The 220,941-nt window shown below is 39.3% G+C and overlaps 14 protein-coding genes, 4 long non-coding RNA genes, 1 other non-coding gene and 1 pseudogene across 32 annotated transcripts; 11 read left to right on the top strand and 9 right to left on the bottom strand.

The window, feature by feature from the left end:
* Positions 1-15,385: 15,385 nt before the first annotated feature.
* On the bottom strand, positions 15,386-15,712 carry LOC103970919 (inactive protein FON2 SPARE1-like). Its single transcript, XM_009384834.2, has one exon. It carries the CDS (start codon positions 15,710-15,712, stop codon positions 15,386-15,388), a length of 327 nt encoding a protein of 108 aa, XP_009383109.2.
* A 1,417-nt stretch (positions 15,713-17,129) lies between these two features.
* Positions 17,130-19,764, bottom strand: LOC135597024 (uncharacterized). The gene is made up of 2 exons (XR_010481091.1): positions 19,576-19,764; positions 17,130-17,391 (listed from the first exon to the last, which is right to left on the bottom strand). It is a non-coding gene; the product is annotated as an uncharacterized LOC135597024 (long non-coding RNA).
* Positions 19,765-20,185: 421 nt separating this feature from the next.
* Positions 20,186-25,769, top strand: LOC135597022 (transcription initiation factor TFIID subunit 8-like). 4 transcript variants are annotated; one of them, XM_065089409.1, is made up of 4 exons: positions 20,186-21,702; positions 24,813-24,905; positions 25,121-25,158; positions 25,263-25,769. In XM_065089409.1, exon 1 carries the CDS (start codon positions 20,501-20,503, stop codon positions 21,584-21,586), a length of 1,086 nt encoding a protein of 361 aa, XP_064945481.1. In that variant the 5' UTR covers positions 20,186-20,500; the 3' UTR covers positions 21,587-21,702; positions 24,813-24,905; positions 25,121-25,158; positions 25,263-25,769. The 4 variants fall into 4 exon arrangements, with proteins under 4 accessions (XP_064945481.1, XP_064945479.1, XP_064945480.1 ...); XM_065089407.1 differs by having other exon boundaries at positions 24,813-24,999; XM_065089408.1 differs by having other exon boundaries at positions 25,121-25,769.
* A 1,798-nt stretch (positions 25,770-27,567) lies between these two features.
* Positions 27,568-29,819, bottom strand: LOC135585619 (uncharacterized). Its single transcript, XM_065089405.1, has 5 exons — positions 29,710-29,819; positions 28,599-28,982; positions 28,434-28,483; positions 27,989-28,073; positions 27,568-27,864 (listed from the first exon to the last, which is right to left on the bottom strand). The coding sequence occupies exons 1-5, from the start codon at positions 29,729-29,731 to the stop codon at positions 27,818-27,820; spliced, it is 588 nt and encodes a 195-aa protein (XP_064945477.1). The 5' UTR covers positions 29,732-29,819; the 3' UTR covers positions 27,568-27,817.
* A 660-nt stretch (positions 29,820-30,479) lies between these two features.
* On the top strand, positions 30,480-31,531 carry LOC135597021 (uncharacterized). Of its 2 annotated transcripts, none has more exons than XR_010481090.1 (2): positions 30,480-30,801; positions 31,241-31,531. It is a non-coding gene; the product is annotated as an uncharacterized LOC135597021 (long non-coding RNA). The 2 variants fall into 2 exon arrangements; XR_010481089.1 differs by having other exon boundaries at positions 31,228-31,531.
* Positions 31,019-49,246, bottom strand: LOC135597020 (uncharacterized). Of its 2 annotated transcripts, none has more exons than XM_065089403.1 (15): positions 49,058-49,246; positions 48,400-48,504; positions 48,253-48,321; positions 45,576-45,665; positions 45,403-45,486; positions 43,803-43,967; positions 42,550-42,737; positions 41,518-41,590; positions 38,663-38,716; positions 38,129-38,386; positions 35,616-35,822; positions 35,410-35,513; positions 32,236-32,380; positions 31,857-31,991; positions 31,019-31,416 (listed from the first exon to the last, which is right to left on the bottom strand). In XM_065089403.1, exons 1-15 carry the CDS (start codon positions 49,166-49,168, stop codon positions 31,243-31,245), a joined length of 1,962 nt encoding a protein of 653 aa, XP_064945475.1. In that variant the 5' UTR covers positions 49,169-49,246; the 3' UTR covers positions 31,019-31,242. The 2 variants fall into 2 exon arrangements, with proteins under 2 accessions (XP_064945475.1, XP_064945476.1); XM_065089404.1 differs by having other exon boundaries at positions 48,253-48,317; positions 49,058-49,197.
* A 1,897-nt stretch (positions 49,247-51,143) lies between these two features.
* On the top strand, positions 51,144-64,538 carry LOC135597019 (uncharacterized). Its single transcript, XM_065089402.1, has 11 exons — positions 51,144-51,537; positions 53,526-53,594; positions 54,728-54,820; positions 55,029-55,150; positions 56,956-57,151; positions 57,784-57,959; positions 60,618-60,747; positions 62,267-62,427; positions 62,721-62,812; positions 63,050-63,143; positions 64,087-64,538. Exons 1-11 carry the CDS (start codon positions 51,244-51,246, stop codon positions 64,130-64,132), a joined length of 1,473 nt encoding a protein of 490 aa, XP_064945474.1. The 5' UTR covers positions 51,144-51,243; the 3' UTR covers positions 64,133-64,538.
* A 975-nt stretch (positions 64,539-65,513) lies between these two features.
* LOC135596406 (uncharacterized) lies at positions 65,514-125,000 on the top strand (annotated as a pseudogene).
* Positions 125,001-125,511: 511 nt separating this feature from the next.
* Positions 125,512-138,644, top strand: LOC103970574 (ATP phosphoribosyltransferase, chloroplastic). Its single transcript, XM_009384395.3, has 12 exons — positions 125,512-125,763; positions 128,581-128,815; positions 128,910-128,969; positions 129,882-129,995; positions 132,391-132,456; positions 132,554-132,661; positions 132,746-132,829; positions 135,800-135,901; positions 136,007-136,120; positions 136,202-136,282; positions 137,924-138,043; positions 138,235-138,644. The coding sequence occupies exons 2-12, from the start codon at positions 128,588-128,590 to the stop codon at positions 138,328-138,330; spliced, it is 1,173 nt and encodes a 390-aa protein (XP_009382670.2). The 5' UTR covers positions 125,512-125,763; positions 128,581-128,587; the 3' UTR covers positions 138,331-138,644.
* Positions 138,645-138,741: 97 nt separating this feature from the next.
* Positions 138,742-141,866, bottom strand: LOC135597018 (beta-glucosidase 32-like). 2 transcript variants are annotated; one of them, XM_065089400.1, is made up of 11 exons: positions 141,603-141,866; positions 141,190-141,253; positions 141,032-141,090; positions 140,863-140,938; positions 140,710-140,781; positions 140,552-140,639; positions 140,214-140,469; positions 139,814-140,150; positions 139,513-139,734; positions 139,329-139,437; positions 138,742-139,124 (listed from the first exon to the last, which is right to left on the bottom strand). In XM_065089400.1, the coding sequence occupies exons 1-11, from the start codon at positions 141,738-141,740 to the stop codon at positions 138,920-138,922; spliced, it is 1,626 nt and encodes a 541-aa protein (XP_064945472.1). In that variant the 5' UTR covers positions 141,741-141,866; the 3' UTR covers positions 138,742-138,919. The 2 variants fall into 2 exon arrangements, with proteins under 2 accessions (XP_064945472.1, XP_064945473.1); XM_065089401.1 differs by having other exon boundaries at positions 139,513-139,722; positions 141,603-141,865.
* A 1,817-nt stretch (positions 141,867-143,683) lies between these two features.
* On the top strand, positions 143,684-150,072 carry LOC135597017 (protein ROOT PRIMORDIUM DEFECTIVE 1-like). 3 transcript variants are annotated; one of them, XM_065089398.1, is made up of 3 exons: positions 143,684-145,496; positions 146,468-146,627; positions 149,210-150,072. In XM_065089398.1, exon 1 carries the CDS (start codon positions 143,801-143,803, stop codon positions 145,106-145,108), a length of 1,308 nt encoding a protein of 435 aa, XP_064945470.1. In that variant the 5' UTR covers positions 143,684-143,800; the 3' UTR covers positions 145,109-145,496; positions 146,468-146,627; positions 149,210-150,072. The 3 variants fall into 3 exon arrangements, with proteins under 3 accessions (XP_064945470.1, XP_064945471.1, XP_064945469.1); XM_065089399.1 differs by having other exon boundaries at positions 143,684-145,570; XM_065089397.1 differs by having other exon boundaries at positions 143,684-146,627.
* A 9,735-nt stretch (positions 150,073-159,807) lies between these two features.
* LOC103970570 (uncharacterized) lies at positions 159,808-160,494 on the top strand. Its single transcript, XM_009384389.3, has one exon. The coding sequence runs from the start codon at positions 159,808-159,810 to the stop codon at positions 160,492-160,494; it is 687 nt and encodes a 228-aa protein (XP_009382664.2).
* A 1,696-nt stretch (positions 160,495-162,190) lies between these two features.
* Positions 162,191-172,380, bottom strand: LOC135597016 (uncharacterized). Of its 4 annotated transcripts, none has more exons than XM_065089392.1 (6): positions 172,069-172,380; positions 169,378-169,678; positions 167,958-168,116; positions 164,794-165,089; positions 162,889-163,126; positions 162,191-162,514 (listed from the first exon to the last, which is right to left on the bottom strand). In XM_065089392.1, the coding sequence occupies exons 1-5, from the start codon at positions 172,261-172,263 to the stop codon at positions 162,911-162,913; spliced, it is 1,167 nt and encodes a 388-aa protein (XP_064945464.1). In that variant the 5' UTR covers positions 172,264-172,380; the 3' UTR covers positions 162,191-162,514; positions 162,889-162,910. The 4 variants fall into 4 exon arrangements, with proteins under 4 accessions (XP_064945464.1, XP_064945465.1, XP_064945466.1 ...); XM_065089393.1 differs by having other exon boundaries at positions 162,191-162,465; XM_065089394.1 differs by having other exon boundaries at positions 162,901-163,126.
* Positions 172,381-173,621: 1,241 nt separating this feature from the next.
* Positions 173,622-177,985, bottom strand: LOC103970568 (uncharacterized). Its single transcript, XR_010481088.1, has 2 exons — positions 177,567-177,985; positions 173,622-174,047 (listed from the first exon to the last, which is right to left on the bottom strand). It is a non-coding gene; the product is annotated as an uncharacterized LOC103970568 (transcript).
* Positions 177,986-178,812: 827 nt separating this feature from the next.
* On the top strand, positions 178,813-179,933 carry LOC135596572 (auxin-induced protein 22D-like). The gene is made up of 3 exons (XM_065088622.1): positions 178,813-179,092; positions 179,173-179,496; positions 179,600-179,933. Exons 1-3 carry the CDS (start codon positions 178,932-178,934, stop codon positions 179,673-179,675), a joined length of 561 nt encoding a protein of 186 aa, XP_064944694.1. The 5' UTR covers positions 178,813-178,931; the 3' UTR covers positions 179,676-179,933.
* A 2,068-nt stretch (positions 179,934-182,001) lies between these two features.
* On the top strand, positions 182,002-183,388 carry LOC103970566 (B-box zinc finger protein 20). Its single transcript, XM_009384381.3, has 3 exons — positions 182,002-182,421; positions 182,503-182,787; positions 182,872-183,388. Exons 1-3 carry the CDS (start codon positions 182,236-182,238, stop codon positions 183,121-183,123), a joined length of 723 nt encoding a protein of 240 aa, XP_009382656.2. The 5' UTR covers positions 182,002-182,235; the 3' UTR covers positions 183,124-183,388.
* A 1,254-nt stretch (positions 183,389-184,642) lies between these two features.
* On the bottom strand, positions 184,643-191,538 carry LOC135597014 (uncharacterized). The gene is made up of 4 exons (XR_010481087.1): positions 191,261-191,538; positions 187,227-187,289; positions 187,002-187,146; positions 184,643-185,252 (listed from the first exon to the last, which is right to left on the bottom strand). It is a non-coding gene; the product is annotated as an uncharacterized LOC135597014 (long non-coding RNA).
* Positions 191,539-191,651: 113 nt separating this feature from the next.
* LOC103970563 (28 kDa ribonucleoprotein, chloroplastic) lies at positions 191,652-198,096 on the top strand. Of its 3 annotated transcripts, none has more exons than XM_009384379.3 (5): positions 191,652-192,149; positions 194,531-194,632; positions 194,709-195,014; positions 195,295-195,455; positions 197,480-197,728. In XM_009384379.3, exons 1-4 carry the CDS (start codon positions 191,721-191,723, stop codon positions 195,349-195,351), a joined length of 894 nt encoding a protein of 297 aa, XP_009382654.2. In that variant the 5' UTR covers positions 191,652-191,720; the 3' UTR covers positions 195,352-195,455; positions 197,480-197,728. The 3 variants fall into 3 exon arrangements, with proteins under 3 accessions (XP_009382654.2, XP_064945463.1, XP_064945462.1); XM_065089390.1 differs by lacking the exon at positions 197,480-197,728 and adding an exon at positions 197,952-198,096 and having other exon boundaries at positions 191,660-192,149; XM_065089391.1 differs by lacking the exon at positions 197,480-197,728 and having other exon boundaries at positions 191,659-192,149; positions 194,709-195,054.
* Positions 198,097-198,762: 666 nt separating this feature from the next.
* LOC135596571 (uncharacterized) lies at positions 198,763-200,129 on the top strand. Its single transcript, XR_010480964.1, has 2 exons — positions 198,763-199,244; positions 199,862-200,129. It is a non-coding gene; the product is annotated as an uncharacterized LOC135596571 (long non-coding RNA).
* Positions 200,130-200,968: 839 nt separating this feature from the next.
* LOC103970562 (ATP-dependent Clp protease proteolytic subunit-related protein 4, chloroplastic) lies at positions 200,969-213,743 on the bottom strand. The gene is given in 10 exon segments (XM_065089389.1): positions 200,969-201,529; positions 201,611-201,724; positions 205,416-205,465; positions 205,468-205,489; positions 205,669-205,798; positions 206,161-206,295; positions 206,398-206,453; positions 209,538-209,611; positions 209,684-209,745; positions 213,350-213,743. Coding segments are annotated over 6 exon segments (429 nt in total). The 5' UTR covers positions 206,202-206,295; positions 206,398-206,453; positions 209,538-209,611; positions 209,684-209,745; positions 213,350-213,743; the 3' UTR covers positions 200,969-201,457.
* Positions 213,744-220,941: the final 7,198 nt, after the last annotated feature.

The following is a 220,941-nucleotide window of genomic DNA, read 5'->3' as shown; positions in this document are numbered from 1 at the left end:
AATAGCATAATCAAACCAAATTGATTTATCACAATAATCAATTATTTATATGAATGAGTATTCTCATAATTCTTTTCTATGTTATGAGTCCAAAAGTAAGATTCACTTAGTAAAAATTTTAAGATAATAGAGAAGAGAATATTATTATTATTATTATTATTATTATTATTATTATTATTATTATTATAAAAGAAAAGAGTTTCAACCTCCAATATATCACTCTCCAATAAAAATCAACACATTTTCAAATTACCACTTAATATTTTTGAAAATAATTTTGAGAAAAAAAAAAAAACTTAGCAATAGATAATTTGCAAGAAAAGTGAAGGAAAATAAATGCTCTTTAAAATGGTTAACGAAGACAACAATCACCAAACCACTCTTAAGCCATTTATTTTTGGTTCTATGGTTGCATTATTATGTTAATCCCGTAGATTATGGTTTTGTTCATCCTTAATTAGAAAGAAAGATAGCCCCATTAATTCTCCTCTCACTGGATGAACTCACACAGGAAGTCTCGTCTCTGCCATCTCTCTCCGGCGAACGGAAGCACTCCGCTACAACCCACTCAAAACACGATCTCCTCCTCGCTATCTGGTGCTCTGCTCGTCTATTATTCTCGAAAGGTACGATCTTGATGCCCATTTTTACCGCTTTTTTTGTTGCGACCTCATGTACCATTTCTTGTACGATTGGAAAGGTCCGTGATTTGCTTGCTTTCCTTGGTTTCGCGAGTTTGTTGCCTTCCTTTGCTTCTTGATCCTATCGATTTTGATGCAAACTTGTAAGAAAAATCTGTAATTTATCAGCATTTCTTATCATTATGTTGCATATGTCACGACACCGTAGGTTTATGTTAGTCTTTTCTTTCTTGTTCTTGGATATCGGTTCCATACTTGTGTGAAATTGTTGGGAATCTTTTACAGACTGCTCATGAATGCTTCTCTCTCCTTTATATATATGAGGTGAAAACAATTGCTCAAGTCAATACTATGTTGGTGGGAGTAATGGTAATTGGATGTAGGAAACATCCTGCTTTTCAAGAAGTAGGATTCTTTTGATGACTATATGTATGCTCTATTCTTCTGAGAAGAGAGAGGGAAAATCTACGAAAAGAAATGTTTATCTTGTAATCTTGACATTACTATTTTCTCTCATTTGCAATTTCTGAAGACATGACCTAATTAATTTATAATCACATAAGCAACACTATGGCTTGTAATTCCAAATTTTTGGTTCCTCGATTTTTTAATATTTTAGTTAATCTTCTTCCTAGGACAACATTTCTCGTGAACATATTAGCCTGACCAAGCTTTAAATGGGATAATTAGTTGTTGCCGCAATGTATGTTTTTTAGTCAAATTCGGAAGATGATTTTGTTCTCATTATGTCTATGATCACTGCTATGATCAACATATGTTTCCAAGCTGAATGGAGTATGTCCATGATCGATGCTAATGTTTGTTCTTGTTATTTCTATCAGCACTAACTTTGGACACAAAGTAATGTAAATATTAGAGGAACATAGAGTTACATATATGTATTTATATAGGTTTACATGCTATAAATATGTAAAATCTGATCTGTCAGGCTTTGATGTTTTGGAAAATTAAAGGGTTTAGCTTTGGAAAGCATAACAATTTCTTCTTTGGTTATGTATGATGTTGCAGAATAATTTGACTGGAGCATTAGATAATTTATACAATAAACTTAGCTACCTGCTTCTCACTGTAATCTTAATCATTTTGATGTAGTTTTGTCTTACATTTGGAGTGCTAAATTATGTCTTTTACAGTATTAGTGTTCTTTTGGTTGCTGCTAATGCCTATGTGTATTTCATATTATCATCTTCTCAGAATAGCTTATTTATTGCAGTGAAGTCTTGATTTGTGATCTAGTGGCAATTTGATCATTAGCAAGTCATTTTGTAGGTTTTCAATAAAACATTATTATATCTGGTTTTATCTTTTTTTTTGCCTTCTTCATGAACTGCAGCTGTTAGCATGTGTCTTTATTTATGGAGACTGCATATTTTTCATCATTGTTTCTTGGTGTCCTTTTTTCATATATCTGTAGTTGCTTCATGATTTACTCTTCTGAGTTTTACTTCAATCTCTAATTAACTAGTGATACAATCATATTTGTGCTTCAGAAGAAATGGATCTGTCATTGAATCAGCATCAATCATACCCTTAAATTACCTGAACTTTATTATTTATTTGACTAAACTTTTGTTCCTTTAGCTGCTTGATCATATGGTAAAACTTCAGTAGACAAGTCATCTGGAACTAGCTGGCTATTTATCAACTATATTATTTGACCATGATAAGAAATAACTGGAATAAGAACCAATCAAGAGCCACACAGGTTGCAAATTGCAGCCTCTGCTCTGTTTAGCTGAGGCCTTTGCTTGTTTTATATCATCTGATATGTTAATTTGTTCAAGTCCTAAATAATATGCAATCATTTGTTTCTTCCACAACCATTTTGAAGTAGAAAAGTTTGTACAGTAGCATCCATTGTGAGCCCATTAATGCATCTCTTAATTGACCTTTACCCTGTTCAATAACAAAAACAACAAGAAGCCATAAAATAGTTCATTGTGTGTTCAATGACATTTTTATTGAAATCATAGTTCATTCATTCAAATGAATTTCCAGAATTTTTTGTGTTACTCCTAATCATAAAAAAACTATGATCGATTTTGATCAAATTTGGTTGTGTAAATTGATGCTGTAATTCATATTGCTACTAATTCTTCGATAGGTGTGCCTTCAAGTTTTTTTGCCCAGGTATGCAGCTTATTTTGCACTAACATTTGTGCTTCTCTTGTTACAGAATTAAAGATACACGTAAGATTATATTTCTTACTTAAATGAGTAAAGAGAGAGTTATCATCCCAGTAACCCCTAAGGTATATAATAGAATAACAACTACAAATTCAACAGCAAAGCCAAATACCATGGCTTCACTTTCTTCTTCAAAGAGTGATGATTTCTGTCAATATGGAATTAAGCATGTTTTTGATGTCAAGAAAAAGCATCTCATTTTCCCAAGGTTCTTAGGCTTGCCTGTTGAAGAATACAGTAAATCAAATTTTATGACTCAGCAGCAAAGAAGGCAGAAACTGGGGCGAAAGCAAGATCCAACATATACAAAAGATGCACTCATTGATAAGATTGGATTAATCAAGCAGATGAATCTGCCACCAGAGAAGATAATTAGTATTTCTGATTTAACTGCCAACCTAGCTGAAGGATCAGCTAGTGAATCATCAATCTTAAAGCATAATGCTGGATTGCAGGACCAAATAAATGATGCATGCCCTGAGCATTCTGTTGCTGATCAAAATGAAAAGTTGTCTGATGAATCTATGGTCATTGCATCTAAGGAGCAAGTATCAACTTACCAATCCAGTGGTTTATTTCGAGAACCAGAAACCACAAGACTAGATAGAAATAGATTACTGAATGATGTTGCAACTGAAGAGCATGTGCCCATCACTCAGGTTGGAGGATCATTTGACAAACCTGTCAGGAAAAAAATTGTGATTTCATCAGCAATTCAGGAATGTGTTACTTCTGTTGTGCATAAGTATGCAGATCCATCAAAATTATGCAGTGTGTTTGCTGAGTGTCAAACAGCTGATGGAACAGAAAAATCATATAGTAATCTGGTAGATGTCAAGGTGAAGACACTTTCTGGATCATCTGATCAACAGGCAAGGTTGAAGCTGAAGAATTATAAGACCAAATCATATGCTACTTGCAGACCTGTTATTCATGCAGATGAAGCATCCAAGGAAGTTTCAAGCATGAAGCTAAAGACACGATCAATTCAGAAAAATATCTACAAACCAACTGGTCTAACAAGATTCTCAAAAGAACACACACAGATGAAGAGCTTGAGTATAGGTGAGAAAGTAAAGAGAGAGGTGAACAAGCGAAAGAATGGAAACAAAGACAGTGGAGTCTCCAACTGTCACATCCTGATTTTTTTTTTTTCCACACAAGCCAAATAAATAAATATCACTTTATTCATCATCTATAACCATTTATTACAATTCATTTATTCATCAAATTACAAATAGAAAAGTAAACATAGTGATGTTAACTTCAAGAGTCATCCTAGTGGCTCTACCTAGCGGTAGAGGAAGGTCCGCTCTCCACTGGAATCTGATTTAGTACTAGAGGGAGGCTGCTCTGAAAATCAAAAACAAAGAAAATTCAGCAATGCTGAGTAGGAACCCCAAAAGTCAAATCAAGATAAATACATGACCAAAATTCAATCAATCATCCCATTGGCGTATATCAAGTACCCGAAGGAGCACTCCCCCAACAGCGGATGGAGAGGCTTTATCCTACGGGATGAGTTTGTGTTCTCCCAACAGCGGATGGAGGCAAACTCATATCACACTCCCAACAGCGGATGGAGTGGTGTCCCACACCCGCCAAAGTGGGGACACGTTCCTCCCAACAGCGGATGGAGGAACCGTCCAGCCGCCACGTCTGACGACCCGCTAATCCCCGAAGGGAATCGCCCTACCTGCTCTTGGCAGGAATATAATCTCACACTGGTCATATCCATTTCGGGATGAAATAACATATTTAAAACATCTTTTTCAAAAATCATCAATATCAAATAATATAAATTAACCCTCAATTGACTTGAACTCTAGTTTAATCGATTCAATTGAACTCGATTTACTAGAGCCTAACTAAACTGATCTCTAATCCTTATTTAACTGGTCTGGAACCACCCTAGACTAGTATAATTTAGACTAGATTAAGTTCAATTTAGGTTAAACTAACTTGAATAAGTCAATCAATTCGGAATCACCCTGAATTGATCTAGACTAATCAAGTATAGTTTAATTCAATCAATATTTGGGCTCAAGTTCAACAATAATATTGGGCTAGATTGAGCCAGTCCATCTATTGGTCATGTGCATTATACATGATTGAGCATGCATTACATAAAACTGGCCCAGCCTTGGCCCATGGACTAGTCATAGCATATACCCATTAACAACATATATAAAAACATAATAATGCATTAAAAGATAGATGAGGAGAAAAATTTTAATACAAAGAAATAACATTCTCAATTTGACTAGAAATCATAAGACATTAAAAGAGGGACTAGGAGATAAGTTTTAACACAAGGAAATAGCTTTCTAAATTCAAATAAAAATCATGTTTTCAACACATAAAATTTCAACATATTCTAGTCATATTTTAAATCATTCAGAATAATATATTTTAAATTTTAGATCAAAGAATATCAAAAAGGGATTTTAGATAACATATTCTAGTCAAGATTTTAATCCAGATAAGATTAAAGATAAACTGTAATACAGAAAATATATCATATAAAACATATACCTTTTTAACATATTTAATTCTACAATAAAAACCTTAATCATGGGTCAAATAATATTATGAAAACTTTAACTGATTATTTTAATACAAAAAATTTGACATTTAAAGAATTGATGCACATTTTTCAAACTATAAAACTTTCAACATTTAAAGAATCAAAATAAAAGCTAAAACTTTTAAGAAAGGTAGGGAAAACCTACCTCTTGTCAACAGGGTGTAACTCCTCGTTCTCTTGTCAACAGGGTATAACTCCTTGTTCCTCCCGCTGCCAGGCTCGACTAGGTGAGGAACGAAGGAGAGAGAGATCCCTCCCCTTTAAATAGGAGGTGAGCCTCTATTAAGGGAAATAAATTTTAATTTTCGTATTTATTTAATATAAATTATTTCCATTTAATATACTAACAAATATGATATCATCATATTTGGAATACTTAATAGTTATTTCCTTAATTCATATCAACAAACAAGGAAGTAGATTAAGATTTCCTAAATTATGATGGCAAGTAAGGAAAACAAAATTTAAATCTCAATCTCAAATATTTGATTTGATTACATTTCTCCCCTCCTATAGGAAATTTGGTCCCCAAATTTAGCTTACCTTAGTAGAATAGATGAGGATACTGCTCTCGCATATCTTCTTCTCTTTCCCATGTTGCCTCTCGGTCTGAATGGTGTTGCCAACAAATCTTTACCAAAGGTATAATTTTGTTCCTTAGAACATGTTCTTTCCTTTCCAAGATCTGGGTTGGTTGTTCTCTAAAAGTGGCATCATCTTGTAGTTGTAGAGGTTCGTAAGAAATGACATGTGATGGATCCCTGATATATCTTCGAAGCATTGACACGTGGAATATATCATGGATACTAGCCAAAGCCGGGGGCAATGCCAATCTGTATGCTATAGGCCTAACCTTTTGTAAGATCTCAAATGGGCCAATAAATCTTGGGGCTAACTTTCCCCTTTGACCATACCTCATAACTCCCTTGGTTGGCGACACCTTTAAGAAGATGTGCTCACCAATTTCGAACTCTAGATCTCTTCGTCTTCGATCTGCATAACTTTTCTGACGACTTTGAGCTATTAATAATCTTTGGTATATAATTCGAATATTATCAGCATCTTTTTGAATTAATTGAGGCCCCAAAAGCTTCCGTTCTCCCACCTCATCCCAATATACAAGTGATCTGTACTTTCTTCCATAAAGAGCTTCAAATGGAGCCATCTGTATGCTAGAGTGGTAACTATTATTATAAGAAAACTCAATTAGATGCAAGTACATATCCCAACTCCCACCAAAGTCCAAAGCACATGCTCTTAAGAGGTCTTCAAGAGTTTGTATTGTCCTTTCAGATTGGCCATCAGTTTGGGGGTGAAAAGCTGTACTAAACTTTAACTGCGTGCCCAAAGATTTTTGTAGACTTCCCCAAAATTTAGAGGTGAATCTTGGATCTCTATCTGAGATAATGCTAATTGGCACCCCATGATATCGAATGATTTCCTTAATATATAAGCTTGCTAGTTTATCCAATGAATACTTCTTGTTAATAGGAAGGAAGTGAGCAGATTTAGTAAGTCTGTCTACTATTACCCAAATTCCGTCATATCCTTTCACAGTCTTGGGTAATCTTGTCACAAAATCCATAGTGACTTGCTCCCACTTTCATTCAGGAATCGAAATCCTTTGCAACTTTCCCGCAGGTACTCGATGTTCTATCTTCACCTGTTGACATATCAGACATTTAGAAACAAACTCTGTTATATCTCTCTTCATACCACGCCACCAATAGTTTTGGCGTAAATCTCGATACATCTTAGTAGTCCCGGGATGGATATTAAATTTTGATCTATGTGCCTCATCCAATAATTGCATCTTTACTGGATGGCTTTCGGGAACACAAAGTCGATTATGGAATGTAATAGAACCATCTTCGGCTTGGAGGAATTCAGGTCTAGATCCTTGAGCTATGTCCTTAACTATCATTTGAAGATATGTATCTTCCTTCTGACTTTCTTTAACCTTTTCCACCAAATATGATTGTGCCATCAGACACGCAAGAAAACCTTTATTTGTCTCCGATAAAAGTTTAAGTTTTAAGTCTGCCAACTCCGTCATCATAGAATTCCTTTGAATATTCATATAGGCTACAAGACTATATGTATTTCTGCTTAAGGCATCAGCAACTACATTAGCTTTCCCAGGATGGTAGTTGATATTAAAATCATAATCCTTTAGAAAGTCCAACCACCTTCTTTGTCTCATATTTAAATCTTTCTGTGTGAAAATATATTTGAGACTCTTATGATCCGTGAAGATTTCAAAAGTCTGTCCATAGAGATAATGCCTCCAAATTTTCAGTGCAGAAATGATAGTTGCTAACTCTAAGTCATGAGTAGGATAGTTCTTCTCATGAGGCTTTAATTACCTCGATGCATAAGCAACTACCCTCTCGTTTTGTATTAGAACGTAACCAAGCCCTTGTAGTGAGGCGTCGCTATACACTACAAAACCTTCTCCCCCCGAAGGAATCACCAATATAGGAGCACTGGTTAATTCCTTCTTCAATTCTTGAAAACTTTGTTGACATTTATCATCCCACATGAACTTTATATTATTTTGTGTCAATCTGGTCAATGGTGCTACTATTTTTGAAAAGTCTTCTACGAATCTTTTATAGTATCCAGCCAAACCCAAGAAGCTTCTAATCTCTGAAACATTAGAAGGCTGCTTCCATTTTATCACAGCTTCAATCTTGTGAGGATCAACAGATATGCCAACGCTCGAAATTACATGACCGAGAAACATAATTTCATTGAGCCAAAAGTTACATTTACTTAACTTGGCATATAGTTTCTCTCGCCTTAGGACTTCCAGAACTGTCTTAAGATGGTGTTCATGCTCTGCTATGCTTTTGGAGTAGATCAAGATATCATCAATAAACACAATTACAAATTTATCGAGATAAGGGTGGAACACTCTATTCATGAGATCCATGAAGGCAGCTGGTGCATTTGTGAGTCCAAAAGGCATTACTAAGAATTCATAATGACCATATCTTGTTCTAAAGGCAGTTTTCTGTATGTCTCCTTCCCTTATCTTTAGTTGATGATACCCGGATCTCAAATCAATCTTTGAGTATACCTGAGTACCTTGAAGTTGATCAAACAGGTCATCTATTCGAGGAAGAGGATATTTATTCTTTATGGTCACTTGGTTGAGCTGTCTATAATCAATGCATAGTCGCATAGATCCATCTTTCTTCTTCACAAATAGGACAGGGGCACCCCAAGGTGATACACTAGGTCGAATAAAACCCTTGTCCAAAAGCTCTTGGATCTGTTTCTTTAACTCCTCCAACTCAATTGGTGCCATTCTATATGGAGGTTTAGAAATAGGTGCAGTACCAGGTAGAAGATCAATTGTAAATTCAATCTGTCTATTTGGTGGCAGTGCAAGTAGATCTTCAGGAAAAACATCTGGAAAATCCTGTACAATGGGGATGTCCTTTAATACTGGCTTCTTAGCTTCTTCTCCAGAAATAAAGGCCAAGTATCCCTGACATCCCTTTAGTAATAGTTGGGTAGCACTCAAGGCTGAAATAATAGAAGGGAACTTTTCTTGAATCCCGATGAACTTGAAATGTGGTTGATCTAGAGGTGAGAAAGTAATAGTCTTCCGAAAACAATCGACACTTGCATGGTATGCGGAAAGCCAGTCCATACCCAAGATAGCGTCGAAATCTTGAAATTCTAGTAGAATAAGATCTACTAGCAAATCGTGACTTTCAATAGTAATAACACAGTTTCTATATATCTGATCAACTATCAAAGAGTTTCCAACCGGTGTTACTACCATTAATGCATTATTCATTGTCTCACGATTCTTATGCAGTTTCATAGCAAAACAAGGTGATATAAAAGAATGCGTAGAACCAGAATCAATAAGCACAGATGCTGGCATACCACAGAGTGTGATGATACCTTTAATAATAGATCCCGAGGCTTCAGCATCTTGATGAGTCAGTGCATAGACTCTTGCCTGTCCTTCCTCTCTGGGTCGTAGCTGTTGTTGTCCAGTTGTTTGGGGTGGAGCTCGGCGTTGATATTGCTTCCGTGGGCAATCCTTCGACATGTGCCCCGGTTGTTGACAATAAAAACATACGCGTTGTCCCATGGGGCATGAGGTGGAAACATGATCTGTCTTCCCACAGAAATAACATCTTATAACAACTTGATTGCTAGGAGCTCCTGCTTGTTGATGCCCGAACTGTTTGCCTTTTCCTTTCTTTGAGGGTCCAGAATGTGATCCCCCATACGTAAATGGTGCAGCACTAAAAGGTCGCTTTCGATCCTTTGCTTGTTGTAATTCATTATCCAATTTCTCTACTACCAAAGCTCGATTTAACACTTCAGCATATGTTGGTAAAATCAGTACTGCAACAGACTTTCTAATTGATGATCGAAGTCCCCTCTCAAAATGACGAGCTCTTTGACTTTCATTAAAAGCAATATGTGGAGAGAATTGAGCCAACTCAGTGAAATGATGATCATATTCCATTACAGTTCTATTTCCTTGGTGGATGCTAAGGAACTCTTGTTGTTTCTCAAAGCGAACTGAATCAGGAAAGAACTGCTCATAAAATGCATCTTTAAAATGTTCCCAAGTTACCACATTACCTCCAGCCTCTAACATCCTCCTTTTTTAGGTCCACCAAGTGTCTGCCTTCCCTTCCAAAATGAAAGAAGCGAAAGGCACTTTCTGATTTTCCCTACATTCGATAGCTTCGAATGTCTTTTCCACTTGACGAATCCAACGTTCAGCAAAGATTGGGTCTGGCTTGCCCTCAAAAATTGGTGGTCCCAATCTCTTAAAGTGATCTAAAGTATTATTCCTACCCCGTGGAATTTCATCTCGTTCCTCCTGACGCTCAAAGTATCCTCTAATAGCATTGAGGACTCCGTGTACGTCATCTTGAGCATTGACGGGTGCTGGGGCATGAGGGGCATTCTGCGAAGTCGGAGAAGCTGGCCCATAATTAGTGACAGGTGTACGGGAGGACTGGGTTTGCTCTACGATGCGTGGAGCTTCCAAGTTATTATTTGTTTGAACACCTCTTCGAGTGCGTACACCAGTAGCATTGCGACTATGAGCACCCCGAGTGACAGGACCACTAATATCTGGAATTGGCTCCATTACTCCTATAATAGGTTAAAGATAATCATTGGTTAAAGTCAATCAAGGGACCTAATACACCTACAGGCCCTAGACCATGCTCTGATACCATAAAAACTGTCACATCCTGATTTTTTTTTTTTCCACACAAGCCAAATAAATAAATATCACTTTATTCATCATCTATAACCATTTATTACAATTCATTTATTCATCAAATTACAAATAGAAAAGTAAACATAGTGATGTTAACTTCAAGAGTCATCCTAGTGGCTCTACCTAGCGGTAGAGGAAGGTCCGCTCTCCACTGGAATCTGATTTAGTACTAGAGGGAGGCTGCTCTGAAAATCAAAAACAAAGAAAATTCAGCAATGCTGAGTAGGAACCCCAAAAGTCAAATCAAGATAAATACATGACCAAAATTCAATCAATCATCCCATTGGCGTATATCAAGTACCCGAAGGAGCACTCCCCCAACAGCGGATGGAGAGGCTTTATCCTACGGGATGAGTTTGTGTTCTCCCAACAGCGGATGGAGGCAAACTCATATCACACTCCCAACAGCGGATGGAGTGGTGTCCCACACCCGCCAAAGTGGGGACACGTTCCTCCCAACAGCGGATGGAGGAACCGTCCAGCCGCCACGTCTGACGACCCGCTAATCCCCGAAGGGAATCGCCCTACCTGCTCTTGGCAGGAATATAATCTCACACTGGTCATATCCATTTCGGGATGAAATAACATATTTAAAACATCTTTTTCAAAAATCATCAATATCAAATAATATAAATTAACCCTCAATTGACTTGAACTCTAGTTTAATCGATTCAATTGAACTCGATTTACTAGAGCCTAACTAAACTGATCTCTAATCCTTATTTAACTGGTCTGGAACCACCCTAGACTAGTATAATTTAGACTAGATTAAGTTCAATTTAGGTTAAACTAACTTGAATAAGTCAATCAATTCGGAATCACCCTGAATTGATCTAGACTAATCAAGTATAGTTTAATTCAATCAATATTTGGGCTCAAGTTCAACAATAATATTGGGCTAGATTGAGCCAGTCCATCTATTGGTCATGTGCATTATACATGATTGAGCATGCATTACATAAAACTGGCCCAGCCTTGGCCCATGGACTAGTCATAGCATATACCCATTAACAACATATATAAAAACATAATAATGCATTAAAAGATAGATGAGGAGAAAAATTTTAATACAAAGAAATAACATTCTCAATTTGACTAGAAATCATAAGACATTAAAAGAGGGACTAGGAGATAAGTTTTAACACAAGGAAATAGCTTTCTAAATTCAAATAAAAATCATGTTTTCAACACATAAAATTTCAACATATTCTAGTCATATTTTAAATCATTCAGAATAATATATTTTAAATTTTAGATCAAAGAATATCAAAAAGGGATTTTAGATAACATATTCTAGTCAAGATTTTAATCCAGATAAGATTAAAGATAAACTGTAATACAGAAAATATATCATATAAAACATATACCTTTTTAACATATTTAATTCTACAATAAAAACCTTAATCATGAGTCAAATAATATTATGAAAACTTTAACTGATTATTTTAATACAAAAAATTTGACATTTAAAGAATTGATGCACATTTTTCAAACTATAAAACTTTCAACATTTAAAGAATCAAAATAAAAGCTAAAACTTTTAAGAAAGGTAGGGAAAACCTACCTCTTGTCAACAGGGTGTAACTCCTCGTTCTCTTGTCAACAGGGTGTAACTCCTTGTTCCTCCCGCTGCTAGGCTCGACTAGGTGAGGAACGAAGGAGAGAGAGATCCCTCCCCTTTAAATAGGAGGTGAGCCTCTATTAAGGGAAATAAATTTTAATTTTCGTATTTATTTAATATAAATTATTTTCATTTAATATACTAACAAATATGATATCATCATATTTGGAATACTTAATAGTTATTTCCTTAATTCATATCAACAAACAAGGAAGTAGATTAAGATTTCCTAAATTATGATGGCAAGTAAGGAAAACAAAATTTAAATCTCAATCTCAAATATTTGATTTGATTACACCAACAGACATAAAGTAAACAAACAGGAACGAGATGAGACATCTAGGGAACCAATTTTTGTCAAAAAGAGTTTTGCACTAAGGAAAACAACAAACTCAGTCAAGTTTCCAGCTGAACAAAAGGGCCAATCATATGCCTAAGAGCACCATTGAATCTCTCAGACCCAGAGTAATCAAGAAGGAAACTTCATCCCCTTCTAAGACAACTGGCTCATCTGCTGAACCTGCAATGTCTTCAAAACTAGACAAGTTGGTGATGAAATCTTCATCCCCATCTATGTCTTCAATAGATCTATCTGGTCGAAGGAACCAGGAGAAGCTAATTAAGGAATTGGGCAAGTCAAATATTGGTAAAAAGAAAGTGTTTTCACCAGTGTCAACCTCTCTATCCACTGAGCTTAAGTTTACTAGGGTATCAAGCATGAAGCTGAGGAAACATCGGGAAGTAATATCCCCCATCACAGTGAAGAATCAAGCCAAATCTGGAATATCTTGTACCAGTGAGAAAAATTGGAATGCCACTAAGCATAATCTGGGGAATGTATTTACCAAAACCTTCAATCAAAAGCTCGGGAATCGCAAATTATATCCAGACAGGAAAGGAGAAAATGTGGAATTTCTGTTTAAACTTAGTAGAGTGACTGAACCTAATTTGTACAGACAGGTAACTCAGAGAACCTACAGAGGTGTTCCAAAAAGTGTAATAAAGAGTAGACCAGGAAGTAGTAGTGTTAACTCATAAGATAATGTTGTGGCTCCTCACAAGTTAGATTTCATCAGAGACAAGATAGCAAATCTTCATCCTGAAAGCAATAGTCCAAAGAGACTCAAATTTAGGCTGGCTAACATGGCGGGTGACGATCAGAATGGTAATGTTTCAGAGTCCAATACTTCTCTGGAGAAGACTAGAAACGTTGTTTTCAGGCATCAAGATGTTCATGATAAGGAACATGCACAATGTTTGTTTAATCAGCTGATTGAGGAAACTGCAAGAGAGCTTCTTGCTGCTAGGAAAAGCAGAGTTAAGGCCTTAGTTGGTGCATTTGAAACTGTGATCTCTTTTAAAGAAAGCAAAGTAGCTCCACTAGTTGCAGTTCCCCGATTGCTTTCTGATGCTTCATTAATATTATGATGCAATTACCATATAATCATTCTTCATACATTGGTTAAGTGCCATTACTGGGAGGATCTTGGTACATGTATGTGCAGTGCAAAGAAGTAGCAACTTGAGAAAGCTGGATTTGCTTTGCAAGGCATACAAGCTTTCCATGATTGTTGTTGTTGTTGTCCCTATCCTATAATGCACTGATGATTCAAACAATCCCTGAGATTGTGATATAAATAAAGTGCACAACATTCAGACCAGTTCTGCCTTTCAGCAAGTACTTCTGCTGTAATGAAAAAAACTTTGATTCCTCTTTGTATATGAAGATTTTATGTTGTTACTCTAAATAATATGATCTGTTTCTGTCTATATTCCCTCTGGTTCATTTGGTGCATGCATCTAGACTTTTCCTTGTCTCTGTGGCTTAAGTTGTAATGCTGAAAACTTTGCATGGGTCTGCTCTGCTATTACAATATTCTACTGTGATGTAAATTTTGACAGCTTCAATCCATCCTTGAGCACAAGTTTCTACAGAAAGCTGCAACTGAACATGGACTTCTTTTACTGGATTCATTGCATAATTTTATCAGATACTTCACTCCAATTTGTACTGTATCCTTTGACATTTCTTGATGATATAAACTACTTCTACAATTTGTTCGATCCAAGAACCCCTTTTTTTTCTTAAAGTTACAGATTACACTCAAGAACTTGAATTTTCTTTTCCATTGACTATAGTAATTACTATTTGGTGTCATCCTTTAATCCTAAAATTGACACATGACTTGCTAAATTTTGATCTTATTTATAAATGCATCTCTCTTGCTTTGTTTCAGCCCTTCAACTTCTCTCCAATCTTAATCGAGTATGCATCTATTAGTTTTCTTAAACCTCACAATTAATGTTGGCAATCAACCCCTCTGTTCCTTGTCATGCACTTTTCTTTCTCTTTCTCCTGCAGTGGGCTCATTTTGAGACATTAATCTGCATCTGTTTCTTCATTACATTTAATAGCTTAAGAATATGATCTTATGAGTAGGTTATGCAATCAGCCTTGCAGATTTACAAAAGTAGTAAGTTACATTTTAATTCGATGCAAACATTGCACACTCTGAGTTACATCTGATAGCTTCTTCAGAGTTCTTCTCAGAACTGACATCTAGCTTTGTAGCTTTCCAAACACAATGTTTCATCTGATAGCTACATGAAGTGCAATCCCCCAAAGAGCATGTTTTAACCTCCCTTTAATGCTTACTTTATTGCTGTGTGGCATTGCCAAGATAGACAGTGAAATCACAGTGCGGGGAATAAGAGAAGGATTTGTGAGGCTCATGCATTCCCCATGACTCAGGACAACACATGAATGCATTGAGCTCTCCACCACCATCCAATTTAATGAAATCATGAGCCTCTTTTGAGTCGAACATATTGTAGAGAGAGAAGATAACTCAGATGAACTCCATGCACAGTCATCTCAAGAACTCAAACAACACTGGGAGATTTAACGCAGCAACAACTAAAGCAGTAAACATCCTCCATTGTGATTCCTTTCCACATCTCTTACACTATGGATGGAAACCAAGAAAGCGCCACAGGTTAAAGGGAAAGAAAGGACAAGAGAGGATGAAAACGCCAACCACCGGGACTGATACAAGAACTCAGTTGTGAAGAGGATTGGGCCCGGTCGGCACGAGCCGCTTCTCGACGCCGTATCGGGGATCGACCTCCTCCTCTTCCTCCTCCTCCCCGGGAGGCGGCTGCGGAGGGGGCTGAAGCTGGCCTGGCCGAGGACGGAGGCACCACGAAGGCAACCCACGCAATAAGGAGGAAGAACTCGCAGCTCGGTGGTGGCAGTGGCGGCGGCAAACGTAGGCCGAGAAGGTATCATCATCCTGAGAGAGACGACTCGTGGACGCCGGTGAGAGGAAGACGAGGACCAAGATAAGGGCCCAAAGCGCTGCAGAAGGAAAGGAAGAACTCGTCATGGCTCTCTCGGCCGCAGGAGATCATCAAGAAAGAGCGTCGCTATGATCCAAGAGAAGGAGAAGAAAGGAAGAGGAGAGAGAGAGAGAGAGAGAGGAGGTGATGGGCTTTAAACAGCATGGCGAGAGACCTATGAACAGATGGGGCTCCTCGGCAGTAAATGCATGCAAGGAGGACAGGGAGTGGAACTCAAGCTTGTAGTAACTTTTATCCGGTCGGATGGTCTGATAACACGTGTGGGAAGACAATGCATGCAAGAAGAAGAGAGAGAACACCATGGCACGAGGAAATGTTCATCATATGGACAAATGATAATATTCAATGTATTACGTAGATAAATGGATCTTAGAGTTTGGTAGATGACCGAAATTGATATAAGAGTAGTCGAGCATTGAGTAGGGTAGCAGAGTTCATCTGGACTCAAGTTACGTACTTGTAGTCGTAAGGATGAGGATTCACCTTCTTCTTCACCTTCACCTTCACCTTCACCTTCACTTGCCTTGCAAGCAAAGGATAATATCCAGTAGATTTGAGATCTAATGATGTCCCTTCCAACACAAACCAAAAATTACGCAGGGAGGTGTGGGCATGCAGCCAGATTGATGATTTGATACTGTAGGGTGACATGAAATGCTCTGAATGATTCATTTTCAGTTTTTTTTCTTTATTTTAACTTGAAAATTGACTCCCACATTGAGATTGAGTCAAGACCTATGTTTTTCTCTACCTCTCATTTTGCAAAACCCACTTGCAATATTGGTTGGTTCCTATAATCTACGTATAGTTACGGATAAACAAATACAAAGATAAATTTTACAAGCTCTAAATAATCACACAACAAAAAAAAATCTAAGGTTAAATCTATCACATATATACACTATTTAAAATAAGATTTATATATATTGACTCTCAAATAGAAGTTTCATGTACTGAATCTTATTTTTATTCCTTATTCATCAGGATGAATAGAACAAATTATGAGAAAAGGGGCAAAAAATATAAGAGCTAGCTTTCAGCATGCATAATTCATTTCAAACACCACAGTATTGTGATTCTGTAATTCAAACATCATGTTACCAGAGATGACATGCCTTAAAAGTTACATCTTGTCATCATTTCCAGAAGCAAGCAAAACAACCATACATTTTTTTCTCAAATTTGAGACACAATTCAACCCACCATTATTGCGATATTACATTGTAAAACTCAAAACTACAATTTGAAAAGCTTTAAACTCATTTTCTCACTTCATTTACAACAACCGGCAAGTAAAGTAGCCCTAAATTGAGTCTTTTGGGATGATAATAACTTACATGTTAATGGCACAGCAAAAGAACCCAGACCGGGGCAAGATAATATTAGTAAGAACCAAAAAAGGCCGGCAAGAATGATTTAATAGGCAAGCAAACCATGCTACTGTACCAAATGCCATATGAACGTGATACCTGAAAAGCATATGCAGCTTATGACATAAACTGCAAGCAAAACATCTGAAATAACATTTAAGTATATAAAAGAAGAATTACAATCCGCTAACAAGATGGGAAGCAAAACATCCTAAATAACATTTAAGTATATAAAAGAAATACAATCCACTACTTCAGCTTTAGATAGCCATAAGATCTCCAAAGTTGCGCATTAGAACTATAGATGCAGCAAACAGCCCGGCAGCACGTAGCAGCTTCTGTAACAAAGTTAAGTGGGTAAATGAAAAATCTAGTATGAAGCTGGAAGGCTGTTAACACAAGAATATTATAAATGATTGACTACCATAAGCGAACAGGTAAAAAATGAACAATACAAAATTCACTTTCCACTCCAATTATACAAAACTGTTAAATAATAAAAAAGTAAAGGTACCGATATTAGTAAAAGACAACAAAAAAAAAGGTATGTGCCATTTAAGTTGTGTTGCAATAGTATTTGCTAGTTTCTCAGTTATGCAGATGTTACATTCACATCATATCCATATTAGACCATGCATTTATGACTCCGGAAAGAACCTACCACACATAAAACATCATCTTGATTACTAGAAAGCATTAAAAAGTAGCAACTAAGATAATTTGATATTGTTTATATTTAGTAATACAAAAATATTGATGACGCTAGAAGGTTAGAATGCCCACTACGAGAAAGGTGCTGGCCATTTGCTGAGCAGACAGGTGGACAATTTTTCCCTCAAATGTCATCTTGAAAATTATGAGGTCAACAATTTGTTTAATCTAGCCAAGCAAGCTACCACCAAAATTAGCAGTGTTACATAAGTCACAGCCAATTCCATTGCATCAAAGGACATGAGACACTGGCAGAAAAAAAGATCATGGAAACTCCTTTTAGAGCGAAGAAAAAAGTGCCTCAGCAGATATCCATTTCTCAAGTTTTTGTAGTGGCTTAATCAATTAATGAAGTACAAAAGCAAGACTGCAAAAACCGAAGAAATAAAGAACGAGGAGTAGCTTTGCAGAAAAGCAAGACTGGGAATAGAGGATATTTAAAAAAAAAGACCAAGAGAAAGAAAGAAGCAAATTAAAAGTGGTGGGAAGAAGCAAAGGAAGAGTTTTGAGGGAGTGGAGGACTAAGATGATGGAAAAAAGAAAGAAAAGAAGAGGCTGCATGATTTAATTTTGTTTTCTTTCTTCTATCATCCCCTTTGTTTTGGTAGCTTGTTTTTTACTTCAATTGCTGTAAAAATTCTAGGCATGAATTATCTGGGTGATTGAAGGATAATATAATACATGAAAAAATGCATAGGTAATGTAAACAGCTATTTATCTGAATATTCAGCTACTGCACATCACATGTAAGCCGCACAAGCCCTGAATAATTTTTTGAGGGATTTTTAGGGTCAAGACATAAGAAATACAAGAGATCAATTTCTAAATATCTAATACCTAAGGGATAATATGTTAAAATAAACTACAGGATTTACAACAAGTTACATCTCTGGCGTAGCAAGGCACAAGAAATTAAGGGGAGAACTCATATAAAACAAGAAGACAACCAGTTTACTTCTTTCCTGCAAAACTCCTGAAAGATGCACAAGGTTTATGGATTCAGCATAACACCTACAATGTTATAGGGCACTATCATCAACTTCTAGTCAAACCTGCCACCCATATGTCGAACCGGTAAGCTCCAAAAACACAATGCAGTCATGAATTCGCAAAGAAAGTACATAATTGTCAAATAATTTGCTAAAGCAGCCATACGAGTATATTTAGATCTTTTGGCATTTAATATTTACCAATAATATCCAATACAAGAAAGCAAATAATGGAGCAAACTGCAGCAGTTAATATGTCCTCTTCAACAAAAAAAAAAAAAAATCAATTGATTCAAATCATAAAGCAAATTGCAGAACTTAATACCCTAATTCTTCAGATAAGAGCATTAACTTGATCACTCTTTAAAGAACTCCAAACTAATTTCTCGCCAATAATATGCTCGCTTTTATAATTGAACACTACCACTAGCACCTTAAGTTCATAAAGTTATAACTGCTCTCCAAATTTTAGTAGGTAATACTTTATCAATCGAGAGATGATATAACTAGCAGATTTACCGGCATAAAACCTCCAAGATTTGGGCTTTAAACGACCAAACACTGTATTCTTGCTATCTAGTATTTCTTGCAACGGAGCATGTACAGAAAAAAGATTTGCTTTAACGGTTCAAATAATCAGCTCAACAACCACTTCGTGGTAAGAGAATAAATCCGATGATCATCAAACAATAAAGGAGGGCAGAAGAGAATAACTTAAGCAAACAATCACAAGGATCAAATGAAGCATTAACCTTTGAAGATTTCTGAATCCCATTATACCACGGGAACTCAGAAGAAACATAACAAAGGGAGATTTACCGAATTCAGAGCCCACTTCTCCTCGTCACTGATCTGAGAACTCAAGAATCCCTTAAGCTTCTCCATGGACGTCGACGATTTCGCCATCGATATTGCTCGCTCTAGGTTTAGGGTTTTTGGTTCGCTTTTCCTGGCTGTCGAGGTTTTTTGCCTCAGCAGCACTGCGCCAAAAATCGTGAGCGCGATCAACTCGTGATTGATACGTCTTAAAATCCAACGGCGGAAAGGGAAATCTTACATACGGGGAAGCCATGTGACGCGAAGCAGTACTGATGCGTTACACTGAACACCAAGCACTAGTTATGACGATTCGCATAAAGACACGTAACATACGGTGACGTTGATGTGAGGCAGAGGGTTGGCCATGGGACGCCTGTGTCGATGTGTTACGTGCTGAAAACGTGTCCGTGAGACACCCAATCGAGACCACGCGGAGGCGGGCCCCACTCCACGGCCCTGAGATCCACTGCTCCGCCGGAACAGCATTACCCGCACCCCTACACATTCGACCTAGAAACCTTCGCCAATGTATGCTCGCCACGTGTGTTCATCGCATGGATAAAACTACCCCATCGACCCATCTGAAATCCTTCGATCCTTCCCTCTTGCTTCTCGAAATTTAGGGTTTATCGAGGGGTTTCTTTTGCTGAGTCTTCCCTTCCTCATATTCTGTTGTATTTTTTATCCGTTGCCGTCGATTCCTTCCTTTCGCAAACCTAGATTTTGTTCTTCTTGCGTTTAATTAGTTCTTTTTCCCGATCTCAAAACCTGTCGAGATTCATTGAGGAGCCGCTTTGTAACTCCGGACGCCTTCGCCAGCTTATAGAATTCTGCTGTGCGTTGTACTGCGGCGCGGCGGATGAACTAGGAGTGGCGGAGATTGGGCGAACCCTTGTTTTGGCGCTGGTAATATGATCGATCGAATATGAGCGATGGAAGAAAGAATAGTGGAAGGGGTCAACAGATCAGCTCGAAGAAGAGTCGGCTGTCAGGAGGTGACGATTTTGGCCATGCCATCGCCAAGATCGCAGTTGCCCAGCTTTGTGAGTCGACCGGGTTTCACTACTCCCGTCGCTCTGCGATTGACGCTCTTGCAGAGGTTGCCGTCCGGTACATTTGCGATCTAGGCAAAAGTGCCAATTTTTATGCCAATTTGGCTGGAAGAGCGGATTGCAATGTGTTTGATGTCATCCAGGGAATACAGGATTTGGACTCGTGGAGAGGGTTTTCTGGTGCATCTGGTGTTCACCGTTGCCTAGTGAATACTGGTGTAGTTCGAGAGATCACCCAGTTTGTAAGCACAGAAGAGGAAATCCCATTTGTTCAGCCCATTCCTAGATTCCCTGTATCTCGAATGCCCAAGCCTGCACCTAGCTTTGTTCAGGCTGGGGAGGAACCGCCGGGAGAGCACATACCTAACTGGCTTCCAAGGCTTCCTGATCCTCACACCTATGTCCACACACCAGTTTGGAACAACAGGGACACTGATGTCAAAGCAGACATGGTTGAACTAGCAAAGCGGCGGAAGAAGGCTGAGAGGTCTTTGTTAAGCTTACAACAGCGGCTTGCCTGCAACAGGACAGCTGGGTTTCGTCCAACCAAAGATGGCCATGTTGGGAATGGCAATCAGGTTAATAACAATCCTTTTCTGGCCTCACCTTTACCATATGGTGAGAAAGAAGTATCTGAAATTGCCAGTCCACTGAAAGCGTATGCTGGCAAGAGGTTGTCTGTTCTTGAGACTTTTGTCCCTGTCATCAAGGCGGCAAAGGTTGGTTCTCTCGACTTCAATACTAATGAGAGAAAGCTTCTTCATGGAATCAGGCCTACAGTGAATTTTAAGGTTGGGACTGTCAAGAAATCTGTAGCAGCATCACTCCCTTCTGACACTTTGATTGCTGATAAGGATTCATGGTCTCTCAAGTACGATGAGAAGGATGACAAGAAGAAGAGAGCAGAGATTATATTTAGAGCAGTTATAGACAAACCACATGAACTTGCTCAGCTATAAAGAACATCTAGACACGCTTGCAGAGTGGATATGTAACTGTATTGTATGGCATGTCAAATTTGGTCGATTGTGCACTTTTCTGTTCCCAACGAGTTGGGCTGTGTGAGAAATTCTAGGTATGTGACACACTCCATTTGGAAGTCCTTTTCACTCTTTTCTCTCGTTTTCTCTTTATAAATAGCAAAGATCACATTTTTTACTAGGGTCGGCGACAAGACTGGTCGGTTGGTGTTTGGTACAAACTCCAAAGTAGCTCCAGTCTATATCTGCTATCCCTAACTCATCACCCATTTATAAATGGGTTGAAGGAAGTTAAACATGTTGGCAACCTTTTTTTCTGTAATTGTCTGTAGATAACTTGCTGACCTCTTGAATGGGAAAAAAATTAATTTGTTTTTTTGGTGGGGACTGTGGAATACTCTGATAAATGATTAAAAAATTAATAAAGAAAATAAATTTAAAAAATATGGAGTGACACAAATAACCACTCACTCCCTTATATTCGATGTCCCAAATGAATGGGACATATTATTTTTATCCATCTCATCCTCATCATCAGTATCAATAGGTGTTCAGACCAAACTTCGTGAAATTCATGAATTCCTTTCCTAATAAAAAAAGTTTGATGGTTACCTTTTTTCTTCTTTTAGAAGTTTCAGAAGGAGAAAGTTTCTACTTCTGAAAATAGGGAAACTTTTGTTAAATACTTTCTAAGAACTTCAATCGAAAGAAACTTTGCCAAACAGTTTTTCTAACAAGAATTTATAAGGTCTTAATTTTATAAGTAGAATGACACAAATCATGAGTAATGCCAAATATCTCTTAATGAAAGCCAATAATAAGGACTTCAAGTATCTGCTCCCAGCACATATTTATAATGAAAATATGCTGAAAAATTAATATGATTGGTTTTTCATCCATCATGTTCCATTTGGAAAAACCATACCGACCTCTCTTGATCTAGTGGGTGTTAGGATGACCCCAACCAATGCATACAAAGGGATTGTAGCTTTATAGTGTCCTTTGGAGTATTATTGTTGCCTTTCAACAATGCTTTATGCTGTTACTTGCTTCAACAAATTTCCATCTGATGATTAAGAAATGGATCTTTTGTCCATGGACTAGCTTAAAGAGATAAGGTTCTTTAGTCATGTACCATAGTTGAGTCTGGATTTCTCTATCAATTATGTCTCTCATTATATTCAATAATAAATCGTTGAAGCAGGTAGTTATTATACCTCACTTGAAGGTCATAAAAGGCAAATTCTTTTCCTAATTGGATTATTGTGGTTATTCACATGATGAATCAGTCAAATTTGCTCACATGGTTGCTGTTGGCAAGAATGACCTAATGTCAGGAGCTAGTGTGCAGTAATCCAAATATTAGAACCAGAGTTTACATCAGTTTGGTGCAATTGGTTGGATTGGAGGGATCGGTTGGATTGGATTGGTAGGCTTAAACAGCAAAGTAGGTCAACAAAAAAAGTTATAATAAAAAACCATAAAAATTGTGAAATATTATAAGATTTTCCTGCTTATTCCAGAAGATATTTAACTTTGGAAAGCATAATGGATTGAAAATTATTACCCAGTGCACGAGCTTTTGCTATTGTGAAATTAGCAATGGTAACAATAAAATCATAACAGATAATATTTTTATTAAGTAGAACATTGATATGTTTTTTAGAAATAATATTAATTATATTATACAAAGATATTATTGTAGTACAAACTATTTACTTTTCAAAAATTATAGTATATATGCAATGCAAGAAGATCTAGAAGTTGTCTACTTGTATCTTTTAATATAGAAATAGGTGTATGGTCTTAAGTCGTCCCTGATAAATTTTGTGGGTGAATTGTTAGACAATGCAAAGACACCTAAAGGACTCCACCTAAAGAGAGCTTTCACATGATTTTATGATGACATTCCTATTCATTAAGAAGTGTTACTCTCTATCTTTCCTTTTTCTCTTACCCTTTTCTCTCCATATCATGTGGTGGTAGACAATGAACATTGCAATACTGGTGGGGGATGTCTAATTGTAAATGCTGCATTGAGTGGTGAATACAATTGCAGATGCATGTTTTTCCTTGTTTCACGATCATAGTGATGTCTTTTTCTTCCCTTTCTTTGACTTTCCTGCACATGCCCTCCTATTATTGTGCTTGTGGTGACCAACTGACCATTGGCCTCCTCCCTTTCCTCTTCATTTTTTCTAAAATCATTTCAAGGTTATCAAATCTACCAAAATTGAAAAGAATGGGCCAATTCTGGCCAAGTTCAGTTTATTCAGGTGATTTTTCACCATTCTGGGATAAGGCTAAGAAATCAGTAAAAAATCAGGTTGTCCCTGGATGCTATTGATACGGATTGGGTATATCATATTAGATATGATCGATGTATGAGCTGTGCTAAGACGTCTGAATTCTGTTTTTATTTTTTTGAAAAATTTCTTCAGATACCAAGTTTGAGTTAGTTATATTCATGTGAAACAGCACGTGCATCCATGATGAGCATGCCATGCCTTTTCCTGATTATGCTTGAGTATGGGATTGTTGCTGTCAATACTTCATTGCCAGTAAAGAGCCAGTTTCATAGGACAGCATAGGTTATTGCTTGTGGCAATGAGTATTTTGTGTTATATTATGTTCCAGTATGCCTTCTATCCTGGCACTTCTATGCATGTAATAGATTGACACTGTTCATGCACTTTGGTGAATTGCTTGTCTTCCTGGCAGACAGTCCTGGACTTGCAGCACCAATGAACCCCTCCATGGCATTGGTAGGGCCTCTATTGTCACCTGTGAAAAAAAAATCATCATAAGTCTTTTGTGGAACTTGTCAAACCATGGAAATTCATAATGGGGTGGAATACCGGCGGTGCAACATGACATTGTGTATCTGATGTCTACCATACTGATATCTTTGCTTACTGTGTGCGATTGAAAATTTTGATCAGCCGAATGATGCAAATCCTGTGGTTATTTTACTTTCAAGTTTTGGCATTTCATCTTAGGTGATTGAATTGCTAGTACCAATGCCAATTTGTGATCGATGTCCCAATGAACATGTGAAGCTGTTTAAGTTGATCAATTTACCTGAATTTACATGTATAATGCAGTAAAATGGTCATGACCTTACTGTTGAGTGTCGTATAATCGCCTTTCACATTTCCTAGCAACTCAACACGATTTTACAAGTTTATTGTGTTTGTAATTGTAGGAACTTGGCAAGAAGAAAGATCTGCATCAGCTGAGATCCACTTACGGGAGATCAAAGCTTCTTTTTTTTCTGATTTCTGGAGTAATTATAAAGGTATGATGCTTGGAAAGTGTTAAATATCTGGATCCTTGAAGAGTGAATTTGTATCATGCTTGGAATGCATGGATTAGTCAACCGGATTGGGGAGGTAGTTTTATACATTCTTCCATGACAAATTGATGTGTTTCTTTGTGTCAATGTGTTGAATTTGTGTCATACTCTTTCCACTGGCTACTCTTATTGACTTTGATTTGTTGTCTTCTCTGTAGCAAGTTGCAGAATAGAAGGGCAGAAAAATATCATCAAGGTGAGTCATTGTTATACATTCATCCTCCATTATTGCATTCTGTGATCAGATGCTTAGAGTAAATGCTGCTTTTGCTGATAGTTGTGATTTGAAATTGTCACCAGAACTTGGTCACTGTTTCCGTAGTGAGAATACAAACCTCAATCACTCAAACTGAGAGTTTGAGAATGAAATAGATTTGTTTGCCCAGAAGTTGTCAATCCGAATTCAGATTTCAAATCTTGATACAGTTCGAGAATCATCTATCAACATGAAAATTGAGAGGGTACAAGTGACTATAGAGGTCTTTGCTATTTTTCTTAAGTAAAGACTGTTACCGAGATTAGTCTGATATCCATCTAATACTCAAGTTAGTTTAGTTAACGGTGACACGGGCCAAAATCCTAAAATAGTGGAGGGGTATTTGGAGTAGAGGGGAGAGACAAATCTATTGGTGCTTTGGTGGTCTATCTGTTCTCTGTCCCAAGTGTGAGATTGGGGTATTTGGAGTAGATGGGAGAGAAAAATCTATTACCCCCTATCAACATTCATATGTATATGGGATGTTGCAAAGTTAGTCTTTATCCCTACTCCAATTTGATTAGCACAACGGACGACAGCAAGTTGGATTCTTTTTTCGATTATTCAGATCCATATGTATATGGGATGTATATGAGAGTTGCTTTGTTACAAGTCTCTTGCTCTTCTTTTCCTTGTCCAATATGCCTTGCCTCCTCCCTATTCAACTGTCTTCTCAGATGCTGGCTTTTACGTGCTTCCAAAGCAGTGGTTGCAGAGATCACAGATATCAGATGGAGCATCAAATGGGTAGATGGGTTGAAACCAGAGGTCGGTTTCCTTTCTTTCTTCTTGTTCCTTTTGATGCTATGGAGAAGGAAAAGAAGAGAAGTTTAGAGAGGCAAAGGATAGGATGGTCTTGTAATAATAAAACAATAATCATAATAATTATTAAATATTAATCAGCATAATAAAAAATTTATTAACAAATATAATCATGATAAATCATAAATCATGTTTTTATGTAAAAAATAAATATTATTTTATAATTGTAAATATATGTATGTGAATAATAAAATAAATGTTTAAAAATAATAATTAAATTTGTATCTAGTATATATAAAATATTATCAATATGTCATATGAAAAAATTATAAAGAAAAATTATAATTTATATTTTTAATTTTGTACGAAACTCTTATATTAGTTAATCCTTTTTTATTGGATAAGTCTAGAATTGGATTAATTATTCAAATCAGGCTCATAAATTTGGGTTAACCATTTAAAAATGGATCAAAATTTGATTTTTTTTTCGAATTTGATCAAGACTTAATTGATCAAATCTAAATTCACTCAAGCAATCAAAATATAATCATGATCAAAGTCATATCAAAATATTTAATTAAAATAACTTAAATTAATCAATTTTATAATTGAGAATATAAGTTTAAAAAATTTAATTTTTAAAGGGTAAAACTATAATTTTATTTGGGATATATGTTGGAAATATGTAGTTTCTCAAGAACAGAGATATTAACATAATATATATTAGAATTAATAATATATAAGGGTGAAACTATAATTTCAATAAATAAAATCCTAAACCCGCTCTTGCAACTATAGTTGTGTTCCACCACACCCATTACATGGGTTAACGTTGCAATTGTTGTTCGCAATGACGTGGCTCTTCATATGTGACTAACCAATGATTGTTGCTTTCTTCGCATACATAGCCGAAGCTTGTGATTGGGTTGGCAACCATCAAAGGTCGTCGTCCTTAATAATATTGTGGTCCATCGAACTATTGTAATATGTTATTACTATATAGAAAACTTTAGTATCAAAAATTAAAATAAAATAATATACATTAAATATACGATGTATATCCTTCGATGTCATCCAAAATTTTTTTATCTGATGTACAACGACATCATTATCGGATCTGAAAGCTACAACAATGTCGATTTGTAAGGAGAACTAGACTCATATTTTCCTCTCTTCCTATCTTTTCCGTTATAAGTGATGAACTAGGAACAAGAGGGAGATAAGAAAAAAAATATAGTATCAAATTAGGAAAGTATCTCTTATTAATGTTCTCTCTTAAGGAATCCTACTATGATTAAAAAAATTTATTAATCAATAATCATAATTAGAATCCAATCATATCTATAATATATATTATCTAATTAAATAGGATCATATACTGCTCACCCTGAATCTGTTCACGATTGAATCCTGACATTAGGTAATTAATTATCTTTTGGTATGTTTTAACCAACTTTGGACATTGAAGGAGTACTGTTCGTAGTTTCCTCCATTGAAATGTCAAAACATAGAACTCAAAACGCATCAAGATTCCGATGAATTTGAGTTAGATTGTTCGAGATTAATATGCATTAGATGGGCTGCTAATTCAATCTAAAAGTTTAAGATAAACTATTAGAATGTAGACAAACTTAATATACATCATCTGACTGTTTTAATGTTTATACAAATATTAGCGAAAGCCTCGGACACCACCAGCTTTGTTGGCTTATTAGTCTAATTGGTGTATAAAGAAGGACAATAGCAACATGAGTTATTCTATATATGACATTAGAGAGAGAGAGAGAGAGAGAGAGAGAGAGAGAGAGAGAGAGAGAGATGTTTGCTCCATCACTCTCTATCCTGTGAAGAATCTTTTCCAAGACTGCCATGGGAGAAATCCACCTGAGAATGAGCGCATTAAAACACATATTTAGTCAAATCATTTAATGTAGTTGGAATCTACAATTAATCGCTCTATTAAGTTCAAGAATGTGAGAGCAACTACAAGGAGATGAGTTGGACATACCACAGCCAGGACATCGGACATAGCTCTTGTCCGTAAGAAGAACAAGACCAGAGCCTGCACAAACTTCACATTTTCTTTGTGCTATCTGCAATAAAGATTGATCAAATTAGACCTTAAATAAGGGCTAATTATAAGAAAAATTAGACTCTTAGATTTGTTTGCATATACGAGGTTGAAGAACACCAATAAAACTCAAATTCTTAAAAGTTGTGGATCGAATAATTCATCTCTTTGCATTTCACATGCATCAATATTTCCAACATTCTCTTATTTTTGTATGTCTTGGATCAAATTTTATTCAATGCAACTCAAAAGCCTATTAAACTTATTTATATATATATATATAATCACCCAAATCATTTAATTCTTAGTAATTTGAGACTATTTTTTTGTAGTTTATCTTTCTTAATCCGAAAGTATGCATGAGTGTAGAAATGGAACTCACGATTCTCTTGCTGAACTCGATCCCCGCAACCACGAAGGGTGTAATTCCAGCTGAAAGAATCCACGCGCTAAGCAGTTAATTAATGGAAGATGAAGTGGCCATGGCAGGTGAAGGTGCGCGAGTAATAGATAGATAGATTGTGAGAGAGAGAGAGAGAGAGAGAACCTAATGCGCCGACGGCGATCTGCCAGGTGATCTCAACAGGGGCCAGATCGGTTACTCCGACAGCGTTCACCCTCGTCGGAGGCTGTCCACGGCCGCCGAGTTGATGAAGCCGAGTGCTGGTTGTTCCTGTGGCAGTAGCCGCAAGACGATCAGACGAGATGGCTCTCCTTCTCTGAGGAATTGGAGGAGGAAGGCGACAGCGAAGAGGAAGTGGAGTAGCTGCCATCAGGCGGATAGACTGATACGAACGTGAACAGCGGAGGGCTTCTCTGTCGTCTCTCTTGGAGGGCTTCACTCGGATCCACACAATGCATGAAGCGATCAACACCAGAGAATGCACCAAGCTGCTGCTGCTTCTGCTGATCCTTAGCCACACAATTCTGACTGCAAACTCTTCACATTAACCATGAAATAATTGCGTCAAAAAAGTTAAAATATGGTGCCGATTATTAACGTCAATTTTCAAAGTCCCATTATCGCTTTGCATAATAATGTTGAATAATTAAGTTTAATAATTATTTATATTTATTTCTCATCTGTTCTAAATTTTGTTTACTAATGTTATTTTATCGCGACCTATTATCTTGTAAGTATATGATTTTGTATTGTCATAAACGATATTATTATAACACATTTTTAATTATAACTTATGTTCCTTCTTTTTCTAGAAGAAAAGATGATATGTTTTCATCAAGAACAAAAGTAAGCGTAAAAGGGAAATCTAATGCATAAGGTTGCCGTGGATGGTCAATGTACTTAGTCTTCTTATCTTTATAATCAGAGAGAATATTTCCGAGACACAAAACTAAGGAATGTTGTCATATAGGCATCAAACTCAAGGAAAGAAACGAAAAAGTTTCATAACATGAAGAATGAGACAGTTTGGACTTTGTCACCAAATAGGAATAGCCAAAGCACTGTAAGTTCTGCATGCTTGCTTGTGGGGAAGACTAAGACTAAAACTACATTGATCACAAGGCATGTTGTCACAAATTAGCAATTTAGAGACTGTTCTTGAAGCTACCAAGATGAAACATCCACACTACATGCTGAAGCAACACCATGAAAAGAGACGCACAAATCCATAACTCGAAGGAAAGAATCAAGGTACCTTTTGGGAGGAATATTAGCATCACATCTGTATAAATTGCTACTCCACTGCCACAAGAACATACGGAGGAGACAGCCAGAGGAGAAGAGGAAGAGCAAGAGCAAGATGATCACTGCTGTGCCAACGTTGCTCTTACTAGTTCTGATCCTTGTGGTACTGACACCAAGATCAGGTAATGCACACAAGCACAGTCCGGATGGTGTCTGTGTTCTAAGTCTTCATTTTCTTCTTTATGTCGAGTGAGATCAGAGTCGTCTACCTCCAACATTTCACCAGAATTGGGGGTGGTGGCAGATGGCGGTGGTCAAGGGAATCAGTGGTGCATAGCAGATGAGCAAACGGCGGCTGATGTTCTACAAGTGGCTCTCGATTGGGCATGTGGCGCTGGGGGTGCAAATTGCAGCATGATCCAACCAAACAAGCCCTGCTATCTTCCCAACACTGTCAAGGACCATGCATCCTACGCTTTCAACAGCTACTGGCAAAAACACAAACACCAAGGAGGCACCTGCTACTTCAATGCTGCTGCCATGGTCACAGACTTGAACCCAAGTACATACACGCCCTTCGATCTTCATCTTCCTCTAATGCAGTCGCTTCGCTTTGCGGATGGGCCAGTCGTGAACCAAAATACTTTGGTCCGATGCATGTTACCTATATGTCAGAATGCCTCGGAGACTTTAATGATAGCGATGAATGCCATGGCCTTGACTCGTTGATCCATGCTCGCAGGTCATGATGCTTGCCAGTTCGAATCGCTGCCTTGAGGCAGCTGAGGAGGGAACTCGATCGCCGTGGTGGAGTTTGTCCGAATAATATGCTGCAGGTCTTGACATCTGCCATCGGAAGTTGGAAAGGAAGTCCTACCATAGCCCATTCAGGTCAGATGTTTGCCGTTCCAAATGACAAAGCCGAGTAGAAATTGATTGCTGTCAAACTTCACTAGTCAGTTGAAATTATTGGTTTTGCAAGCCATTTCTCTAATCTAAACTCTCACTTTATCTTGACAAGGCATAGCCACATCAGCTTGACAAGACATCACGACCTCATATTTCCTGACTAAGATGTTTGCTACTGGAAGATTCTAGAAAGGTATATAGAGCTGAGTTTGTGCTTTTATTATATATGAACATAAATATGGTAAATTATATCCAAAAAAAATATTGAAAGAATGATTGCAAAAAACATCGTTTTCAGAATTAAATGCAGACCAAATTAATCCGGTGAACGTTTCCTCTCATGCGCACTAAACCTACTACAATGAACACATTTTATCGCACAGATAATATTGTAAGTTTGACAAAAAATATAGAACAGTTAAGGGTGCGTCAATGGTAAGCATTGTTGTGTTGTGATGTGTTCTTAAGATCAGGCAATGACCTGATATCATAGATATTTTTTTACATTTGTTTATGACAATCAAAGAAAGAAAACAATATAGGAATAAAGTGTTTTCTGTCCTATGCCTACATAAAAAATTAAGATATTTCTGAACATGCACAGAAAACAATCGTGCAGATTTTTTTTTCAGATTCAACTCACATACTCGGATGCACTTGAGTACTCCCCATGTTCTTCGAAGTATTCAATTAGGCGCTTCAAGAAGTTGTCATGACTAACGGTATCGGTGTCGCATACAAGACAACACTGTCTTCTGGCGCGTGTCACTGCAACGTTCATTCGCCTATGGTCGCTCAAAAATCCAACCTGAAAACATGGAAAGTGATATCATGTAACAGAATGCTCTTTTCTACTGGCAAGTACTATTGAACAACCTGGAAGATAACAGCTGTCCAGCTGAGTAAAGGGGTTAGCTTCTCTACCATCAGATTTAATTTTTGAAATCCCTATGAAATATTTATTTCTTGGATTTTAGCAACCCACTAATGCAGAATACCACAGCTCAGTGCCCAATGTCAGGCACAACTCTTGCAGATAGGGCACATCCATAAGCACTTGACCCACCAACTCTCACCCTCTAAATGTGCACCATATCCGACTCATGTCTCATGATAAATAGAGCTATTCCACATGAGATATTGGACAAGCTTGCTACCCATTCTAGGGAGCACTTGAGTTTAAAAGTAATTGAAAAGCTATGATGCATGCATGCCAACAAAAGTCATGGCAAGTCTTTCTTAAGATACCTCCTTTTTTGAATTAGATCGAACCATTGAAATGACAATGGCTTCTTTCTCCCGGCCTTGGAACCCATCGACTGTTGAAATTTCTACATCCTTCAATATGTTTTCTTTGCTCCTCATCATTTTAAGATAGGTCACCTGTAAGCGTATGTAATCCAATTATTATCCAAATAAACCAGCTAGCAGAATGAAAGCATCACATGTAACATGAAGCAAAATGGAACTAGACATGGCTTTGTCAAGATGGAGAGGATAGCGAGGAATCTGAAAACTAAATTGAAACCATTAAATTCGGATTGCAAATAGAAACTGACCATAACAAGATAGGAACACTAACCAGACATCACATAATGATGAGATTACATGAGGGAAAGAGTGAAACCTGTGCAGCATACGGAGTGATTATTCCAATATCAGATGCCTGAACACCACATTCAATAAGCTGCTTTGCATGAGCTATAGTAACTGCAGCCTCTCCCTCATTCATAGTGCTTTCTTCTTCGTCTTTCTTCTCATCCATGTCACACCTGTACCACAGTACAAGTATTCAATACAAAAGATCCCCTGATACAGACACACAGTAAAAAATATTAATCAACATATTGAGAACCATAGTATAGAACAATTGAAACTGAAAACCAATGACTTCAAAAAGTTTGGCTGGATTTGATAGATATATCAACAAACTAAAACCTGACTGAAAATTATGGTCACAACTCAACTGTTTTCAGAACATGGCGAGTTTAAGGTACCATCTGCTTAAACTACAACTTCAGTAGTCTCTAAGTGTTGCCATAGATCTTGTTCCCATGTATGGACAAAAGGATAAGAAGTTCCTTTTATTTTTTGGTGCTTGTCAGCTTTCATTTTTCTCCTTTGCTTGTTTGAAGCGATATCTCCACTATATTTTCCTAATAACAAACAAGTAGGAGTATTCCAAACCACCATTCAAAACATGATAATGCAAAGGAAGCCATGATTATCCATTACTATAATGATATGCCAGAAGTTGAAACAAAAAAACATATTACATATTTAGGCATGACCTTTTATATGTACATTCATCTGAAATGGCAAGTTTGACCTGTTTAAGTAACAGGAACATAATCACGTATAAACAGACACCGTGAGGATAACATTGTCATATTGCAATTTACACGGTGCTCTTGATGAATTCTATCAACAACCGTGGAAGATTTTTCCATAACACTGAAGGATATTAATTATTATAACTTCTTAAATAAAGCATTAGGGTAGGTGTATGATAAGTTGTTTAGCTAGGAGGCTCAGATTCGAGGATAAGTTGTGCCTTGGGATAGGTTTGGTTAGCTTGGGCTTGGACAAGCTCCAACAAAACCAAACGTAGATTGAGTTGCAAGGGTAAAATCAGTGAAGGTTCAATCTTCAAAATTTTGAGCCAACAGCAAGCACAATAGTCAAGCATTTCCGTTAAAATAGTTAAACAATTGTAGAGAGATTAAGAAGGGTAGAAGTTGTCAAAGCTAGTGAATGAGATAAATATGGAGAGGGAACAGCAAAACAGAGGTCATTCTCCAGAAAAACACAAAAAGAGACAAAACATGATGAACAAGGGTGGTGGTGTCACTTTTGTGGTTGTGAATTGCAGCTACCAGTGCAAACTCAACATAGCCTTGTCATTCAGATTCGATCAAGGCATCATTGTCTCCCTTTTCTTGTGACAATATTTTACAAAAGAATAATTTCCAATATTCTGCATACGGGATTGCCCATAATACCCACCACACAAGCCACATGCCAAAAGCATATGTGATTGTTCTCAAGTTCAGTAGTGCACTTGAGATTATTCAATTTATATCAGATGTGAATCAAGGGAAAGTGAAAGACCAAAGAATATGCTAGAACCAATAGAACAATGGAAGAACATGATTATTCTCAGGCAGATAAAAGTTAAGCAGCCTTACATGGCAAATGTAGGTAAAAAGTTCCATGTAGTAAACCAAAATATGTGAACTTACAGCAATGCTAATTGTTCTTACAGGCAAGGTAGGCAATACCGAATGATACCGCCCGATACGGGCGGTACGTACCAGTCCGACGGCATACCGGTACACGGACCGCCCGCAACCGGGCAGAACGGTTAAAAGCGCCCCTTATCGGACGATACGGGGTAATATCAGGCGGTAACGATCGAAATTTCGACCGTTACCGCCTGGCACAACTCGGTAACGGTCGAAATCGACCGTTACCGCACTGTAACAATGCTACAGTGCTCCAACGGTCAAATTGACCGTTACCTCACTATAACAGTGCTACAGTGCTCCATCATATTATGGAGAATCATACGGGCAACAACAGTGGTGATAATTTGTCATCCTTCTCTGAGCAACAGTATGATACAGAGCAGCAGATCAGTAACGAAAGTAGAAGCTCTGACATTCACTAATATATACCGCAAGAGCTACCTCAGACAAATATGATTCATGACGACCAGCCTACGATCAGCACCACATTGATGCATCAATGGCATACAATGTATCAATACACTATGTCATGGGATCAATTTCATTATTGGGTCCAACAAACATATCATATTGATATGCAGATGTATAGGATCGAGGACCCCGATCCACCACCCATGGAGGCCCGTCATTCATTTTGGTGGTAGAATCAACAATCTGGTATATCTACATATGTGATTATTTAATTCATTTGAATTTTAGAATTTATATTGTAACAAAATAGTCTAACAATTCAAATGATTTTTCTGTAGATATTTTAATATTTACATAAGGACAATCCATAACGGACTGAAATACGAACCTTGAACAAGACTTCCTCAAAGCCCGAAAAAGATATATGATACTATTCTTACCTAATTTATATTGATTTTGCTAAACTTATACTATTACTATATTTATTTCTAACTTAAAAACCCTATCCTAACTTTTTTTTTATTTTCAGGTATTTTCGGAGGGTTTTACACCCTAAATTAGGTGTACCGCTCGGTACACCGTACCGTACCGAGCCAGCCTCGAAACGCTGATACGGTACGGTATTGCAGACCTTGCTTACAGCAATGCTACTTACATGAACACAAATAGATTAATTCCATCAATATCTAGCATATCAATGACATCACATGGTCGCGAAAAAGTATGCAGTTTTGTCCTGCTAAACACGGATTAAAATCTCAGCCCAATACTGGAAACATACCAGACCAGTACAGTAATGGTGCACCAGTTGCTATACCAACCTATACCGCCTAGTATTATTGAATAGAATAATAAAAATAACAAGAATGAATTATATTATACCTGGTATTCAGGTATTGAGCTATAGGTTCCAACACCAATACTTGGTTGGACTAGTAAATATCGATCCATGCCAATCGGTAGCATAGAGATATGAAAACTAGCTACCAAACATGGTTAATCATCTCGAAGTGCAACAGATAAATTTTCAAGCAATTATGATGATTCATTCCAAGCAAACTGTACAGTGACTATATGTTAATCTGTTTTGTTGTTCACCCGATCAACATTTACAAAAAAGTAATGGCAGAAAGAACACTTGCCCTGCTGTATCTATAAGAAGAAGGGTCGGTGTTGTTGATGATGAACTCTTCACACCTTCAACATCATGGAGCATATGTGCAGCTACACTAGAGTGGGCTTTCACCTGACATTTGATGATTTTATTAAAAAAAGCCATAAGTACTGAATTTCTTATCCCATATTTGTCAAGATGGAAAGAGCCAAAAAAATGAATAGGTTGAGCTACCTTATTATCGTAGAATTCTTTAGATGACCAGTTCATAATAAGCTCATGCATTCGGTATTGGACCATGAGCATAGACATGACTTCCTCCCCGTACAAGCCTGCTAAACGTTCAAAGAGGGTTTTCCCTAATCCCTTCCTCTCTGCTTCTACACTTTGGATTGTAGGGGGAAGCTGAAGATGGTCTCCTGCAAGCACACACCTTGGTCCCTGCAACAGCACAGCAGAATTATTTATTTATGCACCCTGATAATCCAAGTAGTTACATTCTATCCTAGGATATCACGATCCACCTAGAGTACCTATAAAATAGCTCACCTTTTTCATGGTTTCTTGATAAATATAGAGCTACTGTGTAAAAGATATATTATCTATATTACTATATAGATGTCCAAATTTCCAAGAATCAAATGTATTTGTCACCGTCTAATTTCGTTGTTTGCATTAACTCTCTGACACTACTCACACAAGCATATTATCTTTGTTCTACCATTCGTGAAGGACAAAGAGTGGCATTTAACAAAGAAAGATTCATAGAATACATGACCAATCTCAAATTCAGTGGACACCTTTAAATAAATTTGTCTAAGTTTGTATTTCCAGTAACTAACACTTCACACACATTATAATTAGAGAATTATCTGAGCTACAATAAGGTCTATAACTTTTTTCAAAACTTCAGGTGAATAAGTTTAAGGCTTTCGTATAACATCTATAAAATAGTTACGTACTATATTAAAATATTTGTATAATATGGCTATTATTTATTATTAAACAATATTATTTTTATTGTCCTTCCGTAAAGTTTCTATAGCTTACATTTTGTTTCAAGTCCTCTTAGAAAGTTATATGGAGGAAAATATTTAAGCATATAATATTTTTATTTTTATTTTCTCATACTTACTTTCCCAAACTTTTTTTCATTGTTTTTTATATATTTAAATTTAAATTATTTTCAAATAATTCTGATTCTATTGATATATCCACCAATTTTTTATTCAAGATCATATCATTCTCGATCACAGCACTGACAATGATTTTGTGAAGTAACCATTGTGCTTGCATATCATGATTAACGTAAGTAATTAAATAGCATTCAAGAATTATTCATCAAAAAAGAGTTTCTATCTATTAATATAGTACTTCAGAAATATAGATAAGTTATCAAAAGTTTGCAATATACAACATGAAATTTTTTTAATTTCATTAACCATGATTTCATGCTTAATAAAAACAATTCTATCAATATATCAAAATATCTCTTCATTATAGTTACTAAAAAAATCAGTTTCCAAAGAAGACAAACTTCTTCGGCAAGAAGCATCCCCAAAGTATCCGTGAACTATCCCTAAGTATCCTAAAAGTAATTAGTCTTTATAATAACAATTTATAAGCACATACATACAAGAGTATCTAAAACATAATATGGATATGGCAAGCAATTCAAAATTTTAGTATTTCATAGACTCTGGGAGTAGTAAATCTTTCTTTTTCACTCACAATACACTGTTATTCTCAGGCTATAATTGAATAACTTACCTCATTGACTTGTACTTGTTGATTGAAAATTAAGCCAATATATAAAAGTCTTCAAAAGCTCACAGCTGTGACTGTGTATATTCAGACAGGTCAATTGATCTTCCTTCTGGTCCTATCATCAGACAACTGCTAAACAGCTGTCTAGATTTATGCTCATCTTTTACCTTGCATGAACTTAATTGCATCAAGAACAAAAGTATGTATGCAACCTTAACCCTGGAAGTAAAGAGATTGTTTCCATCTCATGAACTCTCATCACCCATGTTGCAAAGGCAACTTCATTGGTGTTTCCATATCACGAACTCTCATCACCATGTTACAAAGGCAACTTCATTGTGATGCCAAGGCTCACCTTCAACATGTTAAACAACAACCGATATATCACTTTTCAATATTCATGCATAGTGCAGAGAACCTGCCAGTGTATGTCCAATAGTGTAGTTATGCACATGGTTACATTCAAATGTATTTAATAATTTTAGAAAGGACCTTCCATGTCAGCAAATATTTTGTTTATGAGTACATAAGGAAACATTTTTTTATATATCATGCAACCTATTTATATCCACTTTGAAGCTCAAACTAAATTCTCATGATCCTATTCACAAGAGAATACCCATCAAAACCCCCAACTAGTAAGGCAATCTCTAACATAAAATATAGATATGAAATAAAAGGGGTGATCCAGTGCACAAGGTTTCAGCCAATATGAGTTTGGAGTGTCAATATACATAACCTTACCCCCTAAATAAAGAAGTTATTTCCAAGACTCGAATTTTGGTCATCTAGATTGCAAGAATAGCCTCACCATGACACCATGGTTCACCCTCATAGAGAGAAAAAAAAACAAAAAAAAAAGCAAAAAAAAAATGTAGGAATGTTAAATAAAAAGAACTTAAGACATGAACAATATTAAGCAAAATGTCCGGCACCATAAGAGCTACGTCTGTGGATGTAGTAATTAATGAGCAACACACCTTGAGCAATGCTATCCAACATGCTACTTCAAGTGCCTGAGCAGCTTCATCAATTATAACCAAGTCAAACGCACTGCCCTCAAGTTTGCGAGAAAATGCACCAGTCAAAGTTGTCAAAACTACATCTGCCCGTTTAATAACATCTGTGACTGCCAGCTGCTGTCTCTTCCTCTCTTCTCTGGCAAGGGTTCTAAGCTCTTTCCTGATGTCTCTTTTGGTATTTCTATCTTTAGCTTTTAGCAGCTTCCCACTCAACACCTGATAAAATGATTATAATCTTATAAAATAAAGAATAAGAAATGAACAAAAGGAGGAGTCTAAAATGGACAACTGCTGAATACAACAGAAATGTATGACCAAGTGGGGATGACCCTTGTTATTAATCTGAATTACATGCAGCTCCAAATATATACTTCAACAAGTACATAGCATGCATGGCTTCTAATTCCACAACCACAACCACAACCACAACCACAACCACAACCACAATCCTATCAAACTCTTCAAGCATACTGTTGTCAAATACATGATTACCTTCATTTCCTTGCGAATATCATTTGCCAAGGCACTATTATCACCACGCAGAACCTAGTCATGAATGGCAACAATATTTAGAATCACAATATATGGAACAAATAAAAACTGTATTCATATCTCAGAAATAAAAACTTGATATACTAATTTCCAGCTGAAGTCCTTTTTGCACGTATATTGCACTTTAACTTTTAGTTACACCAGTGCTAAAATTCATTATGATAATGGAACAGTAACTATCCACACCTCACATACAGTTGATAAGGCAATACAAGATGGGAATTCACAATTAATAGCAGCAAATATAACCATGAGTTGACAAGTAAATAGAATAAACAACTAGCATTACAGAAGAAAGAAAACAATGAATCATGAAAAAGCAAGGACTGGCCAGAGCCAACTTAAGAAGTATAAAAAGGATAAAACAAAACCTTACATAGTACAATCATTTGTAAGGATGGTTGTGTCAGAAAATCATAAGTCAGCATTAAAATATAAAACCTGAATTGAACTGTCGCTGGATCCCCACTGCAAGTAACTACTCAAACCATAATTTCAAATTCAGGAACCAGATCTATACCAATCACTTACAAGATCGGTATGAGTCCAGTTCATACCAGTACGTGCTGCAATACCGAGAAGGGAGTTAGAAGGTTACCCAGGACAACAGCAACAGGCAATGGGTAGCACAAGCAATGGGTGGGTAAGAAGGCTGATGGTAGCGAGTGTGTGTGTGTGTGTGTGTGTGAGAGAGAGAGAGAGAGAGAGAAAGAGAGAGAGAGAGAGAGTGGGAGAAGTGGAAAGGGGATCGCTGTTTAACCCTAATAAAAAGAAATGAATGGAGCTGGACCACTTGAAAAGGAACAATCCGAGTTCCGGTTCAGATCCAAACCAGAATATAGTGCCAGGTACATATCAATCAGGGTGCAATTAGGAACCTTGACTTGAACCATGATTGTCAATGCAACTAGCTATAATGGAACATGAAGTCTATATGCACTGTTCTAACACCATGCTGACACAATCATGGCAGTGGCAAATTAGAAGAAAAAGAAGCCAGTATCTGAGTGTGTGTGTGTGTGTGTGTGTGAGAAAAGAGAGAGAGAGAGAGAGAGAGAGAGAGAGAGAGCAAAAGAGAGTACATCAAGCCTCACAGTGCATGATGGATGCTACCACCATTTCCACCACCAGGAAATTGGTGGTGGTCCTAACTCTCCATTGGTAGCATGGTGTTGATTTGGTGTTCCATGTCTCCTCATATCACTGATGAGTGCTTAAAAAGAGGCCTTAAGCACAAACATACAAAAACTAATAGACATATTTTCCACCCATGAAGAACGCCTATATTACCCAGAGTGACAAGATCATTCCCTCATAAACAAAGAATGTTTTAGTCAAGTACACATTTCAGACAAAACACAAATCATGAAATAAATTTCCATCTATAAAAACCAAGGAATCCCGTTTCATGTACCAGACCCATATCGATCCCTGATCAGACTGGTAGGTACCAGTCCATACACATGTACCAGTGTTTCAAAGACGAGGAAGAAGGGAGAGAGGAAGGAACAGTGGAGGAAGAAGAAGGATGAAGGAGAAAGAGGTGGTGGTGGAGGAAGAGGAGGAAGAAAAAGAAGTGGTGGCAGTGGAGGAAGAGGAAGCGGTGGAGGAAGAAGAGGAGAGAACGGTGGCCAGCAAGTGGCAGGCGACGGGCAACAGGGGGGCTCGCATTCAGGCAAAGAGGGCTCACGAATGAGCCCTAAAAGTTTGAATGAGTCGGAGTGGACCAGTTTTAATGGGTCGGAGTGGACCACCCAAAATGAGGGTCGTTCGCGCACCGATTCATGCTCGGACTGCTACATTCCACCCATTTCATACCAGTCTGGGTGAAATGGCAGTTCTTGATCGTTGTAACATTTGTTATCCAAGACCTGAAAAGTTAGTGGTAGATACCTTAAATTGTCATGTTGCAGGAAATGGACAAAGATAAATGGAACCATATCCAAAGTTCAAAAGATCATGAATAGAAAGCAAATCCTAAAGCAAGGTGGATTCATAAAAAAAAACAAGATCTCTTAATCAAGGTTAAAAACTCGGTCCGGTGCTAATACCAGTTGGCAACTGGATCTGTACAGTCGGATGTTATTTTTACCTAAAAGTATAGACTACAAAAAGATTCAAGGACTGGAAAAGGAATTCCTATCTTAGGACAACAGATTTCGCTGCATGAGTGTTCAAGAGAGGCGGACAGAGAAAATGAAGAGGGCAAAGATAGCAGAGATAGAAAAGGGGAACGGAGACCACAAAAGAGGCAGAAAGAGAGATCTAAAGTGACGGATGTAATATCACACTAAACAAGAATAAAATAATTTACAACAAAAGCAATCTGAAAATATAAAGATCTACCTACCTATAAAATTTTCCTATATATTTTCAGCCGAGACCTATGACTTAAAGTTTTCCCAACTCAATTCTTAAACTAGAAGTAAATACATCTATACTAAGAAAATATAATGACCTAAAATAACAAGAACAATAAAAAAACATATACACTAGATATAAGTCAACCTAAATCCAAAACCAACCACATGTTACATGAGTTGTTCGCCTCACTTCCTCAGGTGTGCCAAAACATGTTCCAATTCATATGGCACGATGCTAGTAGCATTTGATGATATGTGAAATGATGAAAGAAGCAATTTCTTGTATTACAGGTCAAGAGAAAGAAAAGCTAGCAAGTTTCAACTATCTAAGAAAACAGTGGAACTCCAAAATAAGATCTCTGTATGACTGCAAAGAAATTTACACAAGCATGAAAAAGCAAGTTTTAAGAGAGGCAAGATATGCCTCGATACCTGTGCATCAAGTGCACTTTCCAAAACTTGAGGTAACAAGCGAGCAGGATGTCCCAATCTCACCAACTTTACCCTATCAATAGAAAAGTAAAATTAACTCAAAAAAAATATTATTAAGCAATTAAAAAGGGCAGCAAAACAATTAAAGGTTAATTTTATATTGTCAGTTCCATAAACAAATCAAATTACAATTTATCAGAAAATGATTATCCAATTCAAATATTCAAAATCAAGTTAGGCATTTGGTACAAAAGGGAATGAATGAGATTACTGCATGTAAATCAAGGGAGATAAAGTGGAAAGAGAATTACAATAAACAAAATGGAAAGGGAATTACAATTTACAAAGTGATTAAAGTTTATATAATATCATCAGTTCCATAAACATTCAACAACAACAAAGCCATAAGTCCCAACATTAAACATTAAAGAAAGAAAATTTCAATTTATAAAAAAGTGATATATCCTAGTCAAATATTCAAAAACAAGTTAGGCATTTGGTACAAAGGGAATGAATGGGATTAACGCATGTAAATCAGGGGAGATAGAGTGGAAAGGTAATTGACGGTGCTGCAGTCGATCAGCAAAAACCATTAATTCAGAAGCAAAATTTTACAGTATTTCAATATCTTATTTCAAAATTTGACAGATCTGTAAAACAGTAAAAGCATGCCCAGAAAATCTAGTATGCTCTAGATGAAAATTGAGATAGATCAGTGATCTTGTTAGTTATTAGTCAAGATAGTAAAGCAACATTGGGATTTGTGGAGTCAGAGGTAGCATCAATCTACAAAATAAAATTATGGTGCCACATTGACGTCCAAAGAAATGAAGCAAGCCACCTCTAGTCTAAAAATACAAAATGCCTGAAATAAGAAGTTCGTAAACAAATGAGAGGATACAAAAACTAAAAGAATGAAAACAAGTTTTTACGACTAGTGATATCCATGTGCATATCTTGACTACACGTTTGAATAAGATGGATTTGTAATTTGTGAAAGAGAACATAAGAAGATATACAATTTAAACTTACCTGAATGGAAAAAGGCGTTCAACTATGTTATCAACAGCAATATTGGAAGCAGCGCATGCAAGAATTTTAGATCCACGTTTGACTTCTTGTAATATAATCTCAATCACAGTTGTTGTTTTCCCTGTTCCTGGGGGCCCATGAAGCAAAAATACATCCTTGCAGGAAAGAGATTTCAAGACAGCATCTCTCTGCAAAATAAATTTAAAAAAAACTAGTAGCTTAGTAGAAAAAATGATAAATTAGATCTAAAAGAGCATGGAAAATGACTGATATAACATGGTATTTGGTACTGCTGATTAAAAGGAATCCTTCAAAGTGGTCAGGTCTTTAGCTGAAGCGATTAAAAATTTACTAAGGCCGCCATTGATAGGAAATAATTTTGTTTGACCAATGCAAATAACCAGATGAGATATAATTCAGCTAAGTTCATGACAGATGGGTGACTTAACAAATACAACATCATATACTGTCTTAAGTGTCATTAAGAGTCGGTATCATCTGGACCGAGAAAGAGAGAAGAGGACAGGAGCAAGCAGGACAAAGGAGAGAAAAAGAGATGAAGAACAAGAAAGGCAGTAGCTGCAAAACAAAGTAACTTGGACTTTGCAATGGCTGCAAATGCAAGCAGCAGTGGCAATGAGGTCCTAGGATTTGGAAGCAGTGTTGTAACTTTAGATGAGAAGCCGGTTGTGGTCTCAACTCCCAAGGAAGAGGAGATTCACAAGATGTTTGGCAACAAGCTCAGGAGGACAATAAGGAGGCAACAGAAGATTTTGGAAGATAATCTTATCAAGTGGGGCACCCCATTGGAACCATACCAGACAAAATTGACCATCCTAAGAAGGGTGAAAATGTTGTCCATCATGTTCAATGTGTTTTCTTAATATACATATGTCAAATATTCTCCTTTTTCACTCTTCCCTTTATATTCCAGATATCCCATTATACTCTGTCATAGAGTTACATCACATGATTACTCTCTCATCACTTCTGTCATGTCTTCTGTATCAATTATCCTATCAGTGAGTCAAGTCAATAAAATCATGTTGAAATTGTCATGGTTTCCAAAACATGAGATCAGTATGTGTTAAGGTTTCCTTAACTAAATTTGGGGCACATGAGCTGGCATTGCAATTGCTGCAAAGTGGGGGAAAGATCTTATAATACCTTGTACAGAACATTCTAAATAACAAAAATAAAGTACAAAAACATGAACCACATTTGCATGGAAGAATAACAGTGAAAAGAAACACCTGTGAATGATCAAGATTCTTGTTAAAGGGACTGAATTGAGTGGCTTTCTTTGAAACAACTGGCGGTTTCTCACCAAACAATACAGGAACCAGGTCTTCAGCTGGTCCCCTCTGTATGCCCTTGCCAAGTTGAATTAATGCATTCTTCATACTGCGATAGGTTACCTAAGTAAAGATTCAAAATATCAGTCTATAAATGAATGATAAAACTTGCAGTCCAGTACTCATGCGATTTTTTCAAATCATGTCCAATATTATCCACAACTCTTCATAAATGAAGCTCTCAGTACAAGTAAACGGTCTAAGTTTAAACTTGGTATTGAAAAAGATAAGGAACTCAAAAATATCTTACAACAAAACCATTTTCCTAGAAATACATCATTAACTTACTAATGAGAAGCAGTAGACACTTCATAGTTTGTAGAATTGATGGAAAAAAAAAAAAGAAACAAACAGGACAAGTGTCCCATCTCAAACAAAGTGAAGTATGTTTCAGAGAGAGTTATCGAGAAAGGGTATGTTTTAAAACAAAAACCATATGATAACTGGCTAACGGCAGGTATTCAAATTTCAACATAAAGCAGATTAGATTAAACTTTAAAGTAAAATATGCCAATTCCATTCACTTAATGCATCATGTTTCAGTTCATAGTTCTTTAAACAGAGAAATATATAATTGACCAATAAAGAAATCAAACTACCACTTATATAAAGGAACTAAAGAAAGACCATTATACAGTTAACGGACTATTGACCAAGAATGAAAAAAAGAAATCGTCTTATATTGAGTTCTTCTTTTTTCCTCTCTCTTTCTAAGAAAGTTGGACCATGTCCCAATGACCTCAACTTCAACAAGGTATCAGAAATAGTACATCATTTTTCACTGTTACTTTGCATTAACTCTTGCCTTTACTTGAATTTTTTTTGTGCCATACTATGATTATTTATCAAAGGACACCATCAAACCCATGCCTGGTGTCTTCTATTTCCTTGCAGATTGGAACTCCAAGCTTTAGGTCAGTTTGATGAGATGGTGCTTTCTCAGCGTAAGAACCTGCTGACCAGGTCAGATCCACCATCTCACATTAGTCAAACAACCAAAACAAGTCTCATCTTATCAGACAACTGAATGGAAATTGTAACATATGAAACATTTTTTATCGGACAACAATAATAATGATAAAGAATCATTGGAGAACAACAATAAAGAAAGTGGACAAAAAGAAGGCTAGGAACAAAAGAATTACCATTTATATATAATTTGTGTGGCCTGTTTTACAAAAGTTGACATCATAGAAAGGACCCATAGAAATAAAGTAAATAATAAAGAAAATTGAGCAAGTAATTGAATTCCTATAATAGACAAAATAAATTCACATTGCAGTTATCCATTTGTATTTATTCCTATCAAACAATGTGCTCATGAAAAAAGTTCTTAAAAAGCACATAGCTCATTAGGGTGTCTTAAAGTACATTAACCAAGAAAACTGATCTTAAACGGCATTTTGGAACTTCCTGAAACCTAATTAATTGTTGAAAGAAATGAGTAAAAAAGCATAACAGAAATCCTTGCCAACATGTTCTATAGCCAGTTGAGTACCTCATTTGCAACCTTCTCAAGACGCAAAGGGCCATTTAATCCATCTTCAGGAATATCATCGAAAGCAACAATGATGGAAGAATCCTGCTTATTTCAACAGGTCAAGACGAATAAATATAAAATGTCTTTTGCAATCCCAAATTTATCAAGCATTATGTGCTTGTGTTACATACCTTAAGGCGATAAACCACACCTTGACCAAGTAGAGGAGAACTCGAATCAGCCTTATTTGGTTTCACAATAACTACATCATGATTTGAGAACTGCATTAAAAAAATATCAGTTAAGAAACCACCGATAAGAACAATTTAGCATAACTATTATCCCACAAGAAGCCTACTTGCATAGTACAGTTTGATTTAGACTATAAAGAAAAATGAACTGGATGTGTCAACAAGCAACAGAACAAGTGGTACATTTAATGAGATGAAGGATTAAAATATTTATATATAAAGGAAACTCAGTAGACATTAAAAGTTGAAAATATGATACATCTACTATATCATGAATTCTTGCTCAAAAATTTAGAAAATTTGAAATATGTGTTGATGGTCACAAAGTAATGAGATTTGTCATGAGTCACAAAGGGAATATCTAATAATTAAAGAAATTATCACAAATTGGAAAAGGTGAAAATTAAGAATTAATTTGATAGTCTTCTGTAAAATATCTTTAGCTAGAAATAGGATGCATTGATGTGGTAATTGATGATGTTGAACAAATAACAGTGGGAGATACAAGGATGAGCTGTGAAAGTCAACGAGAAGATGCTATTCATTTTTCATGATATTATGCATTTATGCACGGATCAGATAATCATGGACAATTCCTCAGAATTCAGTCTTTGAGGGTTTGAAAGTTATGCAACATTGTTTGTCCAACTTAAATCTAGTCAATTTGAAACAAAGACTACCGGCAGTGACCTAATTTCAACTAATTGGTCAACCTTACCATCGAAATATGCTTCAACAGCCAGAATTAGTTGAATTCCTACCAATCTGGTAATTGAGTTCCAAAAACCAATGGACAATTGATACCATACATGACCCCACTATATAGACGTCGTGATAAGGGACAATAGCAGCATCCATTTTGAAAAAGATAGAGGCAAAAGCACAGAAGATCAATTGTTTCATTAATAATCATAGTTCAGTTCATGCATTAACAAAGAGACTCATCGAGTGGAAACTCCTACAACCTGGTGTTGACTCAGATTGTCCCCAACATCATCTCCTTTAAGTCTAACAGACAAAGAAAGACAAGACTCAAAAATACGTTTATATTTATCGATTAGACTAACTGTTGTTTTGTTAGCTCATCCAATGGGAATTCCATGGAAAAAGGTATTTTTGTCCTCAAAATTCTGAGATGCAGTGGTTGAGATCATTGTCATTGTGAACCATTGTACGTAATCTTACACCAAATTGACATTAAAAAAATACATATACCACATTATAAACACTACCACAAAGAAGATTAAAAAAACACCCTCTAACGTAGAGATGTTTGAACCCTTCCCCTTGACCATTGATTGAAGATGGGACACTTAAATGTTGAGAGATTCTTATGTGATAGATAAAAGGTAATATATAGTTCCTGTTGCCTTAAATTCTAAATGATAGTATTTCATAATTTATAATAAACATCAAATTATTAGTCTGATATATGTTACCACTTCAATCATGTATGCCAGTGCTAAGACAATCTGGCCACTAATAAGGACCTCTTACTTGTCCTTCATGATGTCATCAATAGATTGGAACCAAATGTCTCAAATGCAATCAGTGTGATTTATGAGGCATATGATTACCTTATTATTATGAGTCTTTTAATTCACTACACATGAACAACTGACTTTTTGGTGTATGCAACCTTTATGAGTGCTTTTCCAAAGCCTTGTAAAAGACATCGTCAAAAGGCCCTCTATTTCTTAATTGCTTTTCCACTGGAACTGCTGCCCTTGGTGACCATTTTCCTTAATAGTTGAACATTTCCATGATGCTTCCAACTATATCTTCCTTGCCATCTTTGCTAGCACCCACTACCTCCACCCTCATCACCTTTACTATTTAGTTTCAGCCACTTTCTACAAAAACATCAATCTTCTTTCCCTCTTGAAACTACACCATTTAATATTCATGTGGTTGTCCAAATTAAGGTTCTGAATATCGTACCGTACCAATGTACCAATCAACTATCGATACGGTATGCACTGAGCTGTACCGAGCATACCGACACATGGTACACTAAGGTATACCGATGTACCGCCCGTACAGGTCCTCTATTGGACCGGTACATACCGCCCATTTCGAGTGGGACAGTACGATATTGCAAACCATGGTCCAAATCCTATATGTTCCTCTCCGACATCGGCATAATCGCATCCTTCTCCTGCAACTTCACCCTCTTGTGCATCTCCAGTGTTCATTCCTACTTCTCACTTTTGTGCCTCCACTACTTAAAGATGTGATCTTCAACCATGAAGAGTGCTTGAACTGATGGTTGCTTCCAAAGACATGGTGTGTTGTAGCAATAGATCTTTCAGGATGATAAATTGGAGGAAGCAACCAAAGCCTGAAACAAAACAATTAATAAGCTTGTTTTGCATTTTTCAAAGCCAGCGGGGAATGAAAGGTGCATAACTGAAATCACATGCTACTACTGACCCTTTTTATCCTCAAAAGTTAAGTTTTCATATCTTGCATTAGACTAAAAACTGTAAATAACAAGAATTTTATAGAAATGCAACCTTAAACTGACAATATGAACATCCATTTTTTTTCTTTCACCTATATATCTATTGAGAAGTACAGTTCTATATATACATCATAGCATATAAATGATCATGACCTTGTGAGCAGGAAGCAGGTCCCCCTTGTTAGATTGGAATTCAAGAAGTACTTTGCCCATCAACCCTGTCTAGTAACGAATAATTTTAATAAGAAGTCATTGCAAAGGAAGAGCAAATTAATAAGAAAGCAGAGAGCATATACAGACCTGAGCATCCGTGCATTTAAGATTAAGAAGAACGGAGCCTTTCTTTTGAGCAACCTCCAGGCTCTTTGATGAAGCTGAACCAATAGATGCTGTTATTTCAGCTTCCTAAAGACCATAAGCAAAAACATTTCAAAATTAAGAGCTTGACAATCTCATGCGACGATAGAGGAATTTACTATAAATGGACTATCAAAAACACACAGTTTCAACTTAACGAAGTAAAGAATGCAATGGTATGATGTAACAAACCATAACTAGTAAAGAAACATAAGAAGAAGATATCAGATATGATATAATCATGTCCCGGAGGATCTTTACACGGGAAAACAACTACCTCCCCCGAGTGAATCCCATCTCACTATATTTTACATCAAGAAAGCAGCTTCAGACGAAGAAAAAGAAATGAGACCAAGAACGCGAATGGAATCACGACTTAAAGGGAAAAAACCAAACCCTAAACCCAGAAGCCATATAGAAACACTTCCATCGCCCAGAGCGTGCGGGTTGATCGGATTCAGAAACGCAAATGCGCTCACGTGGATGACATTTGACGAGAAGCACGAACAAATGAAGTGAACCGACCATCATATGAGAGGAAGAGAAAACAAGTGATACGATGGGGACAATGAACGATGGAGGAGGAAAATGAGAACAAAACCTTCTCCAGATCGATCAGAGGGGCCATGAGCGACACGAATTGGTCCACCGACATAGGAGACGAAGAGGATCGGGTGCTGTGGCGGGAAGAGTTTTCTCCGGCTCGCTCCATCGGCGGCTTCTTTGGTCGAAAACCTCAGCGGCGGCAACAGCGCCACGGCAGTAGCAGCGAGACGGTACTCCCCAATCCTGTCGTCGCAATTTAATCGTCTCGTCCCAGTCCTAACATCAGAGCCGTCCAAAGAAATAGGATTATCCAATCACTGTGCTGATCGCCCACTAGTTGTGAGCCTCAACCGTCCGATGAGCACGCCTTGTCTCCGCTATTTTTGTATTTTTGGCAAAATTTCATATTATATATATATACTAAGTTACATAATTGCCCATAATCTTAGAATATATATCCTTATTAAATGCCAAATATCATACTAATACATGATATATTGGTACATATCAAGAACATAATAATAGAAGAAGGAAAAAAAGAACCAATGGGAAAGATAATGGAATAGACATCAAATGAATAATGTCTTATTAATGACATCATAATTACCTTACAATTGTCTTTAGTCTAATATGCATCGAATGATGGCACAAAGCTATTAATATCACTCTCCACTTTAACCATTAAGACTTATTTTTTCATGTGAACAATATCCTTATAATAATTTATATTCGGATACAAAATATCATAAATGTGTACTTGTAACTATTTATCAAACTTAAATTACATCGTTAGTTTTTCTCTTAGTTTATACTTCATATATTCAGTGTCAGCTATATTTAATTCAAAACCTTTTTTTAAGTTATATCCATAACTCAGTTGTGAGATTAAAATAATTTTTCAAAGTAACAAGGAATTTTAGATATTTAAAAAATCAATGATGACCATTATAAATAGTAGTTAACTCAAATTTGGCCAACCATAATAAGAGTGCCAATTGTGAACTATTCAAATAGTTGAAAATTCTAAATTTTTAAAGGCATATATATAATGATAAGATTTAGAGGGGCAAATATCCTACTTCAAGAACTATACTAATCTTTTATTTTTTTTAATTAATAAAAAAATATGAAATAAATATTGGATGATTTAGCATCCATCATCTAGAGGTTCATAAATAACATATTTTCCTCTTTGAATGTTGTTATTGTATTCATGATTATTCCTTCAAAAAGTATGCTTTCAAAGATTTTAATCTCTTATATATGCCTCTATCTTTAATATTCATACAAAAAATTTAAATTAAGTTTATTTTGAAAAAAACAAAAAAAATATCATTGGTCTATCATTTGGTATAATAGTTGAAATAAAATTTTCGTACCAATAATAAAAAGAGTGGTTAGCTTTAGTTAGATCCGTAAAGTTTATGCATTTATGTTCAATATAATAAGGCGGTTAGATACATGTTATCCCTTTAATTAGTTATTTTTAATATATTTAGTTTTTATATTTTAAAAAATTATATTGAGATTTCTATACTTATAAAAATAAAAATATTTAATCATGTTTCTCTTTATATCATCAACTTTATTGATGAAAATATCATGAAGTTTACCATCGAGTACGTATGGTATTTTCGTTAGCAAAATTGATATTATAAAAAAATAAGATTAAATATTTTGCTTTCGTAAATATAGAGATTTCAATATAACTTTTAAATATATAAAAATCGAGATAATAAAGATAACTAATTATAGGAATAATATATAATTAGTTTATGATAGAAGCCATGTCTAAAATGATATTACAAGATTTCTTATACTCTGAGAGATTTTTTATGGAGTCGATGAACTAGATATGATCCGAGCCAACAAGAATATTTTTGAGATCTAAAAATATTATAGAGACCATCCTAGTGTATAACCAGTTCACAAGAAGTAAGTACTAATAATCATGAATACCAATATATTATTTTTTTGAAAAAATAATATATCTAAATACCTTTTTATTATCTTTAATAAATATTTAAATATCTAATTAATTTGAGGAGCAAATATATAAATCACTACTTTTGAGGATATATATGTAATTTTGAAGAGAATAAAATAAATAAACACGAGTTTTGGAAATGTGGAAACTAATCTCGCCTCTTCTCTCTTTTTGGTCCATACAACCAAAGTAGCCTTCGACCCCTTTCGCTCCTCCATGGCCTTCATATACTGGTAACAGACGCCAAAAATCCAATGGCGCTCTCCCTCTCCTCCATCTCCGTCGTCGTCCCCCCCTCCAAACCCTCCTCCTGCTCTTTCCGTAGCCGCGGCCTTGACCTCTCCCGGCGCGCCCACCTCCGCTCCGCCGCCTTCTCCGTCGACCCCTCTCTTGCCCTCCGCCAGCGCAGGAAGGCCCGTCGGCGGGGGCGCGGCGATGGCTTCACGAGCTTCGTCAGCGCGTCCGCAGACTACTATTCCACTCTCGGAGTGCCCAAGTCGGCCAGCGCCAAGGAGATCAAGGCCGCTTATAGGAGATTGGCTCGACAGGTACTTATTTGTTGTTATTGATTTTAGTTTATTTTTTTATTGTTTCTTTTTATTAATGGATTGGAATGTTAGGCTTTTTAATAGTTGCGTGAAACATTTGGAAAAGAACCGTTATTACTTTGTTACAATTCACTTAAGATCATTCCTTGCTGGTGTTGATGCGATTGAAGTTGTTTGAACTATGGGTTGTACCACTAGCAGGCATCATTTGTTCGTCCAAGTGAAGTCGCACTTTGCGAGCAACTTTGCATTTGGCTCAGTTGTCGAATGTGAGGATCTCGAATATTGCTGTTTGCAGTGTTAAAAGTATGCAGTCCAGAACGATGGTGAAATTTTGCTTCTTCCACTTAAAGACAAAGCCTCGGAGGATGGATCTGTATATCATCGCTTTAATGAAAATAATAATAATCTAGAAACATGAGTACAGGGACTTGGATTATGAAATCGTACTAATTGACAAGTTTCAGTATGCTGTCTGCTTTTCCGATCTAAATACTTGGACTCTAAAGGTTTAGATCATAGAATAACTTGCATTCTTAATATTTCTGTCTCACCGTACCGAGGCCACTGATGAATGCTGATAAAAGGTTATTCCAGTTTTAGTTTTGTTTGTTATCTGCACAGAATTGCCTTTTTTCCCTTATAATGGGAATCAATGCTATTATGAGCCATTTGACCATTACTACGATGAAATTTGCTCTTGCAAAGGCTTTGGTCTTTCAGACAATTTCGTGTAGTCTGATTTTATTTATCTAACTAAGACCTTATTGTGGTCATCTAGAGGTCACTTTAAGAAAACTTGTGATGAATATCCTTCGTGTAGATATATAGCAAGTGAATGTGAAAGCTTGAATCCAAACCGTGAATCACATGTATGAGAGACAATGCGTCATTGTGCTTATTCTGATAGTCACAATGACTGATGGTTTGTAGGGCTTCAATCTTAATATCGAACCAATATTTTATTTCATGTTTTTCTGTTTCACCAGGACTGGTACGTACAGGGAGCAGTACTTACCAGTCCAAGGGTGAAAGGAGATGCTGACCACCCCTAACCGGATGGTCTGCATGCGAGTCAGGCGGTAAGCCTACCTGCTGGTCTTTGGAGCTCAAAGAGAAGCATTGGGTCTCTTTTGAGTTGTAAGAGAGGGCTGACAAACCCTCTTCTAACAACTATATTTCCTTACCCTTACTGTTAACTCCTCTTTTCACTCTATAAACCAACTATTATCAACCCCCTTTTGCTTTCATCTATCTCTCTTTCCCTTCCCTCATATCAATCCTCTTCTCAAACCTTCTACCTTCCACTCAAATCTCTTTCATATTCAAGAGTTTACTGAAGGGGAAATTTAATTTCTCAAGGAGAATGTTCTAATCGAAGATCCATCAGCTAATGTCTTCAAAGTTAGGTAAATCCAAACCAAGGATTGCAATACCACACAGTACAGTATGGTACAGGCGGTATTTATCAGGTCAATAACTTACCGAAATGCGGACTAGGGTAAACTGCATGGTATGTCCAGTATAGGGCCTGTATCAACCATGATGGTACAGGCCCTGGACAATTTTTTTTTTGTTTTTTGTTTTATGTTTTTCAGACTTTTTCATTTAAACCTTGCTTAATAAATTTTGTTCACCCCATTTTATGGATTGTAGGATCCAGAAAAAAAAATCCATTTGCTAGTATGTTTCTTTTACTTTTAATTAGTTTCCAAGATCCATGCTATTTTGCAAATCCTTGCTTATCATGAATGTTAAAAGTTGTACTATAATTAAATACTGTTAGTTGCACTTGGCAGATATTACTATATTAGTATGCTTGATACAGTTTTCTACTTAAATTATTTTTTCTGTACCATGGACTGAGCATGATTTTACCTGTAAAGCGTCCAGATGAAGAGCCTTCTATTTTCCGAAAGTAATTGCACTTTTGAATCCTTTGTGTTGCAGCAGCAATAGTTTGCTGACTTTTGTTTTATGTGTTAAAGTATCACCCTGATGTCAATAAGCAACCTGGGGCAACAGAAAAATTCAAGGAGATAAGCACTGCATATGAGGTACTCAGTTGTTTCAGATGATTCAAGTTCTTTGATGTCTCCATTATATTTGTTCCTTTAATTCGAGTTCTTTGACTCTTCAGTTATATTTGTTCATGTTAACTTTGCTTCTTGTATTTGATCTTGAGGATAGTTATGTTATAGAAGTATCATTTTACTTCTTTCTGTGCCATTGACTTGGTTTTGATCATTAAGTTTGGAATTACTATGGATCAGCTAGTGTTCTTCCTTTTTCCTTTTGATCCTTTTGTGACATCAACTTAATTATCTCAACAAGAGAATTATTTGTTTTGTGCTATGGACATGAACCAAACTAGTCTCCAGCAAGCATAGTGGCATTCACTAATTTTAAATTGATGTCCGAATTCTGTTTGCAAATTTTACTAGCCATCATAAAACAGTGGTAATCCTTAAAGATCTACCTGAAACAAGATTTCTTGTGCAAGAGAAGGCTCCTGTTGGAATGTGTGCTTGTTTATTCGGATCCAAAGATTATTAACCATATATGCTGTCGTGGCTTGAGAGACTATGATAACTATCTTTAACATCCATAAGCAGGGTCTGCAGCATGTGACACCTAAATACACTCACTCAAAATGACTGGTATCATATTGCTTGAGCTTTTTAGCATTCCACTAGAACATGAAAATTGGTTTCTAACCAAGACTGCAAGTTGACTTATTCAGTCTTCAGTCATAGGATAGGAAGACTAGTTGTGTCAATCTGAAGCTTTAATCACTGTTTAGCTTCAGATTCAACAGAAGTTTTGAGCCTGGGTTCAGCATGAAACCTGAAAATTGTCTGGCTTTTGGTCTTAATTCTGTCTACTGAATACCACAATTTGTCAGTCTAAAATATGGATTTTAGTTTTAAATTTTGTAGCAATAGAGGTTAAGTGATAAATGTCTATGCAATTAGCTAAACTATATGCCTTTGTGCAACCTTGAATTTTGTGTTTTGATTTTTTTTTTCCAAATTTGATATGGACTATACAATTACTTGTTTTCTCAGTTCTGTTCTTTTTGCCATATCATATATTTTTGTTTTTTCATAATTAATGTTTAATAGTTCAGAACTTCAGATATTATATAGTGGTCTTTCCTAACTATATTGGCTTGTTCTTGCATTTAAAGGTTCTGTCAGATGATAAGAAGAGGGCTTTGTATGACCAATATGGTGAAGCTGGAGTTAAGAGTGGGGTAGGAGGTCCAGCTGGAGCATACACGGTAATCTATCTTGCCTTTTAATTTGTAAGATGTTGCCAACTATACTTTTGTCCTTTCCTTTACACGCTGAAAGTATTCAAGAGTCTTGTTATAGGATTCAATTAGATTTATGGCAAGGCAAAGTTATTAGGTTACATTTAAGGGTTTCCAGAGCTGCAAAATGATATTATTGAAGTATCTACATAATTCTGGTTTTCTTTTTCCGCAGACCAATCCTTTTGACCTCTTCGAGACTTTCTTTGGTGCAAGCATGGGTGGTTTCTCTGGGATGGATCAAACTACATTTAGAACACGTAGATATGGTGCCGCTGTGAAGGGTGAAGATATACGGTAAGTACATTTGAAGAGTTCGTTACAATTATTATTGGTCTAAGACGAGCTATAATTTTAGGTTAAGTGCAAACTGTGATTTTATAGTTCATGTGGACTTTACTTTTGCATACTCTGTAACCTTTCTATTTCCTTATTATAATGAGTTTGAATGAGGCTTTGGCCTATTTTTTGCTTCAAAATAGAGTTAGATGTAGTTATAGAACTCTGTTTATTCTTTAACCTGAGAGATTATGTCTAAACTATAATGATTTTTTATAACCTTTTTTTCTATATATTTCATTGTTAATAACATATTCAACCAGAGAATGTGTTTTACTCTAATTCAGCTTTGACCACTGTTCACTGAAGGACAATTTCATGTTGATTTGGTTATGCTCTCTCTGCATTAAAGTATTTATTCAATTACCCCACTTTTATAATAAATGGCTTGATTTTAAAGATATAAAATTCAGTGCGGTGCCTGCTTTCTTTACATTAATGCCTTTTCTAATAGTTTGTGACGAAAAAAACTATGTTATGACCTAACTAATAGTTGGTAATTTGTTTATTGCTGTCAAGTGGCAGTTGGTTGGCAATTGGAATTGCAATTAGAATTGAAATTGGAATCAGCAGTTTAAATTATGTGAAGTGGAATTGTAATGGCCAATTTTCTTCCTGTGTTTGGTACTTTCAACTTTGAAATGAATATCTCTTTCAGCTTTGGATCCAAGATCCAAATCAGAATTGCGGTATTTTTGCCTTTGAAATTCCTTTTTGGGAATAAATAAATATGGTAGTTTTTGTCATTGGCAGTCTTGTTCATTCCATTAGAATGAGAATTGAATTGAGATCACACTGGTCTATCTTCCCCAGAAGGGAATTTGATTTCCCTAAAAAAGGGGAGTCGATATTTAGTTGCTCCCAGACACTATCAAGAATTGGTACAGATGTCGACTTAGATTTGAGATGTAGAGTTTTTAAAGTGGCTTAGTCATTACACAAATTTATCTCTGTCCATTTAACATGAAAATTGATAAAGGAGGGGCAACCCTAGATTTCTTAGGGAAAAGTCAATGGCTGAATTTAAAGGTTCTTCTAGACATCATCGAAAATTTATTTAATCAGTGTTGCAATATATATAATTCAAGCAAAAATTAACTGTGATACAGGTGTAGTGATAAAGTTATTAATTTTGTATCATGTGTTGATGAGTTTGTAGAAATTGGGAATTTGTTTATTGATGTTATGAAATCTTCGTGAGAGAAAACTTAAATTTTGCGCAAGAAAAGAAAATTGTAGCTGATCACCAACAAAAATGAGGACACTTTGGTCAATTAACTGTTACTCTAATGGTACATAGAACATACTTTTCAGAGCCTACACATATAATGTTTTGCTCCTAGGAGATATTGAAAATTCTTTAGATGTAAAATAGAGCTGGGAGAACTTGCTGTCTGAGAAACTAATTTGCAATTAATAAGTTGCTGTTATGTGTGTGTACTGTGTATATTTATCTTTGCATCCAAATGGTGCACATAGCTCATTCATTCCTAGGAAAGGCAACCTGGCATCCAAGACTGCCAATGTAGGGTATGGGATGCCAATACTCTGATGGACAGCTGGCTATTTTACTGCTAGGTATTTGACCTGCTTTTCAACTGTTAAGCAGCCATGCATATAATTAACTATTTTTAGGACCTGAGGGATACATGCTTCAGTTATGCAATTATCTTTAGGTCTTTTTAAGAAATCTCTTCTTTATGTTTTTTATTTTGTCTCTGTTCAGGAAATCATAGAGTTATTTAACTGAAACAAATTCTCAGGTATGACATAACTTTGGAGTTTCCAGAGGCCATCTTTGGAGGAGAAAGGGAAATTGTCTTGTCACATTTGGAGACATGTGATGCTTGTACTGGTACTGGATCAAAAATTGGCTCCAAGATGCGAATATGTGCAACTTGTGGTGGAAGAGGTCAAGTAATGCGAACTGAGCAAACACCCTTTGGCCTATTCTCTCAGGTTTTTAAGTGCTTTTTTTTAAAATTTTTTGCTTTAATTAGTGTACTGACAAAGGATTAAAGTATCTTTCCTGAAAGCTGCAGTCCATAACTTTTGGAGAAAGCTGGAGCTTTTTGATAACATACATTAGAAAATTTTAAAAATGAAATAGAGAAAGCCTGGAGCTTTTGGTAACATACATTGGAGAAGTTTAGAAATGAAATAAAGAATGCCTGAAGCAACTTAATAGAGCTTCAAAATTTTGTATCCTGGAGAAATATGGATAAGAAATTTAAAATATTTGGAGTGATTTTGAATTTTTATAACATCTGATTTGTACTCTCTGCTGCTTTTGTCTCTTCTATAGTCCATTAAATTTTATATTTGTTTGAATTTTTATTTAATAACTTTGGTACAGCATAGTCTGGACTCCGGTCTAACATATAGGAATACTTTCTTTTGTCTATTCATTTGATAATACAACACATTTTAGGGATCATAAACTGACATCACCTAAAAGGAGTTCTATTCATATACACTACTGCATTTTTCTTGACTCCCAATTATTCCCTAAACCTCACTATCTTTAAGCAACCACTATATAGACTCTATACTGCTACCTTATTCTCAATTTCATATGCTACTTCCTGTAGGTTTCTATATGTCCAACTTGTGGTGGAGAAGGTGAAACTATTTCAGAGTATTGCCGGAAGTGTGCTGGAGAAGGGCGATTACGTGTTAGAAAGGATATTAAAGTAAAAATTCCTCCTGGTGTTAGCAAAGGTAGTACTCTTCGTGTCCGTGGTGAAGGTGATGCAGGACTCAAAGGGTATGGAAATGCATTGCTATTGCTAGTGTTTGTTTCTTTTTTCATTTTTTTTTGAAAGATTTCATGTTTTCTGCCCCAATTTAATTTAACTCTATTTCTTGGAATTTCAAGTTTGATTAAATGTTTTTGTGCTTATACCAAATGAATTAGTTATTAAATGTTAAATCTCTTAAATTACTTGTCATGTGTTTGGGGAATTATAACCAAGGATTTAAATCTTGGCCTGATCTTGATTTTTGTAACTTTCTGACTGGTATGGTACCAATGTACCAGGTGGCAAATCAACCTATACAGTATACAGCTTGGTATTATTGAATAAAACAATAATTACTTGGTGGAACATTAGTTACCAGGTCGTACCTTCTAGTATGATCGAGATTGGGAGCCTTGATTACAGGAACTACCAGATCAGGCTTTCAGAATTAGTTCAATTTAGCACGAAGTATCAACGGATCATTAGGTTCCTGTCCCAATCAAGTTTAAGGGAAAACCAAGGAAGCCTAACTTACACATGTTTTCCTGGGCTCCAATTTTGTGTGTAACCTCAGCTGTCTTGTTCTTTTTAAGCTCAATGAATTCCGGCAAACTTTTTAATAATGCAACTGTCAATTATTTGGCTGCTAGGTTTCCTTCTGATGGCTGTATATCTACAGACTTGACTATATGCTCAACTTAAATTGTCAATGAAATGAACTTGTGAATAATCAAGATCCTTCAGACTCATTTTGGTTTCATTTTTTGGCTATAGGGTATCAATATGATAAAAGCTGGTCGCCGCTCATCTTTGTTAAAAATGAAGTTTAACCAAGCACATTAAGCTTTTCAACTATTAGGTGGCGTCAATTAATCCTATTTTTCAGGCTTGAAACCAAGGTTCGCAATACCGTACCGTACTGGTATTTCGATCTGGGCTCGGTACCGGTACGGTACGGTATACCGAGCGGTACATCCAGGTGTATTGAGTACTGTAGCACTGCTACAGTGCTACAGTACACTCGGACCGGTAACAGTCGGTCCGCGTACCGACAACCTATCGGACCGGTACGTACCGCCCGTACCGGGCAGTACGGCTCGGTACGGCAGACCCTGCTTGAAACAATCTTACTAAAATTTGATCAAGCCTGGGGTCTGTGAATTTGATGGATTTCAGGATCAATAAATACCTAATATGGTGGTCTTTAGATCATTTTGTGGTATAGAACACTGTTTTGCTGAGTTGAGTTAAACAGGCAACCTTGTGCATTAGCCAACATTGCATTTTCTATTCCATTTTTGTGCAGGAAATTCTACTATATTGAGCTTGATGAAGCTTCACTTGGGAAGGATATGCCTTACTTGTATTGACAAATGATTTAGCTTGGACAAAGAGCATTTAACTAGTTGAAGATGCTATATTCAGTGCTATGACATCTTTAATCTCTTCGCCAAACTGACCATATATTTTTTGAACAAGTTATGAATTCCAAACTCCGCGTCTAAGTATTTTCCATGTTGATCTAGAACAATGCAAAATTCGTTTTATTGTTTGTAGGAAATGTTATGATTACTACAATACTTTTCAGGAAAGAAATACTTTTCTGCCTCAGCCAGAAAGGTGTAGTCCATGGTCTTGTAATGCTAGGGTTTTAGCTGAATGTTAGTTCTTGATGTTTGTTAGGTGCATCCACTAATGGTCATTCTATACAACTTCAGTGCCTTAGTACTTGTACAAAAGTTTGTATGTAGATTCAATATGAGATTTTTGATAAATTAAGATGTATGTATTTGATCCTTTTAACATTGCATACATTATCTTTATAGAGGGTCGTGAGGCTCCAACCAATGCGACATATTAGAAAGGTCAATTACACTCTTACCTTGCAACTAGAGAGACTATTTTGATGACATATAATGTCATTTTATTAGATGGCAGATGGAATTGAGTATATGTTTTTTGAAGAATTGCTGCTAGGGTGGCAATTTGTGCAGGTTGGTTTGGGAAATATATCGGGTTAGCCTAGAAGTTTTCAACCCGAACCCAAACCATTTATAATTGGGTTAGAATGACTTAACTAGGTTTGGTATTTAACAATAATCAGAATAATAAAAGCTGAAAAATTAAATATTTAAACTATAAAATGAATTATCATATGATGTTTCATTTTTCGTTTTATGAACCATCAAGGATTGAATACATTCAATACAATATCCTTCATAAATCTATTGCACAGACTGAAATTTCAAATAGTAGAGAAGTTAATCTAACTAAAACTATTGAAGAGGATTGAACTTAGATCATGTTACTTACCATAATCTTCTTTTCTTGTCCAATGTAAATGAAACATGTGACCTAGGAAGGTTACCTTTAAGTTCATGTAGGATGGTATTTATTGTACTTTCTTGACCTTGCTAACCTACCGGGTCCTGGAGGCAAACCCAAGCCTGATTCATTTAATGTCAGGTTGAGATTGGATTCAGATTAATTGATCTGAATAACAAATTTCCTCATTCAAACTTGGTACATTTCTAGCGGATTTGGCCGGTAGGTGCGTGTTAGTCAGGCATTGCCGCCCCTAATTTTCACTGCATTGAAGTTAAACACATGGCATTAAAACTCTTGAGTTGTTTTTGACTGAGTTTATGTATTGACTAACATTTTCTACTTTCATTCTCTATAAGGGGGCCGCCTGGTGATCTGTATGTCTGCCTTGACATAAAAGAGATACCTGAGATACAAAGAGATGGCATCAATTTATGCTCAACTGTTACAATAAATTACATTGAAGCTATCTTGGGGACTACTGTTAAGGTGATCCCTGAACTTTTTTTAAACATTTATTAATTGTTTTTCTCATGGATAAATCTGAGTTTAACATGTGTTAGCCTGACATAGATGCTTATTGTCAAATGAACCACCTTGGTGAGAAAGAGGTAATGAGAAAGGCCAAAGCATACAGATCAGTCCCTGTCATGTCACTAAAAAAAAAATACATAATACAATTGGAAAGTGTATTGTCCATTTCATGTGGTCATTTAACTAGACAAAACAAGACCTGAATGTCACAAAAACAACATAGTTCAATACTTAAGTGCTTGTTGGTTCTTACGATTAAAATCTAGACATGAATGGCACTTCTTCACAAGTTGAAGTATACCTGTTACTTGTGCCTGGGGTTCCGAAGTTGGCTAGTTTTGAAATATCGTCTCAAATGGTATCGGTGAAAGTTCATATTGAAGAATTTGTTCCAAGTGCATAATTTTCATAACAATTTTCATAAGGCCCATGACCACTTTTTGCGAGAATTTAGAGTGGGTTTCTTTATTTATTTCTAAATCAGGGATGAAAACTATATAGAAGACCTAGTTCCATTTGTAGAAGAGATAATGAAAGAAAGTATACTGGAAAGCATAGGAAAACAAGAATTAAGAAAATATTTATGGATATTGATCCTTTAGTGGAAGAAACTGGAAACAAGAATGGAGGTATAAAATATAAATAAAAACCATGAATAATCGTAATACAGTTTTGCTCAGTGTGCTATGCAGGCGTTATATTGTGGTATGAGTGTGATGTGGACGATATCCACTTGATCTTCTGGATCTTGAATCTTGATGATATGTGGTGACCTCTACAACATAACAAGAGGAAAAAAAACTCATAATACATCATCAGTGCTTGGTCATGGGTGTCGGTGTTGAGGAATCTGTTTTCACAATTTTGTCTCAACTCTTTGATGAGTCTTTAAAGCTTGTGCATGTTGAACCTGATCCTCATAGTTCTCTGTTAGAACATTGGACTTACATGGATCCAAGGAAGAAAAAAAAAGTTGGCTTCTGAAATATTGGGAATACAGTGTGCTCTTCCTCCAGCTTTTATCATAGTTTGTACTAGCCAAGGTCTAAAAGCTTGGTCTGAAATCAGTTTCAACACCTTGGACTGAATACAAGTACCTGTATACTTACCTATATTGTTTAGTATAATAATGGTGATGAACTGATGATGATGATGATGATGCTTAGTCAGTGCTATAACTACTGATGGTATGTACTAGTCCAATCGATATTTGAGACCTTGCTAGGAGTAGCTTACAATATGCCACCATTTTGGCTATCTTTGAGCTAAAATCTCATTGTTACACAAGAGTGACCATTTGTGTCATTACTGCCTCATGGTTCATTTTTTTTCAGTTACTTGATTATCATTCTTTTTCATATTTAGGAGTAGATTGTTTCTTTTTCTTTAGTAAGTGGTTTTCCTCCTTTCTTGACTTTCCTATTTTATGTTATAATTGTATGCCTTTTTTCTTACAAAAGCTTGCATTGGGCAGGTAAAGACAGTTGATGGGATTAATGAACTTCAAATACCTCCTGGCACTCAACCTGGTGATGTGGTTGTTCTAGCAAAGAAAGGTGTGCCTAAGTTAAACAAGCCATCTATACGTGGTGACCATTTATTTACCATCAAGGTTACTATACCAAATCGTATCAGGTAGTGCTTTTCTGCTATAATCTTAGTTTTTTTATCCATCTTTTTGAATGAAGGGGTATGAAACGTAGTCAAAATTTCAAATTATTTTGCTATATTGTAGGTATATCTTCAATAAACTTTTCCTCTCTTTCGACTTGACCCTTGGTTCTTTTTTCAGTATTTTTCCTAAATTATGTTTTTTTGCTGTTTTTGGATGTGCAATTATGCTTGTTCCATATTGGATAATTTTACTATTCCAACCCTCATCTGAACCTGACAGTTACTAATATGTACATTTCATGTATGCTCTGTAGTGGAAAGGAGCGGGAGTTGCTCGAGGAACTTGCATCTTTGAGTAGAGATTCTGTCAGCCGTGCGAGTCCTCGTACTAGTACAAAAGCACAGGGTAAGATGAGAGTGGTTTGTAACTATATATTTTGTTGTGTGATAAAAGTAATTGAGATAAGGTAAATAGGCATGAGCGTACAGAATTATTGCCAAGTGCAAGCTACACTTGATACTTTTATCTCCTCTGTTTTTGTGAGTAAGTTCACCTAATTGCATATGGCTACATCTACTATACGCGCAACATGACCCTAATGGTTATTCAAATAAAGGCTAAGCCTGATATACTTGTTTGCAGTTAATAGAGCAGAAAGTCAAAAGAGTCTGGAAGCAGAGGAATCAGAAAAACCTAGTCAGAATGACTTTTGGCAGTCACTAAAGGATTTCGCCGGGTATGTTTTAATCTAAATAGTATCTATCATGGTCTCTCTGGTGGTTAGCAATGCCCTTTGTCTATATAATCATATATCCACATCTGGCGTTTACCTGTGTAATGGTAGTTAATTCTTAGTGTCATATACCTTATTTACTCATAATATGGGAATAAGTATTAAGTTTGTCATCTCATAATGATGCCATTGTTAGTCTTTCACAATCTAGATTCCTAGTTAGGTCTAACTTGTGCCTTGTATTGTATTAGTTTACACCAGGTCAGGTAGTTCTTTCTTCTTCTTTTGTTGTGCAGGATTAGAAATTTACCAAAGAAGAAAATTCTCCACAAGTCTCCTTATATTACTTGGGTATTAGATCAACGTGAAGTTTGCAAATAAATAGCTATACAATGATCATAACGGATATTGTAATTGGTGATTACAAGATGAGAAGTTTGTGCTTTTTATAGGCCACTAACCTGGTTTCTTCTTCTCAGTCTCGTCCCTGTTAGTTTTTCCTCAATTGTTCTCATTCAAAACCTGTTATGAACTCTTCCATGGGCTTATAATCTTCAAGTATGATCGATATAAGCTTTGCTATTGGCTTATAATTTTCAGTTTTGATGGATATGATTTCATGAAACACAAAGTAGAAACATTGTTACCGAACTAATGATATATCCTCCTGTTAACACATTTGTTTGTAAAATAAGAAAAGATACTACAAAAGATACCACAGGGACCCCTAAATTTGCCTGACATGAGAATAAGTTTATGCTTAAAGCTATCATAAATTGTAAATGCTACAGAAGCTGGTGACAACATTGGTTTGTATTTGCTTTTGCATCTATTTCTACATCCAGCAATTTTAGTTGAAAAAAAAGAATATTTGGAGTTAATATTTCATGAACAAGTAATCTTTTTGAGGAATTCTCATAGTGCGTAAAATCTAAAATTCTTGCAGGTCAGTGGCTAACGGGGCACTAAAATGGCTAAAAGACAACCTTTAGGCCAAAAGACCATTCTTTAACCAAGATGATACCATCTGCGACCTCTTTTTAGCACCATCCAGTTTCTCTCCTGTCTCTCGCTGACACCATTCCTAGTTATCACTTCCATCCCTGCTTAGTATCTCAGACACTGGATGCTGATCTCGATCATGATATCAAGTAAATTATGGATAAACAGCTCTCTCGTATGGAATTCTTTTTCTGCTATTTTCTTTTTTTTTAATCTTGTTTCTGTATACTTAGGCAACTGTAATATTGAGAAAAGCAGTTCATTGCAAATACTTTTTTCTATCTGTGATGGATACCATGTTAGGACAATTTCAAAAGGTAATGAGCGATTCTTTTATTCCCTCAGTTTCTCATGTTGTTTGTTGAATATTTATCATAATAAAGTGGCATTTAAATATCCAGAGGTGTAATTTCGTTTTTCTCCTAGATCGTGATATACAATTAGGTTGCTTGCCAATTGTTGTTTCATAAGAAAGCTCCTGTTTTTGTACCTTTTATTATGCGTTATTATGCTTTTGCAGATATTAAACTGAGTTTAAATACAGACATATGACCAAAATTTTCACAGAAATTTGTTATCGGGCATTATTCTTGTTGTCAAACTATCATGTAACAGGGCAGTTGAGCCAAGAGTGAACATGGAAATGAAAACTATGGGCATTACCAAGGAATTTTGACTAAAACATTTTCTAAGTCCTGCTCAATATAGAAGAATTCAAGGCACAATTTGAGATATAGATTCTTTTTCTCCACATGAGTTTGCTAAAATGCTAAATTTGTATTAAGTGATAGATTTCCTTTCAGGGTTAAAAATCCACTTATTTTAGGATGATCCGACAAGCGAATTGAAATGGTTCTGATGATTGATTCAATTATCAATTGGATGATTTGAAATACTGGAAAACCATCATATTTGAATAACGTCAAATCTTTGAACCCAAGATAAATGAGTTTGATATATTCCTATTAAATTAATTTTTTTTAAGCATTCAATTTATAGGACTACTCTATTTTATAAAATTTTAAATATACAACTCTATTTAAAAATAACATAACTATAACTTCAATTTTAAATCTCGTAGATTACTTTGTACATTATTTATATATTTTTTTGTGCTATATATTTTATAATTTGTGAATTTTATTTATTTATTGCTGATATTTTACTTATTTCAATTAAATTTATAGTAAAATAATAACAATGAAGACTATTTATTTTATTATTTGAAATGTACGGATTGTAACGGCTAGAATTGTCACGTGCGAGCAAAGCACAATAATTCAAGCTTTCACATTTCGCTCTTCTTGTATCCTGTACATAAATAAGCTCCCTTCCCCTTCCGCCTTGCATCTCAAACTCTTCCGTTCTCGCCAGCGGCCATGGAAACCTAAAGCCGCTGTTCTCCAAACGCGCGCACGCACACACACACACACTCTCTCTCTGTTTCTTTCTTTCCCTTGACCCTAATCCTACCAGTAACCTCTTTCATCTCCAGAACCTGACGATGTCCATCGAGACGCTCGCTCATCTGCCGCCGTAGTGAGGGTCGTTTCCACTCGGCCTACCTTGCTCTCTTTGATAGCTGGTTTCTCCATCGTACTGCCCGATTCGGTGCTTGCGATTTGCTCTGAGTTGATCGATCTGAGAATGGAGGCGAAGGAGTCATCGGCCGCACCAGGGGCGGCAGCCTTGCCCGAGACCAAGGATGGTCCGGTGAATGACGAAGGACATCCGCTAGACGCTGAGAGTTTGGCCAAGGAGGCCGCCTTCCTGTTCCAGAGCTCCCGACTCCAGGACTGCTTACATGTGTTGAATCAACTCCTACAGAAGAAGCAGGACGATCCGAAGGTGCGTGGCAATTTTTTTTGGGTGATTTGATCATTTTTTTCATTTTGCTGGTAACAATTTTTTATGTTAAAAAAATTGATATTCACTTAATTTTTTTTTGAAATGTTTCACTTTCTTTATTTAGGATAGACGATTTACAATTTTCTGACCTTCATCTCATCAGAGCGATGTGCTGTTGTGCAGTTTTGACTCTTAACTTCTGCAACTATTTGCATAATCTGTTGATGGGTTAACATATTACCTTCTGCAACTATTTGCATAATCTGTTGATGGGTTAACATATTACCCTCAAGTTAGTTATGTTTAGCATCCCGAATTTTATATTTTAAAATATTATATTAGGACCTCAATACTTATAAAAGTAAAACATTTAGTCCTAATTCTCCTTGTGTTGTCAACTTTATTGATCGAAAAAATGGCAAATGCTATCACAAGCAGTAAGGGCACGAATAAAAGGGGAAAAAAAGTAATTTTATTATTCTCATCCGTTTCAAATATTAATTTCACAAAAGGAGAAGGATAACTTCTGTAGCATTGGTAAAAGGGCTTCACTATCCTGCCTTTCGGCTTTCCTCCCCTTCGGTGCACATCTTCTCGAACGGTTGATCAAATGATGTCGGTGGCACAGGAGGCCAATGGTGTTCCAGAGGAGATTCGAGCATCACCACCGACCTCTATGCAGCGTTATCCTCTCCTCCAGTTTCGTTATCCTCCTGGACAACCTACCCAAAGGCGGCATCGGTGTCGCGCGATGCTGGTGGTGATCCAGAGGAGATCCGGGCATCACCTTCGACCTCTGTGAAGGGCTATTCTCCCCTCCAACTTAGCTATCTTCCTGGATGGCCTACCCAATGGCGACGTTGATGGTGTGCGCAAGGCCAGTGGCGTTCCATAGGAGATCCGGGTGCCACCTTTGACCTCTGTGAAGCGCTATCCTCCCCTCCAGCTTCATTATCCTCCTGGACGGCCTACCCAACGGCGGTGTTGGTGGCATGTGATAAGATATATTTTGGGTTCAAGACACGTCACAACCGATGCCACGTCGTGCTACATCCGAGTTAGCAAGGGGAGCACCCCCACGTGCCAAGTCAGTGCCTCCGTACCAAGGCGTTATTTGGTATGTCCTGTCCCGGAAGCTCGGGACAGCGCCGTCTGGCATCGTTCCGCGTGTCCCTGGACGACGGCCACACAAAAGTGCCGTCTCATCCCTCGAGGATCGGCTGCCACGCCAAACCCGCGTATGACCGACCCTTGTACAGTAGTATAAAAGCCCCCGGCCGGCATCCGACCGGGGGAGAGGAGGGAGGAGAAGGAGGAAAAAGAAGAGAAAAACAACTACTGACTTGCTCGTCGGAGGGGCCAAAGTCAGGAATCACCGGACGAAGGTAATTTTTGCAGGAAAGCGGCCACCCTCAAGCCGCGAGTGTCTCAACCTGGGAATTGCCATCCAGTGTACGAAGGTGAGCTATCGACCAGCCTGAAGACGGAGAGACGCTACTCAACTCAAATGACACCCGGACCGAGGAATGCCGATCAACACCCTGTCACGAGGGCCAGGCCTACCTCGGAATCCAACTCAGCCGACAAAAGACTCCCGACATCGACCCGTGGACCAAGCCGTGCTGACTCATAAGCCACGACACATTTGTTCACCAACATTTTTGGCGCTAGAGGAAGGGCCCGGCCTACCTCGGAGCCTTCTTGTTCGTAAACGGAGACTCTCCCGAGGCGGTTTTGGGAGTCGTTCGCATTGCCCATAAGACACTAGGGAGCTGGTCCACCCAGGGCTCCGTGCTCGCCCGAGATCCTCTTATTGAGGCCCTCTAGAATCGCCCGATTCATTACTTTCTGGCCGTTAGTTTGGGGGTGTGCAACCGAGCTGAACCTCAACTGTATCCCATATGACTGGCAATAGGCCTTGAACTTAGCGTTGTTGAATTGAGCTCCGTTGTCGGTGATGATAGCCCTCGAGATCCCAAACCAGGTGATAATGTTCTTCCACGTGAAGCTTTGGATTTGTTTCTCGGTGATGGAGGCCAAGGGTTCGGCTTCAACCCACTTCGTGAAGTAGTTGACCTCGACTATAAGAAAGCGTCGTCCCGATGCTGGAGGAAAGGGTTCAAGGAGATCGAGTCCCCATTGGGCGAAGGGCCAGGCCGCATCCATCGGGGTAAGAGGGACTGCTAGCTGATGTTGCGATCGGGCATGCCTTTGACATTATTAGCACTGCTGCACGTATGATATGGCGTCTTAGCGCATAGTCGGCCAGTAGTACCCCTGTCTAAGAGTCTTGAAGGCCAAGGTTCGTCCCCTGATGTGCTCCCCACAGATCCCCTCGTGGAGCTTGGCGAGAACTGTTTCAGCTTCTGATGGCGCGAGGCAGCGCAAGAGGGGTTGAGAGAAGGCCCTATGGTACAATTTTCCGCCGACGACGCAGTACCAGGCTTGGGTTCGTCTCAACCGTCTCACAGTCGTCGGGTCATCGGGTTTCGTTCTGTCCTTCTTGAAGCAGAGGATTTCTTCTGTCTAGCTTGGCGGTACCTCCGTTTCGACGACCTCGTGAGTCGTCACTGTTGGTGCCGTTACGGACTCAATTGCTGGGGTCGATGTCGGGCTGCGGGTGGAGGCCGATTTGGCCAACGCATTGGCCCGCGTGTTCTACGCCCGAGGTATTCTAGCGATCGAGAGGCGGTTGAAGCGATGGGTGAGCCGCTTCGCCTCTGTCAAGTATAACGCTATCGTTGGGTCCCGGGCTTTGTAGCTCCCATTTACGTGTCCCGTCACCAGCTGGGAGTCGCTGAAGACTTCGAGGTTGCCCACATGCATCTCCAGAGCGAGGCGTAGGCCGTGAAGTAGCGCCTCATACTCGGCCTCGTTATTGGTGGCCCAGAATTGTAATCGGAGCGATCTCTCGTAGGTTTCTCCGGACGGGTCTTTGAGGATAAGCCCGACCCCAGCTGCTTCGGTAATGGACGAGTCATCCACGTGCAGGGTCCATATGCTCTCGTTGTTCTCCTGCCCAATAGCATAGTCTTCAGGAGTTAGCTTGGAAATGAAGTCAGCCAGTACTTGAGCTTTGATGGCGGTCCTGGGGGGTACTGAATGTCGAATTCGCCGAGCTTGACTGACCACTACAGCATCCGACCCGATGCGTCGAAGTTGGAAAGGATTTGTCGCAATGGCTGGTCGGTGATCACTTTGATTGTGTGAGCTTGGAAATAGGGCCACAACTTTCGGGCCGTCTTCATTAGCGCGAGGGTTAGCTTCTTGATCAGGGAGTATCGCGCCTTGGGCCTGACGAGGACATGGCTGACATAGTATACGGGTTATTACGTTGATGGCATTTCCCGAACTAACACTGAGCTGACTGCATACGTCGAGGCCACCAGGTAGAGACCAAGGGTTTCGCCTGGCTCGGGTGAGGCGAGTCGGGGCAAGCGGGCGAGGCATGCCTAACTTTTCGAAGACTTCTTCGCATTCCGGGGTCCACGTAAAGTTGTTGGCCTGTCGCAGATCCCGGAAGAAAGGGAGGTACTTGTTGCTCGAACGTGACATGAACCTGCTGAGCGCTGCTAACTTCCCGGCGAGTCGTTGCACCTCCTTGATCGAGCGGGGGGAATGCATCTCGGTTATGGCCCGAACCTTTTTCGGGTTGGCATCTATCCCCCTCTTGTCACGAACGGTCGTCGCGCACCCGCAACAACTCCGTTCAACGAACAGTTTGTCGCTCTCATCTACATGTACAGTTACTTGGCAGCCTGTTTTGCCTTGGTTTTGAGTCATTTTGCTTGTAAAAATGTAAGTTCGAACAAGCTGCAGTGTTACAAAGCGACCGCTCACCGAACCGAGCAAAACAACCCTAAAACAGCCCAAAACAGCTCCGTTTTCGTGTGCCGCGGGCTGATTTCTGGAATCTGCCTCCGCTCACCAAAACGTTAGCCATCTCAACCCCTTTGAACCCCCCGGGTGGCACAGGGCTGGATGGGGCTTCGGTATAGTACCGGGCGTTGAACACTTATTCGCAAGTTCGCACGTTTGCCTTGACGGGAACTTGTTGTCGCGCCTAGGACTCAGTGAGCAGCTGTTTGTGGGCTTGCAGCTGTTCGTTCAACCTTCTAAAGCCCTTGTTTTCCCCCTCTCTCTCTTTTCTCTTGTGCATGCAAGGTGCTCGCTGAATTGCTTGTAAAGCTTCCCCTCTTTTCGCGAGGCGTCAGGACTTGTCCGTCGCTCGTTCTTTCGAACTAATCAACTTTCTCTTTTACAGGTCCTTCGGGACCTGCGAGAGGTTACAAGTGGGCTGATCTTTGCGGAGCAATATCGCAAGAGCGAAGCGCGACTTAGGCAACGCAAGCTAAGTTCACATCTTGGCCGCAAGGATGCCTCACGCCTTAGGCAATTCCAGCTAAGGCCGTGACATTGTGGTATTAGAGCGGGCAAGCACTTCGAGCGAGCAGCGAAGGGACTTCGTAACTTCGCCATGGCTAAGCATCGTGGCGAATCCAGCAAGACGGGGCAAGCCGGACCCTTGCCCCAAGCAGTTGCAGGTGGGCTGCATGTGCACACTCGCTCTCATGCTGTTAGAGCCGCTCAAGAGGAGCGCGGCAGCGAACATGATGAGCGAGAAGTTGGCTACTCTCCGCGAGCGGAGGAGGCGCAATCTGGAGCGCCAACTGGGAAAAAGAGTCACAAGGAGAGACTCACAACGGCGAAAACCCGCCTAGATGTTCTTGAAGCGAGCATGGAGGAACTCTACCATGGCCAACAAAGACTTGTTGGGGTAGAGAGCTCGCAAGAGGAAGCGGAGTCTAGGATCGACAAGGTCGAGGCCCTAGTCGACCGATTGTCTGATGACACCAAAGACTCCGTGCAACATTTACAAGATGTTGTGGCGGAACTCACTTCAAAGGTGGTCATGCTCACAAGAGCACTAAATGCGAGAGGAAGCAACACCCACGTTGCACCACCACAAAACTTGAAGGCACCCGAGCCTCATGGTTATGGAGGGGCCAGAGATGCCAAAGAGCTCGAGAATTTTCTGTTAGACATGGAACAATACTTTCGAGCTACGAGGCCCGATTCTGAAGATACCAAAGTTTCTATAGCAACAATGTATCTGAACGGAGATGCGAAACTTTGGTGGCGAACCCATTGGGAGGAGATCCAACAAGGTCAGTGTTGGGTTGACATATGGGAAGACTTGAAGCGGGAGTTGAGAACTCAATTCCTACTTGAGAACACAGAGTTCGTCGCAAGAAGGAAGTTGAGACAACTCCGCCAGAGTTCCACCATTCGAGACTATGTGAAACAATTTTCTGCACTAATGCTGGACATACAGTACATGTCCGAGAAAGACAAGTTGTTCAGCTTCCTGTTAGAACCCTTGCAGATTCTAAACTTGAGCTTGATCTCTTTAGGGGATCGGCCTCCTTGGAACTCTATAGGGGTTCCACCCTCCAAGTTGCTGCTCAAAGGCTGCAGAAAAGATTCATCTATTGCTTGTGAAAAGAGGAGGAATACATAACTATTTATAGGGCTTATAAACCCTAACTCCTAATAGGACTCCTACTTCTATCTAACTCCTAATAGGACTCCTACTCAAGACTCCTATTCCTTTACAACTCCTTATTTTTCTCTAAGAAACAACCTCCTAACCCTAGCCGGCCTCTTTACCTCTTTAATAGGAGTCGGCTTAGGTAGGTTTTACATGAATGTCCCTCTCAATTAGGACTCTCCAAGCTAGAGTCCTAACAGACCCGCCCTCTTCAAATCAGCCTTGTCCTCGAGGCTGATGATTCATGAATTCTGGGAATTTGATCTTCAAGTCGTCATAGTTCTCCTAAGTGGCATCTTCTATTGGTAGGTTTGCCCACTGTATTAGCACTTCATTAGTGGGTCGTCGTCGTCGAGTCACGATCCGTCGATCAATAATGGCACTTGGCTAGGTCTGGAGTTCTCCTTGGGTAGTCTTATTTGGTGGGTGGCTTTGGGCTGTCTCCAAGCACCTATTTATAACTTTCGTCTGGCCATCGGTTTGTGGGTGATATGTCGTACTCCTTTTCAATTTAATACCCTGCATATGGAATAACTTTGTCCAAAATCTGCTTGTGAAGATGCAAGTAGAATTTGTCACAAGCATAATGCATCCCTTATAGTGTAATTCTATTGAGTCCCAATTATAATAAGCCACGGAGCTTGGTGCTTCCTCCAATTTTTTTATAATCTTACTAGTCTCTGAATCTTCCTGCCATTCCATCTTAATATCCTCAAGGAAGTCGTTGGTCGGAAGTGAAACGACCGAAACTTCAGCTTGCTCGGGTAGCTGCGAAAGCGCATCTGCAAGAACATTCTCTTTCCCCTTTTTGTAAGTTATTTCATAATCAAATCTAAGAAGTTTTGTTATCTATTTTTGCTGCTCAGGGGATGATATCTTTCGCTCCAAAAAGTACTTGAGGCTTTTATAGTCGGTTTTAATTTGAAATCGTCGACCAATCAAGTAGGGTCTCCACCTCATTGCTACGCACATAATGGTGAGCATCTCCTTATCATATGTTGACTTATTTTGATGGGAGGGAGATAATGCCTTGCTAGTGTATGCGAGTGGTCGACCATCTTGCATGAGAATGACTCCAATTCCGACTCCAGATGCGTCAGCCTCAATAATGAAGGGTCGGTTGAAATCTGGTAGTGTTAGCACCGGCGTCGTCGTCATGGCTGCCTTAAGTTTGTCGAAGGCAGCGGAGGCTCTGTCCAACCATTGGAAGACATCTTTTTCCAGTAAGAAAGTAAGTGGTGCACTGATCTTTCCATAGTTTTTCACGAACTTGCGGTAGTAGCCTGTTAAACCCAAAAAGCCATGTAGCAATTTTATGTTTCTCAGGGTCGGCCAGTTTTGCATTGCTCTAATTTTGAAGGGGTCCACTGCCACACCTTCCTCTGATATGATATTCCCAAGATATTCCACCTTCTGTTGAAGAAAGCAAAAATTCGTAGTGGTTGTTGTGTGTTCAAAAGGTGGTTTTCGGTAATGTCTTCTTTGCACACTCGTATTTGATGATACCCGGATCAAAGGTCCAGCTTTGTGAAGATTTGTGCTCCCTTTCATCCAGCAATTCATCTGCTATTGGAATAAGGTATTTGTCCTTGATGGTTATGTCATTGAGAGCTCGGTAATCAACGCATATTCGCCATGTTCCGTCCTTCTTGCGTACAAGTAGCACCGGTGAAGAGTAGAGGTTGCAACTTGGCCGAATAACTCCTGTTTCGAACATCTCTTTTACAATCCTTTCTATTTCATCCTTCTGGAGATGTAGATATTGATATGGCCAAGTATTTGCTGGAGGTTTGCCTGAAAGAATCGTTATATAATGATCATGTCGACGGGTAAGAGATAGGTTGTGCAGTTCGTCAAATATATCTGAAAATTCAGCAAGCAAAGGAAGTAGATTTGGATCTTCAAATTCTATTGGCTCTCCCTTAGTTTGCTGCTAAGTTGTACCAAAAAGTCGCTGCATGCTTTATGCAAAACCTTCTTCATTTGTTGTGTGCAAATCGTTGTTACATCGCCCCCACGTTTCCCATTCAGTATCACCTGTTTCTCCTTACTGTAAAATTTCATAATTAGTTGCATAAAATTCTAAGAAATATCACCTAATATCGTCAACCATTTAATTTTGAGCATGGCCTCATGATCATCAAGAGGGAGAAGGAAGAAATATGTAATTATCTCTTGGTAAGGCCTCATGATCAGTAATAGTTTCACTTGCGGGAGCCTACGATCATACTTCAAAATCCATCCATCGGCGACCTTAACGTCAAACCTGCTGTAATTCTCAATAGGTAAAGCCATCTGGACAGCAACCTTACTGTTTAGAAAGTTATTAGTACTGCCCGTGTCGATGAGAACAGTGATCGGTTGTTGTTTGAGAAGGCCTCCAACTTTCATCGTTTGCGGGTTTGAGTAGCCGGCTAGTGCATGTACCGTAACTTCAGTCGGTTGTGGTTCTTCTTCTGCATCTTCTTCTTCGTGTTCAAGGCTCTCTTCTGGATGTTCAATGACCTCTTCTTTTATTGGTTCAATAATAAGAAGTCTCCCTTTACTACAGCGATGCTCACGGCTCCACGGCTCGTCGCAATGCCAACATAACCCCTTCGCATATCGTTCCCGAAGCTCTTCTCTTGTTAACCTCTTTGGTGTAGGGACTCGGTCGACAGTAGGGGGGGTTGAGGGCTTCAATATTGCTGGTTGAGGAGTGACCCTAGTCCTCCGAGCTTTATAGTTCAATTGCTCCTCTTGATGTCGTGCGAAAGAGATGGCTGCCATAAGCGTGTACGGTAGTCGCGCTTTAACTTCTCCCCGGATCTCTGGCTTCAAGCCCTCATTGAAGGTCCCCAATAGCTGTTTTTGAGACCAATCACGAGTTTGATTAGATAACCTTTCAAACCTGGTTTGGTACTCCTGAATGGTAGAGGTTTGTCGGATCTTTGCTAATTGTCCGTCAATATTCTCGTAATCGATTGGTCTGAAGCGGATCAGCAATCCTTCTTTGAATTGTCGCCATGAAAGGACTTCATAAGTGTGTTCAAACCAATCAAACCACTGTTTGACATCCCCTTCAAGATGTATAGCTGCAATTTTCACCATAGATGCGTTTGCGGTTTTGTGGTACCAAAAATATCGCTCCGCATGCGAAATCCAACCAATCGGGTCTCCTTCTTCCCATCTAGGGAAGTCCACTCTCATGTATGGATAGTTGGGGTCGGTCATAGAGTTTCCCCTCTCTTGGAAGTCATATCTTCGAGCTTGGTGCGATTGGGCAAAGCTCTCTCCTTGATGTGATTTCTTCGGGCTTAGTGGTCGACCCAATCTGAGTTCGGTAAAGAGTTTCCAAATCTTATCCTTCATTCGCGCCTCGAAGGCTTCGAATTTAGCATTGATTACCTCTTCAGATGCCATAGTATATGTCGCCAAATCTGTGATGTTATGATCTCTCTTTTGTTGTCGGGTTAAAGACATGTATTGGTTGAGAGAGGTGATGGTCGAAAGGGTTGGTGGATTGGTGGATGTAGGCTATGGTTTAGGCTTGTTTTGTGGCTATATTAGGTGCAGTTTGAGGGTGTGGTTTGGTGGAGTTTTAGGATTGTGGGTGAAAGTTTTGGATCTGTGGTAGATGGTAGCAAAGGTTTGATAAAAATCAGTGGAAGTTGCAGCAAGTATGTGCTGTCTTGTAAGAGTAGAATTGTCGTCGAAGAAACAACGGTTTCTTGACGTAATTTACACCAAAAACTTGAGAGAATTGAGAAGGGAATTGATAGCAAAATTATAGTTTATATGACAACAAGGATGTCTAATTTAATCAAGAAAATTTTGGCAGTATAACAGTAAGGAAATTGGTGCAAGTTGCGATTGCAGAATTCTCGTCAAAAAATTTCAGCGAGTTACGATGAAAATTTACAGCAACACAAAATCATTTTTAGAGATGAATTTCTTAATAGATTAATTTTAGATAGAAGGCAAGATTATCTATGAAGTGTATAAGAAATTTCATTCAAAAAAGATTACAAATAGATGGGTTAAGGCAACAATATGTGGCTGAAATTTTCTGCAGCACAAATTTTTAAGTATAGCAGATTGGACGTAAAAGATCAGTGGTTTATATTGAGAATTTTTTGATGAAACCAAAGGGAAATCCACTATTATGAAGTGTCAAAGCTATCATAAAAATTTCGTAGAGATTTGGATAGAAACAACGTAGTATCAAGATCAAACACACAGTGCTTCGCGGCTGAAATTTTACAGTGCAGATTTTCAAGTATAGCAGATTAGACGAAAATATCAATGATTTATATTAAGAATTTTTGACAAAACCAAAGAAAATCTGCTGTTAGGAAATGTCAAAGATGTCATAAAAATTTCGTAGAGATTTGGATAGAAAAAACATAGTAGCAAGATCAAACAAACGTCGCTATACAGTTGGAATTCTGCAATGTATCTTTCATCGTAGAGATGAAAACTTTATGACGAAAAGTTTATGCAGCAATATGGGAATAATTTTTTTGAGATTTTCAAATAAGGATAACTAAATTGCAACAGCAGTAAGGTAGGAAACCAGAACCTGTTGCAATTCACGGGTATATCAAAGGGTGATCCGCGGTGGTGGAGATGACGACGGAATTTGGCGACGATCTTTTAAGCAATTGTGGGAATTACTTTGGGCAGTTGTGGAGGGTTGATGGATGGCTGTGGAAGGGCAGCGAGATGCCAAGAACGCTGCTATGATACCAGGTGTTAGAACCCTTGTAGATTCTAAACTTGGGGTTGATCTCTTTAGGGGATCGGCCTCCTTGGAACTCTATAGGGGTTCCACCCTCCAAGTTGCTGCTCAAAGGCTACAGAAAAGATTCATCTATTGCTTGTGAAAAGAGGAGGAATACATGACTATTTATAGGGCTTCTAAACCCTAACTCCTAATATGACTCCTACTCAAGACTCCTACTTCTAACCAACTCCTAATAGGTCTCCTACTCAAGACTCCTATTCCTTTACAACTCCTTATTCTTCTCTAAGAAACAACCTCCTAACCCTAGCCGACCTCTTCACCTCTTTAATAGGGGTCAGCTTTGGTAGGTTTTACATGAATGTCCCTCTCAATTAGGACTCTCCAAGCTAGAGTCCTAACACTTCCTCGATGGTTTGAAGCCATGGGCTCAACAGGAACTAAATCGAAGGAATGTCACCGATGTGGTCGGGTAATTGCTGCTGCAAAAAGGCTCACCGACTTTGTTTCCTCCGAAGACCTAGGGAGAAGGAAACAATCTTCAGGCAATCGCTCTCCAAAACATTCTCGAGGGAAGGAGCTCGAGGGCGAACAAAAGAAGAAGAGTTCCCACAAAGGGCCAAGCCCGAAAGGCAAGGCCCCGAAACCTAGCGGATGCTTCTTGTGCGGAGGGCCACACATGGTGAGGGAGTGCCCACAAAAACAGGCACTCAATGCGTTAACAGCTTCCATCCACCCTCCCAAATCGGACAAGGGCAAGGTTGTCGCCCTTAGTTCGAGTAGTTCTGAAGCCAGCAGCGACGATGAGGAGTCGCAAGGACCCCGGATGGGAGCCATGCGTTTGTTGAACACCATGCGGGGTCAAGTGGGGGAGAACCCGAAGACAAGGCAACAAAAAGCAGGAAGTGGCGAGCTAATGTATGTTGACATCAAGCTCAATAGCCAAACAACTCGTGCAATGGTGGACACGGGCGCTACCCACAACTTTATAGCCGATCGAGAAGCAAAGCGACTTGGGTTTATCTTGGAGAAGAGCCCAAGTCGAATAAAGGCGGTGAACTCGGAGGCCAGACGAATCTTCGGGTTGGCGAAGGGAGTCCCCATCAAAATCGGGACATGGAGCGGGAACACCAACATGATGGCAGTGCCATTGGATGACTTCCAAGTGATTCTTGGAATGGAGTTTATGCATACGGCGAAGTTGGTGCTAATGTCGTTCTTGAACTCCCTATGTATGATGGGAGGCGACGATCCCTGCGTGGTTCCTGTCTCTCGGAGAGGAACCAAGGAACCGCAACATATATCGGCGTTGTAACTAAAGAAAGGGGTGCGAAAAGGTGAATTAACCTTTGTGGCGGCGCTGAAGCTAGAGCCGCTTGACGAGAAGGCCATTCAAGAACCCACTGTGGTGGCGAACGTCCTGAAGGAGTTCAATGACGTTATGCCACCCGAGTTGCCGAAAACTCTCCCACCACGCAGGGGTGTGGATCACAACATCGAGCTGGAGCCAGGAGTGAAGCCTCCGGCGAGACCAATGTATCGCATGCCCCCGCCAGAGTTGGCAGAACTCAGGAAGCAGTTAGGTGAACTGCTAAGCGGTGGTCTCATCCGCAGCTCTAAAGCACCTTCTGGAGCTCCAGTTATCTTCCAGAAGAAACAAGATGGGAGCCTCTGATTATGCGTCGACTACCGAGCCCTCAACAAAGTGACAGTGAAGAACAAGTATCCCATCCCGTTCATTGCGGACTTGTTCGACCAATTGGGCAAAGCCAAGTATTTCTCAAAACTCGACCTTCGGTCGGGGTATTGGCAGGTGCACATTGCTGAAGGCAACGAAGCGAAGACTACCTGTGTGACCAGGTATGGAGCGTTTGAGTTCTTGGTGATGCCTTTCGGCTTAACCAACCCTCCGGCCACGTTCTGCACTCTCATGAACCAGCTATTCAAGGAGTATTTGGATAAGTTCGTGGTCGTTTACTTAGACGATATCGTCGTTTACAGTCAAACGCTCGAGGAGCACGTCAAATACCTTCGGACAATTTTCAAGGTTCTTAGGGAGAACACTCTGTTCGTAAAAAGGGAGAAATGCTACTTTGCTCAAACTGAGATCTTATTCTTGGGACATCGAATCGGTGATTGCTCCATTCGGATGGATAAGTCGAAGGTGTAAGCGGTTGCGGAATGGCGAACTCCAAAGAAGGTGCCACAGTTGAGATCCTTCCTTGGTTTCGTCAACTATTATCGACGCTTCATAGCGGGATATTCGAAGCGTGCAACCCCACTGACGGAGTTGCTGAAGAAGGAGCAGCCTTGGAAGTGGTCTGACAAATGTGAAATAGCATTCCAAGATCTGAAGGTTGCTGTTCTGGAAGAACCAATGCTCAAATTGCCAGACTATGGGGAGCCTTTTGAAGTCCATACAGATGCTTCGGACTTCACTATTAGGGGAGTACTCATGCAGGAGGGTCATCCGGTGGCCTACGAGAGCCGCAAACTCAACGAGACCGAGCGGCGGTATCCAGTGCATGAGAAGAAGATGACAGCGGTGATCCATTGTCTACGAGTTTGGCGATACTATCTCCTCGGATCACGATTTGTGCTGAGGACGGACAACATTGCTCTGAGCTATTTTCAAACTCAGAAGAAGCTCTCCCCAAAGCAGGCGCGTTGGCAGGACTTCCTGGCTGAATTTGATATGGCAATGGAGTATAAGCCTAGGAAGGCAAATGTCGTGGCCGATGCATTGAGTCGGAAAGTGGAGCGCGTGAATGCCGCACAATTGGAGGGCGGAGGCCAAGCAAGTCAGTTGCACTCCAACTTCCTTTCCAAGATCAGGGATGGACTGTATAGTGACCCCCAGGTAGTTATCCTGATGCAGCTCATCAAAGAAGGCAAGACACGACGATTTTGGGTCCAAGAGGGACTTGTTTACACAAAAGGGAATAGGGTTTATGTTCCCCGAGTAGACAATTTGAGGCGTGAACTCTTAAAAGAGTGTCACGATTCCCTTTGGGTTGGACACACAGGCATTCACAGAACGTTGGCTCTCATGGAGAGGACCTTCTACTGGCCGAAAATGGGGACTGATGTGGAGGAATATGTTCGAGCATGCCTTACTTGCCAACAAGACAAGGTGGAGCAGCGGAAGCCGGTGGGACTTTTGGAGCCATTGCCCATACCAGAAAGGCCGTGGGAGAGCATTTCCTTGGACTTCATATCAAGCTTGCCACTTGTAGGGAGACTCGGATCGATACTCGTGGTGGTCGATCGGTTTTCAAAGTATGCAACTTTCATTGCTGCTCCCCTATACTGTTCAGCAGAGGAGGCGGCCAAGCTGATGATGAAGGATGTGGTGAAGTATTGGGGAGTCCCGCACAATATCATTAGTGATCGAGATGCTCGGTTCCTAGGACGATTCTGGACCGAGCTATTCAAATTGTTGGGGTCAAAGTTATACTTCTCTACAAGCCTCCACCCCTAGACGGATGGCCAGACTGAAAGGATAAACTCGCTCCTGGAGCAATATCTTCGGCACTACGTGAGTGCCAACCAACGAGATTGGGTGAAGCTGTTGGACATTGCCCAATTCTCCTACAACTTGCAGCGGAGCTCTGCATCCAACAAGAGCCCCTTCGAGATCATTACCGGACAACAACCGTCGACTCCGCACACCATGGCCATTGGGTATACTGGGAGTAGTCCGTCAGCCTACCATTTCGCAAAGGAGTGACATCGAAATGCAGATATTGCACGGGCTTACTTGGAGTAGGCGGCAAAAAGGATTAAAAAGTGGGCAGACTTGGGAAGGCGACCGCAAGAGTTCAAAGTTGGCGATTTGGTGTCGGTAAAGCTCCAACCAACATCACTCCAATTCTTTAGGAACAAAGTCTACAAACGATTGATATGCAAGTATGAAGGGCCCTTCCCAATTATCAGCAGGGTAGGCAACGTCTCTTACAAGTTGCAGCTGTCGGCGTGGTTCAAAATTCACAACGTTCTTCATGCCAGCAACCTAAAAGCCTACCACTCGGATCTGTAAGATGATTCCCGAAGTGTTCCAACTCGGCTACCTCCCATCACAGCCTCCTACGAGAAGCGAGTTGAAACCATTCTGGCGGACCGCAAGATAAAGTTACCCAACGGAGCTGAGCAGACAGAGTACTTGGTGAAGTGGCGAAAGCTTCCCCAAACTGAAGCTAGTTGGGAGCCTGAAGACGCCCTGCGACATAAAGAGGAGATCATCAACAACTACCAACAAGCGTTGATGAGGGCGTCGACAGTTTAAGTGGGGGAGAATGTCACGAACGGTCGTCGCGCACCCGCAACAACTCCGTTCAACGAACCGTTCGTCGCTCTCATCTACATGTACAGTTACTTGGCAGCCTGTTTTGCCTTGGTTTAAGTCATTTTGCTTGTAAAAATATAAGTTCAAACAAGCTGCAGCGTTACAAAGCGACCGCTCATCGAACCGAGCAAAACAGCCCCAAAACAGCTCCGTTTTCGTGTGTCGCGCGCTGATTTCTGGAATCTGCCTCCGCTCACCAAAACGTCAGCCATCTCAGCCCCTTTGAACCTCCCGGGTGGCACAGGGCTGGATGAGGCTTTGGTATAGTACCGGGCGTTGAACACTCATTCGTAAGTTCGAACGTTTGCCTTGACGGGAACTTGTTGTTGAGCCCGGGACTCGGTGAGCAGCTGTTTGTGGGCTTGCAGCTGTTCGTTCCAACCTTCTAAAGCCCTTGTTTTTCCCCTCTCCCTCTTTTCTCTTGTGCACGCAAGGTGCTCGCTAAATTGCTTGTAAAGCTTCCCCTCTTTTCGCGAGATGTCGGGACTTGTCCGTCGCTCGTTCTTTCGAACTAATCAACTTTCTCTTTTATAGGTCCTTCGGGACCTACGAGAGGTTACAAGTGGGCTGATCTTTGCGGAGCAATATCGCAAGGGCGAAGCGCGACTTAGGCAACGCAAGCTAAGTTCACGTCTTGGCCGCAAGGGTGCCTCACGCCTTAGGCAATTCCAGCTAAGGCCGTGACACTCTGGTGAATGACAAAGCCGAGGAACCTCCTCGAGCTGACCCCGAAGACGCACTTCGCGAGATTCAGACGCATGTTGAACCGTCTGACCGTTTGGAATGTTTCCGCCAGGTCGGTCAAGTGCACGCTTACAACCTTGCTCTTTACGATCATGTCGTCAACTTATACTTCCATATTCCTCCCGAGCTGGTGCTTAAACAGCTTGTAGACCATCCTTTGATAAGTCGCCCCAGCATTCTTCAGCCCGAAGGGCATCACTTTGTAGTAATACACTCCTCTGTTGGTGATGAAGGCGGTGCTCTCTTGATCTTGAGTCGCCATCCGGATTTGGTTGTAGCCCGAGAATGCGTCCATGAACGTAAGGAGTTCATAGCCCGCGGTGGCGTCGACTAGTTGGTCTATCCTGGGAAGCTGATAGCAGTCCTTGGGGCATGCCCGGTTGAGATTGGTGTAATCAACGCACATCCTCCAACTTCCATTGGATTTCTTAACGAGAACTACATTCGACATCCACCGAGGGTATTTCACCTCGGTAATAAATCCCGCTTCTTTAAGGCGGTCGACCTCGTCGTTGATTGCCTTTTGTCGGTCGGGGGCGAACTTCCTTGGTCTTTGCCTTATCGGCCGAGACTCAGGGTCGATGTTGAGCTAGTGCTGGGTCACCTTCGGGTCAATCCCAGGCATCTCCTCGGGGGACCATGCGAACATATCGGTATTTTTCTTCAGGAAATCGATGAGGTGGAGCTGATTCGCTTCGGGGAGCGTCATCCCGGCTTTCACGGTCAGATCGGGTCGGTTCCTTTTCAGGGGTACCTCGGTGAGTTGCTCGGGGGGCTCCAGTTGCATCGGCGCTATGGGTCCCTCATAGGGGTCGGGGACTTGTCGGGGGCGTGACTTCCCCGGGAGAGTAACCGCCATAAGATAGCATCGCCTTGACTCTCCCGGATCACTTTGGGATTCCCCGATCCCCGCCAAAGTTGGAAATTTGATAGCATCGCCTTTAACTTGTTGAGCGTCGGTCGGCCGAGGATGACGTTGTAGGCCGAGGGCAGATTGACTACCATGAAGATAGTCATTATTGTCTTTGCTCTCGGCTCTTCCCCGATGGTGACAGGGAGGATGGTGGTCCCGAGCGGGGAGATGGAGTCCCCCGTGAATCCAGTGAGTGCCGATGCCATGATGTTACGGCCTTATCTAGAATTGCCTAAGGCGTGAGGCACCCTTGCGGCCAAAGACACGAACTTAGCTTGCGTTGCCTAAGTCGCGGGTCACCCTTGCGGCAAAGACGCGAACTTAGCTTGCGTTGCCTAAGTCGCACTTCGCCTTTGCGATATTGCTCCTCAAGGATCAACCCACTTGTAACCTCTCGCAGGTCCCGAAGGACCTGTAAAAAGAGAAAGTTGATTAGTTCGAAAGAACGAGCGGCGGACAAGTCCCGACGTCTCGTGAAAAGGGGAAGCTTTACAAGCAATTCAGCGAGCACCTTGCGTGCACAAGAGAAAAGAAGGAGAGGGGGAAAACAAGGGCTTTAGAAGGTTGAACGAATAGCTGTAAGCCCACAAACAGCCACTCACCTGGTCCCGGGCGCGACAACAAGTTCCCGTCAAGGCAACGTGCGAACTTGCAAAAGAGTGTTCAACGCCCGGTATATATCCGAAGCCCCATCCAGCCCTGTGCCACCCGGGGGGTTCAAAGGGGCTGAGATGGCTGACGTTTTGGTGAGCGGAGGTAGATTCCAGAAATCAGCCCGCGGCACGAGAAAACGGAGCTGTTTTGGGGCTGTTTTGCTCGGTTCGGTGAGCGGTCTCTTTGTAACGCTGCAGCTTGTTCGAACTTACATTTTCACAAGCAAAATGACCCAAAACCAAGAGAAAACATGCTGTCAAGCAGCTGTATATGTATGTGTGAGCGACAAATGGTTCATTGAATGAAGTTGTTGCAAGTGCGCGATGACCGTTCGTGACATTCTCCCCCACTTAAACTGTCGACGCCCTCGTTGACGCTTGTTGGTAGTTGTTGATGATTTCTTCTTCATGTCGTAGGGCTTCTTCAAGCTCCCAACTGGCTTTAGTTCGGGGAAGCTTTCGCCACTTCACCAAGTACTCTGTCTGCTCAGCTCCTTTGGGTAGCTTTATCTTACGGTCCGCTAGAATGGTTTCAACTTGCTTCTCATAGGAGGCTGTGATGGGAGGTAGCCGAGTTGGAACACTTCGGGAAGCATCTTGCGGATCCGAGTGGTAGGCTTTTAGGTTGCTGGCGTGAAGAACGTTGTGAATTTTGAACCACGCCGGCAGATGCAACTTGTAAGAGACGTTGCCTACCCTGCTGATAATTGGGAAGGACCCTTCATACTTACGCACCAATCCTTTGTGGACTTTGTTCCTAAAGAATTGGAGTGATGCCGGTTGGAGCTTTACCAACACCAAATCGCCAACTTTGAACTCTTGCGGTCGCCTTCCCAAGTCTGCCCACTTTTTCATCCTTTTTGCCGCCTTCTCCAAGTAAGCCCGCGCAATATCTGCATTTCGATGCCACTCCATTGCGAAATGATAGGATGATGGACTACTCCCAGTATACCCAATTGCCATGGTGTGCGGAGTCGACGGTTGTTGTCCTGTGATGATCTCGAAGGGGCTCTTGTTGGATGCAGAGCTCCGCTGCAAGTTGTAGGAGAATTGGGCAATGTCCAACAGCTTCACCCAATCTCGTTGGTTGGCACTCACGTAGTGCCGAAGATATTGCTCCAGGAGCGAGTTTATCCTTTCAGTTTGGCCATCCGTCTGGGGTTGGAGGCTTGTAGAGAAGTATAACTTCGACCCCAACAATTTAAATAGCTCGGTCCTGAATCGTTCCAGGAACCGAGCATCTCGATCACTAATGATATTGTGTGGGACTCCCCAATACTTCACCACATCCTTCATCATCAGCTTGGCCGTCTCCTCTGCTGAATAGTGTAGGGGAGCAGCAATGAAAGTTGCATACTTTGAAAACCGATCGACCACCACGAGTATCAATCCGAGTCTCCCTACAAGTGGCAAGCTTGATATGAAATCCAAGGAAATGCTCTCCCACGGCCTTTCTGGTACGGGCAACGGCTCCAAAAGTCCCACCGGCTTCCGCTGCTCCACCTTGTCTTGTTGGCAAGTAAGGCATGCTCGAACATATTCCTCGACATCAGTCCCCATCTTCGGCCAATAAAAGGCCCTCTCCACTAGAGCCAACGTTCTGTGAATGCTTGGGTGTCCAGCCCAAAGGGAATCGTGACACTCTTTTAAAACTTTACGCCTCAAATTGTCCACTCGAGGAACATAAACCCTATTCTCTTTTGTGTAAACGAGTCCCTCCTGGACCCAAAATCATCGTGCCTTGCCTTCTTTGATGAGCTGCATCAGGATAACTGTCTGGGGGTCACTATACAGTCCATCCCAGATTCGGGAAAGGAAGTTGGAGTGCAACTGACTTGCTTGGCCTCTGCCCTCCAGTTGTACGGCATTCACGCATTCCACTTTCCGACTCAGTGCATCGGCCACGACATTCGCCTTCCCGGGCTTGTACTCCATTGCCATATCAAATTCAGCCAGGAAGTCTTGCCATCGCGCCTGCTTTGGGGAGAGCTTCTTCTGAGTTTGGAAATAGCTCAGGGCGATGTTGTCCGTCCTCTGCACAAATCGCGACCCGAGGAGTTAGTGTCGCCAAACTCGTAGAGAGTGGATCACTGCTGTCATCTCCTTCTCATGCACTGGATACCGATGCTCGGTCTCGTTGAGTTTGCGGCTCTCGTAGGCCACCAGATTACCCTCCTGCATGAGTACTCCCCCAATAGCGAAGTCCGAAGCGTTTGTATGGACTTCAAAGGGAGTCACTATACAGTCCATCCCTGATTTGGGAAAGGAAGTTGGAGTGCAACTGACTTGCTTGGCCTCTGCCCTCCAGTTGTACGGCATTCACGCATTCCACTTTCCAACTCAGCGCATCGGCCACGACATTCGCCTTCCCGGGCTTGTACTCCATTGCCATATCAAATTCAGCCAGGAAGTCCTGCCATCGCGCCTACTTTGGGGAGAGCTTCTGAGTTTGGAAATAGCTCAGGGCGATGTTGTCCGTCCTCAGCATAAATCGCGACTCGAGGAGGTAGTGTCGCCAAACTCGTAGACAGTGGATCACTGCTGTCATCTCCTTCTCATGCACTGGATACCGCCGCTCGGTCTCGTTGAGTTTGCGGCTCTCGTAGGCCACCGGATAACCCTCCTGCATTAGTACTCCCCCAATAACGAAGTCTGAAGCATCTGTATGGACTTCAAAGGGCTGCTCCTTCTTCAACAACTCCGTCAGTGGGGTTGCACGCTTCGAATATCCCGCTATGAAGCGTCGATAATAGTTGACGAAACCAAGGAAGGATCTCAACTCTGGCCCCTTCTTTGGAGTTCGCCATTCTGCAACCGCTTACACCTTCGACTTATCCATCCGAATGGAGCCATCACCGATTCGATGTCCCAAGAATAAGATCTCAGTTTGAGCAAAGTAGCACCCTTTTCACAAACAGAGTGTTCTCCCTGAGAACCTTGAAAATTGTCCGAAGGTGTTTGACGTGCTCCTCGAGTGTTTAACTGTAGACGACGATATCATCCAAGTAGACGACCACGAACTTATCCAAATACTCCTTGAATAGCTGGTTCATGAGAGTGCAGAACATGGCCGGAGCGTTGGTTAAGCCGAAGGGCATCACCAAGAACTCAAACGCTCCATACCTGGTCACACAGGTAGTCTTCGCTTCGTCGCCTTCAGCAATGCGTACCTGCCAATACCCCGACCGAAGGTCGAGCTTCGAGAAATACTTAGCTTTGCCCAATTGGTCGAACAAGTCCGCGATGAGCGAGATGAGATACTTGTTCTTTACTGTCACTTTGTAAAGGGCTCGGTAGTCGACGCATAATCGGAGGCTCCCAACTTGTTTCTTCTGGAAGAGAACTGGAGCTCCAAAAGGTGCTTTAGAGCTGCGGATGAGACCACCACTTAGCAGTTCACCTAACTGCTTTCTGAGTTCTGCCAACTCTGGCGGGGCCATGCGGTAGGGTGGTCTCGCTGGAGGCTTCACTCCTGGCTTCAGCTCAATTTTATGATCCACGCCCCTGCGTGGCGGAAGAGTCTTCAGCAACAAAGGTGGCATAACGTCAGTGAACTTTTTCAGGACGTTCGCCACCACAGCAGGTTCATGATTGGCCTCCTTGTCGAGTGGCTCTAACTTCATAGCCGCCATGAATGTTAGTTCGCCTTTTCGTACCCCCTTCTTCAATTGCAATGCCGATATGTGTTGGGGCTCCTTGGTTCCTCTCCGAGAGATGGGAACCACACAGGGGTCGTCACCTCCCATCATATATAGGGAGTTAAAGAACGGCATTGGCACCAACTTCGCCGCGTGCATAAACTCCATTCCAAGAATCACTTGGAAGTCATCCAATGGCACAACCATCATGTTGGTGTTCCTGCTCCATGTCTCGATTTTGATGGGAACTCCCTTTGCCAACCCGAAGATTCGCCTGGCTTCCGAGTTCACTGCCTTCATTCGGCTTGGGCTCTTCTCCAAGATCAACCCAAGTCGCTGTGCTTCTCGATCGGCTATGAAGTTGTGGGTAGAGCCCGTGTCCACCATTGCACGGGTCGTTTGGCAATTTAGCTTGATGTCCACATACATCAGCTCACTACTTCTTGCTTTTTGTAACTTTATCTTTATGTTTTCCCCCACTTGACCCCGCATAGCGTTCAACAAACGCATTGCTCCCATTCGGGGTTCTTGCGACTCCTCGTCGTCGCTGCTGGATTCAGAACTGCTCGAACTAAGAGTAACAGCTTTGCCCTTGTCCGATCGGGGGGGGGGGGGGGGGGGGGGGGTGGATGGAAGCCGTCAAAGCATTGAGTGCCTATTTTTGTGGGCACTCCCTCACCATGTGCGGTCCTCCGCACAAGAAACATCCTCCAAGTTTTGAGGCCTTGCCTTTCGGGTTCGGCCGTTTGTGGGAACTCTTCTTCTTTTGTTCGCCCTCGAGCTTCTTCCCTCGAGAATGTTTTGGGGGGCGATTGCCAGAAGATTGTTTCCTTCTTCCTGGGTCTTTAGAAGAAACAAAGTCGGTGAGCCTTTCTGCAGCAGCAATTGCCCTGACCACTTCGGTAACATTCCTTCGATTTAGCTCCTGTTGAGCCCAAGGCTTCAAACCATCGAGGAAGCTGAACAACTTGTCCTTCTCGGACATGTCCTGTATGTCCAGCATTAGTGTAGAAAATTGTTTCACATAGTCTCGGATGGTGGTACTCTGGCGGAGTTGTCTTAACTTCCTTCTTGCGACGAACTCTGTGTTCTCCGGTAGGAACTGAGTTCTCAACTCCTGCTTCAAGTCCTCCAATGTGTCGACTCGACACCGACCTTTTTGGATCTCCTCCCAACGGATTCGCCACCAAAGTTTCGCATCTCTGTTCAGATACATTGTTGCTATAGAAACTTTGGTATCTTCAGAATCAGGCCTCGTAGCTCGAAAGTATTGTTCCATGTCAAAGAGAAAGTTCTCGAGCTCTTTGGCATCTCTGGCCCCTCCATATCCATGAGGCTCGGGTGCCCTCAAATTTTGTGGCGGTGCAACGCGGGTGTTGCCTCCCGCATTTAATGTTCTTGTGAGCATGGCCACCTTTGAAGTGAGTTCCGCCATAACATCCTGTAAGTGTTGCACGGAGTCTTTGGTGTCATCAGACAGTCGGTCGACTAGGGCCTCAACCTTGTCGATCCTAGACTCTGCTTCCTCTTGCGAGCTCTCTACCCCAACAAGCCTTTGTTGGCTATGGTAGAGTTCCTCCATGCTAGCTTCAAGAACATCCAGGTGGGTTTCCGCCGTTGTGAGTCTCTCCTTGTGACTCTTTTTCTCAGTTAGCGCTCCAGATTGCGCTTCCTCCGCTCGCGGAGAGTAGCCAACTTCTCGCTCATCATGTTCGCTGCCGCGCTCCTCTTGAGCGGCTCCAACAGCATGAGAGCGAGTGTGCATATGCAGCCCACCTGCGGCTGCTTAGGGCAAGGGTCCGGCTTGCCCCGTCTTGCTTGATTCGCCACAATGCTTTGCCATGGCGAAGTTACGAAGTTCGTTCGCTGCTCGCTCGAAGTGCTTGCTCGCTCTAATACCACAATGTCACGGCCTTAGCTGGAATTGCCTAAGGCGTGAGGCACCCTTGCGGCTAAAGACGCGAACTTAGCTTGCGTTGCCTAAGTCGCGGGTCACCCTTGCGGCAAAGACACGAACTTAGCTTTCGTTGCCTAAGTCGCGCTACGCCCTTGCGATATTGCTCCGCAAGGATCAACCCACTTGTATATTGTTGAATCTCGGATTTTGATGATGAAGTCAATTGTCATTTGTTATCTAATCTATATGTTGAGATAAGTGTGCAAGATTAACTACGATGAAAGTAAGATATGCAGTAGGAGTTGCGCCGGAGTCAAGACAATGATCACGTTGGGAGTTCGAGAGTTCGACGGAAGTTCGGACAGTCGTCGGAGGTTCTGCGGGAACAAATCCGAGAAGTCCATGAGCTTGCCAAAGAAGCTCGTCGGAACTCGCCAAGTGGATCGTCGCAATTCCAGGAGTTTTCCGGAAGTCTGCAGGAGCATCACCGAGGGTTCATCGGATGATCGACGGAAGTTCACCGGAAGCTCGCCAGAAGAAGCGATTGACGCACCGGAGCAAGTTGCAGTAAATGTCTTAGGAAATATCGTAGTTAGCACAATAATTAAGTTGGAAATGAGAGGTAATCCCATTAACTTAATCTTGGGGCAATTGGGCCCCTGAAAAACCCAAATTGGGCCGAATGGATCAACCCATTCGGACCCTGATTTCTGCCAGGCGGTTGAACCGCCCAAGCCAGAAGGTGGCACCGCCTGGGCTAAGTATCCGAGCGAGACTGGGCGGTGCAATCGCCCTAGCCAGGAGGTGGCACCGCCTGGGCTCAGTCTTCGAGCGAGACTGGGCGGTGCAACCTCCCCTGACAGGAGGTGGCACCGCCTAGGCTCGGTCTACGAGCTCTGGCTGAGCGGTGCAACCGCCTTAGTCAGGAGGTGGCATCGCCTGAGCTCGGTCTTCGAGCTCTGGCAGGAGGTGCAACCGCCCCTGACAGGAGGTGGCACCACCCAGAGGCTCAGTCTTCGAGCTCTGCCAGGCGGCGCAACCGCTCCAGTCAAGAGGTGCAACCGCCAGATCCCGGAATTCCGGGAATTGACAGTTTTGAGCTCCAAATTCAAATTGGGTTGGGGCCTATAAATACCCCACCCATTCAGCACTGAAAGGGCGCTCAATATACACCGAAATCCTGATCTTGTTATGTGATATTTAGAGTTCAAAATTGTTGTAAAGGCCAAAAGTTCTTCTCCCTCTTTTCTTCTAAGTTCTGAGTTTTAAAGAGAGGAGAGAAAATTCTGTAAGGGTTGTCTCCTAAGCCCGTCAAAAGGAGTGAAACTGTAAAAGGGTGGTTGGCCTTCGCCTATTGAAGGAAGGCCTCTAGTTGACGTCGGTGACCTCGTCGGTGGCGGAAGTCAAAAGTGGAGTAGGTCAAGATTGACCGAACCACTCTAAATCTCGGTTTGCATTTACCTTGAGCATATTATCTTTACTGCAAACCTCCTCTAAAGCTTACTGCTTTCTGCACATATACAATCGGGTTTCAAGCTTTGCACTTTCCGAATCGGCGTTTAGACGTAAAACAGTTTCATCGTACGATTATCATATTTCTGTTTACGTTTACGTTTTGATATCTATCATAACTGCAAACTGCCTTTATATCCTTGCTTAAACTGCATCTCGCTTAATCAAGTAATTTACGAATCAGCATTTAGACGTAAATCAGTTTTTTCATACGAATATCATATTTCAGTTTGCGCCTACTATCTGATTAGAATCATAACTGCAAACTGCATTTATATCTTTGCTGCATCTCGCTTAAACAAAAGTTAAAGTGATTTACGAATCGACTTTCTTACCAAAATCACTTTTAACGAACGAACGCAGTTTTTATTTTTCGTAGAAGGTTTTCCGCTGCACTAATTCACCCCCCCCCCCTCTTAGTGCTCTTGATCCTAACAATTGGTATCAGAGCGGGGTTAACTCTCAAACGGATTAAAACCCAAGAGAGATTGCATACGCCGGAAACCAAGAGGGCCATTCTATTACACGTCCACCCATGTTCAATGGGACGGACTACACCTATTGGAAGACCCGAATGAGGATCTTTCTTATTTCTATGGATTTTGAACTTTGGAATCTTGTCGAAAATGGATTTTCGAAGTCTTCTCTTCCAATGATCAATTGGAATGAATTGGAGAAGAAGGTTTTCACTCTTAATGCAAAGGCTATGAATGCCTTATTTTGTGCGCTTGATAAAAATGAGTTCAACCGTGTTTCGGTTTGTGAAACCGCATTTGATATTTGGCACACACTCGAAGTGACTCACGAAGGCACAAGTAGAGTGAAAGAGTCAAAAATCAATCTTTTGTTACATTCTTTCGAACTTTTCCGGATGAAACCGAGTGAGACTATTGGCGACATGTTTACCTGTTTCACGGATGTCGTCAACGGTCTAAAAGGACTCGGAAAAAGTTTTTCGGATTTTGAGCTCGTAAATAAGATTCTAAGATCCCTTGCTAAGAGTTGGGATCCTAAAGTCACTGTTATTCAAGAGGCGAAAGATCTAAACAACTTCCCTCTTGAAGAACTAATCGGGTCATTAATGACCTACGAGATGACTTGCAAAGCTCATGAAGAGCAAGAAGACATCCTTCCAAAGAACAGGAAGGATATGACACTTAGAACTTCAGAAGACCACTTGAGAGAAAACTCAAGTGATGAGGACTGTGACGATGACTTGGCACTTCTAACAAGAAAATTTAAAAAATTCATTAAAAGAAACAAGTTTAAGAATGACACAAAAAATAAACTTGAACCCAAGAAGGACCAAGTTATTTGCTATGAGTGCAAAAAGCCAGGACACTACAAGAGTGATTGTCCCCAAGTCAAAAAGAGAACATCAAAGAAGAAGGCGCTCAAAGCAATATGGGATGACTCGAGCGCGTCCGAAGAAGAGGAGTCCAACACCGAGCAAGTTGCTCATTACGCCTTAATGGCCATCGGAGAGGAGGTAACGAATTTAATAGATGCAGATTTATCATTTGATGAATTATTAAATGCCCTCCATGACTTATTTGATTAATGCAAGATTATTAGTAGAAAATACAAATTGCTAAGAAAGGAGCATGATAGTCTTACTTATAATTTTGATAAGTTAAAGACTGAATATCATGATAGTTTAGGTTCATGCATAAAATGTCATGATCTAGAAACTCTCCAAAAGGAAAACTTGCTACTTAAGGACACCTTGAAGAAATTCGAGGTTGGTAGCAAGTCATTGAACATGATCCTTGCAAACAAGGGTCACGTTCCCAAAAGAAGTGGAATCGGATTTGTGAGAAGTCCTCACCAAAATCCAACCACCTTCATAAAAGGCCTCATCTTACATGTTCGACATCAAAGCAAATGCAACTTTTGTTGCAAACTTGGACACAAAACGCATTATTGTCCATTCAAAAAAATTAGTCCGAACAGATTAATTTGGGTTCCTAAAGGAACCATGATAAATTCTATGCAACATGATAAAAAATGTAGATCTATTTTTGAGGCACCCAAAAGCAAATGGGTACCTAAAGATCATCCTTTCCTGTAAAGACACAAAACATCATAAGCTGGGAGCAAGAAATAATATCCTACTCTTTGGATTCTCGATATTCATGACCCGAGATCCAAAAAGAAGTCGCGATGTTCTCTAGCCTCAATAACAGAAGAGGATTAGAAAATTAAAATTACCAATGCGATATAGATACAATCCCATTGGAAACCCATGATTCTCACTTCACATATCCTCTGGAATTTTGAACCCATTGATTTCATCCGTTAGTTACTTTCAAATCCAACTATATCATGAACTTACTAAGTTTGTCATGAACTTGCAAGGCTTACCAACCTGAACAATCTGTCACAAACATGTACACGACATTTAGAGTATGCACGTCACAAGATCTCTCTTGATCATGCAAAATTTCTTATCTTACAATAGAAAATTCTTACGTAATTATGTAAGTAAAGTTGATTGCTCTGAATGAAAATTCTTCTCAAGTAAAAAACATTCAAATCAGATCACACTACAGTCAGAACAAGTGCTCACCGCCTGCAGGCGGTGGCACCGGCCCCAGCTGGAGGTAGCACCTCCGGCTGTCACATGTTGCAAGCGGTTGCACCGCCCCAGCCAGCGGTGCAACCGCCCGCAACTCTGCCTCTTTTTAACCCGAGCTAGGGCCGGCGGTGGAACCGACCCCAACTCACTCCCTTTCCCTCTTTACTCTTCCAAAGCTTCGCAACCTCCATTTCACCCCTCATAGCATCCCAAATACTCCTCATTTTGAAGCAAAAGATCAACAATCTCTCCTTCTATTGAAGATCTCACAAAGGTATTCTCTAAGAACCCCTTAAATTCTGTTTTGATTCATTTACTCTTGCTCATTACTATTCTCTTAAATAGCAGTAGTTATGGGGTCTAGAAGATCCTCAAGGGACAAAGGGAAGAGGAGATTAGTGGAAGATTTTGATCTTACCCTTTCGATTCAAAATAACCTGCTGAAAAGTTTTCCTCTTTCGAACTTAGGAGTGTCAATAAGGGAAAACATGTAGATTTAAATGAACTAAGAGACTTAGAGACAATCCAATGGTTTGCAAACTTAGATCTACTCCCTATTTTACAAATTAGTGAACCCATCTATCCAAGACTTGTTAGATTGTTTTACAACAATATACAAGTGGATGAAGAAGAAAGAATGTCTACCTATCTCTTAGGACAACACATCTCCATTACGGATAAATTCATTTGCGACATGATAGGCATTCCCATAAAAAATAGAGGACTTTACTTTAGAGGATCATGGGATGATGAAACTGTTGGGACAACATATGTTGAAGCCTTAGGAACAATTTTCGCCAATCCCAACTTAGCATTTGTTCCTAAAAGTTGTGAACATCTACTGCCACTAAACACTAAGGTACTTCATCATATCCTAACTAGCATCATTCTCCCTAAACAATACCATCATGATGAAGTAAGCCAATTAGAATTAGGAACTATGTATTGGATCATGAAAGGACATGATATCTGTCTTGGTTATCTTATCCAACAAAACATGTTAGAACTATCTAAGAAAGACATGATTCTTCTATATGGTGGTATAATCACTAGAATACTGAAAGCCTATGATATTCCAATACCACCGGAAGAAGTAATAAAAGTAGATAGGTTTAACATAATAAACAAAAATCTACTTCACCGATTAAGATGTGTTTATAGAAACGGTAACTGGGTTAGAATGCCTAGAAGAATCGATCCCCCTCAACCTGAACCAGAACCGGAAACACCAGTCTTTAGGGGTACTCAATCTCCTCCGATCTGTCCCTTTGAGGAAACACACTCATTTGAGCAAGCGCATACATCATCTGTCGAAGATATTGGGATTCGGATGGACCGATTTGAACAAAGACAAGAACGACTTGAACATCGACAAGATCAAATCCTATCTGAGCTGCAGCAAATTCATCGACAATTTGACTCTTTATTTAGGCATTTTAATTTTTCACCTCCAGAATGAGCTTATATGTGTATTGTAAACTCTTTATGTTACTCACTATAATCACAATGCCTTGTGCCTTGATCTTTGATATGGTTACCTGATGTATTTATTTGTGAGCAGAGTTACAAACATCACTCATTGTTTAATCTCATTACTTACTGTCGGATTTTACATCGAAACTAAATGTTTTTGAAAACCTTGTGTCTTGGTTTCCATGATTTGTGAAAATGATATACCAATGCAGGCAGTTGATGCGTCATGTTATTATATTGCCATAACATTAAACATCAACTAGCTGATATTTTTACAAAACCTCTAAGTGAAGAACAATTTGATTTCATAAGAAGAGAATTAGAAATGTTGATGTGTCCTTAAGCGAATCCGAAAAGTGAAATGAACTCTTTCATGCATTCGGACAAGATTATGCTACAAATTTTCAAATACAATCATGAAGACAAAACATTTTTGTATTCAACACATAATTTCCAACATGTTATTTAGGCATGTAATGGCAATCAAGTGATTTGATCATTCAATAAAGTCCGAAAAATAATTTTAACTAGTTTATCTATATCAACATTCCTAATTCTTTTCTTATGAAATCAAATTGTTCTTCATTTAGAGGTTTTGTAAAAATATCAGCTAGTTGATGTTTAGTGTTAATATCATGGCAATGACTTATCAACTGCATTGGTATATCACTTTTTCAAACTATATTTATCATGGAAATCAAGGCACAAGGTTTTCAAAATATTTAGTTTCAATGTAAAATCCGAGATAAACAACGATAGATGTTTACAACTCTGCATATGCTCAAAATATATCAGGTAACCATATCAAGGATCAAGGCAAGCTCATCATGGCGAGTAACATAAGGAGTTTACAATAACAACAGATGATTATGTTCATATAAGCTCATTCATGAGGTGAAAAATTAAAGTGCCTAAACAAAGAGTCAAATTGTCGATGAATTTGCTGCAGCTCAGATAGGATTTGATCTTGTCGATGTTCAAGCCGTTCTTGTCTTTGTTTGAATCGGTCCATCCGAATCCTAATATCTTCGACAGATGATGTATGAGTTTGCTCAAATGGATGTGTTTCCTCAAAGGGACAGATCGGAGGAGATTGGGTACCCCTAAAGACTGGTGTTTCCGGTTCTGGTTCAGGTTGAGGGGGATCGGTTCTTCGTGGCATTCTAACCCAGTTATCGTTTCTATAAAAACATCTTAATCGGTGAAGTAGATTTTTATTTATTATGCTAAATCTATCTACTTTTATTACTTCTTCTTCCGGTGGTATTAGAATATCGTAGGCTTTCATTATTCTAGTGATTATACCACCATATGGGAGCATCATGTCTTTCTTAGATAGTTCTAACATATTTTGTTGGATAAGATAACCAAGACAGATGTCATGTCCTTTCATGATCAAATACATAGTTCCTAATTCTAATTGGCTTACTTCATCATGATGGTATTATTTAGGGAGAATGATGCTAGTTAGGATATGATGAAGTACCTTAGTGTTTAGAGGCAGTAGATGTTCACAACTTTTAGGAACAAATGCTAAGTTGGGATTGGCAAAAATTGTTCCTAAGGCTTCAACATATGTTGTTCCAACAGTTTCATCATCCCATGATCCTCTAAAGTAAAGTCCTCTACTTTTCATGGGAATGCCTATCATGTCGCAAATGAATTTATCCGTAATTGAGATGTGTTGTCCTAAAAGATAGGTAGATATTCTTTCTTCTTCATCTATTTGTATGTTGTTGTAAAACAATCTAACAAGTCTTGGATAGATGGGTTCATTAATTTGCAAAATAGGAAGTAGATCTAAGTTTGCAAACCATTGGATTGTCTCTAAGTCTCTTAGTTCATTTAAATTTACATATTTTCCCTTATTGACACTCCTAAGTTCGAAAGAGGAAAATTTTTCAACATGGTATTTTAAATCGAAAAGGGTGAGATCAAAATCTTCTACTAATCTCCTCTTTCCTTTGTCCCTTGAGAATCTTCTAGATTCCATAACTACTACTGTTTAGAAGAATAGTGATGAGCAAGAGTAAATGAATAAAAAAACAGAGTTTAAGGGCTTCTTAGAGAATACCTTAGTGAGATCTTCAAGAGAGGGAAGGATTGTTGATGTTTTGCTCCGAAATAAGGGGTATTTGGGATGCTATGAGGGGAGAAATGGGGATGGAGGAGGCTTGGAAGAGTAGAGAGGGGAAGGGAGTGAGTTGGGGTCGGTTTCACCGCCGGCCCTAGCTTGGGTTAAAAAGGGCAGAGTTGCGGGCAGTTGCACCTCTGGCTGGAGCGGTGCAACTGCTTGCAACACGTGACAGCTGGAGGTGCTACCTCCAGCTGGGCCGGTGCCACCGCCTGCAGGCGGTGAGCACTTGTTCTGATCGCAATGTAATCTGATTTGAGAGTTTTTGTCTTGAGAAGAATTTTCATTTAGAGCAATCAACTTTACTTACGTAATTACGTAAGAGTTTTCATTTTAAGACAAGAACTTTTGCACGATCAAGATAGATCTTTTAACGTGCATACTCTCAATATCGTACACATGTTTGTGACAGTTTGTTCAAGTTGGTAAGCCTTGCAAGTTCATGACAGACTTAGTCAGTTCATGATACAGATTTGGATTCGAAAGTTATGAATGGATGAAGTTGATGGGTTCGAAAATCCAGAGGATATGTGAATTGAGAATCATACGTTTCTAATTCTGAAAAGTCAAATAGGATTGTATCTAAATCGCATTTGTGATTTTAAATTTATAATCTCCATCTGTTATTTAGGCTAGAGAGCATTGCGAGTTCCTTTTTGGATCTTGGGTCATGAATATCGAGAATCCAAGGAGCAGAATATTATTTCTTGCTCCAGCTTAATTTTTTTTTTATGTTTTTACAGGAAAGGATGATTTTTAGGTACCCATTTGCTTTTGGGTGCCTCACAAATAGATCTACATTGTCTATCATGTTGTATAGAATTTATCATGGTTCCTTTAGGAACCTAAATCAATTTGTTTGGACTAATTTTCTTGAATGGACAATAATGCGTCTTGTGTCCAAAGATGCAACAAAAGTTACATTTGTTTTGGTGTCGAACATGTAAGATGGGGCCTTTTATGAAGGTGGTTGGATTTTGGTGAGGACTTCTCACAAATCCAATTCCACTTCTTTTGGGAATGTGACCCTTGTTTGCAAGGATCATGTTCAATGACTTGCTACCAACCTCGAATTTCTTCAAGGTGTCCTTAAGTAGCAAGTTTTCCTTTTGGAGAGTTTCTAGATCATGGCATTTTATGCATGAACTTTAACTATCATGATATTCAGTTTTTAACTTATCAAAATTACAAGTAAGACTATCATGCTCCTTTTTTAGCAATTTGTATTTTCTACTAATAATCTTGCATTCATCAAATAAGTCATGGAAGACATTTAATAATTCATCAAATGATAAATCTGCATCTATTAAATTTGTTACATCATCTCCGATAGCCATTAAGGCGTAATGAGCAACTTGCTCGGTGTTGGACTCCTTTTCTTCGGACGCACTCGAGTCATCCCATGTTGCTTTGAGCGCCTTCTTCTTTGATGTTCTCTTTTTGACTTAGGGACAATCACTCTTGTAGTGTCCTGTCTTTTTGCATTCATAGCAAATAACTTGGTCCTTCTTGGGTTCAAGTTTATTTTTTGCGTCATTCTTAAACTTGTTTCTTTTAATGAATTTTTAAAATTTTCTTGTTAGAAGTGCCAAGTCATCATCACAGTCCTCATCACTTGAGTTTTCTCTCAAATGACCTTCTGAAGTTTTAAGTGTCATATCCTTCCTGTTCTTTGGAAGGATGTCTTCTTGCTCTTCATGAGCTTTATAAGTCATCTCGTAAGTCATTAATGACCCGATTAGTTCTTCAAGAGGGAAGTTGCATAGATCTTTCGCCTCTTGAATAGCAGTGACTTTAGGATCCCAACTCTTAGGAAGGGATCTTAGAATCTTATTTACGAGCTCAAAATCCGAGAAACTTTTTCCGAGTCATTTTAGATCGTTGACGACATCTGTGAAACGGGTAAACATGTCGCCAATGGTTTCACTCGGTTTCATCCGGAAAACTTCGAAAGAATGTAACAGAAGATTGATTTTTGACTCTTTCACTCTACTTGTGCCTTCGTGAGTCACTTCGAGTGTGTGCCAAATATCAAATGCGGTTTCACAAGTTGAAACACGGTTAAACTCGTTTTTATCAAGTGCACAAAATAAGGCATTCATAGCCTTTGCATTAAGAGCGAAAGCCTTCTTCTCCAATTCATTCCAATCGATCATTGGAAGAGAAGACTTCGAAAATCCGTTTTCGACAAGATTCCAAAGTTCAAAATCCATAGAAATAAGAAAGATCCTCATTCGGGTCTTCCAATAGGTGTAGTTCGTCCCACTGAACATGGGTGGACATGTAATAGAATGACCCTCTTGGTTTCCGGCGTATGCCATCTCTCTTGGGTTTTAATCCGTTAGAGAGTTAACCCCGCTCTGATACCAATTGTTAGGATCAAGAGCACTAAGAGGGGGCGGTGAATTAGTGCAGCGGAAAACTTTCTGCGATTAAAACGAAACTGCGTTCGAACGATAAAAATGATTTCTGTGTGAAAGCCGATTCTAAGATTACTTTAACTTAAGATCAAGCAAGATGATGTTAAAGCCGATTCTAAGATTACTTTAACTTGCAGTTATGATGAAAACCAGAATATAAGCGCAAACTGAAATACGACGTTCGTACGAAGAAACTGATTTACGTCTAAATACAGATTCGTAAATCACTTGATTAGGCGAGATACAGTTTAAGCAAGGGTATAAAGGCAGTTTGCAGTTATGGTAGAAATCAAAACGTAAACGCAATCTGAAATATGATGATCGTACGAAAAAGCAGATTTACGTCTAAACGCTTATTCGGAAAGTGCAAAGCTTGAAACCCGATCGTATATGCGCAGAAAGCAGTAAGCTTCAGAGGAGGTTTGCAGTAAAGATAATATGCTCAAAGTAAATGCAAACCGAGATTTAGAGTGGTTCAGTCAATCTTGACCTACTCCACTTTTGGCTTCCTCCACCGACGAGGTCACCGACGTCAACTAGAGGCCTTCCTTCAATAGGCGAAGGCCAACCACCCTTTTACAGTTTCACTCCTTTTGACGGGCTTAGGAGACAACCCTTACAGAATTTTCATTCCTCTCTTTACAACTCAGAACTTGGAAGAATAGAGGGAGAAGAACTTTTGGCCTTTACAACAATTTTGAGCTCTAAGAATCACAGAAAAGGATCAAGATTTCGGTGTTAATTTTCTACCTTTCAGTGCTGAATGGGTGGGGTATTTATAGGCCCCAACTCAGTTCAAATTTGGAGCTCAAAACTGTCAATTCCCGGAATTCCGGGATCAGGCGGTTGCACCTCCTGACTGGAGCGGTTGCACCGCCTAGCAGAGCTCGAAGACTGAGCCTCTGGGCGGTGCTACCTCCTATCAGGGGCGGTTGCACCTCCTGACAGAGCTCGAAGACCGAGCTCAGACGGTTGCACCTCCTGACTAAGGCGGTTGCACCGCCTGGCAGAGCTCGAAGACTGAGCTCAGGCGGTGCCACCTCCTGTCAGGGGAGGTTGCACCGCCCAGTCTCACTCGGAGACTAAGCCCCAGGCGGTGCCACCGCCTTGTCACGGACTTAGTTGGTTTTGCCTAAGTCGTGCGGCACCCTTGCGTGTCCGTCCGCAAAGGTCAGCCTTCCCGAAACCTCCCATTGTCCCTTAGGACCAACAAAAGAGAGAACGGGTTAGAGAGAACGCCTCAATCGGGATCGACAAACAAACATCTCCGAAGAACACTTCATAGACAATGCAAATTACAAACAGGCTTTACAAGCTCTGAACAGTGGCACAACAAAGGGTAAAATGGTCCATTACAGACCGAAAATCTCTCGTACGTGTCCACATGACACAACCTTTATTTACAAGCCTAAAGAGGCCACCAACCCAACTAAAATGGGACTATCAAGCCTTCGGCCGCCCCTCTACATGCTGTACAAGGCATGAATATGTCAAAAGACACGGACATACATAAGCATTACATCAAACATCCTGTTTCGAAGTTTGTCCGTGACAGCCTGGCTGGAGCGGTTGCACCTCCCAGTCTCGCTCGGAGACTAAGCCCATGCGGTGCAACCTCCTGCCTTGGGCGGTTCAACCGCCTGGCAGAAATCAGGGTCCGAATGGGTTGATCCATTCGGTCCAATTCGGGTTTTTCAAGGGCCCAATTGCCCCAAGATTAAGTTAATGGGATCACCTCCCATTTCCAACTTAATCAAAGTGCTAACTACGATTTTTCCTAAGACATTTACTGCAACTTGCTCTGGTGCGTCAATCGCTTCTTCTGGCGAGCTTCCGGCGAACTTCCGTCGATCATCCGTTGAACCCTCGGTGATGCTCTTGCAGACTTTCGGCAAACTCCTAGACTTGCGACGATTCACTTGGCGAGTTCCGACGAGCTTCTTTGGCAAGCTTATGGACTTCTCGGATTTGTTCCCGCAGAACCTCCGACGACTATCCGAACTTCCGTCGAACTCTCGAACTCCCAACGTGATCATTGTCTTGACTCCGGCGCAACTCCTGCTGCATGTCTCACTTTCATCGTAGTTAATCCTGCACACTTATCTCAACATATAGATTAGATAACAAATGACATTTGACTTCATCATCAAAATCTGAGATTCAACACTTTTGACCTGAGCGTTGGCGATCCGAATGGAGATCACCAAAGCATCGTCATAATGGGATCGCTCAACTTCTTTGGCTCCGAAAGTGATTTCAGGCTCGAGCTCGGGTCGGGGATGTTTCTCGACTGCGCTCCGGGCGTAGGCCTTCCTCGCCGTTGAGTTGCTGCCGCCGGCTGCTGGTCCTCTCGAGATGACGTCGATCTGTCTTTCGACGGGTCCCCTGGGGCGTGGAGTCGCTTCCCGGGGTTCCTTGAGATAATGCCCGAGGTGACCTCTCCGGATCAGTTCCTTGATTTGATTCTGGAGGTCGCGACAGTCTTCCGTGTCGTGACCGTAGTCCAGGTGGAACCTACAATATTTGGACCAATCTTTGTAAGTAGTTTTCATAGGGTTGGGCTGTCGCAAGAGACCCTTCTCCCTGATTTGGAGGAAGATCTCAGTACGACACGTGTTCAGAGGGAGAGGCGGGGGCCTCAGGAGCAGGAGCTCTTGTCGGTCGGGCCTCCGGCGGGGTTGTGCCGGGGCTGCTGAGGTCGTTCCCTGGGATTGTTCCGCCCTTGGCCTCTTGCCATCCATGTGCTTTCTCGCCACCAGAGCTTCGGCGATGATGTATTGGTTGGCACGCTGGAGCATCTCGGGGATGGTTACTGGTGACTTCTCGATCAGCGACTAGAAGAACCTTGAAATGTTTTTTGCAACGCGCAAAATGTCAGTCATCTCAGCACCTTAGAACCCCCCGAGTGGCACAGGGCTGGATAGGGCTTCGGTATATTGTCGGGCGTTGAACAATCTTCACAAGTTCGCACGTTTTCTTGACGGGAACTTGCCTTCGCGCCCGACACCTGGTGAGCAGCTGTTTGTGGACTTGCAGCCGTTCGTTCAACCTTATAATGTCCTTGTTCTCCTCCTTTCTCCATTTTCTCTCATGCATACAAGGTGCTCGCTAAATTGCTTGTAAAGCTTCCCTCTTCGCGAGACGTTAGGACTTGTCCGTCGCTCGTTCTTCGAACTAATCAACTTTCTCTTTTACAGGTCCTTCGGGACTTGAGTGAGGTTGCAAACTGGTTGACCTTTACGGACGCACATCGCAAGAGCGCGTTAAGAATTAGACAATCCCAGCTAAGTCCGAGAATTTGGCGCAAGTGTGCTTTGCGACTTAGGCAACTCAAGATAAGTTTGCGTCTTGGCCGCAAGGGTGCCTCACGACTTAGGCAATTCCAGCTATGTCCGTGACATTATGGTATCAGAGCGGGCAAGCAATTCGAGCAAACAGCGAAGGAACTTCGTAATTTCGCCATGGCAAAGCATCATGGCGAATCAAGCAAGCGGGGCAAGCCAGACCTTTTCCCCAAGCAGCCGCAGCTGGGCTGCAAGTGCAAACTCGCTCTCATGTTGTTGGAGCCGCTTTGGAGGATCGTGGTAGCGAACATGATGAGCGAGAAATTGGCTACTCTCCGTGAGTGGAGGAGGCGCAATCTAGAGCGCCAATCGGGAAGAAGAGCAATAAGGAGAGACTTGCAGCGGTGGAAACCCACTTGGATGTTCTTGAAGCGAGCTTGGAGGAACTCTACCAAGGCCACCGAAGGCTTCTTGGGGTAGAGAGCTTGTAAGAAGAAGCTGAATCCCTAATTGACAAGGTCGAGGCCCTAGTCGATCGACTATCGGACGACACCAAAGACTCCGTGCAACATTTGCAGGAAGTCGTGGCAAAACTCACTTCCAGGGTGACCATGCTCACAAGGGCACTGAATGTGGGAGAAAGCAACACCCGCGTTGCGCCGCGACAAAACATGAGGGCACCCGAGCCACATTGTTATGGAGGTGCTCGAGTTGCCAAAGAGCTCGAGAATTTCCTGTTCGACATGGAACAATACTTTCGAGCTATGAGGCCTGATTATGAAGAAATAAAAGTTTCGATAGCAACCATATAGTTGAATGGGGATGCAAAACTTTGGTGGCGAACCCATTGGGAGGAGATCCAATAAGGTCGGTGTTGGGTGGACACATGGGAGGACTTAAAGCGAGAGTTGAGAACTCAATTTCTACCCGAGAACACAGAGTTCGTCGTAAGGAGGAAGTTGAGACAACTCCGCCAAAGTACTTCCATCCAAGACTACGTGAAGCAATTTTCGGCGCTAATGCTGGACATACAGGACATGTCCGAGAAGGATAAGCTATTCAGCTTCCTCGATGGTTTGAAGCCATGGGCTCAACAAGAACTGCATCGAAGGAATGTCTCCGATGTGATCGGGGCAATTGCTATCGCAGAAAGGCTCACCGACTTTGTTTCCTCTGAGGACCCGGGAAAAAGAAAGCAATCTTCAGGAAACTGCCCTCCAAAATATTCTCGAGGGAAGGAGCTCGGAGGCAAACAGAGGAAGAAGAGTTCCCACAAAGGGTCAAGCTCAAAAGGCAAGGCCCCGAAACCTAGCGGATGCTTCTTGTGCGGAGTGTCGCATATGGTGAGGGAGTGTCCACAGAAACAGGCACTCAATGCTTTAACAACTTCCATCCATCCCCCCAAATCAGACAAGGGCAAAGTCGTCGCCCTTAGTTCAAGCAGTTTAGAATCTAGCAGCGACGATGAGGTGTCGCAGGGTTCCCGAATGGGAGCAATGCGTTTGTTAAATGCATTGCGGGGTCAAGTGGGGGAGAACATGAATGCAAAAGCCATTGAAAGCAAGGAGTAGCGAGCTCATGTAAGTGGACATTAAGCTTAATGGCCAAACAACCCATGCAATGGTGGATACGGGCGCTACCCATAACTTTATTGCCGATCAAGAAGCAAAGCGACTTGGGCTGATTTTGGAGAAGAACCCAAGTCGAATGAAGGCGGTGAACTCGGAGGCCAAGCGAATCTCCGGGTTGGAAAAGGGAGTTCCCATCAACATCGGAACGTGGAGCGGGAGTACTAACATGATGGCGGTGCCACTGGACGACTTCCAAGTGATTCTTGGAATGGAATTCATGCACGCAGCAAAGTCGGTGCCAATGTCATTCTTAAACTCCCTATGCATGATGGGAGATGACGACCCCTGTGTGGTTCTTGTCTCTCGGAGGGGAACCAGGGAACCCCAACATATATCGGCATTATAACTAAAGAAAGGGGTACGAAAATGCGAATTAATATTCGTGGCTGCTATGAAGCTAGAGCCACTTGACGAGAAGGCCATTCATGAACCTGCTGTGGTGGATAACTTGCTGAAGGAGTTCACAGATGTTATGCCACCCCAAGTTGCCGAAGACTCTACCACCATGCAGAGGTGTGGAACATCATATTGAGCTGGAGCCAGGAGTGAAGCTTCCAGGGAGACCACCATACCGCATGCCCCCTCCTGAGTTGACAGAACTCAGAAAGCAGTTAGATGAATTGCTAAGCGGTGGTCTCATCCGTAGTTCTAAAGTACCATTCGGAGCTCCAGTTCTCTTCCAAAAGAAACAAGATGGGAGCCTCCGACTATGCGTCTATTATTGAGCCCTTAACTGAGTGACGGTGAAGAACAAGTATCCAATCCCACTCATCGCGGACTTGTTCGACCAATTGGGCAAGGCCAAGTATTTCTCCAAACTCGACCTCTGGTCGGGATACTAGCAGGTGCGCATTGCTGAAGGCAACGAAGTGAAGACTACTTGTGTGACCAGGTATGAAGCATTTAATTTCTTGGTGATGCCTTTCGGCTTAACCAATGCTCCGGCCACGTTCTGCACTCTTATGAACCAATTATATAAAGAGTATTTAGATAAGTTTGTGGTCGTCTACTTGGATGATATCGTCGTCTACAACCAAACGCTCGAGGAGTATATCGAGCACTTTCAGATAATTTTCAAGGTTCTCGGGGAGAACACTTTATTCGTGAAGAGGGAGAAGTGCTACTTTGCTCAAACGAAGATCTTGTTTTTGAGACATCGAATAGGTGATAACTCTATTCGGATGGACCAATCAAAGGTGCAAGCAGTTGCAGAATGGCGAACTCCAAAGAAGGTGCCAGAGTTGAGATCCTTCCTTTGTCAACTACTATCGACGCTTCATAGCGGGGTATTCGAAGCGTGCAACTCCATTGACGGAGTTACTGAAGAAGGAGCAGCCTTGGAGGTGGTCTGACAAATGTGAAGCTGCATTCCTAGATCTGAAGGCTGCTGTGTTTGAAGAACCGGTGCTCAAATTGTCGGACTATGAGGAGCCCTTTGAAGTCCATACAGATGCTTCAAACTTCGCTATTGGGGGAGTACTCATGTAGGAGGGTCACCCGGTGGCCTAGGAGAGCCGCAAGCTCAACGAGACCGAGCGGCAGTATCCGGTGCATAAGAAGGAGATGACAGCGGTGGTCCACTATCTACGAGTTTGGCGGCACTACCTTCTTGGATCGCGATTTGTGCCGAGGACGGACAACTTCGCTTTGAACTATTTCCAAACTCACAAGAAACTCTCCCCAAAGCAAGCACGGTGGCAGGACTTCCTGGCTGAGTTTGATATGACAATGGAGTATAAGCCCGGACTTTCATTGTCATATCAAACTTTCATTGTCATATCAAACTCCCGATTTTCGAAGTTTGCAACTTTCATTGTCATATCAAACTCGGCCAGGAAGTCCTCCATCGTGCTTGCTTTGGGGAGAGTTTCTTCTAAGTTTGGAAATAGCTTAAAGCGATGTTGTCTGTCCTTAGCACAAATCGCGATACAAGAAGGTAGTGCCGCCAAACTCGAAGACAGTGGACCACCGTTGTCATCTCCTTCTCGTGCACTGGATACTACAGCTCGGTTTCGTTGAGCTTGCGGCTCTCGTAAGCCACCGAGTGACCCGCCTGCATAAGTACTCCCCCAATAGCGAAGTCTGAAGCATCTATATGGACTTCGAAGGGCTCCCTATAGTCCGGCAATTTGAGCACCGGTTCTTCCAACACAGCAGCTTTCAGATCTAGGAATGCAACTTCACATTTGTCAGACCATCTCCAAGGCTGCTCCTTCTTCAGTAACTCCGTCAGTGGAGTTGCACGCTTCGAATACCCCGCTATGAAGTGTCGATAGTAGTTGATGAAACCAAGGAAGGATCTCAACTCTGGCACCTTCTTTGGAGTTCGCCATTCCGCAACTGCTTGCACCTTTGATTTTGGTCTATCCGAATGGAGTTATGCCATGAGTTCCTGGAGATGTTGCACGGAGTCTTTGGTGTCGTCCGACAATCGATCGACTAGGGCCTCGACCTTGTCGATTCGGGATTCAGCTTCTTCTTGCGAGCTCTCTACCCCAAGAAGCCTTCACTGGCCTTGGTAGAGTTCCTCCAAGCTCGCTTCAAGAACATCCAAGCGGGTTTCCGCTGTTGTGAGTCTCTTCTTATGGCTCTTCTTCTCGGTTGGCGCTCCAGATTGTGCCTCCTCCGCTCGCGAAGAGTAGCCAATTTCTCGCTCATCATGTTCGTTGCCATGATCCTCCAAAGCGGCTCTAACAACATGAGAGCGAGTTTGCACTTGCAGCCCACCTGCAGTTGCTTGGGGCAAAGGTCCGACTTGCCCCGCCTTGCTTGATTTGTCACGATACTTTGCCATGGGAAAATTAAGAAGTTCCTTCGTTGCTTGCTCGAATTGCTTGCCCGCTCTGATACCATAATGTCACGGACTTAGCTGGAATTACCTAAGTCATGAGGCACCCATGCGGCCAAGAAGCGAACTTAGCTTGCGTTGCCTAAGTCGCGAAGCACCCTTGCGCCAACGTCTCGGACTTAGCTGGGATTACCTAAGTCTTGACGCGCCCTTACGATATGCGTCTGTAAAGGTTATCCAATTTGCAACCTCACTCAGGTCCCGAAGGACCTGTAAAAGAGAAAGCTGATTAGTTCGAAGAACGAGCGACGGACAAGTCCCGACGTCTCGCGAAGAGGGAAGCTTTACAAGCAATTCAGCGAGCACCTTGCGTGCATGAGAGAAAACAGAGAAAGGAGGAAAACAAGGACTTTAGAAGGTTGAACGAACAACTGTAAATCCACAAACAGCTGCTCACCGGGTGACGGGCGCAAAGGCAAGTTCCCGTCAAGAAAACATGCGAACTTGTGAAGATTGTTCAATGCCCGACAATATACCAAAGCCCCATCCAACCCTATGCCACCCGGGGGGTTCCAAGGTGCTGAGATGGCTGACATTTCGCGCGCTGCACCAGGCTGCAAAAAACAGCCCGCGACACACGAAAACGGAGCCATTTTGGGGCTTTTTGGCCTGACGCGGTGAGCGGTCGCACTGTGTACTGCAACCTGTTCGAACATGTAATTTTATAAGTAAAAACACACAAAACCAAGGCAAAATAGGCTGCCATGTCTCTGTTCAAGCATGCAAAAGCGACGAACGGTTCGTTGAACGAAGTTATTTCGAGTGCGTGACGACCGTTCGTGACAGAATGGTGCTTTGAAACTATGGATAAGACCACAGCTTAGCAGTTCATCTAACTACTTTCTGAGCTCTGCCAACTCTGAAGGAGGCATGCGGTATGGTGGTATCGCTGGAGGCTTCACTCCTGTCTCCAGCTCGATATGATGATCAACGCCTCTGCGTGGTGGTAGAGTTTTCGGCAACTCGGGTGGCATAACGTTTGTGAACTCCTTCAGAACGTTAGCCACCATAACAGGTTCATGAATGGCCTCCTCGTCGAGTGACTCTAGCTTCATAGCAGCGACGAATGTTAATTCGCATTTTCGTACCCCTTTCTTCAATTGAATGTCGATATCTGTTGGGGTTCCCTAGTTTCCCTCCGAGAGACAAGAACCACACAGGGGTCGTCACCTCCCATCATACATAGGGAGTTTAGGAACGACATTAGCACCGACTTCGCTGCGTGCATGAATTCCATTCCAAGAATCACTTGGAAGTCGTCCAGTGGCACCGCCATCATGTTAATACTCCCGCTCCACGTTCCGATCTTGATGGGAACTCCCTTTGCCAATCAGGAGATTCGCTTGGCCTCCAAGTTCACCGCCTTCATTCGACTTGGGTTCTTCTCCAAGATCAGCCTAAGTCGCTTTGCTTCTTGGTCGGCAATGAAGTTGCAGGCAGCGCCCTTGTTCACCATTGCACGGGTCGTTTGGCCATTGAGCTTAATGTCTATGTACATCAGCTCGCTGCTTCCTGCATTTTGTGACCTTGCCTTCATGTTCTCCCCTACTTGACCCCGCATAGCGCTCAACAAATACATTGCTCCCATCCGGGGTCCTTGCGACTCCTCATCGTCGCTATTGGATTCTGAACTACTCGAACTAAGAGCGACAGCCTTGCCCTTGTCCGATTTGGGGGGATGGATAGAAGTTGTTAAGGCATTGAGTGCTTGTTTTTATGGGCACTCTATCACCATGTGCGACCCTCCGCACAAGAAGCATCTGCTAGGTTTTGGGGCCTTGCCTTTTGAGCTTGGCCCTTTATGGGAACTCTTCTTCCTTTGTTCGCCCCTGAGTTTCTTCCCTCGAGAATATTTTGGAGGGCGATTTCCTGAAGATTGTTTCCTTTTTCCTGGGTCCTTAGAGAAAACAAAGTTGGTGAGCCTTTCTGCGACAACAATTGCCCCGATCACGTCGGTGACATTCCTTCAATGCAATTCTTGTTGAGCCCATGTGTCACGGACAAAGTTCTAAATAGGATGTTTGATGTAATACTTATATATGTCCGTGTCTTTTGGTTTGTTCATGCTTTATACAGCATGTAGAGGGACGGTCGAAGGCTTAAAAGCCCCATTTTAGTTGGGTTTGGTGGCTTTCTTAGGCTTGTAAATAAAGGTTATGTCATGTGGACACTTGTGAGAGATATTCGGTCTATAGTGGATCATTTTGACCCTTTGTTGTGCAACTGTTCAGAGCTTGTAAAGTCTGTTTGTAATTTGCATTGTCTATGAAGTGTTTTCGGAAATGTTTGCTTGTGGATTCCGAGTGAGGCGTTTTCTCTAACCCGTTTTCTCTTTTGTCCTAAGGGACCATGAGAGGCTTCGGGGAGGCTGACCTTTGCGGACGGACACGCAAGGGTGCCGCACGACTTAGGCAAAACCAGCTAAGTTCGTGACATATGGCTACAAACCGTTGAGGAAGCTAAATAACTTATCCTTCTCAAGCATGTCCTGTACGTCCAGCATTAGTGCAGAAAATTGCTTCACGTAGTCTCGAATGGAAGTGCTTTGGCGGAGTTGTCTTAGTTTCTTCCTTGTGACGAACTCTGTGTTCGCAGATAGAAACTGAGTTCTCAACTCTCGCTTTAAGTCCTCCCAAGTGTCCACCCGACACCGACCTTATTGGATCTCCTCCAAACGGGTTCGCCATCAAAGTTTTGCATCCCCATTCAAATACATGGTTGCTATCGAAACTTTGATTTCTTTAGATTCAGGCCCCGTAGCTCGAAAGTAATGTTCCATGTCGAACAAGAAATTCTCGAGCTCTTTAGCATCTGTGGCACCTCCATAACAATGCGGCTCGGGTGCCCTTAAGTTTTGTAGAGGCACAACGCGGCTGTTGCTTCCTCTCGCAGTCAATGTCCTTGTGAGCATGGTCACCCTGGAAGTGAGTTCCGCCACGACTTCGTGCAGATGTTGTACGGAGTCTTTGGTGTCGTCTAACAATCGGTGACTATGACCTCAACCTTGTCGATCCAGGATTCAGCTTCTTCTTGTGAGCGCTCTACCCTAAGAAGCCTTCGTTGGCCATGGTAGAGTTCCTCCAAGCTCGCTTCAAGAACATCCAAGCAGGTTTCCGCTGTTGTGAGTCTCTCCTTATGGCTCTTTTTCCCGATTGGCGCTCCAGATTGTGCCTCGTTTGCTCGCGGAGAGTAGCCAATTTCTCACTCATTATATTCGCTACCGCGCTCCTCCTGAGCGGCTCCAACAACATGAGAGCGAGTATGCACTTGCAGCCCACCCGCGGCTACTTGGGGCAAGGGTCCGGCTTGCCCCATCTTGTTTTATTTGCCACGATGCTTTGCCATGGCGAAACTGCGAAGTTCCTTTGCTGTTTGCTCGAATTCCTTGCCCGCTTTGATACCACAATGTCACGAACTTAGCTATAATTGCCAAAGCCGTGAGGCACCATTGCGGCAAAGACGCGAACTTAGCTTGAGTTGCCTAAGTTGCGAAGCACCCTTGCGCCAACTTCTCGAACTTAGCTGAGATTGCCTAAGTCGTGGCGTGCCCTTGCGATATACGTCTGCAAAGGGTCAGCCAAGTTGCAACCTCACTCAGGTCCCGAAGGACCTGTAAAAGAGAAAGTTGATTAGTTCGAAAACGAGCGACGGACAAGTCTTGACGTCTCGCGGAAAGGGAAGCTTTACAAACAATTCAACGAGCACCTTGCGTGCATAAGAGAAAAGAGGGCAAAGAGGAAAACAAGGACTTTAGAAGGTAGAACGAATAGTTGCAAGTCCACAAACAACTGCTCACCAGGTGCCGGGCGCGAAGGCAAGTTCCCGTCAAGTTAACGTGCGATTTATGAAGATTTTTCAACGCCCGACAATATACCGAAGCCCCATCCAACCCTGTGCCACTCGGGAGGTTTGAGGGTGTTGAGATGGCTGACGTTTTGGTGTGCAGTTGTGGCTTGCAGAAAACAAGCCATGGCATGCGAAAATAAAGCCATTTAAGGGCATTTCGGCCCGGCATGGCGAGCGGTCGCACTGCAGTGTTGCAACATGTTCGAACATGCATTTTACAAGCAAAAACACACAAATCCAAGGCAAAACAGACTATCATATCTCTGTACAAGCGTGCAAAATCGACGAATGGTTCGTTGAACGAAGTTGTTGCGAGTGCGCGACGACCATTCGCGATAGTGCGAACTTGTGTATATCGATCAATGCCCAACACTACCCCGAAGCCCCACCCACCTTGTGCCACTTGGGCGGTTCCAGGGGTTTGAGATGGCTGATGTTTCGCGCGCGGCTGTGATCTATAGAGAACAAGCCATGACACGCGAAAACGAAGCCATTTTGTGGCAGTTTTGCTCAGCGTGGTGACCGGTTGAATTGTAGTGCTACGAACTATTCTTGCTTACATTTTTCAAGCAAAAACACGCAAAACCAAGGGAAAAATGTTGTCAAGCATTTGTACAAGCATGCAAAAGCGACAAACGATTCGTTGAGCGAAGATGTTGCGGGTGCACGACAATTGTTCATGATAGTTGGGTAGGTCGTCCAAGAGGATAACGAAGTCAGAGGGGAGGATAGCACTTCACAGAGGTTGGAGGCATCGCCTGGATCTCCTCTGGAATGCCTCTGGCCTTGCCCGCCACCGATGCCGCCATTGGGTAGGCCGTTCGGGAGGATAGTGAAGCTGGAGGGGAGGATAACGCTTCATAAAGGTTAGAGGCGATGCTCGAATCTCTTCTGTAACGCCATCGGCCTTGCGCGCGCCACCGACGCCGTCGTTGGGTTGGCCGTTCGAGAGGATACCGAAGCTAGAGGGGAGGAAAGCCAGAGGGAAGGATTGTGCTTCACAGAGGTCAGAGGTGTCGCCCGGATCTTCTTTAGAACGCCACTAGCCATGCACGCCACCGACATCACCGAACGCCACTATCCTTCTTCTATAAAATTAATATTTTGAAAGGGATGAGGATAGTGAAATTACCTTTTTACCCCTTTTATTCGTGCTCTTTGTACACGTGACAGCATGTGCAATTTTTTTCATCGGTAAGGTTGACGTTGTGAGGGGAATTGGGATTAAATATTTTACTTTCGTAAGTATAGGAATCCTAATGTAATTTTTTAAGCTGTAGAGATTGTGTTGCTAAACATAGCAGCTAACTATAGGTGGTAATCTATATTAGCCCTCTGTTGATATTAGGTGAATGACTCAGTTTTCTAGCTTTTGTTTCTTCTTTAGAATCAATACATAAAAGTTCCCAATGATGAATGACATCACAAACATGAATCTGCATTAGTTTGATGATCTACTTTTTAGTCAAATTAGACAGCTAGCAATATGGTTATATATTCATTGAATTTAGATGCATAACATGAGCCATAAGTGAATTTCCATGTCACTTGGATTCTGCCATTAAAGAAATAACAAATTCATGTTCTTGTTATGATTTGGCATGTGTGTGTTTTTCAACACACAAAAAAGGAAAGCATGCCATCTTTCAAAATGGTTATTAAATAGTTGTGATGTGAATGCAATTTGCACTGAATATATAGGTTTTATTTGTGCTGTTAATGCAGTTGCTTGCTTGATTTGTTCTGCCTTTATGGTTCTTCTCAATAAATTGTACCATCATTCATAAGTTTTATGATATTCATATGTGCCTAAGAATCTCATCTTTTTAATAGAACAATTCAAGACTTACATGTATATGTTGAATTCTCTTCTTATCTTTTTTCTATTGAGAAGTAGCTAACTATTGAGTAAATTTAGAAGAAGAGTGTGTGAATGAGCTGTCTTATAATGAGATTTAAACTTTGAAAATTGTAGGATCATTTCTTTGTGATTTTTCATTACTAATGTGAGTGTCTGTTGAAATTCTTCTAGAGTTAAGTTCGAGCATATCAGTAATCACTATGCATTTTCTATTAATGCATCGGTAAAAGTTTTAAGTCTTCTAAGGAGTAAAGGGCCTTTTTTGAGAGGCTAAGTATCTGAATTGTTGGACAAACATTTTTTTGGTTGTCTGTGACCTTTTTATTTATCACTTTTTCCCTTTTATTTTCTTCTAAACTATCAACTTCTTTTGAATAAATGAACAGTCATAATAAACTTGTGTATATCTGAGTTGGTACTTATTAATTGTACTTCATGTCCTACAATGTCGTTGTGCCTGAAGGCTGGAAAACTACATCTGGGGATCTGATATACGAAGCTCCTTGACGAGCAAGGCTGTGAATCTTGGTTGTTGTGGCTCGAGAATTCTTGGTATTAGAGTCTGTATGTTTTGTCCAGGCTTAGTGACCCTCATCTGAACATCTTTCATCATGTTGAAAGAGTCTCTAGAGAATTTGTCTTACAGTCTTACTCACATTGCATGTGACGATGGAGAATTCTTCAACTATTGTTGTTGTTATGGTAGGTTGTCTTGAACTCTAGATGTTGATCAGGCATCAATTTGGTACCAAATTTATATGATTGTTGTGTGAAATTCAATTAGTGTTTAATAATGCTGGTTCAAAATTTTAAATATCCTTTTAATTTTTACACTAATAAGCTTGAGCCATCATTTTCCATGAAATTATAATATATAACTGCTTCTTTGAAGTTCATTTGATATTCTCTGCATGTTGCCGGCATAGAGATGACCATAAAATAACTTTTGTTCAGCCATTTGACATAAGTTGATTACTGTTTGTTTTTTATTGTGGTCTGTCATTTGTACAGTAGTCTTTCATAGTAATAACATTCTAGTCTAAGTTTTCCGTGATTTAAATAACCTGACTGACTGGATGTATAAATTAAGACTGTTTATGCTCTCAAACATGTTTTATTTTATTAAGCTATAAGCTACAATATATTATTATATTGTTGTACTATACAGTATTGTGTCATGTTTTTGTTCAGTGACTTGCTTATGAAAGTACAAGGGGTTATTGTGGATATTTCTTGTCAAGTGAGTATCTTAGTTGGCCTTCTTTTTCCCTTTTCAGGTTCTTCACAACATTGCTGTTGTTACATATTTTCGACATGATTGTTCTGATCCTAGGAATCTGTTTAGTGTACCTAATACAGTTAAAGTTATGCTAATCAATATTTGCTTATTCTTTTTGGGGCCTGAATAACTGTGTGTAGAAGAACTTTTTAAAGTCATAGTAGCATTAAGTTCAGTTTTTTTGCTGTTTCGCCTTGTGATCTTTGACTTATATCAATTAACAAATTTTTTTTCAGAGATTGTTAGAACAATATGGAAATCTTGCACTTTATATCTGTGGCAAGATTTTTTTTTTTTTGAGAAATAGCCAACTGGTATTGTTAACTATGCAACAGCTTTAACTTTGTGAACATGCCGATTCCAATTTTAGTGTCATCACACTTAGGTAAACGACCAAAGATTCAGTTTTGCCTCTTTCTTTTATTCATATAAGCCAAAGTAGTTTGCTTTACTTTTGGAGGACATTTTTTGTATCATGATACATTTTTAAACTTCCCAACTTGATGTTGTTTTGCTCAAAAACTTCTACCTTAATAGTTTTGTTGCAAATAATGCATGTGACAACATTAGGGACTTTCAGGTGCTTTAAATAGTTGTATATCTATCGAGGGTTCTGTTAAATGTTTCTTGATAATGATTCTTCTAGTGTGTATATAATTATCATTGTACCTAAAATATAATTTGAATCGTCATGTTAAATTAATTTATTAAAGGGAGGAGAGGAAAGGGGAGAGAAGAAGATGGCGGGAAACAAGGAGGACAATGACAAAAGTGGAAACCTACAAAGAGGTGAGGAGATAAGATGAAATAGAAGATGATGAAAATGATACAAAAAAGGTGAAAGAGGGGAAGTGCAAGTGCCATGATAGTCTATTTATTTGCATTTGCAATCTCAATGGGAGCCTTAGCCAGTCCTTTTATTTACATTATAAAAGGAATTATAGAGGAGAGGAGGTGAGAGATGAAGCAATAGAGGGCAAGGCCTGCTGGCCATGGCAGTGGAAGGAGCTGCCTATGCACAGAGGAGAGGAAGGAGGGAGGGTTTTGCACAAAGAAGAGAGGTTGGCAGGGAGGAAAAGAAAGACTGGAGGAAAAGGTAGCGAACAAAAGAGGATATATATTAGATGGAGGAGAATCAAATGGTGGTAGTGGATTGACAGTGATGGCAGTTTTGTGTGTGTGTGTTGGGGAGAGGGGGGTGGTGGGGTTCACGTGAGGTCAATCACACATTTTCTTGTTCTTGGTGGTGAGAATTTGTTTTAAATGTGGCTTTGCCAACATGTACTTTTTGATTAATTGATTGTTTCTGTTGTAGGAACAAAGTGAATAACTTGCTTGTTCTTCTCGAGGACAGATCGAATCCGGTAATAATAGTGAGAATAATGTGTCAAGATCTAAAGTGAATATTGCTTCACTTCATCAACTTTCTGCAATAAATAGTGGCAGAATTGTTAATGCAGAAGAGTTTGACACTTCAGTAACACCGTTGAACATTGTACATAGTTCTGCATCTACTTCTTGACCAAAACTTCCTTTTTCCAGGGTCATTGAATGCAAATCAAATACTGTTCATAACTTCATATAGTGACACTATGCTTGCTCCATTTTGGTGAACTACAGGCTGTTGTTCTCTACCATATCCATGAATATATGTTAGAACCCTTGCAGATTCTAAACTTGGGGTTGATCTCTTTAGGGGATCGGCCTCCTTGGAACTCTATAGGGGTTCCTCCCTCTAAGTTGCTGCTCAAAGGCTGTAGAAAAGATTCATCTATTGCTTATGAAAAGAGAAGAAATACATGGCTATTTATAGGGCTTCTAAACCCTAACTCATAATAGAACTCCTACTTAAGACTCTTACTTCTAACCAACTCCTAATAGGACTCCTAGTCAAGACTCCTATTCCCTTACAACTCCTAATTCTTCTCTAAGAAAATACCTCCTACATGAATGCCCCTCTTAATTAGGACTCTCCTAGCTAGAATCCTAACAGAATGTCCCTCTCAATTAGGACTCTCCTAGCTAGAGTCCTAACAGTTTTACATGAATGTCCCTCTCAATTAGGACTCTCCAAGCTAGAGTCCTAACAGACCCACCCTCTTCAAATCAGCCTTGTCCTCGAGGCTGATGATTCATGAATTCTGGGAATTTGATCTTCAAGTCGTCATAGTTCTCCCAAGTGGCATCTTCTATTGGTAGGTTCGCCCACTGTATTAGAACTTCATTAGTGGGTCGTCGTCGTCGAGTCACGATCCGTCGATTAATAATAGCACTTCGCTGGGTCTGGAGTTCTCTTTGGGTAGTCATATTTGGTGGGTGGCCTTGGGCTGTCTCCAAGCATCTATTTACAACTGTCTCGCCGTCGATTTGTGGGTGATATGCCATACTCCTTTTCAATTTAGTACCCTGCATATAGAATAACTTGGTCCAAAATCTACTCGTGAAGATGCAAGTAGAATTTATCATAAGCACAATACGTCCCTTATAGTGTAATTCTTTTGAGTCCCAATTGTAATGAGCCACGGAGCTTGGTGCTTCCTCCAATTTTTTTATAATCTTACTAGTCTCTGAATCTTCCTGTCATTCCATCTTAATATCCTTAAGAAAGTTGCTGGTCGGAAGTGAAATGGCCGAAACTTCAGCTTGCTCGGGTAGCTGCGAAAGCGCATCTGCAAGAACATTCTCTTTCCCCTTTTTGTAAGTTATTTCATAATCAAATCTAAGAAGTTTTGTTACCCATTTTTGCTGCTCAGGGGATGATATCTTTCGCTCCAAAAAGTACTCGAGGCTTTTATGGTCGGTTTTAATTTGAAATCGTCGACCAATCAAGTAGGGTCTCCACCTCGTTGCTGCGCGCACAATGACAAGCATCTCCTTATCATATGTTGACTTATTTTGATGGGAGAGAGATAATGCCTTGCTAGTGTATGTGAGTGGTTGACCATCTTGCATGAGAATGGCTCCAATTCCGACTCCAGATGCGTCGGCCTCAATAATGAAGGGTCGGTTGAAATCTGGTAGTGTTAGCACCGGTGTCGTCGTCATGGCTGTCTTAAGTTTGTCGAAGGCAGCGGAGGCTCTGTCCGACCATTGGAAGACATCTTTTTTCATTAAGGAAGTAACTGGTGCACTAATCTCTCCATAGTTTTTCACGAACTTGCAGTAGTAGCCTGTTAAACCCAGAAAGCCATGTAGCAATTTTATGTTCCTCGGGGTCAGCCAGTTTTGCATTGCTCCAATTTTGAAGGGGTCTACTGCCACACCTTCCTCTGATATGATATGCCCAAGATATTCCACATTCTTTTGAAGAAAGCAAAAATTTATAGTGGTTGTTGTGTGTTCAAAAGATGGTTTTCGGTATGTCTTCTTCGCATACTCGTATTTGATGATACCCGGATCGAAGGTCTAGCTTTGTGAAGATTTGTGCTCCCTTAGCAACTCATCTACTACTAGAATATGGTATTTATCCTTGATGGTTATGCCATTGAGAGCTCGATAATCAACACATAATAGTCATATTCCATCCTTCTTTCGTATGAGGAGCACCGGTGAAGAGTAGGGGCTGCAACATGGCCGAATAACTCCTGTTTTGAGCATCTCGTTTACAATCCTTTCTATTTCATCCTTCTGGAGATGTGAATACTGATATGGCTGAGCATTTGCTGGAGATTTGCCTGGAAGAATCGTTATACAATGATCATGCCGACGGGTAAGAGGTAGGTTGCGCGGTTCGTCAAATATATCTGAAAATTCAGCAAGCAAAGGAAGTAGATTTGGATCTTCAAATTTTGTTGGCTCTCCCTTAGTTTGCTGCTCAAGTTGTACTAAAAAGCCGCTGCATGCTTTATGCAAAACCTTCTCCATTTGTTGTGTGCAAATCGTCGTTACGTCGCCCTCACGTTTCCCATGCAGTATCACCTGTTTCTCCTTACTGTAAAATTTTATAAATAGTTACATAAAATTTCAAGAAATATCACCTAATGTCATCAACCATTTAATTCTGAGTATGGCCTCATGATCATCAAGAGTGAGGAGGAAGAAATCTGCAATTATCTCTTGGTCCTGCAGCAACAGTTTCACCTGCGAGCACCTATGATCACACTTCAAAATCCGTCCGTTGGCGACCTTAATGACAAACCTGCCGCAATTCTCAATAGGTAAGTTCATATGGACAACAACCTTACTATTTAGAAAGTTATTAGTGCTGCCCGTCTCGATGAGAATAGTGATCGGTTGTTGTTTGAGAAGGCCTCCAACTTTCATCGTTTGCGGGTTTGAGTAGCCAGCTAGTGTTTGTACCGTAACTTCGGTTGGTTGTGGCTCTTCTTCTGCATCTTTTTCTTCATGTTCAAGGCTCTCTTCTGAATGTTCAATGACCTCTTCTTCTATCGGTTTAATCATAAGAAGTCCTCCTTTACTACAGCGATGCTCACGGCTCCACGGCTCGTCACAATGCCAACATAACCCCTTCGCATATCGCTCCCGAAGCTCTTCTCCTGTTAACCTCTTTGGTGCAGGGACTTGGTCGACAGTAGGGGGGGCTGAGGGCTTCAATATTACTGGTTGAGGAGTGACCCTAGTCCTCCGAGCTTCATGGTTCAATTGCTCCTCTTGATGTCGTGCGAAAGAGATGGCTGCCATAAGCGTGTACGGTTGTCGCGCTTTAACTTCTCCTCGGATCTCCGGCTTCAAGCCCTCAATGAAGGTCCTCAATAGCTGTTTTTGAGACCAATCATGATTTTGATTAGATAACCTTTCAAACCTGGTTTGGTACTCCTGAATGGTGGAGGTTTGTCGGATCTTTGCTAGTTGTTCGTCAATATTCTCGTAATCGGTTGGTCTGAAGTGGATCAGCAGTCCTTCTTTGAATTGTTGCCATGAAAGGACTCCATAAGTATGTTCAAACCAGTCAAACCACTGTATAGCATCCCCTTCAAGATGTATAGCTGCAATTTTCACCATAGATACATCCGCGGTTTTGTGGTACCGAAAATATCGCTCCGCGCGCGAGATCCAACCAATCGGGTCTCCTTCTTCCCATCTAGGGAAGTCCACTCTCATGCATGGATAGTTGGGGTTGGTCATAGAGCCTACCCTCCCTTGGAAGTCATCTCTTCGGGCTTGGTGTGATTGGGCAAAGCTCTCTCCTTGATATGATTTCTTCGGGCTTAGTGGTCGGCCCAATCTGAGTTCGGCAAAGAGCGTCCGAATCTTATCCTCCATTCGCGCCTCCAAGGCTTCGAATTTAGCATTGATTGCCTCCTTAGATACCATAGTATATGGCCCCAAATCAATGATGTTAAGATCTCTCTTTTGCTGTTGGGTTAAAGGCATGTATAGGTTGAGAGAAGTGATGGTCGAAAGTGTTGGTGGATTGGTGGATGTAGGCTGCGGTTTAGGCTTATTTTGTGGCTGTTTTGGGTGCAGTTTGAGGGTGTGGTTTAGTAGAGTTTTAGGGCTGTGGATGAAAGTTTTGGATCTGTGATAGATGGTAGCAAAGGTTTGACAGAAATCCGTGGAAGTTGCAGCAAGTATGTGCTGTCTTGTAAGAGTAGAATTGTCGTCGAAGAAACAACGGTTTCTCGACGTAATTTCCACCAAAAACTTGAGAGAATTGAGGAGGGAATTGATAGTAAAATCACAGTTTATATGACAGCAAGGATATCTAATTTAATCAAGAAAATTTCGGCAGTATAATAGCAAGGAAATTGGTGCAAGTTGCAATTGCAGAATTATCGTCGAAAAATTTCAGCGGGATACGATGAAAATTTGCAGCAACATAAAATCGTTTTTAGAGATGAATTTCTTAATAGATCAATCTTAGATGGAAGCCAAGATGATCTATGAAGTGTATAAGAAATTTCATTCAAAAAAGATTGCAAATAGATGGGTTAAGGCAACGATATACAGCTGAAATTTTCTGCAGCATAGATTTTCAAGTGCAGCAGATTGGACATAAAAGATCAGTAGTTTATATTGAGAATTTTTCGATGAAACCAAAGGGAAATCTACTGTTAGGAAGTGTCAAAGATGTCATAAAAATTTCGTAGAAATTTGGATAGAAAAAGCACAGTAGCAAGATCAAACAGATGGTGCTATGCGGCTTGAATTCTGCAATTCAAGTGCAGCAGATTGGACATAAAAGATCAGTAGTTTATATTGAGAATTTTTCGATGAAACCAAAGGGAAATCCACTGTTAAGAAGTGTCAAAGATGTCATAAAAATTTCGTAGAAATTTGGATAGAAAAAGCACAGTAGCAAGATCAAACAGATGGTGCTATGCGGCTGGAATTCTGCAATGTATCTTTCGTCGTAGAGATGAAAACTTTGTGACGAAAAGTTTATGCAGCAATATAGGAACGATTTTTTTTTTTTTTTGGATTTTTGAATAAGGATAACTAAATTGCAGCAACAGTAAGGTAGGAAACCAGAACCTGTTGCAATTCACGGGGAGATCAAAGGATGATCCGTGGTGGTGGAGATGATGACGGAATTCGGTGACGATCTTTTAAGCAATTGTGGGAATTGCTTTGGATGGTTGTAGAGGGTTGATGGATGGCTGTGGAAGGGCAACGAGACGCCAAGAACGCTGCTCTGATACCAGGTGTTAGAACCCTTGCAGATTCTAAACTTGGGGTTGATCTCTTTAGGGGATCGGCCTCCTTGGAACTCTATAGGGGTTCCTCCCTCCAAGTTGCTGCTCAAAGGCTGCAGAAAAGATTCATCTATTGCTTATGAAAAGAGAAGGAATACATGGCTATTTATAGGGCTTCTAAACCCTAACTCATAATAGGACTCCTACTTAAGACTCTTACTTCTAACCAACTCCTAATAGGACTCCTAGTCAAGACTCCTATTCCCTTACAACTCATAATTCTTCTCTAAGAAAACACCTCCTACATGAATGCCCCTCTCAATTAGGACTCTCCTAGCTAGAATCCTAACAGAATGTCCCTCTCAATTAGGACTCTCCTAGCTAGAGTCCTAACAGTTTTACATGAATGTCCCTCTCAATTAGGACTCTCCAAGCTAGAGTCCTAACAATATGCACGTGCATTATTTCTCCTAGAAACATTATATCAGAACATTGAGCCCATCGATGAGGTTTCGTCACTTAGTCATCTTATGTGTCCATGTGATGTTCTTTTTTTTTTCAACCAGTGGTTTGTACCATGCAGAGAATTGTTCTTCATGTGTGCCTCCTGCTACTGGATGTTTGCATTAGCCTGCCGAGATGCTTCAAACGCTGCAGTAAGTTTTTATGGATATATAATTTATATTTATTTTCCCGGTTCAATGTTTGTTCTACGTGGATCATGTGATAAAACTGGTGTTATGCACTTTTGGACTAGAACACAAAACTCCTTTTGTGACTTGTTGGTATAATAATATCTGTATTATGTATTGTTACCTTCTCTTACTATAAGCTACTTAAAATATTGTTGCTGATAATTAAGCTGATTCTGAAAAACTGAAGGAAAAAGAATTCTTTTGCCTGTAGTAGAACTTGGTGCCTTGGTGTGGTGTTCATGGAGCCTATCCAGCATTTACAGGCTGGAGCTTTTGTTGTTTCATTACCTTTGATTCATCATTAGTTAGGTTTATTTTGTGAATCATGTTGTGTTTGAGGTTATCCTTCAGTATGCCGACTCATGTCTGATTGGAAACTGTGATTGCAAAAACTAATGGATGCGTGTCCTGAGGTTTGTGGCATTGCTTATCTTTTAGGAAATACCATAGGTTTGGGAGTCCAGTGCATGTGAGATATGAAGCCTTGTTGCAATCTTGGGTTTGGATTCATCTTTTCCTCTTTTCTCTTTCTTCTACTCTTTTTTGCTTTTACGTTCTTTCCCTGTTCTCACACATTTTCAGCACAACAGTCAGCCATCTCCTTCAGAAACCTAACTGAACATCTCATGCATCTAGGCAATGGTATATCACCAACTTTGAAAACCCAAATAGTTGTTTTCTGTTACTCTACATTCTGACGACAAGTTTCGGAATATCTACTTAAGTCTCTTGATGTCCAACTATTTTTTTAAATTTTATTACAACACCAGTTTCTTTTTTTTTTTTTTTGTTTCTACCCAATATGCATCCAATCAAGTTGATTTACCATTTACTTAAGAAAGTTAGGCGTATCTGAGGTTGCTTAAACTTTCTTTATACCTAGATCATGCATGTGTATCGAATGTGACAATAGTTTTGACTAGCCAAATACTCCAAATCTTATTGGTTAAAGAAATGCTGACTCACTAAGGCCCATAAGATGATTTACACAACAATGTATTTACAAAGAGTAAAGATGCCAAGAGCTTTCATGAATTGCCACTTCTTCAAGGTGGTCCTACAGTGATCATGGCTCTTGTCACGAATTACCCGAGGAAACAGGGAGCTCAAGTGGATCAACAACAACAACAAAGGCGTAATGTGTCAACACTTCGGGGTTGACTGAATACATCTTTTATCGTCATGGTGCTCCATAGAAAATCATATTTTTAGTGAGTATTTAACTTCCCATTTATAGTTCCTAGTAAAGTATTTTTGTCTCCCTCTATCTTTCCTCGTAACACTCATAGTAATTGTTTCTCCTCTTTAAGCACAATATCAACATGTTTCCTTAGCATATGTTCATACCAACTTAGACCATTCTCTCTCAACCACACTTAATTGTTCACAAATAAAAAAAATATTTTTTTTTCTAGTAACACTACACATCCACCTCAACATTCTCATTTAAGCGATATAGTTTTTTGTGTATGTCATTTTTTAATTGTCCAACTTTTGGAACTAACAAAATGCTTCTCTTAATATAAGAGATACTTGATGATAACATAAGGCTCCTGACGTTCCTCTCAATTTTAATCACCCATTTTTTTATTATGAATGTTATTTTCATCAATAATAATCAATCCAAGATACCTAAAACTTTTAAGCAGTATATCTAACATTTGTGCTGTTTTTTTGTGGGATTTGCATGTGATGGACCTAGAAGTGTTTTGGGTTCAGCTCATGAGAATGCTTGAGTTTTGAAATATTTGGTTCTTGATAACGATCTTGAAATCCTGATATTGAGTGAATCCCTAAATTCTTGTAGTACCACGAGGAACTTGTTTCTTTTTTCTGCTGACACCTGTTGAAATATTTGGTACCTGATAATGATCTTGAAATCCTGATCTTGAGTGACTCCCTAAATTCTTGTAGTACCACGAGGAACTCATTTTTTTTTTTCTGCTGAAACCTGTTGAAATATTTGGTACCGGATAATGATGTTGAGTGAATCCCTAAATTCTTGTAGTACCACGAGGAACTCGTTTCTTTATTCTGCTGAAACCTGTTGAAATATTTGGTACCTGATAACAATCTTGAAATCCTGCTGTTGAGTGAATCCCTATATTCTTGTAGTACCACAAGGAATTTCTTTCTTTTTTTCTACTGAAACCTGTGTCCTCAGATAATTGGGATTGTTTATTCTATATTCTGTCCTTGTGTGCTTGGACAATGTGATTGTTGTTGTACTGCATAGAACTGCATAGTTGGTTTGATAGCTTCGTATTAGTAATCCCACAGCACTGCTCTATGTTGGATCAGGAAACTTCTCAAAATCTATTTGGAATTTCGGCTCCCCTGTCATACTAGGTGTTGGGACTTCTATGGCCTTGTTTTTGTTGTTTAGTGTGTCATAATAGACTTCCACAACATGTGCTTCTTGGTATGCTGCTCCACGGCTTCCTTGACACTATATCCGTCTTAGGTTAAAATGCCGAGAGATATTGCATGGACAGGTACCTATGTGGTATTTTAGTTGGTGCTAACGATTTGATCTTGAAACTAATGGTAGTACTCATTTTCATGTTAAATGAATAAACAGATGTCGTTCCTGCTGACTTTTTAATGTGAAATGCATCACATGCTCTGGAAAGGTGACTGTTTCCTTGTTGTTCTAATTTGTGATGGTGGGATTCATATGTGCAGAATTTTATCTAGTGTTGTAGTCTTTATGTGTTCTACTTTGCTATGTTGAACATCTTATTCCTTTGTTTCAGGATGTCATTCAATACCTGGAAAATATTTTTGGTGTTGGTCATGCATTAGGGCAAGGAGAAAGTGGAAGCAACATTCAACCTCAGTCTAACCATGGATTAAAATTTTCTGGTATAAATAACATCCCTGCTTCAAATGCGTTCAGTACAGATTTTAGTGGCAGCGTAAATGCTCAAGAAAGTGCTTTGACAAGAACTTTATCAGATGAGACACTAGAATATGAGACTTTATGTTCAACATTGGATACTGGTACTTATAACTTGGAGAGACCTACTACTAATGCTAACTCAAAATTAGCAGCCGTTGATTTAAAGCTAAATTTGCATCTTTACAAGGTCCGACTACTGCTGCTTACAAGGGACCTGAAGGCTGCAATGCCGGAAATTAAGCTCGCTATGAACATAGCACGCTTTGGGGATTCATCTGTCACTTTTGTTGAAGTCTCAGTTAGAATATGCTCGTGGAAACCGTCGAAAGGCTATAAAACTATCGATGACATCCAGTAGCAGGTGTGATCCAGGAATGCTTTGTATATTCAACAACAATATGGGGTGCATATATCACCAGCTTGGGAAACATCATACTTCAGCGTTGTTTTTCTCTAAAGCATTAAAATGCAGCGAGTCTCTTCGGTGTGAGAAATCCCCTGAAGCTTTCTACTTTTTCTCAAGATAAATCACTATATATACTATACAACTGTGGTTTGCAATACTTGCTATGTGGAAGGCCATTGGTTGCAGCTCGGTGTTTTGATAAAACCTGGCCAATCTTTTACAACATTTGAATGCTGCTTGTCAGCTCTGGAGAAAGGTCTTCTAAGGAAAAATGGTTCATCATTTGAGGGTGAGGAGGTTAAAGTTCATATAGTTGGATTGGGTAGATGGAGAAGATTGTTGACCGATGAGTAATGGTGACTGTACAGTCAACTTCATATACTGAATAAAAGTGAAATGATACAGTCAACTTCTTCACTCTCTAGGAAGGAAGCAGATGATTCCAACAAGGCAACTTCTGCAAGTGCCAAGAACTTGAACCACAAGAATATATTGGTTGGTGATTCAAAAGCATCTAATGTCACATCGGCCTCCATACCTGCTAGTAATGGTGACTTCAAAGAAACCAAGGCAGGTATGATCTTGAGCACTAGGTTGGAGAGCTCTCTTTCTTCTTACGAGGAAATATGTGGAAAAGAAATCAACATAAAGCAGGCTGTGCTAGGGAACCTAGCTTATGTGGAATTGTGTCTAGGAAATCCATTGAAAGCATTATCTGCTGCAAAAGAACTTCAGCAATTGAGACAATGTAGACATGTCAGAGCTCCTGTAACAATCGGTAGTAGGTGATTACCTTATACTAGAAGTTCGTACTGTATCAGAATTAGGGATTTATGTACCCCCACAGATAGCTGTTTGTAGAATAAACGTTCTTACATAGCGCATGGTGGTGCTGCACATTTATGTGTTTGAACTGTAGCCCAGGTTTAGGCAAAAAGAGAAGAGCTCCTTTCCCCATCATTAATGTTGTTCTCTCGTTTAAAAGATCTTCTCAATTCTTGTGATCAGCCTTCTCTGATATGCTGAGGTTGTCACGGATGGACTTAAACCATATGGGCTTTTTGGTGCAATGGTGTGGCAAACAAATTTCTGTAAGTTCTTGGAAATATTTTTTCCCTTTTAGTTCGGTTTTTATTGGAATTTCTTTCACTTCGATCTTGCAGTCAAGTTTTTTCCCACATAGATCCTTTTTTTGATGATATATATATATATATATATATATATATATAATATTATATTGTAAGAGAATGGGATGAAAATTGACTGACTCATAGATAGTTGAATTGAAGCACAAACCAAGGGTTTGGTTTAAGTTAATACAGAGTTAAAGGTGATTAAGTTAATCTGATGAATCGTTTAAACGTCCTTGACACTGTAGTCCTCCTTAATTATCATATTAAGTGCATGTCAATTTGGTTTAGGACAATCTTGTGTCCACGGACCGGGCGCAGAGTGGTTCGCGACGGCCCGCACCCGGTTCGAGGTAGCCCCGAACCGTGTTGGACGGGACGTTGCACGAATCACAAAGCGTAATGCACGTAGAGATCGGGACTCGTGGTGAACATGGTTACTCTTAGGTTTCCTAAAGGCGAACGTGGTGCGATTAACGCTCTCGAATCGCCGCAGGGGCATCATCCGAATCGATTCGGCTTCCGGCGGCGCACTCGGCGTTCCTTCATCGCCGCCGCATTTACCGAGCAGCACCACCAGATTCTCCGCCGCGCTCGCGAGCGCTCGTGCGGGATTCACTGCACTGCCCGCTTCTTAATCCGTCACGCCGACCGCAGCCTTCCTTCCCGTTCCATTCTCACCGAAGCTCCGCGACCAAGGACCAACCTTTCTGGGTATCTGCGTTCGCCCGAACCATTCTCCTACTCTCCGAGAGTTTAACTCGTCTCTTCTTCTATTTTCCTGGATTGATTTTGGTGGTTGGAGAGGTGAAGGAGTTCGGGGGCAATGGGACTGGGTCCCGATGAAGCCCCTTCTTGCTTTGTCAGCTTTTTATCTTGAAGCCGTTATGTCTTTATATTCCTCGCCCTGGCTTAAAAATGATGCACCTTCTTTAGGTTCATGTATGGTAGAGATGTTTGTTCCTCTTCTCTAGGTTTATGCTTTGTGTAGATGTTTCCTCATTTGGTTATATTTGAATATTTTTCGCCCCCAGTGCTACTTTTAGTATTTTCAACCAGTGGTTGTGACCAAATCTTTCTTCTAATCTGCAAATGAAGATGCCCATTCACTTACCTAGATGGAGAAAATCTTCTTTCTGATACAAAAAGTTTACTTGTTTGTAAAAGTTCCGTTATTTATAATTGTTATGAAGATTCATGGACGACTAATTGGAGTGGTTTTGGCCACTTTCTTCTGAAGCGGCGAATTTTTTGTTTGTACTTTAGTTATGGATTTACTTCAGAAAAAAAAAAATGAAGGGAAGTTTGTTGTAATGGTGAACACTGGCTTTTCAGATTTATGCTAAGCTGCTATACATGTAGGAATTTAATCATGTGGATGCATCTTCCTCTTCTTTTTTTGATGAAGTTTGACAAGCATTGATGTTCAGTAAATTCACCTTGTTTTTGGTTAATTCATTCTAAATAATGAGGAAGTCTGTCTGTACTGGGACAACGAAGAGTAGCGTGGCTTGAAAAGTGTCTTTCTTTCCCCGCTTGCTTCCTTGAGAGAGATTCCACTAAGGAGTGTAACCGTGCTTTATCGAAGAATCCTGCAGTCACTTTCTGCCACTTCGTGTAAGTAAAGCAAATCCGTCTGTACTTTGCTGCAGCACGAGAAGCTTTGGTGAAATGAATCAATCGACTCTCCCTGTATTCGTGGACTCATTGAACAAAAACTTAGCCAGTTCAGTAAACACTTAAGAAATTAGAATAAATTCACCTTGTGGTTGTATACATGGGGCATGGACCAATAGTCCCATGTAGGTTGTGACTTGAGTAAGTTTGTGGCTCCCCTTTTTCTTTGATGTGCCTTTTGCACAGGCAAGGCTATGTAGACCACGAGCCAAAGCTGATATTACCTCCAGGGAAAATAGACCATTGGTACACCCCTAATATAAGATACTTATTATTTAAAGGATGAAATGCATAAACTATAAAATTTTACATAGTCATCTTTGAGTTTGCTCAAATTGTATGATTTTTTTTGTCTTGAGTGAAGATCTTGTGGAATCAGATATTGTTGTCAAGAGATCAACTAATCTATAACTGTTTTTTCTTTCTGAGAGTTAGAAGGGAAACTACTTTTCAACTAAAAACTAACAAGGAAAGCAACTTCAAGCAAGTTGAAGTATATGACCTTCCGGATCATATGGGAATAATAAGAAGCTTTTGGATCAGATCAAGAACTGCTTATGGGCATAATAAGAAGCTTATGTGAGTATTTGACATTGTTCTACATAGATCCGGGCTAGTCCCATGTGGATCTGGCTTGACTATTTGGATCTGGCTAGATGCATGCGGATATGACCTTCCAGATTTAGGTTAGATCATCCAGCTTACACTTTCATAGATCAAGGTCTGATTTGTGCTAGTCCAGGTTAGATCTACATAGACCTAGATTGAATCTTCATGAAAACAACCTATCTCTGCTTGGTTCTAGGTTGGACGCTCACAAATTTAAGCTAGATCCATGTGGTTCCTATATGCTGTGATCCAGAGAGGTGGCTGACGGAGAGATGAACAACTTTTTTATATATGCCGCCTAGGATGAGGATTATGACTGGAGAAATTAATAAAATTTATGAGGGGAAGATGGAAGGTAGTTGATGATTTTGAGCTTATGAGAGCCTCATAGATTGATTTGGTGGGAGTTTGTCATGGTTACTATCTTCCTATCAACTTGGATTTCATAGGTCAGAGTATGAAATTGACTTGTAGTCTCAATTTGTTGAGTCAAAGAAGCCTTAATGTTTGCAAGAGAACAATATTCCTCGATAACCGGTTTTTAAACTCTATCATCAAACCTTTATGGAGTTGTAAATATACAGATCTTGTACTTGATTGATAACTGAACTCCTTTGATTTTTGCATATCTTATTAGCGTGTACTATGATGTGTACTGGCACTATATGTGCGAGGAGCAATGCCATTCTTATGTTTTAAACACATCATATTGTCCTTCAGCCACAGGCAGATCCTGAGCAAGTATGGTACTCTTTTGGTATTAGGATAATAGGATATTCATGAGGTGGACATCATAGCTGGTATTTGCTTATGTTGATGATTGACTTGGTGTCATGTTTGCATACTTGCTTAATGATTGAAGATATCATCTGGTGATTTGTTTCTTGCTAATCTTTGCCCAATCCACCATTAGCTACTTCAGACTTTTTTGCAACTTCACCATGAGTTCCATCAATCCGGCGAACCTTCGAGTGTCCCTCTACCGTCCACCAGAACAATGTCAACTGCAATGACGATATCTGTTTCATGGTTGCACTTTCCTCTCTTATTGACCACTTAGTTTGTGTGGCCATTGTCATTGGGAAAGTGACTTTTATAAACTTGGTTTTAATTTTTAACTAGATGTAATAAGGCTATGATTGTGATTGTACTTTAGATTGCGTCAACATTCATGTGGAGTATATTTTTATAAATTTGGTTTAGTTTTCCAAACATTATATTATTTGTTATTTTTTCTCTTCTCAGTAAGAGGATGACAACCTTCTTGGAGCCCTCAAGCTTCTTTCAGGTACGACCCTCCTCTGTTCGTGCCTTCTCCATGCCCTTCCGGTCATATGTCGTATGTTGCTCCAATGGCAACCCCTCCACGGTAGTGCTCCTTGGTAGTTCTCGTGATCTAGAATCACGTGAGCGTAAAGTTGTCCGCCTTGGTCTTCCAAGCAAGGGCCGTATGGCTGATGAAACGTTGAGCCTTCTTAAGGTGCCAACCTTCCCTCTTCTTGGATTAACTCCTATTCTATTTGATTCTTCTATTTTCCAATCATGCCTGACAGAGTTTTCTTTGTTGTTCTTAGAATTGCCAGTTGTCTGTAAGGCAACTTAATCCACGACAATATGTAGCTGATATCCCACAGGTGATTTTCTTTCATTGCTGATATCCTTTGTATTGTGACTTTGTTTACTCAATATAAGCACTGTGTTCATGAAGATGTGAAGATGGTAGCAATCTGCAAATGTCCTGGTTGTATTTTGTGTTGGCTTAGTACAATCACTATACTTTGTTTCAACAAGATCAATCCAAGTTTGTTTTGATTTATAAATAACATATATTTTTGTTTATAAATTATACATCATTGTACTGGCATTACTTGTAATGCTACTCTATAATTGGTATAAGTGCAACATATACATGCCTGATTACATTACATGTTACACGACTCTATAATTGATCCACTTGTTTTGTCATTTGATGGTATTCATCTTGTAGCCTTGTCAATCTTGTTCCTGGAGGAGTTGAATTATAGGTTTATCTTTAAGATGCAAAACTTGGAAGTCTGTTATACTTATGAATTGGCTACTCTGTTTCCAATGTTGATTATATTTATGGGCCTGGATTCCAAGTTTAAGTTGGAGATTAATTTAAGTACAGTAGCTAATGAGATACTATGTACTATGCAGGCAATCACCTACGGAAAAACATCTATGTTGCTATTTTCATTTTACCAGTTCTTTGATGTGGCTTTTAGGTTGAGGTATAAATAAAATAGATGAAACCATTTATCTACCACAGTTTTAGAGTTGCTAGTGACACTTTATTTTTTTTACCATCTTCGTCAGTTCTCTTTCTTTTTTTAAAAGGAAAATTCTTCAAGCTGACATAAATCTTACCATGCCTAGGTTAGCTTTTGTTACATGGCTTGTGACAACTGTAAATGTTTCTTTTTTCTTTATAACTTTTTCTTTCACCAGTTGTCACCCGAATTTAGCATCTTTTAAGGTAATGCTCATGTGTTATAGATTGTGACATCCACAAATGTTATTTTCAGCTCTCAAACTTGGAGGTGTGGTTTCAGCGACCCAAAGATATAGTTTGCAAAATACAGTCAGGTGATTTGGACCTTGGTATTGTTGGTTTTGACACAGTTTGTGAGTGTGGACAGGTAATTATGTTGTATCACTAATATCTAGACTATTGCTACTTAAATAATAGTGTATTCTGTAAACGCTAATGCTAGAAAGCCATGTTTATTGTTGATTTTTTATCAAACATTGCAAAATGGAGACTGGAAACCAGAGAAATAACATTTAGCTGCAATTTACAAAGCACCTTATTAGGTGTTATTTGTAAGTTAGGCATGCCTTTTGTAATATGTAGCTGTTTTCTAGGCTTGATATATAATGTCTATGGCTTCATAATATATCAGCTGGAATTGGCAAAATATTGTAAGTCAAATTCAAGGGCCTGTTACTGTTCTAGATTTATTATCCTAATCTTTATGTGATGCTGTGTGGTTAAAGAAATCAATACAAGTGCTTCAGTTTCCTTAGAGTCTGTTACAACCAACATGACCATTCTTGACCCTAGTTAGCCTATTTTGAAGCTAATTTCAAGCACATGACATACATAGACAGAGCAAATCTTCCATTTCTTTGAGTTTCTTTGCTTGGGCAAGAATGTATATTGACCATTTGGCCAGAGCCTCATGCAACCTGCTACCTATTTTTTAAGTTATTTGCACACAACTTTTAGTAATTATTTGTCTAGTTGTTGGTGATTAGTCTTTACTAGATTGTATAACTTTCCATAACAATGAAAGGATTACTTGAGATTGGATATCTGGTCAACTAATGCACTTTGCCAATACTTATTGAGAGTTTGAGATTTGTCTAAATCATACCTTTTTGACACATTCTTGCTGTTTGATCTGTAATTATTTCTGCTTCTACTCCTCTAGGGTTAGAGTTCTCCTCAGAAGTTATCTTTCATTTTTTCTTCTTTTAGTCTGATATTGAGGTCAAGAAGGGCTCTGAGATGGAAACTGTCAACTTCTGGAATAATCTGCTGTTGACAATCTGAAATTAGTCTAGGTCCACTAAGGTTGTTGCGACATTTAAAAAAAAAGCAGAGAGGTTCTAGTAATGACATCCAAAGGGAGTTATATTAGAACTTATTCAATATTCATCAGTTGATGTACTAATGACCTAGAGTATCTTTTCCTTTTTTGTTAGTTCCTCGTAATTGGATAAAGTTTGCACCCAAATTATGTGTTTGATTCTTGTTATAGATCTTCTCCGTTTCTTATCACAAGTTTGGGATTTGCACACTTGATACATTTTTCATGTATAATGATACAACAATTGTGAACACATAGGGTTAGGTTGATGTAACACTTCCCAGACCCCACATTGACAATAGCCTTGTGAATTAAGTTCACACTTTTTCTTTAGACATGTAATCTAGGGTTTTCAAGATAGATGGCATACTAGTGAGCATCATGGCAAGGGACATGAACCCAAACTGGTACATACATGAATAAAATATTTATATGATTATCAAATAAGCTATTTAATCAATTCTAGCAGATATATGCAACAATGAATGTCAATGGACAGCGAAATAGAACAGTGAAATATTATTAGGAGTTTAGGACCAACCCTCTTAACATCTGAGTCCTCCAACTTGAGGAGAAAAGACAACCCAAGGATCTAAACTAAGAAAAAGTGGTCACTTTATTGCTAAAAAATTAGTAAAACAAGAAGGATATATGTAGAACACTTGCAATCCTATATAGACTAATGCCAATTTGTACCTATATATTTATGTCAGTCATTTGGAGTGATAAGGTAGTGAAGCTGGATTCACATCCAGAAAATGTTGCAACTTTGTAATCTTATGTTAGAGTTGTAGGATCTCATAAGTCATCTAGAAAATCCAAAGATTGTTGGGAATAAGTCTAACTTCACCTTTCCTATGAACACTAGAGAGCACACTGGTAAGAGTCTCATGCACTGTGTCATCTCGTTTTTTCTTTTTCGGGGGTAACAGTTTAGCTGTGTAGATGGCTTGGAACAGGGGTTGGTATCAATCTTGGCTACATACTGATATAATATTTTGCTAGTGAGGATGGATCCTTGCTGAACCATGGACAGAAGACATCAAATAAGTGTAAAAGGTAGTGTCACAAATGATTGTGCTTTTTTTTCTTTTGCCTTATATATAGCTCAAATAAATCATAAACAAATTGAAGTTAGGGAAAAGTGAATTAGTTCAGGAGATTGATCTGCTGTGGTTTTGTAATGGAACATATTGTGACAGATGATTTTGATCATCTCATTGATAAAGGTTCTAACAAAGCTTGTTTGTTTCTTGATTGAAAACCTACTTATCAATTTCTATTTGAATCTAAAATTGCTGATTTAGAAATTCATCTGACACTATCATTGTTCAGTATGCTCTATGTTGAATTGGTTTTCTGGTTATCACTTTTATCAAGACTTGTATACATGGGTATTTTTTCTAAAACGATTTGGAATGTTTATATTGTAATTTTACAGGGAAATGATGATTTAATTGTAGTTCACGAGGCACTTGGTTTTGGAGCCTGTCGTTTATCAATTGCGGTTTGTATGCACTGGTTTGGTTGTTATTATTCAAAGGAAGATCTTTTGGTTTCTAATCTGGCTTTAAATTGAAAAAAGAATTGTAACTTCTACTCAGATTCCCAAGTATGGAATATTTGAAAATGTAAATTCCCTGGGTGAGTTAGCAAAAATGCCTCAATGGACAAAGGACCGACCTCTGCGGATAGAAACTGGATTCTCATACGTATGCTGTCTTCCAAGGTTTTTCTCTTTTGCTTCATTGGTATCCGGTGCTTAATTGTTGAGCTGTTAAACTCTCTCTGCACAGCTGGGGAACAAATTCTTTCAGGAGAAGGGTTTTGAGCATGTCAGATTTCAACGCTCCGAGGGGGCACTTGAGGCTTACCCTGCTGTAAGAATCCTTTTCGAACCTGTTTTCCCAGTGTGAACGAATTTTTATCTTTTTGTTGATAGGTAATATTGGCTCACAAAATATATATATATATATTCAAATATGTAATTGTGCTCACACATTTGAAACAATATATGTATATGTTCAGACAAGTGTGTTGTCGGGTTCTATGGAAGTTAGCCTTGCCTGCGATGGTAAGGTTGCTTGTTTGCATCCTGAGTAGGCTGCATGCATTTATCCTAATTCAATCCTGCAATAGGAGGAGCCTTGTGCACTAGGCTGTCCTTTATGTATTGTAGGTTATTATTATAACTTTTTTTTTTAAAAATTTGGTTTGGTCCTGGCCTCTTCTTTTTTAAATGTAGTTTGTACATTTTAGCTTGAGACGAATTTGGGGCTGACATTAGGGTCCCATGCCTCGTGTAACATTTGTCTACTTTTTAGTCCCCGAACTTTTAACACTCTGTCACGGGCTTAGCTGGAATTGCCTAAGTCGTGAGGCACCCTTGAGGCCAAAACGCGAACTTAGCTTGAGTTGCCTAAGTCGCGAAGAGCCCTTGCGCCAACTTCTCGGATTTAGTTAGGATTGCCTAAGTCATGATGTGCCCTTGCGATATGCTTCCGCAAAGGTTAGCCAATTTGCAACCTCACTCAGGTCCAGAAGGACCTGTAAAAGAGAAAGTTGATTAGTTCGAAAACGAGCAACAGACAAGTCCCAATGTTTCGTGGAAATGGAAGCTTTACAAGCAATTGAGCGAGCACCTTACGTGCATAAGAGAAAAGAGGGGAAGGAGGAAAACAAGGACTTTAGATGGTAGAACGAATAGTTGCAAGTCCACAAACAACTACTCACTGGGTGCCGAGCGCGAAGGCAAGTTCCCGTCAAGAAATCGTTGTGAAGATTGTTCAACGCCCGACAATATACCGAAGCCCCATCCATCCCTGTGCCACCCGGGGGGTTCCAGGGTGTTGAGATGGCTGACGTTTCGTGTGCAGCTGCAACTTGCAGAAAACAAGCTGTGGCATGCGAAAATGGAGTTGTTTTGGGCAGTTCGGCCCGACGAGGCGAGCAGTCGCACTGTAGTGCTGCAACCTGTTCGAACATGCATTTTTACAAGCAAAAACATATAAAACTAAGGCAAAACATGCTATCATGTCTCGGTACAAGCATGCAAAAGCGACGAACGGTTCGTTGAACGAAGTTGTTGCGGGTGCGCGACGATCGTTTGTGACAACTCATGTACCAGTTTCCTGTTAGCTCACTAATAACCTCATTTGGCATTGTACATTGTACTACTCTCATAGCCAGGGTCCAATTTGATAAATCGTTCTATGAATTATGGGTATTGTTAGGGGTAATCAATAAAAATCAAGTTCAATTTTTATATATGTATATGCACCTTTATGTGTGCGCTTATATAGTCAAAGCTTTTTAAATTTATGTTAAAATTCTTGTTCATTTCTTTGAGCCTTGCTAGGCTTTTGTGATTGCACAAACTAGATTAGAACTTTTGTAATCCACTATACTGAAGTTCTAAATACCAGTCAAATTTTGGTTTTTGTAATCTTTTGGACTGGTACAATATTAGTATACCAGATGGTATACCAAATGCCAGCCTATACCACTTGGTATCGTTGAATAAAATGATAAATAACAAAGTGAACAGTATCATACCAGTATCAGCCATATGATCTGATACAGATGCTTGGTTAGGCTGGTAATATTGCTTGGTACATAGAACACTTCTGTAAAAATTTTAGTTGCCAATTGTCTTATCAGTTAATTTCATGCCTCAGTTATGATGTTAGCCAAATGAATTTTCCTCGTCTTATGCCATATTTAAAATTACTTCCAATAAGTTATTAATAATTGCCAGTGACAGACAGTTCCCTTTTTGAATATATAGTTATACATGGAATTATGGGACTGCTTTCATGGTTATACATGTTCTGTTTCAGACACTAGTTGGTTTTGCAAGCTAAGTGGTGTATAAGTACTGTTGTGCTACCTGCTGTACAACTTTAAGTAGGTAGCTTCCTTTTCTGTTTTGGGAAATGAAAATAAGATTATACGCTATAGAATAAAGAAAATTGATAGGTTTAGCCAATGAGGATTTCTTTCCTTCAGGTGTTATTCTCCAAATAACAAAATATGTTCCAGAGTATTGTGCGACTGCCTTCTCTGTGAATCTTTATATCCTATTCTGATATCTAGATTTGGCACTTGGGGAATCTACTTTCTTTTCTTCATTAGATAATTTGATCGGTTGTTATTGATTGACTCAAGGATTTCAATTTCAGTCTGATGCCAGTTTTGATAATCTACTGGAGCTGTATAGTATCAGTATACTGATCCATATTGCCTTGTAACAGTTGAATAAATATTATCACGATTGGTACCAGACCATTTGGTATGACACCAATCTTTGCTCAAACTGGTAAATGTCACCAACCGGTATTTGAAACAATGGATTGACTCATATAAGTGAGTGGATTCTTTTCTTCCTTATGATCTTATACGACAACCATAACAACCATAATCCCTTGTGTCATGACTACTTAGTTGTCTGTGTAGCACTTAGTTGTGAATGTGTTGGCTAACTATTTTACGTTGGTTTTCCAACTATTATCTTCTGGGTATTAGATTTTTCAGTGGGAGAATACCATTATTCCTTTCAGTGTTGTGTAACTATTTTTGTTGCTTATTTATTTTAAACTTCTTTCCGTTTCCATTCTCTTTGACAAGTAGTTGAAATTGGAATTGCCATCAATACATGGACTGAATTTATACTTGCAACATCTTTGAGTTCTGTCTTGAGTGCCATTCGCTTGCTGCTCAAGCTAATATAAACATCAAATATTTGGATTCCTCAAATTTTCCATGAGAACTTATCTTTGCTTTGGGTAAGTTCATAGTCATACTTGTAACGGTAAACTGTGAGAATTTTCTGGTGTTTTATATTGTTTCAGATGGGCACAACTGATGCTATTCTGGATCTTGTGAGCAGTGGAACAACATTACGAGAAAACAACTTGAAAGAAATCGAAGGTGGTGTTGTTTTAGAAAGCCAAGTACGTGCTAACCTTTTAATATCACTTAGTGCTATTACCTATGGAATTAAAAAAGATTAGTTTATTTTCTTTTAATCCGCTTCTGTTACGTTGTCTGTTCTGCAGGCTGTGCTTGTTGCAAGCAGGAGATCCTTAAACATGCGCAAGGGTGCATTGGAAATTACTCATGAGATACTTGAAAGGCTCGAGGCACATTTAAGGGCAATTGGGGTAGTAACGGTACGGCGAACAGGTTTTTGGTTGTCATGATCATCTTCTTGTTTTCTTTTGTTTATTTGTGTTTCCATGATATAATGCAAGGTCGTCGCAAATATGAGGGGCAATAGTGCTGAAGAAGTGGCTGAGAGAGTTCTAAGTCAACCATCATTATCTGGCTTGCAGGTAAATGGTACACTAAACCAAGTCCAGTTATTAATATAATTCCTGATGCCCATATCCTAGGGACCTCTACTGCTGCCTTACCACTGCCTTGTCACAAATCTGTGCATCATTACTGCTGCTGAAATAGAGAGGGATTCCTGTGTTTTCTTGGTTTTGAAATCCTCTAGATCATCTCCAAATAGAAGGAAAACTACAGTTCTCACAAATGCCCCATCCAGTAATGAGGAGAAAAAAGAGATGAAAAGAGTGCAACATAGTTTGCTGTAACAGTTTCAAATTGGTTACAGATGACATGACTTAGTAAAATATTCTCTAGCCAATTTAACTTTTTGATGCTTATGGGGATGAATAGGGCAAAATTGAGTCAGCCAATTTAGTATTTTCCCTTTGAATTGTTATCTATAGCTTAACCTAACCTACTAAGTTGATTTCAGTAGGCTCTCCAAATTATGACTATAGGTCTCCATTGTATCCTTGTTGAGCTTTGGCTGTAAACAATGTTTTAAACAAAACCAGTATGGTGTTGTGAGTTGAGCAGTCTAGCAACCTTATCTCGTGCTATATCTCTTGGGATCACCAGAAACAAAGCAGGATACTTGATTTGATACTGATACTAGTTGGTTGGATAGGTATGGTATTGGTTTTTAGTATACCATGTGCCAGTATAGATTATATGTGGGCATTGATGGGACCAGCTGGTATCATATTTGGGCCTGTCCTTTCCCTTTTTGATGCATGTTTGATCCCAACTTTTTAATATATTTTCATGACCTTTATGAACTGTGTCATGTAAAAATAGAAGTAAAACATCATACTGGACTGGTCTTTTGAAGGTTTTCACCTTCAATGCATATTTGACCCCCGTTGTTCTAAATTTTTTTATCTATCATTTATTGTATCATGAAAACAAGGAAACTAAAACTTCCAAAAACATAAAATTAATTTCCATACAAGTTTAATTATTCATGCGAGGTTAAGATATTTTTTAGATTCATAAGTTTATAACGTACATACTTGAGTATATGATACATTTTTTGTAGGCTCCTAATACAAAATGAATGATATTGCTTCCCTAGTTAAATGATCTTAGTAGACTTTGTGGTACATGTTGGCATTATCATAGTAACTTCATCACTGGATAATGGCCCTATATATTACAGACTTGATATGCTTCTCCATCTGATAAAGATGGGAGAGGGGCAATGGTTCCATCTGCAATTGAGCACCAACACTGCTATCACTTTGCTTCTCTAGTGGGCAATAGGAGGCCTCCGCACTCTTAGCTAGGCTCCCTCTCATTTCCTCAAAGTCGGTATCTGTCTTCTCCTTACCTTTTCCCTTCCTCTCATAAATTTTCATAGACTTGAAGCTATGATCTTTCATCCTAGGTACACCAGTAAATCTCTGCTCCATGTGCCACCTACCTCTCTTAGGTTGTGGCAATGCGGGCACTAGCCATCATGATTGATTCTATTGACATCACTATCGTCGGCTTTACAAAAAGTGATATTTCTTAATATGCTTGCAATTTGTGGTTTTCTTTTCTTTTTGGCAATTTATTGGAAGTATTGTCATTGATGGATTTCGTTGCTCTTAAGTTGCTTCTGTTGATTTTAAACTTATATTGATTCATTGAAACAGGGGCCTACTGTAAGTCCGGTGTTTCGCAGTCGTGATGGCAAGGTCGTATTAGACTTTTTTGCGATTGTCATATGTGTTCCCCAAAAGGAACTTTACAAGTCTGTTCAGCAACTGAGATCAGTGAGATGCCTTCCAAAACATGGATTCTATTTATACATCTATTTGTGCTATCTTGTCTACTTGGATTGTCAGAACCTATTCGAGAAACTCTTTCATTTAATCTATTCAACAACCATAAAGCGATATCTAGCTTTTTGTTGATTACTGCACGCTTCCAAGATTATTCATCTCAACCTCTTCGTCTACTGCAGATCGGTGGCAGCGGGGTCTTGGTTTCTGACCTGACTTACATTTTCGAGGAAGAGACCCCAAGATGGCGCAGGCTTCTTTCTGAGCTTGGATTATAATCCTCGTCATCAAGCACTTTGCGGTGTTATCTATTTCGTAGCAACAAACTAGGATCTGAGCATCAAATGGAGTCCATTTATTTAGTTCATGTATAATACTCGGACACCAAAGTTAAATCTTTCTGATTATGTTGATGAACTTTTCATGGACTACTGGAGAACACGGGTTGTGCATAAGCATTGTGGAATGTGTCGACAACACGGGTCGTGCATAAGCATTGTGGAATGTGTCGACATATCGAGACATGCAGCATTTCTTAGAGCTCATGATGGAAATTTCACTGTAATAAATTAGTAGAATTCGATTTCTTTTATCGTTTGACCTTTCTTGTTGGCTTGTTTGATGGATGCTGGTTAATGTTGGTAGATTGAATGGCCACTGTGCTTGACATTTCTCATTTCAATAAAACATACAAAATAATTGCGTATAAATTATAAGTAATTCGTCAATGGAATGGTAGGTTTTTGGCTCAAAAACAACAGTAGAACCAATGGAATAACATAAGCATTTTTCAAGGGCTATAATATCCTCGTCCCTTACAAAGCAAATCTTTTATTCTAGGACTCATAAATTCTAGAACAAAAATGTTTACTCGATCGCCACATTTCTCCCCTCTCCATTATGCTGCTGAAGAAATTCGGAATACCACTCGCCCGAACTTCTATAATATCTTGTCCTGTTTTTCGTCGTAAAATCGACTCCCACTAGTCCATAACGAGATGTATAACCCATTGTTAGCTCATAGCAATCGATGAACGACCACGCAAAGTATCCTTTTACGTTCGATCCATTCCTGAAACAATATATTTCCATAAACCAATCATTAAAAGAGTTAATATGTAATATTACAGAGAATTATTAAGACTCACAAACTATATTTATGTCATTCACATAATACACACTAATTCACATACAAAAGAGTATTTCCATATCATGTGTGATACGGCCTGTGATTTAATGGCTAAGGTGTAGTTATACTTGCACAAGATTCAAGTACCTTATGGACGGAAGCAAGCTTTCTATGTACTGTTGAATGAAGTTTGTTCTACGGTCGTCGTCCTGTTCATGTTGTCCGTTTGCAGGGTCGACGTTGAACTCCGGATACCCTAAGGAAAACCACAGCACAGTTCATGTAATCTGCAGCAAGATCTGAAACAAAGTGTAAGCTTCGACAAAGGTACCATTCTCGTGGATCAGGACCGGTGGATTTCCGTATGTTACTTTCATGTACTCGAGTAGCTTTCGCAGAGCCCATGGAGTTGCAGTGAACGTAGGTGCGTCGTCCGACACAAAATCCTGACGCGAGTTTTGGTTCCCGTCGGAAGAAGTTCTTACCGTTTGCTTAAGAATCGGCAGAGTTTGGGGCACCTTCGTGAGTATGATGTTTGGCACTGCATCGGTAGCTGATGAAATGAGTTGAGTTGCAAGAACATCTACAGTGATGCATGAGTTGAATCGGATGTAACCAAATCATTCTCTTACTTGCAATTTTCACCGACATGTCGGTGTAGTATTCTCTGCCGCTCTCGTCGGGATCATCGGTAGCTGCTTCCAGGAAGACTGCAGCATAGTGATTCAGTCCGATGAAGTCGAACGATCCTCTCAGCATCTTTGATTCTTCTGGTTCGAAGGACGGTAGACGAGACCCGACGAACTCTCTCATGACAGAAGGGTAGGTTCCGTATACAAGAGGATCCACGAACCAGCCGATTTGGAAATCCAGGGCTCTCTTCGCGGCTGCTATGTCCTCTGCCAAGTCCGTGAAGGGCTCGTACCAGAGGGCAAGCAGTGTGATCCCGATGTAACCTCCCTGTTTCACCTGTTCCACGAGATCCATGTGAAGCTGACGGGAGTGGATCGAGAGGAGGAAGAAAGATCGAACCTGGTACTTCTCTTTGTACAGAGCGGCTGCTGATGCATGCGAGAGCAGAAGGTTATGTGCGGCGATGTATGGTTCACTGGAGGAGTTGCCCTTGGTGCAGTTGAGGCCGAAGGGATAAGAGCAGCGGCCAGGCGCGAAGATGCCGAAATCGTGGCCGAGGACGGGATCTATGTTGGGTTCATTGACGGTGATCCAGTGCTTGACTCGATCCCCAAACTCGCTGAAGCACACGTTGGCGTAAGCGGTGAAGTCCTCTCTGCATCGAGACGGAAGCCATCAAAGCCACCGTATGCTGCCGTGAAGAACAATCCGAGAGAGAGAGAGAGAGAGAAGGTTACACGATCTTTGGGCTCAGCTGCCCGGCGTACTCGTCTTCCAGTGCTTGCGGAAGGTCGAAGTGGTAAAGAGTGACATGAGGCTCGATTCCTGCACCAATTCTTCGGCATTCATTTCCCTCCCAACGCTAAGAAGAAGCTTCACTACAAATCAAGCATACCATATCTTTTGAGCTCATCGATCAGGTTGTTGTAGTACCGCAACCCTTGTGGATTCACAGGCCCTCGACCATCTGCAACAAGCATATATTAGACGGAAATCACCGCTACAAATGTCTGGCATACATCATCTGTGGCAGTGTTGTTTTGTTTACTGGGGATAACTCTGGACCAGGAGATGGAGAATCTGTAAGCATCGAAGCCCATCTCATGCATCAGCTTCACATCTTCCTGCCAACAAATGAGACCAAAACAACATCATCCTCTTCTTTCCTCTCGTCTACCGAGAGCAGAGTGTCGTGCAACAGTGATGACAAGCCTCACCTTGTACTTGTGATACTGATCAGCTGCTACGTCTCCGGTGCTCTGGTCGAGAGTTCTCCCTGTCATCGACAACCCACATTAATTACTTCTTCCAACAGTAGATTACGTTATGTGCTTGTTGTATGTAGCGGCAATGGTGGAGGGAGCAACTACTAAACCTGCATGCGTAAATGTGTCCCAAATGCTGGGTGTTCTTCCCCCCTCTGCAGCTGCACCTTCTACCTGCATCAAAGCTACAACAGTTAATTTACGATCGATTGCAGAACCATCAAAGCTTTCTCTCTCGATTCATGTGATTGGATCTATTACCAATCGTTCATACCTAAGATTTTCGGAATTAATCTATAAACTTTTATGATCTGCTTCGAACAGTACGACTGTTGGATAAGTTCTTTTATGATCTGCTTCTTGCGAGTGAATTATATGCTCTGTCTGTAACTTAGAACAGAATTATCATTCATATTCTTACTAATCTTTTTCCAGCAGTAAGAGAAATCGTATGTAAATAAATGTATGCATATTTCCTTTGCTCGAAGGGGAAAGAAAGAAATATAAAGAAAAGAGTTACCACCTGATAAGCGGAGGTGCCTGCGCCAAAAATGAAGCCGGCGGGGAAATCGTCTCTGCTGAGTGCCTTCACACGAACAGCCACCGCCAAAGCAGAGAGCAACAGCAGCCGCCGCTGCAACAGAGCCCGCCAGCTCCCCATCTCCGCCACGCCACCTTCCGGCGCTGTATTATGTGGCCGAAGGCAGGCCTTCTTCTGCTCACTTATAGACGCACAAAGGCCCGAGCGAGCTGTCGATGATGGATGACGACGCACGGTGGCGGTGTCAAGACTTATGTGGTGGTCGAAGGGGCGACATTCGTGTTGGTTTGTTGAAGATAGAAACGAGGAATGGATACAAAGTTCCTTGTCAGCGAGCGAGAGGCGTCGTGAACCCGACAGCAGAGAGGCTAACGAGGACCGTCGATGCGAGCTCCGCAGGCGTATTCGTCGAGACGGCAGGTGGGGGTCTCTCTTCCGTTTCGTGATGCTCGTCTCGGTGCGCGTTCACGTTTGTGGAGATCGGCATCTGCCTCGCGTCATCCCGTCTAATTACATATTATCTTATATAATTAATATAATTAATTATTTTTAATATTTAATATTTATATTAAAAAAATTATATTAATATTTTTTATATTTATAAAAAATTAAATATTAAAATTCTTATATAGGATTAAAAAGATAATTTTATAAAATAAAATAAAAAATAAAAAAAAATTATTAAACAACCGTTTTACTTTGATAAATATATGAATTTCAATATAACTTTTAAAAATATAAAGATTAAAATACTAAATATGATCAATTACAGGAGATAATAGATAATTAATTCTACGTCACCGTCGTAATAATTTAATCAATATTTTCTCAAACCATGGATTATAAATTAACTTAAATATTTATTTAATTAATATCAGTGAATCTAACAATATCTGTACGATGCTTAAGTTAGAATATAAATATAAATATAATTATTTATATTGAGTATATATTCATAAAAAAAAATTATTGCTCGTATTTAGTGAATAATTATTTTAATCGTTGGGTGTCATCAATTGATTGTGAGAGTTTGATTAGGTATTGCTACGGTGGAATAATAGCTCAACTTATTGCAAAAGACAAGACAAAACAAATTGAAAATGGAATGGTGTGGCCACAAAAGTCAGACGGATTGAATGGCCTCATCGCTACAATTTCAACAGTTTTAAGGTTCTTAAATGGGACTGTACACTTAAATATCCCTAACGTAGACGAGTGGCAATGACTTGGTGACAACCTTCCGGAATAGCCAATGCAATCTAGCAGCGGCCACAACACGTTGCTCGACGAAGTGGAGTCGCCATGGCACGCTGCCGTCGTGTCTTTAGACCGAAGAGAGTTGAAGAGATGGGGCGAGAGAGACGTAAATAAAAAGTGGTTTGTCTGTGAAAGAAGAAGAGATGGAGATGGGTGAGAGAGAGAGAGAGAGAGAGAGAGACGTAAAGAAAAAGTGGTATCGGTGGATAGAGACGGATGAGAAAAGTTGCTTTGCCGGTGAACTCATCAAACACGTATCGATCGACGCTTTCAAGTTAGGCTGCTCGCTGATGGTTTGCGTTTGACCTCATTCACTTCTTCTTGATACGGAAAGAATGCGAATTGGTGACGGAGATATCGGCGTGACGTCTAAATCAGTGTAATTTGGTTCAAATATGTGTGTACGTGTAAAAGACTCCCAAGTAGAGTTGAGGAGGACTTTGTTGTCGGATCGGGTCGGGTTTCTGATGTGATTTTTTCTCGATACTCTAATTAGTCGGAAAATGAAATATAAGAATTTCAAGTGAAACATGATATGATTGGATTTTTATAATTAATTTAATGAGAAAAATATTTCATGATATGGACTAAATATTCATTTTAAATTTTATATTGGGTCGGGTTTACGTTAACTCACTTATTGATTAAGTGCTCAATCATTTTGGTTTTGACTTAATTATTATCGTATGTATGTCGAGTCATTAAACATTTCACGTATCATCAATTTGTTATTATTATTATTATATGGTTTTTATTATTGTTTGAGCTCCGGCCCATCATGGCCCAACCCCTCTCTCAAGTCCAAAACCCAAAACCCTAGACCGCATCTCCTTCTGCGAACACCACCAACGGCGACGCCAGCTTTCCCGTAAGCGCCATCTCCTTGGTCGAACACCACCAACGCCGACGCTCGCTTTCCCCCCATGTGGAGGAGATCCCCAATCCACCTCCGCCAATCCTTCGTCGCTCGCTCTTTCTCACAGTCCACCTCGATCCCTAAGAATCTGCAGCGCGTCCGCGACCACGGCTTCGACGACGTCATGGAGGTGGAGAAGAAGGTACGCCGCGCCCTCCACCTCCAGTCCTACCTCCTCTCCCAGCCCTCCGGTTCCCTCCCCGTCTCCCAACTCGACGTTGTCGCCCGCCGCTACCACGCCTTCGGCCCCCACGAAACCGGTAATTTCCTCCTCAAGCACCCCCACGTCTTCCACGTGTTCGACCACCCGGTCCAGCGCCGTCTCTGGGTCCGCCTCACCCCCCGCGCCGCCCTCCGCCTCCGCCAGGAGTCCGACGCCGTCCGCTCCATGCTCCCTGACGCCGTCCGCCGCCTCCGCAAGCTCCTCCTCCTCGCTGCCCGCTCCCGCCGCATCCGCCTCGAGCACATCCGCCTCGTCCGCCACGACCTTGGCCTCCCAGATGACTTTTTGCAGTCCGTCGTCCTCGCCAATCCCTCCTTCTTTCGCCTCGTCGTCTCCTCTGACTTCCCCGACGACCCCCGGGCTAAATATGTCGAGTTCGTTGACGAACCTGGCGACGGCAATGACTTGGCGGAGTTCACCATGTGTGCCATTGAACGCACCCGCGAGCTCCAGTACCGTGAGCGCGGCGCTGACGCCGAGGACTCCCGCTTTGCCTTCCTCATCAATTTCCCCCCGGGATTCAAGATCGGCAAGTACTATAGGATCGCGGTGTGGAAGTGGCAGCGGCTGCCCTACTGGTCTCCTTATGAGGATGTGTCCGGCTATGATCTCCGGTCGCTCGAAGCGCAACGGCGGATGGAGAAACGAATGGTGGCAACAATACACGAGTTGCTGTCTTTGACGGTGGAGAAGAGGATGACGATGGAGCGGATTGCACAATTCAGGCAGGCAATGGGGCTGCCGAAAAAGCTTAAGGCGTTCTTGCTGCAGCACCAGGGAATATTCTATTTTTCGACGAGGGGGAATCGTGGAAAACTGCATACAGTGTTCTTGAGGGAGGCATATCGCAAGGGGGAGCTTGTGGAGCCAAATGAGTTATATCTAGCAAGGAGAAAGCTAGGTGAACTGTTGTTGCTTAGTCCTAAGAAGGCAAATTTGGATAGGATGCTGACTAGTCTTGGGAGGGGCATGGATGCGTTCAGTGGAGGGAGTGGTGCTAAGAGTAAGCTGATTGGCGATGAGGGTGAACAGAGAAGTGAAAACGAGGACAGTGGTTCTGATTCTGGTGTTGAATCTCAGTTTGTTGATTGACAAAATTGAAGTTGACCCCAAGTTCTAAGGATTATCAATCTAATTATCATTAAGTATTAATTTAATCTTTGAAGGTACTCACTGGATCAGAGCTTAACTGTCTTATTAAACATTGATATGATCGTCACTTGCAAATACCTTAGGTAGATGACAAAATAAAGTCAGTTTTGATCTGAATATCAAATTATTTACTTGAATTTGTCATCGAAAAGAGTTGAAGTTGGAAGAGCATAAGATCATGTCCATGCTGGAAAGACAGGAGATATGTTCCACAGGATGCTTGGTTTTGCATGAACTCTGACTTTAAGAGAATGCCACGGCATGATGGAATCAAGTGAGTTGTTCAAATTGCTGCTCATTCCAGATGAAGGAGCTGCATCACCTTGAGGTGCTTTTTTGGACAGAGTTCCTAATCCATCTAACAGTGATTTATAATCTATTTATGTGCTAAAAAGTGCTCTTGTAAGTTTGCTGAAACAATTGCTACTTTGAATCTCATTAATTACTTTGATTAGTTCAACTCTCATGCTTCCTTGAATACATACAATAAATGATTCTTCTCTATTGTTGCCATAAATTACTGAGATAAGTGATTTCATCTTGGATTATCTCTGTGTTCTCTGTATATGTTTTGCTGTGGATTGTCTTAGCTAAGTTTTAATTTTTTTCTGTTTACCAGTTTCTACTGATTGTTTCACTTCACAATAAGCAATTTATTACCCTAACAACAAATGCTTGTGAGACTTGGAACACTAATTATTTCATTGTGGCTCTTTCCGTTTTTTCTACTCATGTATATTGATTATTTTGAACTACCAAGTGATGCAGTTCATGCATTAATGTTATCTGTAACTTCATTTTTTTTTTTTAAGTCTACGATTGGTTATGTTAACTTATCTGTTTGCTTATGGTAATTTCTTTCTTTATTTTATAGAATTTTTTAATTGGAATTCTTCCATTGTTTAGCTGCTTTTTTTGGAGGCCTAAAGGCTTGTTTGGTTGCTTCTTAAGTGATTGATGTCAGAAAAACTAATTTCTGAGGTGGCAGTTCTGAAAAGTGACTTTGAGTTATTGGCTTCTTGGTTTTTCACAAAAAAGGCTACGATAAACATATATATTTTTTATCGCCTCAGTTGTATGTTTGCTTCCATTGTTAAGTAGTTATTTATGACTGATCAGCTGCTGGTCTATGATGGGGTGAGAAATGCTCTTTCTTTGGCAGTCTACCAATCTCTGAACAATGGTGGATCGTCAGTTGATTGGCTGGCAGCAAGCCTCAGCCAGTTGGTTGTTTATACATATCCTCTATTAGTTTTTATTGGACTAAAAGTTCACATACATTTCTCCCCTTGACATCAGGGAGCAACATCTGATGAGGAATTCTGCAAACCTTCCCAATTTCAGTATCAAACAGTTGACAAATCTGGAGACTTGGTAATGGAACAAAAGAACCTTAGACGGAACAATGACCAAGTGTGACAGTTCTCCACCAGTTGGACATGTTTCTGCTGAAGATGCAGTAAGCTTTTAGTTTCATTCTACTGCTGCTTATGTCTTATGAACATTTTTCTTAAATTATCTTTCTCTTATCTGTCTTCGACTCGGGTATAGTTGATGGACCTTCCTTGCCTATTTACATTTTGTAAAACAGGTGAACAAATGATGTGACTTAGGTGGTTATTCAAGTGTATTATCACAAATTTTCATGGGTACTTTTTGTCTCATACTGTGGTGGATTTCAGGTTATTGTAATGTGCTTTTTCATCCACTCACAGGAAATGACCTTGATGCAGTAGCACACTTCACTTGTTCTTTCCTGTCAAACATTACATGTAATTTTTTTGCAATTATTCATCTTGGTAGAACTTTAATCACCGGCATTGGCTGTGATTTCATGAGTCAGACCGACCACTAACAATCCTTCAAGTCTTCTTGAAGCAGCACTTACATCTCTATTCTACTCTGTTGCTAAGGTGCTTATGGGAACAACTAATATTTGCGGATTACCTGTGAAATCTACTCAGGATAATAATGTTGAACAATTATCTTAGGTTATTTAGAATGAATATAATGCTAATTTTTACCATAGAAAAGTGTCTTTTTAGGTGATATTGCTACATTTGATGCGTGCATGCCAGTAAGTATAGATTGGACAGAATTTACATAAAAGCCAAAGCAACCAACCCATATTTTTAGGAGAGCCCATTTTACTTGGTCATCTCTAACCTTTTACTCAAGGAAGCTGAACAAGTACTTTGACCATCTACCAGATTAGGTGGATGCCACACTACAGTTACCATGTCATTGTCTCAGAGAAGCTAGTATAACCAGCAATAGCAACCAGTGTTGAATTGTCTCACTAGCTGTACCTAATCATGAATTAGTTCTAGCTGAGATAGGCAAGAGTAAGTCCAAGCAAAGAAGTCAAGTAACACAACCAATGCTAAATAGGCTGTAGGTTATGGATCCAGAAGGAATTTAACTGATATCAGACGTTAAAAAATTACAAAGCAAAGTTATGTGAGCTACTGAAGTAGCTCAGCTTGTATAGGCTTTTCTTTTCTTGGTTTTGGCCTTTTGGATTTAAGATGGAAATATGTACTCATGCAGCTTTTATAATTATAATCAAGGATTTTAATTTCGAATGATACCGCTCATATTGGGCGGTACGTATCGGTCCGCCAGCAGATCGGTACACGGATCACCCTCTATCGGGCGATGCCATCGATTGAGGTTGTTTCTGCCCCATTGCCGCCCGAAATCGGTTGATGACGATCGATTTTGACCGTCGTCGCTCGCTACTAGGTAGTATTAGCCAAGGGAGAAGGAAGAAAAGAGAGAAGAAAAGGGAGAACCTGGAGATCCGGTGCCGCTCTCCCTCAACGATCTCGATCCGTCGTTGTCCTCCCTCGTCAGACGCCGAAGATGCGATGTCGCCTCCTCATTTGAGGCGACGAGGCCTCGGCGTCGTCAGCGACTTCTCCTCATCCGCGTGGGGAGAAGAAGCCTCGGCATCACGAGGAGAAGAAAACGAGGTGACGTCGCTCTTTATATATATATATATATATCGAGTGAAATTACAAACCTTGATTATAAGAGATATGGCAAACATTATTCTTCTAATCTATTGCTTCATAACTCATCCTGCATCAACCATCAATCAGGTTTATTGCTTTATTTAATTGGTAACTTGTTTTTAATCCATCATTACATTTCATTATGCAGAATCAGAAATGTGGACACATTTAACAAGCATTGAATTAAATTGCAATATATTAAATAGATCATTTTATTGAATCCTATTACAATTAGCAGTAAAATGTTATTGAGACCACTTAGAAGTAAACATACATCACCACTTCAGTGTTTCATTCAAACAAAGATTGCATTGATCCATTTGCATTTAACATCAATTTACACTAGGTTCGTTATATAGACCCTATTATTGCTGGTCTCTGATATATCTTCTCCTTGGACTAGCTAGCCTCAGTTTAAGAAGTTCTCAGGAGGGCGGTTGTAGATGGGTACTACAACTTGGGCTCCATGTCTCTGCAATAGGATCGACTTAGTGTTGGTGGATACAGGTGGATAAAATAGTAGAGTTAACTTATTTTATCATTATATATACATATATAATATTTTGATTTTAGAAAGCTTTCAATATTGAGTTAATAGTTGGGGCAGGCAATTGCTGGGAAGTTTAGCGATTTCTGTAATTTACAATTTTACATAGGGTTACTGATGGAAGTAAAGCCAGGCAAAGGTATCTGAAGTTCAAGAAATTAATTTCTGCAAGCGGAAAGCTTGAGGATTAACTTGAAATTTGGATGACATTTTAGTTACACTATTTATTATTTCAATCAGATGCATACTGTATTCGTTTCTCAAAGCCAGTAATGAATAACAATCTTAAATATTTTTGGAGTTCACCAGAAGTGATTGATAATTTAACCAGTCCTCCCCCAATAGAACTTAATCTACAATTACATATGAAGCATACCAGATTGCAATGTGGCTTTAGTCCTAAAGATGTATCAAGAGCTGTCACCTTGTTGTTTTGCAAAGTAGCAACTAAAGTCATATGTTATCTTAATCTTGCAGGTGTCTTTACAAAATAGGAAAAGTGGCATATCTTGAAGGAGGAAAAGAAAACATGTAAACCCATCTCCAAGGAATCTTCCTATGAAAATGAAGGCTCACTGCCACTGAAAGCCAAGACCTGATCGGAGTTTTCTGCACACAAAAAATCCTTCCTTCAGGGCTTGAATCTTGATTAGGAGCACAACATAGGACAGCTGATGAATTCACATAAAATGATTCTTGGGTTCACCACCTTGTGATGTCCAGGAAAGTTAAAAAGAGGATCACAGGTTCACCGTCATACATATTCCTGTATCAGGCTTCAGGCACTGCAATGGATCCATCAGCGCGGAAATGTCCCAAGTACAAGATTCGTCCACCATGACAGTTGAGTAGGAGGACCTCTTGCCTGTGATAGCAGAGAAGATGAAATCTCAAGAGTTTGCAGCTGAGCTTTGCAACAGGTTACGTCTCCTGGTGTAACTTAACCAGGCTTGACCATGCCCAAGAGCCTGAGGAGAACCTCTGCCCTTCTTGGGATGGCAGGGACGATGGAGTTAACGAAGGATATGATCAAGGGGGTATCGACAGCAATGAGAGAGTGTTCTGAGTACTAATGGTGTGGCCGTACCCTGAGATGATGGAAGATGCAGTCAAAAATGGCTTGACAAAGCGATCACCGAAGATTGCATGTTCAAGGCATCTTCCTTTCATGAATGACTTTTATGATCTCTGTTCCAAGATTGATTTGGGTTTAGGCTTGGGCATCGTATGGGTCTATTCTTTATGTATTATACACACCGACTTTGTGAAACTTCCATCTTGTCCAGTTGAGATTTGGATGATCTACATAGAAAATTGCTTGGATATCATATAAACCTACACACGCATGTCCCATGCATGTACATTGTAGAGAACAAACATATCGTATGCATTTGGTTGTCTTCTTCTGAATTGGAAATCATCGAAGTTTGAATTGGAATTGAAATTAAAATTACCAAATCCTGAGATCTATAATAAGGATCGGATTTGTAAATTAATTGGGGGTGTTCTCGGTGAATTAGTGTAGCGGATTAAAATTTAAGTAAATAATTACTCGTACATTCAAAGAACATACCAATTTAAAGTGGTTTGGTCAAATGATCTATATCCACTTGCGAAGCCTTCTTCGATGAGGCTCCCAACTTTCACTAGCAAATCACTTTGAAAGGGAAGGATAAATACCCCTCTTACAACTTTTACAAGTGGTTCACACTCTTACAAATTTTCAACGAAAAAGAAGGAGGTGAACACTCAAGCAATTGAAATTAAGGCTCGCTAAAACCTTTACAAAGGCTTTTATCTCAATCTATTGCTACTAAAAAAGTTGTATTCTTTGCTGAGAATTGAGGGGTATTTATAGGCCCCAAATCTCAATCTATTGCTACTAAAAAAGTTGTATTCTTTGCTGGGAATTGAGGGGTATTTATAGGCCCCAAGAGGATTCAAATTTGGACTCCAAATTTTGAATTCTCTTGGGTTCCCGATGTTGACGGTGCCACCGCCTGTCAATGTCATATTGACCATTTAGTGGCGGTGCCACCGTCAGACCTCTCGAGTGCTGGGCGATGCCACCACCCAGTCCGGTGGTACCACCGCCCGATCCTCGGGTTCTGAGCAGTGCCACCACCCAGTCCGACAGTTCCACTGCCCAATCCTACGGGTCACTAGATGGGCTTCAAATCTGGCCCAAACTAGGTAATATCAGGCCCAATTGGCCCCTAACCAGGATATAAGATTATCTCTTAATCCTAACCCTAATTACATGCAAACTACACAACTGAAAACATAATCCTAAGCAAGTTTTCAACCGGCAAACGTCGAGTCTCCTTCCAACGAGCTTTCCAGCGATCTTCCGACGGACTTCCGATACACCCTCGGATTTCTTCTGGCAGACTCCCAATAGGCTCCCGATCTTGTGGCGAGTTCAGGGAGTAGCCGAGCCTTCTCGGTGATCTCCGCGAACCTCCGACAATCTCTTCGGCGGACTTCCGAAAACTCCGACAAGTCCCCGATTTCTTCTCGATTGGTTCCGGCAGCATCTCCGACGAATCTTTGGACTCTCGAACACCCATCGAACTTGACTCTGGTATACTTGCTTTATGTCTTCAAGCTATCGTAGTTAATCCTGCACATATAAAACAAAAGTTCGATCTAGACAATTACTCTTAAGCAATTAATCAAGTTGTCCGGCATGTCATTAGTCCCTCAACGCTTTGCCCGATTCTTCGGTGCATCGTCCTCTCTTGCGGCCTATTGCCCAATCGGCCAGTTGACTCCGCAACTCCGATATCCTTGGTGCAATACCCACTCTTCTTGGCCCAATGCCCGAATCAATGGCCCGAAGCCTTCTATCGATACGTCGATCGATCCATCGGCCCGACGTCCAATCTTCTGACATGTTCCTCCGGTACAACATGATTTTCCTGCTTTAACTGTCTCATCCTGATCGAAGCATCCAACGTCACTCAAAACGCAGATTAAATCATAAACACATAGTAAGTGGTTTCATCATCAAAATAGAGATTCAACAATCTCCCCCTTTTTTATGATGACAACCACTTGATGACGGAGTTAACCTTAATTTCCGGAGTTTAAACAAACTCCCCCTATCAATATGCCATATTGATAGAACCTTGAATTCAAGCCGAATTCAAGTCATTGCAAATATTTATCATGAATATTTACAATACGTCATCATGCATAACATGATTATACTTCTCCCCCTTTGTCATCAAAAAAAAGGAGAAGTGTCACTTTCTATGTGTTTGAGATATAAAGTTTAATACATTGCATGAAAAAATATAGTGTTAAATTTTATCCTCATGCAATTAAAGATGTGCAAGTTTAGCATGTTTGCTTTTCTTGAGATAGCAACCGTTTGCTTCTCTTTAGACTACAAGTTAGTAATTTTTATGATATGCAAGTTTTGCTACATGCAAGCTAGCAAAAAATTTCGAAAGCAAATGCAAGATAGCTTTCTTGTGTAAGCTCATGATTCTTGCTTCCTATTGCAAAATGCAAGTTGCAAGTTTTTGAAATATCCAAGTTCAACATATTGCATAATTAATATAATCTCCTAGTTTTATCATCATGCAATTTTGCTATTATCATCGTTATGCAAGATAGTATGATAGCAATTACTATAATATATAAGCTAGCAAATTTTACTAACACTTTTAGAACATGCAAGCTAACAGTTTTGAGATGTTCAAGAAAGCATCCCTTGCTTTTTGAAATACGCAAGTTTGCTAGATGTGCAAGTTAGCATATTTTGCTTCTTGAGATAGGCAAGATTGCACATTTGGTATGCAAATTTATATTAGGCAAGTTATCAACTTTTACACATAAAAAGTTAGCAAAAAGATGTGCAAGATGGACTATTTTGCCTCTTTTCAAAATATGTAACTCGGCACATATTGCTTCTTTGAGATTTGTAAGATAACACTTTTGCTTGAGATTACAATATAGCTAATAAGTTTTGCCCCTTTTTGCGATATGTACATTTGTAATTTTCGCTTCTCTTATCTTATGCAAGCTAGCTAGCAAGCTAGCTATCTCCCCTTTGTCATTGTCAAAAAGAAGGGAAGATCCTTTATATCAATTTTTAAATCATGACAAAGGTAAGTATCAATCTTATTTGTACATCATTATATTTTCAAATTAAAATATGCACAACTTCAAAACTTTACATTTGTATCCTTACTTCATACATTATACAAATAAATTAATCACTATAGGCATATCATACATGATACATCATTTTGGTAATAAATCATAGCATTTATCAATATTTTGATCATGATACTAAGTATTCATCATTTAGAGCATTCATGATACATATTATATGCATATATCATCACAATAAAAAGCAATTGCATGCATAATTTCAAATCATAAATGTTTTAAATCATGATGGTATTAATTTATCAAATTGCATCCTACCATGCATGATCGAAACTTCGCCCCATTTGTATTTCATGCATAATTTCATTTCATCACATTAGGAGTATCCAAAGGAATTAATTGGGTGATGAGATAAATATTTCATGAATACATGGAATTGTATAAAAAATCATATCATAAGTGTTTCATACATTCATATCATCACATGAAGGAATATAAACAAAAATTAGTGATGAGATATTACTTCATGAATGCAATAAAATTCATATAGCATATAGCATACCATGGTTTATTAGAACTAGTCTTCTTTTTTGTGAATAGAAAAATAGTAGGAGAGCAAGATCTCAATTCATGCATATCAAATATTTAATCATCAAAATCATGATTCATCTAGAAAATGCTCCTCTTTAAATATTCAAAGAGAGATCTTAGGAGATCATGATAAAGATAAAATTCATTCCATCTTGTAGGAGAACAAGATATTAATTCAAGCATATAAAATTTCTCAATTCATTATGAATCATAAAAAGAATTATGGTTCCGAAAAATCATGATTCATTTAGGAAAATTTTCTTTTTAATGCATGAAAAGAAGAAATATAGCAATGATACCAATCATAATTCATTTGGATAGTAGATGCTAAAAAGGAACATAGAGGATAGAAGATCTTGATTTTTCTAGAATAAATCTCAAGTTATAAATCTCGAAAAATCAAGATAAATCTCATTCAAATTCAAATCATCAAATCAAAATCATTTTCAAGAGATTCATAAAAAGATGATAAAATAGATTCATCAAACCAAGAATTTTCAAGAAAAATACTTTTATCTATTTAGTTGTTTCATATAAGCATGCCTTTGTCCTTTTTTTCAAATAAGAGAATAAAGAGTAAGAAATCTTGATTCATAAAGGATTTCATGTTATAAATTTCAAGAGATCAAGATCATAATTTTGATAAAAATTTATTCAAATTTAAATCATCAAAATCATTATCAAAATCCAAGATATTCACAAAGATGATACAAATGGATTCATCAAAATCAATAAGATAGAGCAAAATAATTTTCAAGAAGAATGTTTTCCTCTTTTTGGTTGTTTTAAAATATATGATTTTATTTCATTTATGCCAAATAAAAATATGTATCATGTTTAAAACTGAAAGTGTAAGATTTATTACAACAAAGATCAATAAGGCACTTTTGATAAAAATCAATAATCCATAAATTGCAAGATTAATCATGCATAATTTCGAAATTTATTAAGCATGATCATTATGCATGACGCTAAAACATGGTTTCAAAATGTTTAATATTTTCATTACACAATTTCATCATTATGCATCATCATATTTTCAAATTCGAACATGCACAATTTCAAAACTATATCTTTCATTTTTCATGCATAATACAAATAACTCAATCATCATTATGAGCATATTATATATGATATTCAAACATTCATGATACATCATTTTGGCAACATAATCATAGCTTTTCAAATGATGGTATCTAAATGTCAAAGTTTATTACATCTTATCATGCATGATCATTAACTTCTCATTTGTATTTTATACATTATTCAAAATATCAAGAGAATTTTGGTGATGAAATATACATTTTATCAATACAAAAATTTTACATAATAAAATTCAAGTCATAAATTATCAAGATGTCGAGTAGCATAGGTTAATTTGAATAAATCATTTTTAGTGAATACCAAGAAGAATCACATCATGAAAGAATTTTGATTCATGGAAAAATTTCATGTATCGAGAAAATAAGATGATAATTTATAAAAAATATTACAAGTTATATTCAAGAGAAAAATCATCATTCGTTTTCAACTCATTCAATTTGTCAAATCAATATCATGATTTTGATATAACTCATTTCAAATTCAAATCATCAAATCAAAATCATTTTCAAGAGATTCATATAAATCAATAAGATAGAGAAAAATAATTTTCAAGAACAATGCTTTTCTCTTTCTAGTTATTTAAATTCATGTCATTTATTTCATTTATGCTAGATAAATATGTGCATCAATATTTAGGATCGAAAAATGAATTTTGTCATAAAAACCATCAAGATCAATAAACCACAAAAATTATTATGTATAACTTTACAATCTCATGCATAAAATTATCAAATCATAGTGTCAAAATTTTAATATTTTCATTCCATCATTTTGCATTGGTTTTGTTGAACATAATTTTGAATGATTCTTATAGATAACTAAAACTTCTTTAGTTTTAATTTATATGATTGACTTTATATTAACATGCTCAAATTTTGTTCTTAAGTCAAAACCATACATCATGTTTGACAACCAAAGATAAGGTTCTTAAAAAAATTTATCAAGCCTTATATTCAAAAGCCATGCATCATTATTAAGCATGATATTAAACTTCTCAATATTTTCATTATCACATCAAGCATGGTCTCAATCAAAATTGCAAATCATCAAAATACACATTCTTACTTATCAAGCACATACATAAGATTTATATTTAACATTTTATTGCTTTTTCATTTTTAAATATTAAATTATTAAACATGTAATTTTCAAGAAAATTAATCCTAAACTAAATTAAAAATAACTCATGAAAAGTATTATGTAATTTCGAAATAAATTTGGGGGATTTCGATTACCTTATCGTTGAAAGTGGTTAAGGCGTAGTTTGCCACCTCGTCTTTCTTGATTTTCTTCTCATCTTCGGAGGAGCTTGATTCATCCCAATTTGTGTTCTTCTTCTTGCATTCAAAGCAAGTAGTTCTGTTCTTTTTGTATTTTAATTTTTGTTTCATTTGTAGTTTAAGTTCACCATCACTTGAGCTTATGCTCGAGTGGTCTTCATGTGTTCTATGTTCCGAATCCTTCTTGTCCTTTGGAAGGTTGTTCTCGAGTTCTCTTTTTGTCACATTGTTCATTTCATAGGTCATTAAAGACCCAATTAGTTCTTCGAGAGGAAATGTTTTAAGGTCCTTGGCCTCTTGAATGGTCGTAACTTTTGGATCCCAACTTTTTGGAAGGGATCTTAAGATTTTAGTTACTAGTTCAAAGTTAGAAAAACTTTTACAAAAAGTTTCGAGTCCATTAATGACATCCGTGAAATGGGTGTACATGTTTCCGATGGACTTACTTGGTTTCATTCGAAAAAATTCGTAAGAGTGCACAAGAATATCGATTTTGGACTCTTTTACTCAGCTAGTGTCTTTATGAGTGACCTCAAGAGTTCTCCAAATATCAAAAGCCAAATCACAAATCGAAATGCGATTAAATTCATTTTTGTCAAGTGTACAATATAAGGCATTCATAGCATTTGTGCTTAAAATAAAAACTTTCTTCTCCGATTCATCCCATTCACTCATCAGAAGAGAAGATTTTTGAAATCCATTTTCGATAATATTCTAAAGCTCGATATTCAACAAAAGTAAGAAAACTCTCATTTGAGTTTTCCAATAAGTGTAGTCCGTCCTATTGAAAAAGGGAGGACGAATGAGAGAGTAACCCTCTTGAAAGCCGAAAAGAGTCATTTCTATTTGGGTGTTAAACCAAAGTAGAAAACAAAGCTCTGATACCAATTGTTAGGATCGGAGCGGCACTAAGATGGGGGGGAGGGGGGGGGGGGGGGGGTGAATTAGTGCAGTGGATTAAAACTTGTAAGTTTGAAACCAAATTCGTAAATGCGAGGAGATTTCAATTCAACAATAACTTGAGTAAAATGAGAAGATGAAAACGAAAGCTTACTGCAGTATAAATAACAATTTCAGAAAGGTAAGTATTCACACATTCAAAGAACACACCAATTTAAAGTGGTTCGGTCAAATGACCTACATCCACTTGCGAAGCCTTCTTCGATGAGGCTCCAAACTTCCACTAGCAAATCACTTTGAAGGGGAAGGACAAATACCCCTCTTACAACTTTTACAAGTGGTTCACACTCTTACAAATTTTCAACGAAAAGGAAGGAGGTGAACATTCAAGTAATTGAAAATAAGGCTTGCTAAAAACTTTACAAAGGCTTTTGTCTCAATCTATTGCTACTCAAAAAGTTGTATTCTCTGCTGAGAATTGAGGGATATTTATAGGCCCCAAGAGGATTCAAATTTGGGTTCCAAATTTTGAATTCTCTTTGGTTCCCGATGCTGGCGGTGTCACCGCCTGTCAATGTCATATTGACTGTTTACTGGCGATGCCACCGCCAGACCTCTCGGGTGCTGGGCGGTGCCACCGCCGGACCTCTCGGGTGATGGGCAGTGCCACCACCCAGTCCGGCGGTACCATCGCCCGATCCTTGGGTTCTGGGCGGTGCCACCGCTCAGTCCGGCGGTTCCACAGCCTGGTCCTATGAGTCATTAGATGGGCTTCAAATCTGACCCAAACTAGGAAATATCGGGCCCAATTGGCCCCTAACCAGGATATAGGATTATCCCTTAATCCTAACCCTAATTACATGCAAACTACACAACTGAAAACATAGTCCTAAGTAAGTTTTCAACCGACAAACATCGAGTCTCCTTCCGGCGAGCTTTCCGACGATCTTCCGACGGACTTCCGATACACTCTCGGATTTCTTTCGGCGGACTCCCAATAGGCTCCCAATCTTGTGGCGAGTTCAAAGATAGCCGAGCCTTCTCGGTGATCTCCGCGAACCTTCGACAATCTCTTCGGCGGACTTCCGAAAACTCTGACAAGTCCCCGATTTCTTCTCGATTGGTTCCGGCAGCATCTCCGACGAATCTTCGGACTCTCGAACACCCATCGAACTTGACTCCGGTAGACTTGCTTTATGTCTTCAAGCTATCGTAGTTAATCCTACACATGTAAAACAAAAGTTCGATCTAGACAATTACCCCTAAGCAATTAATCAAGTTGTCCGGCATGTCATTAGTTCCTCGACGCTTCGTCCGATTCTTCGGCGCATCGTCCTCTCTTGTGGCCTATTGCCCGATCGGCCAGTTGACTCCGCAACTCCGATATCCTTAGCGCAATACCTGCTTTTCTTGGCCCGATGCCTGAATCCATGGCCCGAAGCCTTCTGTCGATACGTCGACCGATCCACCGGCCCGACGTCCAATCTTCTGACATGTTCCTCTAGCACAACATAATTTTCCTGTTTTAACTGTCTCATCCTGATCGAAGCATCCTGCGTCACTCAAAACGTAGATTAAATCATAAACACATAGCAAATGATTTCATCATAGATTCAATACACAAGACTTTTTCATTCGAGTTGACATCATTTTAATGAGACTATTATAAGCATCAACGACATCAGTCATTGAAATAACGAGTAGGGTATATGTGAACATTGCTAGAACCTCAAGTTGGGTACTTCCTTTGTCCAAACTCAGATTATTTTGAGTACCCTTTGGCTTATATTTATTATCTGTAGTCAACCGAGATTTGACAATGTGCATAAGACACCTAACGAGAGAAATTATAGAATGAATGTTACGAGATGAAGTTTTCCTATTAAGTTTATTATTTTTTCTCAAACATAAAGCAGATGAATCGGTAAAGCATCTCTCTCTCTCTCTCTCTGTCGCTCTATTCACAATATACATATCCAAAACATAAACATCAAAGCATCTAGTCCAACCTAACCAGACAAAAGTATGTGCTTGCACATGATGCGTCTACGTAGACATCAAGGCACCTAATGTATTCTAATATATCTTTCCTCATAATACGTGATGTGTTTGAGCCAAAGACAAGCATTAGGCATATAATAAATATATTGTCATTATGTAAAGCATTTCCTCGTACCATAATAATACGATCATTTATAAGTATCAAAACATTCGATGTGTCATAGTTGAGCAAAAACATCTCCTTGCGTATGTGTTCAAACATCTAAAACTAAAGTATCAAAGAGCTCAATGCATCTTTTCGCTTATTTATTCAGAGTATAAATATTAAATATACTTATGAGTAGAAATAATTATGTGTCATAATTCGATGCATTGCAAGAATTAATTGATCCCATAATCTATTCGGCTAACAATGAGCTGCTCGAGTCTAGTTTAGCAGGTTACCAATCATTCACCATTTACTTTGGTATTATATATACTAAGCCATTATATTATACAGTGATACATATATACTACTATCAAGTTAATATTATATATATATATATAATATCAAATAAAAATTTTAAAATAAAAATAATAATATGGTCGATGTCTTGACTGCGATAACAAAGATTAGCGATTGTGAGCCATAATGTAAGAGCAGCAATCTAACGGTACAGGTGTGATGTCGATGAGCGATGCAACAAAGGTGACGATCGAGGGGTGTAGGAGCGATAGTGATCCAAGTGGAGTGGGTGCGGTGGGCGAGCGACGAGCAAATATGTTGGAAAGTGGAAAGAAAGAGAAATCGATTAAGGCGAGAAGTGGATATAAATTTAATAATTTAAAAATAATAAAATTATATATTTTTTATTTATGTATATTTTTTTTTATATGACATTAAGTGTGATTTTTTAATATAATATATAATTAACCTCAAAGGATAAACGAACTCAAAAGGAAAAAATAAAAATAACCCTCGATTGACTCCGAATAGACTATCGACTTCAACAATCAAAATTAATCTACGCAGACATTTACTCTCGTACAGTGCAACTCGCCATGTCGGAGGAACTAACTAGGGACATTGCGGTATAAATGGAGCGAGGAGGTAAGGGGGGGGACACCATCAACCAGCGAATCCAGCAGCCAGAGGCAGAAATGGGCATCCGAGAGATGGAGATCTCGGGCCACAAGGTCATCATCCACGAGCGCGACGACTCCAGCGACCCCTCCACCGGCCGCGCCCTCACCGGCTCCTGGCTCTGGGACGCCGCCATCCACCTCGCCGAGTGGATGGCCGCCGACGGAGGACCCCACCTTGCCGGCGCCACCGTCCTCGAGCTCGGCGCCGGGACGGGCCTCCCGGGCCTCCTCGCCGCCACCATGGGCGCGGCCCGCGTGGTGCTCACCGACGTCGCCCCGCTCCTCCCGGGCCTCCGAGCCAGCGCGGAGGCCAACGGGTTGGGGAGCCGCGTGGAGGTGCGCGAGCTGCGGTGGGGCTCGGGCGAGCAAGCGGTGGCGGAGGCCGACGTGGTGCTGATGTCGGACGTGTTCTACGACCCGGAGGAGATGGGAGGGCTGGCCAGCGCGATGAGGGCGGCGTGGGGGGAGAGCACGAGGGGGTGGGCGGCGAGCGAGGTGAGGCCCGGCGTCGGGGAGTGCTTGGAGGCGCTGAGGCGGGAGGGGTTCGACGTGGTGGAGGTGGAAGAGAGGGTGCGGCCGTTGGTGCGGGCGGAGGGAGAGACTTCGGTGTTCGCCGTGTATCGCATCAGGCGCGCCTAAGCAAACAAAGCATGGGGAATCGCGTTCCTCCGCATAAATTCCTCCTCCATTTTGCATTGCAAATTAATAGAAAATTAGCTACTTTGCGTCGTAATTAAAGAAAAATCAAACTACTATTTTTAACCACAAGACCATAAAATCAACTAACTTATGCTGGTAATAAATATATCGAATTATGTTTTTTGATGAAACGATGAAGATAGTAATATATCATTAATCCATTAGTTTCCCATGAAGTTTCTTAGAGAATTACATGAGATTTCTGAACGCAAACTTGAAAGCTCCACCCAAAGCCCTCGCATGACATACTTATTATAGACCTTAATTATAGATTTAACTATAGTCAAATCTAATCTAAACACTTGTTAAGCAAAAGACAAACAAGCAAAGTTGAGGTACGAATCTCTCACCTAACCTCCTTTGCTCTTCTTTTTTATGTTGTGTGTCTGTATCTGTGTAATATAATAATAATAATGCCTTATATACCTGCCGACATATTTATTCTATGCGGTATCTAATTTTGTCCCTTCGATGAAAACACAGCTATTTATTTGTCTGTATCTTTGGGTGATTATTTAAACTTGTTAGTCTCATTGAGTAGTCATAGTTTCTCTCTCGTCGTGGTTGAGAGAAGTGAAGATAATTTTTTCTATTAGATTAAGTATTGGCGTCCTATGATGCTTGCTTGCACTTAAAAATAGTGATGATGATAATATAAAGACATGAATCACGATTGTTCTACGTTAATCTCCTTTGGAATCAATTCTATTTTGATATTATTGTTTGAAAACATTTTTATAGTGTGATATGAGATCATGAGAAATATCGAGAATATTGATATAGTCGGGTTCATGCCGTTTGGGCGTGTCACCAAATCCAGAATGCCAGAAGACACCCACCAGCTGAGATATCTCTATTTGCTTTGTTGGGATATGTCACTCCATTGGCGTGATGGCGTACAGCTATCTCGCTTTGTCAGTTCGCGGAGAGTTGTTGGCGTTGCCTGAGCGCAGGTCCCCCACAACCCCAGAATAAGATGATGCCCGGTGCATGTTGGCGTTTGTTTGAAGCAGACAGCACCTTATTCTTGTTTGGTAAACAGATTGCAGCGGAGCACTCGAGCTTTGTTTAATGCCGCAGTCAACACTGGCAGAGGTGAAGGGCTGCAGAGTGTAAGGATCTCTCGAATGCCATTGATGTTTTCTCGACTGGAAGAGGACAGAGACCACCTTTGGCTGACGTAAAATGGCAATTATGCCATTCCAGGCATAGCTGCTCGAGTACTTTCACATTTGGATGTGCTTCATGCAGTAGATGTGAGTATATAAAGTTCAGGTACAAAGGCTTCATGTCATGCTTCATTCAGGTTGCATGATTCCACAGACAAGGCGTGCAGAATGAGTCGAATAGAACTTAGCCAGCTATAAACTAATTGATATCTTCACACACACACACACACACACAAATAAAAACATTGCCTCATATCTCAAACTTTCAACATTTAATGAATAAATTTGGCCAAATACCTTAACCTTTGGTAAATGAACCAGCGATATTTCAGGTAGCCTTGATAAATGAACCAGAAATATCCTTATGTAATCCTTCACACACACACACACACACACACACACACACACACACACACACACATATATATATATATATATATAGAGAGAGAGAGAGAGAGAGAGAGGAATAAGAAAAAATGGTTTACACCATTGAACATTATGGAATCAACTAAAAGAAACAACACAGCCTAAAACTAGTATTTCAGTATACCGTATAATGTTGTGGCAAAGCCAATTGAAACATGTTTATCAAAAAAGGTGGCTGCTGAGATGAGATCAACATGGCAACCCCACAAATGCCTCAAAATATGATAATTATGTTCAGCAAACAAAATTGTTCCGATTTTTCAGTCAGCATATACCAACAGCATTATCCAGAGGAGTTCGCCACTAGGGAGGGAATCTAAAGAGTAGCAATGTGATCGGGTAATGAATTGCAAACAAAAGAACAACTGCATTAGCAAAGGGAATTTTAGTAGGAGAGATATGATACAAACAGCATCATTATAAACGAGTGAACCTTTTCTTGCTAAGTAAACAATTGAAATATGATGAGAACTGAATCATTATTGAAAGCTGTACAGAAATATAGATGACCTAGAATCTGGTGGAAAAATTGCATGAAGTAATTGAGGCATTTATATTAAGAACATAAGAACCTAGAGGGGTCAAAAGAGAATATCCTGTTGGGTGAAAACATATCAGCTGAAGATAATAAAAAAAATTAAAGATGACGCAGACTTGAAGCAGAGTGACTGCAGCTTCTGGGTGAAGAAATTTTGTGTCTAAATCAGAACATAAATTCATAGGAAACAGAATATTGTACCTTGTAACTTACTGGAAATGACCTAAGAGTCCTGTGATTCTGATTGGTTGCCAACAATTCGAGACATAAGCTTTGAGATTTCCAAGATAGCATTGTGAACCTCCTCATCATCTGGCTCTGCTTGCATAGACCATGGAGGTGATTGTGAACCCAATCTGCTCATACCAGTGGCCTTCTTCACCTTTCTAGATGTCACTAATGCTCTCTCCAAGTCAGGCTGTCTTAATGGTCTTGGTCCCTGACAAAAGCAATTAAAGATATCATGTGAATGATACACATCTTATGTAACATTAGAAACTGATTACAATTTCAACATTGGCTATAATCTTTTTTATCTCCAACAATTATTCTGGATCAACCAGTTCTATAAAGCACCTAACACTATAAAGATGTAGCAATATTGTCCAGAATCCAAAATTTTTTTCCCAGGAAAAACTCCAATCACGGTTTCTTATATGAATATCATAAAATACAATAGGTAATAACCATAGATAGGGATGTTCAAATCAGTTCACCACCAAACCGTTAATGGCCAAACTGAACCGTTTATTTATATTCAGTTCAGTTAAAATAAGATAGTGCGAACCGAAACCAATTCGGATCTACCTAACCGAACCGATTCAAAACCGGTTAATCCAATTCGGTTATCCGGTTTATAATTTCAAGTAATTTAAAAAAAAAAAAAAATTTCAGATGAGTTGATTCAATTCAATTAAATCGAACCGGAATCTTGGTCTAATTAGACGACACAACAATATTTGTTAAAGTGAGCCTACGTTATTTGTAAAATTAGGCAATTGGGCTGGTTTGATTAATCGGTTTGAACCGGTTAAGAGCTTAGGGCAGTGATCTCAACCGGATTGATATCTTTTAAGTTAAAAATTGGTTCAGTTCGGTTTGAACTGGTTAATCGAACCAAAAAGGGGCACCCTCGAACCAGAACGGTTTATAGCCTTCAAAACCGAATCATTTGTGAACTAGTTCAATTTTTCGATTCGACTTGAACTCCCCTAACCATAGAACATGATGATATACATCAAGGTTCGTCGTACCGCAGTGTACCATCCAGTACAGGTGATACATACTAGTCCAATAGAGGATCGGTATGGGCGATACATACCAGTCTATCGGTACATCTCATCGTACCATGTGTTAGTATATCGGCACACATCGTACCGACGACCAGTCGATACACCGGTGCGGACCGATAAAGCGAACCATGATATACATAACCCTATATGGGAGAACATAGTAACAAAAGATGCACCTTAGAATAAAATGAGTTACTCAAGCAAGTTGCATCAAGGACCACTAGTGCACCAACAAGGAGAGTGGGTCAGTTCAAATTCAAGACCTCAAAAAGAGAAGAGGAAGACAAATAAAGGTTGCAACCAGCATGGATAACACTGTGAACATAGCCTTCGTTAGAACCATAATGGCCTAAAGATCCATGTTTAGAACAGTGACTTGGGCGGAATGGGTTACATCAAGAGATAAAACGAACTCAACATGATCCAGCATTTATATTTTTCTTTCCTAACACTTGCAATCTTGAGTTGGGTTATTGTTGCATGTAATGAAGGTACAGTAGTTAAAACTTATAACTACCTACAAAAAAGGATTCCTGTTGGGCTGAGGTCAAGATGGTTTATTGTTTGACTTAGACGACTTAGAGTCAGGTTGGACATTCCCAATCCCGACCATTCCCAGATCAGGTTTAATTTCTGCCAGGTTTGGGGTTGATACCCTGTCCAAGTTGATCAAATTGTAAATGGCTCCTGGTAAACATACATAAAAAGAACATGAGAAATATTAGGCTAAGTTTATGAAGATTTGAATCTGGGTTATCTAAATCATTTTACAATAAAAAATAGCTAGATTGATATATAAATGCAGTATACTCACACTGGATGCTTTTCCATTCCTTTCGTCATTCAGCAGCTCCCTGAGAGGAAAATAGGCTGCTTGTTTGCACAGCTCAAGTATATCTGAACCACTAAAACCTTCACATAAGGTTGCTATGTAGTCATAATCAATGTTTTCTTCCACATTTTCACCCTTTAAGATCACCTTTAGTATCTTGGCTCTCTCACTTCGGTCAGGCATGCCAATTTCAAAGGTCTGGGTAAAGCGCCTGAGTATTGCCTCATCTAGTTCTGATGGGCGATTTGTAGCAGCAAGAACCATCACACGAGCATTCACTGTAAAATTGATGCACAATAGTTTTAATATGAATGTCTGGAAACTGATGTAGACACAAACGGAAGTCTGATACATCTTTTACTTGTAGTAACTGAAACAATAAATTAATAAACAGAAGAATGGAATAAAAAACCATTTTCTTGCAGTAATATCAAAATATGAAATAGTACGTGCAGAAATCATATTTAGTATAGTACAGCATCCTTACTTTTTAAATAAGAACCCTTCTGCACTCCTATTCATCACTTCTTTTTTAGACAAAGTACCACTAGGTGTTGGTTACATTTAAAAGCCTGTTTAAGTGAGTTTAGGCAATGCAAGCTGGGAAAAGAGGGTAGTTTATCCTTGAGCCTGGAAAAAGAAAAATATGATCTTAAAAGTTTGGTCTTGAGCCTGAAAAGAGCATGAGATTATTATTAACTCCAAGAAAAATTGTCCAATCTGAGGATGACATGGACCTTTGATGCTATTCGCTCACTTTAACTTGTATCCATTGTTGGCAAAACATTTAGCAACAGATACAACCTTCCTATATGAAATAATCAACAATGATAAATGGATATAATAGAGGGTTAGAAACTCCATCTCAATAGACTTTCTTAATTAGTGATAACAGAAGATCAGAATGACGGGAACATGGCGCTGTCTTCTTTCAAGATCCAACCTTATGACAATGAGAACCACAACTTTAACACACATGATAATTATCTTTGCTTCACTGAGGGATAGCAGAGAACATAGACAATTAAAGATACTCTTATCTCAATGGACTTTGTCAATCGATGACAATAAAAAAAATTTCGACAATGGGAATACTATGCTTTCTTCTGTCACGCTCCAACCTCATGACAATGAGAGTCATTTAACACAGATGATATCAACATCTACCTGTGAGTACATAGAGATGTATAAAGAAAGCCCTCTCACGGGTGTGGATCACCAATAATCTTTTATAAGTATTATTTACATATCAGAAAGAAAATAAGATGCTTCTGACTTCAAATAGGAACCTAAGCGTGTGTTTTGTTTGGTAAAGACTGATCAAGAATAGCTTTCGGGGACAATTGTTATACAGGTTTCATTTTGCAGCAGACCCAAGATAGTGAAAAACAGCAATCCAAAATTTTAGAAAGAAATATCAACTTATTGTTTTCTGATGTCTTTGCTCAAAGGATAAGAAAAGCTTTTTCAGTTTTCCTAAGTCTTCTTCATCAAACCTTCAGAAAAAGAATAGCTTTTAGCATTTATTGCATTCCACAAATAAGGAAAGGGTATCAAAATCATTTTGCTTATCCTAAAATAAAAAAACATAAGATTTATTTCTCAGGGCATCTTTTATCTTGTGATCAACCAGGCACTAAGTTAAAAAAAATCAACTATTGTTCCATGAAGCAAGTACAAAATAATATAGAGTTTTCAACCACATTCTTTGCTAGCAGAAGAGTTCTCTACTGCTCTTTTACACACAAAAAAAAACTATACTCAATAAATGTCTGAATCAAATTCAATTAGCAGATGTGTGTGCAGACTCTCCATTAACATATAATTATTATTTTCTGTACTATCACAAAATTACTACTAATAAACCTGACAAACATCATACAAACTAGAAACATATAGCTACATTCACCAGAACAACAATAAAAAAAAAATCAAGAGAAAATTCAGTACCATATGCCAACAACCTGGGAACCACCACGCAAATTAGATTCTTATAAAACCATATATCTACATGCAGCAGAGTAACAAAAAATCATTCATAAGAAGAAGCACGTCATGTACATGCTCATTCAACAATGCACACTCACATTTGCTAGAAGGCTGTATTGATAGCATAAAGGGCCTTCTTGCCCTTGGGTTGGATACAGTGATTGAAAAAGGCACTCGAGCGCTCGCCTAGGCGCTCGGGCGAGGCGAGGCGAGGCCCGAGCGCCTCGCTAATGTCCCAGGCGGCGCGCTTCAAACAGGCGCGGCCTGGGCGCTCGCCTGAGCCCAGGCGCTGGGCGCTTCGGGCGAGCGCCTGGGTAAACCAAGTGACCGAACCAGGATTTTAGGTCTGGTTCGGTCCTGGTTCGGTTGTTAGTTGGTTCAATCGAACCAACTAAACCGATATAACCCTTACCCAACCCTAACCCGCTGCCGCTCCCGATCTCAATCTCGCTAATCTCGCTGCTCGTCGCTCCTGCTCCCGCTGCTCGCCGCTGTCGATGTCGCTGCTCGCGCCTCTCACGAGCCCTCCCGCTACTCGCGCCTCCCGCTCCCTTTCCCTTTCCCGCTGCCGCTGCCGTCGCTCGCCGCTGCTTCCTCGTTTCTCCGTCAAGCTCAGTATACAGTGTACTCTTAATATTAAGTTTATTTGAATTTTGAAATGATTAATTTTCAATACTGTTAATAGATTAATAATATATTATTTTGATTTTAATGTTGTTAATTTTTATTTATTTGAAATTATTGCTAGGTTTCAACATAAATGACTTTGATGTAAAATTTTATTGTTTTGAATTTTGAAACTTTTTGTTAATGTGACATTGTGATTTTGTATCTTAAATTTTCTTAATTTAATAACATATTTTTATTTAAAATTTTAAATAATTATATTTATTAATTATATTATATATTTTTATATTTTAGCGCCTCGCTTCGCTCGGACGAGCGCCTAGCGCCTCGAGCGTTTTTGGACCTTGACGCCTTTTGGCGCCTAGCGCTTTTTAAATCACTGGTTGGATATCATAAAAGAAGAAAGCATATTAGGTGTATGACAAACCAAAACTGGAAACAGATTTTACTGATTAAGAGAAAGCCACATAAGCAAGGAAATATGACATACATCCAGACAATAAAGAGAGCCAAGAAAATGGAATACTCACAATCAGTTGTGAAACCATCCCACAAAGACATGAACTCAGTTTTCATGTTAGTCATGGCTTCATGATCTGTATTACGGCGCTGACCCAAGAAACTATCCACCTCATCAATAAAAATGATAGCAGGTTGTAGCTTATAAGCAAGGCTAAAGACAGCAGCCACTGCAACAGAACAAGTGGGATATTATGCAAAATGCTTCTAGACAACAAAAAAATAAAAGTAACTGACACGTATGGTGATATACAGCAAAATTTTAAAACATGATAGCATGTGTAGCTAATGCCTAATTTCAGCATGATACATAGTGACAACAAATCCTAGTTCCAAATTGAAAGAATTTTCGGGTTCCTTCATCCAATGAATATCTCAATGGTACCAACTTTTCACAAGAAGATCACACAAGAGAATGACATGAACAACCTCAAAGAGCAGGTTTTCTGTTTTCCAGACATGTTAAGAATAGCATTACCTGATATACTTTGTGCACTACCAATTATAAATATGGAACTTGTTTTCATAGTATCTATTTATAAAGCTCTCGTTATATTTATAAGTTTCAAGACAATAATTCACAAAGGTCAACTAAAGAAGACACCTCTACATCAATAATGATATTGATATATTTATAGGTTATCAAGCACACAAGCAACAGGAGAAAAAAAATTCTTTTAAACTGTTACTTATTTTGTCAAAGCCTTTATCAGCTATGGTAGACGACACCTTCATAAAACTCTTGTTATTTGCACAAGTTTTAAGACAATAATTCACAAGGGTCAACGAAAGAAGACACCTCAAATTCAATAATGAGAATGATATATTTATAGGTCATCAAGCACACAAGCAACAGGAAAAACAAAAATCTTTGAAAGAATTACTTATATTGAATCATTATAAATAATATCTTCAAAAGATTTTATCCCTCTATAAACATCCAAACTCCAAAGAAGCTTGAACATTTTTGCAATTCACATCAAGAAATGAGAGGCCTTTAATCTTCATTCTTTATAGGCTCATTTCAGATGGTGACCATATTAGCATAGCACTTATGGACTCTTCTTACCTATCAGAAAGAAGAAATCAATTACTCACTTAAAGAAATTAGTGCAACAATTTGTGTCTCACCAATACTAAACCATAAAAAAAAAATTGCCTCTTTGATAACAGAAATAGCAGATATCATCTCAACCCTATTCTAACAATGAATTTAAACATATAATATGACAAGAATTTGAATAAGGTCAATTACCTTGAACATACTTACATTTCATTTTAAATTAAATGAAATAAAAGACAAATAACAATAATTTTCTTGAACATGAAGAAAAGCAAGTAGTTTAGTAATCGTAACAACCGAGTATACTAATAAATCGATGAAAATAAGCAAAATTAGCCCTCTGTTATGTATCATAAAAACAAACTTACCAAGTTTTTGAGCATCCCCAAACCATTTACTCATCAAATTCGAGATTCTCACATTAATAAAAACTGCCCCAGACTCTTTCGCTAAGGCCTTTGCGAGCATTGTCTTTCCTGTTCCTGGTGGCCCATACAGTAGGACACCTTTTTGAGGACTAAGAAGCTTTCCATGTGAAAACAATTCAGGTCTACGTAGGGGGAGAATGACTAGCTCAAACAAAGCTTGCTTCACATGCTCCAAACCCCCAATAGACTCAAATTCAACATCAATGTGATCAGGGTTTATAACATCGCAAGCTATTACATCCTGCAAATGCATTTACACATTATCATTTAGACATTGTTGAGTTACCTACAAATTGATTCCAAACAAAATGTAGAATTAAAAAATCACGTCCAAAAGCAAAAATCTTTACTAAAAATGAAGGTTACCCATATCCGTAAAACAAATTTAGAAGATGGAGGATGTCACCAAGTATATTATTATCTTCATCTATAAACTTAAATTTTACATACCTTGTACCATCCCAGAGCATAGTGCTTACAGTGTTTAACAAGACAATTTCACACTATATCTGAGGGAGAATGAAACTTTGCATACAAGACTGCATCACACCAAAAAAAAAAAAGAAAACAAATTTTGGAAATCCTGAATAAACTAAATCTGGAAGATGAAATTTACATGATAGTATGAGTATATTTTGCTGGTACCTAACTATAGTAAATTATGATATATGTGATACCAATATTAATCTCTTCTCCAAGAGCTAAGATATGATTTGCCATGCTAAGATATGACTTCAGACATGACACAACCATGTTGATCACATAGATGAATCCTGCTGTGTCATGCCCATGTGCCTTATGCAATAGATGGTAACTAGCACAGCTGCATACGTATGCAGCTCTATGAGGTGCGCGTATTTCTCCAGTACATGCAATTTGACTGCATAACTTAATGCTGTGTGCCATCAATTTGATACATGTTTGTTAACAAGCTCAAATCTTAATAGAAACAACCAAGGAAAGGTCAGGAAGGGAAACCGATCTAACAAAATCCTCAATTGCCATAGGTAGGAATTAATGCAGGACAGATTGATTGCCTCAAAGGAAAAAATCATGGCACAGATTTGATTGCCATAACTTGGGATGATGCTTTGTGACAACATTTCTCATTTTTCATCAAGGGCCACATTAGAATGTTCAGGAGATACCAAGCACTTAAATAAAAAAAATCAAAACAAATAATGACATCTTCGAACTTGCACCGAGTTAGACTCTATACATCATTATTTGGTAGATGCCTAGGAATCAACAAAGACAAGAAGGGAAGAAACATAACCACTCTATAATTAGCTCTCATGAGCTATGGATTATGCTACACAGTAAGAAATTCAGAAGTACAAATATAATCCGGTCAAAGAAATTATGTAACAATGTTTATATGCATAACAAGAGTACTGCTTCACGCTAAGCAAAAGTAGAAAAGACCGACAGGAGGGTAAAGAGGAACAGGATGCTGTCAGTCCGTGCTCAAATGAAGTGATCTTGTGTACAATATGTGATCAATTCCATTTCCAAGTCAAATTGAGATCAACCTAACTAAAATCAAACAATAACTTAGCTTAACCAAAAAAGCTCTAGGATGTCATGGGTCCCTTACTAACCCTGGCCATGTATTTTCTTAGAAACTTTTCAAGGTAATCAATGCCTTATCTGAAACCACATGAAAATTGCGTACATACTCTAATGCATAAAAAAGGCTTTGAGAAAGGAAGCTACAACCATGATATCTATGAGATGTATTAACCAATTTAAAACTTTGAGCCTATTGCAGTGTGTTAACTACGGAAGTCCACGAAAGGCAAGATAGTTCATATTTATCTATAATTGATGAATGACTATGCAATGTTTGCTAGTACTTTATGTAAGTTATAGCATCAATAATATTAGTTTTTAGTTAAATTAATCCCTTGGGAGGTTTGTCTTCCATGAAACAGAGAAGTGCTTGTAGGAGGCATAGTTCTAACGAAGCAATGCCAATACTAAATCAGGGCTAATACAAAACTAAGCTGCAAAAGTGTTACAAAGCAAAATATTCTGTACGTTATTGAGTTTCATAAATAAAAAAGACTGCAGAGTTTAATCTCTTTGTTTCAACCTTGACCGACGGGTTAATCATAATAAAAGACCATATTTATAAACATCATGGAACATGGTGTCATCATTAGAACAAACAGGGATTGACCAGATAAGAAGAACATCAAAGCAGGAATGTCAAGTTATTATACATTATCGATCACGGGAACAACAATTATTGATCAAACATGTGTCAATGGAATGTGTCATCATGCATACACTATTCGTCAAATAATTAACAGAAGACAGACTGAATTAGAAATGGAGTACTCAAAATCATCTTGTTGGAACCCAATTCAATATAAAACTTAGGAGAAAAAAGGGATCGCAGACAAATTTCAATATCAGCTACTCAGAATAAAAACAAATTGGAAATTGTCTTCCCCAAAACAAACCCTAGGCATCACTATGTCACTTAACTGCATTCAATAATACACGGAAACCTGCATCCGGAGACCTAAAACCCAGAACGCCATAGAAAGAACCGACCGTGAGGGGTCACGGGGCATGTAGAAATCAAGAAGAAGAGGAAAGGAGAAAGGGAGGCGAGATGAAGACCTCGTACTGGTTGGTCTGAACGAGGGGCCGTCCCAGGCGCTTGGCGATCTCCTTCTTGTTTTCGAGGGCTTTCTTGCTTGCGGCGCGGTTGGGGTCGAGCTGGCGCAGCCCGGCGAAGAGGACGAGGCAGCTCAGCGCAGCGCTCGCTGCGTACAGCACCAGTTCCTGCAGGAACCTCGACTCCGATGGTCTCATGTCCTTCCCTCCCTCCTCTTTCTCTTCCGCCCTCTCCCGAGAATCCGTTCGCAAGCCCTACACCTCCGGTTTAACCTCTTTGCTGCTGCCCTTTTCACTCCTCTCATTACATAGTTACATATACACATTAATTATATATATATATATATACACATTATATATATATATATATATATATATATATATATATATATATATATATCTTTTTGGCTTGTCCACCAAGCAACGAATTTGAGGCGTATGCGACACCCGAAGAAGAAAGATCGACGCAATCGATTAATCGGAAGCCCATCCATTGTCCAGCCGGAAGAGAATATTATATTATATTATATTATATTATATTATGGATGAATTTTCCAAAAAAAAAACTTAATTTTGATTATTATTTTTTTTACAGAACATTTCTACTATAAAAAAAAAAAAATTCAGACAGCACCCTCAACAACTAAGAGATTCATTTCCTATCCCAAATACTACCCTTTGGATCGTCGGTTCATTAAATGATTTGATATTGGTTCAGTTTGCCCATATGATTCATTGGTGTTAACATTATTATGATAACATGCCTTCTAAATCTACTTGAAAACACAATAAACAAGTCAAATAAAATTAAAACACACTAAAAACCAATTGATTCAAATAGATATTTATAATAGTTTTTGAAAAAAATCACCCAAATAAAAATAAAAAATTGACTTGTTACAATTTTTTGATTACCACAATAAAGATACTATAAGTCTTATAAGAAAATACTATAAATGATCTAAATAAATTCTTAACCTTAACCAAACTAACTATAAGCCTACAAAATATAATATTGTAATAATGTATGGGCAATACCAAACATAATATAATGTCATAATATTTTTTAATAATATTTATAATATTTTTAACATATTAATAAAACACTATAAATGCCATTGAAAAATAATACACGAGTCGAGCACTATAACAGTTTAAAAATTTTAAAGTGCATTTTGAGTATTTTTAAATTAAAAATATTACTAGGAAAAAAAATAAAAAAGGGAGTAATTCCCAAAATATGAATATTGTTTTAGAAAAATAATTTTTTATTATAGTTTGGTAAATACGTGGTGAGGAATTGATTTCAAACGTTGGACATGGCCATGATGGATAGTAAGAAGGGAAGAAATTAATTTTAGGTACTTCAATAATGAAAATTCCATATCATGTGTGTGACTCATAAATCAACATATAAAACTCATGGGTTAGTGTAAAATATAACAGGGATATTTTATCTATAATTTCATTAAATGAGATCATGGTAATGAAATTTTCATGTCTAAGAATACTTTCCAACAATCACATCCAGAAATGATGCATTCGAAACGTACATGTGTGAGAAATAATTGGATACACCATTGAAATTGGGGAATTAAAGTTTCAGATGGCAAAGACTCCAAAATGTTGCATTAATACCCAAAAGTTACATGTTAAGATCTCTACATTATAACATGCACAACTAAATAGAATGGCTATCCTGTTCAATGGGATTAATGGCTATGATATAGGAAGATAGAGAAACCTTAATCAGAAAGAATTAATGAAGAGATGGAAAACCTTTCTGACCTGGCACAATAGCTAAGAGCTGACTATGATATTGATCATATAAAATAAAGGCCACTCAACTGGTTGTAGGAAATGCACTCCTCAGTCCTTTCAGTCCCATAGCAGAATTCAATGAGGAAAAACACATCTAGGAAGATGCTTCATGTAATCTTAAGGATCTACATTACTTTAGCTCAGAGGAAAAAGTTTTCACACTGCAAAACCATAAACAAAATGTCAGGAAAAGAACCTGCTATCTGAAATTTTCTCCAGTGAGATTTTCAAGGAGACAACCAATCAGAAATCAAACAATATAAAAAATGAATGTTTTAAAATCAATATCAGATGTTGTATATGGATCATTCTGAAGTTTTACTACCAAAATCCAACAAAACAAAGGTAAATTAGATAAAGACATGAGAGATTACATCAGAAAAGTGAAGTGCACCGGCCAACCTGAGAGAAAGAGAGCTTCAATATTTTGTTTTTCCATCAAATTACTGGACTCAAGTTTATATATATATAATCAACCCTAAACAAAAATGGAAATAAGAAAAAATAATGGAACAGAAGTGGTGGGAAGGCAACTTGTCTGTACAGATGCCAAAACTCAACGCTGGCGAGGAACAGGTGTGCATCGAACCCGTTTTCTACTTATGTTGGTTTTTATTTTCCAAACTGAACTCCTATGGCTCACAACTTCTGATTTAACAATGTGGCATCCCGCATAAGTCATGTGCCACCTACAACTTCTTATCACACAGTTTGCTTGAAATAATCTAATCTCAAATGTAAGTCAACTAAACTCGTTCTAATTTCTAAAAAACCAAAGAAAGAGCTGAAAAACACTACTCCTAAAGTGAAGACTTCGAGGATCAAATCTGACGCCAAGTTATTTCCTGCTACAGATCTGAATATCCAAAGCAATCCATCAGTCACTTCCAATGCACATTGCTAATTCTCGAACTATGATAAAAAGCTTACTTTCCCAGGATAAGGACCAAGAGTACATCTAGAACTGTCAGGTGGAGAAATGCCAGAGACCTTCCTGACTTTGATAGTTGTTCTTAATATCAAGTCATCCAGATATCTCTCTGACACATACTGAATGTGGACATTGCACCTTCCATCCTGCTTAGGGGTGAATGTGTTTGTCTTGACTATGTGGATAGCATTTCTATCAAATAACAGGGCATATAACCATAGTGCATAAAACTGTTTTTTAAATCTTGTCCATCTGAAGAAGCAAAGAGCAGTAATTTTTTACAATATTCTTTTCCCTGAATTCACCCCAAGCGAATAGGCTTGGGACAGAGTTGCCTAGGCAATTCAGGCCTTGGCAACGAGTTCAGGAGATACCAAATTCAGCTGGAGAAGGGAAGAGAGAGAAAGAGAGTGAGATGAGAATGTTGACAAGGAGAAGAGAGGAGAGGAGAGGAGAGAAGAGAAACAAGATGTAGAGAAGGGAAAAGAGACAGAAAGTAGAGAGAAGAGACTTGAGAGGATAAAGACAACAATTTTTACTCCAAGATCATTCTGTTATGAATTACATTAAAAAAGCCTCTATTTATAGGCTCAAGTAACATTCTAATATAACTTAGACCTAACTCCATCAAGTAATTACTTCTAATACCAACACAACCTATACTTCCAACTAATCAAACACAAGTTCCAAAATTACAATCAACAGTTCGAACCATGGATTCAAATCTCAACCATACTGGTCAGTACGTTCAGTTTTTTATAAGTCCAACGATTGAATGATTTGTGGATTGGGCAATTTCGCCCAGTTTGATCCATATCAGACATATCGCTGGTAAATTCATGACGGCAGGTTTACCAGTGGTACACTTAGTGGTACACATGCCCATGACCTATACTCATCCTACCTCTCCATTTATTTTTTAATTTCTTAATTTTCTTCTCTTTTTCTTCATTTTCTTCTGTCTCACAAGTCACAAGCCATGTCATCACCTCCCAAGTGCCATCACTCCTCATTCTCTACATGTTCCATCTCCTTTTGCATGGGAATGTCCTAAAGCTTGCTCACTCTACATTGTAACCACTCAGGACCTAACTAGTACTGATTAGCCTACATACTATACAGTAACAATACAAGTACCTATTTGGCCACTGGACCAAGACTTTAATCAATGATTATGATTTAAAATACTAGTCCACCAGTACGTACCAATTGATATTTATAGGTTAAGAATGTCAATTGTTTAAATACCAAGTGATAAATTATGCAATGGACATTTACAAGGATATTAGGGTATGGAAATTATTCAACTCTAACACCTGATAAAATAATTAAACCCGAGCAGAGAACATGTTAAGAATCAAATCAAAAGGTCAGTACTCTCTTCAAGAGAATCAATATTGGATGCAGAAGAGGTCATTCAGATAAGTATAACTCCACACCCTAACATAAAGTGAATAGATTAGGCAATCCTCTACATCTTCAAGGAGAACCAGTGGATACAAAGCAACTAGGGAGACACAAGAGTGAAAAGCATGTTGATGCTTTCTCGGGCTTGACACATGTAGAAGGAAATTATAACATTTCCTCAAAGTCAGTTTCTAGAAGAGGTACTCAAGCGATGATCACATACGATTCATAACATCATGTAAGAAAAATGTAATAAAGTTCAATCAATAAACTGGAACAAGGTTCCTCAGAATCTATTATGATTGCAAGAACTCGATGCTATGAATTTAGGCAGTCTTGAACAGATTGGATGTAACAATTATCTTCCCGTTCATGGCTGATAGCATTTCAAGTCTATCAGAAATAGGATAAAAGAGAGGGGGGGAGGGGGGGAGTTTGGAAGGGGAGAGAGAGAGAGAGAGAATGAGAGAAATGTAGCAGGGACAACCTACCAATAATTTCTACAAGTCAATTATTTTAAGCATGTTTATTGAACCAAGGATGTAACTTCACAAGGTCAAGACATGTGTTCAATGTGCATAAGCGAACCCTTCAAAACATGTTATAACCAATATACTGGTAGTGGAATCTAATAAAGTATGCCAAAAGCATATTGCATACGATGTGAAAAAAATCAACTCTGTAGAAACAACCGACTGAGGTTCTGATAACATATTGAAAGAAAATAAATGCCTAAACCAAAATTGTTATCATCCAAGGAAAAGATATGTAGTTGTATCTAAATTCTTCAGACATAATGCGATGCCTAAGCTTTACGAGACAATAAAGCATTCAAAGAAGCATAGTTCTTTATGTTCGCTACCCATGGATCTTTAAACTGATTTACTAAAAACATTTTATGGACTATCTTTATTCTTCAGTATCTTTCTCTAGTATAGTTACACCAATTTGAAATAGGTTCTTTTAGTAAAGTACATATGCTATTGATAACCTAGTTCTCTCAAGTCTACTTTACACTTCTCTTTTACCATCTCAATAAATTATTTATTTCTCCACCTCCACCTTGACTTCCCTTCAGATGAACTAAATCCACTCTATATCATACTAAAAATAGCTAGAAACAATTAGTACTTCCCATAAGAACATGCCAAAAATGCAAATCCTACACTACTTGTTTCCCCAATTTCTATTCAATCCAATGGCCATGCCACATAATGGAGGAGTTTCTTAAGTATACGTTTATATCCGAACAATAGAGCGTCATAGTTTGGTACGTTGCAACCAAAAGCATCAAAGTTGGTGACAAACACATTCCTTGTAGTGACAGAGAACAAAACCCTACCAAAGAGGCGAGATGGGATCTCAGATAAGCTTGAAAGGGAGGGGCCAGGGAGTGGACCTAGGGACCTCGACCCGGTCCTTGATCCGCTGGATCATCTTCTTCCGCTTCCCCCGCGAGTTGCCGAACGAGCCCTTGAATCGCTTCCCTCGCTTCGTCTTCTTGTCGCCGCGACCGCACGGCACCACGAACCCAGCAACCGGCAACGCCTCCGACGGTGCAGCGGGCATCATAGAGGAAAATGAGCGGACCATCGGCTGATGCGCCAGCCGCTGCATCGCCGCCCTCGCCAGCCACCGCATCGCCATTGGAGCCTCGGAGAGTGAGCGCCGCACGGGGTTACAAGCGCCATTCGAAACCCTTTTCCCTTTGCGCTGGGGAGCGTACACCGAGCTCGAGAGTTCGGTTGGGTCGGACGCGATTCCGTGCAGTGACGACATCAAGTCGAACCGCGTGCCATCGACAGACACTAAACGGATCCATTTAGATAACGGGCTGAGATGCGGAATGGGATCCGATATTTATCTGATCGGATCTGGATCCATAATCGACCTCTAATGGTTTGGATCTCAACTCGGTTTATACTTACATGATGAAATATATTTCTAAATATATTTTACATAGCAAAAATATGCTTGTGATGATCCAAGAAAGAAAAGAAAAATCTAAATTTGTGGAATGGTGCCAATCCCTATATAAATAAGCATGTCATGATTGCAATTGATTGTGGAAGAACACATTAATAATAATAATTCATCATTAAATATTTGCATGAAAATAAAATGTCAATCACATTAAATCGATAGACTATAAGCATATGAGAGTAATGCCCGTCATGTGTGTGTCGACAGACGTGCGGACAAAGCATCAGTTCTCGGGCTGGGAGGCAATAGAGGAAGAAGAAAGCCAGCATCGTTTGGTGGAACCGAGCTGGCTCGGATCCCACTGGAAGCACAAAGAAGAATCGATGGCAACGAACATGTCATGTGGTCTTCGTCGGCTTTGGGAATCTCCCTCCCACCCCGCCTCCGGAGACCCGCGTTGACGCGGAACATCACGCGCCCCACCGCCCTTTTGCCAACCCACATGGCCGGCAACCCCGCCCCGCCGCACCCGGTCATCGCTGGTGCCCCTCCCGACCGTCGCCAGATACCCCCGGCCCCATCTTCGCCTCCTTGTCACCGCCTCCCCCGGCACTCCGCCCAACTCTGCTCCCCTTCCCCCCAACCCACTCAGTAGTTGTCCATCAATGCCTTGAGCAAGACACAACCTCGACTCCTCTCTCTCTCTCTCTCACCATCAAGCTATATAACGCAACCCCCTCAAAGGCTTCTCCTTCCCCTGAGCGACACCAATCAGCGACGCGACATGGAAGATCATGACAACCTCAAGGCGACAGAGCTGACACTTGGTCTCCCCGGGACGGATGCGATAGAGAAGCCGACGCCGGCCGCCCCAAACGTCAACAAGCGGAGTAAGGAGGAGGAGTGCTGTGGTTTCACAGGGAGCAGCGGGCGGCCGGCGGCTAAGTAAGTTGTCTACGTACAAGCAGCTTGCTGGGTGTAAATATTCTGAATGGTTTGTGTGGATGGACATGGCGCGCATGCAGGGCACAGGTAGTGGGATGGCCACCTGTGAGATCTTACAGGATGAACAGCTTTAGGGAAAGGAAGATGGAGAAGAAGGAAGAAGACACAACAGGAATCTACGTGAAGGTCAGCATGGACGGAGCTCCTTACCTGAGGAAGGTGGATCTCGGAGTCTACAACAGCTACGAAGACCTCACCGATGCCTTAGAAGCCATGTTCAAAGGCTTCTCCTTGGGGAAGCGGATCACACAAAGACAAGCTCATGATCTACACGAATCCGAGCACGCCATCACATACGAAGACAAAGATGGAGACTGGATGTTGGTCGGAGACGTTCCATGGGAGTAAGTATCATTAATCGGATCTTAAACGAGCTTACGGATGAATCTGATTTCCTCTTCTCTGTTGCATCTACATCTATATATATCCACCTGCTTGGATGTGCAGGATGTTCGTCTCGTCATGCAAGAGGCTGAGGATAATGAAAGGCTGCGAAGCACGAGGCTTAACGTCGAGCCCGTAGCGAGGGAGTTGGAGACACACACAATTCGATTTGATTTGGACATCCTTCCATCAAGAAGAGGAAAAAGAAAGAAAGAGAAAAGCTAATAGAAGAAGAAGAAGAAGAAGAAGAAGAAGAAGAAGTAGTTGTATTGAATTATTTGGACTTGGTTTTATTTCTACAAAGCATGATTTCCAGTTGTTTCTCCAGCTTTTATGATCTTTGTAAGACTCATACATATCATAGTGAGAAGATTAATGGGTATTCTTCTACCAAGAAGACAGAGAGATGTGATCCGAAAAATATTAATTTATGTAACAAATGTTGGGGTAAAAACCCAAAGATAAAAATTGAAGTTGATCTAATTAAAAAAAAATAGGCATTAAAATTCATATGGGAAGCTTATGGTTGAATTCATTCTCTAAGGATAAAATTCATATTGGGTGTGGCAGGCAGCCCATTCTTCCCCTCATTATTGCCCATTAAATACCAAGTGCTACTTGCAACACCTCAGTATAAATAATTAGGGAGGAACCCATGAAATTAAAATTAGAATAATTTCTTTCTAAAAATTTAAATACAAAGGTTTGGTTGATTTTTTTTTGTTTGTTTATCTTTCATATAAATATTATTCAAAAACCAATTCAATATATGATTACGACCTATTGATTAATATAGATTTTAGTTGTCCAATACATTAGAGGTTCAGAGCTTCGAGGTTGAGAATGAGATGTGTATCATCTACGAGCACAGAAGCAAAGAACGAGACATATTGCACTAAGATATTAATGCTAGATCATATATGAATGATTGGTGTCGATGTAACCTTAACCTTAAATCTGTGGAGACTATTATTCGGGAAACATCTAATCCACTAACAATTTTGTGTTCATCCAATAATGACATGATGCAATACTCCAATCCCATCAATCTATGTCAGTACTCTTTTTGCCTATGAATCAGAGTATAGTTTTCTTGAATCTTGTCTCGATATCAAAATAACGTTGACTTGTCATTCCCATATAATACATCACTATATTCTCTCGTTTTCCAATAACGTTTTCTTACTGTAAAATAAAATAAAGTTATTGTTAATTATTTATTAGGTCATAAGTGTCACCATAGAGCTTGATAAGTTTTCTAGCCTATCAATGTTTTTCAATAATTTCTTTTGGCCTATAAATTTTATTTCGTTTAGACGATTGTTAAAATGTTTAAGTTGAAGTTGAGATAGTAATATATTCATCAAATCTTTATAAGTCAATCTTAATCTTACTCACTTCTAACGATAGATTAAGGATAGTCCAAATCAAACCTTATACATATAAGAGATAACCCAACGAAGGCTCAACACTATGATGAATCCTCTAACTCCATCCACGAGTAGCCCTTTCCTACTCGTATCTCTTTACTATGATCAAATATTAAGTTAACTCTAATACTAAATATCACGATTCGGGTTTGATGGGCTAACTGACCTATCAATTTCGTTTGACCCAAACCATTAACCAAAATGTTAAAGCTAAAATTGATAATAATACATTTATCATATCCTTATAAGTCAATCTTAATCTTACCCACGTGAAATTAATCAGGATATTTCAATAAATCCCTCGTCAAGTCAAATATCAAGATAAGTTTTTACTATATCTTCCTCTGGCTTCTTATCATGCTCAGTCAAGTCAAATATCAAGATAAGTTTTTACTATATCTTCCTCTGGCTTCTTATCATGCTCAATATCATATCAGTTATTGATATTATTTATTATGTCTCGACATGATGACGGAATAACTATCGATTAATTTTATAAAACTTAATTTAGTGACTCAAAATGTTTAGACTTAATACACTTATCAGAACTTAATATTATCATGACATCATCACATAAGAACTAATATAATACAATTGAGTTTAAATCATGACCAGAATACTTAAATGATTGATTTGTTAATTTTATTAAGTCTAAACCTAAGATAATAATAGTATAATTTCTAATGTATGAAACTAAATAAAAGTATTATAATGATCATGTTTATGTCTTACACACTTTGACCGTTTTCCAGTGACATGGATCACATCAAATGAGAAAGTTAAAGCAGAAACTCCGGTGGTAAGATTAGAGACATTGCTGCGAGAAAAGCAACGGGAAAACTCAGGTGATTCCTTTGTATGGTTGTTCAACCCCTCTCTCTCTCTCCCTCTATCTCTCTCTCTCGCTCGCTTTAAGCTCCACTTCCTGCTTGTCTGGTATTATTATAATCACTCATCTGTTCTCATATCGACCACTATGCTTACATTATTATTCCTCCAACGCCTCTCTCTCTCTCTCATTTCGCTTTCAGCTCTCCTCGTGCTGCTTCACGCATATTTATAATAATATTGTATAATAATATCGACATTGTGCTTAAATTATACTTCCTCCTATGTTCTCTCTCTGGTTCTTCCTTCCCTGTTGAATCCAGCCCGTTTTCTCGACCTCCACACCACCACTTGAAAAAGATCTCCATCTGAGGAGGAGGAGGAGGAGGAAGAAAAAAACAACAGTACTTAGAAAGAGACAGTACGCACAGCGTGAGAGAGATGAAGATGCTGTGTGATTTTTGCGGCAAAGGGGAGGCTTTGGTGTTCTGCTGTGCGGACGAGGCCGCCCTCTGCGACGCCTGCGACCGTCGTGTCCACTGCGCGAACAAGCTCGCCGGCAAGCACCGCCGCTTCTCCCTCGATCCCCCTTCCGCCCACTCCCACCCGCTCTGCGACATCTGTCGGGTACGGCCAACGGAACCGATTCAAAATAACTCCGATTTATAGCCAAAGTTTAAACCTTTGTGTGTGTTGTCTGATTCGTAGGAGAAGAGATCGCTTTTGTTCTGCCGGGAAGACCGAGCGATCCTTTGTGACCACTGCGATGCTTCCATACACAGCGCCAATCACCTCACCATGAAGCATAGCAGGTTCCTTCTCACCGGCATCCGCCTCTCCGCCTCTCCTATCTCCTTCCCGGAGGCAGAGATTACGGGTAGCAGCGCCAGTAGTGTCTCAGAGTACCTCATCAATATGTGCCCAGGCTGGCACGTCGAGGACCTGCTGGTGGAAGACGGAACAACCGCTGCCGCCATGGATGGTTTCTCCAATGTTCGCCGCTCTATAACCAAAAGCTCTCATCTTTACGGGATCAGACCGTCGCAAGATCTTAACCTTTTATGATATGTTGTGCAGGTGGATGAGTTGCTGCCGTTGCTGGAGGAGGGTCTGGACGGCGGCGGGCTGGAATCCATCCGCGCGCCCCATGTACCCCAGTTCCCTTCCACACTTCCTCCGGCCGGCGGCACCCGTCACCCGCACTCCCCCGGAGGCAAGGAAGTAGCAATCAACCTCGAGCGGTGGAGCAACGACGCCTTCATGGTGCCACAGATCTCCCCTGCTCCAACTACCGGCAAGAGATCAAGACACTCTGTTCAGCACTACTAACTTGGCCTTGCTTGGATTGGTACTCTGTTCGCAGGTCCCCTCTTTTACGAAGCAAGAGTTTGTGTTTGTGCTGCTTCAAACTCCTGATACTTCTTTCTTACTAGTTGCTTAGTTTCTCTCTGAGCTAGCACTGGCACAGCAAGAAAGAACGCCATGTGGTTCTTCTGTTGGTTTTTTGGTTGGCATAGTGCCTCCAGGTTCTGGATATGGCGCTTCTTATTTAGTTGTTGTTTGGGCAAATTCTAAACAAAAATCCTTATTTTCACTCTTTTCCTTGTTTTTTTTTTTCATTTATTCCTAAGGAATTTTTATTTCTTAACAGATGAAATTACTTTTACCCTCCACCACCTCCATCCCTCGCATCATTACCCCCACAACCTCCATCCCAGCTCCCTTCACACGCCCTCCCCTTCGTATTCAACACCATCGACTCCCCATGGAGCTGGGAGATGACAAGGGTCGTGATGGTCGTGTGCACGATAGAGAAAAGGTCGAATGAAAAGGGGAGGAAGGTGAGGGCGACAAGGCATAAGTGGCATGCAACATGATAATTGCATCAACAAAGGGGAGGAGAGACAAGGATGATAGGACCTCATGATGGGACAACAAAAATATATGACGATGAAGGATGATGGCGACTAAGACAACAAAGAGGAAGAGATCAAAAAATGAGAAGAGGCAAGAGCGACGAGACAAAGAGAGCTAGCAACGTCAACAACCATGATGAGATGATGGGGCAGATACTACAACTAATTTTATTTTTTAGGAAATAAAAGATGTGCTAAAAAATAAATGAAAAACAAATGCAAATACAAAAAGTAAAGATAAAAGGTTTTTAATTTGCCTTATTTTATGGTGGTGTGCAAATAAAAATTGCAAGTCATATGCACTACCAAAGGCTGAGACGAAACTTCATCCAATATATTTAGTCATCATGAGTTTCAGAATCAAAACCCGTCTTAACCAATTACACATTATATAAAAAAAGAAGACAAAAAAACCATTACTTGCACAAAAGAATATACCATGTCAGATTGAGTAGGCATTTAATTTCCAATCTGCTTAAACTTGCATTTTCCAACTGATCAAAATATCTAACAACTACATCTAAAACGAACATTTTAAAGCAAAGAAATAACCGGGGGTAGCAGAGAAATAGGCTAAAATAATGATCATTCAAGTCATTGGTGCTTTGTTAGTTTGGCATATTAAGTATATATCCTCTCTGATAATAAAGCAACAAAATAAAATCAATTCTCAGTTCCGGAAGAATTAGCATCACAATAGACCCCACGAGTAACAGAAAAAAAAAAAATGATGCATTCAATATCTAAGCCTTACATGGACTAGTAATCATCCATGTGCACAAAAAAGCATGAGAAAACTGTCCTGACCTCTAACTAGGAGAGCCGCAAGAAACGCATACGCAGAGAACTTTAGCTCGCATGTCCAATGCCCTAGTCTTTACATGTAAAATTTTAACAAAAACCAAACTCCGAGAAGCAAAAAAAAATGCATAGATAGAAAATTAAAAGAAGTTTTTTTTTTTACTTACTAGCAGAATGCAGCTACATATTCTGATGAATTTGAACCACTAGGAAGCTCTCTCCATCAGAGTCAGAATGCAGCTACATATTCTGATAAATTGAACAGCTGAAGAATCTCCCTCCGTCAGAGGCACAAACAATAAGGGAAAGTTTACAACACGGGTGAGAATGACATCATGGATTTCAAAGATAATTCATAAGATAAGGCAATATGAGGTCGAAGAACCCTTCACAATCTCCAGCTTACTCCAGATTAACTTCTCGAGCAAAAGAGCTGCAGCTGTTTTCTGACTACACTTTCTAATTCTTCCTATTCGCTTAGCTTGCATCCCGTAATATAAGGGTGATCATACATGATGTACTTGGTCCAATATGTTCTGTACTTGGACATTGCCATCTCCAACCATGGTTTCATGTTCCCATTATAATGGACTACAGCAGCATTTTGTATCTCTGAGTGATCAATGCTAGGGTTATAACCCAAGCCAAGAACATGCCATGATTTGTCCAGCGTGTGTCAGTTTATAAAACGTGAGTAGTCCTGGAGGAAGTGTCCCCAGTTTCCACAGCACTCTCTTCATTCTAGACATAAAAAAGAGAGAAACGAGTTAAGAACTTTAACCAAGTGGTAAAGAAAAGAATGTCATGTCTCTTTATGCGCTCATGTAATCCAGTGGTAAAATATGCGGTTGAAATGTGTATCCCAGCATGCTGGTTTTGTAAGGCTGATTCCAAGCACCAAATGTAATTTGCCAATGACCACAGAGGTAAATCATGCATTCTGCATAGGATATTTAAGGTAACAACAAGATAGTAGTTATCACTACAACAAGGCAATATATGCCTGCTCATGATAGTATACCACATTGTTATCTCCATACAGAGGATATTGAAAAACAGGCACTGGAATTCTATCTTATCTATTAGCTCAAAAGGTCAGGTTTTAACACGGTTACTAGAAGAGGAGGCTAAGTTTTGTATGCGGAATATCTGCATGAGGTAAGCACTAGAATATAATCCATGTCACATCTATGAATCTAGGTTGACAGTGGTTAAAATTAAACATGGCCACACCAAGTTTCTGAATATACCATCTGGCTTCAAAATTGCTAATGAAGCAGTATTTTATAGAGATCATGTGTTGATTGCTAGAGGAGAATGTCTGTTGAACTTGTGAACGCAGAAGGTGTCAATAACGATCCAGAACGAAAACTGAACACTTTAAGGAAAATGCTAGTGGAAATGAGACCACAATGTAAATTTGCATAATTCATTTACCAACAAACCAGGGTATATGGAATATTTATGAGATAATTAAATTAGGAGTAACAGAATAAAGATCCGTCTGGTCTCTGCTATACTTCCACCATACTAGTGAACCTGGGATGAGAAAACAACACTTTGATTCATTGAGCATATATGGTGAAAGTAACACAGGTTATGTCGTTCAAAATTCCAACTGAATGCTGTGTAGAGATAATACAAGGATCGTCACAATGAGAAAGTTTCCAAATTTATTCTAAGCAAGGATAACAGTTAAGTTGAACTAACAGACTTGACAACCAAGACTACAGGGATCGCAGATTAATCAAAAGCTAAAGTTTTCAACAATAAGAAGGGTAAGCAACTCAAACTAAGGTATGCAATTTCGAATAATATCTTCCGGTACGGGCAGTACATACCAGTCCGTCAGCTTACCGGTACACGGACCATCCATTATCCGACGGAACGATATATATATATATATATATATATATATATATATATATATATATATATATATATATATATATATATATATATATATATATATATATATACCGAGCGGTATACCGAACGGTATACCGCTCAGTATACAGTTTCGTACCGTACCGAACGAACGTTGAAACTTCAGTACAATACGAAATTGAATACCTTGACTCAAACATATGCACAATTTAAAACATTCTAAATGCTATATTTGGGAGGAAAATCTGTAGAACAAACCTGGATGCTGACTAAAAATAATGCTATTCTATGGGAAAGGCAAAGAACATAAGTTATGGTAATTCTAACGCAAGTTAAGGGAAAAAAGGTTTGTGTGCAGTTTATATACTTAAAATCCTCTCTGACTTTTATTTAAATAGAAACTACAAATATGCCAAACGTGTCCCTGAATGAACATGGCCTAGAAGTACTCTATTCAACATAAGGCACAAAGTATTGAAAAACAGCATAATTAGTTCAATTGTAGCATAATTTATATATTTAGCATATATGACATTTTTATTTTTCAAACATCATATACAGTTATGAGGAACTCAATGAAGAGAAGTTTTTCCATAAACATACCATTTTCTGCCATTTGTGAAAAATATGAGTTATATCTTTCTTCTTCCACTCATTAAGGTAAAAAGTATTCATCCCATATGCCCAGCCACTGCTTGGTCGAATCCACTGCTTGTCTCAGACTAAGAAAAAGCAAATGAAGTAAAACCTGAAATCCAAGCATCTTGTCACCTTAGAGCAGCAATCATGACTAATGTACATTAACCACACAAGATAATAAAGTAATACCAGTAATCAGTGAGCACATATTCCAAAGGCAGTCAACAGGTACTGTTCTCTCCAATTTGAACTCTGTAGAAGAGTTTGAAGGTGAGATACAAGGCAAAATAGAGTTGCATTTCTTGATAAGAAATGTAGCAAATATGTTAGTGAAATTATCCTATGGCTTGAAAAGTTTGGACTGCTTGTATCATCTGTATCAAAAATAATAAATTTTACATATCACAAATAACAACCACTGTCCATGACAGTAGCATACCTTTGAAAATTTAAAATTCAACCACAAGCATATAAAAAGAGGAACAGAAATACGAAGAATAAAAGAAAACTTAGTGATGCTTGACACATATTACATGGTGCGTATAAGCAGCACAGAAGTTTGTAAATCTACCATCTATAGGACTATTTTTTAACATCCTTTCTAACTACCAATGGCATAAAAATAACCCATTCATTTGGAGTAAAAGTTGACAAACGATCATATAGTATTTAAATTATCAAAACTTATATCCAGACTGGAAATTTATTAAGGATGAACACTTGAATTTATTTGTCTCCTTTGGCCTAGGATATCTTAGTAGCATATGGTCAACTAATAGTTTAATATCCTCTAATTATGTCCTTGTGAGTAATATCCATCCTTCTAAAATTCATCTTCCAAGGAGTTATGAATAAATACTGAGCAGTAAGCAGTCACCTAAAAGGCTACTTATCCAGAAAGAATATACACCCTAAAAAAAGATCAGTGATTTAAAAAGCGCTAGGCGCCAAGGTCCAAAAACGTCCCAGGCGCTCGCCCGAGCGAAGCGAGGCGCTAAAATATAAAAATATATAATATAATATAATTAATAAATATAATTATTTAAATTTTTAAATAAAAATATGCTATTAAATTAAGAAAATCTAAGATACAAAATCACAATGTCACATTAACAAAAAGTTTCAAAATTCAAAAAAATAAAATTTTACATCAAAATAAAAATTAACAACATTAAAATCAAAATAATATATTATTAATCTATTAACAGTATTGAAAATTAATCATTTCAAAATTCAAATAAACTTAATATTAAGAGTATACTGTATACTGAGCCTGACGGAGAAACGAGGAAGCAGCGGCGAGCGGCGGCAACGGCAACGGCAGCGGCAGCGAGAAAGGGAAAGGGAGTGAGAGGCGCGAGCAGCGGGAGGGCTCGCGGGAGTCGCGAGCAGTGGGAAGGCTCGCGGGAGGCGCGAGCAGCGGGAGGGCTCGCGGGAGGCGCGAGCAACGACAGCGATGAGCAGCAGCAGCGGGAGCAGGAGCGACGAGCAGCGAGATCGGGAGCGGCAGCGACGGCGGGTTAGGGTTGGGTAAGGGTTAGGGTTGGGTAAGGGTTATATCGGTTTAGTTGGTTCGATTGAACCAATTAACAACTGAACCAGGACCGAACCAGACCTAAAATCTTGGTTCGGTCACTTGGTTTACCCAGGCGCTCGCCCGAAGCGCCCAGCGCCTGGGCTCGGGCGAGCGCCCAGGCGACGCCTGTTTGAAGCGCGCCGCTTGGGACATTAGCGAGGCGCTCGAGCCTCGCCTCGCCTCGCCCGAGCGCCTAGGCGAGCGCCCGAGCGCCTCTTTCAATCACTGAAAAAGATGACTTAGTTTACAAAAAAAAGAAATATCATTTTGTTACATAATTCACATTTTTTTATCTCCAGTACAATTGAACCATATACATGTCAACTACCTGATAAAAAACAGCAAAAGAACTCAACAATACATGGTCTAGTAAAAGAAAATTGATTATTAAAACCAGGGTTCATTGTACTATGGTATACCGCCTAATATATACCAATCCGATAGGGGACTGGTATGTGGACCACCTTGTATAAGGTGGTATTTACTAAAAGGCTTTGTATCGCCTGATATGGGCCTAAACCATTCAGTAATAGTCGAAATCTGACCATTAAAGACCTGTACCGATCGGTAACGATCGAATTTCGATCGCTACCGACCGACGACTCAAATTTAACCCTTTCCAACAGTCAAATCCATTTGAAAGGATTTTTAAACCCTTTCCTCCTCTCTTTTACCCCCTTTCACTCTCTCAAACTCTTATACTCTCTCAATCTCTTTGTCACTCCCTTCTTTCTCTTATTCTCACATTGCACTATCTTAAAACTTCACAAAGCTGTAATTTGTGGATTAAATCAAACTTGAGAGACTAATTAGGGAAGATTATATCTAAGTTAAGAGGAAGAACTCTTTGATCAAAGGTATATAGATAACTTCTCAATCACATTCAGCATCTCGATCGATCCGGAGGCATGACAGCGATGTGGACAGTATCAAACAAGCCTCGATCGACGATGGCAGCAATGTGGACTCCCCGGCGTCCCCATCATCATCAGCATCAAACAAGCCTTATCCATCATAAATGGGTTGACTATAATACATAATATCATTTGCCTGCAAAATTTGGCTCTGTATCCTACTTAGGTACAATCATGGCATGTGAGAAACTTGCTTAGAACCTAAAAGGGCTACTGGCAGGAAGTGAGTCCACCTTAGTGGTCACAATTTTTTATGTATGCAATCATGAAGCTAACTTTAACATCTTGTTAGAGATGGTAAATAGTCTAGACGAATAAGGGATTGAATTTGATACCATTAAAAGTATTTGTATTAGGAACCAACTGAATATAATCCAATAAATTCAGTTGTGTCGATATCAATACTTGGTGAAGTCCTCCTAATGCAGCCCATCTAAATTTTCAAATTCATTTTTTTGAATAATTTTTAATGAATCATATTTGTGAACTTCACACCATCTTCTATGACGGGAAGATGTTACAGAAACAAACAAGTCATCAGAGTTCAAAAGAAATTACAGCAATAGTTACAATGGTTTGATTGGAAGTTATTCTCATCCTATTGAAATGATGTACATCATTTAGTTGCCCTTTTTAATTCATCACTAGCCACTTAACTGATGCATTAGTGTGCTACATGTCACATAAAACATCATTTTTACAATAATAAAAAGGCTGATACATGTTTCTCCGCATATTAATTTTAAGTCAATTGCAACAAGAAACCAAAGGTCTTTTGCTGTAGCAAAAGAAAAAGTATAAGCCACACTGGTCCAGCAAACAATAGAGACCCTTGATGACTCCTACTTAACTACATAAATATTTAAGTGTCACATAATAGTTGAAAGACTAAACAGAATTTATAGATGGCAGCATGCTTAGGTGTTCAAGCTTGAATGGAGATGTTCTGCACAGTATAATGATTTCAGTCACCCCCTAACTATTAGATGAGGATATAAAGGAAATATACTGAAGATAAAGAATCTTCATAATTTCAGCATGTTTTTGTACTTGAAAGAATAACATAAGTGTCAAGATGTTACCAACTTCTTTTCTTGTATATATGATGGATAGAATTATAAGGGCATATGTGAAGTTTGGATAAAACATAACGTTTATCATACATCATTTCAACATACTAAAGAGGAAACATAAATTTAAGCGGCTTGCATCTCAAGTAGGTCGAACAAAGCCAAATCATGCAGTCTCTCCAAACAGGAAAGCTTATTTGATGATTTCAAATTAACCCTTAGTTCATGAGCAGCTGTCATATAACATATCGGTATAACGTAGCATATAGCTAATTCAAAATATAATTCTTGTGCATAATAGGTCTTAACCCTTCAAATTCTTGGGCTCTGTTTGTTGCATGCTTAACAACAATGCTAAACTACGATTAGGTATACATTATACGGTTCATGCGCTGACGTCCTGAGCATTTGAACTTAGACAAGTAACAGAAATCAGGAGATTTCTTGAGATAAATTAGGCTTCATAAAGATTTTTGAGTCAAAATCATTGTGAGAGAATTCGAAATTTGGAAAATCATATACATCGCACTCATTGGATCTTCAAGAAAATAACATCCAGGTCACAACCAACGAAGCATGGATCTGAGTCGTCTACGGGCTCCCAAACCCAGATCTCAAGAAAACCATCGAATCTCAAACAGGAACAGAGAAGACTCCACTCACCGGGAGAGATGGGGGCGGCGCGGATGCTGCCACGTGCCGCAAAGAAGAGGAAGAGAAGCAGCAGGACGGGAGAACAGAATCCGCCGTCGCTGCTCCTTCTGCCGCCGCCTCCGGCCGCTAGGAGCCGCTTCAATTGGTGCATCGGCAACCGACTCCCCAATCCAAACTACGCAGGAAATGCGAGCTAAGGGCGATGATGCGATCCTAAATCGCTCCTTATATATTCCTGTCCTGAAGCGGCGACGAGGCATTGGAGTCTCGAAACAGAATGATATTTGTTTTCGGTGGTCGAACCGTGCGAACTCGAACTCGAGCTTTTGTTTGACTCGGGCATATTATATTGAATCAATCAAGATTTTTATTATTTATTTCGTTAATGAGGCCATCTAAAATATCGGCGTCTTATCCCTTTCGCTTCTTTCTTTCTTCTCTCTGCCCGCCTCCCGTCTCCCATCGAGCAATGGCTGCCGCAGCCACAGCTGCAGCCACAACGGACGCCGCTTCTTGTTCCCTTCTTAAACTCTCTCTCCTCCGTTTCCCCAACAGACTCCTCTCGTCCTCCTCTCTCCGCCTCCCTTCTTTCCACCACTTCGCGTCCGTGCCCCTCTCCGTTTCCCACTGTCACCATCCTCTCTCCCCTCTTACGCCTCTTCCCTCTTTCCCCAGAGCTAAGAAGGCCCTCGCCGTCGATGGGGCCGAAGAGAACGCCGCTGTCACCACGGTGGTCGACGAGAAACTCGATGACGGCGCTGACGACGGGGTCCCCAAGGAGGTGAAAGCCCCGGTGCGACGGCGGTGCGAATTATACGTGTGCAATCTTCCCAGGAGTTGCGACATCCCCCAGCTCTTGGATCTCTTCAAACCTCATGGCACCGTTCATTCCGTCGAGGTGGTGGCGCTTAACTTCGTTTACTGGTTTCCTTCTCGCTTTTTGCCGTTCCTATCCTCAATTAGTTTCTGTTGTCTTAGGCGTGAGTGAGGCTCGGCATCAAAAGGGGGCATGCCAACTTTCGCTTGTAGCGAAGAAGGGGCTTCTTTTCTTGAGTACATGTTTCATGTACTCACGTTTCCATGCCGTCAGTACATACATGTTTCATGTTGCATTATGAAAATAGTCTCTATTGTTTAACCTACTGTGAGATATCCTATGGCAAGTGTATGTGAGGGGGTTTCATAACCGAGAATTATATGGTTTGGTGATGCTTAGCCGCTGGGAAATTGAATTTCACTCCCTAAACTTGTCATTTGGTCGATCAAATTCAATTTCTGGTGTTCAGTTTGGGAATTTGTGTAGATTTGCCTGAAAGGTATTTGGACCTTTTTAGTGTTAGCTTCTAATGGATCTCTGTCTTGACCACCAAGTGGAGTTCATCTGTCAGTGTTGATTCCGATGGAGCATTGAAAGGCAGGAGAGGCTGAGGGTCAAGTCGGATTGCAAGGGTGTCTTCTTGTTATTGTATGGTGTTGCCCTTATAATGTGGTAAGGGATCGTGTGGCTGGAGAGAAACTCCATGTGTTCTGCATTGTGGTTAGGGACACCTTCTGTGTATGTGGTAGTGGTGTGGCACTTGATGAAGTTGTGACATTTTCCAAGAGAACGACATCAGGCAGGACTGGTGTTTGACGCTTAGCAGGAGAATGACGTCCTATGCAAAAGGTGGCTTCTGGCTGGGATGGTGCCTGACATGAGAGTGGTGTCTAATTGGAGGGTGGCACTTGGTAGGGGGTTAGTGTATCCTCCCCCATCAGCCTCTGACCAAAATGCTAAAGGAATATCCAAAATTTGCCAATTATTAAGTTTCTGTGGCTCCAGTGTATATTTCATGTTGTATTATGAACCTAGTCTGTTTTATTTAACCTACTGTGGAGAATCGTAAGGCAAATGATAAGGGAAGACATTCAAAATTGAGAATTATATAGTTAGGTGGTGCTCAGCCACGGGGAAATCATTTCCTTTCTCTAAACTTGTCACCTATATATAGGATCATCTTGGTTGATCAGAATCAATTTCTGGTGTTCAGTTTAGGAATTTGTGTCACTTCGCCTGAAGAGTTTGTCCGGCTCTTTAAGTGTTAGCTCTTGACAAAACTGTGAAAAAAATTTCAGATTGCTGGAGATGACAACCTTTAAGTAGTCCTTTTTCAGTTTGGAGAAGAGAAGTTGCAATTTCTCCATGTGAGCATTATGTGAGTAGTCTTTTTGAAAAAAAAAAACCCTTATAAAATTCTTCATTGTGATAGTTATTTTTGTGTCCTAAATTGGGTTTAGAGGTTTTTATCTGCCTTCTAGATCAACAAAGTGGAAATAGTGTTATATTTTAGATAAGAAGATCTGTTTGTACTAATGATAAAGGGACTAACATTGGAGAAGCTAGAAAATTTGCTTGCTTAATGTTTGTGGAAGATCTACATCTTGTATACATTTTCTTGCTGAATAAACTATTCAATTGTTTGAATAACTGCAATCAGGGTTCTTGATCTGATGGTATAGCTGTTTAAGGTTTTGGTACTTCTGGTTTCATTAAGTTTTACTAGAATTTTGCTTCTCTTCTCTATGTCTTTGTAAATCTTGAAGATTTTAGTGCAATTGACAGGTTTGGCATGTTTCATTCAGGTCATGAAATGATGCTAACTGATAAAGTGTCTCTTTCCTATCTAATGACCTGGTTTTACTGTGTTCCAAGTCAATATTCTTCACCATCTTTTCTTTGCCAGCTTACTGGCCTCCACTTAGTTTCCTTAGTTTCTGATGCTCCAATTTACTATGTGACAAATTTTGAGGAAGTTCTTATCTTAAACTTCATGGAGTTGCTTGATTAGTTATTAGGATATCATCCGATGTTGTATAAAACATGGATAACAGAATAAAAATTCCATTTTTTATGTTTTGTCTGTCATGAAAAAGGTTAGTTGTTTTTGTAGTTTGCTTTCTCCTTTGAATTTAGCCTTGTAAATGCATTTAATATTTGTTCTAACAGTGAGATTTACCTTGTCACCATAGTTGAACTTTGTAATTTATGTGCAACAGGGATACCATTATTTTACTTATTGTAAATATCATGTATTTCATAAATTAAATTCTCTCATTGTGTTTTTGTTGACAGTGGTCTGTTTATTCCAGTTCACATAATTTCCCATATTGGTCACACATTGCTGTGTCAACACTAGTATTTTTCGTTGATTTCCACAATTCATTATTTTTCTTTTGTGGATTCATACTGTATTTCAATGTGCTGTTATTGGTTCTCACCTGAAATATGAACTGTTTCAGGTTTCGAGGGATGCTGAGACAGGGATTAGTCGAGGTTGTGGTTATGTTACGATGAATTCTATCCAAGAAGCTAAAGCAGCAATGGTTGCATTGGATGGATCAGTAAGTTACATAACGTGTCCTTATTTTTTTAAAAAAAATTGTACATGGTTACTGATATATCCTTGTCTTTTTATAGGACCTTGGTGGGCGAGAATTGCGTGTCAAATTTTCAGCTGATATGAGCTCTCGGAGGAAAAACATGGAGGCCTTGAATACAACACCTAAAAGGAACATGGTTTTTGAGAGCCCACACAAAGTCTATGTTGGTAATCTTGCATGGTCTGTGAGACCTGAAGATCTGAGGGAGTATTTTAGTAAATTTGGAAACATCGTAAGTGCTAGAGTGCTATATGATCGCAAAGGAGGGAGAAACCGCGTCTATGGTTTTCTTTCATTCACTTCTTCTGATGAACTTAGGGCTGCTTTGGAGACAAGTGGATCGGTAGTCCTCCTGGTTTTCCTTGGGATTTTAGTGCTTACAAGTATACATAAAATTTGGTGCAAGTTTCAAATTTTACACAACTATCTTCTGATGTTAACGCCAGCCACTAATTCATCTCTTTTATCTTTTTTTTTTCACAGTCATCTTAATTCTCATGGATGTTCCTTAATGTCTTTATTTGACTAATCTGTGTAGCACCTTTGACAAGCAGTTGCAGTTAGCAACTTAGATACTTTAATTTTGATTATATCAGTTCTTCACAAGATGGTGTTTCCTGCAGGTATTTAATGGGAGGACATTGGTGGTCAGGGAAGTTATAAACAGAGAAGAAATATGATTTTAGTGGTCTGATGATTTCAATTAGAGATACAATTTTCATGCAGAGGAAAGCTGGCTGTTGCCACATTCCCATGCTTGATGGTTGCTCGTCACTAAAGACAGGTACTAGATCCTTGACTTTCCATGTTTTCAAAGCTTACACAACTAAATAGGACTTTCATGGATAAATCATAATAGATTCTTCAGCAATATATCACAGAATACATAGCTCAGATATACTCTGCACCACATATATGGATTATGCTTTATTTTCTTTGCTACAAATCCTTATCATCTTGTTTTATTGAAAACATCCATCTTTTTGGTAAGTAAAATGGCAACATTTGATTTTGTAGACATGATGAATTTAGTATCCAAAGATAGTTTAGTTTGAAATTTGCTTAGAAAAACACTCCTTTCTTCTATGGTTTTGCTTCATCATGTCCCATATTTGCATCTGCACCTGTAGTGCATTCTTGTAATTCAAATGATCTCTGTGGTGAATATGGAGGTCTTTTCACCGTATGTCTATTTTACCTAAGATTATGCAAATAGCTTAATGAGAGGAGGCATTGGGAAAGAGAAAGCCGAACTTGTAGGTTGCTTATCGATCCCAATTCTATGACAAAATGGTAATTGAAGTTAATGACCTTAATTGTTTAAAATTTTCATTTATTTGCCTTTTCTGGCAAACTATTTCCAGCGGGAGATATGGTAGCTTGTACCTATAGATTTTAGAATGTAGTGCTTACAAAACTCAAGGGAGAAGCGAAGAGAAATTAGAGAAAAATTCTAGTAAAATAAATAAATAGAGACCCTTAGAAACTGTCCTACCTTGATATCTATTATACTGTCTCAATCTTATCTCCTCCTGTGGACCTCCCTTTTGACAGTCTCTGGTGTGCTAGGATTAGGCAGTAGTTTAGATTATCATGGTTGTTCGGCTAGTCTTAAGACTCCCAACTTTGTCTTTAACTACTTTTAGTCCTTCGTGAAATTGACTAATTCCATTGTGGAATTGGTTGTTTTTGGATTTGAATTATGACCGCTCTAAAAGATGAAAGTTTGGTTAGACTGGCAGAATTGAAGTCCTAATTCAATCAGAATTTGACCTTGTATGCGTAACAAACTTCCTCACAATTCAATCAAAGTCGAGGGCAAGCTGCGCTACATGTTGATGAAGTCCTCCAGCCTCCTAGTGGTTCTTACCTGCTGACAATGTCTACAGGCCTCTCCTCTGGATCACCTAATTGCCTTGGGCATCCGACGTCGTAGGTAGGCTGCTTGATCAAACGATAATTTGGTCCCTTGGCTTGGCTTGCTTTTCCCTCCTTGGTCAGTCCAAAACTAGCTGATGTATGGTTCTTTTGTCTTAATATCTTGAGTCTTCTTCATTTGAAATTGTCATGATGCTGACTTGTCGAATCTAGTCTTAACCGAAATCAACTGCGACCAGGATTGATGTTGGAACTTTTCTTGAACTATGATCTTAGCCTAGTTCAGTGCGGCAAAAGACCTCCATGTTGTGTCAAATTATTGCAGGAACTGACAAGTGGACCCCATGTTAATTTGAATGCTGATGTGGTATCAAGATACCCTCAATAGGCCTAACAAGACTAAAGTTAATTCAACCTAAGTCTAAACCTAAGTCCAAATAAGCTCCAACCACAATGAGCCAAGTCATGATTTAGTTTGGCTTTTGATTAATGACTATACTAAAATAATAATGATGCTGATGACGTTAAATAACATCATAAGATTTCAATTGAATCCACCACTACTGTGTCTGGGGTACGATCAAAGATGTCTAGGATAGTGTTGCTTGGACCATTTTTTGACTAAATCGGTTTCTCTAGAAACCTTGAAGATTATCTTACCAAGGAGGTTTAAGGTCAGCATAGATGTAGTCTGATCTTAAACTAATTTCTTTTTTCTCTGATTTTAATCGTGTGCATAGTGCATAGTCTCACTTTTTGAACATAATAACTCAAGAAGCCGATCAGAATTAGAATTATTCAGCCTTTCTTTTCTATTAAATCATGACACAGCCCTTAGTAGCTGCATCAACTGATCAGCAAGCCTTGAAAGAAAACCAAGAGCTCATTATTAAATAATACATTTTAATCCGAAGTTACCTTGCTGTGCAGGGACTTTGAATTTTCTTTTCTACTCGGTAAAGATATTGCTCAACTGGTGCAATTGTGGGATTATGAGAAACAGAATTTCATGGATGCTGCAGTTCCTAAACTGAAATCGATGAGCTAACATCGATTTTTGAACTTGTCATTTGCTGTAATCCTTTTTACCCTTTCACTTGTCAGTTTCTGTTAATTCGTTAATTTACAATGTGATGATATTTACCCTATGCGTTTAACTTGTTCCATTATCAAGTTTCATTTTCCTGTTCCTAAATGCTATTTTAGATCTTGTTCTTTGATAGGCAATAAATGTGTTGCTTGCTGGTAAACTTCATGAAAGGTTCACTCCATAAGCTTTCATACTTGCAACCCATGGCAGTGACATTTCCATATGGTTTCTTTTTCTCTTCTTCTACAATATGATAATGTGCATTTTTGGTTGATTTTAGTTTTATGATTCTTTTGATGAATCTTTGTCTAGGCAATGAATGAGCCACTGTTATCTGATGAGAAACATCGACTTCAACTTGTAACCTTTGTGAATGGGGAAAAACAGCGGATCACTTGCTCATTTTCCTTTGATACGAATTGGGACCAATCTGGTAATACATTCAGTGAACGGAATTTATCCTTTTTTTCCCCCCTTAAAAAACCGTAATTGTGCATATTTATTTTTATAAATTAAAATTAGGATTTTTTTTTTCAAAATGTCTTTATTTTTCCAAATGGTGTCTCCTAATTCGGATGATAGTCTCAATTTATATTTTTTTTGTCATTATAATAAAAATCTCATGTTATATTTTTTTTTTTGTCATTATGGTAAAAATCTATTTGAAAATATTATAAATGATACAAATAGATGTATAACTTCAATTAAACCAACTTTTACTTTTAAAAATTTGATATCATATTAGTTTACGATAAATGATGTTTTCAACACCGCAATAAAAATATTTATAATATTATTGAAAAAATTGTAAGTGAGTTAGATGAAATAAGAACATGCTACAAATCATTTGATATATTATATAGGATTCAAATAGATATTTGTTACAGGAATAATATCACCGATAAAAAAAACTAATTTATTATAGTGTTTTGATTACTGTAATAAAAATGTTATAAAATTTATAAATTATTAATTTTAATTAAATTAATTATAAATTTTAAAATATGATGTCATAATAATTTATGAGTAACAATAATAAAAAAACATAATATAATATCATCTATAATGTTTCAATAAAAATATTATAATGTTATTCGAAAACAGTAGAAATAAGTCAAATAAAAAGAATGTCATGGTTCATCAACTTAGACCATGCACCTCATGCATTGGTCCATTAAATATTTTTCAAAATTGATGAAAAAGTATTATTATATTAGATATTATTCTAATAAGATAATTTCATTTGGAAAAACACGCAAAAACTAGTGGTCGGAGAGCAACACATCAGCGGACCCGTGGCGTTGATCCCATCAACACCCTTTACACGGGTGGGACCCATGGTGGCAAATGCACAATTACGTGGGTGGATGGATATAAGAGGGAGGAAGAGGCGAGCAAAGCAGGAGCAAAAAGCCTCCTTCAGAAGAAAGTGGGAGGGTTCGGAGGGGATTAGGATGATGGAGGAGGTTTTTAGGGTGGACCATCTTGCGCAGGAGCGGAGCAAGACGCAGTCCGATGTGGATGCTATGAAGATCGTCTGGGCCTGGCTCCAAGCACGCCTTCCATGTCGCCGACCGCATGGCTCGACTCGTCGCCAGCGATCCGGTCTGTCCCCTCTTCGCTCTGATTTGAATTTGTTTCCACGGATCGCGTAATTGATTTTTGTTTCTTTGGTAATCTCGTGGTGGTTGGCTCTTCGATTCGATTCATAATAAAATAGATGTGCAATCGGTCCTTTTGCGCTTGCTCTATTGGGTTTGTCGTTCTTGCGGAAGATAGAATTTTGGATCAGCTTTTCGTCAAGCTTAAGGAATAAATCAGCAAGTAAACATGTTGATGTTGTATATATGAGTTATAAAGTGGCTTTCTTTTTATGTTTTCTTTTTTCCTTTTTGGTTCTACGGGATGATCGTTTCCTCTTCTGGATGCAGGACGCAAGGTTTTTGGTTACCCTATTATTGTTATTCTTAAGGTGTAATAGTGCGGAAATTTTATGCTTCAATTCCGTATTTAGTTCTGTTCTTGTACACACACACTCTCTCTCTCTCTCTGTGGCTCCGTCTCTCTCTGTTTTGCTCGTCTTTTTGAGGAATTTGCATTAGAAGATACCACCAGATAAGTTTGGTTTAATGATTCAGATTAGATTGCGTACTTTTAATTCTTTTTGTGCTGGTGCCCTATAATGTAAACAAAGAAATCTAATAGTTATGAGGTTCATCCAGGTTTTTCGAGAGGATAATAGGCCGATGCTTGGACGCAAGGAGTTGTTCAAGAACACTCTGAGAAAAAAGCAGCCCATGAACTACGTCTTACTTGTAACTTCTTCTTCTTGTGATTTTTCCCATTTCAGTCAACTAGATGAGATAATTGGCACATATATGCAAAAGAAAAGTTGCATGCTTATTGTCTATCTTTTCTGTAGCCAAATGATTTGAGGATTTTCTCTAACCTGGTAGTACGTACATGGATTTGTTGGTTTGGTCGATGAAATCACTCCATCCCATTTATTTCCTAAACCAGCCTGCCAATTTAGTTTTATATGTTGCAAAATATTAGGCTGTATGTGATGATTTGTTTACATTAATTGATCTTATAACTGGATCACTACTACACACACATTCTGCATTTTCCCAAAGGTAGGTAAATAAATAGGTATTCACCTTCACAAAGAATACGTTTTCTTGAGACATGTTATCAGCTAAAGCTAAGGGCAAAGCCAGGATTTTGTTTTGGTAATCCACCATCTCATATGTAATTTGTATATCATATTATCCCTTTTCTACTTAAATCATAGAAACAAGATAGTGGATCCATTTCAATGGTTGTTCTCCTCTTGAGCTGTTATTATCATAATTAAGATTATTGTAGCATTTTGTTTATTTTTCTTTAATAAAAAAATAAAAATAATAAAAAGCAGTAAGATACTGTCAGTACCATTTAATATTCTCTTCTTGATGTAACTAAAATACCTGTCCATGCTGATATAATTTGATATAGTATAATGACAACAGGTGAACATAATATACTATAAAAGAAATGGAAATCAATGCTTAGAAAAGAACATTAAGATAGCTATCTATAGTGACTAAACTGTTCTAACTTGAGGATATTCTTTTTTTTTCATTCGATTAACCAATTCAAATAGAACTAAAAGGTTACCTCAATTTTAAAACCCTTAATATTTGATAAGTTAATATATGATATATCACCACCAGATCAATATTATATCAAATGAGGTTTTAAACCCTGCATTACAATTTGTGTTGAAACCATTTAAATACTTTCCTCTTAACCCAAAAATGGAATCAAGCATGCAACAAAGATATAAATAGAGAGATTCTATTCTTGTTCTTTTATTTTGGTCGTACAAACTATTGCAAGGCATTGAGAACACATAAATTGAGTAGTGCATGATGAGCTTTCACTGGCTCCAAAAATATATCATACAGGTTCATAGTTTCAAAAACAAAAATAGGGCAGCCATGTCTGATCGTGACTAAATAAGAACCACATTGAAGTATTGTTCTTTGTTCCCAATGTGTTGGGGGAGCCGAAATTTCTAACATGTAATTGCTGCACACTGCCACCATGCTTTGGCTTTTATACCAACAACATTAAACTATGAAATGATCAGCAAACCATTAGTAAATGTAAGCTGAAAACGGAGAATGAAGCAACCGAGGGAACAATAGTAAGTAGTTATACCAAAGCATAAAAGCTGTGATTCAGCAGTCTATATAAGCTGAGCTCTTTTAAGGTCCTTATCACATCATAAATTTAGCTGAAATCCTGGTGTCACAACATCTGCATTCACCAGTCTATATAAGCTGAGCTCTTTTAAGGTCGGAAACGATGCCACGGTCTTCACAGGCCCTCTCATTGTACAGTACCTGACAAAACAACAGCTTTAGCGACAGTGATTCCATTTAGAAAACTTGGCGACAGAATTTGTTTCTTCGTCTATATATTACCTTATCGATGATGCCATATTCAACTGCTTCACTCGGACTGAAATATTTGGGGCGTCTGATATCTTCCTCAATCTGCTCAGGAGTTTTTCCTATGTGCTTCGAGTACATAGCTACCTGAACATGTTTGAGATCAAGTTCAAATACTAACAATCCAAAGCAAAGTCTCAAAAGCTGGCTTCGATAACTGGGCAACTAAAAATGTCTATTTCGGTATAATGTTGAGTTCTATCTTCTTTCTAATGTAGTTAATTAAGCACAGACAGATTTTCTTTTTCATATGTCAAAAACCTATATGCACTTTAAAAGAAAAATCAAAGCTGAACCAAGTGCATGTAGGTTATATTCAGACACCTACAGTATGTAACAGTCGGAAAAGTAGATGTAACAAAAAAGAAAAACTGAAATCAAGAAAGAAGGGGAAAAGGAGAATACTTATCAAGCAACTCATGAGAATGTGCTTAGAACATAGAAGCACGGATCTTATTGCAAACATTGATTGGGACATTTTGTCACATGACCAAAGAGAACAAAGGTAGTCATCTTTTTCTCAAATACACCAGGTGTAAGGCAATATAGATGTCTAAGAACACACAAGATTTCGACGTCCGCTCGGTACGGTACGAAACGGTATACCGAGCGATATACCGAGCGGTATACCGAGCGATATACCGATCGGTATATATATATATATATATATATATTTATTTATTTAAAAGGCGACGTCGCATCGCCTCGGCAACGTCGCCTTTTCCTTCCCCACACAGGGCGACGTCGTCTCGTTTATTTAAATATATAAATATAAATATAAATATATATATACATATATATACATATATATATATAATTCGAAAAAGGCGACGTCGCCAAACGTCGCTTTTTTCTAAAATATTTATATATAAATATAAATAAAAAAAATAAAAAAAAAATATTATTTTATTATTATTTTTCGTTCCGCTTGGTAGCGGGCGGTCCGCGTACCGGTATGTCGTTGGATCGGTATGTACCGCCCGTACCAAGCAGTATCATTCGGTATTGCCTACCTTATAAACCAATGATCGGGAAATTTGTTCTATGGTAATTTTCCAAATCTCAACTATTCATGTGCAAGATTAACTAGGTTTGCTATTATATATCTGCAAAAGGACTTGTATATATGGATGTATTCTAAGCATCTTAGTATGGATTTTATATAATTTTCTAAGCATGGTTATAATCAAAGTCTTGAGGCATAGTGCTGCCGGTCACTAATGTCTTCTGCAGCCTAGACAGAAAGCACCAAGCAAGGCACATGCTTTATTGAAATAATTTATCAAATTTGAATTTTCGTACGTCTATTTTGGTAACTAAATACACCTCGATTGAGATCTAACCAGTTAAGAAAAGTCTGGCTAATTAACTCAAAAGGATAAAGTGCCATGTCAGTTGCACCATGTGGCATCAATAGAATAAAAAAAAAGAGAGAGAGAGAGAGAGAGAAGATGAAATCAACAAACCAAAGAAGAACATCAAAAAGCAATTGTTCACTCAGTTTCCTTTTCAGTAAAATTAAAACTTCTCTACAGGTCTGATTCTTTCCCTCGCTAAAGAAAAAAAATTTTATACCTTTTGAAAGCAAATCCAATATTGTTTCTAGCATGGTATGCAATTTCGAATGGTACCGCCCGATACAGGCGGTACGTACCGGTCCGACGGTATATCGATATGCGGATCGCCCGCTACCGAACAGACCGTGCTATAGTGCTATAATAATATACTGTAGCAATGCTACGGTGCTACAATAAGAGAAAATCGCTCGATAAGCCTTGGTGTACTGTTCGGTACGCCCTGATATACCGCTCGGTACGCAGATATCGTATCGTACCGAGCCAATCTCGAAATACCGGTATGGTACGGTATTGCATACCTTAGTTTCTAGTATCACATTAGAAGTTAGTAACGAGGACAAGATAATAAAATCAAGCAATGTCTTTGAGGATGAGGGTTCTTATGAAAAGCTCATGAGGCCCACATGTAACTTGTATAATAATGGAGTCTACTGACCAATAAATAGGAGGTCACACGTAAATAGGCTGAAGATAAGCTTTGGTATATAGGAAGATAAGTGAGAACACTATATGTGGATGACATCCTAATTATTGGGAATGATTTAGGAATGCTCTCCACAGTAAAAGCTTGGCTATTTAGACATTTCTCTATGAAGGACTTAGGGGAAACATCCTATATATTGGGAATTCGGATTTATAGAGATAAATCAAAGAGGATACTTAGCTCGTCCTAATTCAGGTACATAGACTCCATTGTCAAAAGCTTTGGTATAAAAAATTTCAAGAGATGTCTCATACCAATGAGACATAAAATATTATTTTCTAGAAGTATGCCCTTCTAAAGAAATGATAGACATGTATAGAATACCCTATACCTCAATATGTATGGTCATGCCATATCGATTGAAGTAGATTCCAAGTAAGTAACATTAGGAACCATACAACACACTATGATTGAAATAAGAGAGTTGATGCCTAAAATATCTAAAATAAAATAAGTACCGGGCTTAAATCCCACCATCATCACTTTTATTTTGCACAAAAAAAAGAAAAAACCATCCAACCTATTGAACTGAAAATATAATGGTCCACTATGATACCAATTCAAAATATAATAGTCAACTGGGATATCGATTTGGAACTAGCCAAGGTCCTATCTTGTGTCTAACTATGATCGATGTCGGAAAACATCCAGTCCCCTAAGGTGTTGAACCCTATAAAACTATGTCAAGAGCGTACTTTAGAAAACTCCTTTAATATTTAAGTCAGTTCGAGGAGTGAGGTGTGTACTGAATGCCGAGACTTATAAAATCAAATGTATAAAGAGATTGTGAATTCGTGCGTTAAGAAACACACATGGGGGAGCTTTTATAATGTAGGTTCAGGATTATTATAATCAAAGATGCGTATTGATGTCAGAGATGATCACATGCTTCTGCTAACCTTATTAGAATTATGTTGGCCTTAGTGGAATCATTTGCACCTCCCATTATACCTTGCCAAGTGCAATGGAGTTGTGGCATGATAGGATTCTTATTTTTTTACTATCGATACAAAAATACAAGTAGCAATTATTTACCCTACTCACAAAGGAGGTAAATTATGTCAATTAAGGAGTACTATTATTAGGGGAGGCTCTTTAGGCATATCAATCCTACTATCTTTTAAAGGAGTACTTTAGGTTACACTTGTAGTGTTATAATCTAAAGAAGTATTTTTTGTAGTGTTGGTTGTGTTGTCATTGAAAGCTAAGTGCTTTAAGTCGTGTCGATCGCATTGTCATCAAAAGGAGCATTTCCAATCATGTTAACTGCAATATCGAATTCAGTTTGTTAGGCTATCTAATAACTTTTAGTGTCTTCTATTGTTCCAAACTCGGATCCGCCTGATATCTATTCGTAACACTTAGAGCATACACTATATTAGGCCTACTACATAGCATAGCATACATGATATATCCTACTCTGATGGCTCCATTCTGACGACTTATAGTAACAAACAACTTATGGCATTTAACAATTCAAAATTTTCAAATAAATGTCAACATGCTAGAAAAATAACATTGGTAAAATGGCACAAAATTTCATAGTCTTGTCAAAAATGATAATATCAAGCAAGCATCCATATTCATATGTTTAATATTCCAGGCTTCCAATTCCATATGACCTAAGCAATATCAGTGCTAAACATCTGGAAGATTTTGATAAGAAACTTCAAATTAGTGGTACAAAAGTTCCATAGCAAAACAAATATAGATTTACCAGTTCGGCCTTCACATTTTTTATTTCTTTTCTTGCAAGATCAACATCACTTGACCTTGAAATCTTGCAATTGGCTGTAGATAGAAGCATAATTTTAGTCTAGTACACAATCATAGTTGTAATTAACAAGAAAAACAAAAGTAAATAATGCAACAAGCCATGGTCAAATAGGCAAATATATAATGAGAAAGCAAGTTATATTATGATTCCATTCAGAATGCAGTAAAAAATAATTACAGATAATTGAATGTACCTGTTTTATCATTATTGTCGATGACGACGGTAGAGCAGCACGGTTTCCTTTAGAACCAGCAGCCAAAAGTAGTGCAGCTTCTCCCCAGCCATTGCCAACACATAGCGTAATAATTGGTGATTTGACATAACTATACTTTGGAGTGAAGAAATGCAATTGAAATAGTTTCAGCATGCTATAGTTAATATATCATGCCTGGTTTATAGAATTTCCTTAACCCCATACTGATAAAAAAAGGACTGAATAATGATTGTAAATTATAAATTTTCAAAATAAACAAGTAGAGGCAAATAATAACATATTTCAGAATTTCATGGCATATCCAAGCATTAGATTGTTACTTGCTTTCATGGAACCATGGAGCCCAAAACCTAAATCTAAAAGAACAAGAAAAAACTAAACTTTAAATCAAGATAATAAAAACCAGGTATACCAGTCAATACAGAAAAATACCAGCTGGTACATACTGGTCCAGGAAAAATTAGGTATCACCTTTCATGAAGCATTAAGCCATATCTTCCTCCATTAAGCATTAAGCCATCACCTTCTAATTATAAGCCGTCACCTTTCATAAAGCATTAAGCCATATCTTCCTCCATCAAAGTCTGTGCGGGCAACCTTTTAAATCTTGGCTAACATGGTATTTTATCAAAAGATATAATGAGCAGACCAGAATAACATAAATATAAAAGCCATGACAGTTCAAATAACATGAGTGCAGGAATTAACCTCATGACATCATAAATTGCAAAAGCCTCTGTCTCATAACCCAATTTCTCTCCACCCTAGAAGAATGTACATGAGAGAATGAAAGGATAAGGTTTAGGGAAATTGATATCTTCACATGCAATAAAAAGAATCGAATAAGACCGATATATGATACAGGAACAAATGGACCAAAATATATAACGTAGGAAAAAGTAAAGTCTTGAAAGTATTTCCAACAGTATAAGTTACAATTTTTATTTATGTTTTCTAGAAAAACCAGAATAGTGTATTGTCCAGGTCTTGTATTGTTTAAAAGTTCATGAGAATTACTTTTAGCAAAATGAATAAGATTTGAAGGGAGACATACAGCTATTATGAGTGGCATAAAGGAGAAACTTGCTCAAGTTAAAAACCAATTAGAATACCCAACCTTGCATAGACCCAACACAAGGGTTCATCTCACTGTGTACTGCTATCTACGGTTCATAATTTTGTACCGTACCAGAGTATCAAGCTCAGTGCGGTACGGTATGATACGGTACGAGTATACCGAGCGGTACGCTCTGGCATATCGTTCGATATATATATATATATATATATATATATATATATATATATATATAAAGTTAAAAAAATGAAAAAAGGGTGACGTCGTCGAGGTTTTTTCTCCCCACTGTCATGACCTTAGCTGGAATTGCCTAAGGCGTGAGGCACCCTTGCGGCCAAGACGCGAACTTAGCTTGCGTTGCCTAAGTCGCGAGGCACCCTTGCGGCAAAGATGCAGACTTAGCTTGCGTTGCCTAAGTCGCGCTTCGCCCTTGCGATATTGCTCCGCAAAGATCAGCCCACTTGCAACCTCTCGCAGGTCCCGAAGGACCTGTAAAAGAGAAAGTTGATTAGTTCAAAAGAACGAGCGACGGACAAGTCCCGACGTCTCACGAAAGGAGGGGAAGCTTTACAAGCAATTCAGCGAGCACCTTGCGTGCACAAGAGAAAAGAGCGAGAGGGGGAAAACAAGGACTTTAGAGGGTTGAACGAACAGTTGGAAGTCCACAAACAACTGCTCACCGGGTGTCGGGCGCGACAACAAGTTCTCGCCAAGGTAACGTGCGAACTTACGAAAGGTTGTTCAACGCCCGACACTATACCGAAGCCCCATCCAGCCTTGTGCCACCCGGGGGGTTCAAAGGGGCTGAGATGGCTGACGTTTTGGTGAGCGAAAGCGGACCGCAGAAAATAGCCCGTGGCACACGAAAATAGAGCTATTTTGGGCTATTTTGGGGCTGTTTTGCTCGGTTCGGTGAGCGGTCGCTTTGTAGCGCTGCAACTTGTTCGAACTTACATTTTTACAAGCAAAATGACTCAAAACTAAGACAAAACATGCTGCCAAGCAGCTGTACATGCAGATGAGCGCGACAAACGGTTCATTGAACAGAGTTGTTGCAGGTGCGCGACAACCGTTCGTGACACCACGCCGAGGCTTCTTCTCCCCATGCGGATTAGGAGAAGTCGCCGACGACGCCGAGGTCTCCCCATGAAGCCTCAATGACGTTGCCGAGGTTTCTTCTCCCCACACCGAGGTTTCTTCTCCCCGCACGGATTAGGAGAAGTCACCGACAACGCTAAAGCCTCGACACCTCAGACGATAAGGAGGCGACATCTCATCTGCGGTGTCCGACGAAGGAGGGCAGCGACAGATCAAGATCGTCGAGGGAGAGCGGCACAAGATCTTCAAGTTCTCCCTTTTCTTCTCCCTCTTCTTCTCCCCCTTCTTCCTTCTCCCTTGGCTAATATCGCCCGATAGCGGGCGGCGACGGTTGAAATTGACCATCACCAATCAATGGTATCGCCCGGTAGCGAGCGGTCCGTGTACCGTCAGAATCAACTAAAATATTACCACTGCATTGACCCAACACCACCATTGTCTTACTTGGTCTGTTAATTGATCTGAGGGTCTCAGGGCAGTGACTTAATTAGGAATGCTAATCTTATTATGTAAGCAGCTATGGCTAAACTCATACACTTAATAGGAAGCTTTGACCTCCGCCACAACTCAAACTAAATCTTGCTCAGTAAAGAGCTGCTTAAGATATATTCAGACTAAATGATAAGAGTAATCCAGCCATCCAAATTAGATAGTTCAACCATTTCCAAGGTAGACTACGAAAACACATCAAGAAGTCTTGGTATGTATGGAGATTCATGAAGATTAAAAAAAAGTAATAAGCCCAATCTAGTCATAAAGGCACTCAGCAGTCCTATCTGAAGTAGAAAACAGGACGGACTAAGAGCCCATCTCAAATGTCCAAAGACACTTTCACTTGTAGGAAACTCTGACCAACCAAATCAAATGAGTCTAGTTAGGATTAAAAAAATTATGCATAGACATCAACTCCACAAACCCAAGTCTGGCAAAGAAGAAATGAAACATGATATGACATCCAACTAACACAGTTTGACATGACCAAATTGGCAAGTCGAGTTAAAAAAAGGTAACTCTCATAATATTGCAAAGTAGCATCACAATTTTATTAACTTCAGAGAACTTCAGTGGCAACTACTGCACTATAATCATTGTCCAAACTTCAACTACCTTTTTCGAGCCTTGGGCTCATTTCATAGATGCAAACTCATACAACAACTGTTTTAAGCAGTCACAAAGAAGATTACAGAGGCATTATTGCTCTATTGAGTAGAGAAGAATAAAAGAACTCTAAATGATATCTTATTGGTCCATTGAATGTCAATGCATTCTGATGCCACAATGATGATAGGAAAATTGATAAATACTTTATGTTATTGCTGTTATAAGAGTCACATAGCTGAGGATTTTTAAATTCACGGTTCACCAGCATATATGTGGTTAAAACAGTTACCTGTGGCGTCCATATGTGAGCTCAAAACAATGAAGATTCACAAGCCACAACTTTGGAGTACATCAAACTATCAAAGTAATCTATGCCACTCGATTATAATAATTGAACGGCATATATATTAGGCAATGTATTACATAAACATTTTCCCGATATTTCATCTAATATTCATTCTACCAGATACCAAGTTTGACAAACTAAGATATTAAAATATGAAGAATGTTGTTACCCATATCTTAAAAAAAGGGGTAAATGAGTCTGATAACTCGAGAGGGGATATATACTAGCCTTTGTCGTGCCAGTGGAATTTATGTATAGGTAAATTGGCTTCTCTACGTCTTCATATTGAAGGTAAAGAAATTCTGCTAGCATCAGCTCAGTCACCGATGGAACAAGAGACATGCCCAAGTATACAATTCGATTTTTATACATACAAGTAAGAAGCGAGATCTGGAGGTGGCTGCTCCCATGCATTTCCTCTCAAGAATGGGATAACCTGTAAAGAAGTTAAAAAAAAAAAAATATATATATATATATATATATATATTCAAAATTTAAAATAATACCTCAGAAATGCTTTTTTTTTGGCAGATATTTGTCATCAAATGGCAAAAAATAAACTAATACTAAATCTGAAAATTATAGAACTGAAAAGATGTGAAAATGCAACAGCAATCTATCATCTGTATAACTATAAAAAATAAGACATTGATTGTAAAAGGGTGATCCGATGTATGAGGCTCTGGCCAAGACGAGGTGTCAAAAAGTTGAATGTGTGCATCCTTTTGTACAAAAGCCAAAAGGCAGTTTTTGTGACCTGATATGTGGTTGTTCAGAACACAAAAAGCACAACCTTATCATGGTGTCAAGCAAGGAACTCAATTTGGGTACTGGTCCTGTGCCAATCCATGGCTGGACCAACACAGATCTGGTCAGTGGTGCCGTATAGAAGAGGAGAAGGAGAAGGAAACAAAGAGGAAGGGGAGAAGGAGAGGAGGAAGAGGTGGTGGAAATGAGGAGATGGAGGAGGAGTAAGGCAATGAGAGACAAGCATTCCTGCAGCGCAGATCAGGAGAGTTCACAACTTGCATGCATGCACTAACCCTAATAGTGTTCCATGTTTAAAAATATAAATAATGAATCAGTTCATACCCAGACCAGTAAATACCAGCCAATATGTACCAATCAAGGCAGTTTTGCATGCTTGGTGTCGAGGTTCACCATCTTAATAACACTCTAGTTTTATAAAAATAAGAATTTTATCCAACCCCGCAGCCATCCTAGTTGGACCATACATTATCAAGCCCTAGCATAAGTCCACTATGCCTAATCACTACATGATAAATCATAAGCCCTAGCCCTTAACAACCAGAAAGTTTAGGTGACAAATTCCAATACTAAAAGGGCTTTAAGAGTAGCCAAATAATTTCTAAATATGTATGCTTACACCAATGTAGAGCACAAAGCGCATACCATGGCATTGATCAAGTGGCTATAAACAATGGACCAAAAGAAAAACAATTGAAAGTGACGATGATCAAAGTTCAGCTAAATTAGCACTTATAGCGTATTACTTGAGAGGTGTTAATTCATGTTATCTGTCAGATAAATACCCCATAAACATAAATAAACTCTGCAAGAAGACAATAAAACCCACCTCTTGTATGTCCAAGATACTCGATCAACCAAAAGCATCTAAACGTAATATATGCTGTCACATATAACAACTTTGAAATCTTTGAAATGAATGTCTAGAAGCCACAAGTGCACGAACAATGCCCAAGAATGAGATTTTGAGCACACGGAAGCTAAGAAATGAATAAGATGATATGCATATTAGCAAACAGGGTATGAGAAGTCTCCCTTAAAGAATATGATTGAACCTTTTCTCAAGCTTTGACAAAAGGATATACGTAACTGATATACGTTGAAGTTGTCAGAAAGGCTGAAAAGAAAGTTTGCAACTTCCATTATTATGGGAAAGAACAGTGGAGTGCCCAAAAATTTGTATCAAGTAGGTGTTGATAGCTGAAATGCAGTGAGATCTACTTGGCAATGACCAAACAATCTTCAATATATATATATATAATAGCCAGCATTCTATTTATCCTTACAAAGCAGAAACTAATAAAGAGTTTAGACCCTGAAAGAATTTTAGTAATCTAATTTAAATTTCTATACTTGTCTGTGTACATGCTTTCAAGCCTGCTAGATGTAAGAATGGAAAACATGGAACTGGATAGACTTAAATAGAGACATGTAAAATCATAAAATACAAGTGTCATGCTTCATTTAAGTGGCCAATGGTTGTTCCCCTAGTTTCAAATTCAATGCATTGCAATCGTACAAAGTCAGAATGTTATCCTTTCCATTTTGGCTTGCTGACAACATAACCAAAAACTAATATTATAACTATATTTTATGAAGTAGCAAGTAGGAGAAAAGGACGGAAGTACGGGGGCCTTCATTTTCTACCATGCAGTACAAAGAAAATTCTCCTATAAAATATAGGATTTAAAATTTTCATTGAACAGCCTAAAATTTCTCTCTCCTCAGCGCATCAATCTTAAAGAAAAAAAAGTTTCGAGTAATTCATATCCCCGTTAACTTTGTCTATGAATTTCTTCCTAGTGGTCTGATTCTACAAAATGATAGAAAATAGCTTTGCTAAGCCAATATAATTGACTTACTTCGGGTTGAAAGACCGCGCCTTCACTTTGATAGAAGATAAGATTTCTAAGGAAATCTCTCTATTCTATTGAAGAAAATCCTCCATTCTGTTAAGGGAAATCCTTCCTCCTAATCTGTATAAATAGGAGAGGGACATTTTAATGTATTTAAGCTTTTTCACTTATTCAATAAAACTTTTTCAATAAAGCTTATTCAATAATTGTTCTTATCTTCTATTATTTGATATCAGAGCAGTGAGAAAAGCGAAGCTTCGCTCTTGCCTTCGGTCAGCGACCAACGCCGCTGAGAAAAGCAAAGCTTCGCCCTTGCCTTTGGCCAGCGACCAACGCTGCTGCAGCTAAATTCATAAGAGGCTCCACGGTCAATCCTCACCTTCCTCACCGCGATAGTCTTTGTTGATCTGCCAACAGTCGGCGGACTTAAGGAGAACGAAAGGAACGCCTGTGCCCTCACAACAACAGCAATCGCAGTAGTAGAGCGATCTGCTCTTGCTCTACTCACGACTCTCGTAAACTATTCTTTGCATCGATCCAAGATTGGTATACAGGAGTATATCTTGCGGGGGCATGATAGAAGATAAGATTCCCCCAACTATATGAGGAAATCTCTCTATTCTGTTGAGGAAAATCCTTCATTTTGTTGAGGGAGATCATTTCTATCTGTATTGATGAAAATAATAGAAAATAAGAACAATTATTGAAGAAGCTTTATTTAATAAGTGAAAAAACTTAAATACATTAGGAGAAAGGATTTCTCTCAACAGAATGGAGGATTTTCCTCAATAGAATAGAGAAATTTCCTCATATAGTTGGGAAAATCTTATCTTCTATCATGCCCCCGTCGGATATCGAGTCGTGAGTAGAGCAAGAGAAGAGCATATCGTTGCTGCTGGATGTTGCTGTGAGGGCACAAACGTTCCTTTCGTTCCCCTTAAGTCCGCCCTTCGTTAAGTCAGCCGACTGTTGACAGATCAACAAAGATTATCGCGATGAGAAAGATGAGAATTAGCCGCGGAACCTCTTAGGAATTTGGCTGCAACGACGTTGGTCGCTATTTCTCAACGACATTGGTCGCTGGCTGAAGGCAAGAGCGAAGCTTCGCTTTTCTCACTACTCTGATACCATGATGAAAATAATAAAACATAAAAATAATTATTGAATAAGCTTTATTGAATAAATAAAAAAACTTAAATACATTAACATGCCCCTCTCCTATTTATACAGATTAGGAAAAAAAAATTTCCTAAAGAATAGATCGATTTCCAATCTTCTATCACACTTGCAACTGTCAAAAGCAAACAAACACAAAGAGCAACTGAAAAAGAATGAACCTTTTCCAACTCGACAAATCAGAAGATCGATGAACCGAAAAGCGGAACGAATTTTTCTTATTTTCGTTTCAAATTTTACCATGGTAACGACGCCTCTCGTGGGTCGGCCGCTATGGGATAAAGCGGGCGGCTTTAAAGACGGAACCCTAATCTTCAGCCCATTAAAGTCGCCATGGACGCTCCCGCAGACGAAAGGAGCGGCGACAAGGCCGCAACTGAGGGAAGAAGGCCTCGAGGAGGAGGAGGAGGAGGAGACGATCTGGTGAGTATGCGGGCGTCGCCGGAGATCAAGCGTGGCGAGGAGAAGGCGCCTTCCATGGCGTTCCTCCCTTTGCCCCCTCAGAATGAAGGGGCGAAAGTTGCACGCTGATCACTTCCACTTTCACTTCCGCCCGACGCTCGCTCAAGACGAAAAGACCGAAACCCCGAAACCGAAAGCGAACCATGTCGTCGCCTGGCAATCGATAGATGCGGCCAGCAGATAGCTTGATCGATGATCTTTGATGATCGACAAGTATTGTTAAGATCAACGGTGTCTATTGCGCAACAGGTTTATTTCTAAATTATATTTTTTGTAAAAACAAAATATAAATATAAATATAAAAAATTAAAGTTTATTGCGACGTGAAAGCTATTTTTGGTAGAAATATTTGGTCATTTTAGAATAATATTTGAAAACCAATCACAAAAAGATAAAGTTATTTTCTCATCTCACTATGATGATTTAGCAAAGCTCCTCAGCCACCCGCATCGTCCTTCTATACACAATAATGATTGATGGTCGAAACAATATATCATGATCGATCCAAACATGACTTCGGGCATCACCATCATGTCCATCATTATAGCTTTATCATTACGATGATTTCATGAAGCTACTCGGGTTTATGGTCAAGTCATTCGTATTGCAATTCAATACATTCACGTAGATGACGATCCAGAGAGTGAGTGTTGCTAACATGATCCATCGAAACATTATCGTAATTTTGAGCATTATTATGTCTATCATAATAATTTTAGAAAATTTAAATGACATGACAACTGCAACGTAAACGTAATAAGATGTAAAATTTGTCAAATAATATTTTGATAAATATGTATGGCAACCATTATCAAAATAATATTTTAAGTATAAAATTAAATTAATAAACCCTTTTTTGGTCATTATAATAAAATCAATATTTTTTATTTTTTTAATTAGAAGAAAAACTAATATTTTCTTAATTCAATACATGAGAATATGTGTTAGTCGAGATAATCAGTGTTGTTATCACGATCAATCCAAACATTATCATAACTTTGAGCATCACTACCGTATCCATCATGGTAACTCTCGGATAATCAAATGACATGATAGTGGTAATATAAACTGCTGATAGCTACTAAGGTGTATAATTTGTTGAATGAGATTTCGACATATGTGTCTAACAAGCATCAAAATTATATTTTAAGTATAAAAATAAATTAAATAAATCCTTAATTTTTTTATTATTATAATGAAACTAATTTTTAATTTTTAAAATTATAAAAAAATTTATTATATCAAGTGGTGTACATGATGCTGGCATGTAAACTCAAACTTGAAACCTATTACTTACTTATAAATTAGTAAAATTTGGTACTAATCAACTCGAATGTCTTAATAATAATAACAACATAAAAATAATTTAATATTAAAATTTTATTAAGAAATATTATAGCATTCGAATTCTGGCGATGAGCTGTCCCCTTATTCTTCCTCTCCCATATCCTCCCCCCTTTCCAACTTTCAAATATAATTCTTTCTCCTCTTAAATATGATTCTTTCTCCTCTCAAACTTCTGTAGATTCTCTCAATCGTCTAATAGCTAACTCATCCAATGATGAACAACTTGATCTCCCCATTGTACGGGCTGATGTTGCTCTCCATCATCAAATTTATAAACTACTATTGAACTGATTCTTGTTGAACCTAGTATTTTGATGATGAAACTACTTGATATATGTTTATGATTTAATCTGCGTTTTGAGTGACGCAAGGTGCTTCGATCAGGATGAGACAATTAAAGCAGGAACATCATGTTGTGCCGGAGGAACATGTCAGAAGATTGGACGTCGGGCCGGTGGATCGGTCGACGTATCGACAGAAGGCTTCGGGCCGTGGACTCGGGCATCGGGCCAAGAAGAGCGGGTATTGTGCCAAGGATATCGGAGTTGCGGAGTCAACTGGCCGATTGGGCAATAGGCTGCAGGAAAGGACGATGCGCCGAAGAATCGGACGAAGCGTCGAGGGACCAATGACAGGCCGGACAACTTGATTAATTGCTTAGGATTAATTGTCTCGATCGAAGTTTTTGTTTTTGTGTGTGCAGGATTAACTACGATGAAAGTTAGACAAGCAGCAGAAGTTGCGCCGGAGTCAAGTTCATGATCACGTTGGGAGTTCGAGAGTTCTACGGAAGTTCGGATGGTCGTCGGAGGTTATGCGGGAACAAATCCGAGAAGTCCAGAAGCTTGCCAAGCGAAGCTTGTCGGAACTCGCCAAGTGGATCGTCGCAAAGTCCAGGAGTTTGCCGGAAGTCCACAGGAGCATCACCGAGGGTTCATCGGATGATCGACGGAAGTTCGCCGGAAACTCGCCGGAAGAAGCGATTGACGCACCGAAGCAAAGCTGCAGAAATTATCTTAGATCTAATCGTAGTTAGCATGTTGATTAAGTTGGAAAATGGGAGGTGATCCCATTAGCTTAATCTTGGGGCAATTGGGCCCCTGAAAGACTGAAATTGGGCCGAATGGAGCTAACCATTCGGACCCTGATTGCACCAGGAGGTGCAACCGCCTAGGCCAGGAGGTGGCACCGCCTGGGCTAAGCCTCCCAGCGAGACTGGGCGGTGCAACCTCCCCAGCCAGGAGGTGGCACCGCCTGAGCTTAGTCTTCGAGCTAGATTGGGCGGTGCAACCTCCCTGACAGAGAGGTGGCACCGCCTGAGCTCGGTCTTCGAGCTCTGGCAGAGAGGTGCAACCGCCTCAGTCAAGAGGTGGCACCGCCTGGGCTCAGTCTTCGAGCTCTGCCAGGCGGTGCAACCTCTCCAGTCAGGAGGTGCAATCGCCTGATCCCGGAATTCCGGGATTTGATCGTTTTGAGCTCCAAATTTGAATTGGGTTGGGGCCTATAAATACCCCACCCATTCAACACTGAAAAGATACAGAACACACACTCGAAATCTTGCTATCTTTCTGTGTTTCTTAGAGCTCAAAACTGCTAGTTCTCCTCTTTCTATTCTTCAAGTTTGAGTTGTAAAGAGAGGAGAGAAAACTTCTGTAAGGGTTGTCTCCTAAACCCGTCAAAAGGAGTGAATCTGTAAGAGGGTAGTTGGCCTTCGCCTATTGAAGGAAGGCTTCTAGTTGACGTCGGTGACCTCGTCGGTGGAGGAAGCCAAAAGTGGAGTAGGTCAAGACTGACCGAACCACTCTAAATCTCTGGTTTGCGTTTATTTTGAGCACTTTATCATTACTGCAAACCTCCTACATAGCTACTGCTCTCTGCGCCTTTACGAACAAGTTTCTAAGTGCTGATCTTTCCGAATCTGCATTCAGACGTAAATCGGTGTTTTCATACGTTACAGTTTACGTTTACGTTTTGATTCTGCAAAACTGTCTTCTGCGCTTTTACGAACGAAGTTTCTAAGTTCAGATCCCTTTAAAACTGTGTTTTAGACGTAAACTACTTTTAAACGTAAAACTACGTTTAGACGTAAAACTGCGTTTAGACGCAAACTGCGTTTAGACGTAAAACTACGTTTAGACGTAAAACTGCGTTTAGACGCAAACTGCGTTTAGACGTAAAACTACGTTTAGACGTAAAACTGTGTTTAGACGTAAAACTGCGTTTAGACGCAAACTGCACTGCGCTTAGATGCAATCTGATCTTAGACGCAAACTGTGCTTAGACGCAAACTGCGCTTAGACGCAATCTGCATTTAGACACAAACTGCATTTAGATGCAAACTGCGTAAACTGCGCTTAGACGCAAACTGTGTTTAGACATAAACTGCACTTAATCATAAGTATTCTTAGAATCAGCTTTTGTATCAAAATAGTTTTTATCAAACGAACGCAGCTTTCGTTTTTAATCGCTGAAATTTATCCGCTGCACTAATTCACCCCCCCCCCCCCCCCCCCCCCCCCCCCTCTTAGTGCTCTCGATCCTAACAATTCTAAAACCTTCCTCTTGGGCTAGGCTATTCAGAAGGTTCTTCATTGGGCTAGAAGAAAAATTAAGCTGGAGTCAGTATTTCTCTAGTATATAGCTATAGTACTGGACTAGAAGAAAGCCAACAACACTCCAAGGCTTGGTCTCTCAATCTCTAAGATAATTTTTTTTAGTAGGACCCCTTTGCTTAATTACTTGAAAGTTGAGTTACCTAAAAAAATGAGGCATTGTTTTAATTTATCACATTGTTGATTTAGCATCTAGATTCTTCTATTTTTAATTCTTGAATGAAGAAGACATCACTAGGGAGCCTTGGTTCCTTCGTGGCTAAATCCTCTCCTTATTTACCTAACATCATGGATTTTAATGTATGTGTGAAAAACTTACCCATGCGTTTATTTGGGTGTTGTTCCAAGTTATCTAGTTGAATTTCTCCCTCCCAACCTTCCTCTTTGTATTTCATCTATCGTAAGAAACTTCATTAAGATAAACAATATCACAATAATAGGATTTAAAGGTAAATTTGTTAGGGTTTATATTCTTTTAGATTTCTTTAAATCTTACCACAATATCCTAAATTTATGTTTCAAATACAAAATAATTAACCATAGATTGGAGCACTATATCCTCTAAACTTGTTATTATCCCTAAACCTTTTAACAATAAAGGTAGGGCTCTAGAACTTCTAGCGAAGGAAGGGAGAGAGTCTCTCTACGAGCCTTAGATCAAAGTCCAAAAGCACAATTGAGCAAAGCATATGCAACTTCCTCATGGAGGGTGCCGTAGCTCCATTTTCAAAGCCCATAAAAACTCAAACGACTCTATCGAAGGCTGTCTAAGACTCTAACATGGTCTTAGTTAACCATGATAGTACTAACCCTATTTTATTAGAAATCGATAAGTTTAGAATCTTGGCCATAGGCACAATATAGCAAAAGATAAACTCGAACTCTCAAGGGCATAATAGACCTTTTAATCGCTCGAGGTAGGACTTAGAATAATAGAAAGGGAAGAAAGTTTTTAATGAGGCGACATGAGCTTTGAGTTCAAGCCACTTGAATATGACTGGGCAAGGCAAGTCATCCCAGGTTTCAAAGTTATCTTTTAGCTCCTTTTGATTTCTTGTCAATAGAGACAAAAGTTATCATATTTGGGTCATTCCATCTAACCAAGGGAGCTCTTTGGATGTCGCTAGGGATGTGCCTTTTGGGGATCTTGTCCTCTTGATGGTAATGGAGGATTGAGACTCACATCACTCATAATGCTAGTAAAGAACTTACAAGTCATAGGTGCCATGTAAACTAATCATGTGAGTAATTACATGTGTGACATTTTGTATAGTTTTTTACTTATTATTATTATTGACATATTATCGCTTTATGTTACATGTTGTATATATTGTGATGTATTTGGATCTATGCAATGTGAATTGGATCATGATGAGTTTATAATAATGAGACTAATTCACTTGTAAACACAGACCCTAAATATTTTCGATCATAGGTTACTCGATAGGGACATCGAGATAACTGAATAGACTGATGTATTATATACCTATCCATATGATGGAGGTGGTTGGTATCATAGTTGCTCGTGTAAAGATACTAGGGATATAGTGCATGTGCTCATTGAAGAATGAGTTTACTGATTGATATGCTCACGAGAAGTTGAATAGTTAATGATACCTCAGTGTTAGATAATGGTTTTTATTTTTATTTTATTTTATTTAGGTTTAATTAATTTGAGTTTTCTTGGCTATCGTTATACTTGGACTAATAAGTAATTTAATTTATCTCATATTTCTTGCTAACGATTATTGGTATTCATATTTTCGTAATATATTAGTTTATCATCATCCTAAGGTCTTATCAGATCATGCCCCCCTCCTAGTTAATCTCAATCTAATTACTAAAAAACCCATTTTGTAGGTCTCCTATATTCTAATATACAATCTTTTAGTTCAATTATAAAGATATTGATAACATTATTAAAATTTTTGATAGATTGACTCATTGACTCTCTTTATCGAAGCATCTGCACTTTAATCTCTCTAATATGGGAAAGAGCATGATTGCTTGGAGTAAGTACAATCTTGAATTTTTAAAAGTCAATATCAAGAACACCATTAGAGATATTCTAACTTGGAAAATAGAACTTGAACTCACTGTTTGACAATGACCATCACTCTTATCGCTCTTAATAATAGGCTCATTATACTTCAAATGCAATTGCACTTGAAGTGGTAGATAAAGACTAAAACTCAATAGATGAGTGAGGTTGACAAGAAAACTAAATTCTTCTATAATATGGTTAATATTAGAAGGAAAATAAATACTATCCATATTATTCAAAATTCCTCTCAACTTATCATTTTGAATATCAATGCTATCCTTCTAGATTTTGTGCAACGGTACCACCAAATGTAGAATGATTACCCTTTTTTCTTTAATATTCTAAGCCTTCATCATGTTAACTTATTAAGGATTTCAACATCTATGAAATCTATTCAACCCTTTCCTCTGTGAGCTTGGGAAAAGCTAAGGTCTATATGACTTTATAATTGTATTCTTATAATTTTCTTTTAAAAATCTATCCACACATTTTAGCCACATTTAGTGAATTTCACAAGTCTACTAGGATTTCTAAAAGTTGAGTGCAAATATTTTTTTATTTTTTTATGTCTAAGATCAATAGTCCTAAAAAGATTTTTAATTTCTGTCTCGTTGTCTTGTGTAATATTATTTACGAGTTATGACCAAAGTTCTCTCTTGGGTTGGTGTCTATTCTTAATACTATTATTGATCAGAGTCAATCTCTCTTAGGTTGGTACATAATATTCATAATAATATTCTTATTATTAATAAGTTAGTTTACATCATGTTTAAATCTAATACTTTCATTTCTATAAAAAATTGACATTGAAAAAGTATACGATCAAGTTTCCAGGGATGCTATTATCAATGGAGACGCATAAACTTTCCCAATATTTTTATTCAATTGACAAAAGCTTACATTTATTCTCCCTTTTTTTTATTATTACATTAATGGGTATACTTTTAAATATTTTGGTGCTTCTAGGGGGATTAGATAAGGGAATCCTATATCCCCCTACCTGTTTATTATTATCTAATAATTTTTATCTTCAATTTTGGATGACTTAACCAATGACAATAAGATCCTCTCTTTCAAGATTAAGAGAATTAAGATATCTCATCTTATGTTTGTTAATAATGTTATCATGACTATTAGAGGTAGTCAAAAGTCTCGTAGAAATCTTATCAAGATCTCTTAAAGTTACTCTAAATTTATCAACTTAAAATATTAATAAGTCCAAGTTTCTCATTTATTTTTCAAAGCATTGTAATTCTTTTGTTAAGCACAATAGCATAATATCTGCAACTTTTTTCAATATGAAAGAAAGAAATTGGCTCATGAAATACCTTGCTACTTTTATATCTCACAATAAGCTTCTTAAGAGG

This window comes from Musa acuminata, chromosome BXJ1-11 (genome assembly GCF_036884655.1).
Source record: "Musa acuminata AAA Group cultivar baxijiao chromosome BXJ1-11, Cavendish_Baxijiao_AAA, whole genome shotgun sequence".
In the NCBI taxonomy this organism is placed as follows: Eukaryota; Viridiplantae; Streptophyta; class Magnoliopsida; order Zingiberales; family Musaceae; genus Musa; species Musa acuminata.
This window is presented reverse-complemented; position numbering and strand designations above follow the sequence as displayed.

Coding starts and splice junctions, on each gene's coding strand:
- LOC135597018 (XM_065089400.1), bottom strand. CDS start 141,740: ATGGGGAGCTGGCGGGCTCTGTTGCAGCGGCGGCTGCTGTTGCTCTCT. Junction 140,151..140,213: donor TGTACAAAGAGAAGTACCAG/GTTCGATCTTTC, acceptor CTCGTGGAACAG/GTGAAACAGGGAGGTTACAT. Junction 139,438..139,512: donor GGTCCTGATCCACGAGAATG/GTACCTTTGTCG, acceptor GGTTTTCCTTAG/GGTATCCGGAGTTCAACGTC.
- LOC103970570 (XM_009384389.3), top strand. CDS start 159,808: ATGGAGCGAGGAGGTAAGGGGGGGGACACCATCAACCAGCGAATCCAG.
- LOC103970574 (XM_009384395.3), top strand. CDS start 128,588: ATGACAACCTTCTTGGAGCCCTCAAGCTTCTTTCAGGTACGACCCTCC. Junction 132,457..132,553: donor CCTGTCGTTTATCAATTGCG/GTTTGTATGCAC, acceptor ACTTCTACTCAG/ATTCCCAAGTATGGAATATT. Junction 136,121..136,201: donor GGGCAATTGGGGTAGTAACG/GTACGGCGAACA, acceptor ATATAATGCAAG/GTCGTCGCAAATATGAGGGG.
- LOC103970919 (XM_009384834.2), bottom strand. CDS start 15,712: ATGACGAGTTCTTCCTTTCCTTCTGCAGCGCTTTGGGCCCTTATCTTG.
- LOC103970563 (XM_065089390.1), top strand. CDS start 191,721: ATGGCTGCCGCAGCCACAGCTGCAGCCACAACGGACGCCGCTTCTTGT. Junction 192,150..194,530: donor GCACCGTTCATTCCGTCGAG/GTGGTGGCGCTT, acceptor GAACTGTTTCAG/GTTTCGAGGGATGCTGAGAC. Junction 194,633..194,708: donor TGGTTGCATTGGATGGATCA/GTAAGTTACATA, acceptor GTCTTTTTATAG/GACCTTGGTGGGCGAGAATT.
- LOC135597022 (XM_065089409.1), top strand. CDS start 20,501: ATGAGCGATGGAAGAAAGAATAGTGGAAGGGGTCAACAGATCAGCTCG.
- LOC135597017 (XM_065089398.1), top strand. CDS start 143,801: ATGTGGAGGAGATCCCCAATCCACCTCCGCCAATCCTTCGTCGCTCGC.
- LOC135585619 (XM_065089405.1), bottom strand. CDS start 29,731: ATGCTAATATTCCTCCCAAAAG. Junction 28,484..28,598: donor GATCGCCGTCGGCGCATTAG/GTTCTCTCTCTC, acceptor GGATTCTTTCAG/CTGGAATTACACCCTTCGTG. Junction 27,865..27,988: donor TGTCCGATGTCCTGGCTGTG/GTATGTCCAACT, acceptor GCTCATTCTCAG/GTGGATTTCTCCCATGGCAG.
- LOC135596572 (XM_065088622.1), top strand. CDS start 178,932: ATGGAAGATCATGACAACCTCAAGGCGACAGAGCTGACACTTGGTCTC. Junction 179,093..179,172: donor AGCGGGCGGCCGGCGGCTAA/GTAAGTTGTCTA, acceptor GCGCGCATGCAG/GGCACAGGTAGTGGGATGGC. Junction 179,497..179,599: donor GTCGGAGACGTTCCATGGGA/GTAAGTATCATT, acceptor TTGGATGTGCAG/GATGTTCGTCTCGTCATGCA.
- LOC135597016 (XM_065089392.1), bottom strand. CDS start 172,263: ATGAGACCATCGGAGTCGAGGTTCCTGCAGGAACTGGTGCTGTACGCA. Junction 169,679..172,068: donor TTCAGACCAACCAGTACGAG/GTCTTCATCTCG, acceptor ATGCATTTGCAG/GATGTAATAGCTTGCGATGT. Junction 163,127..164,793: donor GGAATGGAAAAGCATCCAGT/GTGAGTATACTG, acceptor TGCTTTTGTCAG/GGACCAAGACCATTAAGACA.
- LOC103970566 (XM_009384381.3), top strand. CDS start 182,236: ATGAAGATGCTGTGTGATTTTTGCGGCAAAGGGGAGGCTTTGGTGTTC. Junction 182,422..182,502: donor CGCTCTGCGACATCTGTCGG/GTACGGCCAACG, acceptor TCTGATTCGTAG/GAGAAGAGATCGCTTTTGTT. Junction 182,788..182,871: donor CCATGGATGGTTTCTCCAAT/GTTCGCCGCTCT, acceptor TATGTTGTGCAG/GTGGATGAGTTGCTGCCGTT.
- LOC135597020 (XM_065089403.1), bottom strand. CDS start 49,168: ATGGAGCGAGCCGGAGAAAACTCTTCCCGCCACAGCACCCGATCCTCT. Junction 45,487..45,575: donor GTGTGGTTTATCGCCTTAAG/GTATGTAACACA, acceptor TGAAATAAGCAG/GATTCTTCCATCATTGTTGC. Junction 38,387..38,662: donor ATATTCGCAAGGAAATGAAG/GTAATCATGTAT, acceptor TCATTTTATCAG/GTGTTGAGTGGGAAGCTGCT.
- LOC135597019 (XM_065089402.1), top strand. CDS start 51,244: ATGGCGCTCTCCCTCTCCTCCATCTCCGTCGTCGTCCCCCCCTCCAAA. Junction 57,152..57,783: donor CCTTTGGCCTATTCTCTCAG/GTTTTTAAGTGC, acceptor TACTTCCTGTAG/GTTTCTATATGTCCAACTTG. Junction 63,144..64,086: donor TCACTAAAGGATTTCGCCGG/GTATGTTTTAAT, acceptor AAATTCTTGCAG/GTCAGTGGCTAACGGGGCAC.